Source organism: Muscardinus avellanarius (assembly GCF_963383645.1).
Source record: "Muscardinus avellanarius genome assembly, chromosome: 15".
Taxonomy (NCBI): Eukaryota; Metazoa; Chordata; class Mammalia; order Rodentia; family Gliridae; genus Muscardinus; species Muscardinus avellanarius.
This window is the reverse complement of record NC_137801.1, coordinates 78,926,557-79,158,336: the sequence shown is the minus strand read 5'-3', so window position 1 is coordinate 79,158,336 and position 231,780 is coordinate 78,926,557. Positions and strand designations below refer to the sequence as shown.

General features: G+C 42.7%; 2 protein-coding genes across 11 annotated transcripts; both read left to right on the top strand.

Annotated features, from left to right (window-relative positions):
* Window positions 1–11,415: 11,415 nt before the first annotated feature.
* On the top strand, window positions 11,416–153,312 carry LIMS1 (LIM zinc finger domain containing 1; the record flags this gene model as incomplete). Of its 6 annotated transcripts, none has more annotated exons than XM_080711023.1 (10): window positions 11,416–11,447; window positions 126,547–126,706; window positions 136,369–136,435; window positions 138,944–139,064; window positions 140,252–140,401; window positions 141,308–141,458; window positions 142,119–142,211; window positions 145,104–145,152; window positions 148,318–148,393; window positions 153,198–153,312. In XM_080711023.1, the coding sequence occupies 10 exons, from the start codon at window positions 11,416–11,418 to the stop codon at window positions 153,310–153,312; spliced, it is 1,014 nt and encodes a 337-aa protein (XP_080567149.1). The 6 variants fall into 6 exon arrangements, with proteins under 6 accessions (XP_080567149.1, XP_080567148.1, XP_080567147.1 ...); XM_080711022.1 differs by lacking the exon at window positions 153,198–153,312 and adding an exon at window positions 148,595–148,742; XM_080711021.1 differs by lacking the exon at window positions 11,416–11,447 and adding an exon at window positions 84,867–84,973.
* Window positions 153,313–162,025: 8,713 nt separating this feature from the next.
* RGPD4 (RANBP2 like and GRIP domain containing 4) lies at window positions 162,026–229,635 on the top strand (the record flags this gene model as incomplete). 5 transcript variants are annotated; one of them, XM_080711088.1, is made up of 31 exons in its annotated part: window positions 162,178–162,249; window positions 168,316–168,383; window positions 170,915–171,026; window positions 171,600–171,752; window positions 174,626–174,856; window positions 175,387–175,532; window positions 180,197–180,389; window positions 182,727–182,814; window positions 185,278–185,487; window positions 188,375–188,556; window positions 188,639–188,814; window positions 188,964–189,087; window positions 191,339–191,500; window positions 191,706–191,843; window positions 191,917–192,063; window positions 193,935–194,114; window positions 194,209–194,292; window positions 200,691–200,826; window positions 205,763–205,857; window positions 206,666–208,484; window positions 208,668–211,424; window positions 211,939–212,016; window positions 216,066–216,236; window positions 217,232–217,324; window positions 217,599–217,777; window positions 220,803–221,007; window positions 223,222–223,323; window positions 226,598–226,743; window positions 228,012–228,285; window positions 228,400–228,734; window positions 229,330–229,635. In XM_080711088.1, the coding sequence occupies 31 exons, from the start codon at window positions 162,178–162,180 to the stop codon at window positions 229,633–229,635; spliced, it is 9,162 nt and encodes a 3,053-aa protein (XP_080567214.1). The 5 variants fall into 5 exon arrangements, with proteins under 5 accessions (XP_080567215.1, XP_080567214.1, XP_080567216.1 ...); XM_080711089.1 differs by having other exon boundaries at window positions 162,026–162,249; window positions 206,666–211,424; XM_080711090.1 differs by lacking the exon at window positions 211,939–212,016 and having other exon boundaries at window positions 168,319–168,383; window positions 206,666–211,424.
* Between the last annotated feature and the right edge of the window lie 2,145 nt (window positions 229,636–231,780).

Genomic DNA, 231,780 nt, shown 5'->3' with positions numbered 1-231,780 from the left:
AATAATAATAATGATGATGATGATGATGATAAAGAACTGTATATCAGGCAGCTCTCCCTGACTTCTAGGTCAAGACTGATCAGGGATTTAAAAGAGGAATTGAAAGCCGGGCGTGGTGGCGCATGCTTGTAATCCCAGCATTTGGGAGGCTGAGACCAGAGGATCGCAGTTCGCGGACAGCCTCAGCTACTTAGTGAGGCCCTCTGCAACTCAGTGAGACCCGGATTCAAAATAAAGAATAAAAAAAAAAATAGGGCAGCCGGGTGTGGTGGCGCACGCTTGTAATCCCCGCGCTTGGGAGGCGGAGACAGGAGGATCACGCAGGTTCGAAGCAGCCGCGCTGGCTTAAGAGACCCTGTTTCCAAATAAAAATGTAAAAATAGGTCTGGGAGTGTAGGCCGGAGGTAGAAGGGCTTCCAGGAACCCCAGTACCACCACCAAAAAAAAAAAAAAAAAATAGGGCAGGGGGTATAGTTCGGAGGTCAAATGCCCCTGGGTTCCATCCCCAGACCCGCAAAAAATAAAAATAAAAATAAAAGAGGAATTGAAAATGGACCAATAGGGCTCAGATTTAAGAACCAATCAGGGTCCAAGCTTAAGACCCATTCAGAGTCTAGATCTAAGGACCAATCAGGGCCCAGATCTAAGGGCCAATCAGAGGAGTTGCCAAGATATATAAGCTAGTCTCCTGAAAGCAAAGAGCAGAAGAGACTAGCTTAAGTCGAATGGCTACAGGAGAGAAGCCAGCCAAGCAATGCTTGCAGAGCTGTAAGGCAAAGTAGCAGCAACACCCAGCGTAAGCAGGAGGCTGTGCTGACCCATTTGAGACTCCTTCCCTGTGTAGGAGTCCTGATGCCTTCCTCTGTCTCCTATTAAATGCTGTGTCTGATTCCTGTTGTCTCTTAAGATAAATCGTGTGGTGGTGGTGATGATGGGGTACTGGGGATTGAACCCAGAGGCATTCTACCTCTGAGCTACAATCGAGGGACACTATGGGTTCTGGACTGAAATCTCCTTGCCCTGGTCCAACCTGCAGTGGTTCCTGTTTCATGCTTCTTCTAAGACCTCACCCCTGGAAATACTTTGACCAAGGCACAGGCCCTGGCCCTGGCACAGGCAGCAGACCTGGCCCTGTTGGGACCTAGAAAATACTTTAGAGTGTTAACATAGGATGGGATATGGCTCATAGGGCAGGATTGCCCTAAAGTGTACTGATTTGGAGGTAGCTGTGTTCCTCCTTGGGCCCCACTGTTTAACCCAAGTTCAGGGACAGACACACAGACGTGTTCAGCCTGTACATGGCTGGCAAATGGATTATACTGGCCCTTTGCCAAGTAGCAAAGGACATAAACATGTTTGGTCTGCATAACCATAGCTACTGACCTTATTTAAGTTTCCTCTAGAGAATCTCCAAAAGAATTAAATACACTGTCACTATCAAAGGCCTTGAAGCCAAGCATAGTGGTGCATGCCTACAATCCCAGTACTTGGGAGGCTGGGACAGGAGGATCACGGGTTCCAGGCCAGCCTCAGCAACCTAGTGAGATCCTGTTTCAAAATTTAAAAAATAGGGTTGGGCATATACCTCAGATGTACAACACCCCTGGGCTTAATTTGTAGCACCACAAAAGAAAAAAAGTCTTAAGAAGCTAAGTGTAATGTTTTGGTATCTGTGCCTGATTGACTGTAACTAGGGCTCACATTTCACAGGTTGGGCCCTAACACATGATACACCATGGGACTTTTATCTTTTCTGTAACCTTTGGGTAGCGGTGCCAGTGGAGAGAAACAAAAGTCTTTCTAAAGCAACAGATATGGACGCTGTCAGGCAAACTATACATGGCTGGTTGTACTAAAGTCCTTAGAGAAGTGTTGATAACTTTAAATACTCATATGGCTGGCATGCCATCTCCTTATGAGCATCGGAGGGCTCTAGTGTCTGCCCTCAAAGACAGTCCCATGTCCCAGCTGTGGGTACAGATGCTGTATGACTATGATAGTTTGACACATGCGTAGAATTGTGCTGTTTCACACACCACGCACATTACCTCCAAGGAAGGAGACAGTTCAGTTGAGGTGAATTCAGTCAATTGAGACCTGGGACTCAAGGTGCTAGCTTGGTGTTTTCCCACTGAACGGGTCAGCTTTTTCTTGACCCAGTGTCAAGAGTCTCTGGCCCTCCCACCCTGGCTCTTGTTGGTCCTGTTGGACTAGACCTGCGGTTCTGGCTCATGCCCTCAGTGGGCTGGCTGTAGGTGGGTGGCCTTTGTTGTGGTTTGGTCTTTCACCAGTGATGTTAGAAATCACTGTCCTGTCAGCCAATGTGTGGGCGCCAGGGCATCGGCCCCCAGCTGCTGCCACCGTGTGGTCTAGTGGGGATGATGCCAGGATTGCCTTGCTGGATGGCGGCAGTTACCTTTACCTGTCCCTATTAGACATTTATTTTTTTTGTCCTCTGGTGTCTCCTTTTACTGTTTTTGCCCCTCTGGAACCTGTGCTCTTATCAAGACAAAATGTGTGTACTTTCTAGGTGTCAAATATTCCCATGTTACATATGAACACCCAACTAATGCCTGGCCTCATCCTACTATTGGAGAGATACTATGTCATTGGTTTGGCTCTTGGGACTCCTGATAGAAAAAAAATGTTGGTTGTTAGTACCATTTGCATAACTGTTCTCATTCTCTTTTCCTACATCTGTTTCTACTGCTGCTGTGGATTCCGTGCAAGCTAGACAAACGGCCTCACTGAGCTTTGCCTACAAGATGTTAAAACCCTCCCCAGATATGCTGTGCAAGAGAAAGGCACATGAATTATAAGTCCTGGTTACAGCCAGGCATGGTGGGGCACACCTGTAACCCCAGTACTTGGGAGGCTGAGACAGGTGGATCACATATTCAAAGCCAGGCTCAGAAACTTAGGGTCTCAGCAATTTAGCGAGACCTTGTTTCCAAATTAAAAAAAAAAAAAAAGACAAGAAAAGAAATGAAAATAGGGCTGGTGTGTAGCTTAGAAGTAAAATGCTCCTGAACTCAATCTCCAGCAACACACAAACACACCAAAGGGAAAAAAAAAAAAAAAGTAGGGCTAGAAGTGTAGATCACAAGTAGAATGCTTCTGAGTTCAATCTCAGCATTAAGAAAAGAAAAAGCAAAGAAAAGCCTGGCTACAAGGGGTGGAATGTATAGATTCAGTTTGGCATGACTGTAGCCATCTTGAATTTAGCAGCCACGACTGCCCGAAAGTAAATCTGGTCAATTTTTCTCACATAGCTTCCCAGCAAACTATAAATAGGCAAAACCATTAGAGAGGTATGTGGAGCTTTACCACCAGACCCTGGTGCCAGGAATATGCCTGAATCTTTGATATGAGCTTATGATAAACCAGGTACGTTCCGACTACAACCGACTACATCACATTTGTTCTAACCAGTACAGAAGCTCCTCCTTCTCACCCCTCATGCAGGGACACACTGGCTCCTTTCCTAACCCGGTGGGTGACTAGAAGGTCACACTCCCTAGAGAAGCCTTATGTTTCAACTTCAGCCTTTCTTCTCTCAGCTTTCCCAGAAAATAGACCTGTTAATGAAGATTGGCTTTCCTGGTTTCAGAATCTCTCTATTGTTCAGTGATATGTGGTTTTACTTTATTTTTTTGGTGGTACTCTAGATTGAACCAAGGGGCATTCTACCTCCGAGCTACACCCCCAGCTCTATTTTACTTCTTATATTGAAGCAGAGTCCCATTAAGTTGCGAAGGGCCTCACTATGTTGCTGAGTCTGGCCTCAAACCTGTGATCCTCCCGTCTCAGCCTGGGATTACAGGTGTGTGTCACCACACCCGGCTCAATATGTAGTTTCGGTTGCTTTGTCTGAGCATAATGTATATGTTGCCCATTGCGTAGCCATGGTAATGTTATTTTAGTAGAATAAAGATGGAAGAGAGCTTGTCCAACCAAGGATTTTTGTTATTTTTTTAAAATCTTGTGTTACTGGGGATTAAACCCAGTGGCATTCTACCTTTCAGCCACACTCCAAGCCATTTTTAAAAAATAAAATTGTTTGTTTCCCAGGCACGGTGGCGTACACTTGTAATCCCAGTACTTGGGAGGCTGAGACAGGAAGATCTGGGTTCACAGCCAGCCTTGGTTACTTAGTGAGGCCCTCTGAAACTTAGTAAGATCCTGTTTTCAAATAAAGAATAGGCCAGGTGTGGAGGTACACGCTTGTAATCCCAGCATTTGGGGGCTAAGACAGGAGGATCATGGTTCGAGGGCAGCCTCAGCTACTGCATAGTGAGGCCCTTTGCAATTCAGTGAGATCCTGTTTCCAAATAAAGAATAAAAAATAAGACTGGGGGTGTAGCTTGGAGGTACAGTGTTCCTGGGTTCCATCCTCAGTACCACAAGAAAAAAAAAATGTTTTGAAACAGAGTCTCCCTAGGTTGTTGAGAGGCTTGCTACATTCCGGTGGCTGCCTTTAAACCTGTGATCCTCTGGTTTTAGCCTCCCAAATACTGGGAATCCAGGCGCGCACCATCACATCCAGCCAAGGATTGTAATATAAGGGAAGAGATTTTTGTTTTCAATGTTGGAGATGAAACCCTGGGGAGTCACTCTACTATGGAACTACATTCCCAGCCCAAAGGGACATTTTTAACTGCTATAAGACTAAAGAAAACTATAAAGCTGGAACACTGTGATTGAACCAGCCGTATGCCCATACAGATGTTAAACGGCGTGCCAGGCTCTAGGAAGAATCGCCCTTGAGGGCTAGCATGCTGGTGTGTGTAGACAGTTTCATTGTCAATTGCTTTAGAAGTCTAACTGGTAGACAAAAGTATGATTTGCATTCCTTCCCTTATAACCAAAGTAGAATTCAGGCCTCCTCTGAGCAGTTTCACAGATGGCTTACTTTCTTGATTTGAGCGTAGTTTAAGATTACAATAAGATACCATTCCCAAAGAGTGAAATACAATTTTTGACAAAGTACGGAACTGCCGTAGTCTATAGAATAATGTAACAATATGCCTCCTACACTAAGCATCATTAGAGAAACTCTATATTGGGTGATGTAATATGATCTTATAAACTGGAAACTCATGTTGAACACTAGACATTTGTTCAGTATTTAATTCCTATGATTCATTCTGAGTTTCTGACTTCAGTCTTTCTCTTGGGCCATGTTTATTTCTCCTGGGAGCCATAAAATATGCAGCTAACTTAATTTTCTTTCTGACTCTTTCCTGGAAAAAGAGAAATCATTCAGAGCAGCTGTCAAATTCTCTTATGGATTATGACTTTGAAATATTTTAGAGGAACTCCTTTGTTCTTGGACTGCTCTGATATAGTACCCATGTCACATGTGGCTATTGAAGGACTGAAATGTGGTTTTTCTGCACTGAGATGGCTGTAAGTCAAAAGTACACACCACACTTCAAAGAATTACATGAAAAGAATGTAAAATGTCTCAATAATTTTATAGTAATTACTTATTGAAATTTAACACTGAGAACATGTTTGTTTAAATCAAATATATTGCAAAAGTGAATTTCACTTGTTTCTGTTTACTTTTTATTTATTTATTTATTTATTTTTGAGGGTCTGGGGATGGAACCCAGGGGCATTTGACCTCCAAGCTACACCCCTGCCTTATTTTCATCCTTTATTTTGAAACAGGGTCTCACTGAGTTGCAGAGGGCCTCACTAAGTAGCTGAGGCTGTCTGAGAACCGTGATCCTCTGGTCTCAGCCTCCCGAATGCTGGGATGACAAGCGTGCGCCACCACGCCCGGTTATTTGATGACCATTAAGCTCCTATTTTAAATTGAAGAAATTGAGCAAGAGTTATTCCCATGTTAGCACCAACCGTATAATCAAATGAGGTTTTTGTCAAGTGCAGCCAATCCAATAAAAAAAGACAAAACACATGAATAGACTCATTATAAAAATGAAATGCAGATGGTCCAGAAATACACGACTAGATGGTCAATATTGTTGCTCTTCTCGAGACTGAGAAGCCGTTTCACAACCATTTAATTGGCAAAAGGAAAAATGATGACTGAGGGTCAGAAGAGCTATAAATCCTCCAGACCTCTTGTACATTGTGGTGGGAGTGCAGTTTGGTATAAACACTTTCAAAAAAGTTATGTGAATGTAAATATTTCTGTTTATACATAAAGTATATTAAATTAATATATATATCAGGAATAATATATATTTATATAAATTTTATATATATATCAGGAAGCATGTTCAAGAGGTTTATAGGACAATCCACACTAGTAAAAACCTAGAAGCCGGGCGTGGTGGCGCACGCTCGTCATCCCAGCATTCGGGAGGCTGAGACCGGAGGATCGCGGTTCACAGACAGCCTCAGCTACTTAGTGAGGCCCTCTGCAACTCAGTGAGACCCTGTTTCAAAATAAAGAATAAAAAATAGGGCAGGAGATGTAGCTCGGAGGTCAAATGCCTCTGAGTTCCATCTCCAGACACACACACACACACACACACACACACACACACACACACACACCACACACACACACACATACACACAAAACCCTAAAAAAACTTCATAAACAGTAGAACTAAAAATTGTGATAGATTCAAACAGTAGTCAAACAAATCAATGGATTTAAGCAACATACTATTAACGGAAAGAATTTTAGTAGATTTTTTTTTTTTTTTTTTTTTTTGGTGGTACTGGGGGTGGAACCCAGAGGCGTTCTACCTCCGGGCTATACTCCCAGAACTTTTTTTACATTTTATTTGAAAACAGGGTCTCACTAAGTTGCTGAGAAGCCTCACTAAGTAGCTGAGGCTGGCTTCGAACCCGTGCGATCCTCCTGTCTCAGCCTCCCAAGTGCGGGAATTACAAGCGTGCGCCACCACGCCCAGCTAGTATACTCTTTTTAAAAAGTTAAATCAAGCTAGGCGTGGTAGCGCACACTTGTAATCCCAGCATTCGGGAGGATGAGACTGGAGGATCGTGGTTTGAGGACAGCCTCAGCTACTTAGTGAGGTTCTCTGCAACCCAGTGAGACCCGGTTTAAAAATAAAGAATAAAAGATAGGGCTGGGGGTTGTAGTTTGGTGACAGAATGCCCCTGGGTTCCATCCCCAGTACCGCAAAATAAATGAATAAATAAATACACACATACATAAATACATAAAGTTAAATCAAAGTTACTTTGTATTATACATATACAATCTATATTTTTTCTTGCTTGTGAATGTGTGCATATATGTGTATATGTGCATATGTTCATGTTCAAGAACATGTAGAGGCAACAAAACTATATAAAAAGAAAATTGCCCGGTGTGGTGACTCTGGTAATCATATACTACTTGAGAAGCTGAGACATGAGGATCACAGATTTGAGGCCAGCCTTAGCAACTTGGAGAGACGCTAAACAAAAACTTAGAAAGACCCTGTTTCAAAATTAAAAAAAATAATTAAAAGGGCTGGGAGTGTAGCTTGGAGGGAAAGTGCCCCTGGATTCAATCCTCAGTACCAAAAAAGAAAAAGAAAACAGAAAAGAAGAATGAAAATCAAGGAAATGATAAAACAGGTAACTCAGGATGATAGACGCCTTTGATGGATAGAGGAAGAGAGATGGTTCCAGTGGATAATGATATATTTATATAAGTTACTATGAAACACCTGGTTTTATGCATCCTTATTCCATTATTAGAAATAGTCAACTACCTACCAAAACAACTAAGTGAACATAAATAAATGATGGACTAGGAATTAAAAACCTAGTTCCATGAACCTGATGTAAAAAAGAAATAATATAAAGGTGTAAAGATCACTCAGAAAAAAAAAATCACCACTAACATTTTGGTACATCCTTCCCAGTATTCCTCTACAATCTTTTTGGTACATCCTTCCCAGTATTCCTCTACATGTACAATCTTTTGGGTACACTCTTCCCAGTATTCCTCTACATGTTCAATCTTTTTGGTACATCCTTCCCAGTATTCCTCTACATGTACAATCTTTTGGGTACACTCTTCCCAGTATTCCTCTACATGTACAATCTTTTGGGTACACTCTTCCCAGTATTCCTCTACATGTACAATCTTTTGGGTACATCCTTCCCAGTATTCCTCTACATGTACAATCTTTTGGGTACACTCTTCCCAGTATTCCTCTACATGTACAATCTTTTGGGTACATCCTTCCCAGTATTCCTCTACATGTACAATCTTTTGGGTACACTCTTCCCAGTATTCCTCTACATGTACAATCTTTTGGGTACATCCTTCCCAGTATTTCTCTACATGTACAATCTTTTGGGTACATCCTTCCCAGTATTCCTCTACATGTACAATCTTTTTGGTACATCCTTCCCAGTATTCCTCTACATGTACAATCTTTTGGGTACATCCTTCCCAGTATTCCTCTACATGTACAATCTTTTTGGTACACTCTTCCCAGTATTCCTCTACATGTACAATCTTTTGGGTACATCCTTCCCAGTATTCCTCTACATGTACAATCTTTTGGGTACACTCTTCCCAGTATTCCTCTACATGTACAATCTTTTGGGTACACTCTTCCCAGTATTCCTCTACATGTACAATCTTTTGGGTACATCCTTCCCAGTATTCCTCTACATGTACAATCTTTTGGGTACACTCTTCCCAGTATTCCTCTACATGTACAATCTTTTGGGTACACTCTTCCCAGTATTCCTCTACATGTACAATCTTTTGGGTACATCCTTCCCAGTATTTCTCTACATGTACAATCTTTTTGGTACATCCTTCCCAGTATTCCTCTACATGTACAATCTTTTGGGTACACTCTTCCCAGTATTCCTCTACATGTACAATCTTTTTGGTACACTCTTCCCAGTATTCCTCTACATGTACAATCTTTTGGGTACACTCTTCCCAGTATTCCTCTACATGTACAATCTTTTGGGTACATCCTTCCCAGTATTCCTCTACATGTACAATCTTTTTGGTACACTCTTCCCAGTATTCCTCTACATGTACAATCTTTTGGGTACACTCTTCCAAGTATTCCTCTACATGTACAATCTTTTTGTTACATCCTTCCCAGTATTCCTCTACATGTACAATCTTTTGGGTACATCCTTCCCAGTATTTCTCTACATGTACAATCTTTTGGGTACATCCTTCCCAGTATTCCTCTACATGTACAATCTTTTGGGTACATCCTTCCCAGTATTTCTCTACATGTACAATCTCACTCATCTCACAGTGGTGACATAGTAGGATCTGTCGCCAGGGGATACGGCAAAGTCAGACTAGATTCCTAGGAGACACCAGTGAACCTCATGATGTGTGATAACATCATGCGGGTGAGCGATGTGCACGTACAGTTCACCAGAGCACAATCTTAGGAATGTTTTCACAAACTAAAGTCTCGTTTGCCTGGTGACATCTTGCACAATATCCTCCTCATATAGGCCTTTCTCCTAACAGAAGCCTGGTGCTGAGGGTGTAGCTCAGTGCTAGAGCGCTTCCTTAGCTCTGGGTTCAACCCTCAACACCAAAAAACAAAACAAAACACGATAAGCAGTATCAAGAGGAAGTGAAGACGAGCCTTGGAAACGTATCCATGGACACCCAGTATGAGGCAGTGACCACGGTGACCCCTTGGTGTTCACAGAAGCTCTGTTCTGGCCCAGGAATGCTGCTCAGCCACACCCACCCCCTCTCAAAAACCAGCAACATACAAAAAAATATCAAGAGAACAGGATTCCCTGGAGCAAACACAGGAAAAATAAGGACTGACAATGCTTCCTATACTTTAAGGAGAAAATAAATCTCCGTTTGTGTGTGTGTGTGTGTGTGTGTGTGTGTGTGTGTGTGTTACTGGGTGGAACCCAGGGGCTTTCCTACCTCCGGGCTATACTCCCAGTCCTATTTTATATTTTATTTGGAAACAGGGTCTCACTAAGTTGGCGAGAGCCTCACTAAGTAGCTGAGGCTGGCTTTGAACCTGCGCGATCCTCCTGTCTCCACCTCGCAGCGCGGGGATTACAAGCGTGCGCCACCACGCCCAGCCAATAAATTATTTTTAAAGATAAACAAAGTATGTGACTACAAACAGAAAGCAGATAGTAAGCATAATTTGCCGTACTGGGGATTGAACCCAGGGGCATTCTACCTGTGAGCTACAACCCCAGCCCTATATTTTTTTAATTATTTATTTTGAAACAGGGCCTCACTGAGTTGCAAAGGGCCTAGGTAGTAGCTGAGGCTGTCCGCGAAATGCGATCTTCCTGTCTCAGCCTCCAGAATGCTGGGATTACAAGCGTGTGCCACCGCGCCTGGCTCTGCCATCTTATTCATGTGCTTGTATGACGGAAACCAATGGAGGTGGAAAATAAGAGAAACCATATTAAACAATTGTTTACTTGGAACACATCTTTTAAAGTATTTTCGGTAGTTTTTTTCTGTAAGCGTGTGTATGTGTATATACTTATAAAATAGACATACAAAGACCAAGAGCTGGGTGATGACAGCCAGAAAGAAAATGCACCGAGCCGTCAGGCAGACATCTGCCTTTTCATCCTGAGAGGCTCTGCAGGAAGTCGAAGGGTTAAGAAATTCAACTTCACATTCTAGGTCGAGAGCAACAGACATTTTTTCCAGGTTTTCTTTGTGACAGACATTGGTCAACCACAGAAGCAGGCTCACCCTAACAGCATATTCCGCAAACGGGGTAACTATGACAGTGCCTTAGTATTTTACAACCACTGACTGCAAGCCAAGAGGCAGCCATAGTTTTCAAGCCAGGGATCCTGAAATGTCAGCAAGATTAACTTTTCCTAACTACTTTAGAAGCACAGCAAAAATCCTAATGAGAGCCCCTAAATGCCCCAGACTTCTGCAGAGCGCAGGACTCAGAGGCGGGTGCGGACCAGACGCCCCTCCTGGAAGTCTGGCTGGCTTCCTACCCCTCTCCCCAGTCTCCTCCGGACCCTGCAGACAGAACCACACAGTCCACCTGCCAGCTCGGATCAGAGGTGTCTCCAGCCAAGGGCAGCCTGGCCAGTGAGGGGCGGCAGGGCCATTCCTGCCCCTCTCCTCTGACCAACGTGGCTATAAAACCACACCCAAGGAACCTCCGGATCACCCGGAAGCCTGAGCGCCGCCTGCGGGGCAGGGGCGGGGCCGAGAGGGGCGTGGTCAGGCGGGCCTGGGGGCGGGGCCTCTTCCCGCGTACCCGCCTCTCTCGCGATCGCCCCCTGGTGTCCATCCCCGGTACTTGCCGGCCGCGAGCGGCTGGCGGCGGCAGCCTCCCCGCCCCTGGCCCGCCTCCCCTTCCTGCTCGGGGCCCGCCCGCCGGTGAGCCGCGGGCCGAGGGAGGAGGACACGGCCGATCGGTGCGGGTGCTGGAGGTGCGGAGCGCGGAGGCGTCCGAGTGCGGCAGGATGCTGGGCGTGGCGGCCGGCATGGCCCACAGGTATGGGGCGCGCTCCGCCCGCGCCACGTCCGCCGCCCCGGGCTCGGCGGGGCCCGCGCGGGGGGCCGGCGCCTGCTTCCCACCCCGCGGCCTCGGGCCGGGCGATCGCGGCGGGTCGGCGGCCCAGGGCGGCAGGGAGGGGCCGGGCAGCCGCCGCCTGGGTGCGGGGCCGAGTTCCGACCCCAGAGCCGCGCTGGCCGAGTTAATAATTCATGTGCTCGCCCTTGGGATCCGGTGTCGACCAGCGGGCCTCCCAGGACTGGATCTCAGGACCCCCTCTTTAAAGCTCACGACCCCCAAAGGCTTTGGCTTCTGCTCGCCGCGCCGGTGGGCGCTTGCTGTAGGAGAAATGAAATCGGAGACTTATAAAGTATTCATTCATTGAGTAAATCCGGGAGATGGTAACTACATAACAGGTTTTTATGAAACATAGTATATCCTTAAAAAAAAAAAAAAGTAGACTAGCGGCCTCCTTACACATTTTGCAGATCGCTTACGCATCTGGCTTAGAAAACAACTGGATTCTGCTCTCTCCTTTACTGTCCGTTGTGATATATTTTGACCGAAGTGTATGAAGGAAACCTGGTCATACACAGATGTGCAGCTGGAAAAGAGAGGAATATTTTAATAGCGTGTCCAGATAATTGAGGATTTTATTGTTACTACGCCCAAACTTCCTACGTGATCGTTTTTAAAAGGTTGGTTTGAACGGGAGAATCTAAGCTGAAACCCGTAGGCTTTTCACACCCCATTACGTTAAACTTCCTTGGGCTGTCTCGAAGTTTGTAACATCATGTGTTTGTCATTTGGAAAATGTTGGCTCACTATGTTAGGCAGATCCCAAATGCTGGCATACTTCATTACTGCCACTACCATTCATTAATACCACCACTGATTTCAGCAAAGTGCTTAGAAATTGGGAAGCTGTCAAAGCGGTGGATGCAGATTTTCCAACATTCTGGCTTTCAATGGAAAGCTTAGCCTTTTTTTTTTTTTTAATCATCATTGGCAAACAATATAGTATCCATCATTTTCCTAAAAGCGACAGGCTCATGTTCAGGTTCAAGGCAGTGTCTGCCAAATTTAAGCCACCATGGTTTGTCTGGGGCAGTTCTTACAGTAGAGACAATTATTTCATGAAAAAGCGTCGAATTCAACTCCTCAGTCACATGTGTGATTTTCCTGGAAACAACCGACTTGCTTTGGTATGCAGCTGTGTGCATACCTGCCATGTGGTCCCAGCTAGCAGAAAAAGAGGTAAACGGTCAAGATTTAAGAACAGTAATAATTTGGAGCCTAGCGTGGTGGCGCATGCTTGTAATCCCAGCATTTGGGAGGCTGAGACTGGAGGATAGAGATTCTCCAACAGCCTTAGCTACTGATTGAGGCCCTTTGCAACTCAGTGAAACCTTGTTTCAAAATAAGGAATGAGGGCCGGGCCTGGTGGCGCACGCTTGTAATCCCCGCGCTTGGGAGGCAGAGACAGGAGGATCGCGCAGGTTCGAAGCCAGCCGCGCGTGCTGGCTAAGGAGACCCTGTTTCCAAATAAAAAAGTATAAAAAATAGGTCTGGGAGTGTAGCCCGGAGGTAGAAGGGCTTCCAGGAACCCCAGTACCACAAAAAACAAAACAAAAAAAAAAAAAAAAAACAAAAAAAAAAAACAAAATAAGGAATGAGGCCGGGCTTGGGAGATCGCGCAGGTTTGAAGCCAGCCACACTGGTTTAAGAGACCCTGTTTCCACATAAAAAGTATAAAATAGGTCTGGGAGTGTAGCCCTGAGGTAGAAGGGTTTCCAGGAACCCCAGTACCACCTAATAATAATAATAAATAATAATAATAATAAAAATAAGAGCCTGATGTGGTGGTGCACGCTTGTAATCCCAGGGCTTGTGAGGCTGAGACAGGAGGATCACACAGGTTCAAAGCCAATCGCAGCTACTGAGTGATGCTCTCAGCAACTTAGTGAGACCCTATTTCCAAATAAAGTATAAATATGTCTGGGAGTATACCCCAGAGGTAGAAAAGCTCTTGAGCTCCACCCTCAGTACCACACACACACAAAAATAATGATAATAAGAAATAAAAAATAAAGCTGGGGGTGTAGCGAGGAGGTAGAATGCCCCTGGGTTCCATCCCAGTACTACAAAAATAAAATAAAATAACAGTAATAATTTGAATGCTTTAACCATGGACTTTAAAAAATATTAAGTTGAGCCGGGCGCACACTTATAATCCTGTGCTTGGGAGGCTGAGACAGGAGGATCGCACAGGATCGAAGCCAGCCTCAGCAACTTAGTGAGACCCTATTTCCAAATAAAGTATAAATATGTCTGGGAGTATACCCCAGAGGTAGAAAAGCTCTTGAGCTCCACCCTCAGTACCACACACACACAAAAATAATGATAATAAGAAATAAAAAATAAAGCTGGGGGTGTAGCGAGGAGGTAGAATGCCCCTGGGTTCCATCCCAGTACTACAAAAATAAAATAAAATAACAGTAATAATTTGAATGCTTTAACCATGGACTTTAAAAAATATTAAGTTGAGCCGGGCGCACACTTATAATCCTGTGCTTGGGAGGCTGAGACAGGAGGATCGCACAGGATCGAAGCCAGCCTCAGCTACTTAGTGAGGCTCTCAGCAACTTAGTGAGACCCTGTTTCCAATTAAAATATAAAATAGGTCTGGGAATATAGCCCGGAGGTAGAAAAGACCCTGGGTTCCACCCCCAGTACCACCCACCACCACATACACACACACACACACACACACACACACACACACACACACGAATATATATTAATATATATTGATATATTGATATAGAATTGAAAATATGTGTGAGATACATAGAATTAATGGACATGCAGTTTGAGCAAAGAGTAGAAGGTCATGATTTCCTTTGAAGAACTTCAAGTCTCTCCCTGATCCAGTCTCCCTCTCTGATCCCATTTTTCTCCCTTCATGAACTTCCCTTTGGCAATTTCATTGTTTTTTTTTTTTTTTCTTTTTTGGCATTAAGTACGTTTATAGTGTTGTGCAACCATCAATGTCAGACATCTCCAGAAATATGCCTTCGGTTTCAGTACTCTTTATTGGTACTGAAATAAAGGGTACCGAAACTCTGCATCTGTTAAACAGTAACTCCGTATTCCTTCTTTCTCCCAGCCCCTAGAAAACACCATTCAACTTTGTGGCTCTGGTTTTGACTACCAAGCACCTCATTTAAGTTGACTCATATAATATTTGTTGCATAAATCATAGTTTCTTTTATGGCTGAATAGAGCCCCATCGTATAGGTGTAGAGTAATTGGTTCACCTGACATTTGGGTGTTTCCAGCTTGGGGAAAATAAAGCTGCTGTGAACCTTCATGGGCAGGTTTTAACGTGAACATAAATTTTCCTTTCTTTAGCATAAATGACCAAGGGTGTGCAAGTGCCAGGTTGTACAGTAATTTCATGTTTAGCCTTTTAATAAACACTTCTTTTTTTGGCGGTATTGGGGATGGAACCCAGGGGCATTCTACCTCCGAGCTACACCCTCAGCCCTATTTTTTATTCTTTATTTTGAAACAGGGTCTCACTGAGTTGCAAAGGACCTCACTCAGCAGCTGAAGCTGTCCGCGAACCTCGATCTTCCTGTCTCAGCCTCCCAAATGCTGGGATTACAAGCGTGCGCCACCAAGCCTGGCTCAGATTTTTTTTTCCAGAGTGGTTGAACCATGTCATCTAAGACATTTAGATGCAAAATCAGCATTCTTTTCCTATTAGCTGGTGGAGGTGAAGAATTTGGTCAGGCTACCACTGCATTGATTCACAGTGCGAGGAGACCAGCGCTGTTTAGTAGGACTTGATAACTACAACTTGAAGAACCACTGTGGAAAAAGCAAGGTCTGCCCTTAAGGTGTTTCCATGATCCCCAGATGGCTAGGCCCGTTATGAAGAGGAAAACCTGAATGGCAGGATGGGTCTTCATAAATCTTCAGTGTTCTATGCCTGTTTGTGTGATGGGGAGACTGAGCGCTTGCTTTTTAAGAAAGCCAGTGAAAATTTGATGGTAGAAAAGATACATTTTCAGTTCTATTCTGTGCCCTGGAGACTGCTATTTGTTTTTTATTGTTTCTGCCCTTTTCCCTGATAACGCTCTTGATTCATCTCCTGGGTAGTTCTTTCTTGATAAAGGTGGCTGGAGTGAGTGCGCTTTCCTTTACCCACACTGGGTCAGAGAAAGCTGACACCTCGGAAATCAGAGCAGCCGTTTTTTGTTTTGTTTTTTTGTGAGACTGGGGATGTAAGTCAGAGGCATTCTACTGCTGAGCTATACCTCCAGACCAATTTTCTTTCTGTCTGTCTTCCTTCTTTCCTTTCTTTCTTTCCTTTCTCTTTCTCTCTTTCTCTCCTTCTTTTCTTCTTTTTTTTGGGCATGTTTCTTTTTTTGCCCAGAGACATTTTATCTTAGCATTACACGTCCAGCGCGATTTTATTTCTTATTTGGAAACAAGGTCTCACTATATTGATGAGCGTCTCACTCCTGGCCGAGGCTGTCCTCGGACCTGTGATCTTCCTGTCCCAGCCTCCCAAGTACTGGGATTACATGCGTAATCCATTCGTGCTCGCCTTAGAGCAGCAGAATTTTACTCTAAGAGTCCCTATTTTCAGTAATATTGAGTTTGCTCTTTAGGTGAGTATTTAAATAAGCCTCTATATAAATTGGGCTCTTTGCTAGTTTTGCACTTAAATAGAAAGAAAAGCCTCTCAAAGCCTTTGTTGATTTTACTTCTTCTTCTTCTTCTTCTTCTTTTTTTTTTTTTTTTTTTTTTTTTTTTTTTTTTTTGGTGGTACTGGGAATAGAACCCAGGGGCATTCTACCTCTGAGCTACAACCCCAGCTCTATTTTTTATTCTTTATTTTGAAACAGGATCTCACTGAGTTGCAAAGGGCCTCTCTAAGTAGCCGAGGCTGTCTGTGAACTGCGATACTCCTGTTTTAGGCTCCCAAATGCTGGGATTACAAGCGTGTGCCACCATGCCTGACTTATTTGATTTTTTCTTTTCTTTTCTTTTCTTTTTTTTTTTTTGCAGTACCGGGGATGGAACCCAGGGGCATTCTACCTCCAAGCTACAGCCCCAGCCCTATTTTTTATTCTTTATTTTGAAATAGGGTCTCACTGAGTTGCAAAGAGCCCCTCACTAAGTATTAGCTGAGGCTGTCTTCGAATCGCGATCCTCCTGTCTCAGCCTCCCGAATGCTGGGATTACGAGCAGGTGCCACTGTGCCTGGCTTGATTTTATATTTTTTATATCTGCCCTCTAAACTTCGATCCCTCAGGGGAATATCATTTACATTATAGTGCTGAATGATTGCTACATTGTCTTCTAAAACTAAGATACCTGAAACAAGAGCTACAATATCCTTGCTGTATACCTTGCCTTCTCCAGCAACAGTGGCTTTATCACCACTCATCCTGAACGTCTCTCTGATTTGATCTCCTTGGATTGTTCCACACTGGCGCTTACTGCTACAGGTGGGGATGTGCTTTCTCTGCAACTTTTTCATGTTGGAGCATGTTTCAGAGCTGATAAGTCGGCTGTGACACCTATCAAAGGGGGGTGGCAAAGCTGAAGAGATAAAGCTGGCTTTGAATAGTATGTTCTTTAAGAGGTAGGAAAGGGAATGTTAGGAATTTGTTTGCGAGCTGGCAGTGTGTGCTTGGTAGTAGGAGATACAGGATCCTGCATCAGGATACCCAGGAGTCTGGAGTCTCACCAGGATGTCACAGGGTAAGATAAAGAATAAAACACATTTACAAGTGTTTACACACACACACACACACACACGTGCACACACACACACACACACACACACACACACACACGGAATTGTAAATTGCATGGTTCTGCAACTGCCATTTTTAAAGGATTCTTTAACAAATTGTTATAAACATACATAATATAAAATTTACCATTTTAGCCATTTTTAAGTGTACAGTTCTGTGGTGTTTGGTGCTTCACATTGTTATATAACTATCACCAACCATTCCCAGAACTTACTCATTCTCCCAAACAGGAACTCTGTGTCCACAAACACTAACTAACCCACTACTTCTTGCAACTGCTTTTTTTTTTTTTTTTTAAACGTAGCAGCCTGTTCTCTAGTGTAGAATATCTGGTTTTACCTTATACTTTTTAACTATATATATTTTTTGCAGGTCTAGGGATGGAACCTAGAGGCATTTGACCTCCGAGCTACACCCCCTGCCCAATTTTTTATTCTTTATTTTGAAACAGGGTCTCATTGAGTTGCAAAGGGCCTCACTAAGTAGCTGAGGCTGTCCGCAACCGCGATCCCCCAGTCTCAGCCTCCCGAATGCTGGGATTATAAGCATGCGCCACCTCGCTCCGCTTTACTTTTTAACTGTAATTTTAATAGCTGCATAGAATTTTTTGTGTGTGTGGTACTGGAGATGGAACCCAACCCAGGGGCCTCTGGCCTCACCCCCAGCCCTATTTTATATTTTATTTGGAAACAGAATCTCACTAAGTTGCTGAGATTCTCCAGTCTCAGCCTCCCAAATCCTGGGATTACAAGTGTGTGCCACCACACCCAGCTAGCTGCATAATATTTTACAGTATACAAGTGATGGGATTTATATAACTGGCCCTTGACTGATGTATAGTTGGGTTTTAGGTCTTAATTATCACAGGCACTTTGAGCACTTCCTCTAGTGTTTCTATAAGAGGTTCCGGAGTATAGTACAGTATATGCACGGATGGTGTTTGAGCCCTTGTTCTAGATCCATTTCTTTTTCTCTGTGATTCTATGACCTTGGCTCAGTCAACTTCTCCTTCCTCCTCCCTTCCTTCCTTAAAAAAAAAAAAATAGGGTCTGCCTAATTTACTGACAGTAGTCTTGAACCTGTGGCCTCCCAAGTAGTAGGACTAGGTGTGTGCCACCGTACCCAGCAAGCTTCAGTTTCTTAATTCTCAAGTAAATCCTACTTATTTCCAAGGTTGTGAGAATTAAATATTAAGGCAATTACAAACATTCCTGAAAGGAAACAGATAAAGTTGTTAATGATCATTACAGTTTCTGGAGAAGGGAGTTGAGGAGTCTAGAATAAGAAGGAAAATATCTATTGCATAGCTTTATGTGCTGTTTGATTCTTTTTTAAATCATGTGGTTATATGAGTTTTTAAAGCATTAACCATCATGCCAGGAGCATGGTAGACACGCAGCTCACCTTTGTTATAGGTAGGCATAGATTGGCCCCTGGAAGAGCTCATAAGTTGGTGCTTGGAGCTGATACAGCCAAGTCTTAGGGGTTGCAATCCCATCATAATGGATTTCACTGGGTGGTGGCCGGAGGGTGGATCCCTGCAGGTGTGGCCTTGGGGATTCTATACATGGTTCCTCCTCCCCCCAGTCCATGCTCTCTTGCTTCTGAACTCCATGACGTGAGAAGTGCAGCCCCTGTGCTCTCCCTCTGCCTCCCGCTGCTGGCATGGTCCCCAGCCTCACATGGACTGAACCCAAAACCCTAAGAAAATAGATCTTCTTTTCTCTAAGTTACGTGGTCAGTCTTTTAGATTATGGCTACAAGAATGCTGACTGGAACAACCCTGGGAATGACAATATTTCAAATGAATGTAACACAGTATTAAGGCAGGAGTAAAATCCAAGCATATAGTTATCATTTGAGGTAGCGCAAATCACATGTGTTTATACTTCTTATTTAATTGTTGATAGCATAGATTCTTATAAAGAGGTTCTGGGATTATGGTAGCATTTTTATAACATATGCTTTATCTGTTATTATGCTAAAAAGACAATTATGGTAATGTGAGGATCCCAGAAAGCTTGTTTTTAACATTTTAAAAATGGCTTCATGTATGAAAAAGTTGGAATCCATCAATGCCATGCAACAAACAATTTAGTGAGTGTACTGCAATAGCCCACTAAACTGCTTCTTTATCCTATAGGGTAGGAGTTGCCGAGACTTGAATAGTTTATTTAAGGCCATAGAGTGAGCTAAAAGTAGAGTCAGGATTAGAGGCCTGTGTCTCCATGCCCACACACGACTGACAAGCGCTGCGACCTTTAAGAATTGAGGCCTACTCAGAGGTCTTTAGGGCACTGGAGCACTGACCTTAGACGGGATTCACTGGATCCTCCTGGGATCCCTTGGTTTTTAAAATATGAAGAGGGTTCTTAGGTCCTATCAAATAAGGCCTAAAGTCTAGAACCTGGAATGTAAGGCTGCTTGTGATCTGTCCCCAGCCCATCTTTAGAGTCTCATCACACACTCTTTCCTTAGACTGTTTTCTAAACCCACTGCCATAAAAAAAAAAAACCCAATAGATTTTGAACCTCATTACCCATGTTCATGTCATTCTCTTAGCTTAGAAAACCATCACCTGTGTTTTCTTGGTAGCTGGGGCAAAATGAACACTTCTCCCTTGAAATAATGAACCCACTAAATGCTAGGAAATTAGGGATTAGAAGTTTCATCTGTTCTAAGCATTTTGACTTTTCTGGTAGTTATCAATTTTTATTCTGTATTATAGTTTTTTGCATCTATCTCTAATCTTTGCGGCCAAATTGTAATCTCTGAAAGTAAAAGATATATTAATTAAATGTATTAAATGTCCAAAGACAAATAAACTGGGTTTAAATAGGCTTTATCTCTCTTTATTTCTTCCTTTGTTCGTGCATTGAAAAGTTCAGGCCTAACTCTGCTTAGTGTCTGTGAATAAACTCACGAGAGACAAGACAGCTTTTGCATTTGGTTTAACTTGACTCAACAGTGTATTATAGACCAGTGACAGAGATCGATGTCCATGCAACACTGGGAAGTAATTCACATGATGTTTAGCTTCTGTCATTCCCCAACCAGGCCACTCTTTAAAACTCCCTAGTAATGACCACCTTTCATTAATCACATACTTTTACATAAATACTTTCAAGATAGTATTTTATAGAGCAAATCTTACTGTCACATTGCACTTTGGACGGAATATGGTTTCTATGCCCATTTTATGGGTGAGGAAACTGAGATCAAGGGTTAAGAACTTGCTAAGTCACATATTGGTGATAGAACCGAGTTTCTTCACTGAAGAGCCCTGAGTCTCTCTTCAGCACCTCACTGGTGGAAAAGTGATCATGGATCCCTACTTAAAGGACTTTCCTCGAAATTCCCAACCAATCCATTCAGTTTGTTTTGTTTTGTTTTGTTTTGTTTTGTTTTGTCTTATTTGAGGTACTGGGGCTGGAACCCAGGGGTATTCTGCTCCGAGTGACACTCCCAGCCCTATTTTTTATTCTTTATTTTGAAACAGGGTCTCACTGAGTTGCAAAGGGCCTCACTAAGTAGCTGAGGCTGTCCAAGAACTGCGATCCTCCGGTCTCAGCCTCCCAAATGCTGGGATTACAAGCTTGCGCCACCAAGCCCAACTAATCCATCCAGTTTTATTCCTCCAGTTCTCTTAAGCTTATAGTATTATTGCCAAACATATCACACGTTTCTGAACTTAATGTTTTTATTCTTGTGCCAGGAATTAAGAATTTTCAAATCTTACTTTCAAGTTCCAGCCTAAAAGTCTCTGTCTTGAAGATGTCATCCATGACTAACTCAGCACCCACCCATTAGTCTACTTTTTCCTTGACCCTTCTAGAAAGTGTATTTCTAGAATAAATAACACAGACTTGTGTTATTTTCACTTCAACTCTTGGCTCTGCTTGCAATACGCTAAAGTGATATTTAAAAATTTTGGAATACATCTTCCAGTTCAGTGTGCATTGATTGTGTATATCCATAGGATGTAAGCTGTACTGTGCAGTAAGTGCGTAACATGTAATAAACTAAAGGAGTGCATGTCATATATTTTGTGTGGCAGCTGTATATGTACAAGCACCATAGGAAAAGTTTTTTTTAAAGTCTTTTAGAAATTTAAAGGAGGAAATGGTAATTTGTCAGTAGTTATTATATATTAAATAGCTATTTTTTCAGGCATTAGGAACAGCCATATGTTTGTTTCTTAGGAAATAGAAGAGTGTTGGTAATGGCAGCATTTAACCAGAGGCCGATTTACTTGAGTATTTTAGGGGAAACTCATGGATTAGTGAAAGCAGTTCCCTCAAAACACTGCTACAGATTAGTCATGGCATGGGATTCATGCTGAAAATATAGATTCTTAGGGGAGGAATGTCATAAAATCCATACTTATAAATTTTCTTTTTATAATGAAAGACTTCAAACTTCAACCAGAGGGAGACTAATGTATCCACATATAGTATTACCCAGCTTCAGTAATTATTGACTGGTGGTCAGTCTTTGACTGAGGACAATATTTTTCAACATCTCTCTCCCCTGTGTCATGTAGAGATTTTAATATGTATTCTTTTTTTTTTTTTTTGGTGGCACTGGGGTTCCTGGAAGCCCTTCTACCTCCGGGCTACACTCCCAGACCTATTTTTTATATTTTTATTTGGAAACAGGGTCTCTTAGGCTGGGCAGGCTGGCTTCGAACCTGCGTGATCCTCCTGTCTCTGCCTCCCAAGCGCGGGGATTACAAGCGTGCGCCACCACGCCCAGCTTAATATGTATTCTTAAAAGATAAGGGCTCTTCTGAAAAAACCTTTAAGCCATAACTACATCATCACATTCTAAAAATATTAGTTATAACTCCTTGATATCTCCATCTACCCAGTTAGTATTCAGAGTCCTATTTGTCTCAAATAGATATTTAGAGTTTTTCTAAATTGGGCTCTAATGAGATTCACATCTTTGGATAGATTAATAAGCCTTTCAGTTCCTTTTTAACACACAGATATTCTTTCTGTATTTTTTATTCCTCGTATAATGCTTTATTGTTGTTGTTTGCCTTGAAGAAATTCCTGTAGTCTAGACTTGGCAGATTACATCCTCAGAGTGTATAGTTTAATATCTTTTCTTACATATTCTGTAAATTGGTACTTGGATCTAAAGAAGCAGCTCTCAACCTTTGTTTCAGAACTTTACACTTAAAAATTCTTGAGAACTACTGTGGTTTGGATGTTCTCTCTAAAATTCATGTTAAATTTATTTATCTCCTTATTTTCTTAGTTATTTAGTCTGAATATTCTCTCTAAAATTCATGTTTAAATTTATTTATCTACTTATTTATTTATTTTTGGTGGTACTGGAGATTAAACTCAGGGGTGCTTTACCTCCGAGTTACATGCCTCTCCTTTTTTTTTTTTGAAACAGGATCTTACTGAGTCGTTGAGGCTGATCCTAAACTTGCCATCTTTCTGCAAAAAAGATATAGTTGTCGGAGGATATTGGGGCTGAACTTTCCTCTGGAAGTCGGGTTTCACCATCCTCTAATTTATATGCAGAAGATGATGAGATATTTATTTTTTAGGGTATGAGGGTCAAATGCTTTTCAGTAGTAGAAGGTGCATTCAAGGAGACCGTAATCCTTGGAAGTGGAGTTTTCCATCTAAAAAGAGAACAAGCAAGATGCCCCTGCCCTTGGATCAGCATCCCAATCCAAGCAGGACCCTTTTCGTAGAGGCATCCTTCTGTGGTGCTACATGATAGGAGCAGCTGGCACCTTTACTATGTTTTGGATGTGAAACCTTGCAGTAAACCCTGGAATTTCTATTCCCCCCCCCCCCCTGTGGTACTGGGGAATGAACCGAGAGGATTCTACCTCCAAGGTACACCCCAGCCCTTTTTATTTTTACTTTTTTATTTGGAAACAGGAACTCTCTTAAGTTGCTGAGTCTTACTACTTTGCTGAGTCTGTACTCAAACCTGCAATCCTTCTGTCTCAGTCTCCCAAGTAATAATGTTACAAGTGTGCATCACCATGCCTGCTTGGACTCTCTATTGGTTTGACAAGGGAAACAAAAGCTGGTGGGAAAGATCTGTCATTGTGCCCAGCTGTGATTTGAATCAATGCTGTTTATTTTAAAAGTAAGCCTGCTTATGACTGCTTATTTATTTATCTGCCAATGTGAAGGTGGATTGGCCCTGGAGAAAAACCCTGGTCCATGAAAAGGGAAGGAAAGAGGTTTCATATGTCCTCATAGGTAACAAAAGTAGGCATGATATGATGACCCATTTGGGAATTTCTATTTGTCTAGAGACCTGGAGATTAAAGCACCCCCATCCAAGTAATTTGTCTTAACTATTATCAATTTTATCCCCCCCACAAAAATTCCTTCATAAGCTTTATCTTCCATAAACTTTTTATGACTTATTCAAACCCTCTGTGGTAACCTTTTAATTGTGCTTGCATTTTGCCTTTCTCATTTGGTCCAATCTTTAGGACAAAACTTTACCATATAAGATCTTTTCTTTTTCCCAAATAGTCTCCTTTCTTTTTAACCCTGTTTACCAAAAATATTCTCATACTCATGTACTTTTCTTCACATGTGCCTCTCTCATTTCTATGTACCAGTTTCTTTCTGCCTCAATCCCTTAAAGTTACATTTGAAACAATCCTACAACATATTTGGCTTCAGACTAAATTAATTTTTCTCAATAAAAGCATCTATGTTCTCATCACTACTTCATCAAAGCATCACATAAATTTTGTATATAAAATTATACAGTGATCAAAACTTGAATTTCCAGCAGCCTAGACTCAAAGACAGAGCAAATCCCACATTATTTTCTAAGTCATAAGCACGTTTTTTGTTTTTTTTTTTTTTTTTTGCAGTATGGGGGATGAAACTCAGAGGCATTGTACCTCTGAACTACACCCACAGCCCTATGTTTTAGTCATTTTTAAATTTTGAAACAGGTCTCACTGAGTTGCGAAGAGCCTCGCTAAGTAGCTGAGGCTATCCACGAACTGCAATCCTCCTGTGTCAGCCTCCAGAATGCTGGGATTACAAGCATGAGCCACCACGCCCGGCGTCATAAATACTTTTAATAAACCCAATTAAGTTATCATAGACATTAAGAAGCCAAGAGCATTTCAAAGCCTTTATTTTCATTTACCTAATTTATCTCTAAGTCCTTTACAGATTACCCCCTGAAAACTGAAACATCAGGCTACTATCCTTAGCATCTGAAGCCCCCTTTTTTTTTTAACATTGAGAAACCCTAAAAGCAATGAACCTTGTTTTTATATTTATTTATTTACTTATTTATTTATTGATTGATTGATTGATTGCTTTATGCGGGTCTGGGGATGGAACCCAGAGGCATTTGACCTCCGAGCTACACCCCCTGCCCTATTTTTTTTTATTTTATTCTTTATTTTGAAACCAGGTCTCACTGAGTTGCAGAGGGCCTGAACCTTGTTTTTATAAACACAATCTGGCTTGTCTAGCCATTTGCTTTTGAGCTGTTAGAGAATTAAATCCAAGGCCTTACACATACTAGGCATGTACTCTACCACTGAGCTACTCTGCAGCCCTTTGTCTAGCTACTTAAATATGCTGGCAGGGTTAGTGGTGGCCCCTGGCCTCTAGATTGTTCTGGGAGACCTGGCATTGCTTCATCCAAGCACCATTAACTAAAATGGCATTCACACATGTGCTGGCAGAATAAACCTTTCATTCAGATGGCACTGTGGGGAAGGGGCGGCAGGGTAGAAAGCAAACCATGGTGCTGGTTAGGTGTTTGGCAGCATGGAGACCGGGCTGGTTTATTCAAACCACTTCCTAGCACCTTGTTCCACTCTGGGGACACAAAATTCCAGAGAGACTTCCCTGGCCTCCAGCATTACTGGTTCCCAACATGCACCGCGCTTTGCATTCTGTACCCCTCAGCTGCGCCTACACACTGATCATGTGGAGACAGCCTTAGCCCTCACCAAGGGTACAGGGGACCCTGGAGTGAGTTCCCCAACCACCGACCACCCTGTGGTATATATGCTATGGCAGCTAGGAACTGAGGCAGGATTGAAAAGATTAGGTATGAAGAAGGTGTTCAAGGGCAAGAAGGAGACTACTAATGGGTTTTGTAGTCGCCAGAAAGGCAAGCCCCCCACTCCCCACAGGAGAGGGGGTTCCCTCAGGAAAAGGCATCGATCGCAAGACCTTTCACCAGCCTTGTAGATTAGCGTCCTTACGGTTTTTGCTGGCAGGCTGATACTTGATGTTTGAGAGAGCAAAGTCCTGGGTAGAGAAAAGACGTGAAAGTGAAACACCCTGTCAGGACGCTGTGGATGTAGGGTCAGTAGGGCCTTTGGGCACTCTCTGGGAGTAGTCCAGACTCAGCGTGAGCAGTTGCACATGGTGGGTATCTAGTGTCCACATGAGACACTTCCACAGAGGCTTTGGGAAGGGAGGAAGAGAAATAACCGAGTCACAGCACTACTTGAAACGGTTTGTTATGGATTGGGCCAAGGCGAGTGAGCCTCAGCCTCAGCTTATAGTTTATCTCTGTTCTTTTCTTCAAGAGTGAAAGAACTGGGCCCAGGAGGTATGGAGATCAGAATGCAAAGTTTAATAGAAGAAGGTAGGGAAAGGCAACCAAATTCCCACACAGGGAAGATGTCCTGATAAGGGGGTTGCTCTGCAGAGGTCTCAGTAATGATCACCACTGACACAGAAGAAGTAACTGACAGCCAGAACCTTCCTCCATGCTCAACAGTAATGAGAAGTCTGCCTCTTGGGTGTCAACAGAGGCAAAATGGAGAACTTGCCTTCTCTCTCTGTCTGGTTGCAAAAAAGAAAGCAACGTAAAACAGGACATTCAGATAAGATTCATTCTCATACTACAAAAATATCCAGGTTTCATTTGAGAATCAGCTGTCATATTAAAAACCAGGAAGATCTTACAGTGAATGATAAAAGTCAATAGATGCCAGCACTAACTTGATGAAATGTTGAGTTATCTGACATAGTTTAAAGCTTGATGATAAAAATGCTTCAGCAATGCTGGGCATGGAGGTGCACGCTTGTTATCCCAGCACTTGGGAGGTTCAAACAGGAGGATCACACAGGTTGGAAGCCAGCCTCAGCTACTTAGTGAGGCTTTCAGCCACTTAGTGAGATCCTGTTTCCAAATAAAATATAAAATAGGTCTGGGAGTGTAGCCCGGAGGTAGAAAAGCCCCTGAGTTCCAATCCCAGTACCACAAAAAAGCAACAAAAAAGAAGTTTCAGCAAGTAATTGCAAACGTTCTTGAAACAAATGAAGAAATAAAAAGTCTCAACAAAGAAATAGAAGACTCTAAAGAACCAAATGGAAAAATTTCAACTGAAAATTCCAGTAACAAAAAACAAAGAAAATAAAAACCTCAGTGGATAGGCTCAATCAGTTGAAGGGGACAGAGGAAAGAATCAGCGAATTGGATGATAAAATAATTGAAATGACTTGGTATGAACAACAGAAAATAGACTTGGGTGGGCGAGGGGGACAAAGCCTCAGGGATGTGTGGAGCTCTAATAGAAGGTCTAATGTTTGTGTCATTGGAATCCTGAAACTAGAGAAAGGCCATTACATTTAGTAGGCTAAATAACCAATTAAAAGACAGAGTTTGATAGTGTAGATTAAGAAACTCAACTATTGCTATCTATAAGAAACTCACTTCAAGTATAACAATGTAGGCAAATTAAAAGTAAAAAAATATATTATGCAAACATTAATCAAAGCAACTCAAGGGCGACTTAGGTTAATACTGATCATATATAAGTATATATATCAGATAAGCCGGGCGTGGTAGCGCACGCTTGTAATCCCTGTGCCTGGGAGGCGGAGACAGGAGGATTGCGCAGTCGAAGCCAGCCGTGCTGGCTTAAGAGACCTTGTTTCCAAATAAAAATATAAAATAGGTCTGGGAGTATAGCCCGGAGGTAGAAGGGTTTCCAGGAACCCCAGTACCACCACCAAAATAAATAAATAAATAAATAAATAAATAAATAAATAATATATATATATATACACACATTTGTATGTATGTATGTATATATATCAGATAAAATAGACTTGAGAGCAAAGTAAACTCTTGGTATTGGAGACAGCACTCAACAATAGCAGAACACATTCTTCTCATGTTGGCGTAGAACATATGCCAAGATGGACTACATTTGGTGTCTTAAACCTCAAAAAATTTAAAGGAATTGGAATCAAACTAGAAATCAGTAACCTAAAAATAACAGGAAAATCTCTAACAACCGGAAATTAAACAACACGCTTTTAAATAATTCATGACACTGGATGTGGCAGGTGTATGCCTCTAATCCCAGTACTTGGGAGCCTGAGAGTAAAGGATCACAAGTTTGTGACCAGCCTCAGCAGCTTAGCAAGGCCATCTACAACTTAGTGAGACCTTGTTAAAAAAAAAACAACAAGCCGGGCGTGGTGGCGCACGCTTGTAATCCCAGCATTCGGGAGGCTGAGACCGGAAGATCATGGTTCGCGGACAACCTCAGCTACTTAGTGAGGCCCTCTGCAACTCAGTGAGACCCGGTTTTAAAATAAAGAATAATAGGGCAGGGGTGTAGCTCGGAGGTCAAATGCCCCTGGGTTCCATCCCCAGACCTGCAAAAAAACAAAAAAACAAAAAACAACAAAATAAAGTAAATTAGGGCTGGCGATGTAGCTCTAAGATAGAATGTCCCTGGGTGCAATCTTTTGCAACACACACACACACACACACACACCCAATAATAATATAATAATAGCAGTAATTCATGACTCAACAAGGAAGTCTAAGGGAGAATAAAGAAACATTGAACTAAATGAAAATGAAAATACAACATGTTAGGATCTGTAGGACACACACAGTACTGCGTGGAAAATTTATGGTACTAGATGTGTTAGAAAAATGGAAAAGTCTCAAGTCAGTGATCTAATTTCCCATGTCAAGATCTTGAGAAAAAAGATAGATTGAAAGCAAGCAGAAGGAAGGAAATAAGAAATAGGAATAAGTGAAATTTAGAAACAGATAATTAAAAATCAATGGAAAGAGCTGTGTCTTTGAAAGGATCAATAATATTGACAAACCTTTTAACAAGACTGACAGAAGAGAGACAAGACACATATCATCAAGTTCAACACTGAAGGGATGTCACCACGCTGCGAATGTGTGTGTGTGTGTGTGTGTGTGTGTGTGTACTATGAATAGCTATACATAAATTTATTAATTTAAATGAAACAATTGCTTAAAAATGTAATTTATTACAATATGCCACTATGAAATAGACCATCAGTAGCACTATAACCTTTAAGGAAATTGAATTTATATTTAGAATATCCTCCAAAAAGAAATTTCCACATCCATGTGGTTTTACTTGTGGAACTCTGCCAAAGGTTTAAGGAAAAATTAACAATTGCACACAGTCTTTTCCCAAAAATAGAATAAGAAAGAATACTTCCTGTTCATTTTCTAAAGCTAGTATATTCTGAAACTAAAATCAGAGAAAGTTAAAAAAAATAACCGCAGACCAATACCCCTAGTGAATATAGATATAAAAGTCCTTAACAAAATATTAGCAAATATAATTCAACAATATATTAAAAATATTACAGTACATTGTGATGAAGTGGGATTTTTTCCCCCAGGAATGCAAACCTGGTGCCACATTTGTAAATCAGCTGCTGTAATGCTGTGTTTAGATTGGCTAAGGAGGAAAATTAATACGATTATTATCAATCAGTGCACAGCATTTGATACAATTCAGAACTCATTCAAGACTTCAAGGAAGGACAGAATGACTTAGAAAAAATAAGAATAGCAGTGTGGCAGGCAAATTAAATGCATGGAAATATCTCAGTCTTAATACTCAGAACCTGTGAATATATTAGGAACTGAGTAAGTCAGGCATTGCTGGTTGGAATATCAAATCATAAGACCACTTCAGAAAATAGTTGGCAGTTTCTTAAATTAATCAAGCAGCTTGACTTAGGATGACACTGCTGGTCATTTGTCCCAGAGAAATAAAGTCTTACATTTATACAAAGAAACACACGTCAACGTTCCTAACAATTTCTTTGTACTCAAATTCTAGAAACGGCCCAGATGTCCTTCAGTAGGCAAATGGTTAAACAGTGTGGCTTAACGGTTAAGCATCCACATCCTAGATTGCTACTTAGCAATAAAAAGGAAAGAACTATTCATAAGTGCAACCACTTGCATGGATCTCGAGAGCAGAATGCACACTGAAAAAAAGTAAAGTCTCAACAGGTCACATGATGTGTGTTCCACTTGTGGAACATCCTCTAGAGGGCGCAGTTACAGAGATGGATTCAGTATTAGTGGTTGCCCAGGGTTAGGAGAGGTTGGAGGTGGGAGCCAAGTAGGATGTGGGCAAAAAAGAGGGACAGGAAGATCCTGGAATGGAGCTGTCCTGCATCTTCCCTGTGTAGACGTCGGTATCGTGGCTGTGATATTGTGCTAGAGAACTTTGCAAGATGTTATCATTGGGAGGAATTCAGTCAAACACACCTGGCATCTCACATGTAGAACTGCATGTGGGTCTACGATCACTTCAAAGTAAAACATCCCATTTAAAAGAACACACATGAGTCGGGCATGGTGGAGGACTTCTGTAATCCCAGAACTTAGGAGACTGAGACCGTAGGATCGCAGGTTCAAGGACACCTTAGCAAGTAGTGAGACTTTCATCAACCTACTGTGGTAAAATACCTCTCTGTTCAACCTCCATTCCCCCACCCAACACACACACACACACACACACACACACACACACACACACACACACACACAGTACTTGCTCTTCTTGTAAGGTTGTTAGGGGCTGAGCAGTTACTGTGTGTCAAACATGTAAACCAGTGCCTGAGCACATTCATAGTTTTGTGCCTTTGCTATTATGTTTTTGTTACTAGAAATGGAGACATGAAGACTTCATGAATAAATGTGAATATGATAAAAAAAAATTTTATTTAGCCCGAGGCCATAGTAAAGCAGGCCAAAAAGCCAAACCATGAGAGGTTGGTTTGACCTCTGGGTCCTATTTGGCAGACTTCAGAGTAGATCACTAATTCCTTAGGGGGATTGCAAAATGGTGATAGTCTAATTGTTATTTTAAGACATTTCAAGTCTCAGTCATAGTACTACTGAAAAGATAAGCCTTTTCCTCAAAGCTATGTGGTAACCTGATGACACAACTTGATGGAATGCAAATCACTTTTACGCTCGTTGTGCAGTGCTAACCAGTCTGCTACTCCTAATATGTGTCTGCTGCTTAGCACTTTATTTAACACCAGATATAGAATGTATTCAGAAAAGCACACTGCCTAAGATAGAGTTGAGGCGCCAAGTTTTCTGACTTGGAGTAGTGATTTTTTTTCCCTCTTCTCAAGCTTTTTCTCTATTCAAAGTGCGTGTCACCACGAGTCTCTCTGATTAGAGTCTCTCTGATTAGGGAGGTATCTATACTTCCTGGAAGTCCACTGGAGTGGGGATAACTTTCCATTCTCATGAAATGGTTCCAATTTATTGGCTGATTACGGTTCCTTTAAAGCATATAGTTAATGTTTGGGTCAATTATAGCGGAATCAACAGAACCTAGCTGTCCATTCCTTAACAATTGTGTGTCTGATTTGGGTGTCCCATGTTAAATATCATCTGGAATTTGAAATGTTTTTCATTGAAAGATACTGAAGGTAAATAATCTCTAAAGAGCAAAAGTACATTGTTATGGAGACTATTTTAAAGCACCTGTAGCCGGGCGTGGTGGCGCACGCTTGTAATCCCCGCGCTTGGGAGGCGGAGACAGGAGGATCGCGCAGCGAAGCCAGCCTTGCTGGCTTAAGAGACCCTGTTTCCAAATAAAAAGTATAAAATAGGAGGTCTGGGAGTGTAGCCTGGAGGTAGAAGGGCTTCCAGGAACCCCAGTACCACACACACACACACACACACACACACACACACACACACACAAGCACCTGTAAATCATTTGGGTATTAATGGTGTCCATATTTTTAATGGGCAATAATAAAGTTTTCTTAATGATGCTTGTGTTTGAATTAGAAGTTTTCTTTGCAGTAGATGTCTCCGAGACTGTACCATGTGGCTCACAGCTGTGTCAAGAGTCATGTGACTGAGTCTGTGAAATGATGGTTGGGAGTTCTAATTTCATTACAAGAAGAAAGGATAAAGGAGTTCCCAGGGGAGAAGTTGTGTTTTGAAGTTAAGTTTAGTATAAATTTTGAGTAGTTTTTTTCCCCCCCTCACTCTTTGGATTACAAAGTAGCAGCTAAATGGCTGCTTCTACACTGTGCAGTTAAACTTGAAGATGCAGGGAAGCAGGCGACCATGTATTTCAGGAAGGACGTGCCCTTCATCCCCAAAGGACAGTGCAGAGCAGGGGTGGAGTTTTCTGGAGTCAGTGATGTCTTTTTCAACTCCATAAGCATGTTTCCAGTGTGGGTTAGCTTGCTCACTGCTGACTCCAAGAAGGTGGATGCCCTCCTGGGTAGTCACCGTCTCAGACCTCAGTTTATGGAGACAGAAACAGAAAGTCTCAGATAAAAATGATGTTTCTTAGGGAGCCTGCAATGAGCCAGAGAGACCTTTGACAACCAGTTTAGAGTTATTCTTTGAATGTTGTAGAATCTAAAATATCTGAATATAGATTAAATTTTAGCCTGGTTCCTTAGGCTAATGTTGAAAGCTTGTTATTCATATGGGAAATTTTAGAACAAAACAAATATCCATTCACTACTCTCAAATTTTCTCATTCGCAGAGTGTGGGGAAATGATTTCATCACAAATATCAAAGTTGAAAGTCACTGGCTGCATTAGAATAGTTTGGTTCCCTTGAACTTTCGTGGGTTGCTGTCAAAATAGTTCTTTCTTTGGAATATAATGTAGACTTTGTCAGGGTGAAGCATATTTTAGAAAATATGGAGTCGTCTTCATTAGACTCCGGCGATGGAGTCATTCGCCCACCAAATGAGCGGCCTGTTGTGTTAGGAGTGTGGGTCGTGGTATTTTTATAGTAGCCCAGAAGGCTTTGTAAACATGGCTGGAGACTAGGATTTTTCTTTTTAAAAATGAGTCCAAGGAAGTAAGGGTTTTGTGACTAGGCCCACTAGAAAGTTGTGTTCACGCTTAGCCTATTTTAGGTTATTGAATATGTTTACTTGACCAAGGATAATGATGAAAAATATGTTCAGAAATGTAAAAACATATATATGTGGACTCCAGATTATCTGGTTTATTACATCTACCAGAATTACAGTGTTGTAATTTTTTATTTTTATTTTTATTTTTTTGTGTGTGGTACTGGGGATGGAACCAAGGGCCATTCTACCTCAGAGCTATACCCCCAGCCCTATTTTATTCTTTTTTTTTTTTTTTTTTTGCGGGTCTGGGGATGGAACCCAGGAGCATTTGACCTCGGAGCTACACACCCTGCCCTATTTTTTTTTATTCTTTATTTTGAAACAGGGTCTCACTGATTTGCAGAGGGCCTCACTAAGTAGCTGAGGCTGTCCGCAAACCGTGATCCTCAAGCCTCAGCCTCCCGAATGCTGGGATTATGGGTGTGTGCTACCACGCCCAACATATTTTTTATTCTTTATTTTGAAACAGGGTCTCACTGAGTTGCAATGGCCTCACTGAATAGCAGAGACTGTCTGCAAACCGGATCCTCCTGTCTCAGCCTCCCAAATGCTGGGATTACGAGTGTGCATGTACCATCACACCCAGCTACAGTATTGTAACTTGAGTTGGGTATCTAAGGCTGATTTTTGGAACAGTTTTATGAGTTTCTTTACTTAATTTTTTTTTAATAACAGTACTGGCTCATCCACATTAGGAAATAAGAGTTGTTTTTTTTCTTTTTCTTTTGGGCATTGGCCAGATCTGTACAAAGCATGAAACATCTGCAGATGTCTGTTTAAATTATTTTCTTTATGTTTTGTAACAGAATGTTTTAACCATCAGTACTTGTATGCTACATACTGTGTGAAAGTTAGTTCTGAATTTTATAGTCTTTGCCAAGTGTTTTCCCTTTAAGAGTGAAATTTATTGCGAAGTATAGAAAATGATGTTTAATTTTAATACAGAGCTCTACGTTGAATTTAACAAAAGACAAAAGTTCCAGAGATTAAAATCTCATAGGCCTATTTTTCCCCCCTCAGGGTCATTTTGGGATCGTGAGAACAGACTTAAAAAAAAGTGTTTTCTGAGCTTGAGCCCTTTGGTTTAAAAAAAAAAAAAAAGGCCTTTGTATCTCTTTCTGATGCTATGTGTGGTCATTTAGAATACTTTCTATGAAGGAAGTTGTGGTGATGGGTTCTGGAATGTGGAGGGAGATGGGAACTCCAAGGATACAGACAGGGCTTGGGAACTTTTAAAAATGAAGTTTTCTTTTGCTCATTCATAATTAATAAAGGTTTCTGGAATAAAAGCATGCTGGAGATCAGCTGGGGGAAAAAATGGGATGAAAATCAAAATGTGAGGCTGAATTGTTTTGATATGGGATTAAGTTCCCAAATTTTAATAAGGGATTAAGCTCTGAAAATGTAGTCTTTTCCTACAAAAAGCTAGTTATCCTCGGGGTACTTATGCATCCCACGCTCACATTATAGGCACTCAACAAACATTTGTAAAATGAGTAAACAATGGTAATTTTATTTGGTATATATAGTTTTTGTCTGGATTAATGAAATCTATTTCTGTAAATATTTCCGTAGAATACGATGTGGTAGAGGCTGAGTTAGACTTAGGTTATTTCAGTAATACTGTGCAAGCACAATATTTCTTTTCTTCTTTAGGAATCAATTCAGGAGCAGTTATTCGGCATGGAAAGATGCCAAATTCTAGATACTTGAAGCTTCTAGGTCATTGGGTTAAATCTTTTAGATCAAACATGGACATTCTTTCTTAAGAGTTTCTTCAGTTTTCCTTATTAGTATATAGCTTAAATACTGTTACTCAAAATACCAGATTGAATAATTTTTTGGTAAAGTTGGCAAAGTTATTCTAAAGTTTCTTTGGAAGAATAAGCAAAAACTTAAGTATTGAAAGAAAAAGGTAGCCGGGCGTGGTGGCGCACGCTAGTAATCCCCGCGCTTGGGAGGCAGAGACAGGAGGATCGCGCAGGTTCGAAGCCAGCCTCAGCTACTTAGTGAGGCTCTTCAGCAACTTAGTGAGACCCTGTTTTCAATTAAATATAAAATGGGTCTGGGAGTATAGCCTGGAGGTAGAAAGCCTCTGGGTTCCACCCCCAGTACCACCAAAAAAAAAAAAAAAGCTACTTAAAGCATTACTTTTATGATGTATAATTACATTGTACCAAAAATAGTATAAAAAAATAAGAAAAATAGTTATATTTTACATTAAAAAAAAAGAAAGCACTCATTCATCTTTGATGTCTTAAATGCCACCTTGGTTGGCCATAAAATGACTAAAGAAATGATTTGATGCTTTCCAAGGGCCGAGACAATAGAAAAAATATATTCTTTCTTCCTGTATTAGTCATTTAAGTGAAAAGTTTGACGATGGCAATTTGGAGCGAAAGGCCTCTGTGCTTTGGGAAGTCGAACACTATGAAGGAAAGTGAGCGTTTTAGGATTCTCTTGAGACACTCTCTCTGTGGGGCTCTTCTAGTTGCAAGCAACAGAAAGTTACTCTGACAGACCTGTTATGAAAGGAAATTATTGCGATAGGAGTGTGGCAGGTTCAAGGCCAGCCTCAGCCACTTAGCGAGACCCTGTTTCAAAATAAAATAAATGAATAAAAAAGGCTGAGGAGTTAGCTCGAAGGTTAAAATGCCCTTGGGTTCAACCTGCAGTAGAGCTACCACACCAAAAGAAAGGGGATTATTGAAAGATTATGGCATAGATCACCGAAATCTGATTATCAGGCAGATGTGGGGAAGAGCAGAGACACAGCAGCCTCTTGGGCTCCTTCCTGACATCATCTGCCCGGCAGTGTTCACTGAGCTGTCATCGCCTTTAGATTCCCATATCGGGAGTAGAGAAGTCTGTCTGGCCTAATTTGGGCAAATGTTCTTCTCTGGCCTCTGGAAGTCGGGGTGCCTGTGTTCAGGTTCACCAAGCAGTACAGGGGGACTGGATTAGACAGAATAATATAGTCCACTCTAAGGGCTTCACCTACTTTTGGACTTTTTAAAATTAAAAACAAGGGTCTAGGGGTGCAGCTCAGTAGTAAAATATGTGCTCAGCATGCCTCAGAGCCTGGGCTCAGTCCCTGGCAGTGCACACAACATAGGGCAGGTCTCATTAGTGTTAGAAACTAGTTCTCAAAAGGATGTGCCCAAAGAACTTCCATCATGTCGCTTTTATTTTATTTTTATTTTATTTTTATTTTTTTGGTACTGGGAATGGAACCCACGGGCCTTCTACCTCCGGGCTATACTCCCAGACCTATTTTATATTTTACTTGGAAATAGGGTCTCAATAAATTGCTGAGAGCCTCACTAAGTAGCTGAGGCTGGCTTGGAACCTGTGTGATCCTCCTGTCTTAGCCTCCCAAGTGCAGGGATTACAAGCGTGCGCCACCACGCCCAGCTCATCATGTAGCTTTTAAAAAGCGTGAGAGAAGCTGGGCACGGTGACGCACGTGTATAATCCTAGTACTAGGGAGACTAAGACAAGAGGATCGCAGGTTCTGGGCCAGGCTTGGCAACGTAAGGAGGCCCTGTTTTAAATGAAAAAATAAAATAGGTTGGGCACGTAGCTTTGAAGTAGAAAACCCTGGGTTCAGTCCCCAGTAACACACACACACACACACACACACACACACACACACACACACACATTAGAGTGACAGAGAGATGGGGTAGAGGGAGAAGGAGGTTAGAAGAGAGTAGTCAAATACTAAGTAGAAATGCAATTGGACTTCAGGGGAGTGATCAGTGCGAGGAAGAGAACACTAATTTTATCTGTAAAAATGGAGGAAAGTAGTAAGGATGCTCTGGTTTATGAAACAGGGAGTATTTTTGTATATGTGTTTATGTATTATTTAGGGGATTAGACTCAGGGACATTCTCCCTCTGAGTTACACCGCCAACCTGGTTTTATTCTTTATTTTGAAATAGGGTCTTGCTGAGTTGTGGAGGGCCTCGTTAGAAGTTTCTCATACTGACAGCGAACCCGTGTTCCTCCTCTCTCAGCTTACCAAGTACAGGCGTTTACCACCACATCTGGCTAATAAAGAGTGAATTAAGAAACAGGTCCTCACACTTAAAAAAGTTTCCAAGTCCCAGACTTTGGGAGGTGCTGGGTAAATAGCTGATATCAATTCAGTCCTTCATAATTCTGCAGTTTAACTATAAACCCCCAAAACATTTCTTCATGCTTATAGGCATAGAAATAGATTATGGGAAAATGAAGGCTCTTCATCAGGGTCCTCTATGTCATGGCCATATCTAATAAAAATGTAATCAGGTGGGCCCTGAAAAAGGTCTCAGAGCATCAGAAATAACCACTGGTACTGACAGGCTATAAAAAGGAAGTCCATAAAAAGAGTTATTACTCATGTGAGCCCATCCTTGTGAGAGAGGATATGCCAGTACTGTGGACCTCCTGGTCTCCTAGAACAATATGTAAGGTTTTCTGCGCCTCTCTGCCTGGAGTTAGGCAGACTCTGTGCAGGTAAATCCTGAGAGAGAGAATTAGCACTCTGGGGGACCCACTGCCACTCAAGAGCTTTTAACTTTTGCCTTTTTAGAAACCACTGCTAGACCAGACGTGGTGGCGCATGCTTGTAATTCCCGCTCTTTGGAGGCTGAGACGGGAGGATCGCACAGGTTCGAAGCCAGCTTTAGCTACATAGTGAGGCTCTCAGCAACTTAGTGAGACCCTGCTTTCAAATAAAGTATTAAAAATAGGTCTGGGAGTATAGCCTGGAGGTAGAAAAGCGCCTGGGTTCCACCCCCAGTACCACCAAAAAAAACCCCGACCAAACAAACAAAAAAGAAACCACTGCTGTGTGCTGACTGCACATGGCCAGGGGTGACTGTTATATAAATGTAGAGAGCTAATTGAGGACGATGGCTGATGCTTGGCAGGATTAAGTGGGGACCATGATAATGCAGGCTTTGTTAGCAGCGGAATCTGGGCTAAAGTTTCTGTGAGGCAAGGCTCGGGATCACAGAATCCTAAATGTTAGAGCTGAGGAGACTGTAGAGAACTATTCAGTTCTCTTTCGTTACAAATAATGGCAGTTGGCATGGAGGTTACAATTTTGTGGTGTTCTCTCCACCCAGAAAGAAGAATCCCTCACTCTGCGTACCCCCCTGATCAGTGTCGTAAACTACCAAGGAACAGGACGTGCCAAGTCGAGGACTAGCAGAGACCCATCCGGCCTCCTCAGAACCGCTGGGGACCTGGCCTTGTGCCACTCACCCCCCGACCGCGGCCGTGGAGTCTGGTGCAAGGAGGAGTCACGGCTGAATCATTCTCGGTCTGAATGTACGGGATTTGTCAGAATTACCGAGGTCTCTGGAACGTGGGCAAGCCTGAGACTGCCCCTCCTCGGTACAGGGAGTTTTGAACGACAGCGACAGACATTTGTGTGTGTTTCATGATTTACAAGCAAACCAACCTTTCCTCCTCTACTATTTCATTTCATCCCCATAACTTTTATAGAGAAGCATGGCTGTTGTCGTCATCATCATCATCATCATCATCATCATCATCACCATCTTATTACTATTTTTCTTTTATTCGTGCATTGTAGTTTCACATCATATTGTAGTTCACAGTGAAAATGACTTAACGTGTACACAGCACTTGATGGGCTTTCCCCCGGCTCCCTCCCCGTCTCCTACCTCCCCAGATAGGATCTTGAGATTGACGTTGATAGTCTCACATAGGAGCATAATATCAAAGGAAGTGATTTCTCCATTGATCCTCCCTCATGCCTGCCCCTTCCCCTGGACCACCTCTCTGGTCCCACTAGAGTTTCTCCTCTATTAAGTCTTTCTGGCATCCTCACTACTCTCTAGCTTTGTAATGAAAGAAAACACACGCCCCTTCACTTTCTGTGACTGGGTAATCTCGTTTAGTATAATGTTCTCCAGGTCCATGCATTCTCCTGCAAATGACATAATTTTGTTCTTTATTGCTCAGTAAAATTCCATTGTGTAGATATCCCATGGTTTTGTAGTCCATTCATCCGTTGATGGACACCTGGATTGGTCCCATAGTTTTGGCTATTGTATCATCTTTTTATTTTTTATTTTTATTCTATTTTATTTTATTTATTTATTTTTGGATGTACTGGGGGTGGAACCCAGAGGCTTTCTACCTCCGGGCTATACTCCCAGACCTATTTCATATTTTATTTGGAAACAGGGTCTCACTAAGTAGCTGAGGCTGGCTTTGAACCTGTGCGATCCTTCCTGTTTCTGCCTCCCAAGCGCAGGGATTACAAGCGTGCGCCACCACGCTCGGTGTATCATCTTCTTTCTGGATGAACCAGGAGAGACTGGGAGAACACTTGTCTAGTCACAGAGCTGGTTAGCAGAGTGGCAGAGCTGAGACTGAGACTGGGCTGGCATCGCAAATCCCGTGCACCCGCTGTGCCATTGAGCTGCCCCTGGGAAATCCGTTCCGTGGTGGGGAAAAACCCTGTGATCTGCTAATTCTGAAACCAAAGACATTGCCAGATGTTTGGTACAAAGTCTTACTGGTGCGGCTAAGACGAGGACAGAGAGGTGGCAGAGGACTGACAGATCTTGGTAGGATCAGATCCTACCCTTGGTAGTATCGAGATCCTGCAAGAGAGTGAAGAGATACTGCTGTGCATTTCCTGTGCATCCACTTGACACCTACTGCCCTTCCCGTCTTCTGTGGGGTGAGCCAGACCAACCCGTGGCCGGCCCCACTTTGTCAGAGTATAGACCTATCGCCGGCAACTTGAGTTTTCAGCATGGAGTCCTTTGGTTGCCCTTGCTGGAGGAGAACAGTCTTTCTCTAAAGAAGCATGTCTTCCTTCACTCTGCAGGTAGGAACTTACACAATAAATAAAATGATAAAATGCCAGAGATTCCTAATGGCTTGCCATTAGAGCGAGACAACATTGTTTATTTATTACAATCGATTACTTTGCCAAGTGTTTGGTGTAAAAAGCTTCTTTGTTTCTGGGCGCCTCGGGATAATTTGTCACCCACATTACTCCACAATCCATCCCGTCGCAGCTGAGAAGAGCGTGCTGGCTGGTAAAACCCAGGGCCCATTTGGCAGCCAGCCTGACCACATATGCCCAGTGTGTGATTTCCGGAGCTGCCGGGCACTCTGGTAACTCTGCTAGAGGAGGTGAGTGGTTTAGGCGAGGACCACACGCTCGGGTGTTGGGTAGCTCCTGTGTGATATCGAGGGGCAGCGGAGCAGCATGGCCGGGGCGCTGCAAATGTCGAATCTGCATTTCAGTGAGATGGGGGCGGGTACAGATTGAAGTTTGAGGAGTTCAGGCATAGTGCAGCGGGGGCTGTCAGTGTCCATTTCCTAAGTGAGCGTGTGTGCATGTGCACATGCGTGCGTGCGTGCGTGTGCGTGCGTGCGTGCGTGCGTGCGCGCGTGCGTGCGTGCGTGCGTGCGTGTGTGTGTGTGTGTGTGTGTGTGTGTTTTACTGGAGATTGAATCCAGGGGTGTTCTACCACGGCCCTGCACCTCAGCCCTATTTAATTTGGAAACGGAGTCTCACTAAGTTGCGGAAGGTCTTGCTAAATTGCGAGGCTGGCCTCAAGCCTGCAATCCTCCCGTCTGGTCTTCCCAAGTACTGGGATCACAGGCATGCACCACCATGCCTGGCCTCCTTAGTCTTTCTTAATAACAAAGTGAAGGTTTGTTCAGTCACCCCTGTCACCCCCTGACAGCCATGAGAATTTATCCTTTCCTCTGGTTTTCCCTTGATGACCTTTGATGTTACTGGGCTGATCATACGATCTAAGTCAGTTCAGCTGTAGGAAAGACTTATATTTGTATTTTGGAGAGCAGTTTTCTCCCATTCAGCAGCAGAGAACAAAAAAAAAACAAAGCACAGATGTTTCCCTTGTTTGCCCTGGTTCTATAGCTCTGCTGTCTCCTTAGAGCTGAAGTTGGGGTTGTCAGAAGAGGCTGGAGAATGAGACCACCTTAAAAGAAATAGGAGCTGGGTATGTTGGCATATGCCTGTTAAAAGAGACAGGAGGATCACAGGTTCTTGGCCAACCTCAGAAACTTAGCGAGGCCCCCTGCAACTTAGTGAGACCCTATTTCAAAATAAAAAATAAAATAAAATAAAATAGGGCTAGAGGTATAGCTCAAAAGTAGAATGCCAAGCCGGGCATGGTGGCACACACTTGAAATCCCAGTACTTGGGAGGCTAAGACAGGAGGATCGCAGAGTCGTCACCGGCTTCAGCTACTTAGGCCCGTCACAACTTAGTGAGACCCTGTTTCAAAATAAAAAATAAAATAAGACTTGGTATATAGCCCAGAGATAGAATGCCCCTGGGTTCAATCCCTATTCACACACACACACACACACACACACACACACACAGTAGAATGCCCCTGGGTTCAATCTCCAGTACCACACACACAAAAAATAATAAGGGTTGATTCCCTGCCTTTCCCAATAGGCCTAGTAGCTTATCTGAAAACAAACAAACAAATCAAAACAAAACAATCCAAAGCTTCATTTGCCATTTGGCTGCCAAGTACAGATACTGCGGTGAATCCTAAAGGAACCCGTTTGTTGAAGTCATAGAAATGAGCACTGGTACTGTACTTACTCTGCCCCAGAGTTACCAGGAGGGAAAGAGTCACAGACTCTAAGTCAGCCCTGAAAACCATTATCTGAGAGTCATTTATTCCACTTATGTTTATTCTCTGGGGACTCCAGCTCTTTAAGAGGGACTGTGGTTTGAGGAATTATGTGTGCGGGATGAGATCTCGGAGCTTTCTCCAAAGCCGTTTCCGTCGTCAAAACCCAGAGTTGCCGGGCGTGGTGGCGCACGCTTGTAATCCCCGCGCTTGGGAGGCGGAGACAGGAGGATCGCGCAGGTTGGAAGCCAGCCGTGCTGGCGTAAGAGACCCTGTTTCAAAAATATAAAATAGGTTTGGGAGTGTAGCCCGGAGGTAGAAGGGCTTCCAGGAACCCCAGTACCACAAAAAAAAAAAAAAAAAAAAAAACAGAGTTGCACCCTGAGTTGACCTCTGGGGTACTGGATATTTCAACTTGACCTTGTTCACTGTTGGTCTTAATTAAAAGCCAAGAGGTTATTATTTTTCTTTCTTGGATATCCTATTCACATTCTGCAGGGTGGTCAAACTGGGATGTATGCACCATCACCGTAGATATCATCTTGGCCAAAAGCCAAGATGATACAATTTCTGGGAAGGCTCCAAAAGAGGGTCTTTTAAAATATAGTAGAAAAAAAAGATCTCTGATAAAATACGAGTGATGCATAACTTAGTTGTTGGGTCATCATCATCATAGGTGTTAAATAACTCTCTGTTCTTAGTTGGAAAAAGAGATACATTGACTTAATCTACATGGTGAGTTAAAGTTCATCTTTGAAGAAAACTAGCTGGATGTTAAAATGAATATTTAGATAAAAAGGAGACTCATTTAAAAGGTGGGCAGGGAGGTTAAGTAACCATTTAAATGGGTCTTTGAAAACTCAAATTGTGAATGTAAAATTACTTTCCTCGCCGGGCGTGGTGGCGCACGCTTGTAATCCCTGTTTTTGGGAGGCGGAGATAGGAGGATCGCTCAGGTTGGAAGCCAGCCGCGCTGGCGTAAGAGACCCTGTTTCAAAAATTTAAAATAGGTCTGGAAGTGTAGCCCAGAGGTAGAAGGGCTTCCAGGAGCCCCAGTACCACCAAAAAAAAAAAAAAAAAAAAAAAAAAAAAATTACTTTCCTGAATCCTATCTGATCTTCTGTTCAGTGACCTTTGGGGCGCTGTTCTCAGGGTCTGCTGTAGATACCATGCCCTGTCTTAATCTGCTCCTGCTGCCATAGCAAAATACTACAAACTGGAATTTTTCATGGTTCTGGAGGCCAGGAAGTCCAAGATGAAGCCACTGGTGGGTCTGATGTCTGCAGAGGTCCTGGTCTCTGCTTAGAAGATAGTCCCCAAGTGCTGTGGCCCCCACAGGGTAGGCAGGAACACAAAGGGATGAGCAAGGTCCCTCCTGGCCTCCTTTCCTCTCAGAGGCCGACCTCTTGGTACTGTTACATTGGGGATTCAGTTTCAGTGCGAACTCTGTCTCATCTTTTTGTAGGTTTTATTTTCAGTGTCAGTGGGTCTACCTCAGGCCTCTGTCTAGTAAGACGACAGACATCCGGCTTGTTCAGGGCCCGTCGCTTCCCTGGCCCGGGCTCCTGAGGCCTCTTCTCGCTTGTCTTTCTGCATCAGCAGGACAGGAGTGCAGTTGTGCCTCCTTCCGTTCCGTTCGGCAAGGATTCAGTGCAGATTCCTGGCAAGTCACCCCGAGCAGTACTGGACTTGGAGCGCTCTCGGCGCGTCAGTGGGTTTGATGCGGGTGTGTGGATGCATTCCCCTGGGAAGAAGGGAGGGCTTGAGCTGTGAGCGTCTTCTGTGTCAGCAATTCTCCTCTGGTCTTCACATCCCTTTTAAGATATGTATTATTTATACTGTTATTTATATAGATGAGGAAACAGATTCTCAAAGGGTATCTTGTCCAAGGCCACACAATAAGTGGCAGGAAATCAAACTTGAGTCTGAAACTCAAATCCAGATTCTTTCCAACTTATCATTCTGGTTTTTATTGTGATCTTAAAAATCCCACATCATAAAATTGACCATCTTAACTAATGTGTGTGTGTGTGTGTGTGTGTGTGTGTGTGGTGGGAGGGGGGTGCTTGGGATTGAAATCAGGGGCATTCTACCTCCTAGCGACACCCCCAGCCCTATATTATTTTTTGTTTTGAAACAGGATCTCAGTAAGTTGTTGAGGCTGGCCTAAACCTTGCAATCCTACTGTCTTAGCCTCCCAAGTACTGGGGTTACAGGCATGTGCCACCATGCCCAGCCATCTTAACTATCCTTTAGTATGTAGTTCAGTAGTGTTAAGTATATTCACATTGTTATTTATAAGTCTTGAGGACTTTTTTAACCTTGCATAAGTGAAACTTTATACCCATTAACTAGCTTCCCATTTGCCACCATATCTATAAATTTGATCACTGTAGACACCTCATATAGGTGAAACCCTACAGTATTTGTCCTGTTAGGATTAACTTATTTAACATAGCATAATGTCTTAAGGTGCAGCCACGTGATAGTATATTATGGGATTTCCTTCTTTTTAAAGGCTGCATAGTGTTCCATTGTTGTGCATTGTATCACATATTGTTTATCCACCATTCGTTGAAAGACACTTGCCTTGCTTCCATTTCTTGGCTGTTCTAAGTAGTGTTGCTATGAAGATAGGTAAGCAAATAACCTAAATGATAGCGATTTGCATCTTTTTATACATTTGTTGGCAATTTGTGTGTCACGTTTGGGAAAATAGACATCTTCCTAAATATTCTTTGTCCTTTGTTTTTTTTTCTTTGCAGTTCTGGGGATGGCACCCAGGGGCATTCTATGTCCAAGCCACACCCCCAGCCCTGTTTTTTTAATTCTTTATTTTGAAACAGCATCTCACTGAGTTGCAAAGGGCCTCACTGAGTAGTTGAAGCTGGTCCGCAAACCTCGATCCTCCTGTCTCAGCCTCCTGAGTGCTGAGATTACAAGCACGTGCCACCATGCCCGGCCCTTGCCCCGTTTTTAATGGCAGAAGGTTTGTCTGACGGTTCTTTTGACTTGGAGTTATTTTACATATTCTCTTACTGAGATTTAATATAATTTGCAAATATGCTTTCCATCCCAAAGTTCTCCTTTCCACCGTGGTAGTGTCTATCCCTTGATGCACAGGAGTATGTAATCTGATGTGGACCCATTTGTCTATTTTTGCTTTTATTTTCTATTTTTGAATTTGTTGTCTAATCCACTGTCATATAGACTTTCCTGTTCTCTTCTAGGAGTTCCCTAGTTTGGGATCTTGTATGTAGGTCGTAGTTCTGTATTAGATTTTCAGTTGTTTTTTTTAGGTGATGTGTGCGTGTGTGTGCGTGCGCGTGAGATTGAGGATTGTACCCAGGGGTGCTCTACCCCTGAGCTATTAGCTCCAGCCCTATTTTTATTCTTTTATTTTGAAACAGAATCTCGTTAAATTCGCATACATTGCTGGCCTGGAACCTGTCATCCTTCTGTCTCAGCCTCCCAAGGACTGGGATGAAAGGCCTGAGCCTCCAGGCCTGTCAGTGAGAGATTCTTTTGCGAGTGAATTCAGTGTTGCCTGTACCATTGTTGACGAGACCCTGGCTCTCCTCATGTTGCTTTGTAAGGGTAGAGGAGACAGAGATGAGAGCCAGCAGATGTCTATTGGGGAAGGATAATGCTGAAGTTGTTTTGTTTTCCATTTGTTTGCCAGTACATAAACAGAGAAAACTTTACATAAATCCTTGGTAGTCTAATATGTTTACCCAAATTATAGAGAACTTGTTTCTTAGACCTAGAGGGAATTTAACTATTGTTTATATTAGCTTGTGTTGAGAAAGCAAATCAGGACGTTACAGTAATACTATATTCTCCTTGGCCGAGAAGAGACCAATTTCCAGAAACTCAGGGTTTCTGAAGTCCAGAAGTTGCTGGCAGATAGCTGGTGGGGGAGGAAGCCTTTGTGATGGCATACTGCGGGAGGAGAGCACGAGCTCCCACGAGCAAATAACCACGGAAGAGAGGGAAGGCCAGGATTCGAGAGCGCTCGGATTCTGGGTGCTGGGTGGCTTGAGCCACAGAGGGTGCAGCAGCGTCCCGAAGGCGGTGTGGCGGCCCCGGAAGGCAGAGGCAGGGGTAAGGGAGGCCCTGGAGGGTCAGCAGCACAGCGGAGGGGAGCCAGCCTGGAGGTATGGTCTGCAAGCCGCAGCAGAGGGGCGGACAGGCAGAGACGGCTTCTCTCACCCCAGCGTTGTCCCTTAGCTAGCCAGAAAGTGGGCTCTTCAGAAAAATTCAGTCTATTCCTAACTGTAAAAAAAAAAATTTATATAGCTCTTTGACTAATATGGTAACATTTCTCCAAGTTCCTGAAGCCTTTCAAATGTCAATCTTCTGTTAAAAAAAAAATTCTGTTTTTAAATGGGGTTATAGAACTCTTCTTTGCCTATTTCTTTTATCTTTATACAGCAAATACTAAAAGGACCTGTGTATATATTGCTCATTATGAGGGAAATAAGTGTCATGCATCCTTCCCTGGAGAAGCTTATAGTATAGCAGGGATGAAAAAATGTTTGTCCATTATGGAACTGATTTACCATGCCAATAGTAACGGTGGTGACCACAAGATAAAAGTTTGTATAGATCACTTTTTGAGAAAGGGGAAAAGTTCTATTTTTTTTTTTTTTTTTTTTAAGGATAGAAACAGTGAGGGAAATGTTTTGTAAACTTTGTGGGTCTGGGTCTTTGATCATATTACATCTTGCCTTGGCAAGAGTAAGAGGTTCTATAAGAGTGATGCTGTAGGTCACGTTAGTGTGCAGGGTATCTTACTCTACGGATGCTTTGGGCCACATCCCCCCGCCGTTCACTGTGCTAGACACTCTGAGCTTTCCCCCCCCCCCCCCCCCCGGCAGGGGATACATCTCTTTGAAAGTTATGGGCATACATAACTACTCTGTATCCATATGACTTGTCTAAAGTGGGACAGCAAATGAAAATGTTGTAATATCTTACATTTCCCTGGTGGACAGCGCGCTCCCACATGATCCCACAAATGGCGTACATGCTTTTTAAGGCAGTGATAGATAGAAGTAGGGGTAAGTGTTTAGGATGGTGTTTTCTTCCTCTGAAGATTCTCACGTTTTAGTTGCTCACAATTTCATACACAACCCTGGATGGTCAGGAAGTGCAGCTAGAGGGCCGTGAGACTCAGGAGAGCTGTTTGAGGTGCGGAGGGGACACCTGAGGGACTTGGGATTTGTCATGCTCAGCACCATCTGCTCCTCCTGAACGCCACAAGACCTGACAGCAGCTGTCTTCAAGCCAGGAACCAGGACCCTTCTGTTTAAAAAAGGAGGGGAAGGAGCTATTCCATTGGATAACTTGAATTTATTGTAGCAATGGCAAAATTATAAACACACACACACACACACACACACACACACACAATGAATCCAGTATGAGCCCATGTCTAAATACTGGTGCCATTATGGGTGGCCTATTACAAAACCACTAGAAAAGTTACTTTGTGTGTGTGTGTGTGTGTGTGTGTGTGTGTGTGTGTGTGTGTTGTACTGGGGTTTCTGGAAACCCTTCTACCTCCGGGTTACACTCCCAGACCTATTTTATATTTTTTATTTGGAAACAGGGTCTCTTAAGCCATCACGGCTGGCTTCGAACCTGAACGATCCTCCTGTCTCCGCCTCCCAAGCGCGGGGATTACAAGCATGCCCCACCACGCCCAGCAAATCCAGTTTCAAAGTGACTTTCAAAGTAACAGCAACAAGCTGGGCGTGGTGGCACACACTTGTAATCCCCGCGCTTGGGAGGCAGGGACAGGAGGATCGCACAGGTTGGAAGCCAGTTGCGCTGGCTTAAGAGACCGTTTCCAAATAAAAAATATAAAATAGGCATCTGGGAGTGTATCCCGGAGGTTAGAAGGGTTTCCAGGAACCCCAGTACCACCAAAAACAAAACAAAACAAAAAACAAACCCCAAACCACAAAGAAGCAACAACAACAAAAAGTGGATTTGACGGACTCAGCTTTTTATCTTGGGATTTACATCCAACCTGGCTTTGTATCCACATCTTTTGTGTCTTACAGCTCCCCTTCGCCTGCCTTAAAGTTTTCTGTATTGAGATATAATTGTCTTACAGTACTGAGCTGCTCGTGTTGATTTTTACAGTGTAAGTTGGACTCATGCCATTGTTACTACAATAAAGGAAAAGGACCCCGGGCTGGAGGTGTGAGAGGCTCAGTGGTAAGATGCTTGTCTAGCGTGCATGAGGCCTGGGGTTTGATCCTCAGCATCACAGTAAAAAAGAGAGAGAAAAAGGGCATCTCCTTTGGGGTCCTCCTCTCTTTCAATGCTGTCCCGGCTTGGGAGCGTGTAGGGAAACATTCTGTGGAGCACTGTTTTAGCAGTCCTCTGCATTTTGGAAATGGCCTGGATCTAGATCCCAGCCCCAACTCCTGGCCAGGCACCTGCTCCCCACCCACCTCCTGTCCTGGCCTCCTCTGACTGAGGACCTCCAGAAGTGGCGGCTCTGAACTCGCGGTATGAGTGAGTCTGGCGGGTGTTCTGCAGCTTCCTGGGTCTCGTCACACCGAATGTACGCCGGGCCAGTACTTCACAAGCTATATATAGTGAAGAATGCTATATATAGTGAAGAATGAGGCTCGCCCTTCCTTCCTTCCTTCCTTCCTTCCTTCCTTCCTTCCTTCTTCTTTTCTTTCTTTCTTTCTTTTCCTTCCTTCCTTCCTTCCTTCCTTTCTTTTTGTGATACTGGGGATGAAACCCAGGGGCATTCTACCTCCGATATGCCCCCAGCCTTTTTTTATTCTTTATTTTGAAATAGGGTCTCACTGAGTTGCAAAGGGCCTCATTAAGTAGTAGTTGAGGCTGTTTGCAAACCTCTCTCCTCCTGTCTCAGCCTCCCAAATGCTGGTATTACAAGCATGTGCCATCACGCACGGCTAAGAATGAGGCTATTTCTAAAAATCCTTTCTAGCTAGGCGTGGTAGTCTACTCGCCATCCCAGTACTTGGGGCTCTGAGACAGGAGGATCATAGGTTTGAGGCCCACCTCACCAACTTAGCAAGACTCAGCAACTCAGCAAGACCCCATTTCAAAAAAACAAGAGATAAAAAGGGCAGCAGGTGTGACTCAGAGGTAGAGCACCCTTGGGTTCAATTCACAGGAAAACACCAGCAACAAAAATAAATAATTCTTTCTAATCTGTTGTTGATTGACATTTCTATAAAAGATAACTAAAATAGATTACTCAAAAAATAGAAAAATGTCAAAATGTCCTAAGAGCAAAAGATACAATTTTTTACTCCTTAGATCCAACAGGTATAAAATAGCTCTGTCAAATAGGTAAATTTCTGAAGAGTTACTCTGTGTCTGCACTGACTTCCTTGCAGATGATAACACACTCTTGATCCCGGGCTGTCCCAGCGGGCCACGCTTCCTGTCTTCTCCGTAGCTTTTTGCAGGGATCTTTTGGTCACACTTTCAGAGTTTCCCCTTTGGAATGTTCTGTAACTTTTGGCCAGTTATTTGGGGTTATGAAATGACACTGGCAGCTGTTGAGTTACTTACGTATTGCCAGCCAGCATGAAAAGCATTTTCATTTCTTATTTCTACGTGATCCTCAGAACAACCCCGTGGAGTTGGCGATGTTAGCCCCACGGCGGGGATGAATGACTCACTTGTATTCCTGTATTAAGTAATGGATATTGCTGAAGGCGTGCTAGGGATCAGGTATGCGCTAGGCTCTGGGGAGACAGCAGGAAACACAGCAGACGAAACTCTGTCTTCCTGGAGTTTATGTCTTTGTAGGGCGAGGAGAGACACCATAACAGACAAATAAAACATGTGCTGCATTATTAAATGGTGCTAAGTGATGTGGAGAGCTGTGCATTTTTAGAAAGGTAAGGCTCACACTGAAGCTGAGTGCTGACCTTGGAGTGAAGATCCAGGCAGCAGGGGGAGCCGGGGGTTAAAGGCCTGTCTCATGTGGTCCAGCCGGTAAGTGACTGGTGATGAACATAGCTAGGCAGTCTCCATTCATGCTCCACACTTCTGTTTTAAAAGATGCCTGAGTACAATGCCCCTGGGTTCCATCCCGAGTACTGGGGGTGGAGGGGGGGGCTGAATTAAAAAAAAAGAAATCATGGAAACCAGTTGGAAGCGGGGCAGTGCACTTTACACACACTGGAAGTCTGCTCTGTACGTGGGTTGTGCTTTTGATTAGATTTGGATATTTTCCAAGGCTTTGAATATCCTTTCTCTTAAGGGTATAGCTTACATGAGTTTTGTAATTGCGTTTCCATCTTTAGGTGGATGAAATTACTTTGGAAGATGTGGAAAGCTAGCCAAAGTCAGAGAAAGAATTTTCAAAGGGGAAGAGATTAAAGCTTTGGAAAGAAGGCATTTCTTTCATTTAAACATACTGAAGTTAAGTACTGTGTAAATCATTCTCTAATCATAAGTGACCTGATACTTATAGACAGCTGTCTTCCACAATTGAATGCGTCATGAATTTTCTTTCTTTCTTTTTTTTCTTTTCTTTTTGGTGGTACTGGGATTCCTGGAAGCCCTTCTACCTCCGGGCTACACTCCCAGACCTATTTTTACATTTTATATTTGGAAACAGGGTCTCCTAAGCCAGCCCAGCCCGCGCGGCTGGCTTCGAACCTGCGCGATCCTCCTGTCTCTGCCTCCCAAGCGCAGGGATTACAAGCGTGGGCCACCACACCCAGCGCGTCATGAATTTTTTAAACTGAGTACCACCCTCTCCCTTAGACTTCCCCCTTCTGCAAACACCAGCCCCAGGGCTATGACCCCGAACCTTGAACTGTCTCTCTGCCCTCTCCCCTCTTTATTTCTTTTCTTTTTTGGTGGCAGTGGTACTGGAGATTGAACCCAGGGCCTCACACATGCTAGACAAGTGCCCTACCACTGAACCACATCCGGATCCCCCAGGATATTTTTGTTATTGTTGTTGTTGTTATTGTTTGGTTGGTTGGTTGGTTGGTTAGTAGACTGGAGATGAAACTCAGGGGCACTCTACCTTCAAGTTACACCCCTAGCTATTTAACTTTTTATTTTGAAAGATGGTCTTGCTACGTTTCTGAGGCAAGCCTGAAACCTGCTATCCTCCTGTCTCAGCCTCCGTGGAGACTAGGATTACAGGTGTGCCAACACACCCAGCTCAGAGTACTGTTACATTTGGAATATGTATCACCTGCGTTCTCACTGTAGGTTACGTTCCCTGGTAACAAACCTTGACATCTCTGGAATGACCAATCCTGTAAATTAACTTCTCACACTGTTTTCTCCCCTCGGCTAGTATGTTTATCATTTATAACTTCTTCATGGTCAAGAGGTAGACAGAGTTTATACATGGAGCGGTGTGCTTTTTATATACTTAAAAAGCGTGGTGTGTGCGCACGCGCACACACTTTCCAGAACGTGAACTAACCATCTTTCAACAAAGGAAAAACAGAAGTTAGAGCATACACTATTGATGACTGTGGTAAATCTGAGTACTCGGGGAACTAACCTGAAAAATAAATAGTTGCTACCTTAGGGCTCACCAAGCCTCCAGCCCAGCAGGCACAGACAGTTCCTTCTTTGTTTAGAGTTGGCTTGGCAGCCAGGTGTTTTGGGCCCTCCGCATCTTTTCCATCAGAGCCCATTCTCCCTGAACCTTCCAGGGGGCCCTTTTGCCCTGGTGCAGGTCTGTACCTAGCTGATCTGTTCCCATACTTCCCGTGAGGTGGACATTTTGTTGCCGCCAAGCTGTGCAGCTGAGTAGGTGTGGACTGACTCTGAGAGCTGCAGCTGCCCTCTCCTCCTGCTTTCTTTTGGAAGCTGTGGGTGTTTATCCTTTAAAGAATTTTATACTTCGAGTTGTAATGACTACACTTGAGTTGTTTAGTCTCTCTTCTTTGATGTGTGTGTATGGGGGGGTGGTTTAGATACTATATCATATAGCGCCCTTGATTCTGTAGCCCAAATCAAACCCAAACATGACAATCGAACTCTGCAGGACAGAGGAAACAGCAAGACAAAGGCAAAGGCTCTGTGTCGGCACCTGCACCTGCACCTGCACCTGCACCTGCACCTGCACCTGCACCTGCACCTGCACCTGCACCTGCACCTGCACCAGGGAGCAAAGCTGTTCTACAGTCAGTAGATGAGTTGTGATGTGAGCAGGCTGCTTGGAAGTGGGGGAAGGCCAGTCATGATGTTAATGTCAGTACTGCAGCCATGACAGACACTCAGTTACTGGCTTTCTCTGGTCATTATTATTTTATTCTGCTGTTGTTGTTGTTGAAGTTACCATCATTATTTTGTACTGTGGATTGAACCCAGGGGCATTCTACCACCCAGCTACACCCCCAACCCTTCTTTAAACATTTTTGAATTGAAACAGGTTCTTGCCAGGTTGCTGAGAGTCCCCCTGCTTTGCTGTCTGGCTTCAAACCTGTGATCCTCCTTTTTTAAGCCTCCCAAGTACTGAGCTTATAGGCATGTACCTCCACAAAGTGAATACATACCCAAATGATTGAAGTATGAATTAATATTAAAATACAATTTTATTATTTGTTTGTGTGGTACTGGGGACTGAACCCAGGGGTATTATACCTCCCAGCTATAACCTAGACATTTTTTTTTTTTTTGAAACAGGTCTTGTTAGGTTACTTAATTGACTTGCTAAATGGATGAGGCTGGTCTTAAACCTGGGAATCTGGGAGTTTGCTGGGAGCACTGGAGCTGGGGTGGCCAAGGTGGTTTTACTGATACTTAAGTTGTTGTTTAAGTTTGTTCGGGGTTTGTTTTTGTTTTGTTTATTTATTTATTTATTTTTGATACTGAGGATTGAACCCAGGAAAATTCTATCTCCAAGCTATTCCCCCAGCCCTTTTTATTTTTATTGTAAAACAGGGTCTTACAAAGCTGCTGAGGCTGTTCCTGTCTCAGCCTCCCAAGAACTGGGATTACAGGCATATGCCACTGTACCTGGTTTACTTATCTTAATTTTTAATTTTTATGTTCTGGGAAATTGAAACCCAGGACTTGGTGTATGCTAAGTATATATTCTAACACTGGACTACACATCCCAGCCCTGTTTAACCTTTAGTTTTTAATTTTCTCTTATTTAGAAGACCAAGACCTTTAAGACAGTGATTAGGATATATTGAAAAGGTTTTGGTTTTTTTTTTTTTTTTAATGAGAAATGGTTAGTAAGCTAAACTAATGTTTTCTTTAGTGAAATAGAGAGGAAGACCAGGGAAAGTATATGTATAGGGATGAATAAGATGAACTTTTTGGATTACTATTGTGCCTCACAATAAAGACTTAAGAAGAATATATAACAATTGAAAAAGACAAATTGAAAAGAGATTGATAGTAGGTAAATCAACTAGGGCGAAATTACCACCAATTTTTTAAAAGTCCAGAGAAGAAAATGTATGCAAGTATAACTGACATTGTACAAGTTAAAAAAAAATTGATATCCATTCAGAACGTACTCTGTGGAAAATGTCTATCCTTCGTTTCTTTACTTCTTTGTAATAGTCATGAAGGAAAGAAGCTTAGCCAGGGGTGGAAGATGAGGCCGGGTTTCCTCCCAGGGTGCCCCTGCCCTAGCTGCAGGGTTTATGGGGCTGTAGCGCCCTCTGCTGGAGAGAAGGAACCCCCATCCTTGCACTGTATACAAATGAACCGGTAATGAGCCAGCATTTTCTTCTAAGCACTTACTGTGTGCTGGGTGGCTTGCTGTGAAGGGTAACAGTGAAAACCTAGATGTGTCCCTTGCTTAGCTCTGAGAAGCCTTCTGCTGTCAAGGAAAAGATTCAATTTCGCTAATTTAATTTAGTGTGTGTTTTTGTTCTAAGTTCTCTTCCTAGACTTTTCTTGGGTAAGGGCTGGGGGTGTAGCTCAGTGGGAGAGCATGTGCTTCTCCCACACAAATAAATCTAGGTTCACCAGCACCAAATAAATAAATACACACACACATACATGCATCCATACATAGGGATAAAAGGCTGGCATCTGTGTAGCAACTATTTTTCTTTCTTTGGATGACCTTTATTTTGTACTTGGTATCGAGCCCATGGGTGTTCTTCCCCTGAGATAACCCCCAGTCCTATTTTATTCTTTAGAAACAGGATCTCATTAAGTTGCAGAGGGTTTCATTAAGTTGCTGATGCTGGCCTACAGACCTTTGATCTTTCTGCCTCAACCTCCCAATACCGAGAATAAGGGCATGTGCCACCAAGCCTGGCATTGGGATGGCTTTCATGTGACAATCTCCCTTTCTTCAAGAAAGAGATGGATTTGATACACTGTCATTATAAGTCCAAGGTAAATAAAATCTATGACAATCTGATTCCTAATACATAATTTTTAAAAATGGTAACAAAGCTAACTGGGCATGGTGGTACACAGCTGTAGTCTCAGTTTCTTGGGAGACTGAGGTAGAAGGATCTTTTGGGTGCCTGAGTTTGATACTAGCCTGGGCAAACTAGTCAGACCCTGTCTCAAAAAATACCCAGAAGCACACCAAGCAATGTTATGTGTATATATGAGTGTATCACTTTGAATCTCATTATAATGCACAACTGCAATGCAGCAATTAAAAAAATACCCAAACAACAACAAGAACAACAATAACAAGGTCTAGGGGTAAAGAACAAAGAACATTTTTATCTTTGAATCTTATTCTATGCCATGAAATTTTTTGCATGCATATAACATTTCCATTAGAGATTAAAGAAAGCCTACTTTTTGGGGGGCGGTTGTTGTGGATGGAACCCAGGGGCATTCAACCTCTAAGCTACACCCCCTGCCCTGTTTTTTGTTCTTTATTTTGAAACAGGTCTCACTGAGTTGCAGAGGGCCTCACTAAGTAGTTGAGGCTGTCCGCGAACCGCGATCCTCCAGTCTCAGCCCCCCAAATGCTGGGATTACAAGCGTGTACCACCATGCACGGCTGAAAGCCTACTTCTTAAGGCTCTTAATATGTTTAAAAATTTATAACTAGATGTCTTTTTATGGCACCAAGACAGTAACTCTGCAGGAAGAGAAGTAGCTGGGTTCTGACCATGGATCCTAACTAAGGATGAACTTCTCAAACTTTGGAAACAGGCAAGAAATTTCACCCGCAGACTGCTTTTGTTCCATTGGAATGCTGCCCATCAAAGCTATCCTGCCATGGGATGAAAGTCAATGCAGAAGAGCCAAAGCCCTGGGCTTGGACGGCCATGTCCCGGCCTGCCAACCTTCTGCCTCTGTGAAGCTGCACGAACATACAAAACCCACAGAGCAGCTGCCTAGCCAACCTGCAGAGCTGCACGCACAATAAGTGTCAGGGTTGTAACAGCATTGTGGGCTCTTTTCCTTTATTCAACTAGAATTTGTTGAATAGGGAAATTAAAACTAAGACAGCTTGGTGCAGCATTAATAAGTCTCTATTACAAAATCGGTAGGAAAATAGAAAGGGAAGAGAAGAAAGGCAGCGTGCCTGGCAGCCACGCTGGAGACCCTGGAAATGGAACTCTGCCCCCCTCTCCATCCCCGGCCTTTAAATGATAGATTTTGTATTGGTATGTTCTTACCAGCGTTACCAAGGCAACAAGCTAGTAATTTATTTCTTCTCTTGTTTCAAAGAGCTAGGTGGTGCCTCTTTGCCTCTGGACAGTATGCTTATTAAGTGGAGGGGTCAGTCTATCTTGCTATGATCACTGTTGTAGTGGAGGGGTCAGTCTATCTTGCTGTTATCTCTGTTGTATGGGGCTGTATTGGTTACCCATCAACTATGGTGCTTTGAAACTACACACAGAGTTTACCTTTCTTATACCCAGAAAGTAGAGAGGCGCTGATCATCTCTACGTATTTTGAAGGCCAAAGGTTTCAATTGTCTCTAGGGCTTCTAAGGCGAAGGGCTTTAATATCCTTTATACTCTTACTATAGGTTAATCATTAGAATAAAGGGCAGAGAGAGAGAGAGACGGGAACTCTGCAGTGTAACAGCTGCCGCCCCTCCCTGCCTGAGTGTGTGTGCAGCACCCAGACTCTCACTGCTTTTTGCGTTTTGGAACTTAATCCTGGAGCAACTTTCCAATACTAGCACAATAATGTTGTGAAGTCCGTAAACTTTGGTGTGGTCAGAACAGGTCAGAATTGCTGAGGGGACTTCAAGAAACTCAACATGGGCCGGGCGTGGTGGCGCACCTTTGTAATCCCCGCGCTTGGGAGGCGGAGACAGGAGGACCGTGCAGGTGTGAAGCCAGCCTCGTTAAGAGACCCTGTTTCCAAATAAAAATATAAAAAATAGGTCTGGGAGTGTAGCCCAGAGGTAGAAGGGTTTCCAGGAACCCCAGTGCCACTTAAAAAAGAAACTCAGCATGTCCAACAACATTCCTGACTTTCAGACTTACGCTATTTTCTCGTAATAACGCCACCATTTCTTCTTTACTCTTTTGAGACAGAGGCACATTTTCTTCTTATTTCCTTCTCTATACAGCGTCCAAGTCTCATCAGTTCTTCCTCAGCTGTTTCCTTCTCAGCTCTCCAGGTCACACTGGCCTCATTTCCTTCATGTTAACTCAACAACTAAAGCGCAGCCATGGCCCTTTGCTTTTGGTCTTCGGCGGGCCAGGTTATCCTGGGTCCTCGTGCAGGTGTCCTCGTGGGGGAACACTGCTCTAATCGTCCTCGTTCCACCGTAGAATCCTTCTGTGGCTCCTTTGCCTCTGCAGTCATGTTTTACTGCCAGCCTTGTTGATTGACCCGCCGCCCTCCTCCCTTGGGCGTCCATGTACGTCTCCAGGAAAAGCCTCTCTCTCTCCCAGGATGCCTCTTTTCTCCACCAGTCCTAACTCCTGCCATATTGGCCTTGTCCTTGTTTCTAGACTGTACCATAAACATTCTTTTAAAAATATTTTGCTCCTGATTCTTTTTTTTTCCCACTGAATCCCCAACCTGGATCTTGGTAGTCCAACAGTACCCGACTCAGATGCCGTCTGCCTCCTCTTCCTTTTTTCCTTTTGTACCTTTTTTCTTTTCTTTCTTTTGGTGGTACAGGGTAGTGGTACCACTAAGCTCCATCCCTAGCCTAACATTCTTCTTGCTTATTTTCCCCCAAGCTTGAAATCAGACTCATTTTTACCTCAAGATTTTTGTACTTGTAGAAAATATGGTTGAGTTTCAGAGGTTTCAGTACATAGGGCCAGCTCCGTAGCATAAACCACCATGATGTGAGAGCAGCTGTGGTAGAAGGGAGCGTGGCGGGATGCTGCTCTGATATTATGGAGGCCATAAGCAGCTTCCATAGCGGCCAGAAGCTGCTCTCACATCAAGGAGGCGGAAGTCGCTCCCACATGATGGAGGATGTAATTCGCTCTCACATCGAGGAGGCTGGAAGCCGGAGAGCATCTTTTTAAAATGTCAGATGTAGCTGCGCATGTTGGCAAAAGGTTGTAATTTCAGTACTTGGGAGACAGGAACAGGAGGATTGTAGGTTCTTGGCCAGCCTCAGCCACTTGCAACGTCCTCCGCAACTTAGTGAGCTCTTGTTTAAAAAAAAAAAAAATAGGGCCAGGGGTGTAGCTTAGAAGCAGAATGCCTCTGGATTCAATCCTCAGTACCACAAGAAAGGAAAGGAAAGAAAAATGGTGCAGAAAATCAGTTTCTTCACGGAGGAAGAAATAGGGTAATATCATCTGCTTGCTACCAGAAGAAATGGATGAGGTTGATTTTGAGAAGATCCTCAAGAATAGTAAAGTAGTCTTTAAGGGAAATTGTTTTGGCTTCAAGGGGGAGGTTGATAGGCTGGAGAAGAGTGGAGAAGTTAACAGTGCTCGTCTGCCCAGCATGGTCATCCGCTCAGGACTAGCCAGCTTAGAAGTTCAGTTGCTTGGTCCAGCCTAAGTAGTAAACAATTGGAGAGGCCCAAAGGGAGATGGGAAATGGGAGTCAGGAGGGAGGTCTTCCCGTTGGAAGAGCAAAGGCAGCACAAGTGACCCAAGTAGAGATGTGGGCTTTCAAAGCTAGGTTCGCAGGTGGTTGGCTGAGGATTTAAATCTCTTGGGATTGTGAGAGTGGCCGTGATGGAGAGGATGATGGTGATCCAGGTGATGAGGTGTCCGGCAGGGGCAGGTGACGTGGAGGCTCAGAGGTGACAGCTGGGATGATGTACTCAGGTATATGCTGAGAGTTTTGCTAAATTGCTCAGGCTGACCTGGGACCTGCTCTCTACTGTCTTAGCCTCCTAAATACTGGGATTATAGGCGTTTGCTACTGTGTTCAACTCCTCCTTTGGGTTTTAAGCCCAATATCACAGAATATCCTTAGAGAGAATTCCATCCTGGACAGAAGACTTCAGTCTGTTTTCTCTCTCCCAAGAGAGATGGCAGCTGCCTCCGAGGGTTTATCTCTGTGCCTAGGACTGCCCCTGGGGATGGGGGTGAAGTTATCTCTCATCCTGAAACAGCCTTTTCAATTCCATCCTCACCGCCCCAAAGAAAGCAAACAAGTCAAAGCTAGGAAAATTCACACTCCGTGTGGAATTTTACTACGCTGAATATTGTGTGAGAAATCCAAAACTGGCTCTGATGTAGATTACTGCGTGAACGCGAAGCCTGAGAGCGTGTTCCTCTAGGAATGCTGGGTAGAGCTTGAGTTCTAGAACTTTCTGCTGTCGCTCATGACTCTTGCACTTCTCAAGCGTGGAGCCGTCTGCTGTGATGTAAACAGCCTTCCAAGTGCCTCTCAGCCCTGCAAACGCTGGCACCCAGACTCCGCGGTGGGGGGAACGAGCAAAGCTTTCAGTTGTTACCTCGTTTTTAAGGATTAAACTTGGGCCCCAGTACTTAGAAGCACTTAGCATCCTAAAAACAACTGCTCTTTAAGAAAAGAACTGAGTTAAGGAACTTTCTTATATTTTCAATGAGTCAGAACAAGGAAGCCTTCATTCATGAAAGAGGAAGGCGGCTGCACCAATTTCTCCCAAGCTCTGCTTCAACCACAGATCCTTTTATTCTTCAATGGAAACTTGGCATCGAGGTGTCTCAGAAAGCGACTCAGTAGGGTGTGCAGGCTCGGCACATTGGCCTTGCGTCTCCGTGCACTGGGTTGGTCACAGCTCTCTGAGACAGAAGGGACCATTTCCCTTGCTCAGGCAGCAGAGACTGGCATGCCTGTCTCCAAGACGGCCCGGGCCTGGCCGCTTGGAAGGCATAATTAAGACAAGCCACTTGATACCAAAGAGGTACAGTGTCTATCATTTTCCGAACGTTCACTTCCTTCTGTGCTGATTAGTTCTGGCCATTTTTCTAAATATCTCTCTTTATATTACACATGCTTTGCGTCAGTTTGTGGATGAACATCTTAGCTTTACAGAGTATATAAAACAACTCAACAGGATGTGAGTTGTGACACTTAGGGGCGTTGTCTTTTTGCTTTCAGAGCTGTGCAGTTATCGTGTAACACGCCATGTCACGTGGTTTGACCGAACGCAGGGGAAAACCTCAGCTGGGTTTCATTGGCTCAAATATAGTTCAGGGCGACAGATACGGCGTGAAGATGAGGAAGTGCTGTACGGTGTAGGAAATGGAAGCTCTGCAAGATAATTCACTGTGATGTGAAGTTGGCTGCCCAAGCTCTGATAAGTGAGTTAAAATAAGAGAGGTGCCAGAAGAGCCGTCCTTTATCCTGAATTAAGACAAAGGCAGTGTAGAGTAAGGAGCTGGGAGCCCCCGCTGGCTCTGCAAGCTGGGCCCGTGTGTACCGCAATCAAGGAGTCCCAAGTTGGAGAGAAGAGGACCTGGCACTGTGAACTAGCCACAGTCACGGTATTGTATCCTTTGGGCCTAGCTCTATTGCTTAAAAGCAAATCTAAAAGCTATTTTTTTAAACTCTTGAGTATACAAGCAAATCTAAAAGTAACTTATCTATATTCTTGGGTAAGTGGTAGTAACTGAATAAATTAAAATCTTTCTGTGTCAAAGGGTGATGGTCGCCGGGCGTGGTGGCGCACGCTTGTAATCCCCGCTCTTGGGAGGCGGAGACAGGAGGATCGCGCAGGTTCGAAGCCAGCCGCGCTAGCGTAAGAGACCCTGTTTCAAAAATATAAAATAGGTCTGGGAGTGTAGCCCGGAGGTAGAAGGGCTTCCAGGAACCCCAGTACCACCAAAAAAACAAACAAACAAACAAAGGGTGATGGTCGTTCTTATAATTACTGAATATATGTGAAAGCAACTTTGTCTTCTGCTGATTTCAAAGAAAAGCTGGGAGTAGTAGAAGTTATACAGGGTATGTTCAAAGAAAAAAAATAGCAATCTTGATAATGCTTGGCATCCAGCCGGGCGTGGTGGCACACGCTTGTAATCCCCGCGCTTGGGAGGCTGAGACAGGAGGATCGCGCAGGTTCGAAGCCAGCCTCAGCTACTTAGTGGGGCTCTCGGCAACTTAGTGAGACCCTGTTTCCAAATAAAATATAAAAAATAGGTCTGAGAGTATAGTGTGGAGGTAGAAAGCCCCTGGGTTCCACTCCCAGTACCACAAAAATAAAATAAAATTAAAAAAAGATAATGCTTGGCATCATATACTTTATAGTCCTATGGAGTCTTATACTATGAAAGTCCTTTTATTGTCTTATGTTGTTGTTTTATATATTTTTCTTTTTCTTTTTTCTTTTGGTGGTACTAGAGATTGAACACATTGACTCATAGGAAACTTTCAGCCGGATTTTCAGAACAATGTACTAAAAAAAAACAAAAAACAAAACAAAAAAAAAACAGCAAATATTTGGGATTGGTTGAGTGGAGCATGAGAAAATAACACTATCTGTGGGGAGAAATGAGTCCACTGCTGTGCGGCTGGGAAGAAACTCTAATAGTGAATTTTCCGTAGACAAAGCAGCCAGAAATACCCAAGTCTGCCAACCCAGGTGGGACATTCCAGTCAAAAAAGGTGCCTTTTCTCCTGACTACCTTTTCTTATTTTTAGTACCAGAGGTTGAACCAAGGAGTGATCCACCTCTGAGCCCCACCCCCAGGCCTCATTTTTTATTTTATTTTATTTTTTATTTTTTTTAGTGGTACTGGGGTTCCTGGAAGCCCTTCTACCTCCGGGCTACACTCCCAGACCTATTTTATATTTTTGAAACCTATTTTTACATTTTTACTTGGAAACAGGGTCTCCTAAGCCAGGGGGCGCGGCTGGCTTCGAACCTGCGCGATCCTCCTGTCTCCGCCTCCCAAGCGCGGGGATTACAAGCGTGCGCCACCACGCCCGGCTCATTTTTTATTTTGAAACAGGGTCTCACTAAGTTGCGAAGGCAGGCCGTGAGCCCGCGATCCTCCTGTCCCAGGCTGCCAAGTACTGGGATGATAGGCGTAAAGCACCTCACTCAACTCCCTCTAACCTTGGTCAGCCAGTAATTGAAAGTCAACATTCAGATTTATTTTACCCGTTTCCAAGACCATTGTAAAGGGATTTCAATCACTACATACCTAATAAGACCCTACTAGGAAGTAAAGGGTGTACCCATGCATCTCAGGAGAATAAGATATACTAATGTAAAACAGGTGGGATTATAACAAAGCCATGTTTAAAATTTGGCCTTAGCAATGAGCAGCAGCCAGAATTTTGAGATTAACTTTAACAACTTATTAATGCATGAACCAGCAGAGAGGAGGGGAGAAGGAAATGGTAGACAAGTGGCGCGCGCTGATATTGCAGCTCTGGGGAAGAGGATAGATTGTCTCACCACACACCCCGGCCTCATATGGGGGATTCCATGGAGGAGATTAGAGTGACTTATAAAACAGGCTTGGAGCCGGGCGTGGTGGCGCATGCTTGTAATCCCCGCGCTTGGGAGGCAGAGACAGGAGGATCGCGCAGGTTCGAAGCCAGCTGTGCCCCCTGGCTTAGGAGACCCTGTTTCCAAATAAAAATGTAAAAATAGGTCTGGGAGTGTAGCCCGGAGGTAGAAGGGCTTTCAGGAACCCCAGTACCACCACCAAAAAAAAAAAAAAAAACCCAAAAACAAACAGGTTTGGGAGCCGGGCGTGGTGGCGCACGCTTGAAATCCCAGCATTCGGGAGGCAGAGACAGGAGGATCGTGGTTCACAGACAGCTTCAGCTACTTAGTGAGGCCCTCTGCAACTCTGTGAGACCCTGTTTCCAAATAAATAATAAAAAATAGGGCAGGGGCTGTAGCTCGGAGGTAGAATGCCCCTGGGTTCCATCCTGAGTGCTGCACTAAATAAATAAATAAATAAATAAATAGAGCTGGGCGTGGTGGCGCATGCTTGTAATCCTAGTGCTTGGGAGGCTGAGACAGGAGGATCGTGCAGATTCAAAGCCAGCCTCAGCTGGTTTAAGAGACCCTGTTTCCAAATAAAATATAAAATACGTCTGGGAGTGTAGTCCGGAGGTAGAAGGTCCCTGGGTTCCGTTCCTAGTACCACCAAAAAAAAAAAAATTTAATTAATTAATTTAAAAAAGAGGCTTGGAATCCAGATGTCCCATGACTCACCCCAACATGACTAAATCAGCTGCTAAAAGTACCCACAGAAAAGGAAGTAGCATCTGCGGAGGAGATGATTTATGTTGCTCAAGAAAAAAGTGCCTTCCTTGTGTTTTATTCCTTTACAGCCCGAGACGGTTTTATTTTACCCACATTATATAGGTGAACAGTCTGACTTACAGTTGAAGAAACTTGTCCAGCTAAAAAGAAATGGAATCAGGATTCTGACTGAGGCAGCCGTTCCATGCTTAGAAACGGAGGGATTCCGCTGGGTGTGATGGTGCGCGCCTGCCATCCCAGGACTTGGGAGGCTGAGACAGGAGGATCGCAGGCTTGAGACCCACCTCAGCAACCTCACGAGACTCCCAGAAACCTAGCAAGACCCTGTTTCAAAACAAAAATAAAAAGGGCTGGGAGTGTAGCTCGGAGGTGGAATGCCCCTGGTTCCATTCCCAGTACCAAATAAAATAAAATAGGGTTGGGGTCTAATGTAGAGGTAAAATATCCTGGGTTCAATCTAGGAAAAAAAAAGAAAAGAAAAATTTAACACTTCCTTCCCTCTGAAGTTGAACAAAGCTGGCTTTAGTTTCTGGTATCTCTTCCTCTTCAAAGTTCTGAGTTACGTTTCTTTATTCAGGAAATGGGGTTTTTATATAACTAAGAAGGTGCTATCCAATAGAATAGAAATCTGAGCCCTATGCACAGTTTAAGATTTTCTAGTAGCCATATTCAAATTGTAAAAAGAAACAGGTGAGCCAGGTACAGAGGCACGTGCCTGTAATCCTGGTACTTGGGAGGTTGAAACAGGAGGATCACAGGTTCAAGGCCAGCCTCAGCAACTTAATGATGCCCTTGCCATCTTAGGAAGACCCTTTTTCAAAACACAAAATAAAAATAGGACTTAGGGGTCTAGCTCAGAGGTAGAACTCCCCTGGGTTCAGTTCCCCAGCACCACAAAAAGAAAAGAAGAGAGGGAAGGAGGAAGGAAAAGAAGCAAATACCCCTTTATTAGACTGGCTTTGCGGCTTTGCTGCCCCTTCTCCCTCTCTTCAGATGTTACAGTGATGGGCTGACTGAACCCCTCAGAGAGAAGCATGGCTTCCTAAATTGCACAGTTGAGAAAATGAGAATTTTATTTTGCGAGATTAGGTAGCCACATTCCAGGGGCAACTTACTTGAAATCTGCTGATATTATTGATGACAGTGGTCTAAAAATAAGGGATGAGGAAAAATCAGAACATCCTTTAAAAAGGCATTCTTAATCAATTTAATCTCAAATGGCTTATAGAAAAAATGGGTGCGTTTCAGTTAGGTGTCAGAGCTTATACTCCTCAGAAGCACGTACATAAAGAATGACACATTGGGAATGTGGGAGCTTTGGAGCATTTGGGATGATAATTCAGTTTCCCCGCTGGCAAAGTGGCTTAATTCATCTATTTTTGGGGTCATGCCCCACTTTGAGACTCTGAAAGCATATAGACCTTCATAGAGACATGTGCAAAAGAGCATATATACAAGGTTTTTTCTTTAACCTCAGGGGTTCCAGCCTCCATACCCCGCCACAATTCTTTATTGAGTGATGAAGCCTTTTATAAAGACATTTATTGAACAGAACACTTAAAATACTGTGATTTCGGCCGGGCGTGGTGGTGCACGCTTGTAATCCCCGCGCTTGGGAGGCGGAGACAGGAGGATCGCGCAGGTTCGAAGCCGGCCGCGCTGGCGTAAGAGACCCAGTTTCAAAAATATAAAATAGATCTGGGAGTGTAGCCCGAAGGTAGAAGGGCTTCCAGGAACCCCAGTACCACCAAAAAACAACAACAACAACAACAAAAAAAAAACCCAAAAAACTGATTTCTGCACCATTGAGTAAGCAGCGTTGCCACTAGCTGTCACTAGAGGGCGCTCTTTTCTTTCTTTCTTTTCTTTTTTTTTTTTTCTTTTTTCTTTTTTGGTGGTTCTGGGGATGGAACCCAAGGGCCTTCTACCTCAGAGCCACACCCCCAGCCCTATTTTTTATTCTTTTATTTGAAACAGGGTCTCACTGAGTTGCAAAGGGCCTCACTAAGTAGCTGAGGCTGTCTGTGAACCATGATCCTCCTGTCTCAGCCTCCCGAATGATGGAATTACAAGCCTGCATCACCACTTTGCTGTTTTCCAGCAAAGCCCAGATCAGGTACTTTCCTGGTGGGTTACCAGTGTGTGTGTGTGTGTGTGTGTGTGTGTGTGTGTGTGTGTGTGCGCGCGCGCGCGCGCACGGGTGCACATCTGGGAGTTCTTGCACTTATACACACACACATCTACACATAGCCTCTCCACCACACATCTGGAAGAATTCCTTTGACACTTTTTCTTTTTCGCTTGTCTGTAGCACACAGAACTGCGGTTCTTTTTAGAGCCGTTCCCCTCATTCTGCAGATGAAGTTCCAGTCAGCTTTTCAGATAACCTTGCTGGTCACCATCGTCCTCGTCCTCGCAGCCCTTGCGGGCGCCCGCTGACTAGCAAGTGCTGCAGTAGCTGGCTTAGGAAATGGGTCTCTTGCTCTCACCAGCCCTGCAGGGGTGCTGCTTTAGAAGTTTGAACCAGATATTTAAGTAGCTGGCTCAAGTTCCCCCAACTTGAAAGTTTGTCAGTATATCAGTTCATAGTAAACTCAAACTATTATCTACTTCTTCCCAACTTTGGATTATACGGGAATGAGGGTGGTGGGGATGCCCCGAGTTGTTGGAAGGGGCGACTCCCCAGCAGTGGGGCCAGGCGGCCAGGCAGTGCAGGGCCACACCGTGCTGTTGTGGTGGCAAGAGCTGGGCCCTGGGGAGGCCAGGAGACCCGGAGAGCAGAGCCTCCATCAGTGAATTAGCGCCCTTACCAAGGAAGGCCAAGGGGGCCTGCCCGCGCCTCTCACCACGTGAGGACCCCGCAGGCGCCATCTGTGCGCCAGGAAGCAGCCCCTGCCAGCCACTCAGTCTGCTGGTGCTTTGGTCTTGGACTTGTAGCCCCTGGACGGTGAGACATGAATTCCGGTTGTTTATACACCACCTCTTCTATGGCATTTTGATATAGAGGCCCCAGTGGACTAAGACATGTCACGGGCTTTGTGCTTTATCCCGTGTAAAATAGTTATCTAGCTGGGCATGCTGGGGCATACCTGTGATCCCAGTACTTGGGAGGCTGAGACAGGAGGATCGCTGGTCAGTGGTGCTTGATGATCAGCCTCTGAACTTTATCGAGGCCCTGTTTCAAAATAAAAAGTAAAATAAAATCGGGCTGAGGGTATAGTTCAGAAGTAGAATGCCCCTGAGTTTAATTCCCAATACACACACACACACACACACACACACACACACACACACACACACGCACACACTACTTATGTGCACATACGCAATTTCTTTATACAGAATATGTCTTTATATAGCTAGTAGGATTCACTGTCATATAATTTTTTTATGTGTGTGGTACTGGGGTTCCTGGAAACCCTTCTACCTCCGGGATACACTCCCAGACCTATTTTTATATTTTTTTTGGAAACAGGGTCTCTTAAGCCAGTGCGACTGGCTTTGAACCTACATGATCCTCCTGTCTCTGCCTCCCAAGTGCGGGGATTACAAGCATGTGCCGCCACGCCTGGCACGGTCATATAATCTTTAAGATTTATTTTCCCAAACATATATATTCAGAAGATAAGGGTTGCCAGGCGTGGTGGCGCATGCTTGTAATCCCAGTACTTGGGAGGCTAAGACAGGAGGATCTCAGTTTGCAGAAAACCTCAGCTCCTTAGTGAGGCCCTCTGCAACTTAGTGAGACCTTGTTTCAAAATAAAGAATAAAAAATAGGGCTGGGGGTATAGAATACCCCTGGGTTTCATCCCCAGTATCTCCCACGCACACACACACACACACACACACACACACACACACATACACACACACTGGTTATCAATGTCTCAAGTAAATTTTTCTATTGAAAGTACTAAATTTTAGAGCAGAGAGTGGAGGCACAGTCCTATAATATTAGTACTTGGGAGGCTAAGACAGGAGGGTCTCAGGTTCGAAGACAGCCTCAGCAAATAGTTAAGACCCTCATCAACCTAGTAAGACCTTGTTTCAAAATAAAACTAAAAAAGTAGAGTTGGGGCTATAGCTCAGAGGTATAATGTCCCTGGGATTAATCCCCTATACCACAAAAAAGAACTTAATTTTACAAGTAAAATTATTAATACTATGGACAGGGACTGCCATATTCTTTTTTTCTTTCCTTTTTTATTTTTATTTTTATTTTTTTGGTTCTGGGGATGGAAGCTGGGGGCTCTTCTGCCACTGAGTTATACTCCCAGACCTATTTTATACTTTATTTGGAAACAGGGTCTCACTAAGTTGCTGAGAGCCTCACTAAGTATCTGAGGCTGGCTTTGAACCTGTGCCATCCTCCTGTGTCAGCCTCCCAAGTGCGGGGATTCCAAGCATGTGCCCCATGCCTGGCTCTTGCCATATTCTTTTTGCTCTTTTACTTGTGGGTTTTGAATTCTATACACAGGCCTCATTTATCTTTTTAGTTAATTACACCTGATAGAAAGCCTCACTTATCTACTTAGTTCATTGCTCCCCTTCTGTTTCTGTAGTCTTATGACTTAGTTCATCCTTAGCGTATCTTCCGTTGATCTTTTTCTCTTACGGTTCCTATACCCAGTAATTTTCTTATTATTCTTTTCCCTTGAGTGTGCTTCATGCTTCACGTTTTCTGTTTTATTGAGAATTATCTGGAGAGTTGGGCGTGGTGGTGCATGAGAGGCTGAGACAGGAGGATTGAAGGTTTGAGGCCAGCTTCAGCAACTTAGCGAGACCCTGTTTCAAAATAAAAATAAAAAGGGCTAGAGTTATAACTCAGAGGTAACATACCCCCAGTACAAAACAAACAAATAAAGTATGATCTGTAAATGGTTAAGATGTGTTTTTTTTCTTTTTTTCTTTTTCCTTTTCTTTTCTTTTCTTTTCTTTTTTTTTTTTTTTGGGGACCCAACCCAGGGCCTCACACATGCTAGAAAAATACCATTACACTGAGACACATCCCAGCACAAGATTATATATATATATATATATATATATATATATATATATATATCTTGAGTTGGAGCTGGGCGTGGTGATGCACACTTATAATCCCAGCATTTGGGAGCTGAGAGGGGAGGATCGCAGTTCGAGGACAGCCTCAGCTACTACTTAAGTAAGGCCCTTTGCAACTCAGTGAGACCCTGTTTCAAAATAAAGAATAAAAAATAGGGCTGGGCGTATATCTCAGAGGTAGAGTGCCCCTGGGTTCCATCCCTAGTACCGCAAAAAAAAAAAAAAGTGGTTCTTCATCTTTGATTATATTTATGTGATGACAACTTGAGAACAACAGTGCCCCTTTCATCCTCTGAAAATTGTGTGCATGTAATACCCATATGAACCACACGGTGGCAGAAGCAGTGTTTTGAAATTTTGTGGACTTAAAAATATACTCCAAGATATTATCTCCTCTGAATCTCCATCCTTCTTTCTTTTTAAAAATAATTATGAAGATATAGAAATGAACAGAAAAAGCTAGGCGAGGTGGCGCACGCTTGTAATCCCAGTACTTGGGAGGCGGGGACAGGAGGAGTGCAGATTTGCGCCCAGCCTCAGCAACTTGTGAGCCCCCCCCCCCCCGCAATTTAGTTAGACTCTGTTTCATGATAAAGAATGAAATAGGGCTAGGGGTATAGTTCAGAGGCAGAATGCCCCTGAATTCCATCCATACTATCACAGAAAAAAAATAAGATAAAAAGAATGAAATTAACAAAAAATTCCAAATATGTAATACCAACTTTCCAAAATATTACAAAGACAATTGCAATGTCTTGGGAGACTTATTCAGTTATTTTTCTTCTTCCTGCTTTTCCTCCAGAAGAAACAGCTTTTCCTGAATTTGCTACGTATCTCTTGTATGCATTTCGCTATACTTTGATTACACCTCTGCATATTATTATTATTATTATTATTATTATTATTATTATTATTGGTGGTACTGGGGATGGAACCCAGGGGCTTTCTACCTCTGGGCTATACTCCCAGTCCTATTTATATTTTATTTGGAAACAGGGTCTCACTAAGTTGCTGAGAGCCTCACTAAGTAGCTGAGGCTGGCTTCGAACCTGTGCGATCCTCCTGTCTCAGCCTCCCAAGTGCGGGGTTTACAAGCGTGCGCCACCACGCCCGGCTTGCGTATTATTTTCGATACCCCACATCTTACAAGTGCTAGGCAAGCGTCTTATCAGCGAGCCATTGCCCCAGCCTCACAGACTTGTACTTCACCATGCATCGGATTCTTTCCTTCATTGCAGATTTTATATAGTGCACGCTATCTGTGTTGCTTTGCAGATTGCACTTTTCAATCACATTTCTATGCTTACTTTTATAGCTTTAGCGAATTATTTTTCTTTCACAGGTATATAGTATTCCATCAAAGGGATCACCAGTTGTACGCTCTCTCCTCTTGTTGGCAGACCTTGAGAAAGGCTACGTAGCAGTGACTATAGACGGTGCCCATTCCATTCCTGGTGTTGCCCTGTACCCAGTGTGAGCCTTGTTTCTACTTCTGCAAAAGAAGGGTACCCCTCATTTAACAAGGTGTTGTGAGGAGCAGATTCAGTAGGTCAGACATTAACACCATGACTGCTGTTATTACTGCCACTAGAACAAGATGACAATAGGTATTATAGACTCAGCACAGGCTCATTTTGTGCCACAGAGTAAACGCCCGTGGAACGCAAGTCATTCAGACATTGAAAAGATTTGCAGACTGCCAAGCAGGCTTCTTTCTGAAGGTCTGAGTTTTCTCTTATCTAGGAAGGTGCTGGGCGCGGTGGCGCACGCTTATAATCCTAATACTAGGGAGGCTGAGACAGGAGGATCGCAGTTTCGCAGCCAGCCTCGGCTACTTAGTAAGGCCTTGTGCAACTTAGTGAGACCCTGTTTCGAAATTAGGATTAAAAAAATTAGGCCAGAAGGGTAGCTTGGAGGTAGAATGCCCCTGAGTTCAATCCCCAGTACTGCAAATAAATAAATAAATAGGGCTGGGGCTGTAGCTCAGAGGTAGAATGCCCTGAGTTTAATCCCCAGCATTAAAATAAATGAATAAATAAATAAATGACAAAATCTAAGAGAGGCTGGCTCAAAGGTAGAATGCCCCTGTGTTTATTTTTGTGCCCCTGTACCACAAAAATAAAATAAAGCAGAAGGTTATCTGCCATGAGTGGTAGGAAAGGAAGCTGAACAGATGGTTTAAGAGTGCTCAGGGTTGGAAGTGGCTGGCACGATTTGGCTACATTATGTAAAAGAATTTCCTGTGTAGGTGTGTGTGCTATTCTTGTTCATTTGGATTTATTCGTAGCAACCTGTTTACCTGAAAGAAAAAAAAAAAAAAACCCTTGAAGTCTCCTCTTTCCCTTCCGCCACGGCCCCTCTTGGTGCCAGGAACGACCTCCATGCCTGGTGTCTGCAGGCTGTGACTCTGCCCCCCGCCCCAAGTTCAAACTCTTGAAGGCTTTTTTACCCAGCACAACAGTCCTGCAGCCCGGCTCAGCAGGCTTCTAAACAAGGTCTGCAGCGCCTCCTGCTCTGCCCGTCACTCCCTGTGCAGCTTTGCCATCTTTTCATTGTTTTCACCCACCTAGAATATTCTTCTTGCCCCTTAACCAATGTCCTCCTATTTATTTTTTTTTTTTTTTCTGGTAGTGCTAGGGATGGCATTCAGGATGGAAGTGTTCTACCTCGAAGCCACACACCCAGCCCTATCTTACTTTTTTGTTTTGAAACAGGTCCTTGCTAAGTTGCTGAGCAGCTCACTGAGTTGCTGCAGCTGGCCCCTCACCTGTGGTCCCCTCGTTTGAACTTCCCAGGAGCGGGGATGTGCCACCATGCCTGCTTTCCTTTAAAAATTTAACATATCCTCGAGTCTACTCTGTATGATCTCAGGCAGGTTATTTGCCATTACAGAAAGGCAAGGCAAGGAAAGGAGAGAAGGAAAAAGAAAGAAAAGAAATGAAAATTGTCAAACATAAAAATAAAAATGAGGAGAGTGTGGTGATGCACACCTCTAATCCTAGTACTTGAGAGGCTGACACAGGAGGATCACAGGTTCAAAGCCAGCCTCAGCAACTTAACCAGACCCTGTTTCCAAATAAAAAAATAAAATCAGTATAGGGGTATAGTTTAGAGGCAGAGTGCTGCTGGGTTCAAGCCCCAACACTACAGGAAAAAAAAAAAAAAGAAGAAGAAGAAGAAACAAATCCCCTTCTGCTCACCGCCAAGACTCCGTGAGTACATCGCCGTCTTGGCTTCACACGGTCTTTCTCCTTTTCCTCTCTTAACTCCAGGCACCAGATCACTTCAACCCAATATGCTTCAGAGTTTGCCCCTGAGAGGGCGGACACTCTTATAAACCCACCTGCTGCTCTTGTCACTAACAAAATGAGCGGTAGTTCTCTGGCATCCTCCAACACCCTGTCTATAATCAGATTTCCCCACCCACCCCAGGAATATCCTTTTACAATTGTTTTGCTTGAACTGGAATCCAAACAGAATCCATAGCTTAATAACACATTTTATTGTCCTGTTTCTTCCACCTCTTTTATTCTCAGGAAAACCTCATCTTGGCTTTTCTCTCTTGTCGTTGACTTGTTGGAGATATCTGCTCTGTTACTGTATAGAATCAGAGTTTTGAATTTTTGGTAGGGGGGGGGAGTCTGGGGATGGAATCCAGGGGCATTCGGCTTCTGAGCTACACCCCCTGCCCTAATTTTTATTCTTTATTTTGAAACAGGGTCTCACTGAGTTGCAGAGGGCCTCACTAAGTAGCTGAGGCTGTCCGCGAACCGCGATCCTCCTGTCTCAGCCTCCTGAAGGCTGTGCGTGACCACGCCCAACCGAGTTGTGAATTTATAAAGTCAACTTTATTTTGGAATAATTTTAGCTTTGTAGAAAGTTGCAAGGGTAGGGTTTTCGACGAATCCTCACATACCCCTCCCCAGCTCCGTCTCCGGTCAGTACCTTAAATCCCCTCCACAGGCTCCTTTTCCTTCCCAGCATCCAATCCAGGATACTCCATTGTGTTTACCATTGTGTTCAGCTGAATTGTAAAACAAATGGTGTTCTAAGCCTTCACACGCTGAGAAAATAACCATTTTCTGTTTGGAAGCAACATAGTAACGGTGGAAAGTCATGGCCAGGCATAAGCCCAGCATGGTGGTGCACGCCTGCAATCCCAGTACTTGGGAGGCTGAAATGGGAAGATCGCAGGTTCCAGGCCAGCCTCGGCAACTCAGACCATGTTTTAAAATAAAAATAGAAAAGGCTGGCGTTATAGTTCAGAGGTAGAATTCCTTATGCCAATCCACAATACCACACACACACACACACACAGACCAGGCATCATCAGGCCAAGTTTCAAATTCTCACCTAATCCTGTAATAACTGTAAGATCTTGAGTAGACTACTCATTCATTTCCCATCTGTCTTATCTTTAAAATGAGAGTAATACTTCTTTCATTGAGTCATTATTAAAATGGCTTGATAATGGTGCTCATTACAGGTCCCGGTACACTGTGCGTACTCAGGAACCAAACTCGTGACAAACATATTATTTCCTAAGTCATAATGAGAAACTGCTCAGCTCAGCGAGGTTAAGACATCGCCATCCATGTCTTCCCCTTGCCTTAGAAACACAGCCCCTCTGCTTTGCTTCTGTGTAACCCTCTGGCTAAGTGTCCCCCCTCTATTTTGGGAGCATCCATCCATCCAGTTAAATATAGCTCTCTAGTACGTTTTGATCCAATCCTACGCTGGCTTCAGGAGGGAGCTCTTTCTCCCGCAGAGACTCCTTGAGGCCAGGACTGGAGGACAGAGCTGCACCTTTATTTCCTCGTCTTACATGGAGATGGGGGTGCCGGTTTCACCTGCATCAGGCAGAACAGAAACAACTGGCTGTCAGAATGACTTACACTCTCAAGTGTGTCTGGGGCATGAGGAACTGAAATTGCCTCTAGTACACCCAGCCATCACAAACTCTCCCTGCGGGCTGTTGCTTCCAGTGCCTCCCCTGTTGCCGTGGACCAACGTCCTTAGTTTCAGCAGGGTTTCTGGGATGGGGAAAACCTGTTTTCACTAAAATCCCTGTTGTGCGATCGCATGCACTATAAAAGAAAGCAAAGCAACAATGGTCATTTGGACCCAAAAATTGCTAAGGAATCCAGGAATTCAGTTGACTTGAAGACCATCAGTGTGACCCCCCTTCTTTCAAGGGGCTCTACTTCCAGACCTGTGGGAGAGAGTTAGCTGAAGAGGAGGGTGCATATTATTGGGAATTGTATATGGTCCCCCATGACTCCTTCCCGAACCCTCAGACCCACCATTCACCGTCTTCACGTAGAACGTGATGGCCGGTGAGTTCATCTGGGGAGGTGTGTGGGCGTGGTGCCATCTTGGTCTTTTCTGTGTTGACCACAGAGGCTGCCTTGGGCTCCTGTGCCTGTCACCTTCCTGGGTTTCCTGGAAGACTCCCTGTTCGGTTTGTTAGAGTTTAGAGGCTCTTCCAGTTCAGGGTTGATCTCTGACAGTTCACGGGGTTGACAGACAATGCTGCTTCTGGCAGAAACGGGAATGTCGCAGTCATATCGACCTGGTTGGATCCATACTTTCTCTCTTTTATTGGTTGTGTTGCTTGGTCAGGTTACTTAGTTGCTTTAAGAGTCAGTTTTCTTGTCTTTATAATGAGGATAATAATAATGCCCATATCATAGGGTCACGATGAAGACTGTAAATGTTGTGATTGGTAGGCACTCCAGCCTCAGCTATTGGTCATAATTTTATTTTACTTATTACATAATAAATTAGTTAATAACTATTAATTACAAGTAGTTTTAAGGCTGAGCTTCACAATAGTGTGAGGTGACCATTTTGGTGAAATCTTCCTTAAAACTTTAATTAGATGCTAAATAATTTTGTTTTGCTTTGTTTTGTGTTGGTACTGGGGATTGAACCCGGGTGTTTTCTATCTCGAAGCTACACTCCCAGCCCTATTTTATTTTTAGTTTGAAACAAGATCTTCTTAGGTTGATGATCTAACTACTTGCTGAGGCTGTCCTTGAACCTGTGATCCTCCTGTCTCGGACTCCCAAGTACTGGGATTACAGGTGTGTACTACCACACCCATCTCAAAATAGTATGTGTGTGTGTGTGTGTGTGTGTGTGTGTGTGTGTGTGTGTGTATGTGTGTGTGTGTGTGTGTGTGTGTGAGCAAGAGAGAGACAGACAGACAGACAGAGACAGAGACTGAGGGACATTCCACCTCTGACCTACACTCCAGGGCCCATTTTATTTTTACTTTGAAACAGGGTCTTGCTAGGTCTTTCTGAGACTGTCCTCAAACCTGCCAACCTGCGATCCTCCTCCCAGCCTCCCAACAACAGAGATTACAAGCCTTCCCCACCTCACCAGGCTTCAAAGTAGATATAAAATGCTTTTCTGTGAACAAGATTAAAGTCATCCTGAGCAGGTGTTTTTTTTTTTTTATGTTATATCAGTAGAAGAATGTAGAGAAAAATGTCAGCAATGTCAGCGCCTCCCCACCCTCTCAGGCTGGCCCTGTGCCTGCTTCCTGATACACCTGATACCCGCCCCTCCCCCAGCCCAGGCTGCTTTCTTCCCTCTGCACAGACACCCAGGCTGGGGCTGCCTTAACGCCTGCTGCCGCAGGGTAGGGAGTGCATATCTCAGCGTCCCGGCCTCACTCCCAAGCTCCCAGTCATTCTCAGGATGAGGACCATCGCCTGCCTGTCCCCCTGCACTGCTGGCCTGCCCCCTCAGCCACTGGGTTGGCTCCACCCCTACACCGTGGGCCCTTCCAGGTTTGGGATGGGGGGAGTCATCAGCCAGTGATTCTTTTTTTTTTTTTTTTTTTTTTGCGGTTCTGGAGTTGGAACCCAGGGTTATTCTACCTTTGAGCTACACTCCCAGCCCTATTTTTTATTCTTTATTTGGAAACAGGGTCTCACCGAGTGGCAAAAGGCCTCACTAAGTAGCCGAGGCTGTCCACGAACCCACCATCCTCCTGTCTCAGCCTCCCAAGTACTGGGATTACAAGCGTGCGCCACCAAGCCCGCCATCAGCCAGTGATTCTGTCTAAGGAAACTTTTTCCTGGCCACCCTGCCCTCTCCCTGGGGTCAACAATCTCACAGCGCCCTACTCTTCTGCAGTTGACACGTCTGAAAATACAGCCTCCGTTGTGCAACTTGCTTAGTCCGGTGTGGCCTGCTAACCCTCAGCTTCGCGGGGCCCCGTCTGGTCCCTGGAGCAGAGCCCGCAGGCGTTGGCACCCGTGCCGGGCTGAGGGGCGAGTGGGTGGCAGGAGGGCGGCCGTCCTTGGGTCCCGTCAGTCCGTCCTGGCGCTGGCTCACCCCTTCAGCATGAGAGCCTCTCCAGACGCTCAGGACACCTGGAGATGACGGACCCCCATGCGTGATTTCTGGGTTTTCCTCCTCAACCTGAAACCTGGTTTGGAGGGTCCCAGGCTCCACCAGTCTTGCCCTCCTGGACAGTCTTCACATCGCAAGGCTGTGCGCTGCCTTCCACGTCCCTCCTGTCTCTCCTAACGTCTTCCCTGGTCTTTCATTTCTTTCCAACCAAAGATATGTTGGTAAATATTCTTGTAGAGCTCGTGGTCTCTGTGTACACATGTGTGCTGTGCACATCTGTGGTCTTTCATGTGAAACAATCACTTAGTGTGCAGAGTCCTGTGGTCTCCCCCGTCTCCACTCAGTAGTATATCGTGAATACCTCTATGCTTTGAATAAGCCTGGTCCCCAGTGTTCAGAGGTGGGAGAAACTTAAAGAGGTGGAGGCTGAGCCATGGTGCATGCTTGTAATCCCAGCATTCAGGAGGCTGAGACAGGAGGCTGTCTGTTCAGGACAGCCTCAGCTACTTAGGCCCTTTGCAACTCAGTGAGACCCTGTCTCAAAATAAAGAATGAAAAAAAGGGCTGGGGGTGTAGCTCGGAGGTGGAATGCCCCTGGGTTCCATCCCCAGTACTGCAAAAAAAAAAAAAAACCAAAAAACAAAAACAAAAAAAAAGGTGCGAGCTTAGGATGTGGACACCACCCTTGAAAGTGTGTCCTAAAGCAAGGCCTCCCATGTCGTCCTCGTCACATGCACTACCGGCCTCTCTCCCATGAGCCCTGTTGCTGGTGCCATTTGCCGTCTTGTGGCAGTGTGAAGTTCTCCCTTAATGTGGCCCAAATCTAACCTTCAGAACTGTGAGACAAAATAAACCTATTTTCTGTATAAAGTCCCCAGCCTCGGGTATTTTGTCATAGCAACACAAAATGGCTTAAGGCAAATATCTTCTTATGTACTACATTACCATATACTACATGACTACGTTATCATTTTCAGTTGCTTTCAATGGCTTTAGGACAGTAACACTTGGCAGAAAATAATGTGTTTTTTTAAATAATTATGGGAGGTTTTTTTGTGTATGGTATTGGGGACAAAATCCACGACCCTTCTATCTCCAGGCTACACCGCTATACCTATTTTATTTTTTATGTGGAAACAGATGTCACTGTTGCAGAGGACTTCACTTAGTTTCTACAGCTCGCTGCAAACCTGCAATCCTTGTTTCAGCCTCTCACTCTCAAGGGCTGGGATCACAAGTGTGTGACACCACGGCCAACTAATAATTACGTTTTTGTTTTGTTTTGTTTTTGTGGTACTGGGGTTCCTGGAAGCCCGTCTACCACCGGGCTACACTCCCAGACCTATTTTATAGGTTTTATTTGGAAAAAGGGTCTCTTAAGCCAGCACGGCTGGCTTTGAACCTGCGTGATCCTCCTGTCTCCGCCTCCTAAGCACGGGGATTACAACTGTGCACCACCACACCCGGCCTTAATAATTACGTTTTTAAAACTAAAAATTCTCTGAAAGTTATCAATCCTGCTTTATTATTATTGATTCTCTCTCTCTCTCTCTCTCTCTCCCTCCCCCCCCTCTCTGCTACTGGGGATTAAACCCAGGGACAGTCTACCTCTGAACCACACCCCCAACCCTTTTTATGTTTTATTTTGAAACAGGGTCTTGTTAAGTTGCTGGGGTTGGCCTCGAATCTGCCATCCTCCTATCTCAGCCTCCCAACTACTGGGATTACAGGTGTAAGCCACCATGCCTGGCCTGAAGTAAAGTTTTATTTGATTAAAGGAGAAAAATATAACAGTAAATGAAGGGACATGCTGATACCAAGTGAGGCAGCAACACATTTTGTTGTTGTTTTTGTTGTTACCTTTAAGATCGGACTGTACACAGAACTGATGAGTAGTTTGATAACCTGGCAAAAACATAATTTTGACAAGGTGGTTGATATGTTGAGAGTACTTAGCGTAAGAAAACCTATACTAGAATGAGGCAGGATACATGATTTCTTTCTTTTTAGACTACGCCTCTTGAATTCCAGGACAGGGAGAACACGTCTATTCTTCTTGGTGCTCAGAAAGTCACATTTCCTGCCGGGCGTGGTGGCGCACGCTTGTGATCGCAGCATTTCGGGAGGCTGAGACTGGAGGATCGTGGCTCGCGGACAGCCTCAGCTACTTAGTGAGGCCCTCTGCCACTCGGTGAGACCCAGTTTCAAATTAAAGAATAAAAAAACTAGGGCAGGGGGTGTAGCTCGGAGGTCATATGCTCCCGGGTTCCATCTCCAGACCCACCAAAAAAAAAAGAAAGAAAGAAAGAAAGAAAGAAAGAAAGAAAGAAAGAAAGAAAGAAAGAAAGAAAGAAAGAAAGAAAGAAAGAAAGGCACATTTCCTGGCTTGGGAATGCCATCTTGGAATGTGAATATAAGTCCCTCTTCTCGTTCTTACAATAGGCACTGGTCAATCACTTATTTTAATTCAGACGATGTGGTCATCAGGATTTGCTGCCAGCTCTCATAAAAAGATCACCGCTGGAATCCCATCTTTAAAAAGTTCAAGCCCGGCGGGGTGCGGTGGCGCGCGCTTGGAATCCCAGCACCTGGGAGGCTGAGACTGGAGGATCTCAGGTTTACGGCCAGCCAGCCGCAGCGACCCAGTGAGGCCTTGTCCACTGGGAGGGGTTAGTTACAGAAAGCTGACCACGGCAACAGCTGAGAGGGTCTTGCAGACCGTGTTGGCACCTGTCTGTGAATGGGATCGTCTTTTGGGTGACTTTCTCCTATGTGGACAGTTTCTGTGATGGCTGATGCTGCCGCCCACATTCTTTGCTCTGGTTAGTTTGAACTCGAAGTGACTCCCACTCTTCTTCTACACCACTGATCCTTTCTTCATATACATAGCCCAGAAAGCCCTCCCCCATTTTTTTTTCTGGGGCTTGAGAAAAAGGTACTAGGGCCGGGCGTGTTGGCGCATGCTTGTAATCCCCGCGCTTGGGAGGCTGAGACAGGAGGATCGCACGGGTTCAAAGCCAGCCTCAGCTACTTAGTGAGGCTCTCGGCAACTTAGTGAGACCCTGTTTCCAAATAAAATATATTTAAAAAGGCCTGGGAGTATAGCCCGGAGGTAGAAAGCCTCTGGGTTCCACCCCCAGTACAAAAAGAAAGAAAAAAGGTACTAGGGATTGAACCCAGGGATATTCTGCCTTCAAGCCATACCCCCAGCCCTTTTTATTTTTTCATTTTGAAACAGGGTCTTGCTAAGTTGCTCTGTGTCTCACTAAATTGTTGAGGATGGCCTCGAGCCTGCAATTCTCCTGTCTCAGACTCCCAAGTATTAACGATTTTAGGCATGACCCACCATGCCTAGCCGGAACACTCTTAAAAACCTTCCTTTAGAAAGATGTGTGTGCCGGGCGTGGTGGCGCACGCTTGTAATCCCCGCGCTTGGGAGGCAGAGACAGGAGGATCACGCAGGTTCGAAGCCAGCTGTGCTGGCGTAAGACCCTGTTTCAAAAATATAAAATAGGTCTGGGAGTGTAGCCTGGAGGTAGAAGGGCTTCCAGGAACCCCAGCACCACCAAAAAAAAAAAAAAAAAAAAAAAAAAGATGGTGTGTGTCGCCAGGCGTGACGCTCGCTTGTAATCCCCGCGCTTGGGAGGCTGAGACAGGAGGATCGCACAGGTTCAAAGCCAGCCTTAGCAACTTAGTGAGGCTCTCAGCAACCTAGTGAGACCCTGTTTCCAAATAAAATATAAAAAAGGCCTGGGAGTATAGCCCGGAGGTAGAAGGGCTTCCAGGAACCGCAGTACCACACACACACAAATATATATATATGTATATATATTATATTATATAGGTCTGGGAGTGTAGCCTGGAGGTAGAAGGGTTCCATCCCCAGTACTACCAAAAATAAAAAAAAAGGAAGGAAGAAAGAGAGAAAGAAAGTGTGTGTCTGCAAATGTTTATGAGATGAATGTGTGCTGGAAGTAGTGTAAAAGGACACTCTTGCTTTATTAGAGAAAGTTTAGTTTCCCTATAACTGATTATCCATGAGATAAACTAAAAAAGGACTTGTTTCCACCAGTCAAAAGCTACTTACAAAACATGAAATTCTCCTCTTCTTCTCTTTCATACAAGGAAGTTAATGGCCTGGAAATGTACCGCGGTTCAGCCGGTTCACAGGCCTTTGTAGCAATTGCAGAGATACTGGTAACACACGCAGTTCAGGCTTCGCTGTGCCGGGTGCTGGTCGGCAGTGCTCTTAGCCCTGGAGAGGGGAAGGCGCCGTCACCGCGGTAGCGCCGTGGTGGGCCTTAAGGCCTCGCTGAGCCTCCGGCGAGGTGTCCTCTGTCTGTGCCTCAAGGGGTTCCTTGCAACAGAATGCGGGACAAGTTTAGGCAAAGGTCTGGGTCGCTTATCCACCAGTCTCTATTTATGGAAGGTCCGGTTCGACTCTACAAATCCGAGAGCCTCAGTGTTCGCCAACTCTGAAATTTACAGAGTGCATCTTTCTAAGACCGTGGGATGGATGCCTTTACCTCTCATTTGGGTAATGTGCGGTGTTCAGTGGGAAACAAAGGGTTTCCAAACTGGAAATTTCATCCCAAGCCTAGCATTATTGGGAAAACCAAGTTGCAAAATTCTAGAGGTTTCCTTGCAAATAGAGCATCATGAAGTGATTAGGCTCTCAAAATAAAGGAAAAGGAGCAACAAAGAACTCCTTTCTTGAACAAACACGAGTGTCTGCCATGTTCCAGGCCCTCGGACACAGTGGTCAGTAGACTAGGAGCACGGGCATCCCAAGGGCAGGGATGGCGAAGACACAGCCCGCCTGAGACTGCGCGGCTGTTGACCGGAGCACAGAGCAGCACAGGGACCCTGGACCAGCGAGACTGAGCACAGAAGCAGAGCCAGGCCTCAGCAGAGGTGGTCCTTGGCTGGGTCCCAGCGGATGGTTACAGCTGGGCCTGCCAGGCGCCTTCTTCTCCTGCAGGGCTACACACATAAAGGCCAGGAGGGCAGAGAAAGCACGATCTGACCTGAGACTGATGCCCCGGCAGGGGTGGAGGGCGGGAGCAGCCCGCACAGATGGCAGGGCTTCTTGCTTGTCCTAGATCACGAAGGCAGCGGAGCCGTTAGAGGGCTTTCAACAGGGTAAAGAAGCGATCGATTTACCTTTTTAAAAATCACTTTGAATAGATTAAATGAGTAAGATCAGTGGCAGAAAGATCAGTTAGGAAACAAAGAAATTAAGCGAGATGAACTTTTCTGAACCTGTGTCTAGCAGATGTCAGGGCTCAGAGGAAAGACATATCGAATGAACAGGAGAGCATGAGAAGTCCTGCGCTGATCTCGGAGGCTTTCAGATGAGGGGGATCAGTGCCGATGCTGAAGTAGCGTTACCTGTGGGCTTGCAAGGGCGTCTGTCAGTTCCCCGAAGCTGCTGCGATGTGCGGAGCCCATGCACAATTTCTGGGAGAGCATCATTAACTTTCATTAGATTCACAACAGACTCATGGTCCCAGAATATGGAAAACTACTGAATTAGCGCTTAGCCTGGGTGGAGACCAGACCTGGTGCATTGCTTCATAAGGCTTTGTATTTAATCATTTCAACCGAGTGCTTAAATTTACAGAAGAAAGTCCCAGCTTTGCTAAAGACATTAAATTGGAACAGATTGCTGTTTATGCTAGGAGTCAAAATACATACTCCACACATATCCAGCGGGTTGGAAAGACGGACAGAAGTGGATGGAGAGTTGTTTTGAGCTCAGAGGCAGAGCTACCCTACAGCGGAAGCCGGCTGGCGGTGTGCGCAGCTTAACGACTTAGAGGGACTGCTGTTCCTTAACAAAAGTCCCGGCAGTTTTATGAGGTAGGAAGTTCCGACCACAGCAAGTATCTGGAGGAGGCGAAATCCCAGGTTGCAGATGTTCTAGAGGGTTGAGGTCATGTGAGGCTGAAGATAAGGAGTTCTGTACCGAATGGGAGGCTGGACTGGCCTTTAGAGACTTTTTAGAATTCAAAAATGAGAAAAAAATTTGCTTTATTTAGAGACCCATGAAAAATGCACTGACCCCGGCCTCCCTATTTACACTGCCAAGATCATGCTAAAATAGTTACTTGAAACTTAAAAACTCTTCAAATAGGCCTGAGCCAAGCACAGTGGTGCACACCTCTTCTTGGGAGGCTGAGACAGGAGGATCATTGGCTCAAGGTCAGCCTCAGCAACTTAATGAGACTCTCTGCAACTTAGTGAGACCCTGTTTCAAAAATAAAAATAAATAAATAAAACAAAAGAGGGCAAGGGGTGTAGCAGAATGCCTCTGGGTTCAATCCCTAGTACCCTCCCCCCACCAAAAAAGACGTGATCTGAGAATTCAGGTATAGTTGATAACTCCATTTCTATGGGAAAGCATGTTTGCAAGAGAAAAGATAAGAAACCAGAGAACTGTCTTTCTCGGATCCCCTGCTGTATCTCGGGGTGCTTGCTCCAGCCCCATGATGGTTATGGACCAGTGCGGAGAGAGACGCTTGGTTATCTGGCTGCAGCCTGAGTTCCAGTCAACCCTGTGTTTGCAGCACTTGTGAATTTCACTTTGAGAAGTTGTGGAGGGCCCCACGGTGCCTGTTTCCCTCGCTGCCTCCCCCAGCCCTCCATAAGGCGCATCAGACCGCAGTGAGCCTCTGAAACAGAGCCTTCTCTCTGCCTTTGTGTGCAGTAAAAGGGCCTTCCATGTGGTGCACACTTGTAATCCCCATCCTTGAGAGGCTGAGATAGGAGGATCGCAGGCTCAAAGCCAGCCTCAGCAAGAGGCTGTCAGCAACTTAACAAGACCCTCTTTCTAAATAAACAATAAAACAGGGCTGGGGAGGTGGTTCCTAGGTAGAATGCCCCTGGGTTCAATCCTCAACACTGCAAAAAATAAAAGAGCTTTCCCCAAAGGCCAGGAATTATAATTTTATTCCCTTGTAGCAGTTTCCTTAGAGCAGAAGCATTGATTTACAGAAAATGTGTCAGTCCTGCCATTCGAAAGGTCCCCAGGCAAGAGTTGTTTGTTAAAGTGCTTGGGACTGCTGTTCTGATTTGCTCCTCGCATCCTTTGAACTAGACTCACCAGATGCAGGATCATCCCGGCGCGGCGTTTCCTGTCTGGGTAGCCTTCCGCAGTCACCAAGCTCAGTTTCCTTGCAGTCTGCTGCTACATTCATTGTTTTTTAAAAACTCTAAAAACGAAGCTGTCGCTGGGTGAGGTAGCACTAGCCTGTAACCCCAGTATTTTTTTGTTTGTTTTGTTTTATTTTTGTTTTTCCTCTTTTGTTTTGTACACTGGAGACTGAACCCAGGGACGTTCTGCCTCTGAGCTATATCCAAGCCCTTTTTATTTTTTCTATTTTGAAACAAGGTCTTACTAGATTGCTGAAGAGTCTCTGCTCTGTTCCTGAGGCTGGCCTTGATCCTGTGGTCCTCCTGTCTCAGCCTCCCAAGTACAGGGATTACAGGCATGCGCCACCACGTCCAGTTGATCCCAGTACTTGTGAGGCTGAGACCAAAGGATCACAGGTTCAAGGCCAGCTTGAAATTAACTTAGGGAGACCCTATTTCAAAATAAATAAAATGGGGATAGGGTATAGCTCAAAGGTATAACCCCTCTGGGTTCAATTCTCAGTACAGTAAATAAATAAATAAATAAATTATTGTGTTTTCCTGTTTAAGTATTTATTTATTGGTGGTGGGAATTGCACCTTGGGCCTTGATCATGGTAAACACACCTCTACCACTGAACTATAGCCCCAGCCCCAGAAAGAGGTCATATTTAATGCTGGAGTTTCTGTGTTTACAGAGTATACAATTGATTCATTTTTTATTCTATTTTGGTGAACAGAGGGAAATAATAAAATGGTACTTATTTTATCTTCATCTTCTTCCTTCCTGTTTTCATATAAAACGAGAGGATTAAGTTAGGAGCCATCTGTATATGTGTATATTACTGTGACCTTTAAACTTTTCTGTATTTGAGGTTTTAGCATGTTAGGGCTGTTTTTCCCTCCATCGCAGAGGATGGCCTTGTGCCATATTAGGAAAACACCCAGCTGAGCTTTTAGAGTGTGTGTGTGTGTGTGTGTGTGTGTGTGTGTGTGTGTGTGTGTTTTACTGGGGATTGAACCAAGGGACATTCTACCTCTGAGCTACACCCCCCTCCAGCCCTATTTTATTTTATTTTTTATTTTGAAACAGAGTCTTACTAAATTGTGGAGGACCTTACTAAATTGCTGAGGCTGGCTATGAACCTGCTCTCCTTCTGTCTCAGCCTTCCAAGTACTGGGATTACAAGTGTATGCCACCACATCTGGCTCATTTATTTATTTATTTATTTATTTATTTATTTATTTACTTATTTATTTATTTTTAGCGGTACTGGGGATGGAACCCAGGGACATTCTACCTCCGAGCTACTCCCCCAACTCTATATTTTATTCTTTATTTGGAAACAGGGTCTCAGTGAGTTGCAAAGGGCCTCACTAAAGAGCTGAGGCTGGCCACAAACCACGACCCTCCTATTTCAGCCTCCCGAATGCTGGGATTACAAGCGTGGGCCACCACTCCCGGCTCTCTACTTATTTATTTATTTTTATTTTTGCGGGCCTAGGGATGGAACCCAGAGGCATTTGACCTCTGAGCTATACCCCCTGCCCAGTTTTTTATTCTTAATTTTGAAACAGGGTCTCACTGAGTTGCAGAGGGCCTCACTAAGTAGCTGAGACTGTCCGCGAACCGCAATCCTCCGGTCTCAGCCTCCCGAATGCTGGGATTACAAGTGTGCACCACCACGCCCGGCTCCTACTTATTTTTAAATACGCAATATTTCCTCAGTTCAGATGATATAAAAGAGTATATAACTAAAGTGTTGTCTGCTGCTGTCCCTCAGAGCCCTCAGAGGCAGCCACTATCCACAGTTCTTTTGTGTGTATCCTTCTAGAGAAAGAGGTGACTGTCACTTGATTATTTTGAGATATGACTGATGGCCAATTAAATCTAATGTAGTGACAGAATGAGTTAATGTTTACCCCGCATCTTTAAACATGTCCTGTCTATTTTAATAGCGAATATAAAAGGTCATCTGAGCTAGGCAGGGTGGCACACATCTGTATTCCCTGTCCTGGTAGGCTGAGACAGCAGGCTCTTGGGTTCCAGACTAGACTCTTAGCAACCTAGCGAGACCCTGATTCAAAACAAAAAATTCAAAAGGACCACAGGACCAGTGTAACAAGAGGTAGCCCCGAGAGGAGAGCTGGCATCTGAGTCTTGGGAGAAGGAAGAAAATATAAACTCTCCTTTCCTGGGGAGGAAATAACCTTTGTTTGTCGTTGTAATTGTTTTCCTTGCAGGTACTCTTAGGGGAGTATGTTAACTCTCTGGTCCTTGGTGTAAAGAAAGAGCATTGGATTCCTATCTCTGAGCTCCTGTTGTTGGGATTCTAATAGGAAAAGACACGGACACAAAATGCCCAAAGAGAAATTTCTTGAGTCTTGAAGTCATACTATTGGCTAAAAATCTCGCCAGCGGCTAGATTTTAAATGGCGATTTAAATGGCTCTTGATTGGAACTGAATCAAACTGAAGGACGGAGCCCCGCCTGATGTTGTAGTGACCTCATGCGGAGCTAGTGACAAAAGGCTGGGAGCTGATGACAAAGAACTTGCCCATAATATCTGTCCCGTATTATCTGCACCCCTCGGTCAAATCCAGCACTTTCTTCCCACAATCAAATACACAGAGCCGGGCACGGTGGTGACGCACACCCCTCTACTCTAGGGGCTGAGGCGAGAGGAGGGCTTGAGCCCAGGAGTTTGAGACCAGCCCGGGCAGCAGAGTGAGAGGCAGTCTCAAATAAATAAGTAAACCAATAAACAAATACATACACAGATAAATAACGCTGCGCTGATACATACATAGCACCTTCAGGCTGACAGTGTTAAGCAATGTTGGTCCGACTAGGTAGCTGTAAGAGCGGGAATTATTCAGAATGAGTATTCTGGATTCAGAAAAATGATTTCATGGAGGTTAGTAGAAGAAACAGTTTCCTTTTCACTTATGAATTTTTGAGTAATATTTAATGGGAAGGGGGTGGGCCAGACACTTCCTTCCCTTCTAAAGAGGATTTAGAGTGGAATGGCAATAGGGAGAAATTAGACCATTTCCCTTTAGAATCCTGCCTTTTTTTTTTTTTTTTTTTTTAGGATAATGTCCTAAAGAGCTTCTGATGACCAGGCACTTCTTTAAACTGACAGCTGCCTGTGAAATGCTAATGGATTTCCTGGCAAATAAAAGGGGCTGGACCCTTCTTTTTTAGCCCAATTTACTTCGGAAGGATCCCAGAAATAAATACTTCTAAAGGAATCGGTGTGACTCTTCCTAAGGCTGAAATATTGCTGATCAGTACCCATGTGAACAAGCTGCCCTGTCCATCACGGCCCCCTCCCCCCTCAAGGTGCCAGGCTTGGAGATAGATACAGCAAGTCAGGCCTTGCTGGGAGGGTGTGGACCAGCGCGAAACAGGAAGCTGTGCTTCGGAGGCCCGGCTGCTGCCTGGAGGGTTCTAACCCCGAGTCAGGTGTGCCGAGGTCCCTCACGAGCCGGCCACACTGCCTTTCTGAGCCCTGCTGGCAGCCCTGCCGCTGCGCGTAAACGCTGTAGAGAGTCAGTAATTGATGTGCAGAGAGAAGTATGACTGCATTACAACTTAAAGAGCTCTCGCAGTCAGGTCTCTACAGGAGAAGGCGAGAGCGCCCCGATAGTGTGAGACTAAATGGGCTCCCCGAGGAAGAGCTGAGGTGAGTGCAAAGGTCCAAAGCTCCCGATAAAGGTGGGGATCTCTGCCCAAAGGAGCCGCTGCTGCCGGCGGGGGCAGAAGGAAGCTCAGTGTGGCACTGGTGAACACCGTCCAGGGTCCAGGGCGTGCTGGGCTGCAGCCCGCTCAGCCCACACTCGCGCTTCTGCACAGATCCTTTAAGTTTCAGGTCTTCTCCCAAACTGGGGGGCTATGGCGTTAAACAGTGGATCACCGGAGGCGGTTTTAAATTGGAAGCACTTGGGTTCCCCCCCCCCCCCACAGCGCCCAGATTGTTTGGGCTCATTTAGAGCCCGTTTCTGCGAAGAGCCGTTGTGACTGTGGCAGGAGGAGTTTGGGGTGCCTGGGATGGGGTGTGGGAGGGGTTTGTGGGATTCTTTGTTATTGGAATGGTGTAACAAAGCTTGCCAGTGAGACCTTAACCTAGGAAGGAAGGACCACAATCTGGAGACCTTGTTAACAGAAAGGTTACGGCTTCTGGCTTTCAAAGTTAATTTGCTTAAAACAACACAATTTTAGTTGGATTTTTTTTTTTTTGGTTTTTTTTTTTTTTTTGGTGGTAACTACTGAAATTTTCTTTTAGGTTTGAGGTTCTGTATAACCCCTAAAGCATTAAGCCCACGTGTTAAAATACCATTTTACTATGAAGGAAGTTTGAGATTTTTTTGTTGTTGTTTAAAGTGTTCCCGTTTCAGTGCAGACAGAGACTGTAGTACACACAGACTTCCTTCTTTTTAAAATTACATGTACGGCGCGTGTAGTCTGTTTGGGACTTGTGATTTAAGTGTTTCAGTCTTCTGATGTGTCTATGCCTTTTTCCTATGATTTCCTTTTCAGAGTTTATTTTAAATTTTGACAGGGGAAAAAAAATGGTCAAGCTTTTAAAAGGTCTCCAGATCTGTATTTGTCTTATAATCAGACATCCTAGAGAGATCATGGAAGTATACTTTGGGGAGGAAACACTTATTTGAAAGTTCCTGGCTTTGACCAACTTTCGGAGGGGCTCGTAGCAAGGAAGACCTGCCCCGACCCACATTGTTAGCAGGCATTTTCTGTGACCAAGTGTCTCTGAGCTACATTTAACATATTAACTTGGAATTGATTGGAATAAACAATTTAAAGGCTTCACAATTTGACTTGTTATACATTTTAAAGGTGAAGTTCGTGAAAAATATTGAGTTCTGCATTGCTGACCAGATAGGCGTTTTTAAACGACCCCTGAAATTGACATTTATTTGTAGACGCCAATCTTCTTAGAATCAAAGACTGAAGTTACCAAAACCAGTTTTAATTTCAGGTTTTGCATAGAAATTTTCTTTTAAGTTAAGCTCCGTCAAACATTCTTCCTTCTCCTCCCGGGATGCTCTTCCAGTGAGCATTATTTTTATTTATTTTCAGACAGGTTCTCACTATGTTGCCAAGCCTGGTCTTGAACTTGTGATCCTCCTATTTCAGCCTCCCAAGTATTAGGATTACAGGCATAATTCCAAATGTCGATATTACAAGGCTGATCTGCAATTTGTGATCCTCCCGTCTCGGCCTCCCAAGTATTGGGATTACAGATGAGTCACTGCACCCAGTTTGTAAAACAACTTTATAACCAACATCTTTTATTTATTTTCAGACAGTAGCCAGTGTGCCCAGGAATAACATTGCCTATATGCCTAAGGCAATAGTTATTTCTATAGTTGGAATGGTCTTTGAAAGAACTAGACTTCTTTGGGCCTCAAATTTAAATTAAAAGAAAAAGAGTAATTGTTAAATGTTGTTTGTTTTACTGGGTTGAATAGAATATTTTTCCACGCATTCTTTGAGGGGGTTCCCTGGTGATAGAAGGACTTGTGGTTTTGACCCTGAAGTTTCCTGATTTAGAAAGAAGAATCGTTTCCTCTATTTAGGAGTGCAGTTCTGCCAGGAAAAGTAGACAGTTTTTAGCGTTCCCATGGATTTTTAAAATCTGCTTAGAGGAAGTACCCCCCCCCCAGGTATATTAAGCCTGTTTTTAGTATTACCTCAGGTTTCTCAGCTTAATAAGAATAAGGGAACCTGGTGTGGTGGTGTGTGCCTGTAATCCCAGTACTTGAGAGGCTGAGACGAGAAGATCGTTATGTTTGAAGCCAGCCTCAGCAACTTAGTTCTTCTCAGCAACTTAAGTGAGACCTGTTTCAAAAAATAAAAATAAGCCGGGCGTGGTGGCGCACGCTTGTAATTCCCACACTTGGGAGGCAGGCAGAAGGATCGCGCAGGTTCGAAGCCAGCCGCACGCGCTGGCTTAGGAGACCCTGTTTCCAAATAAAAATGTAAAAATAGGTCTGGGAGTGTAGCCCGGAGGTAGAAGGGCTTCCAGGAACCCTAGTACCACCAAATAAATAAATAAATAAATAAATAGGGTCAGGGGTACAGCTGAGAGGTAGAATGCCCCTAGTACCACCAAATAAATAAATAAATAAATAGGGTCAGGGGTACAGCTGAGAGGTAGAATGCCCCTGCGTTCAGTTCCCAGTTTCAGTACAACTTGGTTTGACAAGTTCGATCTTTTGAGCCTTCATTTTTTTTTTCTTTAAAATAAGGATAAAAAGAAATACCATAACTGAGCATTGTTTACTATCTCATATTATCCTTGGCACCACCTCAGGGAGGCAAGTAGCATTCTTATCCTGTGACTGGTGCTATGGGGGTCAGTGGTTAATAGGATTAATGCATCATTCGATTTATTTATTTATTTATTTATTTATACTGGAGGTTGGACCCACAGGTATTCTACCTCTGAGCTATACCCCCCAGCCCTTTTTTATTTTTGAGACAAGGTCTCACTAAGTTCCTGAGACCTTACTAAGTTACTGAGGCTGGCCTTGAACCTGTGATCCTCTTGTCTCAGCCTCCCAAATACTGGGATTACAAGCATTTGCCACCACACCCGGCAGCTTCTGCTAATTCTTATTGAGTGACTACTGTGTACAAAATAAAGACACAGTGATGAATAAGGCACAGTCCCCCACCTCAGAGAACTCCAAGTTTAGACTATCAAGCTTCACTAACATACTCTCCCCATTGGCATTTCTTTGGCTTTGAATACACTCCCTAGCAAACATTTCTCTTGCTGTCTCAAGTATTACACAAGGCCCATTCCTGCTCAAATTCCTTCTTACTCACAGGTTCATTTTCTTGGCACATGTGTAGACTTTTAACAGAAAACTATCAGAAAGAAAGGCCATGCCAACTGCCAGAAGACATTTTTTTTCTTAAGGTTAAATAAAAGACTGTGCTTTGAAATGTAAAATAAGAGTGTTTTATAGAGCACAGGGACACACATACAAATAGTTCTGGATTCAGACTTGAAATGGTTCAGAACAGACACATATAAAAGGCAGCATAAACAACACTGGACCTTATTTTCTTTTAAGAATTATGAAATATATTAAAAAAAGAATTATTAGACCTGACCTGAAAGTGAGTTTGTTTACATACTTTGTAGAGGGTCATGGAAGGTGTACCAGTGGTCTCAGAGGTCTTGCCTCTCATTGGCCCTCATACACCTTAAATTTTTTTGTGTGGGTCTGGGGATGGAACCCAGGGGCATTCTACCTCCGAGCTGCACCCCCTGCCCTATTTTGTATTTTTATTTTAAAACAGATTCTCACTAAGTTGCAGAGGGCCTCACTAAGTATCTGAGGCTGTCCGTGAACCGTGATCCTCCGGTCTCAACCTCCCAAATGCCGGATAACAAGTGTGCGCCACCACACGTGACCCCCTTAAATGTTTGGTGCCATAAAAATAACATCTATGATGTAGCAATGTGCAATATACTCGCTCCTTAGCTATTTAGTATCTCTTGCACAGTACTTTGTACCCAAACACAATGGTTTTTTGTTTGATTTTTGTCTTTATTTTGGGAAAGCCTAAATGACAGCCTGAGCAAATCTCTCCCCTTAAAATCGGCAAAATCGCTTGTGCTCTGCTTCAAATATAAGCACTCTGTAAATGACTGGCCAGGGACACCTAAAAATCCAAGATCTTGCTTGCTATCTAGGTCCAAACCACAGTTTAATACAGGGGTTGATAAACTGTGACCCTCAGTCAAAATCTGGCCCGCTGCCTGTTACTGCAGGGTTTACCAACTTAGAATATAGTTTATATTTTCAAATGGTTAAAAAAGAAAACCATGTCTTGATATGTGAAAGTTAGATGAAACTCACATTTTGGTGTCCATAACTAAAGTTTCATTGGAAGACAGCCATGCTTATTGGTCGTGTCATCGAGCGTGGTTTTGTTTTATTTGGACAGATTTGACGGTTGTGACATTGATTGGTGTGGCCCATGAAGACAAAATGTGTTTTCTGCTAGGCATGGTGGCGCACGCTCGTAATCCCAGCGTTTGGGAGGCTGAGACAGGAGGATCGCGGTTCGCAGCCAGCCTCAGCTACTTAGTGAGGCTCTTTGCAACTCAGTGAGACCCTGTTTTAACATAAAGAATAAAAAATAGGCCAGGGAGTGTAGCTTGGAGGTCGAATGCCCATTTCCAGACCTGCAGGAAGAAAGAAAGAAAGAAAGAAAGAAAGAAAGAAAGAAAGAAAGAAAGGAGGGAGGGAGGGAGGGAGGGAGGGAGGGAGGGAGGGAGGGAGGAAGGAAGGAAGGAAGGAAGGAAGGAAGGAAGAAAGGAAGATGTGTTTCCTGTCTGGTCCTTTACAGAAAACCTTGACTGACCCTCTGGTCTAGTGCTAAGATACAGAGCCAGTAGATCTTTCCCGTGATCCCTCTAATTAGCTCCCCGCCCTTCCCACCCACCCCACCTCGCAGTCAGATGTATCCTGCTTGGATAAAATCAGGGCTGTGGTGGCCACTGGAAATGAATGTGAACCAGACAATGTGATGTGAAGCCTTTATCCCCAATGGTTTAGAAATACAGTGAACATGTCCATGGACTGCGGTGCCCGGCTGGTCACTTTGGGACTTAGTGCTGTCCTTCCCTGCAGCACTCTCCTCGAAGTGCCCTTCTCCCGACTGCTAGCTCAGTCAGGATAACCAGGAATGGAAGGACAAAGAAAAAGTAAACTCTACTCGCTGCCTATTGAATAAACATTCCCAGATCGTATCTTGCTAGATATGGCAGGTAAAATCATTTTGAAATGGTGGGAATGTCCTTGACTTGGTTTGAGAGCAAAATGTCAGATTATGTGTTCCAAATAACACGTTACCATTTAATGCACCTTTGTTATGGACCCTGTATATTTTAAAGGTGTGTGTGTGTGTGTGTGTGTGTGTGTGTGTGTGTGTGTATCTTCTCATGATCCGATAATTGGAGGCTATAAAAGGTGATCGTTGCGTAACCAGTTCCTGTCCTTGCTTCAAATAAGTCAGTGCTTTGAGTTCAGTGGAGATTGGAGCATGTCAGTCTAGGATGTGGATTTTCTTACATGCCTGTTTTACAATTTGCTGATGACTTTCTTTTCAGCTTATCTTTTGCCTAAAGAACTGTTCAGTGGGACATGATGCCCATAATCCCAGCAACTCAGGAGGCTGAGGCAAGAGGATTCAACATTTGAAAATAGGCTGGGCAACTGGACTGTCTCAAAATAATACAAGAAAATGGCTGGGGAATGTAGCCCAAACGATAAAGTGTTTGGCTAGCATGATGAAACCCTGCATTCAATCTCCAGTATAGCTTCCCCCCCAAAAAAAGGATGGCTTCCATCCTTCATAGCACAAAAGTAGAAATATTAGATAACTGGGGAGATCAAATTACACTGTCAGTATTGTCTGTCTTCAGGTTAGTGCAAAGAAGGCCACATTCAAAGGTATAGAGGTTTAGTATTTCATCATGACTTTAGCATGCCCTTTTTTCCCCCCTAGTACTGGGATGGAAGCCAGTTCAAAAAAAAGCCTGATTCAAAATAAAGAATAAAAAATAGGGCTGTTTTGAAACAGAGTCTCACTAGGTTACTGAGAGTCTCACTAAGTTGCTGAGGCTGGTCCTGAACCTCCGATCCTCCTGTCTCAGCTTCCTAAGTACTGAGATTACAGGTGTGCACCACCATGCCTGGCCTAAACATGCCTAAACATAGCATAAACCCCTAATAGTGGTTTCTTTGTCCCATAGTAGATAAGGATTAAAGATATTTCCTGAATAGTTTTTTTTTTTTTAAATTAAAAAACCCAGCTCTAGCCGGGCCTGGTGGCGCACGCTTGTAATCCCCGCGCTTGGGAGGCACAGACAGGAGGATCGGGCAGGTTTGAAGCCAGCCACTTAAGAGACCTTGTTTCCAAACAAAAAGTATAAAATAGGTTTGGGAATGTAGCCCGGAGGTAGAAGGGCTTCCAGGAACCCCAGTACCACCAAAAAACAAAAAACAAAAAAAAGCCCAGCTCTATTGAGTTAAATGATTTTCAGTAAAGTGCACAATTTTATTGTCTAGCTTGATCAATATTGATATGAACCCACAGTGATAGAATCAGCTCGGTCAACGCTGTGTGGGTTCATTATCCCGGAAGTTTCCTCCGACCGTGGGCAACTTTTATTCCACTTTGTTTGCATTTTTTAAAATTGTGTACAAATAAAATCATACCACATGTACTCACTTTCTTTTGGCTCCATCAGCAAAATTCACCCGTGTCAGTGGATGTATTGTCCATCTTAGCAGCTGGCTCCTTTTGTTGTTGAGTGACACTCCATTCCATGGAGAAACTCTGATTGGCTAAGCCAGTCACTTGATGATTGACACCTGATTTACTCCCAGTTTGGGGCAGTTTCAAATGAAGCTTCCGTGAGCATTCGTGCACAGAGCCTTTTATGGATGTATGTTTTCCCTTGGGAATGGCAGGTTGTTTGGTTAGGTGTTTTTTGGGTTTGTTTTTTTGTTGTTTTTTTGTTTTTTTTGTTTTTGGAAATGGCCCAACTGTTTTCCAAGCAGATTGTACCATGGTATAGTCACACTAATAGCCTATGAGGGTTCCACTTTCTCCACATGTTCACTGATACTTGGAATAGTCAGTTTTCTTTTCAATTTTAGCTCTTGTGTGTTACAAGATTTTAATTTGCATTTCTCTGATGATTTCTGAGATTGAGAATTATTTCATATTTTTATATTTTTATTTGTAGTTTTTTTTTTTTTCCTCTTTGCGGTACTAGGGATGGAACCCAGGGTCATTCTACCTCTGAGCTACAGCCTTAGCCATATATTTTATTCTTTATTTTGGTGGTACTGGGGTTCCTGGAAACCCTTCTACCTCTGGGTTACACTCCCAGAACTATTTTTATACTTTTTTTTTTATTTGGAAACAGGGTCTCTTAAGCCAGCGCAGCTGGCTTTGAACCTGCACAATCCTCCTGTCTCCGCCTCCCAAGTGCGGGGATTACAAGCATGTGCCACCGCGACCGGCTTATTCTTTATTTTGAATCATTATTTTGAATCACTAAGTTGCAGAGGGCCTCACTGATTGGCTGAGGCTGTCCGCAAACTGCGATCTTCCTGTCTCAGCCTCCCAAATGCTGGGATCACAAGCATGTGCCACCACGCCCGACTTTCATCAAACATCTTTTAAGGAGGATCACAGGTTTTAGAACAGCTTCAGTAAGTAGAGAGACTCTAAACAACCTAGCAAGTCCCTGTTTCAAAATAAAAATAAAATAATGCTGGCGGTGTAGCTCTGAGGTAGAAAGCTCCTGGGTTCAATCCCCAGTACCACACACAAAAAAACATATTTTGCAAAGGTCACCTCCCACTCTGTGGTTTTCCTTCTAATGTGTGTGTGTGTGTGTGTGTGTGTGTGTGTGTGTGTGTGAGAGAGAGAGAGAGAGAGAGAGAGAGAGAGAGAGAGAGAGAGAAACTAGGGGATGGAATAATGGAATAATCCAGGGGCATTCTACATCCGGGCTATGCTCCCAGACCTATTTTATATTTTATATGGAAACAGGGGTCTCACTAAGTTGCTGAGAGCCTCACTAAGTCTGGCTTCAGACCCATAGTTCTCCTGTCTCAGCCTCTCAAGTACTGGGATTACAAGTATGCACTACCACACATAGCTTTAATTTTTAGCTTTTCAAAAGTATGTGTATATATATATATTTAGAGCACACCTGTAATCTTGAGGCTGAAACAGAATCACAGATTGGAGGCCAGCCTCAGCAGTTTAACAAAACTGTCATTAACCTAGAGAGACACTGTTTCAAAGCAAAAAATAAAAGCCTGGGGATATATATATATATAGCTTGGAGACAGAATGCCCCTGAGTTCAGTTCCCAGTACCAAAAAATGAGGAGGGGGGGGGGAGACTTGTTACATGAGAGTTTTGAATATACTTGATCAGATCTTAAAAGTTAAAAATTTAACATTGAATAGAAAAGTAAAAGTTGACCTCCTGCACTTGCGAGTGATAAGTTTGAAACAAAAGTGAAACTTTTCTGCCTCTTTGTAGACATTTGCCACAGAAAATATCTAGAAAAGGCTAAAGAAAAAAAGGGCTGGGGGAGAGTGTAGCCCAGAGATAGAACGTCCCTGGGTTTAGTACCCAGTACCCCCCCACACACACACAAAGTCATAATGAGTTTATATCTTACGAAAGTTAAACATTACCAGAGCCTCCAGCTTTTTATCTTGCCTGCAGTATTATCCTCCTGCCATTACAAACAGAATGTGAGGAGGATTAGAAGGAGGTCAGAAACTACAAGTAAACATTGCCTGTAGAAAGTTTACTTATGTTTTACAGTTTCTGCCTCTAGCATTAGTTTTTTGTTTTTGTGGTGCTGGGGATGGAACCCAGGAGTATTCTACCTTTGAGCGGCACCACCAGTCCTATTTTATTTTTTATTTGGAAACAGGGTCTCACAAAGTTGCTGAGAGTTACGCTAAGTTGCCAAGACTGGCTTTGAACCTGCCATTCTCCTATCCAGCCTCCCAAGTACAGACATATAGGTATGCGCCATCGCACCTGACTCCAGCATTACTTTTTAATTTTAATATATAGATTCTGTTGGAGTGACCTGGGTGTAGTGTCGTATGCCTGTAATGCTTGTACTTTGAAGGCTGAGACAGGAAGATTTCAGGTTTGAGGCCAGCCTCAGCAATTTAGCAAGGCCTTTCCCAACAGGTAGACCTTGTTTAAAACAAAACAAAACAAAAACAAAAAACTGAGCTCAAAGTAGACCTGAGTTCAATTCCTAGTATCAAAAAGAAAGGGAGGAAGGGAAGGAAGGAGGGAAAAAGGAAGAAAGCAAGGAAGGTTGGTTTGTTGGGGGCAATCTGAAATTTTAGTGTTTTAAAAAATTTCAACAGATACTCTAAAAGATATCTTTTGGTTTATGTTAAACATAATGGCAAAGTATCAGAGCTAAATTGATGTTACAGATTTTTCAAGCAATTAGATTTTAAGAGATTATATCTCATTTAGAAGGTCAAAAATTTTCCAAGATCTAGAATTATTGTTTGTTTGACAGTTCACCCCCATCCCCAAAAAATACCTTTAAAATGGGTTCAACTATTCAGCACAAATTATAGTGTTGGTTTTTCTTAATTTAACGTCATACTTTATTTAAAGGTTATGTTGTGAGTTTTCTGGCTTACTGTGTAAAATATATTTTTCTAAATATTTTTGGCTCAGTCTACATTTATTAAGGTCATACCATGGGGAATTGGGGCTGTCCTACTGTTTAACACATTTCTTATCTATTAACATGTACCTTACATAGCAAATGGTGGAGGAAATAGATACAGAAAAATAATTAAAATGTATTGCCAGAGCAAAGACCAGGATGATGCAGGGATAGAGTATACCAGCTATCTATGAAAGAATATTGAAATAGCCCCAAACCTTGTAGCCACAGAGGTTGGCAGACATTTCTTGGAAAAGGGCCTGCTAGTAAATATTTCAGACTTTGCAAACTCTGTAGTCTGAATCACAACTACTCAGTTCTACTGTTGTGGCAGATACATAAATGAATAAGTGTAGCCCCTAGTGTTCTAGTAAGACTTTACCAAAACAGGCAGTGAACCAATTTGGCCTTTGAGTATTGATTTGCTGATTGTAGGCTCAAAAGGACAAATGGTTCTTATCTCCCAGTTTGTGTGGGTTAGGAATCCAGGCACAGCTCCACTGGGCCCTCTGGGTTTACAGGGTCATTTGACTGCTAAGCTTGTTGAGCTATAGCCTTTTCTTTCTTTCTTTCTTTCTTTCTTTCTTTCTTTCTTTCTTTCTTCTCTTCTCTTCTCTTCTCTTCTCTCTCTCTCTCTCTCTCTCTTCCTTTTTTGCAGGTCTGGGAATAGAACCCAGGGGCATTTGACCTCAGAGCTATACCCCCTCCCTAGTGTGTGTGTGTGTGTGTGTGTGTGTGTGTGTGTGTGTGTGTGTGGTACTGGGGGTGGAACTCAGGGCTGTACTCCCAGACCTATTTCATACCTTATTTGGAAACAGTATCTCACTAAGTTGCTGAGAGCCTCACTAAGTAGCTGAGGCTGGCTTCGAACCTGTGCGATCCTCCTGTCTCAGCCTCCCAAGCGCTGGGATTACAAGTGCGCGCCACCATGCCCGGCTCTATTTTTTTTTTTTTCTTTATTTTGAAACAGTCTCACTACGTTGCAGAGGGCCTCACTAAGTAGCTGAGACTATCTGCGAACCACGATCCTCTGGTCTCAGCCTCCCGAATGCTGGGATTACAAACTAGCCCAGCCAGGTTGTAGCCTTCTCAAGACCAAGGCTGGAATGAGGATCTGAGAGGCAGAGACAAACCACGACTGAAGCCACGAGTCTTTTGCAACCTAATCTCGGAAATGACCTCTCATTGCTTTTTCTATGTTATTGTTGATGAAGCCATGCCCACACTTAGGAAGGTGCGTGTTCAGACAGATGCCAGAAGAGAGTGTGACCATGTAGCTCAGCTTAGACTTTGGACCCCAGACGAGGGGAAGTCAAGGTACTTGAAGACCACGGATACACTGCGCATATGTGGTACTGTCCCAGGTGTGGACAGATCTCCATCCTCCATTTCTCTCGGCTCAGAATCTGTATTTATGTCGCTGGGTCATCCCATCCCGTCCACAACCACTCACGCCTTCCTGTTCCAGGGTGGGAGATCTTAGAAGTATTTCACACAACCTCAGTCCCTGCTTCTCCACTTGGAAAGCATTCAGAGAGAACGCACAAATCAGAAGTAGGGGAGGTTTCTGTGGAGAAGGGAAGGTACCATTGGAGAAAGGCCGGGAAGAGAGTGCGAAGGGTCACGCTCCAAGGGAAAGTGCCTGGAATGGGCCGTTCCCGGGAATGGACTGGGGTTACCATCCAGGAAAGGAAAGGGGTGGGAAATGTTCCACGCGTTGGGTTTTATGGTCCCTCCGGACATTGGGGTGATTGACCGCCCTTTGTATGTGGCACTTTAGTGACCCTGCATTGTTTCCCGCCCCCTTCCTACAGGGGAGGGCGCCGATGCGATCAGGGCTCTGCAAATAAACTTTGGTCTGTCCCTGTCCCAACTCATCTCCACCCGCTTCTCACCGGAGAGGGGGTGAAGATGAACGAGGTTCTCCAGGCAAACTGGTGTGTCCCAGCTGACCCCATCTGGTAAGGTACACCTTGCTACCTAACATTACAAGAGTCACTTGCACTCAGGCCTCTAATCCCATCTACTTTGGAGGCTGAGGCAAGTGGTTAGCAAGTTGGAGGCCAGCGTGGGCCACTTGGAAAGGTCCTGTCTCAAAATGAAATGAAGCGTAAGGGGCTGGGAATTTAACTCAGAGGTGGAATGTGTGCTTGGCATGGGCGAGGCCTTGGGTTTGAGTCTCCGGCACCATAGAGCAAAAAACAGAGCAGAACAAAAATATCCACTGGTACCTTCATGAATGAATGTAGCATCGCCTCTGCTTGCCCTCGCCCCCCATGATTCTCAGCACCAAAATGTTACTGGCGGAAATCCCTTCTGAGAAATACTTATAAGGCAATTATGTCTTCTCGATTCTTGCGTTTTCTGAGAGAGAAGAATTCAAACAGAAAGCACAAATAGGAGACTATAAGAGGTTTATTTAGGGAAGTGGGGACACAGGGTCAAAGGAGGCTGTGATGAACGAGGTTACATTCCAGAGAAAGGGTTATTCGTTCAGAGAAAGATCAGAAAAGGGCCACTTCCCTAGGGTGGAAAACTATGCAGAACTAAGAAGTTACGCTCCAGAGAGGGGATCTGGAGTTTCTGTTTCTGTATTCCTTCCTGAATTCAAACTCCATTTCTTGGTAAGCATTTACTGAATAAAAACACAGGGAATCCAGGAAAGAAACTGAGATGCCAGGTATGGTGGCACACACTTATAATCCCAGCATTTGGGAGGCTGAAACAGAAGGATCATGCCTCCCAGACAGCCTCTGCTACTTCTTAGTGAGGCCCTTTGCAACTCAGTGAGACTCTGTTTCAAAATAGGGCTGGGGGTGTAGCTCAGAGGTAGAAGGACCCTGGGTTCCATCCCCAGCACCTTAAAAAACAAAAAAATAAAAGAAACAGAACCGCAGAGCCGTGACCCTGCACTATTAGGTATTCTCACCTGTTCTTGTTTAACTCTTTATCCAGTCAGTAGGGGGTGAGACCCTGCAGCTCCAAGCTCTGCTCTTCATCACTCTTCCTCTGTGTCCCAGCACCCAGGGCTTCTCTGGTGTCGGGGGACACAGTCTGTGTCACTATCAGAGATAACCATTGCAGCCTCATTGCTACTATGCAAGGTGTCTGAAGGCAAAGCTATGCACTGACCATGTATATGGGTGGTTGTGGGGTTTTTCAGCCCCTTCGTTTTCCCTTTCACAGTGCCTTTGATACTTGATAAAAGTTCGCTGAGTTGCATGGATAACTAAAAACCACCATCACTTGGTGTCCAGCTCATGTCCTCATATTCGCTGGTCTCAGTGGCCCCGCGACACGCCATGGCCGCACATCAGTGGTCCACCCGGTAGACTTTCCCGCTGACAGCAGCCTGACCCCCACCGTCCCCCTCCTGCCCCTGTGGCTGAAAACCTCTGCTTGGCCCTCCCTCTTTGATCTAACACTCCTGCTTGGCCCCGTTTGCCACCCTCTCCTGGGTACATTTAGTGCCTGCCGTCCTCAGGGCCAGCCATTCCTGCTATGACAGACGTGCAGAACCAGAAACCCTGGAAGTTTGGCACCTGCTACCTGACCCCACATTCTTAAGTCCTCTGCAGTTCCATGTCCATCCCCACCGTGACCCACTGCCCCATGTCGTTTGGTTCATCTTGGTTCTTAGTGGGAGGAACAGCCACAGACTCTGAACGTTAGGCAGGGGATGATTTTTATTGGGAAGATTTCAGAGTGCTCACAGAATCAACAGACATGGGAAGACTGAAGAACCAGGCTCAGAATGGTAGGAGCCAGGAAGACTAAATATCTAAACAGACCCCATAGCTAAGGCTCCGCTGCAGAGCAGGGGCTGCCCCTGACATCAAAGTCAAGCCAGAGCATGGGGAGCACAGCTGCCAACACTGCGTTGTCTCAGGGGACAGAGAAAGGGCTCTGGGTAACTCAGGTTACTGTCCCTTTAAATTTGATCGGAGTGATAATTCCTTCTTAAGCCTTTCTCTTCCACCCCAGTGGGGAGTCAGCCATGTGGACCTGGGGTCCACTACTGTCCCTTCAGTATTTCTCAAAGCTCTTCAGCATGCTTGGCCTCCGGGACAGGAGTCATTTCTAACTCTCACTTAATGACTGGACCGTTTAAACTAGTGGGTGTCCAGTTAATCTTTGTGAATGCATAGGTGAATTAAATTAACGATGAAAGCAGTTAATTGGATCATTTATTTTTACATATGTGTGTATATATAAAAATATACCCCCAGTTTATTTTATATACTCTCTTTCTTTGTTTTTTTTTTTTTTGGTGGTACTGGGGATGGAACCCAGGGGCCTTCAACCTCCGGGCTACACTCCCAGACCTATGTTATACTTTATTTGGAAACAGGGTCTCACTAAGTTGCTGAGAGCCTCACTAAGTAGCTGAGGCTGGCTTCAAACCTGCGCGATTCTCCTGTCTCAGCCTCCCAAGCGCGGGGAGTACAAGCGTGCGCTACCACGCCCGGCTATACTCTCTTTCTTACATAAAAAAAGTAGAGAGATTTCAGTGCATTTATTTTGGAGAGAAATATGATAGTAATTAGTTTTATAGAGTTTTTTTTTATTGGTACTAGGGATTTGACTGTCCCTGAGCTACACACCTAGCTCTTTTTATTTATTTTATTTTATTTTATTTATTTTGTTGGGGGGGTATATGGGGACTTGAACCAGGGGCATTCTACCTCTGAGCTACCCTCCCCCCAGTCCTATTTTATTATTTTGAAACAAAGTCTCTATAGGTTGATTAGAGTCTTAGTACTTGCTGAGGCTGTCCTCAAACCTCTGATCCTCCTCCTGTCTTAGCCTTCCAAGTACTGGAATTATAGGCATGCACCACCACGCCTGACATTTTTTTTTTTTTTTAATTTTGAAACAGGGTCTGGCTAAATTACTGAGGGGCTTATTAAGTTGCCGAGGCTGACTTCGAACCAGCTGTCCTCCTGTCTCAGCCTTCCAAGTACTGGGCTTACAGGCATGCACCACTATGCCTGGCAGGATTTTTTCCCAAACAGAATGCTTCTTCGATCATACGTGTTTAAAGCAGTATTGAGCTGGGTGTGGTAGCGCACGCTTGTAATCCCCGCGCTTGGGAGGCTGAGACAGGAGGATCACGCAGGTTCGAAGCCACCCTCAGCTGGCTTAAGAGACCCTGTTTCCAAATAAAATATAAAAAAAATAGGTCTGGGAGTGTAGCCCAGAGGTAAAAGGCCCCTGGGTTCCATTCCCAGTACCACCAAAAAAAAAGCAGTATTGATCAGTTTGGTGACTACAATCACCAACACTGCAATTCAGTAGAAACCTATTGCTGTCACTTCTGTATATCTTGGTATTGCTATTACGGCTGTCTAAAGGAAGACATTGTCTAACGAAAGTGAGATGAATTGTCAGAACTTTAACTGCTTAGAGGTAATGGGACTAAAGAAATGGCAGTACTGTAGAGAAGAAGTATTCTGAGTGGAATTAGAAATAGGTCTCAGTTTATATGTGTGGTTCTACTTTGTAATGGTTTGGCCGTGTTTTGATGGAAAAAAGATTTATAGCATTGTTTCCAAAAAGTGGCTTCTATATGAGTAATCCTAGGATAGCCTTCTGAGATGTATACTAAGAGACTGGGTGTGGTGGTATATGCTTGTAATCCCAGTACTGGGGAGTCTGAGACAGGTAGATCGCATGTTCACAGCCAGCCTCAACAACTTAGCCAGGCCCCGTTTCAAAATAAAAAAATAGGGCTGGGGATGTAAATCTCAGAGGAACAATGCCCCTGGGTTCAGTCTCCAGTAAAACACACACACACACACACACACACACACACACACACACACACACACGGGGGGGGGGGTTGATTGATTCAGCTACTAGTGAGTTAACTTTCATTCTTAATAGAAATAACCAGATACCTAATCATTTCAGAAAATCAGTGTTTTATGATTATTACAAAAATAGACCCCCCCAAAAAAAACCTTCACAAATATGAGCTATATAGCAAGCAGATTTTCCACCTGACAGCCTCAGAAAAGGAGTGGGAGTTACTCTATTTGTTTGACATTTCGTCTTTTAATGACTTGCATGGGCTCATTTAGCATGTTAGAAAGTGGCTGTAAACTTGAGCCTCTGAACCTCATTTTCCTCTAAGTGTAAAAAGACAGAGTTGGTCCAGTCAGAAGCTTTTAAGAGCCATCCTCCCCACCCCCACCCCCAGGATTTTGCTGAGGACCGTGGTTTATGAAACAAAATCAGCGCTGCGCTGCGGAAGTGGTGAGACGGGAAGGGACTTTGTGGCTAGACTCCCAGCCCTGGATTCTCATCCTGGTCACCTTCCACCGTCCTGTGGATCTCAGGCCAAGGGAGGATGCTTTAAAAGCCAGTGGAAGACAGCCTGCCCTTAATTAAGAGGCTGTGATTCTGCATCCCTGACCTGAGCCTCCTTCAGAATTCACTGGGCTGCTGAACACTAGTGTAGGAAACAAGGAGATTAAATATAGTACACTCGCCGGGCGTGGTGGTGCACGCTTATAATCCCAACATTCAGGAGGCTGAGAGAGGAGGATCGCGGTTCGCGGACAGCCACAGCTACTTAGTGAGGTCCTCTACAACTCAGTGAGACCCTGTCTCAAAATAAAGAATAATAAAAAAAAAAAGGGCTGGGGGTGTCCTTGGTTCCATCCCCAAGCCCGCAAAAAAAAAGTAAAAAAAAAAAAAAAAAAAAAAAAAAATATATATATATATATATATATAGTACACTGGCAATGCCCAAGAATGTTTGCTCAAATGAGATGGTATATGGAATTAGCTTAAAAGTATTAAACAGAGGCTAGGGCCATGGCTCAGTGATAGACGGTGTCCTTTAGCAGGAGCGTGGCCCTGGGTTCAACCCCCAGCACCAAAAATAAATAAATAATTGACCAAAAATAATTATGGTTGAATCATAGGTGAAACAAATTGACCATGATTTGATAACTGTTGAAGTTGGGTAATGGTTCAGTAAGATTCATTATACACTAGTTTAGTTTATAGTTTAATACAGGTGGAATTCTTCCATGATTAAAGGTTTAAATTGTTTTGATATGTGTATCATGATGAGTGGCATGATTTTAACTTTTTCATGCTATGTAACTATTGCATTATAATTTTTTGTTTATTTGGGGCTTTTGAGTGGTTCTGCCCCATCTAAGCATCTATAACAATAGTCTGATACCTAACAAGTCCCCGTGACGCTCTGTCTGCATCTGTCAGGTGCGTGTCAGTAGCTTCATAAGCTAAACCAGGGTTTTACTGCTTGTGGCTCTGATGTGTAATTTGGAGGTTGAATGGGAGAAGGAGAGTGGAAAGAGATAGGATCCTTTACCGGGATCTGGGATGTCCTCCTTCAGTAATTAGGATTTTCATATTTTGTGTCAAAAAAGAACAGTTTCCTAACATTGTTAGGAAGTGAAATTTCTCATAATGAGTGAGTAAGAGATTGAAGGGGGAAACATGAGCATTTCAAGTTACTGCTTTCAATTCCCTGAAGCAGAGATTATCCCCCCCCCCCCTTCAGTACTGGGGATGGAACCCAGAGCATTCTACCTCTGAGCTACACCCCCAGCCCTATTTTTTATTCTTTATTTTGAAACAGGGTCTCACTGAGTTGCAAAGGGCCTCACTAAGTAGCTGAGGCCATCCGTGAACCACGATCCTCCAGGCTCAGATTATTTCCTTTGTAAGACAGATGAAGTTTATTTTGAAAACAAATGGGCTGGTACTTGGGAGGCTGAAACAAGAGGATCATAGGTTCAAAGCCAGCCTCAACAACTTAGTGAGACTCTGTTTCAAAATAAAAAGTAAAATAGGGCTGGGGTATAGCTCAGAGGTGGAATGCCCCTGGGTTCAATTCCCAGTACCACTAAAAAAGAAAAAAGAAAACAAGAGAGCGTGGACTTGGCACACACACGGTGGGATTGCTGTCGAGAGTCTGATAGGCAGGTGTGGGTCCAGTGTCCTGGATCACTTCTTAGTAGTTGGCTTTCCCAGGTCACTTATTCTTAGGAGCTAGCGTTTCACCGTTTACCAACTGAATACAATTTTTTTTTTTTTTTTGGTAGTACTGGGAATAGAACACAGGGCCATTGTACCTCCGAGCTACACCCCCAGCTCTATTTTTTTTTAGCAGTTTCACAGCCTTGTGAAGGGCCTCGCTAAGTAGCTGAAGCTGTCCGCGTGATCCTCTGGTCTCCGCCTCCAGAATACTGGGATTACAAGTGTGCGCTTCCAAACCTGGCCTAACTGAATACAATTTTGTTGTTGTTGTTGTTGGTGGTGGTACTGGGGTTCCTGGAATCCCTTCTACCTCTGGGCTATACTCCCAGACACCTATTTTTTATATTTTTATTTGGAAACAGGGTCTTGTAAGCCAGTGAGGCTGGCTTCAAACCTGCATGATCCTTCTGTCTCTGCCTCCCAAGCGCAGGGATTACAAGCGTGCGCCACCATGCCTGGCGAATATAATTTTAAAAGGAGGAAATGTTTTGTTATTAATAGATTTTGAGCTTCTCACAAGGATTGTGTGTGTGTGTGTGTGTCTGTGTGTGTGTGTCTGTGCTTCACTTTAAATATCAAATGACTGGAAGTTCTCTATTTTTACTATTTGAGAAATCACATTTTTTGAAAGCAGAAAGTTAGTTGTTCTTTGGTACCTAAATTTACCTTGTGTTAGTGATTTCATGTGTTGAATTCAGCTCCCGTCTCTCCCTTAGAAGACTTGAGCTACAAGTGCTGGTGTGCTTGGCCTGGTGATACACATCCATAATCCTAGTACTTAGGAGGCTGACACGGAGGATCGCAGGCTCAGTCTCAGCAAATAGTGAGACTCTCATCAACCTAACAAGATTCTGTTTCAAAATAAAAATAAGAAGCCAGGCGTGGTGGCACATGCTTGTATTCCCAGAGCTTGGAAGGAGGATCACACAGGTTTGAAGCCAGCCTTAGCTACTTAGTGAGGCTCTCGGCAACTTAGTGAGACCCTGTTTCAAAATAAAGTAAAAAAAATAGCTCTGGGAGTATAGCCTGAAGGTAGAAAAGCCCCTGGGTTCTACCCCCAGTACCACAATCCATCAATCAGTCAATCAATCAATCAACCAATTAATAAAATAGGCCTGGAAGTGTAGCTCGAAGGTAGAATACCCTGGGTTCAATCCCCAGTATCACAAGAAAATTAAAACAATAAAAATATAAAGAACCAGGGGTCTCCCTGCAGACCAGAGAGCATTCTCCGAAACTGTGATGACGAGTGCAGAGACGTCCACGGGAGCAGGGACTCAGTTCTCGTGTTTGCGGACAGCTTGTCCTTTGTCAGGCAGCGCCAGAACTTTATGGCACAAAATGAAATCGTGGGGCTGAGCGAATGGTCAGTGAGCTGAACAAAAGCCTCCTGGCTTCTTTCTCTGCCTCCTTAGCTTTGGAGACGCCAGAGGACATGCAGATGTCAGGACAGAACCAACTTATGAATCGAGGCACGGCTGAGCGGTGCAGAGCTCTGTGGACGCCCTGGGTTGTGGTCTGGGAGCACAGATTCAGACTGTCTAAATTTAGAGGAAAACTTTAAACAAAAAGGAAGGTAAATTGAGCTTTTAGAGTGTGTTTCTACAAGCACTTTACTCAGAGACAATCTATACTTTCATAGCGAGTGTGCGCATCGATTTCTGGATGTGGAAACACTGACACTGTCTTATAATATGCTATTTTTCATCATATTGTGGTCAGGGTAATAAACTGTACCTGGAAGCCCCCCTGCAGTCCCCTCACTCAGGATCACACATGTATCCCGTGTAATAATTAAGTGTTGGATCATGATGGCAGAGTAACATTTTGCCGGCTTCTTGACTCTTGGTAATTGACTTGGTAGGATTCTTTTTTTTTCATGCATCCTTTTAGACAGAAGTATATTCTTTATTTCAGGGCAGTTCTATGTAGAAAGATAAAACTATCTCTTGAAATAATCATGAGGTCATTTGTCTCTAGTCGACGAGGGTATTGCCATCTGTGAGAGAGGAACCGTATCCACTGCTTTTAAATAGAGTAAAATAATTGACTTGATATGATCAAGGTCGATACTATTGTCATAATATTACAGCATTAGATTGCAATTTTACCTATATTCAGCCCGTATGTATTTATTAGTTTATTTGAACCATTCCCAGTGCTTCCTCATTTGATCTGACTTGCTAATAGATTCTATAGTCTGTGTGTGTGTGTGTGTGTGTGTGTGTGTGTGTGTGTGTGTGTGTGTGTAAACAATTAAGTGGGGGTGGGGTGGTATTGGGCATGGAACCCAGGGGAGTTCTACCACTGAGCTATACCCCCAGGCCTATTTTTTACTTTTCATTTTGAAACCGGTCTCATTAGTTTGATGAGTGCCTCACTACTTGCTGAGACTGTCCTTGAACCTGAGCTCCTCCTGCCTCAGCCTCCCAGGTACCAGGATTACAGGTGTGCGCTATTACACCCAGCTCTGTGGTCTTTGGAGACTTATTTTCTTCTCCTCTTGATTGTTTCTCCAGTTTAGTAATTTGGCTTTGTGCCATGTTCATATGGATTCCATCCTTGCTTTCTTCTTTACGAACCGCCACATTCTGTCTTGTGCCCGCCTGCCTTAGGCTTTACTTTATTAAAGGTCCGGATTAAAGGCCTGGATAGGCCCAGTCATCCAAGAACATCTTTACCATCCTGAATTGAAATGCTTGGTGACACTTGTGTTTATAAAAAGGATTGAAGCAAGGGAGTTTCCTAGCCCTCCAGTCAGGAAGGTTTAAGTTTCATTGTACATCCTTCAAGTAATTAAATGTCGAGAGGTGTGCGCCGTGTGGTTCCTGTGTGTGTACCTGGCTCTGTATCTCAAGTACAAAAGTCCCTGGAATGCTGGGCCTGAGCTCCCCGGTGCTACCCCCCACCCCCAGCACTTCTCTGGGCTCTTTCTTGCATGCTGTTCTTGAGAAATAGCATCTGGGAGGTTTCTGGTTGAGGTGGGGACTGGGGTCCGGATGCCCTGCCTTTGGGGCAGAGCTCAGGCTATGGAGGAAGGGCAGGCAGGAGGATCTCTGCCCAACAGAGCTTCTCTGAAGGAAGCCCACCTCAGCCCTGTTTCAGATCGGGGTCTCCTACCTGGAAGTCTGCAAAAAAGAAGGAAGGAATGCTTTCTGCTCTCTCACGCACCTGCCCTCTTGCACACGGCGCTCATTTCTTTAGAAACACCGATGCTGGCTCAGCCTGTCCCCTGTTCAGTTTGAGTTAAAAAGAGAATGAGGTGATGTGTCGCCTCCTGAAAGCCCACTTTGTAACCGTTTTCAGACCATTTATTGCCCTGAGACTGTGCCCAGTCTCCTCAGAAAACATGAGCGCTCATGGAGAACGTGGCCCCTGGTGTCTGGGGGAGGCAGGCCTTCCTGGAGCCTCCCTGGGCGGCTCTCAGCGTCCCCACCACGGTGGTGCTCAGTGCCTGCCCGCGCACCTCGTCCTCTCCACGCCTCTGAGGAGATGCCACCCGCTGCAGTGGGCCTTTTCACCAAAATGCTCTGAAGTGGAGGCACTGCTTAGGAGGCGGGTTGCTGGCTGCGGCAGCAGGTGTGGGGTGCTCAGCCTCCGCCTGTCCACTCTGGAGCCGATAGTGAGAGCCCGTGGAAGACCTCAGGTCTCCCCTCTCACCTCTGAGGACTGACACGGGCTGTGTGAACCTGTTTGCTTTTTTATTAATATAACCCCAGCGTGGAAAGTATCACAGGAACCCCAAGTGGCCACAGACATGCCAGCAGTACTAGAGTGCCAGCAGGCGGAGGTCCCTGCTGGGGCTCCCGGGCTACCATCTGGCCTTGGGTTGGACTCGTGAGTTCATTCTCGGCCTCTGGCTTGGAGAAACTAATATTGGGGCAGAATGATGATGTGGACTCGCACTGAACTGACTACTTGACTACACCGTACCTCTACCTAACTCCTCCCAGCTCTTTCAGTTTCAAATGCAAATATGACTTTTTTGTTTGTTTTTATTTGTTTATTTTGCAGTACTGGGGACTCAGCCCAGGGGCATTCTACCTCTGAGCTATACCCCAGCCCTATTTTATTTTGAAACAGGTCTCACAAAGTTGCAGAGGGCCTCACTAAATAGATAAAGTTGGTCACCAACCTGAGATCCTCCTGTCTCAGCCTCCCAAGTACTGGGATTGCAAGCATGCTCCACCAAGCCTGGCTCTGATATGACTGTTTTAAGTTGCTCAGTGAGACATGTTCTTCCTATTGGATGAAGAGCCCAAACATCTAAAAACTCTAAACTGCAGAAATCTTAATGTAGGTCAGCCTTCCCTGCCAGTCTGGGTTACTACTCTGGGTCCAACCGGGAAAGAAAAACCACAAAGTAATTTGAAAAGTAAAGTTGAATATGTAGAAAGAGTAATTAACTGGGCCAAGTGTGGTGGCTCAGTCCTGTAATCCAGTACTTGGGAGACTGAGACAGGAGGATTGCAGGTTTGAGACCAACCTCTGCAACTTAGTGGACCCCTGTTTCAAAATAAAAGGGCTGAGAATACCGGGCATGGTAGTACATGCCTGCACCCTGTACTTGGGAGGCTGAGACAGGTTTAAGGACAGCCTCAGAGGGTAGCAAGACTCCCAGCAACCTAGTGAGACCCTGTTTCAAAGGGGAAAAAAAAATAAAAATAAAAACAGCCAAAGTGGTGGCTAGCACCTGTAATTCTAGTATTTGGGAGGCTGAGACTGGAAGATTACAGTTTCAGAGCCAGCCTCAGCAACTTAGTGAGTCTCTCAGTAACTTAGCAAGACCCTGTTTCCAAATTAAAAAAAAAAAATAGGGCTGGAGATATAGTTTAGAGGTAGAATACCTCCAGCATCACTAAATATAAATAAAACAAACAGCTGAGGGTGTAGCTCGGAAGTAGAATACTCCTGAGTTCAATCCCCAGTACCACAAAAGAGGGGGGGGGATTGGGAGTGTAGCTCAGTGGTAGAATGCCCCTGGGTTCAATCCCCAACGCCAAAAAAAAAAGAATAATTATAACAGCGTGTATAGTGATAAGGAATTTTGTGCAATAAAAGAAAAACCAAGATTATAGAAAGAACCACCACAGAACAGCCCCTACCCTAGGGCAGAGATACAGCCCCGACCCCACCATGCAGGAGACCCACTGCTAGGTTCACAGAATTGCAGAGAAGTTTCCCCCACCCCATCAAGCCCCACCCCACCCCAGCCAGCTTGCAGAAGCTCTTCCCTGTAGGGTACCAGGAACCTGAGGCATCCCACACACTAATACACACACACACACTCCTGCCAAGGGCGGGAGGGTTGCTGGCTGCCCGGCACTGCTGAAGCCGGAGGCACTCTGCTGCAGAACCACCCCGGGGCCGGTGCCAGGGAAGTTGCCGCAGGCCATGGTGCCCTGCTCACCCAGGGAGCCTGGAGGAAGCCCTTCCCCCGCCGCGGCTCTCGCGCCCTCTGCCGGCAGGCTGCTGAAGCACAGCTTCTGTGCTGCTCAGGCCTAGATGGGAGCAGTAATTCCAGAACTCTCCCTCAAGGAAAGGGGCGGGTCTGTCTGTGGCCATAATTACTGTAACTTTATACGTTATTGCTAGACGTATAGAATTCCTGTTCTGGATAAGAGCTGAGGAATTGAACAGAGAGCTTCCTACTTAGCCATTTCACAGGGTTATGTTCATACGGCTTTCAAAAACTAGAACTTCGTTCTGTAAGGGAGGATGGTGAACTCTGGGGAGGGAGGAGCGCTGAGCACAGGAGCCAGAACAAGAGGAGGGATTCCAAAGATCCCGGGGAGGCTGCAGCCCCAGCTGTGAGCTGGCTGTAGGTACCCCACGCCAGCTGGTCATTATCAGGCTTTGGGTCGGTCTGTCTCTCTCTCTCTCTCTCTCTCTCTCTCTCTCTCTCTCTCTCTCTCTCTGTACTAGGGATCGAATCCAGGGGCATTCTACCTCTGAGCTACACCTCCAGCCCTATTTTCCAGCCCTATTTTATTCTTTTATTTTGAAACAGGGCCTCACTAAGTTGTGGAGGGCCTCACTAGGTATCTGAGGAGGCTGGCCACAAATTTGTGATCCTCCTGACTCAGCCTCCCAAGTACTGGGATCACAAGTATTCGATACCCCGCCTGGCTCCATTGCGCATCTTTTTCATTGTACTTCCAATAAACTCATGGTAACTAAAGTAATTATTTGTCTTTCATTGTGTGTGTGTGTGTTTTTGTTTGTTTTTACGGGTCTGGGGATGGAACCCAGGGGCACTCTACCTCCAAGCTACACCCCTTGCTCTATTTTTTTATTCTTTATTTTGAAACCGGGTCTCACTGAGTTGCAGAGGGCCTCACTAAGTAGCTGAGGCTGTCCGCGAACCGCGATCCTCCTGTCTCAGCCGCCCGAATGCTGGGATTACAAGCGCGCTCCACCACGCCCGGCTCATTGTGCGGTTTATAAAACTTGAAATCAACAAAATGGGAAAACGTTTCAAAATTTAGCACACACAAAAAAATTATTATTTTCAACTCCTCTGCTTGACCTGACCAACATGTTCAAATGTTGTTTAATACAGTGATATAGATTCATGAACAGTGTTCCAGGTGAAAAAGAAAATAACTGGCGATGAAGGGTACACAGGCTTGAATTTGAAAGGGTTTATTTTTTTTATTTTTATTTTTATTTTTTTTGGTACTGGGGTTCCTGGAAGCCCTTCTACCTCCGGGCTACACTCCCAGACCTATTTTTTACATTTTTTATTTGGAAACAGGGTCTCCTAAGCCAGCGCGCGCGGCTGGCTTCGAACCTGCGCGATCCTCCTGTCTCTGCCTCCCAAGCGCGGGGATTACAAGCGTGCGCCACCACGCCCGGCTGAAAGGGTTTATTGTTTTCACTTAAGTAAACTGTTTCCCTCGTGTCCTTTCATGCTGACATTCTCTGGTTTGTCCTTCGCTTTATCTTTAGATTAACCAGGCTTCCCATTAAGCTTAGTCACAAAATAAAAATTCCCACTGACTTCCTCTACCGCCGCAGCTGATGGTCGGTGTTGGGTGAGATAGCCATGCTGAGTCAGAACTAAAATAAGAACGTAATTTAGAGCCAGAAAGTCTGGTGCCAGTGGCCACCATGGCCGTATAAAGAGCTCCTGGATGCACCGAAAGGTTTCCTTGGTAATCTGGGCACCTCTTAAGTCAACACGCCGCTAAAAATACTGTTGTTCTGTATTTGAAGGACAGGGCTTCCTCAGATGGGTCTATTTTGGTAAAGACACATTTTTTTTTTTAACTTTAGGAGTGAGAATATATATGTTCATCTAAATAAGAATAAAAGGGAGAGTTGACTTGAGCATTGAAGGAACTGAAATACAGACATTTTCCAGGGAAAGCATTAAAATTTTTCTGAGAAAAATCACCTATTTTATGAGGGAATTTTTTTTAAGTTTTCCTTAAAATCGATCAGAGTCTGGCTGTTTGCGTGACGATTGGGTTCTAGTGAGTTAAGATTTGTGAAGTCGGCCGGGCGTGGTGGTGCACGCTTGTGACCCCAGCATTCAGGAGGCTGAGACCTGGAGGATCGCGGTTCATGGACAGCTTCGGCTACTTAGTGAGGCCCTCTGCAACTCGGTGAGACCCTGTTTCAAAATAAAGAATAAAAAATAGGGCAAGGGGTGTAGCTCAGAGATCAAATGCCCCTGGGTTCCACCCCCAGGCCCTCCCCCAAAAGAACACAGATGTTAAAGTGCTTGCCTCTCTGTAGCAGGAATTTGAATGATTTTTTTATCTGCCTTTTATGCATTCTTTGTAAGAAGCTTTATTACAACTTACTGAAACAGCACAGCTCAGGCTGGTGGTGCCGCCGCAGCATGCACGCGCCTGCGCGTGCACGGGCACACAGAAGCGGGCAGCCTCGTGCCCCGGGTGATCTCTCAGTGCTCTGCCACTGATGGTTGTGCGCTGAGCTGCCCAGTGCTTCCCTGGTCCGGTCTTGCTTTTCTTTCTGCCGTGGCTGCCTGTGTGAGGAGAAGGTCTTCACCATTTTGTGACATGAGTCAGCTCTGCCGCCTTCACATGGGGAGGGTGGCCCACGTATCAAACGCGTTTGCTTTTTCTCTGCGCTTGGTTCAGAATGTTTGTTAATGGAGGAGAGGGGCTGTGGAGAATGCTGGGGAGCTTTATTCCCATCGCTCTCTCCCGCTTTCTCCAGGTGCCGCATCCTTTGCACGCCAGCGTCCTTCATCCGTGGGTGCTTCAGGAGACACAGGCCTGTAACTAGGCCATCGATACTTAGTGGGATAGTATTAGCTGGGTGTGGTGGCACACACCTGTGATCCCAGTACTTGGGAGACTCAGACAGGAGGATCATAGGTTCAAGGACAGCCCCAGCAAACAGAAACAAAATAGGACTGGGCTTGTATCTCGGAGGTAGAATGCCTCCAAGTTCAACCCCCAGTACCACACACAAAAACAAAATAAAATAAAATTGGTAGTGTTGAGTAAATGCATTATTTGGGGCCTGCTGTGGACAGAGTATTTCTGACACCACAGAGCACATTCGGGGCCTGTCTTGTGTTGCAGGACCCTGAGCCAGAGCCTGCCCTGGGCTGCCCCTTGGCGCGCCCCTGCCCAGGGCTCCTGAGTGACCGTCCTGCTTCAGGTTTCGGCCCCATGGCCTCAGACACCAAAAGAAGAATTTTTGCCTCACTAAAATCAGTGGATTTAGTCAGATGTGGTGGTGCACGCTTGTAATCCCAGCATTCAGGAGGCTGAGGCCACAGGAGCACGGCTCAGGGACAGCCTCAGCTACTTAGTGAGACTCTGTTTCAAAATAAAGAATAAAAAATAGGGCAGGGGGTAGAGCTCGGAGGTCAAATGCCCCTGGGTTCCATCCCCAAACCCTCAAAAAAATAAATAAATAAATAAAAAATCAGTGGATTTGAATTGTTGATTTGAGAAGTGCCTGATAGTTCACTTCGTGGAAGTTCCTGACTTAAAACCGAAAAGTGTTCCACTCATTTTCCTCATCAAGGAAATGAACGTGCTTCTTAAAATATCATGAGCTTTGCAATGCAGTGAATCTATCTAAACACATTGAAACCCAGAGTCAGTCTACCTCTGAGCTGTACCCTCAGCCCTATTTTATATTTTATTTTATTTTGAAACAGAGACTCACTTGAGTCACAGAGGGTCTTCCTAAATTGCCTAGGCTGGCTGTGAACCTTTGATTGTTCTGACTCAGCCTCCCAAATACTGGGATTGGAGGCGTACACCCTACATATCTGGATTGAAATTTTATTTCTGTTGTTGTTGGTACTGGAGATTGAACCCAGAAGCACCCTACCACTGAGTTACACCCCCCAGCCCTTAATATTTTTTGAGATAGGGCCTCTCGCTGAATTGCTGAAGGTTTCACTAAGTTGCTAGGGCAGGCCGCAAACCTGTGTTTCTCCTGTCTCAGCTTCCCACACCCAACTTCTAAGGGAAATTCTTTTTTTTTTTTTTTTTTTTGAATACTGGGAATGGAACTCAGGGTCATTCTACTTCTGAGCTACGCCCCAGCTCTATTTTTTATTCTTTATTTTGAAACAGGGTCTCCATGAGTTGCAAAGGGCCTCACTAAGTAGCTGAGGCTGTGAGCGAACTGCGAACTGCGATCCTCCCAAATGCTGGGATTATAAGCGTGCATTACCACACCCGGCCAAAGGGAAATTCTTGCAAACAACCAGATGCCAATAGCTTCATCCCAGTCAGGACTTCACTGTAATTGTTGAACTTTGGGAATGCTTTCAGGCTTGCAATGGAACATTGATGGTACAGGGAGATAATGTAGCCTGCTCCTGTTCATTTTCTTTAGGTGATACTTTTTTCTCCACTTAGTCTTAGTTATCCTTAACATGGAGTTGGAGATTCAAAACACCTCTGCCCTGCTTTGATTATCTCCATAAGCAGCACCAATGTAAACATGTTGGGGAAAAAAAAAAAAACAACGCACCATTTTGTTCATTTTTAGCTAGTTTGAGAAAAATGTGTGCCTGATTTCTTTCTCACTCTCTTGCCTCTATGGAAATATTTTTGTTTATTTGGGTTTTGCATTCTTTTAACTTATGCAACCAAGAATTGGGAAATACTTTTAACAAACAAGGCAAAGTGGCACGTTAATTACAAGTTCATACCCTTTTCTAGGCCATTTTTCTCTATTTCCTCACCAGCTGTTCAAAGAGAACACAGCGCATTTGTCCTAGAAGCTGGGATATGGGAAAGAACTGTCCGGTTCCAGCATCTTTTTTTTTTTTTTTGCAAGTCATGATTGTTTTGTTTTTAGTAGTCTGGGGGAAATCAGATTGAATTTTCCATTTGAGCGAGATAGGGAATTACAGTGAAAATAATTCTGCCAGATGGTCATTGAACCAGGCCACTTGGACAGTTTGAATACCCCAGCATGACAAGGGAGTCTGGATGGCGCTTGAAGATTCACCCTCATAGCTGTCCATGCCAGGATCTTAGTCATTGATTATGTTGATCTAAGTTCATGGAAGAGACTAAAGCTTCCACTAGCACTCCCCTCTTCCTACACAGTCACCCTCCCCAGCCCATGATGGAGGGGTTGAATCCAAAACTTATGCAAATCCTTGGGTGCCCAAGGCCCCTCTGTGAAGTGGAATAGTATTTGTATGGAACCTACACATGTCTTCTCATGTACTTTATTAAAGCATTCCTAGATTACGTGTAATATCTAATTCAATGCCAAGACGATGTCAATCATTGTTATATTGTTTAAGGAATAATGACAAGAGAAAAAATCCGTACATGTTCAGTACAGATGCACTTTTTTAATGTTTTTGGTCTGAGGTTGGTCTAATCAATGGGTGTAGAATCTATACTAGATTCTGTTACTCTCAGCAGTAGAGTCTGTGTTCTAGAGGCAATTGGTCCACTTTGACTTTTTTGTTTTTAATTTTTGTGATATTGGGGATTAAAACCAGAGGAATTCTACCTCTGAGCTACACCCCCAGCCCTATTTTATTTAAAAATTGTGTGTGTGTGTGTGTGTGTGTGTGTGTGTGTGTGTGTGTGTGTTACTGGGGTTCCTGGAAGCCCTTCTACCTCCGGGCTACACTCCCAGACCTATTTTATACTTTTTATGTGGAAACAGGGTCTCTTAAGCCAGCACGGCTGGCTTTGAACCTGCGCCATCCTCCTGTCTCTGCCTCCCAAGCGCAGGAATTACAAGCGTGCGCCACCACACCAGGCTCTGTTTTTTTAATTTTGAGACGGGGTCTCATTAAGTTGCTGAGGCTGGCTTCAAACCTGTAATTCTCCTGTCTCAGCCTTCCAAGTGCTGGCATTATAGGAGTGTGCCACCACGCCGATCTTAAGATTTTTGTTTTAAAACAGGATCTCACAAGCTGGGCATGGTGGTGCATGCTTGTAATCCCAGCTTTTGGGAGGCGGAGACAGGAGCATCTCGGTTTGAGGACAGCCTCAGCTATTTAGTGAGGCCTTTCGCAACTAAGTGAGACCCTGTTTCAAAATAAAGAATAAAAAATAGGGATGGGGTGTAGCTCGGAAGTAGAATTCGCCCCTGAGTTTCATGTCCAGTACCGCTAAAACAAAACAAAAAGAAAAGAAAAACAGGATCTCACTAGGTTGCTGAGAGTCCTGCTAAATTGCTGAGGCTGGTCTTGAACCCACGATACTTTTGTCTCAGCGTCTCCAGGACTAGGATTATACGTTTGTGCCACCAACGCCTGTTCCAACTTGGTTTTAAAAACCCTACATATCTAGTATTTTGTAGAGATGTACATAATTCAGTCAAGACTATCTGAGAGAAATTTAATTTAAAAATATTAGCCATTAAAAAGGTGCTTTGAAGCTGGGCATGGTAGTGCATATTTGTAATCCCAGCATTAGGGCGGCTGGGACCAGAGGATCATGGTTCACGGACAGCCTCAGCTACTTAGTGAGGCCCTTTGCAACTCAGTGAGACCCTGTTTCAAAATAAAGAATAAAACATAGGGGAATGGTTGTAACTTGGAGGTTGAATGCCCCTGGGTTCCATCCGCAGACCCATTAAAAAAAACCAAAACAGGGCTGGGCATGTAGCTTGGAGGTAGAATGTTCCTGGGTTCCACCCTCCTCAGTACTACCAAAAAAAAAAAAAAAAAAGGTGCTTTGGGGGTCTGGGGGTATAGCTTAGTGGTAGAGTGCTTACCTAGTATGCATGAGGCTCTAGGTTGGATCCCCAGCACCACTTTAAAAAAAAAAAAAAGCCTGGTGTGGTAGCACACACCTGTAATCCCAGTACTTGGGAGGCTGAGACAGGAGGATTTCAGGTTCAAGGCCAGTCTCAGCAACTTTGTGAGACCCTGTTTCAAAATAAAATAAGGTTGAGCATTTGGCTCAGAGGTAGAACGCCCCTGGGTTCAATCCCCAGTTCCACCAAAACAAAGAAAGAAAGAAACAAACAAACAAACAAACAACCTCCTTTTTTATTTTGGTAACTGCTCCTGATTGTATCCAGGCTTTAAGTATCTGAGCTCCTGGAAATACCTATAGTGTTATATGTTATGTCTAGGTAGCTCATTTTTCTGGCTGTGTGTATGTCAGAGGTGGAGTTTGAGCTGAAATCATGGAGTTGGTCAATTGGGGGGGGTCTGGAGCCCCGCAGCCATCTGTGGGACCCTAGAGTGGTCCAGCTGGGTGTGGTTACTCCCTTAACCAAGTGGCGGGCACACTCAGCCAGGGCCCCAGACCCAAGTACTTGATAGAGTCTGGCACACAGTAAATGATCAGAAAATGATGCGTTTGTGAAATGGAACTCTCTACTCTGAATGTATTTAAGGGATGTTTGAGGTTCAGGTCTTCTCCAGGGGATTTTCCAATGCCCCAAATTTAGCTTCAGTGATGGGGAGGATTAGATTATAAAACCTCTTGAGAGAAGCCCTTAAGAGAATGAAGACCTGCGACGACCCTAGTTCTTCAACATAACCCATATAATAGACGAGCTATTCAGACAAAACTTACTTGGTATATTTGAAAAATATCCTCCTACCCTGCTTCAAGGTCTGTTTTAATGCTGCTGTAGTGGCCATGGCAATTTCACCCAAGGACGACGTGATAAATATGTCTTTCAAGGTTACAAGGGCAGTCCAAAGACTGCATTTCTTAGAGTGACACAATTAAGTACCAGAAATGGTTTGAAAGTAATAAAGTACATGGACACAAAACTTGAGCAAGGATGTTTATTTGACCCTAAATTACTTTGTCTGCTTATAAAACTAGCGCAGCTTTTTACTCTGCAATAGCTAAATCAGGGAAGTGACTGTGCCTGCATGGTTTTTTTTGAAAGGATGAATGCCTCCTACCTTTCAGTGGCTTCTTGGTTACTCATTCTTTTTTTTTTTTTTTGGCAGGTCTGGGGATGGAACCCAGGGGCATTTGACCTCCGAGCTACACCCCCTGCCTTATTTTTTATTCTTTATTTTGAAACCGGGTCTCACTGAGTTGCAGAGGGCCTCACTAAGTAGCTGAGGCTGTCCGCAAACCGCGATCCTCCAGTCTCAGCCTCCCAAATGCTGGGATCACAAGCGTGCGCCACCACGCCCGGCTTTTGGTTACTGATTCTTATTCAGAATGTTGGGGATATACAGACCCCTTGTTCATCCAGCACTGGACACTGAACTGGAAATCTGCTTCATTTTATGCATATATGTGGCAAAAAACCCATATATATATATATATGAAACAATCTGTATATTCTTTCCCTAAACACAGCGCTACTCACAGAAACAGAGTCAGACCCCTAGATCCTGTATACTCATCCAACAGATAGGTCATCTTTTCTGCTGGTGTTGGGTGGGACAGATTCGTCTTAGCCCGCCGGGGCCTGTTGCATATCGAGTGCTAGTGAGGTTTATGTTTAGGATGATGCAGGGTAAACAGTGGAACAATGGGAGCAATTACTTTCAGGAAAACGTAGACCTTGCCAGAATGGCTGCTAAAGGAAGGTAGACCATTTGTGCTGACACTGGTTCCCAAAATCCCAAAGCTTGTTGACGCTTAGCACCGCAATAAAGGGCAGCAGTCTGAGCCTCCTGATTGGCTTGGAACTCTCACTGGAGTTCCTTCCTGGTTTCAGTAGAAGTAACTGTGTAGGGTACAAAGAATTTCTCTGTCCTCTAGTATTTTTTACTGAGAATCAATCATGGGGCTTTTGTTCCTGGTGAGAGGCTGATGGGATGGAGATTTGTGATAAAGGAACATGCCCCATCTTCCTTCCTTAGAACCTCAGCCTCTTCTCTCCCTCTAGCTTCCAGTTAGGATGTTTCTAAGTGATAGAAAGAAGGAATGGAGAAGCCAGGCCAGCCTCGGCAACTTAGTGAGGCCCTAAGAAACAAAAGAAGTCGTATATTCATCAGATCGGTTGTTCCTGGATCCCAAGGTAACTGTGTAGAAGAGACTTAGAACAAAGGAGACACATGCGATATGGGGGTAGAGATGGCAGCTCTGTGTGTTTGTGTGTGTGTGTGCGTGCAGCTTAACTAGAGATTGAACCCAGGGGCATTTTACCTCCAATCTACACCCCAAGCCCCTCACCTTCTTTTTTTATTTTTTATTTTGAGACAGTCTTTCACTAAGTTGCTGAGGCTGTCCCTGAGCTTCCTGTGATCATCCCGTCTCAGCCTCCTGAGTGCTGGGATTACAAGCATGTGCCACCACACCCGGCCCAAAAAATGTATTTTTAAAAAGAAGTTCTGAGCCAAGGGCGTGATAGTACAAGTACTTAGGAGGTTGAGACAGGAGCATCACAGGTTCAAGACTACCCTCAGCAAGTTGGCGAGACCCTGTTTCAAAGTAAAAATAAAATAGGGCTGAGGGTGTAGCTCAGAGGTAGAACATCTTTGGGTTCAATTTCTAGCACTCAAAAAAAGTTAATAAATAAAAGGAGTTCTGTTTAGTGTTAACTCTGTGCCAGGCCACCCTCATTAACATGGTCTCAGCTACAAGCAGCAGACAGTGGAAAAGAAAGTTCTCCTTAATATAATACTGTTATCAAGCAAGGGCTTGCCACCTGATGTAGATAGAAGCCAGTTATGTGGCACTGGGATTTTGCACAAAGGCTGTTATTGAACAGCCCACCTTAAAGGAGGCCAGGAGCTGTCGGTGCACATCTCCCTCCCTGACGGCCTGGTAGTGGGGTGTTTATAGGAAGGGAGAGGGTAGAGTTGCTTGTTGATTAGTTGGGGGAGGGCACTCCTTTGTACAGGCTTATATAAATGGTTGTCACTCTCTTGACCACATACTGTGGGGGATTTTGAGCTTGTGACATCTGAAGGTCATTGACCAGAGAAGCTGGTCAGGGATAACATGAACACAATCTCTGTTGAGATGAAGTAGTTCTGTGTCTTGACTGGGGTAGCATTCACAGGGATCTGTACATGTGATGAAATGACTTGGACCTGTACACACACATTGTCAACAGTGTTGAGCTCTCATTTTGCAATTGTGCTTTGGTTACTCAAGATATAATCACTGTACCAGTGAAGCACACCTGTAATCCCAGCTACTCTGGAGGCAGGAGCAGGAGGCTAAAAAGTATGAGGCCAGCCTGGGCAACTTAGTGAGACCCTGTCTTGATGGTAGAGGGCTTTTCCTTAGCATGTGTGAGGCCCTGGGTTCAATTCCCAGACTCCCCCCATGAACACACATACAGAAACTGAGTATCCTGTGTTCAAAGTCACCCTACCAAGTGTCCTGCTCCTCCCCTTCTTCTCCACCTCCTCTTCTTCTCTTTCACGTTGTCATTGTAAACAAATAAAAATGAAACCCGTGAGGTCATTTCTTTCCCTTTTTTTTTTTTTTTATTCTATATTGGGGATGTAACCCAGGGGCATTCTACCTCCAAGCCACGCCCCCAGTGCTATATTTTATTCTTTATTTTGAAACAGGGTCTCACGAATTAGCTGAGGCTGGCCTTGAATCTGTGATCCTTCTCTCTTGGCCTCCCAGGTATTGGGATTACAATTGTGCACCACCACGCCCAGCTTTACTTTCTTCCTACTTAAAACTGCAGATTCCCTTGTTCCAGGGTACATCGTCCATTGGCTTCAGGCCTCAGCAGGACCCGTAGCCACAGCTTTTGAGTGGCTCTGATGTCTTCAGGGGTTAACGTCATGTGGAGACTTGATCTTGTCTTCTGCTCTTGGCCCATTTTATACCCACTGCCGACTAATCTCTCGTTGACCTGTTTTGCTTCCCAGTGCTCCATTCAGCCCCTTTTCTCACGTAGGGGTTAACAGCGTAGGCTCTAAAGTTAGTCTACCCAGGTTTAAGCCTTAACTCCAGCCACCGTCTTCTTACTATTCAATTCTTTTGTGCCTCAGTTTCCTCATCTGTAGATAACACCAGTCTCACAGGGAGAGGATTGCGTGGTGCGGCAGGAGGCGCTAGCTCCCTGTGTCATTGTTTATTATTATTACTGAATCACCACATGTTGCTGTCTGCTGCTGGCTTCATGGCTTTCCTTCCTTTGGTGTGACCCTGGGGCCCCTGTGTGTACCTGTGTTTCTCTGTAGACTTTCCCCCAGGTGTCCTTTGGTCTGCTGTGTGCGGTGCCAAGAAGACTGGAACCAAAGAGAGAATGAGTCCTTTGTTGGCTCTCGTGCTCCGTCAACATCGTCATTGCTAATAGGCTCCTAACACATGAACTGAATGTCTAGTAAGTGCATGCGATGGCTTCTGTCGTCACGATAAGACCAGCAGACCCTGGCTCTCCCGGTGACAGGCTAGCAGGGCTGGCTGGGGTGAAGTAGAAGAAAGTTATAACTAAGCTCCAGCACTTGGCTACGGCCTCCTGCATCCAGTCATTGAAACCTTCATTGAGCTCTTGTGATGTGCCAGGGTAGGATAGTGCAAGGCAGATGCAGCTCTTAGTAGCTTCAGGGATCACGGGTCCCTGGGCATCTGAAAACCACACGCTGGAGCCGCGGGAGGTCAGGCTGGGGAAAGCCTCAGATGCTCCTCAGAGCAAGTGCGTGGCACCAGCCTCCCCGGGAGCTTGTGGGTGCATCCTACAAGTTCTCCAAGATTTGTGCGTGCAAAGTTGAGAGCACAGCGCTCACGGGGGCACCGTGATATTTCTTTCTTTCTCTTGAAGACCTATGGAGCAGCCTTCTATTCTTGTCCTGTTGTTTATGGCCTCAGGCCACAGAGAAATCTACTCCAAAAGACATTGCTGCCACTTTGTGGAATGTTTTGTAGGACTTCTAGAAAGCCTCAGTAAATCCAAACTGATGTGCCGACCGAGCACTGTGCTACTGAGCTCTTAATGTGAAGCGTCGTGGCCACCCCGGGCTGCCAGGCTGACGTGCGTGGGAACAGGGGGAGTGACCCTGGCCGGAGAGGGGGAGGCCTGGATATTGTTTCTCCTGTCTCTGCTTCCTGCCACTCTTGTTCCTGAGCTCGGCGCTCCCCGGCACCACGATGGCTCTCCCGGGCCGAGCGCGCCCCAGCACTATCCCGGAGAATGAAGAAATCCCGGGGAGGCTCCTTAACAGTGTCCAGGAGGCTAATGGGAATGAAGACGAGAGGGCCGTGTCCAAACTGCAGCGCAGGCAGAGTGACGTAAAAATCTACAAGGAGTTCTGTGACTTCTATGCAAAATTGTGAGTCTCTCCTCGGAATGCCATCTCAAGAGCTCCAGTTGCTCAGCCCCTGACTCCCTAGCCACTTTGATCTGGCGAGGAGGGTTTACTTAGCAGGGCTCTCCCAGGGCAGTCTGGGGGCTCCGAGGGTGACTCACAGGGCGGCGAGTGCGGTTCCAGGGGGCGAGACACTGCCTGGTCCAGTTAAACTTCCCCTGTCGGTCACACAGATGTGAAGGGAGATGCTGTTCACGCTGGAAGAGGCTCCCGATAACCACATTTTCATTCTGCCTCCCCTGAGGGGGGTTGATCTGTTGTGTCTTCGGCATTTATAATAGGAACAATTTATACCCTAAAAAAGTTTTCGAAGATAAGCGTCAAGGTTGGATGAAACAGCCAACAGTTGAATCGATACACGTTTTTCTCGGGGAATCATTCTGTAACTGATATTTTAACTGTTTAAATGAACTCTCAAGATTAGTTTTGAATTTTGCACTTGATTGAATTTTTAAGACCAGAACCTTTGTTTCACATAGGGTCATAAATGAAGGCCTTGTCTAATGAAAAGCTGGATGAGACCAAGTTTGCTTTGATCTCTGGAAGCAGAACGGCACAGTCAGCCAGGACTGGCCTGTTCGGGTTCTGTACCAAAAGCTGTTCCATAAATATGCCCACCCCCGTGTACTCCTTAACTTCAACACTTCTTTTTTTTTTTTTTTTTTTGGTACTGGGGATGGAACCCAGGGGCATTCTGCCTCCAAGCTATATACTCTCAGCCATATATATATATATATATATATATATATATATTCTTTATTTTGAAACAGGGTCTCACTGAGTTGCAAAGGGCCTCACTAAGTAGCTGAGGCTATCCATGAACCTCGATCCTTCTGTCTCAGCCTCCCAAAAGCTGCGATTACAAGCGTGCACCACCACGGCCAGCTCATCAACACTTTGAAGTAGAAATCATTTTCTAAAAAATTAGCCAGTTGATTCTGACTAATCTAATGACAGGTGTAATTGTCATTCGTGTGTGTGTGTGTGTGTGTGTGTGTGTGTGTGTGTGTGTGTCATTGTGGATTGAACTCAGGGGCATTCTGCCTCTGAGCTACACCCCCAGCCAGCCCTATTTTATTTTTATTTTGAAACAAGGTCTTACTAAGTTGCTGAGAGCCTCGCGAAGTAGCTGAGAGTAGCTGTGAACCTGCGATCCTCCTGTCTCAGCCTCCCAAATACTTGGATTACAAGTGTGTGCACCACCTGGCCCAGACATTTTCATCTTCTAAAAGGTACTTGCGAAGCTGAGACAGGAAGATCTGAGGTTCAAGGACAGCCTCAGCAAGTAGAGACTCTCATTAACCTAAGGAGACCCTGTTTCAAAATAAAATTTTAAGACAGAGCTGCGGGTGTAGCTCAGAGGTAGAATGCCTCTGGGTTAAATCCTCCGGCAAAAAAGTAACATATCATATGTAGTATTAAATATAAAGGCAACTATAAAAAAAACGCACAGCGCCTAAACACCAAGACAAGCAAGGAAGGGAAAACAAGCGGGGCAGTGGGATGGCAGGATGTTTATTATTAAAAGGAATGTTTCTTAAAAAATACATAATGACATTATCTTGAAACCAATTTATTTTTCCTGTCTGTGGGAAATAGCTCTGTGCTTGTTTGTGTAATATGTCTATCTGTTTTGCTAATTCTACTCGAATATTTGAACTTGAGTGTAAACAGTCTAGGTCCCCTGTGTTTTGGCTCCGATGGACAAGTAGGAGCAGGTCAGTGGTAATCAAACATTGCGACCTGGGGACCTCTTCACACACACCTTAGCACTGAACAGACAAAACCACATACAGCTGGGCGTGGTGTCACTCGCCTGCAATCCCAGTACTTGTGAGGCTGAGACAGAAAGATCCCAGGTTCACAGCCAGCCTCAGCAACTTAGACCCTCAGCAACTTAGTGAGACCCTGTTTTAAAAAAAAAAAACTAAAAATAAAATAAGGCTAGGGTGAGCCGGGCTTGGTGGTATACACTTGTAATTTTTTTTTTTTTTTTCGGGTTTGGGGATGGAACCCAGGGGCATTTGACCTCCAAGCTACACCCTCTGCCCTATTTTTATTCTTTATGTTTGAAACAGGGTCTCACTAAGTTACAGAGGGCCTCACTAAGTAGCTGAGGCTGTCCGCGAACCACGATCCTCCGGTCTCAGCCTCCCGAATGCTGGGATGACAAGCGTGCGCCACCACACCGGGCTCACACTTGTAATTCTAATACTTGGGAGGCCGAGACAGGAGGACTGCAGGATCACGACCAGCCTCGGCTACTTAGTGAGATCCTCCACAACTTAGTGAGACCCTGTTTCAAAATCAAGAATAAAAAATGGAGTTGGGGGTGTAGGTCGGAGGCAGAATTCCTTTAAATTCAATCCCCAGTACTGGAAAAAAAAAATTAGGGCTAGAGTGTAGCTAAGAAATAGAATGCCCCTGGGTTTTAACCCCAGTAGCACAACCCCCACCCAGCCACACACACAGAAAAATTTACCAAATCTCAATGGTGAATATGTTGCTCAAACTCACCTCAAGCCTGTAGTCCTCCTTTTTCAGCCTCCTAAGCACTGGGATTACAGGCGTGCACCACCACACCCAGCTGGGTGAATCTTGAGAGTGTTTAGAGTTAATAACAACACAGTAGTAGCACCTTCTAGTTTCCAACGTGGTTTTATAATACTTTTTCTTATTTTGTCCTCAAAACAGTTCTGGGAATTATTGGGGCAAATGTGGGGCTCATCATACTCCATTCAGAGGCCCCTGTGGATTTTGGCCAGGAGAAATGAAGATGTACACACCTCTTCAGAGCTTTGCTAAAGCTGCCACAATTCTTAGCAAGAACCTGTTTCAAAATAAATTTAGCAAGAGCCTGTTTCAAAATAAAAGGACTTGAGGGTGTAGCTCAGGAGTAGAATGGCCCCGGGTTCAATTCTCACTACTAAAAAAAAAGGGGGGGGGAGGGGGACAAACTCTCCCACAATTAATCTACGTAGAAGGAAACCAGGTTTTTCTTTTCATCACACAATAATTTTGAAATGACACAGTGGAAATTCATTTAATGTAAGGCTTAAGCCAAGTCTTCCCAGCAGTAAGGAGCAGGGCTTCCTTCTATTATTCTTTTCTTCCTTTTTTGGTGACATTTTAATTCTATATTCAAGCCTATTAAATAAACTCAAATCTTTTTTTTTTTTTCTTGCTTGGTACTACGGATTAAATGCAGGTATGCCCCAGTACTAGTTTATCTCCTCAGCCCTTTTTTTGTTTTTAAAACCAAGTTTCACTAGGTTGCCAAGGCTAGCCTCGAACTTGTGATCCTCCTGTCTCAGCCTCTGGAGTAGCTAGAATTACAGGCATATCCCACCATGCCCAGATAAAGTCTAATTTTAGCCAGGTATTGTGGCATATGCCTTTAGTCCCAGTAGTTAAGAGACTGAGACAGAAGGATCACAGGTTTGAGGCCAGCCTTAACAACTTAGGGAACCCCTCAGCAACTTAATGAGACCCTGTTTTAGAATGAAAATAAAAAGAGCTAGGGATATGGCTCAGAGGTAAAATGCCCCTGGAGTCAATCTCTAATACTGAAAAAATAAAAAAGAATTGAGTCAAGTTTTGATTGGTATGAGATTTTTTGTTGTTGTTGTTGTTGTTGTACTGGGGGTGGAACCCAGAGGCTTTCTACCTCCGGGCTATACTCCCAGACCTACTTTTCTATTTTGTTTGGAAACAGGGTCTTGCCAAGTTGCTGAGAACTTCACTAAGTAGCTGAGGCTGTCTTCAAACCTGGGCGATCCTCCTGTCTCAGCCTCCCAAGCGCGGGGATTACAAGCGCGTGCCACCTCGCCGGGCAGTATGAGATTTTGAATATGGCATTTCTGCATAAGGTTCTTTATGGCAAAGTTATAAAATAGGATTATTATTCTTTGAGACAATTGAGGGAACAAGGCAGAGTACAGAGTTGTGCTCAGAGGTAAAGGTGAAGGAAGGTTGGCCTGATCATTTTTCCTAAGAAAGCAGTGAAACTGAGAAACTTATAGGGGCAAGGTAGTTAGTCTGTTTCGCTCCTTCGCCTCTCAGGGTGGTGGTGAAGATCTAGGAGAACATTGGAGTCAACTCTACAAGGTGGATCGCTGGACTCTCTGGGGGCCCAGAGGTTGAGCCAGGGAACCGGGCACACAGGTAGAGCTTGTGCTCTGAGTCGGCATCTGCAAATAAACGTGTTGGCTCAGTCAACATCCTCACTGTTATAGTCCCAAACAACTGACCAGTCAACTTAGAGGAAGGAAGATTTATTTGCTCACGGTATTTGGAAATTTTAGGGTTCAGTCCATGCCAGGCTGGGTCTGCAGAGCTCAGGGCATGGCGGTGGGAAGCAGGAGAGCAAGGGCTCTGCTCTCACATCGTGGAGGCTGGGAGCAAGAGAACAAGCAAAGGAACTCAAAGATAAAATCACAGTCCCTAAAGGCCACACCCCCAGGGACCCACCTTCCCCAGCCACACCCCATCTGCCTAGATTACCACCCAGTAAAACCATTACAGTGGGCTCACCCTCTGACGAGAGTGCAGTCCTCGTGACTTAGTCACATCCACTCTGAACATCAATACATGAGCTCTTTAGGGAACATTCTACATCTGACCAAATTATGAAGGATGGCTGGGCGAGTAAGTGACTGCTCAGCATAGGTAATCTGCTCCATTTCCAGGACTTTCAGAAACAAAATAAGTCTTTATGTGAAATCCTTACCAAATCATATGTCTGTAAGAACCATGTCGCGTTTCTTTTCTCCAAACGGGGCCATGGTTAGAGAAGTTGGGGTCACTCATCGTGTCTTTGGTGTCCTAGTGTATGGTGGGGTTGCTGGTGTCCTTGCAGTAGTTACTTACTATCTGGTGTTGCTTCCCCTATAAGACATGATGGTGTTCCTATCTTGTCTTCTCACGCACTCGAAATCAAGGCTGTTATCTGTTGTGAAGGACTCAGATTTTATGAGTGGGGGACCTGAATTCTGGTCCTGCGCCTTCCACTAGCTAATTAGCTTTGCGATGTTAATTAGCTTTTTAGTTAATTTTAGCTAATTTGCGATGTTAATTAGCTTTGCGATGTTTTGCCATCTGTAAAATGGTCTGTATAAGTAAAATTCTGTGACTTTAAGATACATTTTGTGGTATTACTATTCAGTGTTTGTCTTACCAAATAGTTAATACAACTGGAGCATCTTGGCCAATTTTAAGAGTTACTTAAAACCAGACACCATGGCGTACAACTGTAATTTCAGTACTTGGGAGGATGGTGGTTTGAGGTCAGCCTCAGCTATTTATCCAGACCCTTAACAAGACCCTGTTCAAAATGAAAAATAAAAAAGATTTAAAGTGTAGCTCAGAGGTAGAATGCCCCTTGGGTTCAATCCCCAGTATTAAAAAAAAAAAAAAAAGAATCAGGCATAGTGGCACATACTTGTGATCCCAGTACTTGGGAGGCTGAGAAAGGAGGATTATGCAAGTTCGAAGCCAGCCTCAGCTATTTAGTGAGACTCTCAGCAACTTAGTAAGACCCTATTTCCAAATAAAATATAAAATAGGTCTGGAAGTGTAGCCTGGAGGTAAAAATCCCTTGGGTTCCATCCCCAGTAAGACCAAAAAAAAAAAAAAAAAAGTTACTTAAGCATTTGTTTTCAACAAGATCTAATCAAAGGGATGCTTGTGTTTAGGTTATGACTGAACATACAGTTGACATGCCGTTTAGATTCTGATTTTAGAAGGAGAAGAAATTGGCTTTGAGATATCTTGTGGATATTTTAATTAAGCTACTCATTCATCCAGCTATAAATCTGAGTTTCTTAAAGACAACTCTTTTTCTTTTCCTCTTCTTTTTATTATTTTGTGAGTCATGTTCTCACTATGTTGCTCAGATTGACCTCGAATCCTGGACTCAAGCAATGCTTATGTCTCGGCCCCGACCATGGGACTGTAGGCCTGTGCCACTGTGCAGGCCCCAGGGCAACTCTTGTCCCTCATCTCTGTTCCTAGTGCCTAACACATAGTAAGTACTCACTTATATTTAGCAAGAAGAATACCCAAAATATCACAGACAAACAGAATCGAAGCAGGAGGCCCTTTCAGACCCTAACAATCTGGGGCACAAAGAAGAAACTGGGCTTCATAGGTGAAGCACAAGCCTTGTGATCAGAGAGAATTTGCCCCCCCCCAAGTGCGTCACGCTGTTGGGTCTTAAGCCTAAGCACAGGTTGACAGTCTGTGACTTGCTGTCCTCTGTATGTTACAGCAACATGGCCAACGCCCTGGCCAGCGCCACCTGTGAGCGCTGCAAAGGAGGCTTCGCGCCCGCGGAGAAGATTGTCAACAGCAACGGCGAGCTGTACCATGAGCAGTGCTTCGTGTGCGCCCAGTGCTTCCAGCAGTTCCCGGAAGGACTCTTCTACGAGGTGGGTGGATGGGCAGGAGCAGAGGCCCCGCTCCCTCCTCTCACCTGCCTCTCTTTCCCTTTTTCCCTTCTTCTTTATTTGCCGGCGCCTCATCAAAGATTCAGTTAAGGTTCCCCGCGTGCCGGGTGCTTGGTACCGGTGTGGTGCTGTCAGCGAGGGCAGGTGTGAGGAACTCACGGGCTGCAGCCTAGGCGGGTCCCTCTGTTCCTCTTCCTGTTTCAGAACCCACAGGACCTGGTAACTAACTGCCGTGCAGACCTGAACACTTCAGCTCCAAGTGCAAAGCTTTTGTAATCCTCCCCTGCAGTTTATCTGGCCTCTCCGCATGCACTCACCCTTACAGATACCTTGCCGGCTCCCATCTCTGTCTTCGTTTCTCGCAGTACTGTTGAACATCCTCTCCAAAGGAGAACAAGTGCCAGGCGTGGGTGGTGCATGCCTGTGATCCCAGTACTTGGGAAGTTAAGACAGGAGGGTTGCAGGATCAAGGTCAGCTTCAGCAACTTAACAAAACCCTGTTTCAATTTAATAATAAAAAAAAGTCGGGGAGAAGCCAGTTGTGGTGGTGCACACTTGACTTGTAATCCCAGTACTTGGGAGGCTGAAAGAGGAAGATCACAGGTTCAAGGCCAGCCTTAGCTACTTGGTGAGGCCCTTTGCAACTCAGTGAGACCCTGTTTCAAAATAAAGAATAAAAAATAGGGCTGGGGGTGGAGCTCAGAGGAGGAATCCCCCTAGTTCAATCCTCAGTACCAAAAAAGGAGAACAAGAGTCACCTACTCTGTGACTGTTGAGCCACGGAGAGGAGCATTCAAGCTTTTATTTCCTAGAGGATCCGATTTGGAAACGAGCGTGGGGGACTATCTATGTTTGGTCCGTGTGTCTTGGGTTCTTTTCTAAACACTTGCTTTTCTTGATCTTAGGTATCGATATGGGGTTGACACTTCCTTTGAAGAATACTGGTATTCTTACCATTATTGAAACCCCTTTCTCATAATAAACATGATTTTGGGGGGATGGTGTAGGAAGGCTGACCCCATGCTGCAAATGAAGACGAGAATGCTCTGTGTATCGTATACATTGCATGTGAGAGATCGATTTGATAATTTGCTTTTACCAACTTGTTCTTTATAGTTTTGTATATATGTATATGTTCATCTCCAGATTATGATATAATATGTAGGATTATGTTTACAGCCAGTGATGGCCGCTCTTTGATTCTCTGTCTCTACTTTCTCTCTCTTCCTCTCTCTCGCTCCTTCCTTTCTCTTCCCTTCTTCCTTTCTTTTTTTTTTTTCTTTTCTTCTTTCAGTTTAGATTTCCATGCCTGAGGAAGGAAAGGTAGTTTATAAAGGTCATCGGTAGGGTTATTGTTTGCCATTCAGGCAGTATTTTCTTATACAACCATCATCGCAGACAGGAGCGGGCTTCGTAGGCCAGCCCACAGAAAGCCGTTTGCCTCTCATTATGGCACGAAACACAACACTGAAGTTTCTGTAGTGATAGAACTCTGGGAAATAGCATTGAGAATTTTGGTCTGGGAATACAGTTTTAGTCACTACACATCTGGGCATCTGCTGTGTCCCAGAAACATACCTTCCCTACAACAGAAACCTCAGCAGGAGCAAGAAGATGTCATTTCTCCTTTCTTCCAGTTTTTCCTAACTCCTTCCTGGCAGAGGAACTCTCTGTCGAGGGGTGATGGCTCTGGAGATGGGGATGGGGACTAGAAGTGACAGCCATTCCGTGGGTGACACAGGGGCTGGAGGGAGACCGGGGACCATAGCAGGAGCGGAGAGAGGACAGAGAGGAGTTCCTGGGCTGTGGGCAGTAGTGGCAAGGTCAGAGTCAGTAGGAGGGGGAGGAATCCCCGGGTGCTAAGGCCACAGGAAGGAAAGGAGCTTACTGCTGCCAGCTGCCGTGCATGACTTGATTTGGGAAGACAGACCTGAGGACCTGCTTCTTTGAAGTTGTGACAAAAGGTTCCCCAAATGCTATGCACACTGGTGCACACTTGAAATTCCAGTACTTGGGAGGCCGCAAAAGGAGACCAGCCTCAGCACCCTAGCAAGGCCCTCTGCAACTTAGTGAGACCCTGTTTCACAATAAAGAATAAAGTAGTGTTGGGAGTATAGCCCAGAGGTAGAATGCCCCTGGGTTTGATCTCTAATACCACACACACAAAAGAAAGGTTCCCATTCATCTAATTGAGCCACAGTGGTGGTATACCAAGACTTTGGCAAGAAAGATGAGACGATTTCGATTTATGAACTTTATTTTTTATTTTTTTTATTTTTTGTTTTACTGGGGATTGAACACAGGGGCATTTTACCTCCAATCTACACCCCCAGCCCAACTTCTCATTCTTTATTTTTGAAACAGGGGCTCACTTAGTTGTGGAGGTCTCACTAAGTAGCTGAGGCTATCCACAAACCCAGATCCTCCTGTCTCAGCCTTCCAAGTACTGGGATTACAAGCGTGGGCCACCACGCTCGGCTGGTTTATGAACTTCAGATGGAGAGCACCCCTCCAGGGATTAGAGAGGACACAAGATAGGAATAAATCTCTTACTACAGATCCTGGGCAGAGGACACACACACACAGAGGTCAGGAAACAGAAGCCGGGAAAGAGCCGGGATCCGAGGGCCAGGGCCTTTACAGGGTATGAAGCATCATCCGAAGCGGCTCCCCGTGGGGCACTTTGGTTAGTGGTTTGAGGCAGAAAGGCATGAGTTCCCGAGGTCACACTGTGACTGAGAGGTAGTCACTGTGGTGCTGCCTGTGTGGGGTGTGGGGTCAGCAGGGCCACTCCAGATGCATCTGCCTGACCCAGAGGAAGGTGTTGGCCAGCGGGCAGGTGTTTAAGGCAGACATCTGATCAACCACCTTGAAGGACTTGGGGTGCTACAGAACTGGAAACAATCTAGGGTGACTACACCCTGCTTCTGGTATGAAAACGTCTACTTTATATTCACAGTGGATGCTGAGGCGACGTGAAATCTTAGGAGCTTACTACAGTCTCCCAAAGCACACAGAAAGGGTCCCAGAAACAGGGTTCAAGAGAGAACATTATTCCTTCATGCCCTGCACTTATAAATATACACGTACATTTACCAGTCTCTATACCTCAGAGTCAGGAGTAAAAGTTGTTTAGCCAGGCATGGTGGCACAGGCCTGTAATCCCAGTACTTTGGAAGCTGAGATAGGAGGATTGCAGGTTCAACGACAGCCTCAGCAAGTGGTGAGAGTCTCTTCCACCCAGCGAGACCCTGTTTCAAAGTAAAGAATAATAAATAGGGCTGGGGTATAGCTCAGAGGTAAAACGCCCCTGGGTTTCATCTCCAGTAGTGCAAAAAAATTAAAAAATAAAAATAAAAAAATAAAAGCCAGGCATGGTGGTGCACACTTGTAATCCCAGTACTTGGGAGGCTGAGACAAGAGGATCACAAGTTCAAGGACAGCCTCAGCAAGTAGTGAGATTCTCAGCAATCTAGTGAGATTCTGTTTCAAAGTAAATACAGAAATAGGGCTGGGGATATAGCTTGGAGAAAGAATGCCCCTGGGTTCATGCCTTGGTACCACAAAAAAAATAATAAAATAAAATAAAATAAAATAAAATAGGGCTGGAGTATATAACTTGGAGATAAAATATTCCTGGGCTCAATCTCTAATACCACCCAAAAAAGAGTGAATAATGATTAGTAAAGAAAATTTTTGGATTAGGCAACAGGAGAATTAAACAAACAAAAACAAACAAACAAGAACTTTATATATGCCTTCTCAAACAAGAGGATCTGAGGCAGGAGGATTGCAGCTTTGAGGACATCTCCAGCAGAACAGCAAGACTCAGCAGCCTAGCAAGACCCTGTCTCAAAACAAAAAATAAAAAGGGCTGCGAGTGTAGCTCAGAAGTAGAATGCCCCCTCCCTGGCTTTACCCCGCCTCCCTCAAAAAAGAGAGAGCCCCAAGGAGCAGAAGCCCAGAACTCAGAGCGAAAGGCCAGCCAGTGAGAACCCCCAGTCCCTCCTCGTGTCCCTCCCCTGCACTGCACCTTCCCCTGCCACTGTGGAAGGACACTCCAGAAAGCTGCCCTTGTTAACCAGGTACCCTCAGGCTCCTCCTGTCTGTCTCCAGCTGTGGCTCCAGCTGTGGCCACTTGGTCAGCGGGAACAGCTCAGCAACAGCCTCGCACAGAACAGAATAAACATGACTCACACTTGTCCTCCTGCCCGCCTCGCTCCCCTTCGCTTCCACACTATAAATACCCCGCCTGGTATTATCCCAAAAGATGCCAGGAATCCCAGAAGGAGGCTATTAATGGGTTATCACCAGCCGAAGCCCAGATGGGCCCAAGAGAGAGTCTATTTTAGCTCTGGTGTTTCCCGTGTAAACTCCTTTTCCAAACCAGGGGCTTATAAAGTTGCAAGTGGAAAATAAAAGAATTTTCCTTTTGGTGAATGATGAAAGAAAAACCTATCCAGGGCTTCCAATACATAGCCTATATTTTCAGTTATGTCCAGCAATAAAATGTCTCTAGAAATGGAAGCTTGACTTACCTGCTTTCCATCTGAAGTATGTCTTAGTACCTGGGTCTTTGGAGAATGACGGTTATAGGGATAGGAGTGTAGCTTAGTACTAAAGCACTTGCCCAGCCTTTGCAAGGCCCCGAGCTCAATACCCAACACTGGGGGGAAAAGAACAAAACAGCATCTATTCCAATCTATATCTTTGTTTTTTGTTTTGTCTTTATTATCAGAACATCATCCCTCCCTTATTTCCGCAGTCTCGATTCTTTGGCTCCTCTGGGAGACTAGCTTTTAAAGACTCACAGGGGAATTCTCTGCACTCATTTCCCTTAAATATGATTTGCTTGTACTGTGGAATTTTTTTTAATGTTTTCAATGAGGACACGCTTCCCTCTGGCCACGAGGCAAGTCTGGGAAGGGACCCTTGTTTCCCACCCACCCACCAGAATGTATAGCTGGAGATTGGCACAAAGACCTATCTGTCTCGTCTCTGGTTCTTCTTAAGCATGATAGACTAGCAACCAGAATCGTTATCCACATTGGCTTCCTACTCATGGTGAACTCCTCTCCCACCAGATTATGGGGCTTAAAAGACGAACCTAAAGTTTATCATTAAGATGGCAATCCATTCTTCTGAAAAATGTAACGTAGTTCTTGCTGATCCCAGCACTCTGCCTTTTATCGTGTGTGTGTGTGCGCGCGCGCGCGCGCGCACGTACGTAAGCTTTTGGGGATTGAACCCAGAAGTATTCTACCTTTGAGTTACAACCCCAGCCTGATTTTATTTCTTATTTGGAAAAAGGGTCTTGCTAGGCTGATAAGAGTATCACTACTTTCTGAGGCTGTCCTTTGAACCCACGATCCTCCTGTCTCAGGCTCCCAAGTATTGGTGTTACAGATGTGTCCACCATGCCCAGCTATCATCAATATTTCTCATTACAGGACATCATTAGAGCTGGGAGTCGTGGCACAAGCCTATAAACTCAGTATTTAGGAGGCTGAGATAAGAAGATCACAGGTTAGAGGCCAGCCTGGGCAATTTAGTGAGACGCTGTTTCAAAATAAAAAATAGCCAGGCATGGTGACACACTCTTTTTTAATCCCAGTACTTGAGAGATGGGAAGATCACAGGTTTAAAGATCACAGGTTAGCCGGGCGTGGTGGCGTACGCTTGTAATCCCCGCACTTGGGAGGCTGAGACAGGAGGATCACACAGGTTCGAAGCCAGCCTCAGCTACTTAGTGAGGCTCTCAGCAACTTAGTGAGACCCTGTTTCCAAACAAAGTGTAAAATAGGTCTAGGAGTATAGCCCAGAGGTAGAAAGCCCCTGGGTTCCACTCCCAGTACCACCAAAAATAAATAAATAAATAAATAAATAAATAAATAAATATCACAGGTTTAGCAACTTAGCAAGGCCCTCTGCAACTTAGTGAGACCTTATTTCAAAATAAAAAATAAAAATAAAGTTGGGTGTAGCTTGGAGGTAGAATGCTCCTGGGTTCAATCCCCAGTTACCAAAAAAGAAGAAAGGACAAAGAAAAAGAAAAAGCTATTTTAGCCCTAATACCAACTGTAGTGGTCCTAAATCCAGCTTTGTGACATCTTGATTGAATCTAGTAAAACTAGTATCTGGGGCTGGGGATATAGCTCAGTGGTAGAATATTTGTCTAGCATGTTCAAGGCCTGATTTCAGTCTCCAACACCAAACAAAGTTAAAAAATAAATATCTTAGTTTTCCCTTAAGCAAATACTTTTTTTTTTCAGTACTGCATATTGAACCCAGGGGAATGCTACCTCTAAGCTACACTCCCAGGTCTATTTGTTATTCTTTATTTTTGAAACAGAGTCTCACTAAATTCCGGAGGGCCTCACAAAGTAGCCGGGGCTGGCCTCGAACCTGTGATCCTCCTGTCTCAGCCTCCTAAGTACTGGGATGACAAGGGTGCGCCACCACACCCAGCTAAGCAAATGGTTTTGGAAGTGAATTAGAACAACAGTTACGGAGTGGCATCATGCTGGAGATGTTTCAAAGTGGGATAGATTGAGGCAGGAGCCAGAGACCCAGACAGCGGACCTGGTGTGCCGCTGACTGGGCCCGGCACAGAACCTCTTTGGGGCTGACGTCTTTGTTGACGCTTCAGATTCCACTCTTTGTTCAGATTTCCCAAATGTGGCCCTTTTTCCTCGTCACAAAATGTATGCACAGGAAAGACCCATTCGTAATGAGGAGTTGAGTGGACCGATGATTTACAGAGAGCTTTCTTCACTCGTTTCCTCTCATACCATATCCTGATTATTCCGGAAGGCTGAAGCCGAGAAGGGAACTAATTGGGAGAAAACTTTCCAAGCCCGCCTATCTGCTGGCTGCTCCAGAGCGAGTGAGGACGAACAGGCATAAATGACCAGTGCGCTTGCAACGCTCGGCCTTGTCCTGAACTGAGACCAACCGCTAAGCTTCCAACTCTGGGCTTACTTTAAGGCAGCGGAATTACTTTTTCCCCTGAAAGGAAGCCTCACAGAACTCTAAAACTTAAAATATAAACCGAACTATTTCTCCTGGTTGGAGTTCACTTTCCCCACACTCAAATCTGTCCTATAGGTGCTGGAACCCCAAGGCTCTTGGGCGTTTTGTTTAAACCCTACTAACCTGGAACATTAGTATTTCTTTCAGACTAATTGTATTCCTTGTTTTAAGTTAGTTTTAGGAGCCGGGCGTGGTGATGCATGCCTGTAATCCTAGTACTTGGGAGGCGGAGACAAGAAGATTGCAGATTTGAGGCCAGCCTCGGCAATTTAACAAGGCCCTGTGCAACTTAGTGAGATTGTTTCAAAATAAAAAGAATAAAATAGGGTCGAGGCTGTAGCTCAGAGGCAGAATGTCCTGATTTCATCTCCCGTACCACAAAAGTAAAATAGAAGTCAATATAAAAATAAATGTGTTAGTTTAAGGGTGTAATGTGTAGTTTCCTACAAGAACAGTATCGGTGGATATTTGATTTTTTTTCCCCAAACTTATGATTTTTTATTTTGCTTCATTTTATATATGAAAATTCTACCTGAGATTAATTTCTGGCCTTTCAGGCTATGAAGCTGAGCCATAATTATATTTGATGATTTCTACACACTGTGGAAAAGAGGCCACTCGTTTTAACAAGTTCTCTCCTGGGGAATAAAGTGTCACAGGGCTCGTGCCCAGTGTGGCAGGCGCGTGCATTGTGGATGGGGGCAAGAGGATCCATTTCTGCATCCTTGCGTTTTGGCTTCAGAGGGCTGTGTCTAGACCCTTCTTGACATGCTTGGGAGAAAAGTTGTATCCACACCAGCACTTGTTTGCTTTTCTCTCTTTACAAAAGAAAGGATTCTTGATTCCTAGTGTGATGCATTGTACCAGGACACCCCCAGACCAGGTCCATGGGGTGCCTTAGACTCCCCATCTAACCCTGTCTCATCTAGCTTCCTGTTGAGGAAGAAGCTTGACTTGGAGACCTGTGTTAGATGCCCTTACGTTCAGATTCCTGGTGCATTTGGTGATGCAGGACTCATGACATCCTTCCTTTCAGAACTTTGCCTTTTTAATTGTCTAATTTCAAAATAACTCATCCTGTTTAAGGAAGAGTCCTGTGAGAGCAAAGCAAAGAGAGCATTAGTAAGAAGCTGTGAACATGGTGAGGGTGTGCCGGGAGCTTGAACAAACAGCCGAAAGCAGTACAGGTTTGTGACCTCAGGAGGCGCAGCGAAGGTGAGCAGCTTGCCTAAGTCACACCGCAATCGGTGGGGTTCTCCACTCCTGGACTCATGTAGTCTGGATAGAGTGTCAGTGTTGCTTTGTGGCTTTTTCTTTTTCTTTCCTTTTTTTTTTCTTTTTCTTTTTCTTTTTTGTTTGTTTTTGTTATTACTGAGGATGGAACCCAGGAACATTCTACCTCTGAGCTGCTTCCCCAGCTTGTTTTGTATGTTTTATTTTGAAACAGGATCTCGCTAAGTTGCAGAGGCTGGCCTCAAACCAGCAATCCTCTCATCTCAGCCAAGTACTGGAATTACAGGCCTGTGCCATCAAGCCTGGGTAGGGTCAGTGTTCTTAACGCCTACTTAACGCCTAGATGTCTTAACTTTTGTTACTGTTGTTACTGTGAATTGAACCTATGGGCATTCTATCTCTGAGCTATACAGCTATACTCCCTTTTTCTTCTTTTGTTTTCTTCTTCTTCTTCTTCTTCTTCTTCTTCTTCTTCTTCTTCTTCTTCTTCTTCCTCCTCTTCTTCTTTTGGTACTGGGGTTTGAACCCAGTGGCATTCTACTTTTGAGCTACTATACCCCCAGTCCTATTTTTTATTTTTATTTTGAAATAGAGTCTTGCTAGGTTTCTAAGAGTCTCACTACTTGCCGAGGCCGTCTTCAAACCTATGCTCCTCTGTCTCAGCCTCCCCAAGCATGTTCCACCAAGCCTAGTTGATTTTGATCATGTTAAAATATTTTTAAATCACGGAATATTTACTCTTTGTAAATATTTAAGCTTGCAGTAAAAAAAAAATTTAGATAACTGACCAAAAAAATGTAGAAGGGCAATATGTGCATATCATCCAAGCTGAGGGGCCCGGTACATTTCACGAGATTAGTAAGTGTAGTGTCTGAGCCAGAAAACAGTTCAGTCCCCCATACTCTGGGAGGCAGAAGAGTCAGGCATTCTAGTTCTACTTTCTCCTTTTATTTTTTCTGCACCATCATGTAGGTGGATGAAAGGTCCTCAACTATACTTGCTTTAAAAAATCCTAGTAAGCTGGGCGTGGTGGCACACACTTGGAATACCAGTACTTGGGAGGCTGAGACAGGAGGATCACACAGGTTCGAAGCCAGCCTCAGCAGCTGGCTATCAGTAATGTAATGAGACCCTGTTTCCAAATAGAATATAAACTAGGCCTGGGAGTGTGGCTTAGAGGTAGAAAGCCCCTGGGTTCCATCCCCAGTACCACAAAAATAAATAAATAAATAAATAAATAAATAAATAAATAAATAAATAAATAAATAATAAAAAAATCCTGGTAGAACCGTACATTCTTAGGTGACATTCTGTGTGTCCCCATAAACGATGGCCTTCCTCCTGTGGCTGTCTCCTGCTCATGGCGCTCTCTCTTGCAGTTTGAAGGAAGGAAGTACTGCGAACATGACTTTCAGATGCTCTTTGCTCCTTGCTGCCATCAGTGCGGTAAGTTTGGCTGCTGAACGTAAAGAGTAAGTTCCAAAATTACTTACGTCAGGTATCACTGTTAAAGTGCCAGTGACCCAGCCGGGTGTGATGGCACATGCCTGTGATCTCAGTACTTGGGAGGCTGAGACAGGAGGATCACAGGTTCAAGGACAGCCTCAGCAAGTAGTGAGACTCCCATCAACTTAGTGAGACCCTGTTTCCAGATATAAAATACAATTCAACCATGGGTGTACCTCAAAGCCCCCCCCCCACACACACACACAAAGCACCAATAACAAAAATAGTTTTTGGTGTGCATTATAACTTTTTGTGTATGTGGGCTTACTAGGATTGGAACCCAGGGGCCTTCTACCTCTGGGCTATATCCCCAGCCCGATTTTATTTCTTATTTGGGTACAGGGTCTCTTAAGTTGCTGAGAGCCTCACTAAATTGCTGAGGCTGGCTTCAAACCTGCAATCCTCCTGTTTCAGCTTCCCAAGTACTGGGATTACAAGGGTGTACCACCATAACGGGCTTATAACTTTTAAATAACTATTATAAGAGGGCTTTTTTCTTTGGCCTCTTAATATTAGCATATAGCAAACTAGAAAACTATCAAGTCTTGAAGAGAATTGATTTTTATGGGCAGTAGGGACTAATGAGGACCTCCTTATTTAGTCTTCTGGAACACTCTTTCCCTTGAATGTGGCCTTTGCCTACTTACTTTTGGGCTGGCCAGAAAAAAAGAAAGACCTCATTGAGGAAGGCGAGATGCTGATGCCTGAGTGGTCCATGAGGAAGGTGAGATGCTGATGCATGAGTGGTCCATGAGGAAGGTGAGATGCTGATGCATGAGTGGTCCATGAGGAAGGCGAGATGCTGATGCCTGAGTGGTCCATGAGGAAGGTGAGATGCTGATGCCTGAGTGGTCCATGAGGAAGGTGAGATGCTGATGCCTGAGTGGTCCATGAGGAAGGTGAGATGCTGATGCATGAGTGGTCCATGAGGAAGGTGAGATGCTGATGCATGAGTGGTCCATGAGGAAGGTGAGATGCTGATGTGTGAGTGGTCCATGAGGAAGGTGAGATGCTGATGCGTGAGTGGTCCATGAGGAAGGTGAGATGCTGATGCGTGAGTGGTCCATGAGGAAGGTGAGATGCTGATGCCTGAGTGGTCCATGAGGAAGGTGAGATGCTGATGCCTGAGTGGTCCATGAGGAAGGTGAGATGCTGATGCCTGAGTGGTCCATGAGGAAGGTGAGATGCTGATGCCTGAGTGGTCCATGAGGAAGGTGAGATGCTGATGCGTGAGTGGTCCATGAGGAAGGTGAGATGCTGATGCGTGAGTGGTCCATGAGGAAGGTGAGATGCTGATGCGTGAGTGGTCCATGAGGAAGGTGAGATGCTGATGCCTGAGTGGTCCATGAGGAAGGCGAGATGCTGATGCCTGAGTGGTCCATGAGGAAGGCGAGATGCTGATGCCTGAGTGGTCCATGAGGAAGGCGAGATGCTGATGCCTGAGTGGTCCATGAGGAAGGCGAGATGCTGATGCCTGAGTGGTCCATGAGGAAGGCGAGATGCTGATGCCTGAGTGGTCCATGAGGAAGGCGAGATGCTGATGCCTGAGTGGTCCATGAGGAAGGCGAGATGCTGATGCGTGAGTGGTCCATAAGTGCTTCACTGGCGCTTTAGCCTCTCCATGGTTGGTAACAGGTCCACTAGAAGGTTTCTAGGGAGCAGAAGCTGAACAGCTTAAAAGGCTTAGTGAAGGAAGAAATCAAGTATGGATTATAAGGATACATACCGTAGTGTGGAGTGTGATGGTGCACACTTGTAATCCTAGTACTTGGGAGACTGAGACAGGGAGATTGCAGGTTCGAGGCTAGCCTCAGAAACTTAGCAAGGCTCTCAGCAACTTAGCGAGACCCTGTTTCCTAATAAAAAAAATAAAATAGATCTGGGGCTGTAACTCAGCAGAAGAATGCCCCTGGGTTCAATCTGCAGAAGAGACAGAGAGACAGAGACAGAGAGGAGAAGGAGAAGGAGGAGGAGGAAGAGGAGGAAGGGGAGGAGGAGAGGGAAAAAATATCATAGTGACTGGGCTTTTAGCTCAAAAAGCGGAGTCTCTGTGGGATATGCTTAGTATGTGTCAGACCCTGAGTTCAGTCTCAGCAGGGAAGGGAAAAGAAAGGAAAATCAAATGTCCTCTGGGTTTCGATTGTCCACACCAACAAGGACCAGAAATAACTAAAAGGTACCAAGAAAACTCAGGACATGAAAAAGAAATCCAGATTCAGATGTCTGATAAAACAGCCCTAAAATCTGGCTACAGAATGAAGAACAGGGACCCAGATGAAATAGAGACTTTTTTTTTTTTTTTCTGTGTGGCACCTGCTGTGGTAGACACAGTTGAAAAGCCCCTCAGGTGGAGAAAGGCAAGCATCTTTCCCTCGGGCGCTTTTCCTGATTCATTTTTATCCAGCAAGGCGCCACAGCGGCCATCCTTTCTGGGTTCCTTTCCTGCAGGTGAGTTCATCATCGGGCGCGTGATCAAAGCCATGAACAACAGCTGGCACCCCGAGTGCTTCCGCTGCGACCTCTGCCAGGAAGTCCTGGCAGACATCGGCTTCGTCAAGAACGCCGGCAGGTAGGAGCTGGCCTTCCAGGTCGGATGTGGGGAGCCGAGGTTTCCTTGTGAGGTTGTGAGGTCCCGGGAACGCTGCCCGTGGAGTGGGAGGCGCTGCTCCAGGGCGTGGGAAGTCAGAGGCCGCACACACAGAGGTATCTGGTCCCCTAGGGAAGGACCTAGAGCCGTGTGTCACAGCTGAAGTGTCTCCTGTAATGCGCGCGTGAGAGAGAGCGCCTCCGACACCAGTCTGATAATTAGGGTTGGTTATCCTGTAGTTTGAATCCTAGGTTATCTTGTATTCTGCTCTGTTATGTATAGGAGAATTTTTTGTGTGTGTGACACTGGGGATCGAACCCAGGAGCATTCCATCTCTGAGCTACATCCCCAGCCCTATATTTTAAATTCTTTTTTTTTTTTTTTTTTTTGGTACTGGGGATAGAACCCAGGGGCATTCTACCTCCAAGCTACAACCCCAGCCCTATTTTTTATTCTCTCTTTCTTTTGGTGGTACTCAGGGTAGAACCCAGGGGCTTTCTACCTCTGGACTATACTCCCAGACCTCTTTTATATTTTTATTTGGAAACAGGGTCTCACTAAGTTGCTGAGAGCCTCACTAAGTGGCTGAGGCAGGCTTCGAACCTGTGTGATCCTCCTGTCTCAGCCTCCCAAATGCTGGGATTACAAGCGTGCGCCACCACACCTGGCTTATTCTTTATTTTTGAAACAGGGTCTCAGTAAGTTGCAGAGTGCATCACTAAGTAGCTGAGGCCAGTGGCATACCTGCAATACTTCTGTCTTGGCCTCCCAAGTACTGGGATTACAAGCATGCGCCACCACACCCGGCCCAGGAGATGTTTTATTTATTTATTTATTTATTTATTTTTACTTTTATTTTTATTTTTTTGGTGGTACTGGAAGCCCTTCTACCTCCGGGCTACACTCCCAGACCTATTTTTACTTTTTTTTTTTTTTTTTTTTTTGAAACAAGGTCTCCTAAGCCAGCGCGCGTGGCTGGCTTCGAACCTGCGCGATCCTCCTGTCTCTGCCTCCCAAGCGCGGGGATTACAAGCGTGTGCCACCACGCCCAGCCCCAGGAGATATTTTAAAGACATGGTTTCATTAATTTTTCTTTGAAGAGGTGGAAAGTGTATTTCTTTTTACTTATTAGGAAAATGATGTTAAATTTCTGTTTGGGTTCTTTTTAGACACCTGTGTCGTCCCTGTCATAACCGTGAGAAAGCCAGAGGCCTTGGAAAATACATCTGCCAGAAATGCCACGCCATCATTGATGAACAACCCCTGATCTTCAAGAATGACCCTTACCACCCAGACCATTTCAACTGTGCCAACTGCGGGTAGGATGGGGTTTCCCCTTTTATCTTACACAAACAGGGGAACGAAAGGTCATCGTTATCTATGGTTCTGTTATTCCAGCCAACTGAACTGTTTTTCTCTCTCTCTCTCTCTTTTTTTTTTTTTTTTTTTTTTTGGTGGTAGTACTGGGAGTGGAACCTAGGGGCTTTTCTACCTCCGGGTTATACTCTCAGATCTATTTTATACTTTATTTGGAAACAGGGTCTCACTAAGTTGCCGAGAGCCCCACTAAGTAGCTGAGGCTGGCTTCGAACCTGTGCAATCCTCCTGTCTCAGCCTCCCAAGCACTGGGATTACAAGTGTGCACCACTACGCCTGGCTTTTCTCCAACTTTTAATATGAAACACTTCACACCTATAGAAGGCTCAGAAGAATGAGGCGGTAGCCTCTTTATTTTCTGCCTTTAGTGTCACCAGCTGACACTTTGACACATGTGAGTGTGTGCAGGGCACTCTGTCCTCACTGTGTGTGTGTGTGTGTGTGTGTGTGTGTGTGTGTGTGTGTGTACATATGCACAGAGCTTCATAATGATTTAGATTCTTAATAGCTTGTTACAATTTCATTAATGGTTAGGAAATGAAAATTGTCTCCAAACTCTTTAGTGTTTGGAAAGATAGTACTGAGACTGCCTTCAGCACTATGATTTTTTTTTTTTTTACAAAGAAATGATAAATTTGGTCTGATGGTATATATCTGTACCTTAGCATTACTATAAAGATATCTGTGTTTTGACAGCAACCTGAAACCTGTTCATCTCAAGTGGGAGGAGAATTTGCTAGGGATTATCATAGTTATTTCTTTCAAAACTTTCTAAAAAGTTAGAAGCAGCGCTAGCTGTAGTGCTGTTTTCTCCGTCAGCATTCAGTTGCTTATGTTTCTCCGGGCAGGAAGGAGCTGACGGCCGACGCTCGGGAGTTGAAGGGGGAGCTGTACTGCCTGCCGTGCCACGACAAGATGGGCGTCCCCATCTGCGGGGCGTGCCGGCGGCCCATCGAAGGGCGCGTGGTGAACGCCATGGGGAAACAGTGGCACGTGGAGGTGAGTCCTCGGCGGCTGGGGAGCCAGGTCCTTTAAACATCCACGGCTCAGGTGTGCCAGCAAGATATGGAGATTCCGAAGGTTAAATATGGACATTTTCAAGACAGTCAACATTGAGCCGGGCGTGGTGGCGCACGCTTGTAATCCTTGCGCTTGGGAGGCTGAGACAGGAGGATCGTGCAGGTTCGAAGCCAGCCTCAGCTACTTAGTGAGACCCTGTTTCCAAATGTATAGCCCGGAGGTAGAAAGCCTCTGGGTTCCACCCCCAGTACCACCAAAAATAAAAATAAATAAATAAATAAAAATAAAGACAGTCAACATTGAAGAAAATTAAGAATCTATGGTGTATACGGCTGTTGTGATTGCCAGTAATGATGTGGGATGTGCACGTGGCTCATCATCCTTCTTGAGGCGAGATGCGATATCTCCTGCAGCAGCCCCTTGCGCTACGGGTACCCCTGAGATGCCCATCCCTCCTCTCATTTGATGGTGTTTGAGTAGGCTGTGTCTTAAAGTAACCTGTCAAACGCATAGACACAAGTACTAAGATCAGAAAAGTATACCTGTGTTCATCCTGCATCTTTTGTGTGAGTAGATTCACTTTGAGGTTACTTCACGAGATAAACAAAGCATGACCTGTTTCCATTTTTTTCCCCCCAGCATTTTGTCTGTGCCAAGTGTGAAAAACCATTTCTTGGACATCGCCATTACGAGAGGAAGGGCCTGGCATATTGTGAAACCCACTATAACCAGGTATCGGTTGTGCTCGTTGGATACTAGATATACTTGTATGAAATTAAACCCATCAGTCTTTTAGCTACAAGGAAATCTCTTGGAAAATGCACGTTGGTTTACAAGAGGTTTGTCTTTAACTTTGGTTTGTTTGATTGTTTCTTGTTTTGTGGTCCTGAGGATTGAACTCGGGGCATTCTCTCTCTGAGCTACACCCCCAGCCCTATTTTTATGTTTTACTTTGAAACAGGGTCTCACTAATTTGCAAAGGGCCCCACGAGGTTGCTGGGGCTGAACGCAAACCTGAGATCCTCCTATCTCAGCCTTGCAAGGACTGGGATTACAAGCATGCACCATCACGCCCGGCTTGTTTTTAACTTTCTATTTGGGAAATATTTCAAACTAAAAAAGGTTGTAAACTAAAAAACGCTTAGAAGAATATTTGTGTACCTTTTATTCATATTCACCATTGTGTGTGTGATCTTGCTGTATAAAAACATCCTTCTGTAAATACACATATCTCTTTACATGCGTGTATATGTATGTATGTGTGTGTGTATATGTATGTATGTATGTATGTGTGTGTATATATATATATATATATATATATATATATATGTAAAGATACACAACACACACAGTGTTTTTGATGATTAGCAATTTTTTTTTTTTTTTTGGTGGTACTGGGGGTGGAACCCAGAGGCTTTCTACCTCCGGGCTATACTCCCAAGACCTATTTTATACTTTATTTGGAAACAGGGTGTCACTAAGTTGCTGAGAGCCTCACTAAGTAGCTGAGGCTGGCTTCGAACCCATGCGATCCTCCTGTCTCAGCCTCCCAAGCGCAGGGATTACAAGCGTGCGCCACCACGCCCGGCTGATGATTAGCATTTAATGCTAAGTTCATTGTGATCCTTTACCCCTACAGACTTTAATGTGTATTTCCCAAGAGTACCAAACTCTTTTACTTGACCAGTTATGAGTGTCGATACAGTACTTTAACCCAGCTGCCACACACCTGTAATCCTAGCCTTGGAAGGCTGAGACAGGAGAATCACAGGTTTGAATCCAGCCTCTGCAACTCAGGGAGGCTCATGTTAACTTAGAGAGACCCTGTTTGCAAATTTAAAAATATTAAAAATAAGATTGGGGGTATAGCTTGGAGGTAGAACGCCTCGGTTCAATCCCAAGCACCACAAAAACAAAAGCAAAACCCCAGTACTTTAACCCACTCACTCCGCCGTGTATGTAAATATATGACACTTTCTTCCAGTTTTGTGCCTTAGTCTGATAATGTTCTTATAGCATTTTTTCCCCTATTCCAAGACCAGGCCCAGTCTAGGGTTGTCGCATTTCTTTAGCTTCCTTGACTCTGGAACGTTCCTAGGGCCTATGGTAGGCTGCTTTTCACGTGGCCTCATCTGCTGGGTCCTTGTGACTTAGCTGAGGTCGTTGTTCCTGGCTGGGTCACTGGGCAGCGGGTGGTGTCTTCCTCCAGGTCTGTCCTCTGGAGGACTGTGGCCAGTGCAGCTCATAGGCACGGAAATACCTGGGATCTGTACTCAGCTGACACTTCCCCTTTCTCTTACATCTAATAAGCAATCCGAGGGCCGTCACTTCAGGACCATGTAAAGACCTGTTCTTCATCAGAACTCCCCCTAGATTTGGCATTCCTTCATGACTCCTGACTACTATGGTTGAATGATAGTTCCCCAGCCCCAGGCCCTTCTCATTTCTTTTTCTTTTCTTTTGTTTGTTTTTTGTTTTTTTCCGGTACTGGGGATGGAACTCAGGGGCATTCTACCTCCAAGCTACACCCCCTGCCCTATTTTTTATTATTTATTTTGAAACAGGGTCTCACTGAGTTGCAGAGGGCCTCACTAAGTAGCTGAGGCTGTCACCGAACCGCGATCCTCCGGTCTCAGCCTCCCGAATGCTGGGATTACGAGCGTGCACCCCCACGCTCGACTATTCTTTTTTTTATTGGTGCATTGTAGTCATACATCTTAATGGAGTACAATATAGTAGAAACATACATGCACACATCTCATTTCTTTTTCTTTCTTTTTTTTTTTGTGGTACTGGGGATAGAACCCAGAGGCTTTCTACCTATGGGCTATACTCATAGACCTATTTTTTAATATTTTATTTGGAAACAGGGTCTCACTAAGCTGCTGAGAGCCTCACTAAGCAGCTGAGGCTGGCTTCGAACCTGTGTGATCCTCCTGTCTCAGCCTCCCAAGCGCAGATATTACAAGCGTGCGCCACCACGCCCGGCTCGCAACATCTCATTTCTATCTGTAGCTCCATTCATCTGTTTCTTATCTGTACAGACACAGATTCCTGTATTTGTTATTATTTTGGTGCTTGCTATCCAGAAAGATTTTTTTTAAGTGAAGAAGGAAATTGGTAACTTTTTCTTCTCTAGAAATGGTAAGTTCTGGATTTAGAATGGCCAGCTTTTTGTTCTTAAGTGATAGAAAGAACTGAAACTCTACTTAGAGTGTTCAGTGTTCAAACACTTCATTGTAGCCAGGCATGGTGGTGCATGCTTGTAATCCCAGTAATTGGGAGGCTGAGACAGGAGGATCACAAGCTCGAGGACAGCCTCAGCAAGTAGTGACACCCTCAGCAACCCAGTGAGACCCTGTTTTAAAATAAAAATAAATACATAAAACTATTAAATTAAAAAATAAATAAATTACAGAATTTTAAAACTAGGAAAATGTCTGCCCCAACACCATTTTCTAATAAATAGAATGACATATTTAAATAAATAAATAAAAATAAAAATAAAATAGGTCTGAGGGTAAAGCTCAGAGGTAGAATGTCCATGGGTTCAATCCCCAGTACCAAAAGAAAAACAAAACAACTTCATTCTAACATATTGAACTTTTTTCTTTTCATTTTCAGCTATTTGGTGATGTTTGTTTCCACTGCAACCGTGTCATAGAGGGTGATGGTAAGGATCTGTGGGTTTTACATGGCAATCATCTGACACAAAAATACTTGGCTCGTGTGAAAATTGAAAAAGGTTGATTTTTTTCTTTCTTTTTTTTTTTTTTTTGGTACTGGGATTGAACCCAGGGGCATTCTACCTCCTAGCTATATCCCCAGGCCTATTTTCTTATTTTTTATTTTGAAACAGGTCCTCATTAAGTTGCAGAGGGTCTCACTAAGTAGCTGAGACTGCCCTTGAACCTGCGATCCTCCTGTCTCAGACCCCCAAATACTGGGATTACAAGTATGCACCACCACGCCCGGATGAAAGAGGTTGATTCCTATCATTTGGAATATGATTATTAGTTACTTTTTCTCTTTTCTTTGGCATATTTGCCGAGTACTCTCTAGCAGTGAGGTCTAATATCTCAGAGTTGGACTTGTTTATTTACAATAGTCCTGTAGGCCACTGCCACACACAGTATTGTGTACCTGCCAGGGTGGGAGCTATTCCTGCCAGACTCTGGGACCTGTTTTTACATCCAGTCTCTGGACACTCACAGTGTTGATTTGGAACAATTCAGTCAGTTAGGAAAAGTCATATTAACCCTGCACATGCTGACACCGGCAATTATCTGCAGATGTGGCCAGGATCTGTTGCCCTTGTACAGTGGCAAATGGACAGGGCTGACTGATTGGAGCAGAAAGGAAGCACCTGTGTTTGCTAATAGTTTCTAGCACAATTCTGCCAGACACTTCCTGACAGTTTTAGACAGTCTTCTTTGCTGCATACTGCATGGTTCTCAGCAAACATCACCTGATCAGGAAGTACTTTCCAAAACACTGTTCACATGCAATATGTGAGAAGATTAGTTTAGGAAAATCTTTAGTACCTCTCCTGCAGGAGAGCTAAAGGAAGCTGTTTGCTTATTGTCAACGCTGGAAGAGACTACCACCGGCAAATGAGTCAGTCAATGCCTGGACTTTTTTTTTTTTTTTTTTTTTTTTTGTGGTACTGGGGTTCCTGGAAGCCCTTCTACCTCCGGGCTACACTCCCAGACCTATTTTTTATACTTTTTTATTTGGAAACAGGGTCTCTTAAGCCAGCGCGCGCGGCTGGCTTCGAACCTGCGCGATCCTCCTGTCTCTGCCTCCCAAGCGCGGGGATTACAAGCGTGCGCCACCACGCCCGGCTGCCTGGACTTTTAAAAGTTGCCTAAGCCAGGCGTGGTGGCGCACGCTTGTAATCCCAGCATTCTGGAGGCTGAAACCGGAGGATCTAGGTTCGCAGACAGCCTCCGCTACTTAGGCCCTTTGCAACTCAGTGAGACCCTGTTTCAAAGTAAAAAATAAAATATAAAGCATAGGGGTGGGTAGTTCTGTAGCTCAGAGGTAGAATGCCTCTGAGTTCCATCTCCAGTACAGCAAAAAAAAAAAAAAAAAAAAAATTGCTTAATTTGTATTGCTTTGTTGAGCCAACAGCAGTAAGGGCAGGCACCTAGCAGACAGTGTGCTGGGCTGCTACTGTTCTCGGAACAGCTCATCCGGGCAGCATTGGCCTGGACGCCGCGCCGGCCGCAGGCTGAGGGTGCACTCTTTGGTGAAGAATATGGCACATACCATTAGATGCCAGATTCTTAAGGAGAGGGAGAAAATACCTCGTAGGATAAAAAAAAAAGGCAATGCTAATCTTCCCTAAATTGAAGCCTAAGTCATGGAAATACAAGTGCTTAGTTTGTGGGTTTTCTTTTTTTCCTTCAGTACAGAGGATTGAACCCAGGGGCATTCTTCTCTGAGCTACACCCCTATACCCCAGCCCTATTTTTTATTCTTTATTTTAAAACCGCATCTCACGGAAGTGCAAAGGGCCTAAGTAGCTGAGGCTGTCCACGAACCGCGATCCTCCTGTCTGAGCCTCCCAGATGCTGGGATTACAAACGTGCGCCACCACACTTTTGTTTTTGTTTGTTTGTTTGTTTTTGGGGGGTTGTGGGTTTTTTTGAGGGTTTGTTTGTTTGTTTGTTTTTGCGATACTGGAGATGCAACCCGGGGACATTCTACCTCCGAGCCATACCTCCAGTCCCATTTTTTTCTTCTTTATATTGAAACAGGGTTTCACTAAGTAGCTGAAGCCGGCCTCAAATTGCAGTCCTCCTGTCTCAGTCTCCCAAGTACTGAAATTACAAGTGTGTACCACCACACCTGGCTTGTGTTTTTTAATAATATGAAAAAATCTTAATAAATTAATAAACTGAATTCATTAAAAAGAACCTCAGTTGCTGGGCGTGGTGGGGCACACTTGTAATATCAGGACTTCAGAGGCTGAGACAGGAGGATCACAGTTCGTGGCCAGCCTCAGCTACTTAGTGAGGCCCTTTGCAACTCAGTGAAACTCTGTTTCAAAATAAAGAATAAAAAATAGGGCTAGGGGTGTAGCTCGGAGGTAGAATGCCCCTGGGTTCCATCCTCAGTATTGCAAAAAAAAAAAAAAAGAAAGAAGAAAGAAAGAAAAGAAAAGCCGGGCGTGGTGGCGCACGCTTGTAATCCCAGCATTCGGGAGGCTGAGACTGGAGGATCGTGGTTCACGGACAGCCTCAGCTACTTAGTGAGGCCCTTCGTCACTTAGTGAGACCCTGTTTCAAAATAAAGAATAAAAAAAGGACAGGGGGTCTAGCTCAGAGGTCAAATGCCCCTGTGTTTCATCCCCAGACCTGCAAAAAAAAAAAGGCACTTCAGTTAACAGCACCCAGCTTTTGAGCTGTGATGCTTTTGTTTAAAAAAAAAAAAAAAAAAAAAAAAGCCAGGCATGGTGGCGCATGCTTGTAATTCCCGTGCTTGGGAGGCTGAGACAGGAGGATTGCATGGGTTTGAAGCCAGCCTCAGCTACTTAGTGAGGCTTTCAGCAACTTAGTGAGACCCTGTTTCCAAATAAAATAGTAAAAAAAAAATGTCTGGGAGTATAGCCCAGAGGTAGAAAGCCTCTGGGTTCCACCCCCAGTACCACCAAAAAAAAAAAAAAAAAAAAAAGGAAAGTACTTCTCAAGGAAAATGTTCTTGAGACCCTAATCTGAATTCCTTGGGAGCAGCCTTCCTTCGGGTTCAGAGCTGAAGACTCAAGCAGCCCGGCCTCCCATGGCCACGGATCTCCATGTGACCACCCCTCTCTCTCTTCTCTCCGTCTCCCTAGTGGTCTCGGCCCTTAACAAGGCCTGGTGCGTGAGCTGCTTTGCCTGTTCCACCTGCAACACCAAGCTAACGCTCAAGTAAGGACACCGCGTGGCCCCGGGCATCCTAAGGCGGGGAACTTGAGGGTGACGGCTACAAAATTCCCAAGACGACTTTTTTTCAAAGGGGCATATTCCACGTCTTTATTTCTTCTTTCTTTGTAGGCCTTCTGCAAGTAAAGATCCCTCCTTTAATTGTTTCCTGTTCTTTCTTCTGTTCCTTCTTTGCCTTGCCCAAAGGGATAAGTTTGTTGAAATTGATCTAAAACCAGTCTGCAAACACTGTTATGAGAAAATGCCAGAAGAATTTAAGAGGCGGCTTGCTAAGCGGGAGAGAGAAGCGAAAGATAAGGACAAGCAGAAAAAGAGAAAGCCAGTCTGTTTGTAACCTTTCTATCCCTTCTTTCGTCACTTTTACTACTTTTTTTCTTTGGTTAGTCGTTTAGAATATTTTTGTTCCATTTCTTTTTTTTTTTTTTTGGCGTCTTGGCATGGTTTTGCGGCCATCAGCTATTGAAATACAAGCATTTGTCTTTTATAGCCTGGGTCCTTTTGCTTAATTATTAAAGTTCTAAAGCTTAATAAGGTTCACACTTAATACCAGCTCGTACTCACACATTACCCTTACTCTGTAAACTCACCTCTTTTTTATTTTTTTATCTTTTTTGGCTGGTGCTGGGGATTGAACCTACGGACGTTCTCCCTCTGAGTTACATCCCCAGACCTATTTTATTTTTTTATTTAGAAAAAGAGTCTCCCTAAGCCGGGCGTGGTGGCGCACGCTTGTCATCACAGCATTCGGGAGGCTGAGACCGGAGGATCGCGGTTCGCAGACAGCCTCAGCTGCTTAGTGAGGCCCTCTGCAACTCAGTGAGACCCGGTTTCAAAATAAAGAAAAAAAAAATAGGGCAGGGGGTGTAGCTCGGAGGTCAAATGCCCCTGGGTTCCATCCCCAGACCTGCAAAAAAAAAAAAAAAAAAAAAAAAAGAAAGAAAGAAAAAAAAAAAAAGAAACAGAGTCTCTCCCTAAGTTGCTGAGAGCCTCCTGCGGCTGGCTTCAAACCTGTGATCCTTCCTATGTCAGCTTTCCAAGTACTGCTCACCTTTTTATTTTTTAATCACATTATGGCATAAATATACTTTGTTTCAGGGAGAAGAGTTCCAATCTTTTGGTGTGTATGTGTGTCTCTGAGGATTGAACCCAGGGGCATTCTACCTCTGAGCTCTACGCCCAGCCCTGTTTATTTTCTGTTTGAAACAGGATCTTCCTAGGTGGCTGAGAATCTCAAGTTGTTGAGATTGTCCTAATACCTTCAATCAATCTTCCTGTCTCGGCCTCTTAACTACTGGGAATACAGGCATATGCTACTATACCCAGCTGAGTTCCAATCTTTTAATGAATAGTGAGGAAAGTTTTCAATTATATTTGTCTAGGGCCGGGCGTGGTGGCGCACGCTTGTCATCCCCACGCTTGGGGATGCAGACAGGAGGATCGTGCAGGTTCGAAGCCAGCCTTGCTGGCTTAAGAGACCCTGTTTCCAAATAAAAAATATGAAATAGGTCTGGGAGTGTAGCCCAGAGATAGAAGGGTTTCCAGAAACCACAGTACCACCAATATATATATATATTATATTATATATATAATTTTTTTGTCTAAAAACTGCAGCTTTTAAAATCCTGATCTTTGTTTCTTTACATAAAATCACTTCATTTAGAAATTCTTTTTTGTATGTGATGCTGGGTATTGAGCCCAGGGACATGCTACAAATCTATGATCTATAACATCAGCCCTTTTTATTTTGAAACAGAGTCTTACTAAGTTGCTGAGACTGACCTCGAACCTATGATCCTCCCCTCCCAGCCTCCTAAGTACTGGGATCACAGGTGTGTTCCACCACACCCTGCTCAAGAAATTTTTAGCGTTTTTTTTTTTTTGTGTGTGTGTGTGTGGTACTGAGGATGGAACTCAGGGGAATTCTACCTCTGAGATACACCACAGGCCCTGTTTTTTATTCTTTATTTTGAAACAGGGTCTCACTGAGTTGCAAAGGGCTGAGGCTGGCCGCGAACCGCAGTCCTCCTGTCTCAGCCTCCTGAATGCTGGGATGACAAGCGTGCACCCCACACCCAGCTTGCATTGGTATTTTTAAAGCCTCGTGTGTTCTAAGCTCTGCGTTAAGTTCTCTCAGCATGCGCCATATCTAGGCAAAGTGTGTAACATCTGTAACCCTGTCGCTCCTCGTGTTGTGCCTGCGCTTCCATGCAATGGCCGCGTGCTTCTGTTCATGAGTTTGCTTCCACGACGTCCTTCAACTTTCATTTCTCATCTTCATGGGAAGTATTTCAACCTTAACATTCTGTTGAATTATTAATGTGATTCTTTCATTTTCCCTGATGGTTGCCATTACGTTTTGAGCTCTAAAATTTTTTTTTGTTTCATTTTTCATGTTTCTTTCCATAGAGCAATTAAAATGTGAATCTAAACTGAAAACAATAGAATGCTTGCTAAGTAGTTTCTGAATGTGGGGATAATTTATTTAAACTTTTCTTCAGAAAATGGCATGAGTAGCTCTGGGTCTAAGATTTTGAGAGTAAAAGGAAATATTTATTTATTTATTTATTTATTTTGGTGGTACTGGGGGTGGAACCCAGAGGCTTTCTACTTCCGGGCTATACTCCTAGACCCATTTTATATTTTATTTGGAAACAGGGTCTCACTAAGTTGCTGAGAGCCTCACTAAGTAGCTGAGGCTGGCTTCGAACCTTCGCGATCCTCCTGTCTCAGCCTCCCAAGCACGAGATTACAAACGTGTGCCACCACACCCAGCTTTAAAAAGGAAATTTTTAAATATTAACTTATGTAGTGCTATGGATTGAACCCAGTGCCTAATGTAAGCTAGACAAGTGCTCTCCCCCTAAACTACATCCCCGGTCCTAGGAGAAATGTTTAACTCAGTCATGCTATTCAGACCAAACTGCTCTATTAACGCATTTGATTTGCCAATTGAAATAGAACACTTGGCTTAATCATCAGCTTTAGTCTCTGTGAAAAACAGCTGGATATTCATTCTCACTGTGGTATTCTACAAATAGAATCATTTTTGTTTTAGATATATGTTTAGGAATTAACTTTTGTTATTAATGTTGCTCTTTAAAATTACTTTGAAACAAATAGCCTAGTGTAAATCAGTCATGGTGGTGCACGCTTATAATCCCCGGGCTTGGGAGGCGGAGACAGGAGGATCGCGCAGGTTTGAAGTCACCCGTGCTGGCTTAAGAGACCCTGTTTCCAAATAAAAATAATATGAAAATAGGTCTGGGAGTGTAGCCCGGAGGTCGAAGGGCTTCCAGGAACCCCAGTACCACCAAAACAAAACAAAACAAAACAAAACAAAAAACAAAAAGAAATACCCTAGTGTAGTATATTTTAAAAATGCAAAAGAATTACACCAGCAGATTTTATAGTTTTTGTCATAGATGACAATGTACAACTAGACTTATCCTGCATATAACTTCCTAAATATAAGTTTACAGCTATGAAGTTATGTATTTACTCGATTCAAAGTTTAAAAACCCTGCATTTCAGCAGTAATATGCTATTTTACTTAATATAGGAAATGCATCATGAATGGTCCAAGGCTAACTGGGAAGTTGTCTTCTAGGCTCTTTATAATTAAATAGGTCATATGTATTTGCTCTAGCTTTTAAGGAGCTGGGTTCTCCAATTATAAAATACCCAAGAGAAATCTAGTTATCTTTTTGTGTGAGAATTATTAAAAATTTTATCTCAGCCGGGCGTGGTGGCACACGCTTGTAATCCCAGCATTTGGGAGGCTGAGACAGGATGATAGCGGTTCACAGACAGCCTCAGTTACTTAGTGAGGCCCTTTGCAAATCAGTGAGACCCGGTTTCAAAATAAAGAATGAAAAATAGGGCTGGGTGTGTAGCTCAGAGGTAAAATGCCCCTGGGTTCCATTCCCAGTACCACACACACAAAAAAAAATTATATATATATATATATATATATAATCAGCTGGGCATAGTGATGCATCCCTGTAATCCTATAGGAGGCTGAGACAGAAGGACCACAGGTTCAAGGACAGCCTCAGCCAATGATACTCATCACCTTAGACCCTGTTTCAAAGTAAAAATGAAATAGGCCTGGGAGTGTAGATCAGAGATAGAATGCCCCTGGATCCAATCCCCAATATACGTAGATATAAATAAATAAATAAATAAATAAATAAATAAAAATAAATAGATAACAGGTATTCTCATAGCACTGTAAAATGTGATTGACGAGCCAGGCATATGCTATAATCCCAGTATGTGGGAGGCTGAGACAAGGAGGATCACGGGTTCATTACCAGCCTCAGCTACTTAGTGAGATCCTCTGCAACTTAGTGAGAGACCCTATTTAAAAAATAAAGAACACAAGATAAGGCTGGGGTTGTAGCTCAGAGGTAGAATGCCCTTGGGTTCAATCCCAGTGCTGGGGAAAAAATTTTTTTTTTGATTGGCATTTTTTAGCTAAATTATATTTACGTTAGATTTCCTGTTTACTTAGTACTGAGTAAAATGTAATATACATTCTGTGTTATTCAGATAAATGAATAGAATCAATTTATAAGGATAGCTTTTTTCAGCTGCTACTATGAATTGATTACATTTATCACAATAAAAATTAGGGTTAGAATTAGAGTTCTTTACTATCATGAACTGCATCATAAACTGCCTTCATTTAGCCCAGTAAAATTAGTTCATGTTATTTAGATGTCTTTGTTTATGCATTCCCATTCATTTCTTTCTTTCTTTTTTTTATATGTATAATCATCATCTTTAGGAATAAGTTTGTGGAGTTTGACATGAAGCCAGTCTGTAAGAAGTGCTACGAGAAATTTCCATTGGAGCTGAAGAAACGACTGAAGAAGCTAGCTGAGACCCTGGGAAGGAAATAACTCCCTTCAGTTTGCTTTTCCATTTTACTTTTTCTCTTCTATGCAAACACAAGAAAATGACCAATGTTACTGGACTTAGTTGAAAGTTGAAGAATGGTTTTCTTCATCTCGTCCTCATTAAAAAAGAAGTAATAATTGTATAATCATATTCAAAACACAAATGAAATCAGACTTGGCTTTTGTTTACCCCATCAGTTTGTTGACATATAGACTGTATAGCAAAAAAAAAAAAAAAACATAATTCAATGTTAAATTTTAAGTAAGGCCCCCTGAAATTAAATATTAACTTCAAAATGGAAGGAGCCAGCTTTTATTTGACCCAAAAAAAAAAAAAACATAAAAGCGCAAACATTATTTTACTTTGTAGCCAAAAGAAAATTGCTTCCCTCTGCTGTTGGGAAGGCCATAGGGAAGAACTATAACCAACCCAGGGAAACAAATCTTATATAATTTTATTGTCTGTCAAGCTGGCAGTTGTGAAGTGAAAATACACATTACTGAGACAACAAGAAACAAGTGTATCCAGAACTACCTGGTTTTATTTTTTTAATTCAACGATTATGCTTTGTTATTCTTGTGAATATCTTCCTTTGTATGATTACTTAACACATAGTTGTAGTAAGCTAATAGTATGCTTTTAAAATATGGGGCAAAAAAAAATTTATACCAAGTATCTGAAACTACAGTGTGCTTTACGATACTGGGAAAATGAAATATTTTAATGCATTTACAGCAATTATGCTTTTAAGCTTCATGTCAAACATGTAGTCTTTGAATAGAAAACAAATTTTATGTAGCTTGAAATATATCACTTAGCCAAGGGTGGGCACGCACCTGTAATCCCCCAAATCCCTATACTTGGAAGGCAGAGACAGGAGAATCGCAGGTTTGTGGTCAGCCTCAATAACTTAGTAAGATGCTCCACAACCTGGGGAGACCCTGTTTCCAAATAAAAATAAAATAGGTTTGGGGGTGTATCTCAGAGGTAGACAATGCCTGAGTTCAATCCCCAGAACCACACAAGAAAAGTATCACTTAAAAAAGTGAATATGTATGTATTTGTCATGATGCCTTTATAACCATGCTAGTATCTATGCCTCATACATAATCAGACTTGCCTTGCCTTAGAAAAACACATCAAGTTGTTTCATATAATGCCAAGTAAAATATGGGTGTTGACAGATTGATAAACTCAAATTCATTTTACACAGCTGTAAATAAATTTTTAAAAATTCCTCTTCTGGGGGAAGCCATGGCCATTAATTCCTGTCATCTTATTAGATGAGAATGATGTTGATATGTTTCAAGTTTTTCATTTCAGATCTCATAATTAACTGGATCTTATTTACTATAAGTAGGAGGTATAAATGATACTTTTAAATTGGAAGAGGGATGTTTTAGTATCAGTCTTGGGTCAAAATTAGCAAGTTTTTCTGTTTTATTATTTTCTGTTTATTTCTGGACCATTGTTTCTGGATAAACTTGTTATGCAAAGCTTTATGAACTTTTTAAAAAATGTTGCTGATGCTGTGTGATTACTTAAACAAAAAAGTTGACAAGATAGACTTCTAAGAGGGAAATTACTTTTTTTCCAAAACATTGCTGATATATTGTTTTGCCATAAGGAATATCTCAGGATGCTACTACTCTGCCATTAAGATATTTGTATGTGTGAAGTCTTTGAATTTTTTATTCTGCAGGTAACAGAATCAATTTGATTTCTGTTGTCAGATAGCTTGTGACCAATCATTTTATTTTTAGTATTCTTTTAGCGTTAAAAAGAAATATCATAAATGCCTGAAAATAATCAGTATGTAGTTTAAGACTATGTGTGCTCAGAGTTTAAAACAGTCTTTGCATTTGACAATAAGAATCAAAATATCTTCAGTGTGCCTTTATCAGTTAATAATGACCAGCAATGAAAACCTTTAAAGTATTTATTAATTATTATACTATGCATCTAGGCAAAAATAGAATAGAGTTTATAGTATAGGGTCTTGTGAACTTCTGCACCAGAAATACGGATCAGAAAAGAAATCATTTACATGCATTCTTTTTATTCTGGGGCAGTGCTGGGGATTGAACCCAGGGCCTTGCAAATGGTAGACAAATGCTTTTACCACTGAGCTATGTCTCCAGCCCCCATTTTATATGTTCTTAATCACTTTAAAGATATATGGACTGAACTCATCTGCCTTCAGAGGTAGCTAGGTACCTTCTACAGCCAAAGGTCCCACAGCTGCCTGTGCTTAGTCCTCTCTTAAAACATGAATCGATATTTCCTGGAAGTTCAAATTGTTAGGCCTCTTAATACTGAAGGGTAATTTATCTAGATAAAGTATTTTTCTTTCTTGATATCATTGGAGCTCATATGTATGGGAAAGAAGGAAGAAGTTGGAGTTTTAAGTGGACTAGAGCACAAACTTGATCTGGTTCATATTTTCCATGAGATTCTCCTTGGCTGCTGGGGAACTCAGGCCAGCAGGCATCTCTTTAAATTTCTCTAAGGCAATCTGAAATAATTCATCGCTCTTACCAAATTTCTCTTTTTTCTCAGCTCTTTTTTCTCAGCAAGCGTAATGTAATTTGGAAAAACAGGAGTACAGTATTTTTTTTAGATCACGTTCAAAGCCTTATTAACACTGTACCTGAAATAATAGGCCATTTTTGCCTCATCTCTTTGCCAAAGTAGCCATTTCTAAGTTAAGGAAATTTTAAGGTAGGCTTATAGCATTGTTTTATTTTTAATTTTAGACTGTAAGCTCATGGCAGGGAATTATATCAATAATTATGTTTTTATATAACAACCATTGCAGTATACTCTTGGTGCTTAATAAATGTTCATAATTATTAACAATAACCTGTCGTGTATCATTTAACTTGAATGACACCTATATAAAAACTATGTATGAAGGTTTAAATATTTATGTAAAATAATAGAAACATTCGTGCACATGAATAAAAGGATCCAGCTAGGCATGGTACTGCATGCTTGTAATCCCAATACTTGGGAGACTGAGACAGGATTGCAGAATTGCAGCCAACTTCAGCTACTTAGGCCCTCTGCAGCTCAGTGAGACCTGTTTCAAAATGAATAAAAAATAGGGCTGGGGGTGTAGTTTGGAGGTAGAATGCCCCTGCTTTCCATCCCCAGTACCACACACACACAAAAAAATCTATAAACTGTGTATAAAATCCTGATGGATTATTGCTCCAATTTAGCATAAATGCTGACATCTTAAGTACTGTCAGTTCTTTTTTTTTTTTTTTTTTTTTTTTTTCTTTTTTTTTTTAATTTTATTTTATTGGTGCACTGTATTCATACATCATAGTGGGATACAAACTTTTGTAGACATACATGCACACATCGCCCAGTCAGCCCCCACCCGATCCCCACCCCATTCTCTCCCCATCCCTCCCTCCCATGCTTGGCTTAGTGGTTGACATCTAGTATTATAGCAATTTATCCAAAATTAAAAATGATAATCTCACATAACAGTTTCATTTGTCTGATACCAAGCTTTTGATGACTTAAAGATAACATTTCAATATTTTTTGTTGCTTTCTTTCTTACCAGAGAATATTTTTTTCTTTTTTTTAGGTGAAACTATCATATATTTATTTTTCAGAAAAAAATCTATCCTGATATGGAATATGGACTCTAGATACCCAAAACAATCTCGAAGCAAAAACAAAGCTAGAAGATGTATATTTTCTGATTTCAAACCATATAAAGCTACAATAATTGAAACAGTGTAGTACTGTTCTAAAGGCAGATATATAGACCATTGGAGTTAAATACAAGCCTAGAGCTAACTTCTTCCCTATATTGTCAAGTTATTTTTGACAAGGTTTCCACGAAGATTTGGTGGTGGAAATAATAATCTTTTAACTAAATATTGTTGAAAAATAATAATTACATGGAAAAGAATAAAATTGGACCCTTACCTAATCCCACATACAAGTATTAACTCAAACTAGATAAAAGACCTAAATATAAATCTTAAGACTATAAACTTTTAGGAGAAAATCTGGGTCATAAAACCTCACAACATTGAAATTGGCAGTGATTTCTTGGATATGATTTCAATGGCACAGGCAACAGAAGAATATACAAACTCCCTAAAAAATAAAAGAAAATATTGTATATCCAAAGACAATGTAAACAGAGTTAAAAGTTACTAATAGAATTGGATAAAATATTTCCAAATGCTATATCTGAAGGTATGTTAATATTCCAACTAGAAATCCTAAAAATTAACAACAATAAAGGCACACAATACAACTTAGAGATAGGTAAAAGACTAACATAAATAATGAATCTCCACAGATAACCAATCTTAGTTGTCTGTTGGATGGAAACTCTTGTTTCTCTGGTTCTGGTGAGTGTTACCTATTTCTTCTTTGTAGTTAATCTCTTTGAGTATTTTCTCTAGCGCTGGTTTTGAAGACATAAATTCCTTCAGTTTCTGTTTGTCATGGAAGCTTCTTATTTCTCCATCTAATTTGATAGAAAGTTTTGCTGGATAGGAAATTTTTGGCTGGAAGTTGTTTTCTTTCAGAGTTTGGAATATGTTACTCCAAGCCCTTCTGGCTCTCATGACTTGGTTTGGGAAGTCTGGAGTGATTCTAATCGGTTTGCCTCTGAATGTCAGTTGGCCCTTTGTTTTTGTTGCCTTTAAGATTCTCTGCTTGGCTTCCACATTGGTCATTTTGACAATTATATGGCGTGGGGATCCTCTTCTCGGATCCTGTCTAAAGGGAGTTCTATAAGTTTCCTGGATCTGTGTATCAACCTCTTGCTCTATATTTGGAAAATTTTCTGCTATTACTTCCTTGAAGAGATTGTTGATCCCTTTGGTATCACTTTCTTTTCCCTCCTCTATTCCAATTATTCTTAGGTTAGCTCTCTTAAGATGGGCCCATATTTCTTCAATGTCAGATTCCTGCTGTTGGATATCTTTTTCTAGATTAGAAACTATGCATTCATTTTTGGATTGCTCATCTTCTAAGAGCGAGATTCTGTTCTCCATGTGGTCTAATCGGTTGTTTGTGCTTTGAATTGAGGCCTTTACTTCATTAATTGCATCCTTTATCTCTTTTTGGCTCTCTCTGAGTTCTTTTCGAAGCACCTCTATTATTTCTACAGTTATTTTCCTGATTTGATCTTCTAGAAATCTCTGATTTTCTGTTTTATCAGGTTCTGATATTGTGGGGTTGTGCACATTCATTACTTCAGTGTTATTCCTCTTTCCCATGATTTCGGAGGTTTGTGCCTTCTCTGGGTTCTTCCCTTGGGTCACTATGGCTTCACTTAAGGTGCTCTGGATCTCGAGTCTGTATTATCTCAGACCCTACTACTCCTTTACTGGGTTGTATCACAGAGTCTCCGACCCAGGGAGTCGATAGAGGCTGCTTTAAACTATGGGGGGTGCCAGGTTGCACGCTCTCCTATGGTGTGATATCTCTGCCACCACCACTCCCTCACTGGGTCAAGTCCCAGGAGGCACAATACTGGGATTTCTCCTCTGTGGCCCGCAATTTGACTCACTGTTCTTGAGTACGTAGATGTAGCTGTACTGGACTCGGTGAATTCACTGCTGCTGCCGCCGCCGGTGGCAATATGGCGCCTCTGCCACGCCCTCGGCCATGAGGCTGGCGTATTTTTTCTTCTCTGGTTTTGATTTCCACTCTGAATCCCTGCAGCGTGTGCTGAGCTCAGCCACTGGGAGCTTTAAATGCTGTCTGCGCCGAAAGATCCCGCCTGGCTGTTCCGCATCGGCTCACCTCGGCTTGCTGTAGCCGTCCGCTGAGTTCGCCACTGCCGCCGGCAGTATGGCGCTGCTGCCGCGTCCTCGGGCGCGTGTGTCTCCTCTGTGGCCCTGAGCTCTGTTCTCAGTCCGCTTTGTCTCTGGAGCCTGGTGGTTTTTTTGTTTTTCTGGTGATGGTGTTTTCTGGCTATGAAAGGCGCTCTTTTTGTGGTAATGGAGATTGGTTGTTAGCGGGACTCTTAAGCCCCGCTTTTCTCGGTCGCCCGTACTGTCAGTTCTTAACTAATCACATACATGTCTTTGGTTTTTGTTTGTGTGTTTGTTTTTATTTTATTTTCCTGGTGGTACTGGGAATTGAGTCCAGGGGCCTTCTGCCTCTGAGCTGTAGTCCTTTATTATTTTTATTTTCAGTACTGGGGGTTGAACCCAGGGTCATTCTACCTCCAAGCTACACACCCAGCTCTATTTTTTATTCTTAATTTTGAAACACGGGTCTCACTAAGTTGTGGAAGCCCTTACTAAGTTGCTGAGGCTAACCCTGAACCTGCAGTCCCCCTGTATCAGCCTCCCAAGTACTGGGATTGCAGGCGTGCGCCACCATGCCCTGCTCACATACGTCTCTGAACACAGCCAGTATGTGTAGCTGATAGACGGGATGCTCATAGGTAGAGCATTTCTCTTCTAGTGTCCTTTCCTCCCTGCTCTTCCTTAAAACTCCCTAAATGTGGAGATTGCTGGAGGCTTTCTATGTTTGTCTTGCATTCCTCTCTCCCCCCTGAGGAGGTGAGACAGGCCAGTCTACCTCCATGGGGAAGATGTCCAGAGGGCATGAGCAGTGGCTGGACCTCCAGGGATGAGGAAAGGCTGGGAGAGAGAGAGTGTGTGTGTGTTTGTGTGTGTGTGTGTGTTGTAAACAAGGTCTCACTAAGTTGCTGAGAGCCTCACTAAATTGCTGAGGCTGACTTTCTGCGATCCTCCAGTCTCAGCCTCCCAAGTACTGGAATTACAAGCGTGCGCCACCATACCCAGCAAAAGAAAAGGTTAGATGGTTGATCCAGGCACAGTGGTGCACAGCTTTAAACCCAAACCCAGCCACTTGGGAGGGCTGAAGCAGGAGGATCACAAATTCAAGGCCGGCGTCAACAACTTAGCCAGAGCCTGTCTCAAAATAAAAGTAAAACCGGGCGTGGTGGCGCACACATGTAATCCCTGCGCTTGGGAGGCGGAGACAGGAGGATCCCGTAGGTTCGAAGCCAGCCACGTGAGCTGGTTTAGGAGACCCTGTTTCCAAATAAAATATAAAATAGGTCTGGGAGTGTAGCCCGGAAGTAGAAGGGCTTCCAGGAACCCCAGTACCACCACCACCAAAAAAATAAATAAATAAAAATAAAAAGGCTGGTAGTATAGCTCAGTGATAGAATGCCCCTGGGTTCGGTCCCCAGGATCTCCCAGCGCGCGCGCACAAACACACACACACACACACACACACACACACACACACACACTGACACTGTTAAAGGAAGAGATAGATGCATTCAAAATTATAGTCAGAGACCTCAACCCTCTTTCCATAGTGGATAGAACTATTAGAAAATCATCAAAGAATAGGAGAACAACAGCAGCCCAGGCTGGCTGGAGCTAATTGACCTCTGTAAAGCACTCCACCCACAGATAGCAAAATACACGGTCATGTCAAGTGCACACAGAATGGGTCACCAATTAGACTACATGAGACAAACCTTACAAACTTAAAAGACATGAAATCATGCCAAGTACGCCCTCTGACCACAATGGAAATAAACCAGGGATCACCCAGACAGATGTAACAGGAGAATCTCTGAACACTTGGAAATTAAACAAGACTTCTAAATCATTCATGTGTCGATGAGGAAGTCTTAGGGAAACTAGAATGTACCAATATCATATTTCGTGAACTTAGATTCAAAAAATACTAGCAAATCGAACCAAGTAGTATATGAAATGTTCACTGTTAGCCATAAAGTTCTGATAAGTGACACGTTATGAACAATCCTTGAAAAAATATTACGTCCAATATGACATTGACAAAAGGACAAATACCGAATCATCCCAATTTGATGAGGTGCCTGGAGTCAGCAAATTCATAGAGACAGAAAGAAGAGTTGAAATGATCAGGAGTTTGGGGGGGGTGAGGTGGGGCGCTATTGTTTAATGGGTACAGAGTTTCTAAAATGCTTAAGTTTTGGAAGTGGATCACAGTGGTGGTCCCACAACATCGTGAATACACTCAACATCACTGAGCTGTATACTTTAAAACAAAACAGCAAAGTGTGGCCACACTAAGTAGCTGAGGCTGTCCTCGAACCGCGATCTTCTTGTCTCAGTGCCCCAAATGTTGGGATTACAAGCATGTGCCACCACCCCTTGATGCTTTTGTCAATTAAACATTAATAAAGATAGAAAGCTAGGCATGGTGGTGCACGCTTGTCGCTTGTAATCCCAGTACTTGGCAGGCAGAGACAGGAGGATTTGGTTTTGCGCCTCTCCAACTTAGTGAGACCCTGCTTCAAAATAAAAATAGGGCCAGGGGTGTTGCTCGGAGGTAGAATGCCCCTGGGTTCCATCCCCAGTATTGGGGGAAAAAAAAAACAACAACTCAGTAGTAGCGGGTTGCCTACAGATGCATATTCCTGTCCCGCTCACGGGGCGTGACTTAGCGGCGGACGGGGCTTGGCGGCGGGCGCGCAGCGCGCGGCGGGCGGGGCCTGGAGGTGAGCGCGCAGTGCGCGGCGGGCGGGGCTTGGCGGCGAGCGCGCAGTGCGCGGCGGGCGGGGCTTGGCGGCGAGCGCGCAGTGCGCGGTGGGCGGGGCCTGGAGGTGAGCGCGCAGTGCGCGGCGGGCGGGGCTTAGAGGTGGGCGGGGCTTAGAGGCTGGCGGGCGCGCCCCGACGGCGGCGTGGCGCACAGTGCTGACGCAGCACGCACGCACGCCGGCCCGCCCCCCCGCCGGCAACGGCGCTGCGTCACGGGTTTTCGGGCGCTTAGGTCCTGGGGACCGCGAGTGCTCCTGGCTCCTGCGCCGGCCTCCCGCGCCCGGGGAGCCAGGTCGGCTGCGCGATGAGGCGCAGCAAGGCGGACGTGGAGCGCTACATCGCTTCGGTGCAGGGTTCCGCCCCGTCGCCCCGAGAGGTGAGCGGGCGGGGGAGGGCCTCGCCGGGGCCTGGCCGCCGCGCCGGCGTCATGGCTCCCGGGCCGCCTCTCCCCGGCGCGTCGGGTGGCGGCGCCGGCCGGCTCGCGCGGCCCGGGGGGCGGCGTGGCGGGCGAGCGGCCGTTGCGCGGGCGTTTCCCGCTCCTCCCCCGCGGGCCGCGCGGCCTCCTCCCCGGCATGGGCGCTCCCGAGCTGCATCCGGCGGCACCGCCGGCTCCGCCGCGCAGCCTCGCTCCCGGGCCTGGGAGCCGGCGGGGCTGACGCAGCTCCCGGGGGCCTCGGTCAGCCGGCCCGGCGACGGCGTGGGCGCCCGGGGCGGCCCCTCGCGGGTCCAGCCGCACCAGTGGCCCGGAGCGGAGGAGTTTGTCGCGGTGCTTTTGTAAAGGTCTTTCCCCACTCGTTCTCCCCCTACCTATTTGGAATCTGTGTTTGCCTTCTTTTTTTAAAAAAAGAAAAAATTAAAGCGGAATATAAGAATTGCAGATTCTATGGTTTTGTAATTTTAAGCTTTTCCATAACATGGCCTTTAGGGTTTGTTTATGATTTGCTGAGTGTGTTTTGGGTTCAACTAGTGATTCGGAGCCCGAGGGTAAGGAAAAGCCATTAAGGGTGGATGTGCACAGTATCTTGAGTCAGTTTGCCTGGGGTTGTATTATAACAGTTTGGCAGTTTATAAACCGGAATTTGGGGCGCCAGACTTCATCAATAAAGTGGGAGGTGTGACGATGGTAGAATTAGTTATATATGTTAAACGTTTAGGACAACTCTTGACACATGGCGAGCATAAGTGTTTGGTACAATTTATTGTTTTTATTGATGTTCAAAAATCATTCATTCAAAGTCCGTTCTGGGCAAGGGTTTGTGAAAAAGTAAAGATCTTTAAGGAAATTTTAAAAAAGAGTTTGTGAACCTTTACAGCAACATAAATGTGTCTCTGTATGGTCCTGGGGATTGGATCCAGAGGAGTTCTACCTACAAGCTATATCTCCAGCCCTTTTTATAATTCATTTTGAAACAAGGTCTTGCTAGGTTGCTGAGAGTCTGGCAGTGTTGCTAAGGCTCTCTTTGAACCTCTGATCCTTCTGCCTCAGCTTCACAAGTACTGGGATTACAGGCTTGTGGCCATTGTGCCCGACTTAATTATGACTTTTTAACAAAGTGTGGATAGCTTATTTTGCGTATCCCAAAATCCTGTGCATATTGAGACCTGCAGAAACTAAAGATTCTTGTCCAGGGTCAGATAATTGAGCAGGATATTGACAGTAGATGTTTTTCTCTTTTTGGGGGGTGTGGGCGTAACAGATTTGAACCTAGAGGCATTCTACTTCCAAACTACGCCCCTAGCCTGATTTTTTTTTTTTTTTAAACTTGGAAACGGTCTTACTAGGTTCCTGTTTCATCCTCCCAAGTACTGGGATTACAGGCATGCACTGTGCCTGCCTTAGTTACTTTTTTTTTTCTTTCACTACCATGGATGGAAGTCAGGGGCATTCTGTTACGTTTAAGTCCCCAAGGATGCAGGGGACGGGGCTGGAAACCAGGAGGCAGGAAGGACCTGCCTCCTTACCCCGTAGAGCTCTGTGATTCCCATGGAGACCACTCCCCTCAATAAAAAAGAAGACCCTGCTATCTCAGGGGGTCAGACTTCTACACTCCTGGAAGGCTCTCCCACACACCCCCTTCCGCACCGCAACGGGGGTGGGGGGAGCGATCTGCCTGGGAGAAGTGCGCTGGATGAATAAAAGCTTATGGCATCTGTATGGACGGTTTCACATATCTGTGTGCACAGAGGGACAACATGCCGCTTATACACATTCTACCTCTGAGATACAGCTCCAGCTTTATTTTAATCTTTTTTTTTTTTTTTTTGTGGGTCTGGGTATGAAACCCAGGGACATTCAACTCCAAACTACACCCCCTGCCCTATTTTTGTTTGTTTGTTTTAACTTTGAAACAGGGTCTCACTATGTAGCCAAGGCTGTCTGCAAACTGAGATCCTCCAGTCTCAGCATCAGGAATACTGGGATTACAAGCACCCCCCCCCCCAACCCCATATTCTTTATTTTGAAACAGTGTGTCACTAAGTTGTGGAGGGCCTCACTAAGTAGCTGAGGCTGGCTGCAAACCTACAATCTCCTGTCTCAATATCCCAAGTACTAGGATTACAAGTGTGCATCATCATGCTCAGCTATGTTTTTTAAAAAATTCTACAAAAATAAGTACCAAATTTAAAAGTAATTTTAGAGAAACTGAAAAATTAAGGATATTTATTAATTTCTTTTGATAAAGGCCTTAGTATATAGAGTAATCAGCCAGAGCAAAGATTGTTCTTAAGGCATAAAAATCAAATTCTTGTTTCACAAACACACAACACAGCGACAAAGAACAATCTGGGAAGACTGTAGAACAGCCTTAAGAATCATGTTTAAGACTCCTTAAAAAGTTAGTGATATAATACTTCTCCCCCAACTCCCTTTGTGGCTGTGGATTGAACCCAGGGGCATTCTATCTCTGAGCTGTGTATACCTCCAGCCCTCTTTTTGTTAGTTTTGAAATGGCTTCACTGGGTTGTTGAGGCTGGTTTTGAACCTGTGATTCTCTTGTTTTAGCCTCCCAAGTACTGGGGATTGCAAGTGTGCACTACCATCCCCATTTTCTCTCTGTCCTCTTAACAGTAAGAATGAGTAAAGTGTGTTAGTAAAGAATGTGTACTATAAGCATTTTTTATTGTGCATATGAAAATGGTCCAACCCGGATGCCATGGCACATGCCTGGAGAATTGCAGATTTGAGGCCTGCCTCAGCAACTTAGTGAGACCCTGTTTTAAAAAAAAAAAAAAAGGCGGCTCAGAGTTAGAATGCCCCTGGGTTCAAGGCCCACTACCACACATACACACACAAAAAAGGTCTTATTAGAGAAATGACACATTGCCTCAGTGGCACTTTTTCTGTTCACTAAATTAGATCTGTTGTTTCCTTAGTGGGACCTTTTCTGGCAGCCCTGTCTCTTTTGCAGAATCTAAGATGCCATTTTCTGTGTTTCATTGTTACTCTCAACTATGAACAAACACTGTCCATTAAATAGCAATAATAGCATACCTGTGATTTGTGAAATGAATACTGATTTTAGATTTGTTAAATTTTTAAGTAATATGATTAATGAAATGCTGTAATACGGCTCTGTTCCCACATGGATATCTATTTGCTTTTCACCTAATGCAGGCGTCATGAAAACAGAAGCGTCTTATTTGCCCTAATTCTTGGTGCCTATAACAGTGCCTCATGAATTATAGGCATAGTGAACAGATCTTAAATTCTGTGGGTCTTAAGAAACACAGCCTTTATTTTTGTTTTAGTATTCTTTGAAATACAGTGTTTCCTAGAAAAGACCAGGTATAAAAGAATTCAGATGGTTCCAGGGCTTACATACTTTCAATTTATACATGTAACCCTCTCCAGTAAGTTTATTTATTTTGGAATTTTAACCTTATTATTGATTGATTTTAATGACACTCTTCAGAAAAGGTATATGTTGCCTTAGAAAATTAACTAGAAATTGTTGGGTGCATGCCTGCAGTCCCAGCTACACAGGGTCTGAGACAAGACAGTCATAGTTGTGGCCATCCTTGGCATTTATGAGGACTCACTCTCAATAAAATTTGAAGCCAGGGATGGTGATGCATGCCTGTAATACCACTGGTACTTGGAAGGATGAGGCAGGAGAATTGTAGGTTTGAGACCTGAGACTGGCCTCAATGAGATCCTAAGAAGGGCTGAGAGTGTACCTGGGAAGTAGAATGCCTTCGGATTCAATCCCCAATACTAACCAAAAAATAGAGAAAATAGGGCCAGGAATGTAGAGCACTTGTTTATTTGCCACATGCAAGACTTCCGATTCAGTCCACAACAACAAAAACAACAACAAAAAAACCCTACCTATCTAGGGAAAAAATTCTCTAATTAGATAAGAATCAGAGTTATCCTACCTTTCAACTGTGTTCATTTCTTCATTTGACTTTGGGAGTACTAGGTAGAAATAACATTTTGTCAGCAGGACATGGTGGCACATGCCTGCAGCGCCTCTGCTCAATAGGCTTAGAGAGGAGATTCATAGTTTCGAATCCAGCCTTAGCAAGTTAGCAAAACCTTTCTTCAAAGGTAAAAAGTAAAATAGGCCTGAAAAGAGGGTGTAGCTCATTAGAATACCCCTGGGGTTCAGTCTACATTATCTTCCTATTAAAAAAAAAACCAACCCAGAAAAACACATTTAGTGTATACCTGTTTTGAGTAATAAGAGTTTATTTTAGGAAATTAGAAAACTACAGAAAAATCCTTCATTTTGTAATTTGGAGGGTAATCACAGTTTTATATATACCTACTCAGAAACAGAGTTGAAGCTGAATGTGGTGTTTGACACACAGCCTCAGCAATTTAGTTAGGACCTCCGAACTTAGCAATACCCTGTTTCATAATAAAAGAACAAAAAAGTCATGGGGGTGTAGCTCAGAGGTTCCAGCCCTGGTACCATAAAAAACAAAAAACCCAACATACAGTTGAAAACATTCTATAGGCTGTTTTTAAAACTATATATTTTCCCCATGGCCTTGTATAACCGTCAGAAACAAGATGTGACAGCCTAATAGTCTTTATCACATTATGAATTGAACATAATCTTGTGTTTACTTGTACTCTGGACTTTGTAGTTAATGGAAATAAAGCTCCAAGGTGTAGACTTGGTTTATTCCCTGAAGAATTCAATTTTCATTTCCTCCTTTTGATTCTCTGATTGTAAAATACTGATCAGTAGAGAGAATAGTACATGAATCAGGGAATCTTCAGTGCTTTAATCAATCTGAAGCATTTGCTTATTTTCCACAGAGGCTTACAACATGATAGAAAAAGGAGTTTTTGGTATGCTTACTTCCCTAGAAAAGCTGGTTTCTGTTTACCTATCTATACAGTATGAGAGAGCTAGGCACCACACAGTTTCTAAGGTTTTCAAGGCTGTTAGGAATGTTTTCCATGGTACTGGGAATTGAACCCAGGGATTTGCACATGCTAGGTAGTAACTTACCACTGAGCTACATTGCCAGCCTTTTTATTTTGAGTCACTTTTGCTAAGTTGCTCAAGTTGGCCTTGAACTGGTGATCCTCCTGCCTTAGCCTCCCATGTTTGATATGAATTCTTAACTTCTGAAGTCTACTTGTCTTGCCATTGTTGAATATATCTTTTGTCTTGTGATAAGAATTATAAAAACTTGGAATAATAATTTTTCAAATGTATAAGCATTTCTTGGACCAATTTTTTTTTAATTTTCTATTGTTGGTACTGCAGATTGAATCCAGTCGCATTCTACCTGCAAGCTAGAGTCCCGATCCTATTTTATATTCTATTTTGAAATAGGGTCTCACTAAGTTGCTGGGGGCCTTGCTGAGTGTCTGAGGCTGTCCTCAAATCTGTGATTTAAGTCTCCCACCAACACCCAGCTTTTTTTCTTTTTCTTTTTTAACTTTTTAAGTGAAAAAATTCAAATATTTTACTTTTGTGGTACTGAGAATGGAACCCAGGGACATTCTACCTCCAAACTACACTCCTAGCCCAATTTTATTCTTTTATTTTGAAATAGGGTCTCACTAAGTTACTGAGGCTGACCGTGAACCTGTGATCCTCCTGTTCTAGCCTTCCAAGTACTGGAGTTACAAGTGTATGCCACAAAACCCAACTAGAATTTTTTTTTTTTTTTTTGCGGGTCTGGGGATGGAACCCAGGGGCATTCTACCTCTGAGCTACACCCCCTGCCCTATTTTTTATTCTTTATTTTGAAACTGGTTCTCAGTTGCAGAGGGTCTCACTAAGTAGCTGAGGCTGTCCGTGAACCTCAATCCTTTGGTCTCAGCCTCCCTAATGCAGGATTACAAGCGTGCGCCACCACACCTGGCTAGAATAAAATATTTTAATATTAATTTTGCTAGAGCAAATTTTTGTCCTTAATAAAAAGTTGTGCAATATTAAAAATATGAAAAGTAAAACAACCTTTTTTTTTATAGAAGTCGATGAAAGGATTTTATTTTGCAAAGCTATACTATGAAGCTAAAGAATATGATCTTGCTAAAAAGTAAGTACCAAATTCTAAACATGCTTTAGTTTTAAAAAAATCTGTGCCTTACCTGATATTCTTTGGAATAGGAAGAAAACCTAGAGCACAATACTTTTACCTATGTGTGTCCTATAATAAAGGCTTTGTCACTATCAGACTGATTTTAAGTTGAGCCTAGAATGAATATTTCTTGCAGGATGTATTTGTATAGGGTAGGGATTTGTTTAGCTTAGAATATGTATAAAAATCGTCTAGGTTAGAATGAAAGAGGACCGTACTTATGTCTAACACGCTGATTAGGTATCTAATATTTTACTTAGCAGGGAAAGACAAATAAATACAAAAGGAAACTGATTACTGGGCAGAATAGCTTGTGTAAAAGATCTTTCATTGACTCTGTGTGTGATGTTCTCAGACTCTGTCTCACCCATGGGGCAAGGAATTTTGACTTGTGACTTCCACATGTGGAATAGCCTACAGCAGGACATTAGGAGGGAAGGAGACTATTATAAGCATTGATAGGAAGAGGGGAATGCTTGATAAGAAAGAAACCAGAGTATCTTATTTAACTAGAAATATTGGGCTATGAACCCTTGTTCCTTGTTACCTGAGACTGCCCCCTTAAGTTTTGGTTTAATTTCTATTATGGTAATATTTACTGAACTTGGAAGATATTTATTTTTAGTTGTTACTGATTTCAGAAATGGTAATTGATTCTACTTGGTAATATAATTAACTTTTGTTCAATTTTAGCTGACTATAGAAATTAGGAGTATTTTCTTTTTTTTTTCTTTTTGGTGGTGCTGGGGATGGAACCTAGTGACATTCTTTATTTTGAAACAGGGTCTCACTGACTTACAAAGGGCCTCACTAAGTAGCTGAGGCTGTCCTTGAACCATGATCATCCTGTCTCAGCCTCTTGAATGCTAAGATTACAAGCGTGCGCCACCATACCTGGCAAGAAATAATTTTCTTGTTTAAAAGGTAAATATATTCTCTTAGTTGTTATTTTGGAAATTGTTGCTATTTATTATTTTGCCTCATGATAACTTTAAATTTTTTTAGTACTATGACTTTTCTTATGTATAAGCAAAACTCTTTAATGCTTTACCAGAATACTATGAGGAAGAAAAAGCAATTTATATGTTCATTTCTTATGTGTAGGTAGCATTAGAAAAAACATTTGGCAAATATAGTCCTTAATGGTAAAAGGTTTAAGTTATCAGCTGTATTTTAAGGATTATCTGTTTCTGTGAATACTTTTGAGTTATCTACATGTTTTTTTTGTTTGTTTTTGGGGGTTTTTTTGGTACACTGTTAGAACTCAGGGGGATTCTAACTCTGAGCTATACCCCCAGCCCTATTGTTTTAGTTCTTTATTTTGAAACAGGGTCTCACTAAGCTGTGGAGGGCCCCACTAAGGAGCTAAGGCTGGCTGCTGACTTATGATCCTCCTGTCTCAGCCTCCCAAATTCTGGGATTACAAGTATGTGCCACCATGCCCAGATTGTATGTTACTTTGGGGGGGGGGTTACTGGGAATGGAACCCTGCTTTCTGCCTTCGGGCTATACTTTCATACCTAGTTTATGTTTTATTTGGAAACAGGGTCTCACTAAGTTTCCGAGAGCCTCATGAAGTATCTGGGGACGGCTTTGAATCTGCGCGATCCTCCTGTCTCAGCCTCCCAAGTACTGGGATTACAAGCATGAGCCACCATGCCCGGCTTGTATGTTCCATTTTAAAATAATGGTAGTCAATAATTGTTAAACAAAAATTGTTTATTGTATGTTTTGGTTAAGGATTTACTCTTCATTTAACATTTAAAGTACAATTATAGCCAAGCATGGTGGCACATGCCTATAATTCTAGTACTTGAGAGGCTGAGATAGGTGGATTGCAGGTTTGAGGACAGCCTCAGCAAGTAATGAGACTTATCAACCAATAAGACCCTGTTTCAAAATAAAAGTAAAATAAGCCAGGTGTGGTAGTACAGGCTTGTAATCCTAGCGATTGGGAGGCTGAAACAGGATCATACTGGTTCAAAGCCTGCCTCAGCTACTTAGTGAGGTCCTCAGCAACTTAATGAGACCCTGTTTCCAAATAAAGTATAAAATAGGTCTGGGAGTATAGCCCAGAGGTAGAAAAGTCCCTGGGTTTCACCCTCAGTGCCACACACACAAAAAAAAAAAAATTAAAAAAGCCGGACATGGTGGCGCACGCTTGTAATCCCAGCATTCGAGAGGCTGAGATTGGAGGATAGTGGTTCGCGGACAGCCTCAGCTACTTAGTGAGGCCCTCCACAACTTACTGAGACCCTGTTTCAAAATAATAAATAAAAAATAGGTCAGGGGGGTGTATGCTCATGGGTTCCATCCCCATACAAGCCTCCCCCCCCCAAAAAAAAAAAAAAAAGTAAAATAAGTCTAGGAATGTAGTTCAGAGGTAGAATGCCCCTGGGTTCCATCCCTAGCACCAAACCCAAAACAAAACAAAGAAAAGTTGTAAGTTTAATAATTGATGATTTTTTTGTATTGCTATTTTAAAACAGGTACATATGTACATATATTAATGTGCAAGAGAGGGACCCTAAAGCTCACAGATTTCTGGGTCTTCTCTATGAAGCAGAGGAAAACACAGACAAAGCTGTTGAATGCTACAAGGTAATTAATTAACATTAATTAGATTAATGTTAAAATATAGCTTTTGTGCAGCCAAACATGAGGTCAAGAGTAACTTTTGTAATAAATAATTTGGATGTTTTTTTTTTTTTTTTTTTTTTTTTGGGTGGTACTGGGGTTCCTGGAAGCCCTTCTACCTCCGGGCCACACTCCCAGACCTATTTTTTACATTTTCATTTTGGAAACAGGGTCTCCTAAACCAGAGCGCGCGGCTGGCTTCGAACCTGCGCGATCCTCCTGTCTCTGCCTCCCAAGCGCGGGGATTACAAGCGTGCGCCACCACGCCCGGCTGGATGTATTTTCTAAATGTCATGAAAACAAGCATGGGTTACCAGAGTTATCATTAAGTGACACTACTTGGAATAGATTTAAAATTATCTGGCCCAAAGTATACAATAATTTAATACCTATAAATTTTAAGTTTAACATGGCCAGATATTATATTCTTGTGATTCTTTTTTCATTCTCCTAATAAAAATATTAATTTTTAACATTTGTATGACTGCACTCTTTTCCAATGTATTATTTATTAATTTGTTACTTTCCTTATATCAGCGTTCAGTGGAATTAAATCCAACACAGAAAGATCTTGTGTTGAAGATTGCAGAATTGCTTTGTAAAAATGATGTCACCGATGGAAGAGCCAAATACTGGGTTGAAAGAGCAGCTAAACTTTTCCCAGGAAGTCCTGCAGTTTATAAGCTGAAGGTAAAGTCAAAATGTAACATAAAAGAAGATAGCTAAGACAGGCCATTTCTATTATTTGGAGTTCTATTTATTTATTTGTACTAAGGATTGAACCCAGGGTCATTCTGCTTCCAAGCTACATCCCCAGTCCTATTTTTATTCTTAATTTTGAAACAGAGTCTCACTGAGTTGCAGAGGCCCTCGCCAAATAGCTGAGACTGACCATGAACCTGCGATCCCCCTGTCTCAGCCTCCCAAATACTGGCATGCACCACAAGCCCAACTATTTGGATTTTTTTTTTTTTTTTTTTTTTTTTTTTTTTTTTTTTTTTTTTTTTTTTTTTTGCCATACTGGGGATAGAACCCAGGGGCATTATACCTCTGAGTGACACCCCTAGCCCTAATTTTTTATTCATAATTTTATTTTTGAAACAGGTCTCACTGAGTTGCAAGGGGCTGCTTACTAAGTAGCTGAGGCTGTCTGTGCACTGTAATCCTCTGGTCTCTGCCTCCCGAATCCAGGGATTACAAGAGTGCACCACCATACCCAGCTAAAGTTTTAAATTATAATCAATGAGTAAACCTTAAACTGACTAATTGTGTTTTCTTTCAAATTTTTATTTTAAAAATATCTTTAAAATCTTTCTGAGCATCTGCTGTCTTATTAAGCACTGTTATGCTTTACAAGTGGAATTTCATTTACCCTTTAATATTTTATAGATTTTTTATAGCTTTGTACTTAATAGTAGAGCAAAGGATTTAAATTAAACTATCAAAACTTCACTTTATTGGTAGAAATTACCTACAGGCTAACAGTTTAGAGGTTGTTTGTTTGTTTTTGCAGTACTAGGGATAGAGCCCAGGGGCATTCTACTTCTGAACTACACCCCATCACTGTTTTTTATTCTTTATTTTGACTCTGGGTCTCACTGAGTTTCAAAGGCCCTCACTAAGTAGCTGAGGCTGTCCTTGAACTGCCATCCTCCTGTCTCAGCCTCCCGAATGCTGAGATTACAAGCGTGTGCCACCACGTCTGGCTCAGTTTAGGGTTATTACAAAGAAGAATTTTTTCTTTTCATAGTACTGAGGATTGAACCCAGGGGCATTTTACATCTGAGCTACACTCCCAGCCCTATTTTTATTCTTTATTTTGTAACAGGGGCTCTGTCAGTTGCAGGGGGCCTCAGCTGAAGTTTGCTGCAAACTTGCTATCCTCCTGTCTCTGCCTCCCAAGTACTGGAATTACAAGTGTGTGCCACCATGGCACACTCGAAGAATTTTCTAATAATATTTAAAAATGGAAAGAATTACGAGATAGTGATGTTTTCAAGGAAAAGATAAAAGAGTTTCTATTAGAAGTAATTACTAGCCGAGCATGGTGGCGCACACTTGTGATCCCAGCATTTGGGAGGATGAAACAGGAGGATTGCAGTTCTCAGACAGCTTCAGCTACTCAGTGAGGCGCTTTGTAGCTCAGTGAGACCCTGTTTCTAAATAAGGAATAAAAAATAGGGCTCAAGGTGTAGCTCAGAGGTAGAATGCGCCCGGGTTCCATCCCCAATACAGGAAAAAAAAAAAAAAAAAGGTACTAAAAGTTAAAAGTGATAGGAAAATCTTGCTGATTATTTTTCTTTATTGAGTAAAATATAGTTTGCTAACTATTTTTGGAAAAAAGTCTTTCCAAATTTTCTTGGCAAACATGTTTTAAATGTATATTGTTATACAATGTTAAATATGTGTGTGGTATTAATTGAATTATAAATGTATGCTGTAAATTCCTTCTACTTCCATTATACATGTTTGTGATAGAATTTTTATAACTTTTTATTTTGAAGTTGGTTTCATAATGGTGTTCTTTACAAGTTTATGGAAATGATCCGGGAAGAGAGCTATTATCGAGGAGAGGGCAGTGCAGTACAGAGCGCTGACGGTGGGCTCTGTCTTTGCCAAGTAGAGGGGACAGAAAAGCTGAGTGCAAGTTATGTGAGATGGGTTTACATACAGTAGCTTCAGTTTGCTTAGAGAAAGATGAATCGAGGTCAAGTTGAAAATGAGGGCTGAAGGAAGATGTGGGAAAATTAATCTTTTGGGGGAATGGAGAAGGTGTGAGTCTGTTAGAGTTGAAATAGTATTTTGTTCTAGGCAGTACAAACGTAACGTTTGAGATAATGATATTAAAAGCAGCCTGGGATTATGATTCCCTGTGCCAGCCTCTTAATAAAGGTGATGAAGAATTGAGAAATTAAGCTGTGTATCTTATATATATTCCAGTTGCTAATAACAGTGACAGTTGCTGGAGGATGAAGAGTTTATCCATTTTCCCCAAAAAAATGTTTACCAGAGGTATGAGGTTGAGGTATGATTTGGAGCTTGCAGTGGAGTGTGAGTAGGCCACAGAGCCCATTACTTCTCCATGAAGTGGCTAGCAGAGGCAGCTCTCCTGGCAGAGGGGTGATGGGCTATTGTGAAGTAATACCTCATGCAGTTAATGCCAGGAGAGGAAGCATTGCTCAGGAAGGTGATGAAGACATCAGAGCAGTGACGGAGGGGTGAGGGGTTAAGTTAGACTCAGAGGTAGGAGCAGTTTGAAGGAATTGACTGGGGAGCCTGGGTGATGAGGGATACAGGCATGCGGAGCACTCTAATATTAGTTTCTGGGGTGAATATGGGCAACCATAGATAATTGCAGTATTTATGAATGCTTCTGTACTCATACAATTCTTGAGGTTTAGCTTCTGGGAACAACTGTAAAGGGACCAAGAAGGTATATAAAATGGTACTTTGGTGACACCTTCTTAAAGCTGATCACAGTTGAATATTGTGGATGGACCATGACTTGCTTGAAATTCCACAGATGATGATGATGATGATTTTAATACTTTTCCCCTAAACAGGAGCAGCTTCTAGATTGTAAAGGTGAAGATGGATGGAATAAACTTTTTGACTTAATTCAGTCAGAACTTTATGCAAGACCTGATGACGTCCATGTGAATATTCGACTAGTGGAACTATATCGATCAAATAAAAGATTGAAGGATGCTGTGGCCCACTGCCATGAAGTGGAGAGGAAGGGATCTTTGCGTTCAAGTTTAGAATGGAATTTGTGTGTTGTGCAGACCCTTAAGGTAGATGAAAGTTGTTGGGTCTCTTAACACTTTTTGTGTGTGTGTGTGTGTGTGTGTGTGCTACTGGGGATTGAACCCAGGAGGGTTCTACCTCTGAGGTACGTCCCCAGTCTGCCTTCCCCTCTTAAGAAATGATCTTGGTATGTTGCCCTGGTGGAATCTCTAACTTGTGATCCTCTTGCCTCAGCCTCCTGGGTAACTGGGATTATAGGTGTGGACCACATGCCTGGTTCTGCACTTCTGTATAGACACATATTTCTTTGTACTTAAAGCAGTGCCCTTCAACAATATTTTTTTTTTCTTACGTAGAGCAACTAAATTTTTGCTAGGATTGTTTTCATTTATAATGGATAGATTGGGGAATAAATGTGACAAATACGTAAATTTTTGGTATTTTTATTTATAAAGCTGGTGTAAAAATCAGTATAGTCTCACAGATGTGATAGGAATGGGCCAAGGAATTTGTAGGCGTAAAAATGGTCAATTTCTTAAAATTTGATAAAATTTTTACTGTTCTTTCTACAAAATAGGAATATCTGGAATCTTTACAGTGTTTGGAGTCTGATAAAAGTAACTGGCGAGCCACTAATAAAGACTTACTTCTGGCCTATGCTAACCTCATGCTGCTTACACTTTCTACAAGAGATGTACAGGAAAGTAGAGAATTACTGGAAAGGTATGTTGACTTTGAGGAGAATACTTTAGCAAAAGGGACCAAGGAGTTATAGTCGATACCATGGAACACTTGGAGGCAGAATTACTTTAATGTTATTTAGAAGGATGTTACAATTAGTTGTTTGTTTTTTATTATTTTATTTGTCAATTTACTTTGTGGTGCTAAGAATTGAATCCACAGGCATTCTACCTCTGAGCTACATTCCCAGCCCTATTTTACTTTTTATTTGAAACAGGATTTCGTAAGGTTGATGAGTCTCACTGCTTGCTGAGACTGTCCTCAAACCTGTGATTCTCCTGTCATAGCCTTCCAATTACTGGGATTACAGGCATGCCCCGCCATGTGTGGCTTTATTTTATTTATAGTACTGGGAATTAAACTCAGCCTCATACGTGCTGAGCAAATACTCTACCACTGAACTCTATCCCAAGCTCTGTTTTAATTTTTAATTTTTTTTATTTTTTGGTGGTACTGGAGGTGGAACCCAGAGGCTTTCTACATCCGGGCTATACTCCCAGACCTTTTTTTTTTTAAATATATTTTATTTGGAAACAGGGTCTCACTAAGTTGCTGAAAGCCTCACTAAGTAGCTGAGGTTGGCTTCGAACCCATGCAATCCTCCTGTCTCAGCCTCCCAAGCGCGGCGATTACAAGCGTGTGCCACCACACCCAGCTTCCCAAGCTCTGTTTTTAAATTTTGAGTCAGGGTCTTGCAATAAGTTCCCTAGGTTGACCTTGAACTTGCAATGTTACTGACAGCCTTCTGAGTTGATAGGATGACTGATACTTAGAGGGTGTGTGTGTGTGTGGTATTGGGGTTGAACCTAGGGGTACTTTATTACTGAGGTATATTCCCATCTCTCTCCATGTTTATATTTTAAGACAGGTTTCTCACTAAGGTGCCCAGGTTCCCAAACTTTTGATCCTCCTGTCTCAGCTTCCCTCAAGTACTGGAATTATAGGTCTGCACCACCACCACACTTGGCTCAGAGAGGTTTTTTGTTTTTGTTTTCTTTCCCTGAACTGGGTATTGAACCCAGGGGCATTGTACCTCCCGAGTTACACCCCTAGCCCTATTTTTCTTTCTTTATTTTGAAACAGGGTCTCACTAAGTTGCAGAGGGCCGCACTAAATAGCTGAGGATGGCTGTGTACCTGCGAGCCTCCTGTCTCAGCCTCCCACATGGGCCACTATGCCAGACTGGTTCAGAGAATTTTTATAGTTCTGTTTTTTTTTTTTTTTTCTTTTTCCTTTCCTGTGGTGCTAGGGATTGAACCCAGGGGCACCCCCTAGCCTTTGTGTGTGTGTGGGTGTGTGGTACTGGGGGTGAAATTCAGGTGCCTTTTACTTCTAGGCTCTACTCCCAGACCTATTTTATTTCTTATTTGGAAATGGTTTCACTATGTTGCTAAGAACCTCACTAAGTTTGTCTCAGTCTCCTAAGTACTGGGATTATAAGCATGTGTCACGATGCCTGGCATGTAGTTCAGTATTGATTAAAAGTAGCATATTCTATTTGGCATGAAGAGACAACCCTGAAATGTTTTAACTGTTCTTTGGTTGTTGGTGTGTGTGTGTGTGTGTGTGTGTGTGTGTGTGTGTGTGTGTGTGTGTGTGTGTTACTGAGGATTGATTCCAGGGGCATTCTACCTATAAGCTACACCCTCAGCCCTTTTTTTTTTTTTTTTTTTTTTAAGAACTAGAGTTTCACTAGGTTGTAGAGGGCCTCATTAAGTAGCTGAAGCTGGTCACGAACCTGCGATCCTCCTTCTCAGCCTCCCAGGTACTGGGATTACAAGCATGCACCACTATGCCCAGCGCCTAAGTACTTTTTTTTTTTTTTTTTGCGAGTCTGGGAATGGAACCCAGGGGCATTTGACCTCAAATTACACCACCCCCTGCCCTATTTTTTATTCTTTATTTTGAAACCGGGTCTCACTGAGTTACAGAGGGCCTCACTAAGTAGCTGAGACTGTCTGTGAATCACAATCCTTCTGTCTCAGCCTCTTGAATGCTGGGATTACAAAAGTGTGTGCGCCACCATGCCCGGCCTAAGTGATTATTTTTAAAAGGGGATAGTCTTGAATGAAAATCACTTAACAGTTCAACATCTACTGTCAGTGCTAGGTTCAGATATACTAGTATAAGCACTTAGCATCACTAGTGTTTCGGAAAACATTGATTTGGCTTAGAAATAACTCAAATATATGAATTTTCTTTTTTCTGAAATTTTGATTTTGGGAACCAGAAACTCCATTTTATAAAAATAAATGATGCTGAATAAAAAAATTACGTGGATTTATATGAGATGTTAGTTTAGAGCCCGTAATGACCCACTGACTGTTTTATAAGTATCGGGTTATTAGAACATGCGCCTTTATGAATAGTGGCTTCTCACAGATTACAAGGGTGGAATTGAGGGGTTGTTTCAGGTTGCATGTCTGCAAAGCCAGATTAGTTTCTGACCTGTACAGAAAATGTTTGTTGTTCACTCCGTGGTTGAGACTGCCCATTTAGTTGGAAATTGTTTTCTTATGTGTAGGGGTAAGGTAGTGTTCTTGAAAAGTACTTAGTGTCCTAAGGTGGTAAGATAAGAACGATATAAGTTACTTAAGGTTTTAGATTATTTTAGCATATATATAGGGATGTTTTGTTTTATGGGACTTATATACTCAGTTGTGTGTGTGTGTGTATAACTAGAGACTGAATCCAGGGACATTCTTCCTCTGAGCTACACCCCTACCCCTATATTTTATTCTTTATTTTGAAACAGGGCCTCACTAAGTTGTGGAGGGCCTCACTAAGGAGTTGAGGCTAGCTAAGAACATTTAGTCCCCCTCTGTCAACCTCTCACGTACTGGGGTTACAAACATACACCACCAAATTTTTTTTTTTTTTTTTTTTTTTTTTTTGTGGGTCTGGAGGTGGAACCCAGAGGCATTTGACCTCCAAGCTACACCCCCTGCCCTATTTTTTATTCTTTTTTATTTTGAAACCGGGTCTCACTGAGTTGCGGAGGGCCTCACTAAGTAGCTGAGGCTGTCCCCGAACCACGATCCTCTGGTCTCAGCCTCCCGAATGCTGGGATTACAAGCGTGCGCCACCACGCCCGGCCCAAATTTTTTTGATCATACTCTTTGAGAACTCTCAAAGATCTTTGGGCTCTTTTTTTCTTTTTCTTTTTCTTTTTTTTTTTTTTTTTTTTTTTTTTTTTTTGTTGTTGTTGTTGTACTGGGGGTGGAACCCAGGGGGTTTTCTAATTCCAGGCTATACACCTAAACCTATTTTATACTCTATTTGGAAACAGGGTCTCAACTAAGTAGCTGAGGCTGGCTTTGAACTTGTGTGATCCTCCTTTCTCAGCCTCCCAAGTATTGGGATTAAAAGCATATGCTACCACGCCCAGCTTTTTGTGGGCTATTTTTATCAGTATTTATTATCTTAGAAACTAAAACTAAGAACAAAATTGTTATTCACTTTGCATTTTGTAATCTTTTTAATATATGGCTTACTGGAACACAGCTAGCTTTTCATCAACTTGATAGTCTGTTATAACATGTCAAGACTCTGAAAAGCCCAACTTGAACATGAGAAAACCAGTATGAAAAAGGCCATTTCCTAGTTAGTTCTATTACAACAATAAATTTAGTCATGGATTCTTTGATAATGGTACCTTTCAGAACCCTCAGAAGTCCTTATAGTTCATTTGCTAGGAGTAGTAAATCCCTTTTGCTCTGATTTCTTTTTTCTTTTTCTTTTTTTTTTTTCCTCTATTTTTTGCAGTACTAGGGGTGGAATCTAGGGGCATTCTACCTCTGAGCGACATGCCTGGCTCTAATTTTTTTTATGTATTTATTTATTTATTTATTTATTGTGGTACTGGGGTTCATGGAAACCCTTCTACCTCCGGGGTATACTCCCAGACCTATTTTATACTTTTTATTTGGAAACAGGGGCTCAAGCCAGCGTGGCTGGCTTCAAACCTGCACGATCCTCCTGTCTCCACCTCCCAAGCAGGGGGATTACAAGTGTGCGCCACCACACCCTGCCCTTTATTCTTTACTTTTGAAACAAGGTTTCACTGAGTTGGAAAGGGCCTCATGAAGTAGCTGAGGCTGTCTGCAAACCATGATCCCCCAGTCTCATCCTCCCAAATGGTGGGATTACAAGTGTGCGCCACCATGCCTGGCCTTGATTGCATTTTTTTAAGTGATTTTAAAATCATGCTTCACATCTGAGCATTTGCTATTGTTCTTACAGCGCAAGGATTTTGAGGATCGTTAGGCTTTGGAAACAAGAAGAGTTACAAATAATTAGTTATTTTATATTTTATCCCATGTAGTAAGAAGTACAGTTATGCTTTGCTTAAAATTTTGAACTTAAATATCTGTCAGTTATTTACTGTAATTTGAAAATGGCATATCTATTTTGAGAAACTCCAACTTTGGTTCTCTATGGTTTCATTATGAAACCATAGTTTGGTAAATAAACAGGATAAAAATAAGCACTAGATTGTTCATAATTTCTGGAATACAGAATAAGGATTATTTAGGATTCTGAATGTGGAAAATGAAACTTGAAATAGAATTTATTAATTTTAACCTTGAGTTACAAAAGGAAATTGGTTATTCACACAGTACCTGTTTACTATTTTAATATTACAGGTTTGACAGTGCCCTTCAGTCTGTCAAGTCTTCTGTGGGTGGAAGTGATGAGCTGTCCGCTGCTTTCTTAGAGGTGAAAGGACATTTCTACATGCATGCTGGTTCTCTGCTCCTGAAAATGAGCCAGCATAGTGACGTGCAGTGGCGAGCTCTTTCTGAGCTGGCTGCATTGTGTTATCTCATAGCATTTCAGGTAAACCTTTTCCAGTTTTAGGAGTTTGATAATAGTAACTTACATTTCAATACTTTGTGTGTGTGTGGTACTAGGGATTGAACCGAGGGGCCTTCTGCCTCCAAGGCACACCCCCGCCCTATTTTTATTCTTTATTTTGAAATAGGTTCTCACTGAGTTGCAAAGGGCCTCACTAAGTAGTAGCTGAGGCTGTCTGTGAACCATGATCCTCCTGTCTCAGCCTCCCAAATGCTGGGTTACAAGCGTGTGCTACCACGCCCAGATTTTCAATATGATTTTGTTGTGTTTCTCCTGGATGTGTGCTCTGGTATGTAATGAAAATATGTAGATAAACCTGTAGAATTAAAGTTAAAATGAACGTCAAGCTGGGCGTGGTAGTGCACACTTATAATCCCAGTATTTGGGAGACTGAGAACAAGAGGGTTGCAGGTTTGGAGCCACCCTTGGCAACTTAGGGAGGCACTCAGCAACCTAGTGAGACTTTATCTTTGTAAAGGTAATTATATTCATATGGTTTGAAATTTAAGTAGTAAATGTGAGTTTATTATGATAACTCCTTACTATCTATTCTACAGTCTACTTCTCTACCTTGGAGAAACTAAGGTTACTACTTTTTTGTGAGTCCTTTAAAAATTTTTTGTGGTGCCGGGGATTGAACCCTGAGCCTCATATATGTTAGGCAAGTACTCTACCACTGAGCTACATTCCAAAACCAAGAAATGTTTTATGTACCAGTGATTAAAACACATATACACATAAACACAAAATTTTTCTCCCTTGGTGGTAAAATGTTCTGAGCATTCTTTTTACTTGAATTTTTTTTTTATGAAATGTATCATTGAGGCATTTCTCTATCAAGTATATAAAGGATTTCCTCAGTTTTGATGTTATTCCACTATATAGACATATACTGTTGTATTCTTTTGTGTGTGTATGTGGTACTGGGGATTCAACCCACGGGAATTTTGCTTCTGAGCTATACCCCAGCCCTTTTTATTTTTTATTTCAAAACAGGATTTTGCTAAGTTTCTGAGGCTGATTGTAAACCTACAATCCTCCTGTGTCTCAGCCTCTCAAGTACTGAGATCATAAGCTTGTACCACTACACCCAGCTCTTTTTTTTAAACCAGAGCATTAGGTTCTTTTTATTTTTTGCTATAATTTAGCAATGAATAATTTGTGTCATTTCATATATTAAATATATGGGTAAAATAAATTTCTTAAAGAATTGCTAGATAAAGATATTTGGGTGATTATAATTTTAGAGCTTGCCAAATTTTCAGCCATATAGAGGTTGTACCCAGTTACATTTCTACCACCAATTAAAGTCATGATAGAGGTTGGGGTTGTAGCTCAGTAGTAGAACTTGAGCTTAGTATGTAGAAGGCCTGGATTTGATCTCTAGCACTACAGAAAAAGAAAAAAAGTAAGTTATAAGGTATTTAAAAGTAGCTTTAGCCCCTATGTGGTTAGTCATTTGGGGATATCTCCTGTAAGGGGGTTGTTGCTTATGCCTATGACTGGATATTTTTAGTACTAAATGTTCACTACTTTTCAAGAGAACTCATTAATATCAGTTGTTTGGTGCCTTATTATATGGAATAAAAATGTTTCTTAAGCTGGTTGCTACAAGATAATTCCCCCCCTCCCCCGCACTGAGGATGGAACCCAGGGGCACTCTTACCTCCAAGCTACACCCCCAGTCCTATTTTTTAATTTTTTACTTTGAAACAGGGTCTCACTGAGTTGCAGGGATCTCACTAAGTAGCTGAGGCGGTTCGCAAATTGCAATCCTCCTGTCCAAACTCCCAAATGCTGGGATTAAGAGTTTATGCCATCACTTCCGGATTACTACAAGATAATTTTAATTTATGAAGGCATCTATCATGTCTTCACCATTCTGTTTATTTTGGTAGAATAGGGCTGAGTCCATTTACTTTCTTGGTGGTTCTAGTTTATCTCAGTGATATCTCATATTGCCCAGGCTCTTTGAAAATGGGATGTCCATAGTGGCTTTTCAGAGAAAGGCTGTACCTGTGCTATTTGAAATTGTGTTGTTTTCTCTTTGACTAGCATAGTTTATATGCAGGGTCACAAGCAATATAACTAGATTCTCTGTTTGCCTGAATATAACTTGAATGTGCTTTTATTTGAAATTTTACAGAAGTGCTCTTTGTATGCATCTTGTATACATTATGAATTTCCTGGTTCTCACTGTTTTCTAATTAAATTTACATTAGTTAAATGTTTAGTCATTATAAAAAATTACTACACAGTAAAAGGGAACATTTAACTAGTGGAAATGTGAGTACAAGACTTTAATTCTTAAATTATCAGGTTCCAAGACCAAAGATTAAGTTAATTAAAGGAGAAGCTGGACAGAATCTACTGGAAATGATGGCCCATGATCGCTTGAGTCAATCAGGTAATGGTAATGTATTAACTGTTTTAAAAAGAATTTCTTTTTATTAAAAGAATTTATTGTGTTAGATCATTTTGTTCAGGAGAACGTTTGTCATAATTTTTTTTCCTTTTTGCCACATAAGGACAAAATAGGTATGGTAGAGATTAGAGTGGCGTATTCTTTAAAAGAAATATTTTATACTCTTTGTTCTCTAGTGGAGATAATTCCTTAGCCCCCACCTTTATCTGCCTGCTAGAGCCTCCATTCTATTTCAGACTTTTGCCAAGTATAGTTATTCATTTGCTCATTATTTAACACCAGTGTCTTACAAAACACTGCTGGGGATATAAAGATGAAGATATGGGTGGATCTCTTAAAGAGCTAAGATCATAGAAAGTTAGGAGAAATACGTTTTCTTAGGCTCTGGGAGTTTGTAGAGTTAGTCCCAGTCTTGGCTGTTTGGGTTGGAACCCAAAGGTGTCCACATATCACCTGTGATTTTGCATAGACTTTAAGGTGGGTTAGACAGCTAGCGAATCAAATAGTGAGCTGAAGAAACATTCTTTTAGTAGGGAATGTTTTTTATATATAGTTGAGTGAATTTTGTGAAGAGCAAGTAGTGTTTAATCAGTGTTGCTTTGAGCTTTGGTCTGTGGTAAAGCTGTCAATAATTCTTGTGTTTCTCCTCTAACTTGCGGCCTACTTTTTTGAGGGAGTTAGACTGAAGACTTTACTTTTTTGTCTTTTATGTTTTCCTTTTACTTTTTCAGGGTGTCAAACTTAGTAAAATCAGTGGTGTCTTTGGGCATACCATTTTACTGAGAGACAGTCGTAACTGACCAGAATTAACACTGAGGAGAGTTTTTGTATGACTTTTATTTTTGAATGGCTTGATTGAATTTTAGAATATTTTCATCACCCCATAAAGAAAACCCATACCTTGCACGCTTGTAATCCCAGTACTAGGGAGGCTGAGACAGGAGGATTACAGGTTTGTGGCCAGTCTCAGCAACTTAGTGAGGCCATCTACAACTTACTGAGACTCTGTTTCAAAAGTAAAAAATACAGCCAGGCATGGTGGCGCACTCTTGCAATCCCCGCGCTTGGGAGGCTGTGACAGGAGGATCGTGCAGGTTCGAAGCCAGCCACGCTGGCTTAAGAGACCCGGAGGTAGAAGGGCTTCCAGGAACCCCAGTACCACCAAAAAAAAAAAAAAATACACTAACCATGATAGAACATGTCTATAATCCCAGTACTTGGGAAGCTGAGACAGAAGGGTCCCAGGTTTGTGGATAGTCTCAGCAAGTAGTGAGACTTTTATTAACTTAGCAAGTCCTTGTTTTGAACCAAAAAATAAAAAGGAATGGGAGTGTAGCTCAGAGCTAGAATACTTCTGGGACAATCCCAGTACCAAAGCAAAAAACAAACACATGAATAGGGCTGGGCGTGTACCTCAGGTAGAATGCCCCTGGGTTCAATCCCCACTTTTCACCAAAAAAAAAAAAAAATCCCACCCAGTTTCCTCAGCTTTAGGCAGTTCTTACTTCTCTCTCTCTCTCTCTCTCTCTCTCTCTCTCTCTCTCTCTCTCTCTCTCTCTCTCTCTCTCTCTCTCTCTCTCTCTCTCTCTTTTTTTTTTTTTTTTTTTTTTTTTTTTTTTGGTGGTACTGGGGGTGGAACCCAGAGGCTTTCTACCTCTGGACAATCTCCCAGACCTTTTTTATATTTTATTTGGAAACAGGGTCTCACTAAGTTACTGAAAGCCTCACTAAGTTAGCTGAGGCTGGCTTCGAACCCGTGCGATCCTCCTGTCTCAGCCTCCCAAGCGCAGGGATTACAAGCGTGTGCCTCCATGCCCGGCTTCTACTTCTCTTTTTAATTTGCCTGTTCTGGGTATTTCATATAATGTGGTCATGTAATGAGGTCTTTGAGACTGGCTTGTTTCATTTAGCATGTCTTCAGGGTTCCTCCTTGTCATAGTATATTTCAGTACTTTAGTCCAGAAGTGCTTTTTAAATAGATTCTTCATTCAAAACTTTTGGAATAGAATAGAATATCTTGGAGTGGGTCCTAGAAAAAAGCAATCTTAAAGCTGTTGAAAGGAGAATTCACATTAGCCAGATTCCGGCATGTATTATCACATCCTATCAAATCAGTTAGGTCTTGGCTGCTTCTTGTTCTATGGCCACTTAAATAGTATACTTTTTCCATCAAAAATGCAAATATTTTTCCGCAATTTTCATATATTTTTTCTTTCATTTTTGCTCTGTTATACAAATATAGATGCTATTAAACCTAAACTCATTCATTTTCTGAAGGAGCACCCTTTTTCCCTTTTGTTATTCAGTTCTAATTTTGGTTTGGAGGATAAGGTCTTGAAATAATCACTTTATTTTCTCCTTGATAATCTAACGGAAATAGTTAGGAGATAAATACAGTATTTCGTTCATCAAAAAATGGTAGGAATAACTTAATTTGTTTTTCAGGGCACATGTTGCTAAACTTAAGTCGTGGCAAGCAAGATTTTTTAAAGGAGGTTGTGGAATCTTTTGCCAATAAAAGTGGACAGTCTGCTCTGTATGATGCTCTGTTTTCTAGTCAGTCACCTAAGGATGGATCTTTCCTTGGTAGTGATGATATTGGAAATATTGATGTACAAACACCGGAGCCTGATGATTTGGCTAGATATGATGTTGGTAAGTTGTTTTTTCCATAGGTAATATTCTGCATCTTAATTCTTTTATATTAGGAAGAAAATAGATTGTAATTTACTTACCCAGAGGTAATATCTTGAGTATGTTAATGCACACTCAATGTGATCCCATTACTTGGAAGGCTTAAATAGGAGGCTTAGAATGTAGGTTAGAGGCCAGCCTCAGCTACTTAGTGAAGCCCTTTGCAACTTAGACCCTGTTTTAAAGTAAGGAATAAAAAATAGGGCTGGGGGTATAGCTTGCAGCTAGAATGTCCTGGTTGAACCCTGAGTTGCACAAGAAAAAGAAAAGGGAAAAAAAAAATTAGAGCTGTGTGTATAGCTTGGAGGTGGAATGTCCCTGGTTTAAAATAAAAGAATGACTTGATTATTTTTCAGGTTAGAGTATTTGGGTATGAGTAACATGTAATTTTCTTTGAATAGTTATTTATATAATTTGTTTCACTTTTTCATAAATCCACTTCCATAATATCTACTTTGAATCTAAATATTTTTAATCGCAATAAAGTCATAATTTGTTTTGTATTCCCCATGTTCTGCATCTAAATTGTATCATTTTTTCACTGTTAAAAATTATACTGTGATGAAAACTTTAATATATAAAGTGTCTGCATCTTAAATTAGTTTTATAGTAATCCCTAAAAACAGATTATTTGAAGCAAAGGAGACAACTATCTTTATTGGGGGGGGGGTGATGCTGGGAACTGAACCCAGGATTCTTTCCAGCACTATTTAGTTTTGAGACATGGTCTCACTATATTGCCCAAGGTGCCCTTGAACCTGCAGTTGTCCTGTGTCAGCCTCCTAAGTTCTAGGATTATAGGTGTATGCCACCAGCTTGACAAGGAGAATGGCTGTCCTTTGCAAACTGTCACAATGCCAGAAAGATCAGACCAATCCCATAAACCTTTTTTGCGGTACTGGGGATGGAACCCAAGGGCATTCTACCTCCAAGCTGCTACCCCAGCCTCTTTTTTTTTTTTTTTTTTTGGTGGTGGTACTGGAGGTGGAACCCAGAGGCTTTCTACCTCCGGGCTATACTCCCAGACCCATTTTATATTGTATTTGGAAACAGGGTCTCACTTAAGTTGCCGAGAGTCTCACTAAGTAGCTGAGGCTGGTTATTTTTTATTCTTTATTTTGAAACAGGGTCTCACTGAATTACAAAGGGCCTTACTAAGTAGCTGAGGCTGTCCACGAATCATAATCCTTCTGTCTTAGCCCCCCAAATGCTGGGATCCCATAAACTGCTTAAGTTCCAAATTTCTTATTGAAGGAAACAATCTCTTTATTATACTAGTATATAATAGTGGGCTAGCCTATGTTGTGTGGGTGTGGGTGTGGGTGTGTGTGTGGCACTGGGGTTCCTGGGAGCCCTTCTACCTCTGGGCTATACTTCCAGACCTATTTTTTATATTTTTATTTGGAAACAGGGTCTCTTAAGCCAGCACGGCTGGCTTTAAACCTGCATGATCCTCCTGTGTCTGCCTGCCAAGCACAGGGATCACAAGCGTGTGCCACCACACCCGGCTAGCCTAATGTTTTTAAAAATTTTTCAAAATTTATTATGGAGGTACTAGGGATGTAACTTAGGCTCTCAGCAACTTAGTGAGACCCTGTTTCCAAATAAAATATAAAATAGGTCTGGGAGTGTAGCCCAGAGGTAGAAAGCCTCTAAGTTCCACCCTGAGTACCACCAAAAAAAAGGCAGGGGGATTTCTTTAGGATTTCTGAGGTATGTCACATTCTTTTTTCTTTTTGGTTGTGGTACTAGGGATTGAACCCAATGGTATCCTGAGCTACACCCTAGCCCTCTTTCTTTTCTTTCTTTCTTTTTTCTTCTTTAATTTGAAGACAAGTTCTCACTAAGTTGTTGAGGCTGGTTATGAACCTGCAGTTCTCCTGTCTGAGCTTCCCAAGTAAGGTCAGCATTCATAATTTGGCCTTTGTTAGAAGATTGGTTTTTTGAATCATTTTGTTAGTTGGCCTGGAAAATAACTTTCCCTATAACTGAGTTTTTGTAAAATTTCTAACTGGCACAAGTGTTCATGCTTGTGATGCCAGTGGCCTGGGAGGCTAAGACAGGAGGATCACACGTTTGAGGCCAGCCTCAGCAAGTTGGTGAGACCCTGTCTCAAATATAGATAAGTAGCCGGGTGTGGTGGCGCACGCTTGGAATCCCAGCATTTGGGAGGCTGAAACTGGAGGATCGTGGTTCGTGGTCAGCCTCAACTACTTAGTGAGGTCCTCTGCAACTTAGACCCTGTTTCAAAATAAAGAATAAAAATAGGCAGAGTGTGTGGCTCGGAGGTCAAATGCCCCTGGGTTCCATCCCCAGACCCACCATAAACTAGATAAGTAAAATTTTAAAAAGGGCTGTGGAGGGCTGGGCATGTTGACAACGCTTGTAATCCCAGCATTTGGGAGGCAGAGACTGGAGGATCACCGACAGCCTCAGGTACTTAGGCCCTTTGCAACTCAGTGAAACCCTGTTTCAAAAAATAAGAATAAAAAAATAGAGCTGGGGGTGTAACTCAGAGGTAGAATGCCCCCAGTTTCCATCCTTGGTACCACAGAAAAAGAATAAAAAAGAACTGGGTACAGTACCTCCGGGTTCAATCTTCAATACCCTCCCCACAAAATTCTAGTAAAAATGTGTGAATGCATTTAATAGGAACATGAGATTTTGCTTATCAGATTTTCCCTGTCTGTGATAATAGAAAGTGGTTTATAATTGAGGCATATTTATTGTGTTATTTAATGTGAAACACAATTTATAATTAAGACATTTATGTGAGTTGTTAGTTGGCAAAACTAATGGCACAAAGGAAATTTCCAAAACCTTAGCCAGTGTTTTTCCTTCATACCAGGTGCTATTCGAGCGCATAATGGTAGTCTTCAGCACCTCACCTGGCTTGGCTTACAGTGGAACTCACTGCATACCTTACCCGCAATTCGAAAATGGCTAAAACAGCTCTTTCATCATTTGCCGCAAGAGACCTCAAGACTTGAAACAAATGCACCCGAATCCATATGTATTTTAGATCTTGAAGTAAGCAACGATTGTAACAAATTTAATATTTTGAGTTTTGTTTAATGTTTTCCTAACAAATTAATTCTCTTAAATACAACAGGTATTTTTGCTTGGCGTAATATATACCAGTCACTTACAATTGAAGGAGAAATATAATTCTCACTGCAACTCCTATCAGCCACTGTGCCTGCCCTTGCCTGTGTGTAAACAGCTTTATACAGAAAGACAAAAATCTTGGTGGGATGCAGTTTGTAACCTAATTCACAGAAAGGCAATGTAAGTAGTAAAACAAAAATATTTTCATAACATAATGCCTAGGTTTTATGAGAGATTTCATTTAATCCTTCTGTGAAGATTTAGTTTGTAATGAGACAGCAGTTAAAGGTGTTGAACTCAAGCAATTTTATTAAATAAAACTTTTTTAGACCTGGAACCTCAGCAAAATTGAGACTTCTGGTTCAGCATGAAATACACACTCTGAGAGGCCAGGAAAAACATGGCCTTCAACCTGCTCTGCTTGTGCATTGGGCAAAATGCCTTCAGAAAACGGTGAGTTCATTTTAAAAATAGGAGGTTTTGAAAAAACAACATGGCTCTAATTTTTAAAAACCAAGAACAGCATCTTATTCAAGTTATGCCAGATGAAACTTGTGTTTGTAAATTTTGCTGCAAGAGAGTTGAGGTAGTTAAATATACTTGGACACAAGAACAGTGTCCAGCCGAGCGTGATGGTGCACGCTTGTAATCTCTGCATTTGAGAGGCTGAGACAGGAGGATCCAGTTCTGTGGCCAGCTTCAGCTACTTAGTGAGGCCCTTTGCAACTCAGCAGGGAGATATGTTTCAAAATAAAGAATAAAAAACAGGGCTGGAGATGTAGGTTGGAGGTAGAATGCCCCTGGGTTACATTCCCCGTACCACAAACAAAAGTGTCCAGCTCATAGTATATGCAATATAAGTACTAGTTGTTATTTTTACTACTCAGTATTTTTTTTTTTTTTTTTTTTTTTGGTACAGTGAAGTAGGAGGGAGGGAGTAGATTGAACCCAAGGACATTCTACCTCTAAGCTATAATCTCGGCCATTTATTTATTTATTTATTTATTTACTTATTTATTTACTTATTTGTTTATTGTGGCATTGGGGATGGAATCCAGGGACATTCTATCTCTGAACTACATGCCCGCCCCTATTTTTATTCTTTAGTTTGAAACAGCCTCTCACTAAGTTGCAGAGGGACTCACTAAGTGGCTGAGACTGGCTGCAAACCTGCGATTTTCCTGTCTCAGCCTCCCAAGTACTGAGATTATAGGTATGCCTCATTGTGCAGGGCTACTGCTTGAATACTTTTTATGTTTACTAGTTTAGGGCTTTGTAGGTAAGGGCATTCTAGACCTTTCTAAATATTTGAGATCTCTTTGTCAGGATTGGCTGTAGCTGGTTAACTTTTAGACAAAACTGTTGCATTTTAGAGAGAGAGCTTTTGGCCCTCTAAAAATGGCAGCTGTTAGAATGGGCCAGGCATGGTGGTTCACACATGTAATCCCTAGTACTTTGGAGGCTGACACAGGAGGATCGCAGGTTCATGGACAGCCTTTGCTGTCTTTCTCAATTTAGTGAGAACTTGTCTAAAATTAAAATAGGAGCTTGGCCTGATGGTGCATGCTTGTAATCAATACTTGGGAGGCTGAGACAAGAGGATCATAGGTTCAAGGTCAGCCTCAGATATTAATGAGGCCCTCCACAACTTAGTTTCAAACCAAAAATGTAGAGCTGCTGGGATTGTAGCTCAGGTAGAATACCTCTGGATTCAATCTCCAATACCCCAAAAGAACAAAACACAACACCAGATTGGGCTGCCTCATTTGGTAGTATCACTGAAAGTGTTTAGAACTTAGTCTTAATGGGGAGTGGTGATATATGCTTGTAATCCCAGCATGTGGGTATATGAGACAGGAGGATCTCAGGTTTGAGGCCAGCCTCAGCAACTTAGTTGAGACCATCAACAACTTGTTTTAAAGTAAAAAATGATTTAAGCCGGGCGTGGTGGCGCACACTTGTAATCCCAGCATTTGGGAGGCTGAGACTGGAGGATCGCAGTTCAGACAGCCTCAGCTACTTAGTGACATCCTTTGTAATTCAGTGAGACTCAGTTTCAAAATAAAGAATAAAAAATAGGGCAGAGGGTATAGCTTGGAGGTCGGATGCTACTGGGTTCCACCCCCAGACCCGCCAAAAAAAAATTCTTTTTTTTTTTTTTTTTTTTTTTTTTTTTAAGAAAAGGGTGTCATTTCAAAATAAAAAAATCTAGTGCTTCTGGGTTTGATGCTTAATACCAAAAAATAAAGATGTCTCCATACTGATCTTAACTTTGTCTTTTGGGGTTTTTTAAAATTTTGTTGTTGTTTTTGGGGTTTTTTTGTTTTTGGTGAGTGGGGATGGAACTCAGGGGCATTTGACCTCCAAGCTATACCCCTCCCCTATTTTTTATTCTTTATTTTGAAAAAGGGTCTCACCGAGTTGCAGAGGGCCTCACTAAATAGCTGAGGCTGTCTGCGAACTACGATTCTTGGGTCTCAGCCTCCTGAATGCTGGGATTACAAGCGTGCACCCCCGCACTTGGCTTAACTCTGGTTCTATGATGGTTGGTTATTCAGTTATTTTTGAAGTCAGGCAAATAAATGACTTGAGATTCCATTTGGTGTTTTGACTTAAAATTTTAACCAGTTTGTTCTTAGTGTTTGTTTTTAGATCTAATCATATATATTTCTTAAGGTTGTGTCCTCCCAATTTTCTATTTTAGGGCAGCAGTCTTAATTCTTTTTATGATCAACGGGACTATATAGGCAGAAGTGTTCATTATTGGAAGAGAGTTTTACCATTGTTAAAGACAATCAAGAAGAAGAGCAGTATTCCTGAACCTACTGATCCTCTGTTTAAACATTTTCATAGTGTGGACATTCAGGTAACAGAGAATCTCCTTGCAAATTAACTATATTTTCAATTTACAAGAAAAGAAATGGAAATATTAACTGCCTAAATAAATTGTGTTGCTATTTAGGTAATTGCTTTCTAAATCCATTTGTTGACAATATACAAAAGCATGAGGTCATTTGGGTTTGATATTCTTATTAGGAGAAGTTTCAACTAAAAACTAAATGTGTTTATAGGCTTCTGAAATTGGTGAATATGAAGAAGATGCACAAATAACTTTTGCCATACTGGATGCGGTTAATGGGAATATAGAAGATGCTATGACTGCTTTTGAATCTATAAAGAATGTCGTTTCTTACTGGAATCTTGCACTGGTAAGTAAAGGCAGTACTTCAATTAAGAGGCTTTTTTTATTTAAATTGATTCATAAAAGCATTCTTTGTGTAGATTTTTCACAGGAAAGCAGAGGACATTGAAAATGATGCTCTTTCTCCTGAAGAACAGGAAGAATGCAAAAATTACCTGAGAAAGACCAGGGACTACCTAATAAAGATTTTAGATGACAGCGATTCCAATCTTTCAGTTGTCCAGAAAGTAAGTTGCAGATTGTTGTCTCTAGTTTAGAATTACTGATAACTGAGTACTGAAAACTGGGTGATAAATTTCTCTGTCCATTTTTTGTTTGTTTTCGTGATACTTGGAATGAACTCACGGTGCTTCACCACTGAGCTCTATTTTTATTATGAGACTTCTGCTTTAGCATCTGAAGTTGCTGGGATCACAGGGTTACGCCACTGTATGCAGCCATTACTGTGGCTTTGTAGTTTGGTAATTCCCAAACCATAAAATAGCACCTTATAATTGATATGTAGAAAGGGTGTGTGTGTGTGATTAATTAAGCCTTGTCTTAGATGGTGTGTCTTTTTTAAACTTGGTAATCTGAGTATATACTCTTAGAATATACATGGAGAATTAGAAGAGCTTTCTATGGTAGATAATTTTTATTATCTTAGTATAATCAAAACAAATATTGTAAACTTTCAACCAGTTAATGATGAAGTTTGCTTTCATGAAAACTTACTGCTAACAGTTTCAGAGCATTTCTTCTCTTCTATCACGTGCTCTTGACTTTTCCAGCTGTCCACAAGTCGAGACTGTCATAATGGCATTCAGTAATGCTCATACTTCCTTCTGAGTGTTTTTTTTTTTTTCTTGCGATGCTGGGGATGGAACTCGGGCAATTCTACCTGCGAGCTATACCCCCAGCCCTATTTTTTATTCTTTATTTTGAAACAGGGTCTCACTAAGTGTCTGAGGCTGTCCTTGAACTGAGATCCTCCTGTTGCATGTGTCACCACACCCGGCTCCTTCTGAGTGCTTTGTTGATTACTTTGGGTTGCTGCTCCTAGATTTGGATTTATGTTTCTGGGTACATTCTATTGTCTACATTTCTTTCTTCATTCAAAATCATTTAGAAAAATTAGTAACTTGTTTATTTTGTTCATGTGGAAAAATTGGCTAAGTTTTCATTCCTCTACTGTTGTTACAGCCTATAGACTTTATAGAAATAGGGCAGACTTGGGAAAAGAAGACTTGAGATGATAAAAAACTTTCTTTTTTGTAGTACTAAGGATGGAACCCAGGGATGTTCTACCTCTGAGCTACATCCCCTGCACTATCTTTTTTCTTTATTTTGAAACAGGGTCTCACTGAGTTGCAGAGGGCCTCACTAAGTAGCTGAGGCTGTCTGTGAACCACGATCCTCCAGTCTCAGCCCCCTGAATGTTGGGATAACTAGCGTGCACCACCACACCCAGCCCTAAAACTTTCATATATATTATTATTTAAAGTATAAAATGCTGGTTAAAAAGTAAGGAAAATTATTTGGGTATGGCAGTGCATGCCTGTAATCCCAGTACTTGGGAGGCTGAGATAGGAGGCTCACAGGTTCGAGGATAGCCTTAGCAGTCTAGCAAGACTCAGCAACATAGACCCTGCTTGAAAAAAAAAATGAATAAAAATAAAAAGGGGTGTGATGTAGGTCAGAGGTAGGATGTCTGGGTTCAGTTTCTACAAAAAAAAATCAGAACAAAACAAGAAGCAGAAAGGAAAGGAAAAAGTAAAATATATTAATATAGAATGTATTTATGGGTGTGTGTGTGTGTGTGTGTGTGTGTGTGTGTGTGTGTGTGTGTGTGTGTGTTGCTGGGGGTTAAACCTAGGGACAGTCTACCTCCATCCTGTACCCCCAGCACAGCATTTTTTATTTTGAAACCAGGTCTCGCTGGATGCCTGAGGAGCTCGCTAAGTTGCTAATGCTGGTCTTGAACCTGCAATCCTGTCTCATTCTCCCAAGTCCTTGGAATACAGGCACTCGCCATCATGCCTGGCTAAGATAGACTCTTTGCATTTATGTTGAAATTCTTATTTAGTAAACGAAATTTCTCAATTCCTTTTGTTTTTAGTTGCCTGTGCCTCTGGAGTCTGTAAAAGAGATGCTCAACTCAGTAATGCAGGAACTTGAAGACTATAGTGAAGGGGGTCCTCTTTATAAAAATGGCTGTTTGCGAAATGCAGATTCAGAAATAAAGCATTCGACACCATCTCCCACCAAATATTCTCTGTCACCAAGTAAAAGTTACAAGGTAAGTTAGGCAAAGAATTATTTACATTATAGAATGTTTTAGTTCTAAATGTTTTAAATACTTTTTTTTTGTTATTTTTGATTTTTGTTTTTAGTATTCTCCCAAAACACCACCTCGATGGGCAGAAGATCAAAATTCTTTACTGAAAATGATCTGCCAACAAGTAGAGGCAATTAAGGTAAATGGAAGTTTGTTAGAGTGTCCCTTTGCCTTACTGGTGTAGAATCCTACCTTGTTTTACATACCTCTCTCTTGATCCTTACCATTTTTGTGTGTATGTTAAAGGGGGTTGAACCCAAGGGCATTTTAACTCTTAGCTACACCCCAGCTCTTTTTAATTTTTTTGTTTGTTTTGAAACAAGGTCTTGCTGGGTTACTAAGAGTTTTGCCATGTTGCAGAGGCTGTCATTTTGTGTGTATGTGTGTGATACTTGGGGTGGAACCCAGGGGCATTCTACCTCTCAGCCCTATTTTTTTTTTTTTTTTTTTTTTTTTCGGGTCTTGGGGTGGAAACCAGGGACATTCGATCTCCAAACTACACCTCCTGCCCTATTTTTTATTCTTTATTTTGAAACCAGGTCTCACTGAGTTGCAGAGGGCCTCACTAAGCAGCTGAGGCTGTCTGCGAACCGCGATCCTCAGGTCTCAGCCTCCCGAATGCTGGGATTACAAGCGTGCACCACCACGCCTGCCTTTATTTTTTATTCTTTATTTTGAAACAGGGTCTCACTGAATTAGAAAGGATGTCACTAAGTAGCTGAGGCTGTCATGTACCGTGATCCTCCTGTCACAGTCTCCCAAATGCTGGGATTACAAAGATGTACCACCATATCCGGCTCCTTTTATTTATTTACTTTTTTATAATACTGGGGATTGAACCCAGGGTCATTCTAACTCAGAGCTAAACCCCCAGCCCTATTTATTTTTTATTTTGAAATAGAGTTTCACTAAGTTGTGAAGTTTCTCACTACATTGCCGAGGCTGGCCCTGAACCTGTAATCTTCCTGTCTTATTCTCCCAGGTACTGTGATAATAAGTGTGTGCCATCACACCTGGTGAACTTTAACATACTTTTGAAATTATTGTGTCTGACCCTTCACAAAATGTGAGTCCTTCACAAATTGAGACTTTGGCTGGGCATGGTGGTACATGATTGCTTGGGAGGCTGATACAGGAGGATCGTACATGTTCAAAGCCAGCCAGTTACTTAGTGAGGTTCTCAGCAACTTAGTGAGACCCTGTTTCCAAATAAAATATAAAATAGGTCTGGGAGTTTAGCCTGGAAGTAGAAAAGCCCCTGGGTTCCATTCCCAGTACCACCAAAAAAAAAAAAAAAAAAAAAAAAGTAGAGATTTTGGCTGGGCTTAGTGCTACATGTCTGTAATCCCAGTACATGGGAAGGATAAAAAGAGGATAATGAATTCTAGACTGGTCATAGCAACTTAGGTAGATCCTATTTCAAAAAATTATTTCAAAAAAAAAAGGGCCAAGGTAAGCCAGGCATGGTGGCACACACTTTTAATCCCAGTACTTGAGAGGCTGAGATGGGAGTATCGCAGGTTCGCAGTCAGCCTCAGCTACTTAGGCTCTCCAGAGCTTAATGAGACTCTTGTTTCAAAACAAAGACTTTATTTATTTATTTTTTTGGTCCATAATATTTTAATACTTTTCCACTTTTAAATACTGATTTTAATTTTGTGATTGTAACATGGAAGATCCAACTTTATTATTTTTAAAAAACATCATCAGAATCATAAAGCTATTATAGTTACACTCTACACACTCCCAAGGTACTTTAAAATGATTATGTTTTGAGTTTGTAGATGAACAATGACAATAATCCAAATACATCATCTATACAACCTGGACTAAATACTGGTGAAGTGTTTAATTGGACAAACAACTGATAAAAGCTTAAAGATAAACCAGTACAATTTTCAAAATAAAGACTTTAAAAAAAATAAAGGATTGTGTGTGTAGCTCAGAGGTCGAATGTTCCTGCGTTCAACCCCCAGCTCCACAAAAATAAATAAAGTTGGCTAATGCCTATAATCCCAACTATTTAGGAGGCTGAAGAAGGAGGATTGAATTTTGAGGTCAGCCTGGGCAATTTAAAGAGACCTAGTCTCAAAAAAATTCTAGAGATGTAGCTAAGTGGATTAGTGCTTACCTAGTGTAGGTGGTACACACAAACACACACACACACACACACACACACACACACACACACACACGGAGGGGGAGGAGGAGACAATTTTATCCAAAACATACCATGTTTCCTGGTATAGAAGGTTTCTAACTGATTGAACCGCTGAAATATATCAATTATACTAGCTAGAAATTGAAAAGGGATCTTTAGGCTTCAAAAAAGGCTTACCTTTTTAAAAATACTTCTATATATAAATTTGGCTTAATTATGTGTGGAAGTAGTTATGTGCACCTAACTATTTTATACTATAGCATTCAAAGGGGCTTTACTTCTTTGGAATTGGAAGTACAATTTTTTTCATCCTCATTGTACAAGAAGCTGGTATGAACTCTGCCACTGGTTAATGATCTTGGTCTAGTTTATTACTTTATTTTGTTTGGTGTCTCATCTATAAAGTGAGAATTTTTTATTTTACTTTTTATTTTTTATTTTTTTTAATTTATTTTTATTGGTGCATTGTAATCATATATCACATTGGATTACAAGACTTTTAGTATCTTCCACCAGAGTGGTATACATCTTAGGATTGGTGAACCTACATTAATACATTGGCACCTCTCAAAGCTTATAGTTGACCTCAGGAGTCACTCTTGGTGTTGTATAGTCTATGGGTTTAGGCACATATATAAGGATGTGCATTCATGATTGTAGTCCCATATAGAGAAGCTGGCCTGCTCTTACTCCTTTGTGAACCACCTATTCATTTGTTCCATCCCTCACAAACTCCTGAGAGTCACTGATCTTTTTTTTTTAATTTATCATACATCACATTGGAATATAAGACTTGAGAGGATATACAAGCATACATCATCCAATTAGCCCTCATCCACTCCCCATCCCATTCACTACCCCTCCCTTAATCCCATGCTTGTTTGGTGATTAACTTTGATACATTTGTTTATGTACCTCCTGCTTTTTAAAGAGGCTCCATCCTCTCCTATTCCATTGGTCCCTCTAATTGGTCACCTTAATTGCTTTGCTATAGGGCCCTTTCTATAACTCAACCTCTTCCTGTTGCCCCTTTCCTCCTAGTTGTTGCTGATTAGGGGAAGCATCTGGTTTTTATTTTCTGCGATATTTCTCCCTGCATGCCGTGTTGCAAGTACCGATCCCACTCTTGACGGCCCCAGTAGTGGCCTGGCTGCCCGGTGGACTGATCTAGACCTCGCTGGCTCAAGCAGTGGCCTTGCCTCATGGGAGGCCCCGATTCTGGCCCCCACACTGGCCTAAATCCTTGGCAGGTTCCGATCCTGGCCTTGAAGGCCCCAGCAAAGGCCTTGCCTCACAGCAGGCTCCGATCCTGGCCTCGCTGGCCCCCACACTGGCCTAATCCCTCGGCTGGCTCTGATCCCGGCCTCGGAGGCCTCAGCACCGGTCTTGCCTCACGGCAGGCTCCAATGCTGGCCGCTGGCCCTGGCACTGGCCTAACCCCTCGGCAGGCTCAGATCCCGGCCTCGGAGTCCCCAGTAGCGGCCTTGCCTCACAGCAGGCTCCAATTCCGGCCTCTCTGGTCCCGGCACCAGCCTAACCCCTCGGCAAGCTCCAATCCTGGCCTCAAAGGCCCCAGCACCTGCCTTGCCTCACAGCAGGCTTAGATCCCGGCCTTGGAGGCCCCAGCACCGGCCTAACCCCTCAGCAGGCTCCGATCCCAGCCTTGGAGGCCTCAGTAGTTGCCTTGCCTCATGGAAGGCTCCAATCCCGGCCTCGCTGGTCCCGGCACCGGCCTAACCCCTTGTCAAGCTCTGATCCCGGCCTCAAAGGCCCCAGCACCTGCCTTGCCTCACGGCAGGCTCCAGTCCCGGCCTTGGAAGCCTCAGTAGCTGCCTTGCCTCACAGAAGGTTCCGATGCCGGCCGCTTGCCCCGGCACCGGCCTATCCCCTCCGCAGGCTCCGATCCCGACCTCGGAGGCCCCAGCACTGGCCTTGCCTCACGGCAGGCTCTGATGCTGGCCGCTGGCCCCGGCATCAGCCTAACCCCTCTGCAGGCTTGGATCCCGGCCTCAGAGACCCCTGTAGCAGCCTTGCTTCACGGCAGGCTCCAATGCCTGCCGCTGGCCCCAGCATCAGCCTAACCCCTCGGCAGGCTCGGATCCCGGCCTTGGAGGCCTCAGTAGTGGCCTTGCCTCACGGCAGGCTCTGATGTCAGCTGTTGGCCCCGGCACCGGCATAACACCTTGGCAGGCTCTGATCCCAGACTCACTGGCCCCAGCACCGGCCTAACCTCTCGGCAGGCTCCGATCCTGGCCTCAGAGGCCTCAGTAGCGGCCTTGCCTCACGGCAGGCTCCAATGCCGGCTGTTGGCCCTGGCACCGGCCTAACCCTTCAGCAGGCTCCGATCCCGGCCTCAGAGGCCCCAGCACCGACCTTGCCTCACGGCAGGCTCCAATCCTGGCCTCACTGGTCCCGGCACCGGCCTAACCCTTTGGCAGGCTCCAATCCTGGCCTTGGAGGCCCCAGCACCAGCCTTGCCTCATGACAGTCTCCGATCCGGCCTTGCTGGCCCCGGCACCGGCCTGACCCCTCAGCAAGCTCCGATCCCAGCCTCTAAGGCCCCAGCACTGGCCTTGCCTAATGGCAGGCTCCGATCCTGGCCTTGCTGGCCCCAGCACCGGCCTAACCCCTTGGCAGGCTCTGATCCCGGCCTCGGAGGCTTCAGCACCAGCCTTGCCTCACGGCAGGCTCCAATCCCAGCTTTGCTGTCTCCGTCGCCGGCCTCACCCCTAGACAAGCTCCAATCCGAGCACCCTCTTCGCCTAGCCATTTGTCCCACGTTCTTGAGGGTGCGTGGTGGTAGCATTCTGCCTCGGGTTATTACTTCAAAAGTTCCAGGTGTAATGCATCAGATCTCTGCCTCCCCTGTGTACTAGCCACTGCCTTTGCCACTGCCTCCACCATTTCAAATCTTTCCCAAGCTCGTTTTCCACTCTGAATGTTGTCCAGTGTTCCTAAGCATGTGTGACGGTAGCATTCAATGTTTGGTGTAATTTCTTCAAAAAATAAGGTTGGTAGGGTCAGATTTCTGCCTCTCCTGAATACAAGTCTCCACTGTCATCACAGAGACCGCTTCCAACACCGCCTTCCTCCTTGGTCTCCGCTAAACTCTCTCCTTACAGGTGATGTCCAAGATTCTTAAGAATGTAGAGAAGAAGCAGTCCTCCTTCACAGGGAATTTTTCCAAAAGTTCCAGTTCATTTGGATAAGTTTTGTCTGCATCTCCAGTATCCTGGCATCCGCCGCAGCCTTCTTGACCCCTCTCCAATATTTTTTTTTCCTTTTTTTTTTTAATAAGAGACGACAGTATGTGTGGTTTGAAGAGGTCGGAAAAGAACCAATTTCTTGATGAGTGCCCTTTTTTGTAAGGAGAAATATTTTTAGGTTCCATAGTTGGATAAGGTGTGTGGCATTTCGTTGTCTATAAGTATGAGAAGTTGGATGGCTCACCACATAGCTGCTGTATATACTCCATGTTGTTTAGGGATCAGGAGTTGTGTTTTGAAAACAGCTTCTGTGTTCTTTTTAGTATTTATTTTTCTCATTTTAACATATGAGTTATATTGCTTGCTTAGTAGCATGTAAAGATTAAGCACTTAGGTATACTGCTTGGTACATATGTACATGATAAATTCTGAGCAAATATCAGTTGTTTTCTTTTTACTGGTGGATCATTTGAGTGTCACCTTAAGAATTAGTAGTTGTTATACCTCATATGGCTTTTTATCAAGAGTTGATTTTGAGTGATTAGTCCAGATAGATTGAAGAAAACAGCGGAGACCCTGGAAGGATGGTTGGGGAAAAAGTTGGACCATGAATGTCAGAAAAAGAGGTTTTAATTTGTAGGCCTTATGTTTTTGAGCTGGAAGTGTCTTGGCTAGAGCCAAGCATTACAAAGACTAATGTTGGCAAGTATAGAATGGAAATGGAGGTGGGATCATTTAGGAAGTTACTTGTTTAGGTTAGAATTGGACTGAAGGAATTGGAGTGGATAAGTTTTAACAAATTAAGGATCATGTCCTGGATACAGATTTCACTGGAATTTCTTGAAGGACATCATCAAGTATGTGTGTATGTATGTATGTATATTTATTTTTTGTGGTACTGGGGATTGAACCTGGGCATTGTACCTCTGAGCTACACACCTCAGCCCTATTTTTTTTTTTAATAAGGTTTTGTTAGGTCAATGAAACTCTCACTACTTGCTAAGACTGTCCTCAAACTTTCAAACCCTTCTGTCTCAGCCTGCTAAGTACTGGTATTACAGGTGTACACCATCATGCCCAGCTTATTTTAAATATTTGTTAGGTTTGCCCTCTCACTCTGACATAATTATCTAAATGGCTAAAATTATTTTTCTTTTTTTCTTCCAATAGAAAGAAATGCAGGAGCTGAAACTAAATAGCAGTAACTCAGCATCCCCTCATCGTTGGCCCACTGAGAATTATGGACCAGACCCAGTGTCTGATGGATATCAAGGATCACAGAGTTTTCATGGGGCTCCACTAACAGGTGAGCTGGCAACTGGATAATCTCCATATTTTAGTGAAATTACCCTTCCCCTCTCTCTTTTCTTCCTCCTGAGGTTCTAGGAGTCAAACCTAGGGCATCATGCATGGTAGGCAAGTGTTCTACATATGAGCTCAATTTCTAGTCTTCTTTTCCTTCATTTCTTTTTTGGTACTTGGGATTGAACCCAGAGGCATTCTATCTCCAAGCTATGCCTCCAGCCCTATTTTATTTCTTTATTTGGAAACAGGAACTTAATAGGTTTCTGAGAGCCATGCTATGTTGCTGAGGCTGGCTTTGAACCTGAGATCGTACTGTCTCAGCCTCCCAAGTACTGTGATTACAAGTCTTTATTAATATATAATTGCCAATATAAACTTGTCCGTATGTTTGTTTATATACATGTTGATATATATCTACTTATATGTTACTTTAAAAGAGCTGTATTTGGTATTACTGAGAATTTTATAACTCCAAGCAGAAACAAAACTAACTTTATAAGATCCCACATATATTAAAGCTTAAAGAACCTCTTAAAGTACATCTCACAATCTGAGTCTCAGATGGGATTACTCCTGAAATTGAAAACTGTTTATCAATATGGTTAGGCACCAAGGGGTGCCTGATTAAGGAGTTAAATCTCTGGGAAGTTACCTTGATGTCATATAGAAAAGCAAGACATTAGTAGGAAATATATTTTGAATTATTACTATTATAGGAGGAAAAGAGTTTGGAGTTAGAACACCTTGAGTGTTAATGTATTCTGTTGTTTACTAGCTATGTAAGTTAACTTCTCTGAAATGTGGAGGTAATTGGTGAGCATTTGTGTGTGCAGGTAGGTGTGGAGAAGTCTCAGGCATTTATTACAGTGTACATTGAATACCTAATGAATCAAGGTTACTAATGTTAACTGGGATGGCTATGCACAAAAGTACTTTGTGTATGTAATTTTATTTAGTTATAGTAACTCACAGTGACGACAGGTACCATTATTAATTCTGATAGAGCTAGGATCTAACCTGTAGATGTCTAATTCAGACAGTTGCCGTTATGATACATTTCCTCCAGGCGTGGTTGCGTATGCTTGTAATCCTACCATTTGGGAGGCTTAGACAGGAGGATCGTGGTTTGTGGACAGCTTCAGCTACTTAGTGAGGCCCTTTGCAACTCAGTAAGACCCTGTTTTAAAAAAAAGAATGCAAAATAGGGCTGGGAGTGTAGCTCAGTGGTAGAATTTACGCCCCTGGGTTTCAGCCCCGTACAGCAAAAAAAAAAAAAAAGGCTTTTTTCTTGTGGTATTGGGGTTTGAACCCAGGGGCTTTCTACCTCTGAGCAACACCCTCAGCCCTTTTTATATTTTATTTTGAGACAGGGAAGGCCTCACTAGGTTGTGAGAGTCTGCAATCCTCCTTTCTTAGCCTACCAAGTATCTTGGGATTACAGGTGTGTGCCACCCTGCCTGGCAAATAGGCATATCAAAGTCAATCACTAAACCAAACATGAAAAGGAGGGAGGAGGAGGGAATGGGGTGGGAATTGGGTAAGGGCTAACTGGGAGATGTGTGCATGTATGTCTCTACCATCTTGTACTCCATTAATATGTATAACTATAATACACCAATAAAAAATAAAAATAAATGGTTTCACTAAATATATTGTATGAAGTTACTCTCAGGCTGTGTATTTAAGATATATTAAACATGACCAAATTTTGAGTTTAAACTTGGGTCTAAACATCTCATTAAATATATGTAAATATTTTGAAATCTGAAACACTTTTTTCTGGTCACAAGCATTTTTGTATATGGGATACTCAGCTTATAGTAGCACATATTTTTTCCTACTTGCTTTTAACCTAGGGAAGGCTTAGAATGAAACAGTCAAGTTGAGATGAGCATATTCAAGTGATGGTTCATAGGACCATACTTAAGGCGCCTCCATTGTGCTTTCATGACATTGTATTCCAAAGGGAAGCAAATGATAGGAAATCTGTGTGAAGTCAAACTTATTAAATGTCATAGTTATAGATGAGTGTATGAGATGCTTAGAGCTCAGATCTTGTTTACTTTGAATCCCTGTGCCCTGGTCTATTGAGGACAGAATGGCCAACCTTTTCTAGGCCTTTCTGGTGCTGTGCACTAGTCACTTGACATCTCATGGGTCACAATTTCCATTTTTTTCTGCAAAAAGGCATAAAAGCTCTTTTGGTATATAAAGCATATGAACACAACATTCCCATTTATCCCGTTTCAGTTTTGCAATAACCTAATGAAATGTGAAGAAATAATATATGCTCAGTTTATTGCTGAGAATAATGATTCCAAGCTGATTATTGAAAGGGTCACAAAATAACTGTAGCATTGAGAAGGAAAGAGCCCAAGTCTACTAATTTCTATTCACAGATTTTCTTTTGAAAAGTAAAAATGTACCAAAATGGCTTATTAATGGCTATTTTTACTTTTCTTTTTTAAAAGTAAAAATGTACCAAAATGGCTTATTTTAAAATAAGATCGTTAAAAAAAAAAGATGAATAAACTCTAGGAAATATTTAGAAGTACTGAACAGTGTAAAGAAAACCAAGAAGCAACCGCCTTCCTGTCATGTAGAATCCTATTAACATTTTGGAGCATTTCCTTCTAGCTCTTTTCCTTGTACACATAAAGTATTTTTTATGGGATTGTGGCCATATGACTATGTTGTGTGTAGATAAAATTGCTTGCTTTTTAAATGTTAGTTCTGATTTTTTTAATGTGTTGGTACTAGAGATTGAATCTAGGGGCATTCTATGTCTGACCTACACCCCCAGCCCTATTTTATTCTTTATTTTGAAACAGGGAGGGCATTGCTATATTGCTGAGGCTGGCCTCCATCCTGTAATCCTGTCTCAGCCTCTCAAGTACTAGGATTACAAGTATGTGCCACCATACCTGGCTTAAGTTTTCTTTTTTTAAATACAAATCATGCTTACCATTTTATAGTCTTATATTTGTTTCCTGAACTTTCTACCCGTGCATGGGTTTTTTGCTTGTTTTTGTGGTGCTGGGGATTAAACTGCAGGGCCATTCAACTTCCCTGCCATATCACTACCCCTTTTTTATTTTTTATTTGGAATCAAGTTCTTGCTCAGTAGGTGTCTTGATAAGTTGTTGAGGCTGGCTTTTTTTAAACCACCGTGGTGCATGGCTTGGTTTTACTTTTTTTTTTTAGTGGTACTGGGATTCCTGGAAGCCCTTCTACCTCCGGGCTACACTCCCAGATCTATTTTTTACATTTTCATTTTGGAAACAGGGTCTCCTAAACCAGCGCGCGCGGCTGGCTTCGAACCTGCGCGATCCTCCTGTCTCTGCCTTCCAAGCGCGGGGATTACAAGCGTGCGCCACCACGCCCGGCTCTATTTTATATTTTTGAAACAGGGTCTCTTACGCCAGTGCGGCTGGCTTCGAACCTGCGCGATCCTCCAGTCTCCGCCTCCCAAGAGCGAGGATTACAAGCGTGCGCCACCACACCCGGCTTTGGTTTTACTTTTTAATATAATTTTTAGTAGGTTTATTAACAACTTTTCTTTTTTCTTACTGAGGCACTAGTCACTGATAAAGTCCCTCATTAAGCTACAGACTGCTAAGGTTCTTGGCTCATGTCTATTAGCTTATTGTATGCCTGTATTCTTTTCTTTAGAATAGTTACAAAATGTCTTTTCCCAGGCAATTCCATCAGGTTTCCAGATTCAGACTTGAGCTTCTGACTAGCTTTTTCTAGGTCTTTTTCAGAATCAATTATTTGGCAGCTTTGAGTCACAATTTTTCTTTTTTAATGTATAGACAGAAAAGTTCTTTAATTTTGTTTTCTGATACAATTATCATAAAACAGATTAAGCACAGAAGTGTAGTTTTGCATTAGTTTGTGCCTTTTATGTGTTTTGTTTTCAAGTGGAACTCCAAAACAGATGGAGAAAATAGTTTGTACATTAGCCTGAATGTTTTTATATATTTTTTAATCCCAGAAATAAACATATTTTATGTTACTTGAGAGATCCTTTTCACAAATTTGCCAGGTAATCTTTTATCTGAACATTCTCAGTAATAATTTGAGTTTACAAAATGCAACCTGTCATCCTGCAGATTTTTCAGTCATTCTTCAGATTTTTTACTTTAGTAAAATGGCCCTGCAGGTCATCAGTTGCCACTTTGCTCCTAAGTCCTTTTTTGTGACTATTGTATTTCTAGTTTTTCTTCCTTTTTTTTTTTTTTTTTTTTTTTTGCTATTGGGGATGGAGCACAGGGGCATTTTACCTCCAAGCTACACCCCCAGCCCTATTTTTAAAATTGTTTATTTTGAAACAGTCTCACTGAGTTGCAAAGGGCCTCACTAACTAGCTGAGGCTGTCCATGGACCATGAACCTCCTGTCTCAACACTTGGGTCACAAGCGTGAGTCACCACACCCATTTATATTTCTAGTTTTTTTTTTTGTTTTGTTTTTGGTGGTGGTATACTTTTTTTTTTTTTTGGAAACAGGGTCTCACTAAGTTGCTGAAAGCCTCACTAAGTAGCTGAGGCTGGCTTCAAACCTGTGCAATGTTTCTGTCTCAGCCTCCCAAGCGCGGGGATTACAAGCGTGCGCCGCCACGCCTGGCTTATTTCTAGTATTTCTAATGTTGAGCATAATGGCTTCTCTTCCTACTCCTTATAAAATAGGCCTTTTGCTTTCTTCTCTATTCCTTTTTTGATGCTTTTTAAATACTCCTTGATCCACATTGGTGATCAGATTTTTCTAGTTTGTCATTTGATAATTTCCTTTATGGTATATTTTGACACATAGAAATTAAACAGATTTATGTAGTTGAATCTTTCTCTGATATCTATTGCTTTTTTAGAGTTTTTATTTAAGTTGTCTTCACTGTAGTATATACTTTAACAGTGGTTTCTTCTCTCTTTTTTTTAGTTGCAACTACTGGCCCTTCAGTATATTATAATCAGTCACCAGCATATAATTCCCAGTATCTTCTCAGACCAGCAGCTAATGTTACTCCCACAAAGGTACTTAAGTAATAATTTATACATTTATAACTTTCTGTTTTAATTGTTTAGGTTTCCTTTAAAGAACTTCAAGGGAGTAGTAGTAGTAGTAAAACATTAAAAACATATATCCCTTTAGATATTTTAAATTTCTTTCTAGATATAAAGTTATGCTTTTTATTAGCCTTATTTCTGTGTTGTTATAATAGTGTGGACCTGTAGAATATTTTTTTAAATGGGAGTAGGTCCTTCATCATTCTGTTTTGACAGATAGAAAATATCTTTACTGAACTATTATTTGGTAATACTTCTAGGCCTAAGACCTCAAAAATGTAACAGTGTTGAATGTGATGGCTTTGAGAGCCAAAGGTTGGGGTAGACCCTTGCTCTTCCACTAGTTGTAAGCTTGAGAAAGTATATTGATCCCTCTGTACAGTTGATGTCTCATGTGTAAAATGAGGACAAAATAATACCTTAATTCATAGGGCTTTTAAAGATATTGAAACAAGACAATTACAGTGTTCAGAAAGCGCTAAGATGGCGCATTAATAAAAGCTCAATGAATGTTAATTATCATTTTCACTGGTGTTAACATAATTTGATGAGTTGCTTATTTTGGGGGAATGTAGATTTTTAAGATGCCAGCTGTCAATTTTTATCATATGCTAAGTATATGTGCATATATCTTCGTGGTAATGTTGCCTTCTCTTAATGATGTGCTATACATCGTAATCATGCCTTCTTCACTTGATAATACTCAAGTTTGAGATTTATAGAAGTTGATATGTCTTTAGTTCTCTGTAGTTAATATTTCATTTTTTAATTTTAGGGTCCAGTTTATGGCATGAATAGACTTCCACCCCAACAGCATATTTATGCCTATTCACAACAGATGCACACACCACCGGTGCAAAGCTCATCTGCTTGTATGTTCTCTCAGGAAATGTATGGTCCTCCCTTGCGTTTTGAGTCTCCTGCAACAGGAATTCTATCACCCAGGGGTGATGATTACTTTAACTACAATGTTCAGCAGACAAGCACAAATCCACCTTTGCCAGAACCAGGATATTTTACAAAGCCTCCAGTTACAGCTCATGCTTCAAGATCTGCAGAATCTAAAGTTATAGAATTTGGAAAAACTAATTTTGTGCAGCCCATTCCGGGTGAAGGAATAAGGCCATCTTTGACAACACCAGCACACACAACCCAGCCAACCCCTTTTAAGTTTAACTCAAATTTCAAATCAAATGATGGTGACTTTACATTTTCTTCACCACAGGTTGTGACGCAGCCCCCTTCTTCAGCTTATAGTAATAGTGAAAGCCTTTTAGGTCTTCTGACTTCAGATAAACCTCTGCAAGGAGATGGCTTTAGTGGACCAAAAACAATTCCTGGTCAAAACATTGGGCCTCGAAATACGTTTAGTTTTGGAAGTAAAAATGTGTCTGCACTCTCATTTACAGAAAATATGGGGCCAAATCAGCAAAAGAATTCTAGTTTTCGTCGAAGTGATGATATGTTTACGTTCCATGGCCCAGGTAAATCTATATTTGGAACACCTGCTCCAGAGCCAGCAAATAAGAACCATGAAACAGATGGAGGAAGTGCCCATGGAGATGATGATGATGATGGCCCTCACTTTGAGCCTGTAGTACCTCTTCCTGATAAGATTGAAGTAAAAACTGGTGAGGAAGATGAAGAAGAATTCTTTTGTAATCGTGCAAAATTGTTTCGTTTTGATGGTGAATCCAAAGAATGGAAGGAACGTGGGATAGGCAATGTAAAAATACTAAGGCATAAAACATCTGGTAAAATTCGCCTTCTAATGAGACGAGAGCAAGTATTGAAAATCTGTGCAAATCATTACATCAGTCCAGATATGAAACTGACACCAAATGCTGGGTCAGACAGATCTTTTGTATGGCATGCCCTTGATTATGCAGATGAGTTGCCAAAACCAGAACAGCTTGCCATTAGGTTCAAAACTCCTGAGGAAGCAGCACTTTTTAAGTGCAAGTTTGAAGAGGCCCAGAGCATTTTAAAAGCCTCAGGGACAAATGTAGCTACAGCACCAAATCAGACTGTCAGAATTATAAAAGAACCTGCAAGTCATGATAACAAGGATATTTGCAAATCTGATGCTGGAAACAAGAATTTTGAATTTCAGGTTACAAAGAAGGAAAGTTCTTGGTGGCATTGTAGTAGCTGTTCTTTAAAGAATGTTGCAACTGCTAAGAAGTGTGTATCGTGCCAAAATCTAAACCCAAGCAATAAAGAGCTGCTAGGCCCACCCTTAGTAGATACTGGTTCCGCTTCTAAAACTAGCCCAGAACATGCTCAAGATAGATTTGCATTGGTGACGCCAAAGAAAGATGGTCACTGGGATTGCAGTATTTGTTTAATAAGAAATGAACCTACTGTTTCTAGGTGCATTGCATGCCAGAATGCAAAGTCTCCTAACAAAAGTGGCTCTTCATTTGTTCATCAAGCTTCTTTTAAATTTGGCCAGGGAGATCTTCCTAAATCTGTTAACAGTGATTTCAGATCTGTATTTTCTGCAAAGGAAGGACAGTGGGATTGCAGTGTATGCTTAGTACGAAATGAAGGAAGCTCTACGAAATGTGTTGCCTGTCAGAATCCAAGAAAACGTAATCAGTCTACTCCTATCTCAGCACCTGCCTCCCATAAATTTGGTACTTCTGAGATAAGTAAAACTCCAAAGAGTGGATTTGAGGACATGTTTGCTAAGAAGGAAGGACAGTGGGATTGCAGTTCATGTTTAGTGCGAAATGAAGCCAGTGCTACAAAATGTGTTGCTTGTCAGAATCCAGCTAAGCCAAGCCCATCTACTTCTGCTATTCCAGCTCCCACCTCTTTCAAGTTTGGTACTTCAGAGACAAGCAAGGCTCCAAAGAGCGGATTTGAGGGAATGTTCATGAAGAAGGAAGGACAATGGGATTGCAGTGTGTGCTTAGTAAGAAATGAAGCAAGTGCCACCCACTGTGTTGCTTGTCAGAATCCAGACAAACAGAATCAGGTTGCTTCTGCTAGTCCAGTACCTGTCTCTTCTGAGACAAGCAAGGCTGCAAAAAATGGATTTGAAGGGATGTTTGCTAAAAAGGAAGGACAGTGGGATTGTAGTGTTTGCTTTGTACAAAACGAGAGTTCTTCCTTAAAATGTGTCGCTTGTGATGCCTCTAACCCAGCTCATAAACCTATTGCAGATGCTCCTTCAGCTTTTACAGTGGGATCAAAAACAAAGCTCAGTGAGTCTTCTGGAAGTCAGGTGGGAACAGGATTTAAAAGTAACTTTCCAGAAAAACCTTTTAAATTTGGCATTACAGAGCAAGGATTTAAATTTGGGCATGTGGATCAAGAGAATACACCCTCATTTACATTTCAGGGTTCTTCTAATACAGAATTTAAGTCAGTCAAAGAAGGATTTAGTCAGGAACAGGGAAATCAAGAAAAGAAAAGTGAAAAGCCCCTGGAAAATGACACTGGCTTCCAGACTCAGGATGTTAGCCAGAAAAATGGCGGTGGTGTGATTTTTGGTCAAACAGGTAGCACATTTACCTTTGCAGATCTTGCAAAATCAACTTCAGGAGAAGGATTTCAGTTTGGCAAGAAAGACCCTAATTTCAAGGGATTTTCAGGTGCTGGAGAAAAATTATTCTCATCACAAAGTGGTAAAATGGCTGAAAAAGCCAATACTTCTGCTGATGGTGAAAAAGATGATGATGCCTATAAGACTGAGGACAGTGATGACATTCACTTTGAACCAGTAGTGCAAATGCCTGAAAAGGTGGAACTTGTAACAGGAGAAGAAGATGAGAAAGTTCTGTATTCACAGCGAGTGAAATTATTTAGATTTGATGCTGAGATAAGTCAGTGGAAAGAAAGGGGTTTGGGAAACTTAAAAATCCTCAAAAATGAAGTCAATGGCAAACTAAGAATGCTGATGAGAAGAGAACAAGTATTAAAAGTGTGTGCTAATCATTGGATAACAACTACAATGAACCTGAAACCTCTGTCTGGATCGGATAGAGCCTGGATGTGGTTGGCTAGTGACTTCTCTGATGGTGATGCCAAACTGGAGCAGCTGGCAGCAAAATTTAAAACACCAGAGCTAGCCGAAGAATTCAAGCAGAAATTTGAGGAGTGCCAGCGACTTCTATTAGATATTCCACTTCAGACTCCCCATAAACTTGTAGATACTGGGAGAGCTGCCAAGTTAATACAGAGAGCTGAGGAAATGAAGAGTGGACTGAAAGATTTCAAAACGTTTTTGACAAATGATCAAACAAAAGTCATTGATGAAGAAAGTAAGGGTTCCGGAACAGGAGCTGCTAGTGCTCCAGACACAACAATCAAGCCAAATCCCGAAAACACTGGACCCACTTTAGAATGGGATAATTATGACTTAAGGGAAGATGCTTTGGATGATAGTGTAAGCAGTAGCTCAGTACATGCTTCTCCATTGGCAAGTAGCCCTGTGAGAAAACACCTCTTCCGCTTTGGTGAGTCTACAACAGGATTTAATTTCAGTTTTAAGTCTGCGTTGAGCCCATCTAAGTCTCCTGCTAAGTTGAATCAGAGTGGGACCTCAGTTGGCACTGATGAAGAGTCTGATGTTACTCAGGAGGAGGAGAGAGATGGACAGTACTTTGAACCTGTTGTACCTTTACCTGATCTAGTTGAAGTATCCAGTGGTGAAGAAAATGAACAAGTTGTTTTTAGTCACAGAGCGAAACTGTATAGATATGATAAAGATGTTGGTCAGTGGAAAGAAAGGGGCATTGGCGATATCAAGATCTTACAGAATTATGATAATAAGCAAGTTCGTATAGTAATGAGAAGAGACCAGGTATTAAAGCTTTGTGCCAATCACAGAATAACTCCGGACATGACGTTACAAAATATGAAAGGGACAGAAAGAGTATGGGTATGGACTGCGTGTGATTTTGCAGATGGAGAAAGAAAAGTAGAACATTTAGCAGTCCGTTTTAAACTACAGGATGTTGCAGACTCATTTAAGAAAATTTTTGATGAAGCAAAAACAGCCCAAGAAAAAGATTCTTTGATAACACCTCATGTTTCTCATTCGAGCACTCCTAGAGAATCACCGTGTGGCAAAATTGCAGTTGCTGTATTAGAAGAAACCACAAGAGAAAGGACAGATTTAATTCAGGGCGATGATGTAGCAGATGCAAATTTAGAAGTTGGAGAAGTGGCTAGCACAGCTGAAGCAACAACAAAAGCCGTGGTTTCTCCTCCAAAGTTTGTATTTGGCTCAGAGTCTGTGAAAAGCATATTTAGTAGTGAAAAATCAAAACCATTTGCATTTGGCAACAGTTCAGCCACTGGGTCTTTGTTTGGATTTAGTTTTAAAGCACCTTTGAAAAACAATAATGAAACTAGTTCAGTAGCCCAAAGTGGATCTGAAAGGAAAGTGGAACCCAACAAATATGAACTGTCAGAGAACGCTGCTGTCAAACAATCTTCAGATGGCAAAGTCAGAAATCTTTTTGCTTCCTTCCCGAAGGAAGAATCTTCAACTGATCACACATTTAAGACACCAGAAAAAGGTAAGTGCTTAGTCTTTACAGTTAAGCACAGCTTTTTCTTTGTTTTAATGTGCACTTTGATGCAGATACTTTGTAGGACACTAATGTTTTAGTCAAAACTGCTTTATGAACACTCAAAAACCATTTGAACGGACATTTTTCTTCCTAAAAACGTTCACGCATGAGTGTTCAAACAGTAACAGAAACTGTGTAATTATTTAAGAGATATCAAAAACTGAAAGGTACTCTTACCATGGGAGATCAGAAAAAACCCAGTGCAGTATAAAGACTTATGTACTTGAATCTTGGGTCTTCTTTTTAATATATTACTCTTTTCTTGACACTCAAAGCAAACGGTCGTGAGATGTTGACACATTACAGTTAGTGCAACTACTATTTATTAAATGAGCAAAGAATGAAACCACTGGGATAAAAGAATAAAGAATATGTACGACAACCACATTGGAACATGTTGAGGAACTCTGACTTTTTGTATTCCCAAATGGTCAAGAATGAAAACCTTTTTTTTTTCTAGGATTTAATTTTAGCCTTTTTAAATCTAATCCAATGGCCTTTTGGACCAGCACCCCTTCCTCACAGCCTGAGAGCAAAGGTATAGAGTTTAGCATTCTCAGTATTAGGTGACTAGCAGCCGATAGACCTTAGTGAGTGACTAGTCACTGTGGCTGTATAAAATTAAATACTTAACACTGCAATGTGCATGTTTAAGAATGCCATTTTAAGCAAAATACCTCTTGATGGGTAGTTTAACAACTTTTTAATGCTATTTTTAAAATACCTGGATGCTGTTTGTTTTCTCATTGCACAAAGTTGTTTTGCTCATTGTACTTTTATTGCTCTATTTTGAACTCTTTAACAAAGACCTATGTTTTATATAACTCTTGTGTTTAGCCACTAATGTCTGCCAGTATTGAGATGTGATGGCAGCAGCATGTATACAATATGAGTCCCTTTAAGGATGTCTTTTTACACATAGTTTTGAAAAAATATTCTATTTGATTTTTTTTTTTTTCTTTTTTTGGTGGTACTGGGGTTCCTGGAAGCCCTTCTACCTCCGGGCTACACTCCCAGACCTACTTTATACTTTTTATTTGGAAACAAGGTCTCTTAAGCCAGCACGGCTGGCTTCGAACCAGCGCCGGGGATTACAATCGTGCGCCACCATGCCCGGCTAAAATATTGTATTTGAAAGTAGACTTTATGACCTGTATCATTCTTAAAGATACAGTCTTTGAGAAATTATGAGAAGAGTAACAATTTCATAGAAAAGTGGATATATATTTGTGTACAGTCTTTGTGGGCTCTAGGTGAAGAGTCCTTGGCTATAAAAGAAATTTATCAATGTGCTACTGAAAGACTGAGAACCTTATTCTGTTTGCAATTGGATGTCATAGTTCTAATGGCCCTTAGAAATGATAACTTTAGACCTGAGAAAATTGAGGTGTTTTTTTTTGTTTTTTGTTTTTGTTGTTTTTTTTGTTTTTTGTTTTTTTTTTTTTTTTTTTTTTTTTGGTGGTACTGGGGTTCCTGGAAGCCCTTCTACCTCCGGGCTACACTCCCAGACCTATTTTTATATTTTCATTTTGGAAACAGGGTCTCCTAAGCCAGCGCGCGCGGCTGGCTTCGAACCTGCGCGATCCTCCTGTCTCTGCCTCCCAAGCGCGGGGATTACAAGCGTGCGCCACCACGCCCGGCCAAAATTGAGGTTTAAGAGACTCATTTACCGAAGGTCTCTTTCTCAGTTAATAGAACTAGAAGAAGAATCTGTACCTTACATTGTTCTTTTATATCCCCTGGCTAGGAAATTGGTAACTGTTTGTGTTTGCAGTGGAGGAGAGGATCTGGTTTAACACTGTGAAATAAAGGACTTTAGTTCTCTATAGCACTGTCATTCAATAGAAATAAAATATAGACTGTATGTAATTTAAAATTTTCTAACTAGCTTCATAAAAATGAGACAAATAGTTAAAAAATTGAGTACATTAATAATGTATTTTATTTAAGCCATAATGTCTAAAATGTTATTTCAAATTCTCATCAAGATAAAAAATTAGCCAGGCGTGGTAGTGCACGCTTGTAATCCCCACACTTGGGAGGCTGAGACAGGAGGATCACACAGGTTCGAAGCCAGCCTCAGCTACTTAGTGAGGCTTTCAGGAAATTAGTGAGACCCTGTTTCCATATAAAATAGTTCTGGGAGTGTAGCCCAGAGGTAGAAAGCCTCTGGGTTCTACCTCCAGTACCACCCAAAAAAAAAAAAAAAGATTAACAAACTTGGGCTACACTCCTAGACCTATTTTATGTTTATTTTAAATTTGGAAACAGGGTCTCTTAAGCCAGCAAGGCTGGCTTCGAACCTGTGCGATCCTCCTGTCTTTGCCTCCCAAGCGTGGGGATTACAAGCACGCGCCACCACACCTAGCAACAAGCTTTTTTATATTTTTCTTTTTGCACCAAGTTTTTAGAATCTAACATATATTTACATAAAGCACATCTTAATTTGAATTAGCTACCTTTCAAGTATTAATAAGCCACATGTGGCTTGGCTACCATATTGAGCAGCATGGCTGTAGGGAATGTTTCCATAACATCAGGGAGTACATGATGTGCTTTTTTTCTCTTTTTTTGGAAGCTGGAGATTGAACCCAGGTGCATTCTACCTCTGAGCAACACCCCAAGCCCCATATTGTTTTATTCTTTATTTCATTCATATTTTGCAGTACGGCGGATGGAACCCCAGGGAGGGTTTTTCACCTCTGAGCGACACCCCCAGCCCTAGTTTTTATTCTTTATTTTGAAATAGGGTCTCACTGAGTTGCAAAGGGCCTCACTAAGTAGCTGAGGATGGGTATAAATCTCCATCCTCCTGTCTCAGCTTCCTAAATGCTGAGATTACAAGCGTGCACCACCACACTTGGCTTTTTATTTTTTATTTTGAAACAGGGTCTCACTAAGTTGCAAGTGACCTTACTAAAAAGCTGAGGCTGACCGTGAACCTGCTATCCTTATGTCTCAGTCTTCCAACCACTGGGATTATAAGTCTGTGCCACCATGCCTGGCTGCATGGCATGCTTTGTTAGTCAGAAATTCTTTTTTTTGTTTGTTTTGTTACTGAGGATGGATCCCAGGGACATTCTACCTCTGAGCTACATTCTCAACCCTATTTTTTATTCTTTATTTTGAAACAGGGTCTCACTGCGTTGCAAAGGGCCTTTCTAGCTGAGGCTGTCTGCGAACCGGGATCCTCCTGTTTTCGCTTCCCAAATGCTGGGATTACAAGCATGCACCACCATGCCTGGCCAGAAATTTTTTTTGTTTACAGACAGAACAGACTGCATACATAATTACCCCTACCTTTTTGCCCATTTTTATTGACAAGGAACAGTGGAATGTGTCTCGGGGTGTTTTCATCCATAGGAATTTTCTTGGAGCCGGACATGGTGGTGCACTTCTGTAATCCCAGCATTTGGGAGGCAGAGACAGGAGGATTGCAGTTTCAGAACAGCCTCAACAACTTAGGCCCTCAGTAACTTAGTGAATCTCTTTCAAAATAAAAAATAAAATGGGCTGGGGTTATAGCTCAATGATAGAATGCCCCTGGGTTCTACCCCCAGTACCATACACAAACAAAAATTTATTTTGGATTTTTATAGTAATTACCCATAGGATGACAATTCTTATTTAATTTTACCTAGTATCACATTTGGAGTTGCACAAAAGTGGGTATAACTCTGATTGTCTGCCATCCTTGACAATTGTTAATTCGACTTAAAGGCACTAATCAAGGTTGGCTCTGGATTGGTTTTATATGAATACTAATCTTTGCTTGTGTGATTGTTATAAGGTGTTTTTCATTTGCTTTAAGTGCGTGGATATTTTGCTGTACTATAGTATGCCGTATGTCATTACGGGAACACTTTTTTTATGGGAACACTTTTTTTTTTTTTGGTAGTACTGGGGTTCCTGGAAGCCCTTCTACCTCCAGGCTACACTCCCAGACCTATTTTTTTTATATTTTTGAAACAGGGTCTCTTACGCCAGCGCGGCTGGCTTCGAACCTGCGCGATCCTCCTGTCTCCACCTCCCAAGCGCGGGGATTACAAGCGTGCGCCACCACGCCCGGCGATGTGGGAACACTTTTTAAATGATAAAAATCGAGAGCTGGGCATGGTGGTACACGCTTGTAATCTCAGCATTTGGGAGGCTGAGACAGGAGGATCACAGTTTGCGGACAGCCTCAGCTACTTAGTGAGGCCCTTTGCAACTCAGTGAGACCCTGTTTCAAAATAAAGAATAAAAAAACAAAAGGACTGGGGGTGTCGTTTGCAGGTAGAATGCCCCTGGGTTCCATCCCCAGTACCACATACACAAAAAAAAGATGAAAATCAGTAATAATTCTTTTTAATTTAATTTAATTGTAAAGCAGAATTTTTTTTTTTTAATTTTATGTTGACTAAGGGTTTGGGGTAGAACACTAAATCCAGCTGCTAATACTAATTCATGATTATTATAGAGCTTGGTCTGCACCAAAGTATGTTTTTATCAGTATGTTATTTTAACCTAAATTCCATGCTCTTCATTCTTAAACTATTGATGTTATTAATGCCTTTTCTTTATCAATTTTTTTACATGTGTTAAAAGCAAAAGAGAAGTTAAAGCCTGAAGATCCTTCCTCAGATGATGATGTCCTTATTGTGTATGAGCTAATCCCAACTCCTGAGCAGAAAGCTCTCGCAACCAAACTTCAACTTCCTCCAACTTTCTTCTGCTATAAGAATAGACCCGATTATGTTAGTGAAGAAGAGGAGGATGGTAAATCCTTTGTTACTTTAAAAACAACTCTGGTCTTGCTCATCTTTGTAATTGGGAGAACAGTTTAGTTTTCTCTCTCTTTTTTTTTTTTTTTTTCCCCCAGAACTAGGGATTGAACCCAGGGACATCCGACCTCTAAGACACACCTCAGCCATATTTTTAAATTTTGAAACAGGGTCTAAGTTGGAGAGGGCCTCACTAAGTAGCTGAAGTTGGCTGCAAACCTGTGATCCTCCTATCTCAGCTGCCCAAGTACTGGGATTACAAGTGTGTGCCACCAAGCCCAGCTTAGTTTACTTATTTTAAACCAGACTTTTAATATCCTTACAGGTGGATATTTACCCCATGTGTATATGTAGAGTTAGTGGATGTGATGGTCAGAGGAATGGCATTTATTTATTCAGTATATTTTTATTTGTGCATTGTAATTATACATCATAGTGAAATTCAAAGTGACACAAAAATACATGCACACATCACTTCATGTATTTCCCTCCATATCTCACACTGTTCATCCTACCCCCTCCTTGTACATGTAAATGGGATTGGTAGTGATACCTTCATCTGTGTACATAACATTATATGAACTGTTCCTTTCCTCAGGCCTCATTTTTTACCTCCCTCTCCTAATTCTCTTCCACTATTCTGGTTTTTCTCCTTTAAGAATGGCATTTATAAAAACAAGCATTTTTTGAATGACTATCAGGTACCAAGCAGGTGTTTTCTGAGGCACTTGCATGCTCAGAAAAGTTCTGCTTAGTGATGTATAGGATCAGGTTATGGGGAAAGGATTGGGTCCTGTCAAAATCGTAAAGCTGCTTACACATGAGAGCGTATGTGGAAAGTCTTTAACAGCAAGGGGAGCATTAAGGTCTAGAGCTGGCAGAGTGAGCTGTGGATGTGGAGAGTGAAGGGAAGAATGGGTTGGAGATACCCCTGGACTGGGCTTAGAAACCTTAACACTTACTCTTTATTTAATGTAATTCTACTTTAAGATGAAGATTTTGAAATGGCTGTCAAGAAACTTAATGGAAAACTCTATCTGGATGACTCAGAAAAATGTAGGCCATTCGAAGAAAATCTAACAGGTATGTTAAGTTTAAATGTTTAAAAAAAATTTGCTTAAAAGGAATCGCCTGGTTTGATCATTTTTGTAATTATCACTTTTATTTTTATAATAGATTCATAGTAATTTACAGTATGTTAAAGTAATATTAAGTGACAAACATTGATCTCTTGGTGGTTCTTGGTCTCCACTAGTATTCAAAGTCTTGTTCTTTGGGTCTGTGGATTAAGACCAAACTAGAACTTTGTTGTAGAGTAGTTGGTCTTAGTCTGCTTTTATCTTTTTTGATTTTTCAGATAATGAGAAAGAATGTGTTATTGTTTGGGAAAAGAAGCCAACCGTTGAAGAGAAAGCAAAAGCAGATACATTAAGGCTTCCACCTACGTTTTTTTGTGGAGTCTGCAGTGATACTGATGAGGACAATGGAAATGGGGAAGACTTTCAATCAGAGCTTCAAAAAGTTCAAGAAGCTCAGGTGAGAAATCTGCATTGTTCACCTTTTTGTGCAGGTTTTGATGTAGTAGACTCTAGGATGCTCTTATCAGATGGTGACAGTGGGTTGCGGGTAGCAGGTGGAATCGACTAAAGGGAGAGGTGTGTATTCATAGAACAATCAAAATAGGATATCAAATTTACCAAAATTGAGCTGTAGGTTTAAGGCGGTACCAGTCAAAACTCCACTAGGAAAGCTGGACGTGTAATCCCAGTACCTGGGAGGCTGAGACAGGAGGATCGCAGGTTCGTGGCCAGCTACTTGGTGAGGCCCTCTGCAAATTAGTGAGATTTTGTTTCAAGTAAAAGAAGAAAAAGTGGGGCTAAGGGTATAGTTTGGAGGTAGAATGCCCCTGGGTTCAATCCCTAAAAAAAAAAACTAACAAAAAAACTCCACCAGGACTCTTTGTAGATATGAACGTGAATTTCTAAAATTTCTATGGAAAGCTAGGGGAGTATATTTATTATAAATGAACCTACAGTGACACATCATCACCCAGTTTTGAATTTTTACCCTTAAATGGATATTGTATTTTGTGTTTACTATTACTGCAATATGGATCTTTTTATTAAGTTTTTGAATAACATTGTGTGTTTGTTTGTTTGTTTGTTTGTTTGTTTGTATAACGGGTCTGGGGGTGGAACCCAGGGGCATTCGACCTCTGAGCTACACACCCTGCCCTATTTTTTATTCTTTTTGTTTTGAAACCAGGTCTGTCTTAGTTGCAGGGGGCCTCACTAAGTAGCTGAGGCTATCCGCGAACCGCGATCCTTCAGTCTCAGCCTTCCGAATGCTAGGATTACAAGTGTGTGCCACCACACTCGGCTATAACATTGATTATTTTAAATGTTTATAAAACATTGCTTTCAAGCTAAAACGTGAATATACTTTTCCTTAGCGGTTCTAGCAAACAGTAGCAGTTAATTTTTCCTTCTCAGTCCATATATATATTTGTTTGTTTTTCATTACTGTACTGAGGTTGGAACACAGGGACATTTTACCTCTGAGCTACACTCCCAGTCCTATTTTTTTTTTTTTAATTCTTCATTTTGAAACAGGGTCTCAGTGAGTCGCAAAGGGCCTCACTAAGTACCTGAGGCTGTCCACGAACTGCTATCCTCCTGTCTCAACCTCCCAAATGCTGGGATTACAAGTGTGTGCCACCACCCCCGGCCATACTGAAATCTTTTTGTGGTAGTGGGGATGGAACCCAGGGGCTTTTCTACCTCCAGGCTACACTTCCAGACCTATTTTATGCTTTATTTGGAAACGGGGTCTCACTAAGTTGCTGAGCGCCTCACTAAGTGTCTGAGGCTGGCTTCGAACCTGTGCGATCCTCCTGTCTCAGCCTCCCAAGTACTGGGATTACAAGCCTGTGCCACCACGCATGGCCATACTGAAATCTTAATAAGGAAATAAAAAGTATAAGGATTAGCCGGGTGTGGTGGTGCACGCTTGTAATCCCGACATTTGGAACGCTAAGACACAGCCTCAGCTACTTAGTGAGGCCCTCTGCAACTCATTGAGACCCTGTTTCATAAATAAATAATAAAAAATGGGGCTGGAGGTATAGCTTAGAGGTAGAATGCCCCTAGGTTCCATCCCCAGTATGAAAAAAAAAAAAGATTTCGGTATGTCTTATATTGAATTCCTTTTACATTTAGGGTTGAGAAGACATTCTTGCTTTTCTTTTGCTCATAGTGACAAAAGTAGTATTTCACAACTAAATATTATGTTTGCTGTAGATTTTTTTTAAAAATCATGAATGGATGTTGGATATTGGCAAATGATTTTTCTGTAACCATGAACATTTTTCCTCTTTAAGCCATTTGATGTGATACATTCCTATAACTAGATGTTTACATGTTAAGCCAGCTTTGCATCAAATCCTACCATCCCACTTGGTTGTGGTATGATTCTTTTTTTTCCCCTCTGGTTTGATTTTTGTGGTGCTGGGGACTGAATCCCTGGGGTATTCTACATCTGAGCTATACCGACCCCCACTGCTTTTTTTTTTTTTTTTGCGGTACTGGGAATGTAACCCAGGGGAATTCTCCGTTCAAGCTACACCCCAGGCCTACTTTTTTGTTTTTTATTTTGAAATAGGGTCTCACTAAGTTGTGAAGGGCCTCACTATAAGTAGCTGAGGCTGCCCGTGAACCGTGATCCTCTGGTCTCGGCCTCCTGAATGCTGGACATATAAGCATGTGCCACCACGCCTGGCCTTTTTCTTTTTGAAATAGGGTCTTGCTAAGTTCCTGAGGACCTTGCTAAATTGCTGAGGCTAGACTTAAATCTGTGATCTTCCTGTCTCAGCCATCATATTCCTGTGCTTATAGGCATGTGTCACCATGCCCGGCTTTTTTTTTTTTCTTTTTTGAAACAGGGTCTCAGTAAATTATGGAAGGCCTCACGTAAGTAGCTGAGGCTAGTCACGAGCTTTTGATTCTCCTGTCTCAGCCTCTCAAGTACTAGAGTTAAAAGCATAAATCACCACACCCAGCTCATGGAAATTTGTTTGTACTGTTGACATTTCAAGTTTTTTGAACTATTGTAGTACCTAGATAGGGTGATAGAAAAAAGAAAAAAGACCCACTTGGACATCATTATCAGATTTCCCCCCTAAGGGGAAATCCTAAGATACCAAGTCCTGTATTCATCCACTTTTCAGAGGCTTCTTATAATGGCTTTGAATACATCAGTACATGCGTCTAGTTGTAGGTCTGGGTAGAGGTGGAGTAAAGTGTGCTTATTCCATCTTATCCTGGCGCACACCTGTGCTTTTGAACTGGAGGTAGGAGGATTGCAAGTTCAAGACTAGCCTTGACAACTAAGCAAGATCCTGTCTCATAATTAAGTAAATAAATAAAAAGGGTAGGGTTATAGCTCAGTGGTAAAGCATCTCTTGATTTAGTCCCCAGTACCATCCCCCACAGAAATAAGGTATAAGGTTCTTTATGTAAATCAGTCTTTAACAGCATAGTATTTTATTATTTCTTCTTTGCAGAAATCCCAGAGTGAGGAAATAACTAGCACTGCCCACGGTGTGTACACAAGTGGGACTGGTGAGATTGTACCGTTATTCTGCAAACCTGAAGAACCCGATTCGATTGCCAAATCCATTAGTTCATCTGTTTCCTCTGGAACTGTGGACAAACCTGTAGATTTATCCACTAGAAAGGAATCTGATGCTGCAGAAACAACAAGTCAAGGTAAAACTTGATGTGGTTTTTTTTTGTTGTTGTTGTTGTTTTTCTTTGCGGTTCTGGAGATGGAACCCAGAGGCATTTGACCTCCAAGCTACACCCTCTCCCCTATTTTCTGTATTATTTATCTTGAAACCGGTTCTCACTGAGTTGCAGAGGGCCTCACTAAGTAGCTGAGGCTGCCCGCGAACCGCGATTCTCCAGGCTCAGCCTCCCAAATGCTGGGATCACAAGCGTGCGTCACCATGCTCAGCGATCTGTATTTTTAATCATTGCAGAAATTATGTATGTTTGAGAAGATAGGCTTTTAATGGTAGATCTTAAGGTGGGCTCAGTGGCACATACCTATAATCCCAGTACTTGGGAGGCTAAGACACAAGGATCACAGGTTTGCGGGCAGCCTCAGCAACTTTGCGAGGCCTTCATAACTTAAATCCTGTTTCAAAAATAAAATGGGGCCGAGAGTATAGTTCAGAGGTAGAATGCTACTGGGTTCCATCCCAGGTACCCCAAAAAGGTAGATTCTAAAAATTCATGAAAACAAAATCTAAGATGCTCAAAGGGCATAAGATACTAGTAATGATAAAAATTATACTGCCTTGCCAACAAAGACAATAAACAGGTATATTTTTAGAGCTTTGATTATTGGGGAACGGGCAGCATTTTGACCCTGATCTCAGCCTGAGGATAAAAGACAATAGGTTTACTCATGATAATGGTTTTTTTTAAGTACTTTTTGAAGGATACCCCTCATGTATATTCAGTATTTCAGTTACATAGGAAGTAATTATAGAAATAGCATAGGGCCTTAAAAGTTTTGAGTCTACTTAAATGTCTTTTTTTGTACTCCTCGTATTTGCTAAATTAAGTAATTAGTTATAGTAATAATTGGTACTGCTTTTCCCTGTTTTTTTTTTCATTTTCATTTTATTTTTTATTTTTTTGTGGTAGAAGTGGCTCTAATTTCTTTATATTTAGTACACTGTCTACATTACGTGGTTTTTATTTTTCAGAAGTAGTTCTAAATAAGTCACAAACAGTACATTAAAAAGCCCTTTATAGTTTTACTATGCTAGAAGAGGAAGGTAACTTTACACCTCCTACCTCTACATTTTCAGATGAATAAGGCAGGAACAGTGATTTCAGCGATTAGGTGCTTTTCACATTACAGAATTCAGGCAAGGCCCCTAAACTTTGGATGACCAAGTTTGTAAGAGACACTTGGAAGGGTTTTTGGTGGGTTTTTTTTTTTTTTTTTTTTTTTTTTTTTTTTGTGGTACTGGGAATTGAACCCAGGGGCATTCTACCTCTGAGCTACACCCCCAGCCCTATTTTTTATTCTTTACTTTGAAACAAGGTCTTACTAAGTTGCAGAGGGCTTCATCAAGTAGCTGTCCATGAACCTGTGATCCTCCTGCCTCAGCCTCCCAAGTACTGGGATTGCAAGAGAGTGCCACCACGCCCAGCACTGTAGGGTTTTTTGTTGTTTTCATGGTGCTGGGATGAATGCAGGGGTGCTTTACAGCTGAGCTATACTATCCTCCAGCCTTTTTTTTTTTTTTTTTGAGACAGGGTCTAAGTTGCCCAAGCTGGCCTTCTAAGTAGATGAGATCCTCCTGAGCCTTCCAAGTACTAGGAATACAGGTGTGTGTCATTGTGCCTGGCTTTATGGGATTACTTAAAAGACAAAAATGTTTTAATTTTTATTATTTATTTATTTAGTGGTACTGGGGATTAGGCCCTGGGGCATTCTACCTCTAAGCTACACTCCCAGCCTCATTTTTTATTCTTTATTTTGAAATAGGGTCTCATTAAGTTGCTGGGGGCCTCACTAAGTAGCTGAGGCTGGCTGCAAGCCTTCCATCCTCCTGTCTCAGCCTCCCAAGTACTGCGAATTACAAGTGTGCTCCACCACACCTGGCAAACAAAGTTTTTATGCAAATATTTCCTAAAATCTTGTCTTTGATTATTTTAGGGTGTGAAAGACTACAAAGCAGAAATTGTATACTTTATATAGTTCTACATCTCACTGACTTTTTTAAAGCTGCATTTAGTATATAGTATCTTAGTATTCATTGGAAATAGTATCTGTAAATTTGATATTATTGTAGAAACTCATCTTCACCTTACAGTATAGAAAGTACTGCTGTTTCTGTGTCTTGGGTAAAGCTTTGATACTCAGTATATCTTAAATAGTAAATTAATCTTTTCCTTTTTCAGTGGAAAGCAAAACAGTTTCATTTGGATTTGGAAGTAGTACAGGGCTGTCATTTGCAGACTTGGCTTCCAGTAATTCTGGGGATTTTGCTTTTGGTCCTAAAGGTAAGATCAGGAAAAGAGATTGTAATGATCGTGTTACAGAGTGAAGCACAACTGATTTAAAAAACAGTCCTTTGGTATGGTGTTGTGACTAAATAGTCACCCCCTCATTTGTGTAGTGTTTTAATAATGAAGGACTTAACAGTGTGTGGGTGTGGGTGGCACTGGGGATGGAACTCAGGTGCTTTCTACCTCCTGGCTACACCCCCAGAGGTATTTTTTTATTTGGAAACAGGATCTCACTAAGTTGCTGAGAGCCTTACTGGCTACGAACCTGCTATCATCTTGTCTTAGCCTACCAAGAACTGGAATTACAGGCATGTGCCACCATGCCCAACAGGGAGGACATTTTAATAATATAAGAATTTGTATATAATTTTCAAAGTTGCATTGATGCTTCTCCCCGTCCTGAAAATGCAGAACTGATTTCTAGTTTGGGAATAATCTTGACTTTCCTTCTTTTAACTGTACATACTTTTAGATTTGATTTGTTAATATTTCAAGATATACAAATCTACTTTTTAAGAAAAATTTTTGTGGTGGTGCTCAGAATTGAAGTAAGGGGGCATTATGGGTGCCAGACGTACATTCTACCACTGAGCTATATCTCCATCTCTGAATCTACATTTTTAAAGAAATAATTTGGATTTGTATATTAGTATGTGCTAACATAAATTTTTAATTGATGTACTTTCTTATTCTTTATCAGTGGGGTGGGTGTGTGTTACTGGGGATTGGCCCTCAGGGGTATTCTATGTCTGAACTATACTTCCAACCCTTTTTGTTTTCTGTTTTGAAGTAGGGTCTCCCTAGGTTGGTGAAGTTGGCCTTGAACGAGGGATTCTCCTGTCTCAGTCTCCTTAGTACTGAGATTACAGTTGGGTGGGTGGGTTGGAATTTGTACTTTGGGTGGTACTGTGGTTCCTAGAAACCCTTCTACTTCCGGGCTGCACTCCCAGACCTATTTTTATAATTTTTTAAATTTGGAAACAGGGTCTCTTAAGCCAGAGAGACTAGCTTCGAACCTGCAGGATCCTCCTGTCTCCGCTTCCCAAGTGCAGGGATTACAAGTGTGTGCCACCACGCCAGGTGGTTTTGTACTTTTAATACATTTTTGTAACATTTTTATGAGTCCATTTATAGAAATGACTGTTGTTTCAAGTTTATTTATCATAGTTATAGAAATGACTACTGTTTCATTTTCTCCTTATAGTGTCCTTCATATCTGTGGCTATAGCACTATCTAATTGTTCTTTTACAAGATGTTTAACTTAAGGAAAAGATTTCATTGAAGATATGTGCTTCCATGATTAAGACAGTTCAAAATACTCTTTCTTTCTACTACTTCTATTAACATTAGAAATTACTTAAATCATATTATTAGAATTTGTGGCTTCACCAATGCCAAGTTTGTTTATTTATATATTTATTTATTTAAAACATTTTTTGTGTGTGGGTCTGGGGATGAAACCCAGGGGATTTGACCTCCGAGGTACACCCCCTGCCCTATTTTTTATTCTTTATTTTGAAACAGGGTCTAAGTTGCAGAGGGCCTCACTAAAGAGCTGAGGCTGGCTTTGAACCTGTGCGATCCTCCTGTCTCAGCCTCCTAAGTACTGGGATGACGAGCGTGCGCCACCACGCCCGGCTCAATCTTTCTAATTTTATTCTTGATTCTTTCACTTTAGATTTGTCTATTCTTAATAAATATATATAGATAACTCCTTTATTGTCATTGTATTTATGCAATTACTTGGAAGGAAATTAGAGGCTTCTTGATTTCCTCTAGAAACTTGTTTTAATATTTTATAAAAAACTGAAAATATAAGCAGCGCGTGGTGGTGCACTCTTGTAATACCCGCCCTTGGGAGGCATTCAACCTCCGAGCTACACCCCCTGCCCTACTTTTTTTATTCTTTATTTTGAAACCAGGTCTCACTGAGTTGCAGAGGGCCTCACTAAGTAGCTGAGGCCGTCCACGAACCACTATCCTCCAGTTTCAGCCTCCCAAATGCTGGGATTACAAGTGTGTGCCACCACGCCCGGCTCTTATTTTTATTTTAACCTACTAAATAACCTTAAGTAGTAAGTCAGCAAATGCAGCAGTACAGTCAGTACAATTGTCTGTCCTGCCCACTGCATTATTTCCTCACCACCATTTCTTTTTTTTTTTTTAATGAGATCATTCACCAATCTCCTTTTTTACTTTCCTACCTCATTTTACCTCTTTCTCTTTGCTTTGTTCTTGAGGCTTGACAGGAACCTGTATGCCTGTTTTTTCAAAGAAATAGCTTTTGGTCTTTCCAGTTATTTTGTTTTTATTTTTTATCTAGCTTATAGTTGTCATAGTTTATTTGTTTTTTTTTATGTGTATGTGTATTGAATTCTTTCTGTAATTTTAGAGTGTGCTTATAAAAAATAGCATTTGAAACTTAGGAGTCCCCTGCAGTTTTGTTTGTATATACAGGAGTTGAAATTTTTTTTCTTTTTTTTTTTTTTTTTTCTTTTTGGTACTGGGTGTGGAACCCAGGGACATTCTACCTCTGAACTACACTCCTGGCCCTATTTTTTTATTCTTTATTTTGAAACAGGGTCTCATTGAGTGCAGAGGGCCTCACTAAGTAGCTGAGGCTGTCCGTGAACTATGATCCTCCTGTTTCAGCTTCCCAAATGCTGGGATTACAAGCATGCACCACCATTCCCGGCTTGCCAGAATATTTTTATTTTAAACTTTGTGTGTATGTTGTACTGGAGATGAGCTCAGGGGCATTCTACTTCTGAACCACACCCCCAGCCCTAGTTTTTATTCTTTATTTTGAAACAAGGTCTCACTAAGTTGTGAAGGGCCTAAGTTGCTACGGCTGGCCAGGAAGCCAGGTTCCTCCTATTAGAGCCTCCCGTGTACTGGGATACAAGCAAACACCAACAAGCCTGGCTTATTTATTTATTTATTTATTTATTTATTTGTGTGTGTGGGGGTACTAGGGCATTCTACCTCCAGGCTACCCTCCTAGACCTATTTTTTATTTTATTTGGAAACAGGGTCTCACTAAATTGCTGAGAGCCTCACGAAGTAGCTGAGGCTGGGTTCGAACCTGCTCAATCCTCCTGTCTCAGCCTCCCAAGCACGGGGATTACAATCCTAAACCACCACGCCCGGCTAAGCCTGGCTTATTTTAAATAGATGTATATGTCATTGTTGGAAATTGGGTGTATTGCTAAAATAAGAGTAGAATAAATTAGCTCCCACAGTTTAAATATCTAATTTATTCATCAGATAAAAATTTCCAGTGGGCAAATACTGGAGCAACCGTGTTTGGAACTCAGTCAACCAGTAAAGTTGGTGAAGAAGAAGATGGTAGTGATGAAGAAGTAGTTCATAATGAAGATATACATTTTGAACCAATAGTGTCATTACCAGAGGTAAATGTCAAAATCAAACTTTACTGATAACTTACCCTGCCTACCTTAATTTGAGGGGATATTGTTGTTTATAATTTTTTCAAAATGCTTATAATTTGAAATTGTAGCTCTATTTGTTAGAAATCCAGCCTTTAAGTATAAATTATCTCTGGGTTTTTTTTTTTTTTTTTTTTTTTTTTTTGGTGGTACTGGGAGTTGAACCCAGAGGCTTTCTACCTCCAGGCTATACTCCCAGACCTTTTTTATATTTTATTTAGAAACAGGGTCTCACTAAGTAGCTGAGGCTGGCTTCGAACCTGCGCGATCCTCCTGTCTCAGCCTCCCAAGCGCGGGGATTATAAGCGTGCGCCTCCACGCCCGGCTCTCTGTTATTTTATTGTGGTACTGGGGTTTGAACCTAGGGGCATTCTGCTTCTAAGCTACATCCTCGGCCCGATTTTTTATTCTTTATTTTGAAACATAATCTCACTAAGTTGAAGAGGGACTCTGAGTTGCTGAGACTGCCTATGAACCTGGGATCCTCTTCTCTCAGCCTCCGAAGTACTTGGATTACAAGTATAGGCTACCATGCCCAGATATTATAAATTGTCTTCAAATTTTTTCTTGTTATTTATTTACTTATTTATCTACTTATCAATCTATTTTTTTGTGATGGAAATTGAACCCACGATGACCTCAAGCATGGTATGCAGGTTGAGCCCTATCTTGGACACTTTGTTTTTTTTTTTTTTTTGAAACAGGGTTTCAGTAAACTGCTAAGAGCCTAAGTCGTTGAAGTTGCCTTTGAAATGTTGTTTTATAAAATTGTTTAAGCAATTGGGAAGAAATATTTTGATGTTATCAAAATACGTTATATAATAATTCTAAGGACAAAAAGAATTATGATGCTTGTCAAAGTTTACTTAGTAAAAAGTCTTTACACCTTTATTGGACAGGAATATTATTTTAGGAGAATTATTTTCTCATTTTTAAACCTCAGTAAATAATTCTCTTTAAGAACCAGTAGTTTTTGAAATCTCTTCTGACCTATAAAAGAAGGCATTTAATTTCCAAAAGGAGAGTGCTACCTAATGGAAATATTTAATGATGTATCAGATAATTTACTGCTTTAACCAGTTCAGTTATATTCCTAGTGTAGGAAATTATCAATTATCACGATATAACAAAACAATGCCATTACAAAGTAAATATGTATTTTCTTTCCAAATAAAGAATTTGGATCTTTGGAATTTATTATAAGTGTTCTTTAATAACCTTTCCTATTATAGGTAGAAGTAAAATCTGGAGAAGAAGATGAAGAAATTTTGTTTAAAGAGAGAGCCAAACTTTATAGATGGGATCGAGATGTCAGTCAATGGAAGGAGCGTGGCGTTGGAGATATAAAGATTCTTTGGCATACAATGAAAAATTATTATCGGATCCTAATGAGAAGAGACCAGGTCTTCAAAGTATGTGCAAACCATGTTATCACCAAAACAATGGAATTAAAACCCTTAAATGTTTCAAATAATGCTTTAGTTTGGACTGCCTCAGATTATGCTGGTAAGTTCCTACCTTCAAATGCTATTTTTCATCTTTTTTTTTGTAAGATCCATAACAAGTATAAAATAATTTGTAAGTTATTTTAGTATAAAGTTATCTTTTTTTTTTCAATAGACGGAGAAGCAAAAGTGGAACAGCTTGCAGTGAGATTTAAAACAAAAGAAATAGCTGAGTGTTTTAAGAAAAAATTTGAAGAATGCCAACAGAATTTATTGAAGCTCCAAACAGGACAGGTGTCACTGGCAGCTGAGTTATCAAAGGAGACCAATCCTGTGGTGTTTTTTGATGTCTGTGTGGATGGTGAGCCTCTGGGACGGATAACGATGGAATTGTTTTCACACATTGTTCCTATTACTGCTGAGAACTTCAGAGCACTCTGCACTGGAGAGAAAGGCTTTGGTTTCAAGAATTCCATTTTTCACAGAATAATTCCAGATTTTGTTTGCCAAGTAAGTATTAACTATATATCACAGTTAAAGTCAAGAGAGAGTGCACCACACTGACGGGAATTTGAGTATTTCTTCTTGACCTCATTCTGTAGTCTTCTTAAGATTTCTTAAAGCTTTCCCACATGAGAGTTTTCATCACCATTGATTCCCTACCCCAAATTTTCAAATTATAATGGCCCATTTTTCTAGTACTTGATAATTATTCAGAAACTGAGGGTGGAGAAAAGGACTTTTTATTTTTTAATCTTTCAGAAATAGTTATTTCTAGCTGGGCATGGTGGTGCACACCTGTAATCCTAGTACTTAGTAGGCTAAGACAGGAGGATTGCAGGTTTAAGGACAGCCTCAGCAAGTAGTGGGGCTCTTAGCATCTCACTTAGCATCTCGACTTTATTTCAAAATTAAAAAAATAAAATAGGGTTGGTAGTGTGTAGCTCAGAGGTAGAATGCCCCCAAAAAAGAAAAAATGTATTTCTTAGCTTTTAAATTACATTGTAAGGAAGCTGAGTGTTTGTTGTCCTATAGGGAAGAATTTTGTGTATTTTGTTTTACTCAAGATTTCTATTAATTTAAATTTTTTTTTTATTTTCTTCAGGGAGGAGATATCACCAAACATGATGGAACTGGAGGACAGTCCATTTATGGAGATAAATTTGAAGATGAAAATTTTGTTGTGAAACATACTGGTCCTGGCTTACTATCCATGGCCAATCGAGGCCGGGATACTAATAATTCTCAGTTTTTCATAACACTGAAAAAAGCAGAACATTTGGATTTTAAGCATGTAGTATTTGGGTTTGTTAAAGATGGCATGGATACTGTAAGAAAGATTGAATCATTTGGTTCACCCAAAGGATCTGTTAGTCGAAGAATTAGTATCATAGAATGTGGACAGATATAAAATCATTGTTTTTCATAGTAAATTTTATCTGTTTAAGCAATTGAATTAATAGCTTAGCTATTACAGACAATATGGTAATTATGTTCAGCTTTTGAAAATGGACGTTTCCAATGTATAAATGTAAAATTGCAGCTTATAGCTGTTGTCACTTTTTAATGTGTTATAATTGACCTTGCATGGTGTGAAATAAAAGTTTAAACACTGGTGTATTTCAGGTGTACTTGTGTTTATGTACTCCTGACATAATCTGTATTTAAATGGAATAACTAATCTTGTTAAAAAGCAATAGATCTTCATAATGATATATGCAATTTAATTTTAATTTTTTAAGACATTTGGACTTCTGCATGGATATGCTTAACCATTAGAATAAAGGGACCACAACTCAGATTATTTTATTTTAGATCTGAAATATATTTGGTAATCTTAACAAGTGTGATCTCTTATTGCATAGAGACACATTTATGAGTGGATGGAGCTACAGACGGTAGAGGGTTAACCAAAGTGCTCTTCTATAATCTTTACATCTCTTGTATAGTTATAAATTAACTTTTAGGTAGATTATCTTCAAATATGTAGCTTCATGTGCTCCTTAGTATTTTTACATCTTAAACAAGTTGATGATTTCCTTAGTGGGGTGTTTGTTTGTGTGTGTGTTTGTGTGTGTGTGTGTGTGTGTGTGTGTTTGTTTGGTTTTAACTTTTCTGTCATCTGTCTCTACTACCTCAGAAACTTCAGCTTGGTCCTGATGATAGAATTGAAATTTTCCTTGCAGTTATTGTGATAAAAGTATGAATATTTTTAATAGGTCTATACCATGCCCTTTGGTTAAAGATTTGCTTTATACTAGATTGTTGAAGTACCTTTTTCTGATGAATTTTTGTAGCAGAAATAAAGTGACAATTGGTAATAGCCATGACATTTAAACATTTCGTTATTCATCTAGTTGTGTGTTTATTCTAGTACTAGTCATAAAAAAGTAGACAAAGGTCAGTACTGTAAATGCAAACCGCCACATAATTTCACAGGTTTGTACACACTGGAAATAGATTTTGTAAGCAAACTGCTAATTAGGTTGGCTTACTCAGTGTAGAACTACAATCTGATCAGAGCACAATAGTGTATATATTGCAATCATGAATATTGACTCCCTCCTACTCGCCTGTGTTCTCAGTGAAAATACCTCATTTGTTTAGTGAGGAAAGGCAGGTTTGTTCCTTATATGGTATTTGGAAATAGGGGATCTTATAGTGAATACCTGTTCAATCACCAGTCAGACAAGAGCAAGCATGTGATATGTGGTTTATGTAATGAGTGATGGGACGCCATCACTAAATTCACTTGGCCACAAAGTCAGATTATCTGAATTAAACCCACCCCAAATGTGTCATTCGAGCTACTTGAACTTTATTGAGAACGGTGGACTACATATATGCACATTTAATATTTATAACTGGCTTCTTTGGAAACCTATGTAATATAAACTGATGTAAAAATATGTTGTAACTTTCAGCTGAGACAGTTGATGCCATTATGATTTTAGAATAAATATTAAGCAGATGTGCTTTTTAAGAGACTTTTTACAGATTTTATGCTATTCTAAAGCATTATAGTTACAAAGTTAAAAGCTTTAAAAACCGACCAAAAATTTGACAAAATTACATGTAAGCTGATTTTTCTAGTATTAGTGTTCCAAAGATGCTTAAAAGTGGCCTGAGGCATTTATAAGAACATCTTTGTGTCAGATTTCAGGAAAGAATTTTGTGATTTCTGTTTGTTATTTAATCGCAATTATGATATTATAACCACAATATGTATTTTTTCCAAACTGGCTGGATTTTATATTGTCTCATTAAAATCTGTTTAAAGATAGAATAAAGTAGTTCATTATTTATACATCTTTAATATTTTATGGAAAATGGACTCGGGTCAAATAATTTTTAGATAGGCATTACTTTGATCTTATAAAATTTGGGATTTGGAGAACTTTAATCCAGAGAATTTAGTTGTTGGCTCAGATGCACAGTTGACCATCACCATGCAGACTAGTGTTAATGTATGAATGAGTGAAATTGTGTTTGAACAACGTCCCCTCAGTCAGCTTAACGATACATGATGCCAGTGAAGAAGATTAAGCACTTGTAA